This window comes from Dasypus novemcinctus, chromosome 8 (genome assembly GCF_030445035.2).
Source record: "Dasypus novemcinctus isolate mDasNov1 chromosome 8, mDasNov1.1.hap2, whole genome shotgun sequence".
Taxonomy (NCBI): domain Eukaryota; kingdom Metazoa; phylum Chordata; class Mammalia; order Cingulata; family Dasypodidae; genus Dasypus; species Dasypus novemcinctus.
This window is the reverse complement of record NC_080680.1, coordinates 114082243-114370600: the sequence shown is the minus strand read 5'-3', so window position 1 is coordinate 114370600 and position 288358 is coordinate 114082243. Positions and strand designations below refer to the sequence as shown.

Genomic DNA, 288358 nt, shown 5'->3' with positions numbered 1-288358 from the left:
ATTCCTGGAAGTGTGCAAATGGATGCTGAAGGAATGCTTGGTGAGATGTTGCAAAGGAGTTTCAATATTCTAAAGGCCTTGAAGTTCTTTTCTGTCCAGAAATCATATGGGTCTATGAAATAGGGGTAGGGAAAGGAAAGCAATTAACGTCTCTACAGATGAAGTGATATATTTTAATATTCCAGTTGGGGTAACTGAAAATCTTTATTTATAATAGAGCAACAGTGGTTGGATTTATTTGTTAAAGCAAAGAGAATGGGAAGATGGGAAATGCTAATTTAAAGAACTTACTGTGAAGATGTACTGTGCTCCTCTACCACCTTCCAGCCTCCTCATTTGAGGAGCCATCCCAACTATCTTGGCAGCCACTTTCCTATGACTATTGGGCTTCACTGAGAAGTAGAAAAGAGTACCCCTCAAGAGCTTCTGTTTTCAGGATAATGAAAAGGAGGGAATTATGGAAGGGGATGGGAAAAACACAGGGGACTCGTACCATGGCTGCTGAAGAGGATCTTTGTTCCTCTGGGGAGTGGAGGTGAATAAATTGTCCTCTTCTATTGAGTGAACAAAGGTAGGGATGGATGGCTCCAACCCTGGAGGCAGGGGCAAGCAGCCCCACTTATTTCTAGGGGCCCGGGTTTTCCTGGACTTGTGAGAAAAGACAAAAAGGAAGAAAAGAAAAAAAAGAAGTTTCACTTTTTCAAAAGAAAAGAACAAGGGGAGAGCCAAAAGTAGCAATACAGCATCTGGTGGGGCCACCATAGTCTGGCTGGTTGAGAGAGGCTAAGTCTAGAAGTGGGGGTTACGGGTGTGCCTGGGGAAGGAAAGGCAGCCTCAGGAACGCTGGAGCAAAGGCAGAGGTCCCTGTGGAGGGTAGGGACAGAAGCAGGTGTTCTACTAACTTGACTGGGGTGGGTGGCCAAGCTATCACTATCTCCTTCTTCCTCAAGCTATGAACTTATTAGCAACTCTTTCAGACTTTACTTAAGCTCTTTGAGGAGAAAACTCCTATCTTGTTCATATTTGTTTCCCTGGGTGTAGCAGAATGCCTGGGACACTGTGAAGTATACAAATGTTTCACTACTGACTGAATAAATGAAAGACCAGGCACTGTATTTTTTTTTGGAGATCCCAGGGATTGAACCTGGAACCTGTACATGAGAAGCAGATGCTCAATCACAGAGTTACCCACACTGCAAGCACTAACTTTGAATGAAGGACTATATTAGACACTGGATAGAATAGGGGATGGGGTTTGCAAATGAGGAAACAGCATCCTTTCTCCTAGAGAAGCTTGTGTCAAGTAAGGAGACTGGAGATACAAATGAAGATTAATACAAGGGAATAAAGGTTGGCGAAGGGGGAGGAAGTGCTGAATTTAGACTGAGCCTAGAAGTTACTTGCCTCTAAATTCCACAAGAGCACATTGGTATTTTGATTCCAAAGGATTTTTTTTTTTACTTCTAATTGTTGACATAATAGATTGGCATTTTGATTAATTCAGTAAATGTTAGAAGTCAGAATATAAATCATAATCTCCCCACTCCATGTCACCCTATTATTGCTATTTTGGTACATTTCATTCCAGACTTTCTCTTTGCATCTTTTTTCATAATGCACCTAGAAGATTTATGTTATTCTCCCCCTCCCACATTTACCATGTCATTAAAAGATTCTTTCTAAGCACGATGCATGACTGTTGGGTAGTCCATTGCATGTCTGTAGCGTAACTCATTTACTAATTCTTTTTATGTTGGACACTTGCGTTCCTCAACTTTTTCATATAAATAATGCTGTAATTTTCAGATCAGGCTAGCTTCCTAGAAAATAATTCCCAGTAAAAAGGCAGAAGCATTTTTATAGTTCTCGATGCACCTTGCCAAATTGTCTCTAGGACGACTGACCCAGTATAGTCCCATTGGCTCTGAGTCTGGATGTCCCCCTTTCTCCGTGTGGGAATTGTTATATCCTGGCTTGGCACATGGTTGATGTTAGAGAGTCCTTCCCACTTCTCTAGCCAGGAAAGAAACCAAATTAGAGCACATTAAATGACAATTTTCTCCTATTAAATTTGCAAAACATTAATATAATGATTACCTGGCCCTGGGAAGGACAGAAATGGTGACTCTCATTCTCTTGATTTGCCATCACATTGTTGATGGCAGGATAAAATTAAGCAACACTTTCTAGAAGGTAATTAGGGAATACTTAAATGGCCATGTAATTTCATATCTGCAAATGCTTCCTAAGGAACCAGTGCAATTTTCATCAAGGGAATTAAGTGCAAAAAATATGAAGCCTCCTGTAAATATTCAATATATATGCTGAAGTAACTTATTATCTATCTATTCAATGAACTTGTGAGGTATTTACTTACAAATATCAAGTCTTTGTAAAATATGAAAAAATGCTATTTTAATTAAATCTCAGTTTTAATTATATAAAAATGATGGCAATATATGGGCAGAAAGGAAAAGGGCCAAAAACAAAAAATAGAAAACTTGGCTTATTTGACGAATATAGAGGTAGACTGCATTTATAATGTAATTTTTCAAGTTTGTTTATCTTGATTTGTTTCCTCTTTATTTCCAACTTTATAAAGCAACCATTGCCTTTTTCATCCCAAAATAAAATGGTATACCCATGGCCCCTTAACTGAAGGGCATTTAGTAGATGTTTTCAGGGTGAGGTCAAGGTCACAAAGAAAATGAAATCTTGGCATATGATCTCAACCTAGAGGAACCAAGGAAATGAGACAGCAGCTTGTTCTCCAGTTTTTGTGAAAACCTTACCGCTCCAATTGACAGAGATTCCTACAGGCTGAGAAGAACTTCACAAAGCTTAGAAAGAATGCATTTGGCAAGAAAGCCCTGGCCTGGGCAGTTGATTTTCAGAGGGAGGAAAGGAAATCCCAAATAAAGCTGCAACAGCAGATGTCACAGAGGACCATAGTTCTTAGAGAAAGAAGCAACGTGGTGTGAGGTGTCACAGGAACTCTTAGACAAATATATGTTCAGGAATACACCTATAGTCCACTGTGCATACATGCCAACACATTCCAGACCGGGGCCAGGAAAGAGAAGAAAGAAAGCACAGAATTGTTATAAAAAAAAAATTCCATAGATATTAGTGTAGCTTGACGGGGGAGGTTCAGGAATGAAAAATGACAATTGAAAGATAAGTATATTTGTAAGAAATAGAACTATAGAAAAAATACAAGGGGGAATGAAATGGTGAAGTATTTCCAGATGTAAGGAAATTTAGAACCTGAAGTGCAATGGCCTGAAAAAGAAAAGGAAAGAGAAACTAATCTGATATTGCCACAGAACCGTAGCATAGAGTCCCGTCCGGTGTATGGCAAAAGTATGTGGGTGAGGTGCGGTGGCGTTGGGGTTGGGGGCTGGTGGGAGGGGATAGCAGCGTTTCTGGGGGTACCACAGCATTTAGCAGAGAACCAGTAATTTGAATATGAAAAGAATTTCCCTCAGTAGATCTGTACTAGATGCAAGTCTGCTGTACAGAGGGAATTAGGTTGGATTTGATGCTTGTCAACTTAAAACAAGGGTTGCCAGATGAAAATGTAGAGTGCTCAATTAAATTTGAATTTAGATAATATTTTAATTTTTAGCAAAAGTGTAGTCCATGCAATATTTAGAACTTACGTTTTCAAAAAAATCATTGTTTATCTGAAATTCAAATTAACTGGGCATCCTGTATTTTTATTTGCCAATTCTACCATCCTTACTCTAACCTCTTATAGCAGTTGTTATGAGAAAGTTTGACTTGTAAAGAAATGGAGAGTGAATGAGGCCACAGGTAAGGCACACACCCTGACTTTTAGTAAATGCCAGCTGAATCTGGATCTCTCTTTGTCTTAGGATAAATATAAATAGAAAATACAGTGATAACAACAGAGTGTCTATCAAGAGTTTAGCAGAAGGAAAGAAAGGTATTCTGAAGATGCACGCAACTGAACTTTGAAAATATTAACTACAGAAAGCAGAAGAAAAGTTTAGAAATTGTTTGCCATCCCCGGAAGAATGCAAGAAGCCTGACCTCAGTGAGAAAAGAACAGAAATTGAAAAGGAGAGCTGCTTACAAATGAAGTTAATAAAGTCAGATGAAAAATATAATCTGAGAAGATAAAGGAGACAGGCAAAATTCCAAAGAAAGTAAAATGTATGTGGCAAAATTTCAACAGTTTTGGAGAGAATAAGGAGCAGAATTGATGCTGCAGTAAAGTGAATCAGTGAGAAGGGTTGAGATTTCAGAAGTATTTCCATAATGAGAGGAAAAGAACAAGGGGAAAAAAATAGGCAGAAAAAAACATAGAAGTGAAACAGAATGGAAATCAAATCTAAAACTACATGAAAACAGAACAATTGCAGTATAAGCAAAAGCAAACACTTAATTGAAGAAAACTTTCTGAAACTAAAAAAGAGAGAGGTCAGAGAAAGAAAGTGGCTTAGAAAGGGCTTGCAGGGTTTTTTTTTTTTAAAGATTTACTTTATTTATTTACTTCTTCCCCGCTCGTTGTTTGTACTCGCTCTGTAATTGCTTGAGCCACTTATACTCCCTGACTTTTTGTATCTCCAATTGTGTTTCCTCTTTGTGTCTCCTTGTTGCGTCATCTTGTTGTGTCAACTTGCTGCACCAGCCAGTCAGGTCAGCTTGCCGTCTTGCTTATCTTCTCTAGGAGACATCACAAACCTAACCCGGGACCTCTCATGTATGGGAGGGTATCCAAATGCTCAAGCCACATCTGCTTCCCTGCAGGGTCTCTATGATGGATTAAGCTCTCTTCTGAACACTTTACCAGTCTGAACTTTTTTTAACACTCATAGCTACCCTATAAGGTAGGTATTATATTAGCACCATTTTATAAATAGGAAAACAATCGAGTTTTTCATTTTGGACTTTCTTTTTAAATTTTGTTCAAGGTGGCAGAGCTAGTGACAGGCAGAGCTGAGACCTGAACCCAGGCAGTGGGTCCTAAAACACATGCTTTCCATCCCAAGGCTACAAATTATCTAGAAAGAGTCCCCCCCCCCATATTTGTATATGCAAATTTAAGTCTTCACTTTGTCACCTCAAGGTGACATCAAGGAAAGGATATGCACACCCAAAAATGTTCTTGCAAATTTTTAAATGTCATGGACAAAGAACAATCTCACAAGCCTCCAAGCTGAAAACAAAACAAAATAAGAAAAAGAAGTTGTCTACAGAGAAACAAAGAATCCTGAGACCCTGAGACTTCTCTTCTGAAATGCTAAAACTAAAAGACAGTGAAACAATCTTGCAGAGTTTTAAGGAAAGCTGGTATCAGGCCAAGAATTTTTAACCAAACAAGTTGTTGCTTCTTTGTGGTGTCAACAGCACTAAAACATGTCATGATATAAGCAGGATCAGAAAATACACCCTTCTTGGAAGTGCTAGTTGAAGACGCACACCTACTCTAACTGATGAGATGATAAATCAAAGTTCAAAGCTCCAGCATGGGGAAGTTGTGGTGTGGTGGACTGAATTGTGCAACCCAGTTTGGACATGTTCTTGGTCTTGTTCCGCATTCTGGTGGGTGTGGACCCATTGTCAATAAGCTCTCTTCAACACGTTACTTCAGTTAAGGTGTGGCCCAACTGAATCAGGCTGGGCTTTAATCCAGATGACTAGGGTCCTTCATAGGCAGAGTGAAGATCAGAGGGAGTAAGAGGCTATTGGAAGCAACCAGAAGCTGAAAGTAAATGGAACCCAGAAGAGAAAGGAGAAGATGCTGCCATGTGCATTGCCAGGTGACAGCAAAACCAAGGACCGAGGCCCGTAGGTGGCCAGCCCCATAATGCCAGTCTTTGAGAAAAAATAATCCCCTTGCTGAAGCTTTGATTTTGGACTTCTAACCACAACACTCTGAGCCAATAGTTCCAATTGTTTAAGCCACCCCATTGTATGGTATTTGTTTTAGCAACTGGGAAACTGCAACATGTGGTGAAAAGGAGTTAACAGTGAGTAGAGGAGCAGGTAAACAAAAGCCATGGAAGCTAACCTAAATAATGGTTGAAAATATTGTTTCAAAAGTGAATGCAACTGTCATTAAAATTCTTGACATGAAAGATAAACAAAACACAAAAGATTAATTTAATAAACACAGTCTGGTGTGCCAAATCCAAAATTACATTTTAAGACCGAGAGAAGTGTGAAATGAGAAGAAAACTCTCACTTGATTCCTCATTGCTATGGAGGAATCAGAATGTCTAATTTCATTTCTAGCTTGAGGAGTTAAAGGGACACACATTGAGGGATGCTGAGCTGAGCCCTGGGACCTCATCTCCACCAGGATGGCTCTCACTCTCCAGGCTCCTGCCATCGTGCAGTGTGTTGAACGTTGCTGTTGGTTTGTTTTTAGAATCTTCAAATGCTTCCTCTTACCACTGCACCTTTTTATCTATGATTCTCTCTGGAATGAATGCATCTACCACCATCACCACCCTCCCTATAATTAGGTAACTCCTACTTGTCCTTCTGATCTCAAGGTTAAATTTACACTAGGGAATTTTCCAAGTCCAGTTAGCTCTCTTTGTCATATGCTCTTGGACTTCAGCATTCCTTTGTTTTGGAGCATTATGAGTGTATAGTCAGGGTTTAATGAGTGTGGTTATTTGATTAATATCTCTTTCCCCGGTAATCTGTAAACCTCACAACTGCAGGGATTGGGGCTGGTTTTTTCCCCTCTTGATTTTTGTGCCTAAAAGCCAAGCATAGTGCCTGTCACCAAGGAGGCAATGAAATTATGTTGAATAAATCAATAGAAAGGATAAAACAAATAAAACATAGTCAGAACAACAAAGGACAGAACGTACACCTCAAAGAAGCCTAAAAAACAGAAAGCACAAATGCAGATGATTGAAGTGATGGCAGATATTATAGTTATGAATTCCCCATGTATAGATTAAGCTACCCCAATTAAAGTCACAGACTCCTAGAGTAGAGGAAAAACAACTTTACAGTATCCATCACTATGCTGCCACATTCAAGAGACAGTTTAAAATGCATCAAAACAAAAATAAATTGTTGGCAAAGATATAGCAGGAAAAAGTGTAAAGAAAACAAAAGCAGAAATAATTTCAGACAATATAGAATTTAAGTTCTTTTTTTAAAGAATTATATATAAGAAAGAAAACAAATGGACAGCTTTGATTGTTCTAGGCTACTCTAACCCAACTATCTCAGTCATAGATGTATCATGGAGGGAAAAAAAAAACAGATAATTTAAATAATATAATGATTAAGATTAAATATATATACATATTCATCTCTATATAGCTATATAAATGAATACTTCATATGAATATATTGCTGTATTCATATATATAGTTATACATTTCATAAAAGTATCAAGATTTTTGCTTACCAAGAGAAAATACATTTGCTTTGTAGCCATAATGAAGGAAAAGATATGATTACTAAGTCATAAACACAGAAAAATGAATATTATACTAGTCAAATACTGCAGAGACCACATTTTCTGACCTTAATGCCAAATGACCAGAATTGTTTTTTCAAGTATGAATTTTCAGTATTCCTCAAGATTGAAAATATAAATAACATTGCTCTAAATTTACATTAGGACCAAGAGAAATGTGACAAACCATAAAAGTAAACTATTTTGAAAGTATTTAAAATGATGACCAAATAACAACAAGTGCAGCCAAAGCTGTTCTCAAAAAGGAATTCTAAGTTCTAAACGTTTTTTTCCTTAAATATGAAAAAATAACACACTACTAAGGAGAGTTGAAGGAAATAAGTGGCAGGAAAAGAAGAATTCAGGTACTTTAATTTTTTTAATGATATATAAATTGAAGCCATATTTTTTTGAGAAACAACAAAATGGAGAAGTCTGAAAAACCTAACAAATTTAGTCAGCAAACAGATAAAAGTGAAATAATTAGTATTATAAAAGTGAAAGATCCTACAAAAAATCACTATGATGGAGATTTTCATTATAGAAAGAGAAGAGAATACTGTGAATATATTCCATATTAATAAAATTTGAGAAAATCAGCAACAACCAGAGTAGAGATTGAAATTTTTACTAAAGAACAAAGCTGTCTCCATGAGTAAAAAAGTTTACCAATGAATTCCCTAGCTCATTCTAAGATTAATAATTTTCATTTAATGCAAATTATTTTAGAACTAAGAAAAAATTTAAGAAAACTTTTAAAAATTAAATTTTGACTTCTCCATGTAGGGTTGGTATGAAAATCAAAATATCAATTCATATAAAAACCAGTTTGAGAAATTACTTTTTTACATGTAAAAGTGGGATGAACAAAACCAGGATCCCAATTCATCCACTCCTTGGGAGTCATAAACCAGGAGGGACTTTAGCAATGAACGAAATGAGAAAAGAGCTGAGAAGAGGAGCAAGAAGTGTGCGTGTGATAGGGGAAGGGGGCAATGAGGAGATGTGCCTCAATGTTAAAGCTCTTCTTGGAGAACATGGAAAACTGAACGTACAAGAGAGGAGACAACATTTCAGTGTCTATTCTGTGACAGTGATCAAGCCAAAAGATTTATGTGGGTTGTCTGGAAAGTCTTGCAAAACCACAATGATGTGGATCATTTTATACGCCTCCCACACCCCTTTGCACAGATGAGAAATTAAGTTCGGAGACTTTAGGTAACTCTCAAAGATCACAAAGATAGTAAATAATGGAGCTGAGATTTGAAGACAGTCCTGCCTACTCCAAAGCTTTACCGGAGGTCACCAAGACATCAAAGTTAGGACAAAGGACAGATTGGGAAAGCAGGTCACTAGTGCAGACAACACTACTTTGTGAGAGGAAAGACAAATTGACATTTCTAGAGAGATATATTCATGGCAACACGATTCTTTGCATGTGGGGATCTTTTGAAGTTTCATATTCTCTCTTCCAAGGCTAAGTCTGCTTCCTGTTAAGGCTGTCAAGTTGTTTTGTTTAAACAGTTAATGCCTGGTACCCAACTGTCTCCCTTTGATAGAACTAAGTCGGTGACAGTAATGGAAGATAAAGTTTTAAATTCTGGGTCCCCATAAAGGCTGTGCAAGTCCTACTCATGCCAAGAACCATCCCCCACAATGCACCCATTTTCTGAGTCTCAGCGAGATGACAAAGTTCTTTTGAGTGGTACCTAAGCTTGTGAAAACTGAGAATTATATCTCCTCACCTCCTGATTCCAGCCTCCACAGGGAAGGATTGTAGGAGCCTTGAGGCCTCTCCCACAGTTTTGAAAGTAAAGATAGAAACATTTTGCAAAACCACGTATTTAGTAATGTGTACAATAGCTAAGATTTATGGAACTTGTTCAGATATGTGGATTAGACAAGGTACCTCATGTTCTTTATCCCACTGAACGCTCATAAAAGCCCTATGCAGTGGGTGTGTTACTCATAAATATTCCAATTTTCCTCTCCTTACAGGCATGTGATAAAGCTGCCCTTCCCTGTCCTCTTTGAGGTTTAGACTCTTCCTTGCGACATTTTCAGCCAATGTAATGTCAGATGAAGTGACTTATGCCATTTTGGGTAGACGGTTCACAAGGTACACTACATTCTGTCTTCCTGTTGCATCAGTTATAGCAGCGTACATGAAGATAGAACACTACCAGACTGAATGTCCAAGCTACTCTGTTGATTAGCTCCCCCCACTCTTGTTGACCTCCAATAACCATGCAGTGAAGGCAAGAATTGAATTTTTGTTGTTTGCGGCAGATTTCTTCCCTCCCTCCTGCCACAGATGGCAACATCATACATTACATCCCATGTAATCGACTCACATGGTGACACTGACACTCTTCCATCAAGAGGTGGGGTCTATGTACTCTTGTTTCCTCCCTAGGAATCATAAGCTTGTGACTATGGCTGAAGTGACGCCATGCGACTTCTAAGTCTAAGTCATAAAATTCAATACAGCTTTGCCTTTTCCTCATGAGATACTCACCCATGGAATCCAGGCTACCTGCTGTAAGAAAGCCAAGCAGCCACATGGAAAGGGCATGTGTAGGTGTTTCACATACACACCCAGCTGAGGTCCCAACAAACTGCCAGCATGAACCACCGGACACTTGAGTGCATGAGCCGTCATGGGAGCCCCATGCCTTTGAGCCATGCGAACTATGCTGAATGAAGCAAAGACAAGCTCATCTTATCAAGCTCTGCTCAAATTATAGACTTGTGCACAAGATAAATGTGGTAGTTCTTTCAAGCCACTAACTTCTGGGGTGGTTTGTTATAAGCAATACATAACTGGGGAGAAGTCTACTAAAATTTTGGAATTGTATGCCATTGTACCATAATCTGCAGATCCTGAGGGATATAGTGCATCTTAATATTTTCCCCATTTTGGAAGCAGGGAAGCAAATACGCACCAAGATAAAATAACTGACTTAAAAGCACATAGCATAGCATAGAAGGGCCATATTGATCTTACAGAAAATATAGCCGAAAGAAAGTGTTCGGGGTTGAAAAATGTCTCCACAAAAGGCATATTTAGGTCCCAACCCATGGTCCTCTGAGTGTGTACCCATTTATTTGTAAATAGAACCTTTGAAGATGTTAGTTAAGGTATGCCCAAAACAGAAAGCACGGCCCTTAATCCAATACGGCAGAAGTCCTCATAAGAAAAGGAAATTGTCCGTGAAGCACCACCCAGGACAACTCCACGTCCCGAAACCGGCTCCACATCTCATCTCTTCCTCCCATTCCCCAAACCCAGCAGCCACCATGGCTACCCTTCCCACACCCATTCCACATTTTCTCTGTGGACATTGGATTGGTTGTGTCCATTGCACATCTATGTCAAGTGGGGGCTTAGATCCACATGGATACTGGATGCACTCCTCCTGCTTTCAGTTGTAGACACTCTAGGCTCCATGGTGTGGTGGTTGACCTTCTTCAACTCCATGTTAGCTGAGTGGGGTCAGTCCAATAAATCAAAGTGTAGGAGCTGAAGTCTGTTGAGGCTCTGGGCCTGGGTGTCTTATTATCAGTCCAGAGATTCATAATAATTTTAATTAAAAAAAAAACAGCATAGCTAACATGGAACCTAAAAGAGAGAAAAAAAAAAAGAGACCCACGAGTTCTATGGTCATGGCAGAAGGGGTTCACTGCCATGTCAGATGACCCTTCTTTGGAGCTGGTGTTTCTGCATGATGAAACTGGACTCAGATGGGATCTTTTTTCATAAGACTTCCCATGCTACTTTACTGGAATTGTAGTTGGTGTTGGGGTTTAAGATATAATTAGGGGATTTGAATCTCTGGACTGACAATATGATAGCCAGGCCCTGAGCCTCAACAGACCCCAGCTCCTACAATTGGATTTATTGGACTCACCTCACTCAGCTAAGATGGAGTTGAAGAAGGACAACCACCACACCATGGAGCCTAGAGAGTCTACAACTGAAAGCAGGAGGATTGCATCCAGTATCCATGTGGAATCTGAGCCTCCTCTTGACATAGAGGTGCAACGGACACAACCAATCTAAGGGCCACAGAGAAAAGGTGGCATTGGAGTGGGAAAAGTGGACATGGTGGCTGATGGGTATGGGGAATGGCAGGAAGAGATGAGATGTGGAGGTGCCTTTGGGACTTGGAGTTGCCCTGGACGGTGCTTCAGGGGCAATCACCGGACATTGTAAATCCACCCAGGGCCCACTGGATGGAATGGGGGAGAGTATGGGCCATGATGTGGACCATTGACCATGAGGTGCAGAGATTCCCAGAGATGTACTTACCAAATGCAATGGATGGGTCATGATGATGGGAGTGAATGTGGCTGGGGGAGGGAGTGGTGGGGTGGGGGTGGTGGGGTTGAATGGGACCTCATATATATATATTTTTAATGTAATATTTTTACAAAATCAATAAAAAAAGGTGAAGAAAAAAAAAAAGACAATGGAACTGAGGCACTCCCTGGGCTGTGTGTGTTTTGCCAATTGTGGTTGTTTTCTGATCCACTATATAACTCTTGCTCATTATTATCCTCTTTCACTTGGAAACACAACCTGAACACAACCTTGTAAGATGAAAATCTAAAAACTTATACAAGTATGATGAGAAATAAAGTATATAATGATCTGTATATAAGTATCCATTGGCCTTCTGTGTTCTACCACATAATTCCAAACAAATACAGTATGTTTATTTCATTTCCTTCATCTAAAATTAAAATTTGACCTTGTAGAAAGTTTGAACCATTCACTGTCATCTGAGGAAGAAAATAAAAATCACCCATATCACATTTCAGAAGTAGTTGCTATTTAGTCTTTCTCAAGACATGTTTTATTTGCATGTGGTTGACATTATAAAGTGCATTCAATTTTTATAAAAGTATATGAAGTATAACATATACACAGAAAAGTGCACAAGTCCTAAGTTTATAGTTCCAAGTTTTGTTTTTTCTAAATCAATATACTCATGTAACCATAATAAATATATAGAATATTGCTAGCATCCTAGAAACTTCTCTCTTGCTCCCTCCACAGGTGAATTTCCACCCTACCTCATAACAACCACTATTCGACTTCTATTATCACAGATTCCTGTTTTTGAACTTTATATAAATGGAATCATATAGTATGTACTATTTGGGATCTGGCTTGTTTTGCTGAGCATTATGATTTTGTTTGTGAGATTCTTCTATACTGTTGCATGCAGTTGTAGCTTCTCAGTTCTCATTGTTTTATAATAGTCCATTGTGTGAGTATACCAAAAATTATTTATCCATTTTATTTTTCACAGACATTTGTACACTATTTAGTTTGGGGATATTAAAAATAAATTTTGGTTATATGTCTTTGATGAATATATACTTGACATTATCTGTTGGGTACATACTCAGAATTTCTAACTCATATTGTATATGTTCAGTTTTAACAGTTTTCCAAAAATAATACTTTTATTTTCATTCCTCACCACTACCACCCATATGAGAGTTCTGATTGCTGTACCTCCTTGTCTACATGATTTTCATTCATTTTCATTTAGCTATTTGGCAAATATTTAGAGTTTTAAATAGTAGTTTTAATTTGTGTTTCAACTATAATTAATGATGTAGGGTATGTTTTACTATGATTTGGCCATTTGGATATCTCCTTTTGTGGAGTGCCCATTCCAGATATTGAGCCATTTAAATAATCGATTGCTCTCTTTTTCTTACAGTTTTGTGGTATGTCTTTATATTTCCTGGATACAAATATGTTTCTCATGAAATGGTATTGAATTTTATCAAATACCATCTCTGAATCACTTGAGATGATTAATTTTTCCTCATTGCTGCAACTAATGCAGTGCATTATAATGATTGATTTTTTAATGTTAAACCAATCTTGAATTTCTGAAATAAATTTAATTTGGTTTGATGGATTGTCTTTTTTACATATCATTGGATTTAACTTACCAATATTTTGGTTAAGATTTTTGCAACTAAGCTTATGAGAGAAAGAGGCTTATAATTTTTTATATATAGAAGGCCCTTGTCATGTTTAGTATCAAGAACATGCTGTCTTCATAAACAAATATGTCTTTTTCTGGAAAATTTTGTAACATTTGTATTACTTTTTCCTTAACTGATTAGAAGAATTCATATTTAAAACCATCTGGGCCTAGAATTTTCTTTCTTTTTTGTTTCCCTATCATTTATCACCCTATCAGTTAATTAGATATATGTGTTAAAATCTCCAGGTTGAAGGTTGATATTTCTTTTTCTTCTGTAGGATATTACTTTATATATCTTTTGGCCTTATGTTGTTTGGGAACTTTATGTCATCTTTTTTAATTGATTTTTTTAAATTTTACTTTTATGATATGTCCCACTTTATCTCTAATAATACTTCTTGTATTTAAGACTCCCTTATATTAGTATAGGTGTATCAACTTTCAGTGTCTTTATTATCTATGGAGAGTCTCTTATAAGCAGTATAATACTTAGTATTTAGTTTCATTTTTTATCTTTTATAAACTTGGGTTTTAGTCATAAAATTTAGCCCAATTACATTTAATATAACCACTGATGTATTTGTGCAAAGTATCTTTTCTATTTATTTTATAATTTCCTTTTACTTTTTGTTACTTTCCTTTCATTTTATTTTTCTTTTGTACTAATTTTTAGGATTACTCTCACCATTTTTTTTTTGCATATAAACCTACTTTTACTAAAAATTTTTTTCTTTCTTTCACTAAATTTCCTATATTTCAATAAGCAGCATTGACTAATTAAAGTCTCCCTTAAATTAAACTTTTATCACTTCTAGAACAATGCAAAGATTGTACAAAGCTTTAACTCCATTTATCCCCACCTAACCCTTTTCCTATTGTCATATATTTTACTCAACGTTTTTTTTTTCCTAATTCTCTCTTGCATTACCTACTTCCATCTGGAATATCATTTCTTCTACTTAATCAATTTTCTTTAGTATTTATTTTATTACAGTTTGGCTAGTGATTAATTCTCTCAATATTTTTGTCTGAAAATATCTGTGTTTCACCTTAATTTTTAAAGGGTATTTCCACTGGACATAGATTTTTACATTGGTAGTTATTGCCTATTAACTATTTCATCCCATTACCTTATGTTGTCCTTAACATCTGTTGAAAAGCCAGCTGCATGTCAGCCTATAGTTCATTTGAAAGTAATTATGTCTATATTTTTCTTTTGTCTATGTTTCAACCTCTATTTGTCTTTGATTTCCAAATGTTTTGTTATGATGTGTCTTAATAAGTTCTCTTTATGTTCATCCTTCTCCAGTTTCATAAGCTTTTTGAATCTGTGACTTGCTATCATTTGTCACTTTTGGAAAATTTTCTCCTAGTATCTCTTCAAATGCTGATTCTGCCTTTTTTCCTTCTTTTTTCTCCTTTTGGGACTTGACTTTATTCCATGTATCTCCTATGTTTTTCTAGTATTTTCTGTTTTACCATTCTGTGCTTCAATCTGTATATCTTGTATTGATCCTTGTGCCCGTTTACTAATCTTATTTCTGCTGTCTTATCTTTCATTAAAACAAAATCTGTCTTTTTTATTTTCAGTTCTAGAATTTTCATTTGATTGTCTTTATATATTCCAGTTATCTATTGAAATTCTCCAAATTTCATCTATTTTTTTTAATGAATAGTAAGCACATTTATTTTAAAGTCCATGTCTGATAACTCCAATATCTACATTACCAGCAGGTTTTCTATTATTGTCTGTTTTTGCTTTGGGTCATTTCATCCTGGCACATCTGGTAATTTTAGATTGAATGTTGGACATTTAGTTTAAAAAATTTTGGTGGCAGTTGATGATGTTATCTTCTTCCAGAAATGATCTAATTTTCTTTTATAGGAATGAGCAGATTACCTTGATCGAATAAGAAAATAAGCTGATTTGACCCTGTAGACAATTATTTGGTCAACCTTGAACTTTTTTTTTTTTTTTTTTATTTCACCAACACCATCAGATTAATGAAATATCTGTTTAGCATTTATTTCTTAAAATCTGCTTTTAACTTGCATATACTACTTTACCATCTACAATTGCCTCTAGAAGAATGTGTGTCTACAATGTTAGGTCCAGTTTTGTTTCTCCTTCCCTGCAGAATTTTGGCTCTTCAACAGCTCTCTGCCTCTTAAGCCTGAACTTAAATTTTGTCTCCCCAGGCCAGTGATATTACCATAAGATTTAGTCTGCAACTTTCTTAACTCTATATCCTCCTTGTGTAAATTGGCAAATGATCCAGAAGAAAAAGAAGCAGGAAATATATACTTACCTCAATTCCTTTCCTTTTTTTCTGGAATCTTGGCCTCTCAAGTCCTGGATGCCTCAGTTGCTCTCCTTCAAATAACTGTGTTGTATATAGCATCAAGCCTTTTAAAATAGTTGTTCTTTGTGGAAGATTAGTCTGATACAAGTTATTTCTTCACAGACAGAAGTCTATACATTTAATTTATAATATACATTTTCCACGAAATGATATACAGGGAGAATTTTCCATATTATTGAGGGTTTTTTTTTAAATGCAACATTAAAGGGATACATAATACATCACTGTAATGAAGGCAACACAGTTGACTGTACCACTTCCATGATATTGAGACACTTCAGGCTACTTGCACTTTTTCACTATCTCAGAGTATAGGGAGACTTTGGATATATTTTTTTATCCAAAGATATATGTTTTGTTTTGTTTTTTGCACTCAAGATTGTTTCAAATGTATGAGATAACATGTGCATATATGATCATCTGATGAAAACGTGTCTAAGACAAATAAATGAAAGGGTTAGGTGAGGTTAGTAAATTCTAAGTGAGCTTATTTGATGAATCATTCTGTTCCTCAGGAGAAATTTACAGATTTTCTAGGGTGAAATAATTCTGGATTCAAATTTCAGCTTTTTATCTTTACTAGCTGAATGACCTTGGGCAAAAAACAGCCTTTCTGGGCCTGTATTTGCACTTATTGAGGAGTGATAATAATATCCACTTAACAGAATTGTTGTGAGGATTGAAAGGATAATTATCTATTTATATATCTATATACACCAGAAGCTCCTCAAGGACAAGATTCAGGCATTCATTTAATTATTTGTTTAAAAAATATATACTGAGCACCAATGGCTATATGCATTGGGGATACAGTTATGGACAAATCAGGTAAGTTCATTCTCACATGAAATTTACAGTCTAGACGTAAAATAATTTTAGGTAGTTATTAGTTCTGCGAAGAAAAGTAAACAAGGATTTAAGGCTGGAAAGTGAGCATAATGATGCTACTAACTTGGAATTGTGGTCCTTGAAATCACCCCTGAGGAGGTAACTTTGAGCAGAGACATAAATAAAATGAGAAAGCAAGTCACAGGGAAATATGGGGAAGAGATTTCCAAGTAGAGGGAACAGTATGTACACACATCTGGACTATGGAAAAAGCTTGATGGACTCATGAACCTTGTAGAAAGTCAGTTTGATGGGAGTGGAATGAGAGAGAAGAGTACAAGGAGTGAGAGCACAGAAGTAAGGAGCGATCAATTCATGTAGACCCTTGTTGGCCATGGTTGATGGGAAATCATTGAAGACTTGGATCACAGGGGAAAAGTGATTTGATTCTTTGCATTCCAATAGTCTCCTTGGTGCTGTATGGAAATAGTCTGTTAAGACCAAAGTGAAATAGAGAGGGTTATTGCAATCTTCTTTATCTCTTATCTCTAATACCCAACACAATTTCTGGTGCATAATTGGGGACAAACAATTGTTATTGTTATATTTTAAAAGAAAGAGCATCTTGGCCAGGGCATGTACAGCATGTATAGCAGTCCTAATATGTCTGATTTTGAATTACAAATTCACCTGTGAGTGTGACTTTGTAGTTAATTGAGGTTTATTCAAATTCACATGTAGACAATGCGTAAGGATTTTAAAATGATTTGAAAATGAACATCAATTAATAACCATCCATTAGGGTCCTGAACTTGACTGCTTGATGAACCAGTTGAAATAAATAGCAACATCTCATTCACCCTTGTAGCAAAGCAAGAATTTTAGGGTTGGTAGTAAAAACTTTATTCAGGTTTCTATCTGTGACTAAATATTAAAATGCTCTTTATTGTTTCAGATTTTCAAACACAATCTTTATGAAAATACTTTTTGTGAAATAAAACAAGGCAACTTTTAAAAAAACTAAATCTGGACAACTTGATTGTGCCTTTTTAAGTCATGCCAAGGCTGGGGATATTAACATTGGTTAAATTTGATTTGCAAAGAGTTTGGGTTGATACCATCTATTGCTCTTCTTAAGTGGCCTTTGTAAAAGCTTAGCTGACTGAGAAACATATATTCAGGTGTTTAGAGGAATGAGGATTCTTACCTTAGATGTACTGGGAATTCTCCCCAATAGACTTGATAATTCTCATCTCTGGAGTGTTTTTTGGTTTCTGTAGAATCCTCCACAATATTAAGTAGTACATTGTAAATACTGGCTGAATTAAACCCAGATCCAGTGTGGAAACATAAAGATATTAGAATCTCCAGAATCTTATTTATTTGTGAATTAAAAACTACTATCAAACAATTTCAAACTACTAGACACTGAGTTAGACAGTAGGACTACAAAAATGAAAAAAATAACCAGCGAGAAAATCATTTATGTAAAAAAATGATTGTACAAACAATAGGATAAATGTTGGAATGAAAGATTGTACTATAAATGAAGAGGGTGATGGTTTGATTAAACGGAAATTCATTCTGGAATTGGCCTTGACTACTTATCAAGATTCTCCTTCCTCAGATGTGTATTTGGGGGTGTGTACAGTATTGAGAACCTAGAAAAAATGTAGGTGCCCTGATGTATAACCAGAAGGGACTTATCTTAATCTAACTTCTCTAAGTTTACCTTGGGTCAGAGACTCTGCTACTGTCCCTTAATCATTTCTTCCAGGCTGGCTAGTAATTCTTGCACATATATCTTTCAAGAAGAAGTTTTAGATCATTTCATCAATTTCCAAAAGTATATTCCATTGTCATGTTGATTGACACTTTCTTAATCCTTTTGGAAATTAATTTGGAAGAATTTACAGTAAAAAAATACTTGGGCTCCTAATCTAGGAACACGATCTGTCTCTGTCTTTATTCAGATCTTAATTCATAGACCACAATAAAATTTTATAGTTTATTTTATCCCCAAACATTCTTCATTTAGATTATTCTTAGTTTATTTTGGGGGGAGAAGAGGCTTATGGTGAATTGAGAACTTTTTTTTAACAGTCAATTTTATTGATACGTATTAATAAGGAATAAATCCATCCAAAGTGTTCAATCAATGGTATTTGGTATAAACACATAGTTGTGCACTCATCACTTCAATCATTATCACACATTTTAATTATTCCAATAATAATAAAAGCAATAAACAGGCAAACAAACAATTTCATTTGCTAGTTACAAATACTATGATGTGCTTTCACCCTTTCTATTCATTTCCAAAGATTCACAAACAACATTTTTTCATTTATGCACAGATTAACCCTCAGCTTTCCATTCTCTACCTTCATTCTATTTTCTGGTGACCTATATTCTAATTATTAACTCCATGAGTTTACACAATATATTTGGTTCATAGCAAAATCATACAATATTTGTCCTTATGTGTCTGGCTTGATTCACTCAACAAAATGTCCTCCAGGTTCATCCATATGCTTCCTGACTTCATTTCTTCTTACAGCTGCATAATATTCCACTGTGTGTATGTACAACAATTTGTTTATCCATTCATTGGTTGATGGAACCTGAGTTCTTTCCATCCTTTGGCAAATGTGAATAATGCCATTATGAACATCAGTGTGCAGATCCCTGTTTGGGTCACTGGTCTCAGTTCTTCTGGATATATACCTGGGTAGTGCCAGGTCCCATGGCAACTCTATATCAAGCTTCCTCAAGAACTGCCAAACAGTCCTCCACAGTGGCTGTACCATTCTACATTCCCACTAACAGTGAATATGCATTCTTATCTCTTCGCTTACTCTCCAACACTTGTAGTTTTCTGACTTTTTAATAGTGGCCATTCTAATAGATGTGAAATGATATCTCACTGTGGTTTTGATTTGCATTTCCCTAATCACTAGTAATCTCCAACATTTTTTCATGTGCTTTATCGCCATTTGTATTTCTTCTTTGGATTAATGTCTATTTAAGCCTTTCTCACCCTTTTTTAATCAAGTAGTTTGTCTTTTTATTGTTGGGTTGTAGTATTTCTTTATATATCATGAATATTAAACCCTTATCAGATATGTAATTTCCAAATATTTTCTCCCATTGAGTTGGCTGCTTTTACTCCCTTTTAGCAAAGTCCTTTGAGGTGCTAAATGTTTAATTTTGAGGAGGTCCCATTTATCTATTTTCTTTTCTTTTTTTTGCTTATGCTTTAGGAGTAATGTTTAAGAAAATTACTATCTACCACAAGATGTTGAAGATGTTTTCCTACATTTTCTTTTAGGAGTTTTACCATTGTCTCTTTAATATTTATGTCCTTCATCCATTTTGAGTTAATTTTTGTATAAGTTGTGAGATAGGGATCCTTTTTCTTTCTTTTAGATAATCAGTTCTCCCAGCACCATTTGTTGAAGAGACTGCTCTGGTACTGTTGGAAGAGCTTGATAGCCTTGTCTAAAATCACTTGACCATAGATGTGACGTCTATTTCTCATGATACTTAGTCTTCCCATCCATGAATGTGGAATGTCCTTCCATTTATTTAAGTCTTCAGTTTCTTTTAGCAATGGTTTGTAGTTTTTTTGAATAGAAGTGCTTTACACCCTTGATTAAGTTTATGTGTAAATACTTATTTTAGTTGCTATTATAAATGGAATATTTCTCTGATTTCCCTTCAGCTTGCTCATCAGTAGTGTATAGAAATGCTATTGATTTTTTTGTATTAATCTTTTATCCTGCCACTTTGCTGAATGCATCTATTGGTTCTAGTAACCTCATTGAAGATTTTTCAGGATTTTCTAGATAGAGGATCATATCATCAATAAACAGTCAAAGTTTTACTTCTTCCTTTCCTATCTAGATGCCTTTAACTTCTTTATCTAGCCTAATTGATCTAGCTAGAGCTTCTAGCATAATATTGAACTACAGTGGTGACAGTAGACATTCTTGTCTTGTTCCTGATCTCAGAAGTAAATCTTTCAGTCTTTCACCATGGAGTACAAGGCTAGCTGTACATTTTTCTTATATGCACTTTACCATATTGAGAAAGCTTCCTTCTATTCCTATCTTTTGGTGTATTTTTAGCAAGAAGGAATGCTGTATTTTGTCAAATGCATTTTCTGCATCAGTTGAGAGGATCATGTGATTTTTCTTCTTCAATTTTTAATGATGTTTATTACACTAATCAATTTTCTTGTTTTGAGACACCCTTACATACCTGGGATAAAACCCACTTGTTCACAGCGTATAATTTTTTTAATGTGCCTTTGGATTCAGTTGCAAGTATTTTGTTGAGGATTTTCATATCTATATTCATTAGAGACATTAGTCTGTAATTTTCTTTTTTTCATATATCTTTATCTGGTTTTAGTATTAGGGTGATATTGGCTTCATAGAATGAGTTTGGTAGCATTCTTTCCTTTCAATTTTTTGGAAGAGCTTGAGCAAGTTTGGTATAGATTGTATTTGCATGATTGGTAGAATTCACCTGTGATGCCATCTGATCCTTGGTTTTTCATCTTTGGGAGGTTTTCAATGACTGTTTCAATCTCCTTACTTGTGATTGTTTCAGTGAGGTCTTCTATTTCTTCTAGGGTCAGTGTAGGCTGTTTGTGCATTTTCAGGAATTTGTCCATGTCATCTACCTTGTCTAGTATTTTGGTGTGCAGTTGTTCATAGTATCCTCCTATGATTTCTCTTATTTCTGCAGGGTCAGGGGTAATGTCACCCTTTCATTTCTGAGTTTACTTATTTGTGTCTTCTCTACTTTTTCTTTGTCAGTCTAGCTAAAAGTTTGTTGGTTTTGTTGATCTTGTCTAAGAACCAAATTTTGGTTTTGTTGATTCTATTGTGTTGTTGTTGTTGTTGTTCATGATTTCATTTATTTTTCTTTGATCTTTATTCTTTCTTTCCTTTGGCTTGGTTTAGGATTAGTTTGCTGTTTTTTTCTAGTTCCTCCAAGATTGCAGTTAGATCTTCAAAATTTAAAACTCTTTCCTTTTTTTTAAATTGTAAGCATTGAGGACTATAAATGTCCCTCTTAGCACTGCCTTTGCAATGTCACATACGTTTGGATATATTGTGTTCTCATTTTCATTTGACTCAATTCAAATGAAATTAAGAGAATTACTGAATTCTCTTGCAATTTCTTCTTTGACACACTGATTATTTAAGAATATGTTATTTAATCTCCATACATTTATGAATTTTCCCCTTTTCCATCTACTATTGATTTCCAGCTTTACTCCATTACTATGAGAGAAAATGTTTTGTATAATTTCAGTCTTTTTTAGATGTATTGAGACCTGTCTGGGGCCCAAAATATGGTCTATTCTGGAGAAGGATCACTGAGTGCTTGAAAAGAATGGATATCCTGCTGTTTGGGGATGTAATGCTCTATAAATGTCTGTTAGGTCTGGTTCATTTATCATATTATTCAAGGTCTCTGTTTATTTATCCTCTGTGTTGATGTTCTGGCCAATACTGAGTGTGGTGTATTAAAGTCTCCAGCTATTATTATAGAGACATCTATTTCTCCTTTCTGTTTTGCCAGTGTGTTCCTCACATGTCTTGGGGCACCCAGGTTAGGTACACAAATATTTATCATAGTTATTTCATCTTGGTGAATTGCCCCTTTTATTAACATATAATGTACTTCTTCATCCCTTATAACAGTTTTGCACTTAAATCTATTTTGTCTGGTATTAGTATTGCTATTTCAGCTCTTTTTTGGTACTATTTGCATGGAATAACTTTTTCCAGCCTTTCACTTTCAACCTGGTTATGTCCTTACATCTGGCATGAGTCTCTTATAGACAGTATATAGATGACTTGTGTAATTTTAATCCATTCTATCAGTTTACCTCTTTTGATTCAGAAATTCAAGCCATTAACATACAATGTTATTACTGTAAAAGCATAAATTACTTCATCCATTTTATCCTTTGGCTTTCTATTTTCATATCTTATTACTGTCTGTCTTTTTATGCTTTAATTTACCCTTCTTAATAATTTTCATTTCTACAATCTTCTTCAAGTTTCTTTCCCTTATTTTTAGGCTGCAGCACTCTATTTGGTATCTCTTGTAATTCTGGTCTTTTGGTAAAATATTCTCTCAGTTTTTGTTTGTCAGTGAAGACTTTAAACTCACCCAGCTTTGCCAGATACAGAATTCCTGGGTGGCATTTTCTCTCTTTCAGTACCTTAAAAACAGAATACTGCTTTCTTCTTGCCTCCATAGTTTCTGATGAGTGGTTGGCATGTTATCTTATTGAGTATTCCTTTTATGGGATGCTTTGCTTTTCTCTTGCTGCTTTTAGAATCCTCTCTTTATATCCACTATTTGTCATTCTGAATAGTATGTGTCTCAGAGTAAGTCTATTCAGATTTATTCTGTTTGTGATGCATTGTCCTTCCTCTATATTGATATTTATGTCTTTCATAAGGGTTAGGAAGTTTTTGTTATTTCATCAAATATTCCCTCTGCCCCTTTTCCATTCTTTCCTCCTCCTGGGACACTGATAATGCATATATTTGTGTGTTCTGCATTATCATTTAATTCCCTGAGACCCTGTTCCATTTCTTCCATTCTTTTGTCTTTCTGTTCTCCTATTGTTTCCAGTTCATATTCTATCCTCGAATTTGCTGTTATTTGCCTCTAAAGTTTTTTTAAATTTTTAAATTTCTTAATTATATTTTTTAAAAATTAATAGATCACACAAAACATTACATTAAAAACATAAGATGTTCCCAAATACCCCACTCCCTCCTACCCTACCCCCATCATTTTAATTGTATTTTTTTAAAGATACATAGATCACAAAAAATATAAGAGGTTAATCACATCCATCATGTCTCTCATTTCCATAAGCTCTGTTACTTTTTTTTGTAGGCTTTCAAATTGTTCTTTATGCTTTCCCAGTGTCTTCTCAATATTCTTTATCTCTTTAGTCATATTTTCCTTCAATTCTTTGAATTGATTTAGTTGATTAGTTGTCTTAAATCCTGTTTGTTCCTTTGGCTGAACCATCTCTTCCTGTTTCCTAGTATGGCTTGTAAGTTTTTGCTCTTCTGTAGGCTTCTGAATATTTTGGTAAATTTACTCTGGTGCTCAGTTTCTCTCTCTCACCTAGTGTTTTGATTTTGTTGCTTTTTTTTTCAAAGCTCTTCTTTAATTTTTGGTTCAACCTATTCTGTCTTTAAAATTTCCCAGTTTAAGTTATCAAAATTGGGACAGAGGTTCACTAATGGGATGCAGATTTTCTACCAGTAGAAAGGCTCCAGAGAGACCTAAAAGCAGTTTTTCTCCTTGCAGTCTCCTGGAAGGCCAGATGATGTGCTCACCATAGACCCTTTCCACAGAGGTGTTTCTATCAACCTCTTCTTTCCCATGTTCCTGGTCTTGTCAGAGCTGAGATTTAAAGCAGACTCTACTGGCCTAATTCACTGAAAAGAAGCCCTCCAACACACCTTCGCTCTTCCCTTGTAACAGCTGACAGTCAGCTTCAGTGAGCCATGAGTTTCATCCAGGCTTAAGGTCTTGAGCGTGGGAGATGGGAGATCTTTCTGGCCATTGCAGGGAGTTTAATAACTCACATTTGTTGTTTCAGATTCTTTGTCTCTCTGACTCTTGCCCTTCTTGGGGTTGTGCAGCACTGTCTTGGTCTGGTGACCCCAAAGCAGATCTCTCAGAGAGCTTTTGACCCTTTTTCATTTTTTTTTGTGAGAGAGGTGAGCCTGGCCAGACTATTCTGATGCTATCTTCTCAGAACTCCAAGAACTTTTTTTGAATTTATTTTACTTATTGATAATTTTTGGTATATAGCAAAGCTATTAAATTTTAAACATTTATCTTAATCAGTAATTTCATTAAACTTTCTAATTGATCTTAGAATTTTTTCAGAATTTTTTTAAACATCACATTGAATGAAGAGATAAAAGATCATTTTCCTCATTCTTTTTTCTGTTTCATTTCTTATATCATCACCCAGAATTTCAGGAACAAAGAGAGAAGGCCAAGTGACTTGTCCAAGAAGGAGGTGCATTTTTGCCTTGAGACTCCTCAGAGCATACCCACAGATGGTTGAGGCTCTTTACTCTTTTATCATTGACCTAGACCTGCCTTACTGCTCTTTCTCAGGTAAGAATGGCTGGACCATCAGTCATGAAAGGTTAATTGCTTACAGTCTTATTTAGTGTGTACTTGGGCAATGGATGCCACTATGACTCTGCAAATTCTCATCAAGGTCTCTTCCTTTTACTTCCCTTCTCCCCAAGTTCTGGATGCAACAGACATTTCCTCAGTTCCTTCACTTTCATTGTAATGATCTAACTCCTGAGATTTCAGATATGTTGGGTCCCATTCTGAAGGTAATTATAGCTAATGGTAGCCAACTATATTTCTCTTGTGAGCTCTATATAGCTCAACCAACCACATCTCTTGCATTTCTCATAGAAATCTCAAACTAATGTGTCTAAAACAGATATCTTGATTCTATCCTCAAATCCACTCCCTATCTTAATCAATGGTATCTTTCACTATGTTGCTCAAGCAAGAAATGTGGAAATTGTTTTTGATGTCTCCATTTCTCCCTCTGACCACTAGCCCATGCATCTGAAAGTACTGTTGAGTTTTTATCCAACATGCTTTGAAAATCTATCTACTTCTCCTTATCTATATTGTTACCAATAGTTCACAATACCGTCATCTCTTGCCTGGATTATTATAACAGCTTACTAACTGATACTTTCAATTATATGCCTTCCAGCATGACTCAATTATACAATAGTAGCTAAAGGAAATTTCTTAAAACTTATACTGGGTTTAATCACTTAACAACCATGGTAATTTAATTAGAACAAAGTATAAACTCAGGATGTCCAGGATCTTCCATCCTATCTTTGCCTTTGCCTATGTCTCTAATTGCATCTCCCATCTCTTCAGCTACACTATCCTTCCTTCAGTTTTTCAGAGTCCTTTGCAGACACTATTCTGTATACCTGAAATCTTTGTTTTCCTACTTGTCACATGGCTAACTGCTTCTTATCTCTTTACCAGTGGTCTTCAAATGTCTTTGATTTCCTATTCGCAGGGGAAAACATTGAATGAACACCTCCAAAATGGATATATTTATGCGTTTATAAATTATACATAAATATTAACTTAATAATATATTGTGTACATTATAAAATATACCCAAAATATAGATGCTTAAAGGAAATACTACAGATGAAATGCATTAATTATTTCACATAATTATTTCACTATTTATTAATGGAGCATTTTTAATGAGAATTAATATAAATCCATATTTCAAGTCATCTTAATTTCAATTTTAGGCAGCAATTTTTGTTATATCTGGTTACATTACAATTATACCTAGCTTCATAATGAAACAAATAAAGCCCTTATACTAGGAATAGATATATCAGCTGCCATTTTTGTATTGTTTGCTTGCTTTGATCTCATAATTTCCATTACATTACAATTATACCTAGCTTCATAATGAAACAAATAAAGCCCTTATACTAGGAATAGATATATCAGCTGCCATTTTTGTATTGTTTGCTTGCTTTGATCTCATAATTTCCAATCTGTGGTTTCTTTGGAGAAATTCTTTTAAATCACTTGTCAATTTTGTTAGTGCTTATTTATTTAAAACTTGGATAATATAATCTGGAAATTCATTCAAACAGAAACTTATAAACTGTAATATGTATTTTTACCCATGAGAAAGAGGTGTGAATGCCTGTCTTTCCTTGTTATGGTATTCCATTTTCTCCCTCAAGATACTCAGTTCACTGTGTGTAATGCATGGACATCTGACCAATGGACTGAGAAAGGGAGAACATTAATAGATGCTAAGAGGGCATGAGTAGAATTTACTTCTTACTTATGTTTAAATAAAAAATTACCCATAGAGGAACACTAGTAACTGCAAAAAATTACCACAAACTATGTGGTTTAAAACCACAGAAATTTATTCTCTCATAGCTCTGAAGGCTAGAAGTCTGAAGTAAGGTGTCTGTAGGGTTGTGATCCCTCTGTACATCTTAAGAAAAAAATCCTTCCTTGCCTCTTACAGCTTCAGGTAGTTGTCAGTTTGTTTGACTTGTAGCCACATCATTCCAAACTATGCCACTGTCATGCATCACCTTCTTCTCTGTGTGCCTGTGTCGTTTCCTCCTTTGTGTCTTATAAGGACACTTGTCATTGGATTTAGTTTCAACCTAGATAGTCCTAGATGATATCATCTCAAGATCTTTGTTGGGGATGGAATCGTGTACCCTCAAAAGACATACTCAAGTCTTAACTCGTGTTCTTGTGGGTGTGAACCCATTTTTAAATAGTATGTTTTTTACCATATAATAAACTTATTTATAGAGAAATTTTCTACTGTATGAAAGTATGGGGGATTCCCTAATACCCCTCTCCCCCTCCCACATTTTCTCCTATTAATAACATCTTACATTAGTTTTCAATTGATGAACAAATATTGAAGCATTGCTACTAACCAAGGTCTGCAGTTTAATTTATGGTTTACATTTTTCACTGTACAGTTTTATAGGATTTGACACAATGTATAATTCCAATTGAAATTGTAGAACAATTCCAATGCCCTAAAAATGCCTTATGTTCCATCTTTTCTTCCTTCCTCTTTCCCTCAGAATCTCTGGTAACCACTATCTATATCAATGTTACAAGTTCTATGGTAATAATATTCTACTTTGGTCCATGGTTGCATTCCCCCTTATATGTGTTCATTCCTCAAACTTAAGGATTTTGGGATGATGATGCCTATTCTGCTTCAGGTTGAGAGGGGACTTATATCTTGTGGGGCAGATGGAAGAAACTGTTTTGCTTGCAGTTACAGATACTCTTTGTTTTTTGGGATGGGGGTTGTCCATCCTCATCATTTTATTAGTTGTCTTAGGTAAGTCTGATGAACTGGAAGGTAGGTGTTGGTCACAACTCTACTGAGATTCAGGGCTCAGTCAGCATATAAGTAGAATGAAGATTTAAATTTCTGGAACATATATGTAACAGGTACATGCTAATTGTAGGTTCAAATACAAATATAGAGAATCATGTGTAGGCAAATTATAAATAAGTCTAACTCTATTACATTGGGTAAATAGATTAGCATATATTCCAACATAAGGCCCATTAATGGGGTGGTGATTTAATGGGGTTGTCTACCTTGCCTATACTGTCCAGATGTCTCTAGAACCCTCAGGAGCACCCCTGTTTGGGTTTTGTTTACTGAGGTAGTTAGTGAGATCTGCTGAAATGTGCATAAGAATAACCTCTGAAATGCCTTCTCAAAGTTCTTTGAAACCTCTTAGCCATAAAAACTCTTTTGTATTTAATGTTTCCCCCTTTAGTCAAGGTCTTTTTTCTAGTGCATCATTGGTTGACACTTGGTATTAATCTCTTAGTGCCAGGGAGGCTCATCCTTTGGAGTTAAGTTCCACATCAGGGGAAGGAATAGTGAGTTTATTTGCTGAGTTTGGCTTAGAGAGAGACCAAATTTGAATAACAAGTGTTTCAGGAGGTACTCTTAGGTGATAGCTATTATTAGGCTAAGTTTCAACTGTACAAGAATAAGGTTCATAAGTATAAGCATTAATATGGAGGACTTGGCGTATTGGTCTGTTATCCTTGTATTAGGCACTGCTATGTACTCTAGGGATTCTTGCCACTCTATTCGACAACATAGTAGGATTCCCAAGGATGGGAGTTCAATATTTTGTTGGTTATTGTGTGGGTCCCCCCACTGAGATAACACCCTATGATAACATGAACACATTCATATTTCACAGAAGCATGCCCCAGGTGTATTTTTCCCCATATATCCCCTCATCACCAACACCCTGCACCAGTGACGCTCCTCTGTCATAGATACTGAAAGAACACTCCCACAATTGTATTCTCGCCATAGTCCTCATTCTCCCCAGAATTCAGATGTTCCTTCCTTGAAGCCTCCCCCAGCTCCACGGATGGCCCAACCCATCTCCACAACTCTTCTCACCTTCACACTAACACTCACAACCCCACTGGCACTGCTGCACACCATCACCCACCCCATCCTCTACCAAACTGCCACCAACCACCTTATCATAGATTCTGCCCGTATTAAGCATCAGCTCACCACTCTCTACTCCCTTTCTATCTCCTAATATCCTATCTTCCAGACTCTACCTCTGTGAGTCTGCTCAATATCCTTAGCTCATATGAATGAGATCACACAGTATTTGTCCTTTAGTGACTGACTTACTTCACTCAGCATAAGGTCTTTGAGGTTCATCCATGTTTTTGCATGTGTCAATATTTCATTCCTTCTTACAGCTGAGTAATACTCTATTGCATGTATATACCATATTTTATTTATCCATTCATCTGTAGATGGACACTTAGGTTGCTTCCAACTTTTGGCAATTGCAAATAATGTTGCTGTGAACACTGATGTGCATATATTTGTTTGTGTCCCTGCTTTCAATTCTTCTGGGTATATTCCTGCTAATGGGATTGCCAGATCATATGGTAATTCTATACTTAGTTTCCTGAGAGACTGCCAAACCATCTTCCACAGTGGCTGCACATTCCCACCAGCAGTGGATGAGTGTTAATATTCCTTCACGTTCTCCAAGACTTGTTGTTCTCTATTTTTTTAGCAGCAACCAGTTTAATAGGTGCAAGATGGTATCTCATTGTAGTTTTGATTTGCATTGCCATAATAGCTAGTGATCTTGAGTATCTTTTCATGTGCTTTTTAACCATTTGTTTTTCTTCTTTGGAAAAGGGTCTATTCAGCTCTCATGCCCATTTTTGAAGTGGTTTGTTTGGCTTTTTGTTATGGAGATATAAGATTTCTTTATATAAGCTGAATACTAGACCCTTGTCAGATAAACGGTTCCCTAATATTAAGTAGCGTCTTTGAAGATGGATTGTCAGTTAAGGCATGGACTCATTTGTGAATAGGATCTTCAAAGATCTTATTTAGGTGTGACCAAATTGAATCAGGGTGGGCCTTAATCTATGTGACTGGAGGCCTTAAAGGGAGGAAATTTGGCTACAGACAGAGAAGCCAGAAGCCAGCAGAAACCTTAAGAGTAAATACCAGGGGAGAAAGATTGCCACGTGAAGGAGGACAGTCACCACCAGAATGCAACAGACTTTGGAGAGAGCATGGCCTTGCTGACATCTTGAGTTTGGACTTCAAGCCTTAAAATCATGAGACAATAAATGCTTGCGGTTTCAGCCAACCAATGTGGTATTTGCCATAGCAGTTCTGGCCAACTAAAACAATCTTTAACTTAATTATATCTTTAGTGAAACTTTTTCCAAATAAGGTAACATTCACAGGTTCCAGGTTCACACATTCCAGGCACATCTTCTTGGAGATTACCATGCACTCCTCTATTAGAGGTTACATTTTTTCCTACATCTCAGTAGATCTTCTGGTACAGATTTTAGCATAGGGGAACCCCACTCTGGTGATTGCTACTTAATTTCTCAGTTAAATAGCACCTCCTCTGAGAGGGCTTCCACAATCACTCTTCCTAAAGCAGGTCTCCTTATCCCTGTTATTCACCATCTCTATCCTGCGTGCTTTCTTCATCTTTATTATGATACTTATATTTTATATTAATATATTTTTATAATTAGTTACAAGTCTGAAACTATTTAAGTATATGTTAACTTGGGTTTTGCTTGTAAGTCCATAGAAAACATTGTCTGTTTCCATCGCTATCCATAGCTATCAGTGTAGTTCTGAGCTCAGTAAACATGTATGGAAGTTCTGCAAGTCTCAACTGAAGTTTGAGGAAACATCAATGTGATGTGAATACTTATGAGGTAAATGGCAAATTATTTGTTATGATCAAATTTAAAATACTGCTTATAAATGATTTTTATTTAAATTAAAAAGAAGCCAAATTTGTTTTTATATTCATATTATTTTTAGTAGCTTGCATTTAGTCTAAAATTTTTTTAATGGAGGAAAATCAGTGGAATTTCTCCAGGTGCCAGGAAAATTATGCCTAATCCAGAACTTCTGTGTCTATGCCTTTTATCTCATCCTGATTTGTGAGCATGAATTTTATCTTTCCTGCACATCACGGTGTGCTACAGGCTAACAACTGGTGACCTACTGGGGGAGAAACATAAAGATGTATGAATCTGACAGAGGTATCAACAACCATCCTATGGAAGCACCCAGAAGGATGTCTGATTGCTGTTTGGATCAATAAATCTCAGGGGTGGACAACGCCATAGAAATAGAACATGGTCTAATCAGATCTCTACAATTTACTAGTGGTATGATGGTGCTCTTAGCTTGGACCCTCTCAAGTTTAGTTTCCTCATCTCTAAAAATGAGAATAATATCTCAAGTCTTCCCAGTCTGAAAGGATTGTTATGAGAGTTAAATGAGGTGGTGGATAAAAACGCTTTTGGTTAACCTTACAGTACTATGTAAATGTTTTAATCAAGAGCACTCTTTTCTCAGTTCCCCCTGAACTAATTTCGGTTCTATATAATAAATATTCTATGTGCTCTTATTATGTTGCAAACAATGTAAGAACCTGGGGTACAGAGTCCACATAGTCCCTCCCCTCAAGCTCCTCAAGAACCAGTGGTAAAGACAGACATGTGTGTGTAAATGCAACAGAATGTGATTCATGTAGTAATAGGCATATGTTATTATAATGCAGAGGAAATACTACAAAAATAGGATTGGTTAACTTTGTGGTGTTGGGGGAGGGTATTGTTTGCAAGAGAATCAAGCCCCAAGGAATGTTCATGGGACAGACGAGCATGAATGATGTTTTGAAGGCATGTAAGAACAGGAGAGGACTTTCAGTAGAGGAAAGAGCAACCTTGGACCAGTGCTTTCTCTTTCCCAGCGTGTGCATGTATGTGTGTGGCAGGAGAGTGACAGGGAAGATGGCAGAAGACACTCAGAAGTACTGTGCCGCTCATGGTTCAAGATTAAAATAAGGGTAGAAGAGGAAGTAGATAGGACAGGAGGGTTTGGAGAGTTTGGTTTGAGAGGTGTTGGAAAAATAATAGTGTATACATAAAGAGAATTTACTATGTTTCAGATCTTTCCATGTGTTTTCTCATAGAGAATGGTCCCTTTTTATTATTAATTCTGTTAATAATAACATTTTATTAAACAAATTTATTTTTATCAAATCTACTAAACTAAACTTAAATAACATCTAATTTTACAGATGAGAAAATTGAGGTTCCATGAGGTGAAATGACAAGCCCAAGATCACATTGCTAGTGAACTGAGGAGCCTGGATTCACACGTGGCCCTGGGAATGCTCCATGGAAAGGACTGGGTTAAACCAGAGCCAAGATTTGGGAAGTGCTTTGGGCTGTGGTGAAAGTCATTTGACCCCAGATGATTGTAAACAGAGCAGCAGAATTCATTTTCACCTCCACCAGGCCTACTGGTGGAAGGGTTTTTTCTACTGCCACCCCTCATCCGGGGCCTCTTACCCCTGCGTTACAAGGTCCTGTTTCTTTTTGTTCTTCCACGTGGAGCTGGAGCCTTCCAGCCAAAGAGGAGACACCAGGTTTCTTTGCTACAACAAGCCCTTGAGCCAGCTTGCTAAGAACTCCTTTCTCCTGCCCATTACTAAATTTGACTGATCTGGAGAAGTTCTATGGAGACTGGGTTTATAAACCTCACTTTCTTTAACATTCCCCATCCTTCCTGCATTCTCTTGTAGGCATGAGCCTGGAGCTTGGAGCCCCCTCCCCTTGGAATTCAGGCAGCTGGCGCTGGGAAAAGTCATAGAGCTCCTTCTGAATCTGGTCTCTGCACAATAGCACCTCTCTGGGTTGCAGCCCTGCCTACAAAGGTCACTGTGTGATGAGCCCGCGAATAACCTTATTCTCCAATCAGAATTTTGATCTAATCTCTGGGCCGGCATGGGTAACACACATGGTCTTTTTGTTTCTGAAGGGCTGAAATGTGACAGCCTTGGCTATGCCAAGCAGCAGAGGAAAACCACAGAGTTCACATTACATGTTTACGCATTTTTTTTTTTTTTTTAATCTCTGAGCTGCAATTCTCAACAGGCTCGAGAAGACCTTGGGTGTTGGAATAGCTTCCTCCAAAGGAGGCTTTCTCCTCCCGTGGCCTTGCCATGCAAAGGACATTGCCACAGCAGCTCGTATTTTGTTTGGCCGTAATGGAGCGCAGTAGCATTTTGTAGGCAGACTGGAAGTGGCCACCCTGGAGCTGAGAGCTATGGAGAACATTCATTTCTGCCACCGCAGACAGCTCAGCCACAGACGTGGATGATGAAAAGGAAATTGGCATTGACCTTGCTGCTTTGCAAAGAGCAGATGGGACCTGGAGTCTGGTTAGCAAAAAAAAAAAAAAATGAACCAAACCTCCACAGTAGTGTCTGAAGAGAAGTACTGGACCCAACAAGAATCCTTCTGTCTCCTCCTCGCTGCTGTATCTGTGTGTGTTTGCTGTGCCTGTACATGCTCATGTGCTATATCTGACATGTGGGGAGTGACGAGGACCCTTGCCCATGCTGGAGCTCTCTATTGCACACTTGGCATTTGATTGGCACGTGAAACTCCCACTGATATCGATGAGGTAGTAGCTCAGAATGCATAAGAGATTTCTGCTGTTGATAAGAAGACAGTTGGAGAGGAGGATGTTACTGACACTGCTCTCCAATCGCTCCAGGAGCCCTCCCTCTTGGAAGGGAATCTTTTTGAAAGGACTGATACAAGAGGTGAGGAAGAAAGCTGATGCAGCCAACTGCATAATACATACCCACTCAGATTGTCAACATGCACCATTGCTCTTTTGGATTTTCTTCTGGTGGTCTCCCTGCCAAGAATGCCCTTGCGCTCCTGTTGCCCACCTGCTGAAATCCTTTCCATCTTCCAAAACCAGATTGGATTTTCCTTTCCTCCAAGAAGCCTTCTCTGATTTTCCCCATTTGACACACGTCATTCCTCACTCTTACCTGTAAATTTCTTGAGAGAAGGGAGGCTATGACTGATGCATGCCAGATACTTAATGAAGCTTTGCTGTGTGAATGGAGGATACAAAAGAATGAGCACAAACCTGAAAGCAGAAGGGCCTGGGTTCAAATCTCCCATGTTGGAGCTGTGAGACTGGTGATAATCTCTCTGAGCCTCTGTTTTCTCATTTGTAAGCTTGAATGGCAAGAATCCCTTCATGGGATGAGTGGGAGAATTTAATGAGATGATTTATGTGAAGACCATAGCACAGAGCAAGTAATTAAGCACACACACCTTCCTTTGCACAGACATTGGGTAGAGTTCATTTCTGTATATTGTACTTTGTTTCTTTTCGATCACATTTTAGGCATGAAATAAATCTTGATTATTTGAATCAAATAGAATATGTTTGCTGCTTAGACATTCTATAGCATCTAAATGAAATAATAATAAAAACAGCAATGCTAATGAAAATAGTAGCATTAGTGTAGAAGGACTTATTCCTTGCATGCATTATCTATTGTATTTTCTCTTCACAAAAATCTTGGATAGGCATAATAATCTCCACTTAGCAGGTGAGAAACCTGAGGTCCACAGCTAGTAGTGATGGAATAAGATTTTAAACATAACCTTAGTTCTTAACTGTAACTTCATTACGGGATTTCAACCATGACTTCACAAGAGTATCAGCTGAGGAGATTTTCTAAATTCCAATGCTTGGACCCCCACTAGCAGGTTTGGACTGAACTATTGAGAAGTGGGGCCCAGGCATTGCTTTAAAAACCCTACATGATGATATGTGCAGCCAAGAATAAGAACTTCTGACTTCAGGCAACACTGAGTGCAGGTAGGGTTTTGTATCTTAACTAAGCTCATGTGTTCCAGCTTTCTCTTGCCCCATAGTAAATGACATTGCAATATTCAAACTGGAAACCCAGCATCCCTACTTCAGAAAGTTACTCTTCTAAGAGAGTTCTGTCAACCTTCTCTAGCAGGTCTGGGTACCTGCAAGGGTGTGTCTTGACACACCACTCACTCCCCATAATAACTCTTGAATTGTTCAACTCATTCATTCAACCACCCCACTGGTCATTTGTTTAGTCACTAAGCACTCTACTAAGAGCAGGATCTTGGACGAGCACTAGAGAATTAGAGACAGGTAAGAGAGAGCAGCAGTGCTGGCCTTCAAGGAGCTCACAGAGGCAGAACTATTAGCAAGGGCTTAGAGTTCAATGTGGTTAGACTTGGGAGAGGAACATGTTGTTGTGGGAACCATGAAGGAGCCAGGAAAGGCTTCCTCTCCATCCTCATCTCCTGACATTCCTCTCTTACCCCAACTCCCTCTAATCCTGCCCACATTGAGTTTGTAGCCATTAGGGCCTCAGATGAGTAGGCATCCCAGGTATAGCAGAGTTGGTTGTTGTGTGGCCTGTCCTGAGTCCTTTTCCAGGGTCCCAGCATGAAAGAGTAGAGGAGCACCCAGGGACCCAGGTCCTCACCCACCTGGTGGGGATGGGGGGGGGGGGGGAAGCAAGGGAAATAAAATTCTTTGTTTTGAGGCAAATGGGAGGGGAAAACTCTTTAGAATCAGTCTCTCCTCAACTTGGGTGACTTTGGCTCAGTGGGAAGGATCTAGGGTGAGTTCTGAAGCCCAGGGATGGAGCTTGCATTGATTACCCTGAAAATCTAGGCATGAATGGACAAGGGATCGGGGGAGACCATGTCAAAAGAAGAGAGCACAGAGGTCAAAACCAGAGATGCTTCATGGCCATAAGCTGTAAGGGACAAGTGAGCTCCTAGGATAGAGAGGAAGCCAGGACCAGGCAGAAATGGAGTCTGTGCTGGAAGCAAAGTAGGAATGAAGGACTTCTGTCAAGAGTTGGGCTTCAATGTCCAAAGCTCCTTTAGGTGGGCATTGTCTCCCTCTTAGCTGAGAGGAGCAATACAAGCAGAGGGAAGAGCAGGAACTAGGTCTAGGGCTCAGACTCAGGGTCTACCCTGTGTATCAAGCTTCAGGAATCTGGGCTTCATCAGGATTAACTCTGTCTATTAGAGTCTGAGGTTCAAAACTGAGACTAGCACCCCAGTGTATCTGACACAAGCACAGAGGAGCAGGAGCCTCTCTTCCTTTTATGTTCTTGATTTGGCACCCAGAAAAAGCCCTTTTGTCAATTACACTGTTCTGTTGCATTCACAAAATTAACTACACTCACACTGGGTAAGGAAAGAACCCCAGCTAATTTTCATGTCATATTTCTCAGTGATACCTATGTGTCTCTAGGCTCCTTTCTATATAACTTCTTCTGTATCCTCACAATATTCATGTGCCCAGGGAGGCTCATGAATTTTCCAAAGCCACAACGCCAGGCCCAGATCTCATCTCTGGCCTCACATTACAGTCTCCTTCCCATTACTATGATTATTTTATTGTAGCGAGGTGGCCTATTAGCTTCTGAATCCATTCCTTGTAATCTGGAGTGGCTGGTATAAGAACTGCTGTCCAAGCCTGAAAATTTGGCTAAACAATACTGATGTGTGGATGAAACACTTACTGTTGACTGCTCCAAGCTTTCTCACATGGGCCCACGTTTAACCACTGATGTCTTGAATGAAGGCAGAATCCTTTTTGTGCAGCCTGCCTGAGTAGCTTTGTCGATCTAAGGGGAAATGTTGTGGCATGAGTTTGTTGGATATCCAGGTCATCTCAGGGCAGGAAAGCAGACACTGGGATAAGAACATGTGCTTGAGTCCTACTTCTGCTTAATTATAATTTTGGGATCTTGGACAAGTCACACAACTTCCCTATATCTTAATTTGTCTTGACTATAAAATGGGGTAAAATGCTTAAGGAGAACTTAGAAAGCTAGTAAGCTGGAAAGAGTTTTATGAATTTCAGAGAGCTCTACAATCATGAAAACTTTTAATGCAGACTCGAAAGGCAACCTGTCTAGGTTAGAAACCAGACCTAGCTACATGACCTTGAGCAAGGTCCTTAATGTGTCTATGATTCAATTTCTTCAACTGTAAATGGGAATAAAAATATACATTCACAACTACAAACTTGAAGTCTTCATAATGGAATATGCTTTGGAATTCAGAACTTTTCAAATTTTATAAAGGTAATACAAGGTGCATACTGTGTGGTACATAACACCCTCAGAAGGTTCTGGGACAACACCAGGTAAGCAAACACTCTAATATTTTTGCAGTAAGACTTGACTGTTCACAAGTGTAATAAATAAAGACCATGGATAACCTCATTTCATCTCAGAAAAGATTTTGCTGTCATTTGAGTTTGTACCAACTTACCCAAAAAGTCTCATTCCCAGAGTTTTTTGACTGCAGAATTATAGAAAATAGGCCATGGATCCATACTACCTGCAGTGAAGGATAGTCATAAAGATAAAATAAGTTAATACATATAAAGGGGTTGGACCAATGCCTAGAATATAGTACGTACTAAATAAATATTAGCAGTTATTATGCTTATTACCTTGAAGACTAAAATCAGGAGGGGATGGGGCAGCACAGGCCCCCATTGATATTTCTAAGGTTTCTATTAATTAATGAACTATCAGATTTGCTGGAAGCAAATCTCCTATCCCTTTGCCTGCTGAGAAAATACTTCTTAGGTCTGAGCTGTACTTAGATAAATGGGACAGTATGGTGCTCTGAGGACATGTGTATATAAGTCAGGGAAAGATGTTCTGTGTATCCTAGCAAAATACTAACAAATTGAAAACCTGGAGTATTTTAATTTTCTTATTACCTTGGTGCATTTTCTAAATTTTATCTTTTGAGTGAGTGTGAATTTCTTTTACAATGAGAAAAAGAAGTGCATCATTTTTCCTACATTTCTAAACCCTCTCCTTTCTCCTCCTCCTTAGAGAATTGGTTCCCAGATTCAGTCTCCCATCAAGCAACATACTTATATTGATTACCTGTTATAGGCCAGATGCTGCAGGAAGTGTTGAGAAATAAAGGGAAAACCCAGAGACATTATTCGAAAAATCTTCAGCAAAATCTCTTCCCATTTGTTTAGTAACTTGTCGCTCATATCACGTTTCAACATAAATTCTCTCAGGGTATACATTTTGGTCTACATTTTATGAATGTGAAAATTTGCCCGAGGTCACTCAGCTCATTAGGGACAAAGGTGGGATTCAAATTTAAGTTTTCTGGGTCATGTGAATGGTATAATAGGTTGAAAGCAGCATTCCTAAGAATGTGAAGGTCAGTGACACCTTGAGAAGGGAATATTAGGAAATGAAGTTGTAAATTACTGGGACCAACTATAAGTAAAAGTCTTCAGCTGGGCCACAAATGGTAACAGAGGTTAAAATGATTCAAGAGCACCAGTGAGACCCTTAAAAAGTGCCCTCAGAAGAGCCCATTAACAAATCTAAGGAGGGAAGCTTCAACCAAAGACAGATGCTTAGAAGAGAGTACTGGAAAGAGAAGCAAGGAAAGAAAATATAGTCTTTACATATTCAACACAATCCAAGGAAAAAGTTTGCAGAAGAGGCACCCTGTCAGGTTAGAGACCTCTAAGAACAAAGTCCGTTTTTTTAAAAACTCTATATTCATAGATAACCTTTGGATTATCTTTTGATTTCCCAAAGGAATAAGGTATGACTACCAACATCCTTCCCTGCTTGAAGATTTTTGTTTTGCATTTGTTTCTTTTCATTTCTTTTAGAAGGAGCTCTTCCATAAGTGGCAGACTGGTATTGACTGCACTGCCCAAGAAAATTTGTAAACCCATAGAGCAAGGAATAGTCCCTTATCCACCCAAAGTCTTAGTATCTTGAGAGACCCTGTCCACATAGCCTGTCTACCTTCTTAATGACATCCTGCCATCTCCGTGTTCTGACCACCCAGAATTAAAGTGCACAACTCCATCTAGTTCTTCAAATGGGGTCTTCTAACCTCTCACAGCTTTTTCTTGGCTAAAGGTGCTGGGCCTGCCTGCCCTTATTAAAAGGAAAGGAATCATTCAGCATTTTGTTCTGCATTCTTCTACCCGAGATAACCCTCTCTAATACAAGGTTGGCTGGAAATCTGGAAATCCTTATTCTTATCAGAGAATTTCCATTGCTAAAGGGGAGGGCAACCTAGGCCACATCCTGTGTTCTGGGGGAGGCTTAAAAGAGTCTATTGCAATGCTTTAGACTCAAACAAAGTCAGGGACTTTCTTAAGTGAATTCAAAAATCAGGCTGGGACAGCAGACTCGCTGTAGATTTTCTTGTTCCTTCCTCCTTCCCTTGCGGAAACGCCATTGCTCCAGGCTCCACAGTGGGCAAATTTTCCAACTGCACATTTCTTCCCATGGACTAGCAAAACTGCTTGCTTGGCTTCTGACTTGAAAGTATTAGTCTTTGGAGCCTCCAGTGATCAAACTAATACTTTATAGAGACCTGGAAACCTCAGTGTCTACAGAGTACAGCCAGGGGCGGAGGTGGGGGGACCTGGGAGTTACTTGCTTGTGTTTCAGAATGTGTAAAGGTAGACTGCACTCAAGGGATTTGTTCATTTTAGCAAACTTGGCAGAACTTCCCTGCGTGACCTAAATATAATATCTTCCTCTACATAAAGCATGCATCAGGGTATTTCCTGATTTATTCATGAAAGGTTTGCTTTACAAAGGCCTCAGGAACTGTGCAATCTCAAAATACATGATACATAGAGTTGGATACTAGAGTGACATTTGCACAAATTGCTGTGATAGATGGGCTGTGCAGTATGGCAGCAGAGTTGTATGAATTTAAATACCCACTGTTGGGGGTTGCTCTTTCAGAAGAGGAAATGAGACCCAACCTGCGGATCATTGGCAATAACATGGAGAAGTGTTCTCTCTCTGCAACGAATAGTTAATTGATCAAGGAATGGGAAGAGAAGTGAGCAAAATTCATGTGCACTAAATGGGTACATAGCATCTTTACCTGATAATCATTCATTGGATCATTCATTCATTCCTAACCTGACACTAACAGTTGATAGGCTGAGCTCCACTTGGGGTACATAATATTAATAATAAATATACATATATAAGCTCATAAACAACAGGATGCAATATTTGAAATCTGATCAGTGTTGGAAAATTTGGGCTCTGCTGTTACATCAGGGCTTTTATTGATGGCTCACGTAAGAGAGAAAGATTAATTCCTCCCAATCAAAAGCTGGCATTTTCATGTTTGTTCCACATAATATCTGTGATCATGGACCTATCCAATGCTGTGGTATTTTCATGCTGGGGTGCTTTAAACAGCACAGGAGATGGACCTTGGTTGTTTTCAAAGAAGTTTTATTTTGGAGCTGGTGAGGAGATTGGGGTTAATGCACAATAAAGTGAAAGTGACGTTTGTAAAGATGGTGTGAGCAGAGTGCCAGGATCCATTACTCTGATAACCCCACAACGCAGACCTCCATTGGTGAGCTGCTGCTCAAAACCCTTCAGCATTACTTGCAGGACTCATCACTAGGTCTGGCAAATTTCCAGGGCATTTCACATGCCAAGGAACTCCTCCTAACTAGGACAAGGAGACATTGTTTTACAGATTTTGCTTGGGGGCCTAGAACTTTGGAGAGAGCCAGAACTGGTTCCCTCTCCTTGTTTTGTGGTCATGGATATTCATTGGCAGTGAAGAGACAGAAACCCCAGGTGCAGACGCTTGGATCTGAGACCCTAGAGCAACAGTCAGCATGAGGCAGTCACTTTCGTGGCAGGCAAAGTTGTGAGCCTGGTTTGGGCTGCTTGGGCTATTTCTCTTCCTTGGGAAGTGGAGTTATCCAGGACAGTCTGAACCCCTGAGAGAACGGGACAAAAGGCATTCTGGAAAAGCTCTTACAATACAGAAAACCAACTGGAGGACAGTTTTTGAATGAACTAACCTTCAGTGATTTCCCACCACCCATGGGGTCAAGTCCAAATCCTTGGTACAGCATTCTAGTTCCTTCACCATCTGACCCTTTACTAAGCTGGGGTCTTTCCATTGCCCCCAAATAAGTGTTGCAACTATTCCAAACCATTCTCTTGTTCCCTGATAGTAATGACAGACAACATTTATCCAGGTCCTTAAAATGCCAGAAACTGGGCTAAGTGCTTCAGACATTTCATCATTTAATCTTCAGAGCAATCCTTGAGAGGGAACTACCATGGTCCCCAGTTTACAGAAGAGAAAACAAAGTAAAGAGGTTATAAAAGTAGGTCTTAAAGCTGGTAAGAAAACTGGGATTAGGAGGTAGCTGGGCTCTATTGCCAAATCTTAACTATTTCACCATCCCTGCCTCCTTTTCTGTATGAGAAAATACCTCTAGAACTTTCACATGTTGCTTTCTCTACATTGAATTGGCCTTTCCCCTTTATTTTGCCTGGTTTTAAAAACATATCTCTGTGTATCAAGACCTTCAAGATCAAATAACCACTTCTCTGGAATGCCATTCCTGGCGCCTCCAGGCAGATTTCAACAACTTTCTTCTTGGAGCACCCACAATCCCTTGTACAAACCCACTGCACAAACTGCATTGCAATGCAGTGCTCTTCTCCCATGCATTCATTTTTGTCAGATGTGTTCATTTTGGCTGTGTCAACACCATAGACCTTCCTCCTACAGGAATCAAAGCTCCAAGAGAGTGATCATCAGGCAGGAAGTGGCCAGTACTATGGACCCAAGGGCAGCACTGGCTCTGGGCGACGAATGCACCCAAAGGCTGGGTGGCATTTCACCATCAATTCTGCAGACAGGTCCAGACATGTGCCACATTCCTACCTTTATCACTCACCGCACCCCATGGTGACTTCCTTCAACATGTGAGGCAGCGCCTGCCTGTCTGATAGTCTGGCTTCCTTCTGGAAAGGATTTCCTTTGGCCTGGGTGCATACTTGGCCCTGCAAGAGTTAACCACAAGTCGACCCAGATCAGGAGAACATGAGGTTCCCATTAACCGGAGGTATGTGGACAAGTGGCACGAGCAAGGATTATGCGGTAATAAAAACACACTGCTCAGTATTTATGTCAGAGACCTCACTTCTTTACTTCCCTACCTCCCACCCCAGCAGAGAGAAACCGGCTGGATTGTAGCAAATGCCGGCATTGGAGTTTTCTCCCAATTTGCTTTACACCTGTGGGTCATGCTCATTTTGTCCTTAATGATACAGATGGAATAAGAGAGAGTGACAGAGAAATGCGCTCCTTCTCCTGGGATGAATCCTGGGAGAACCAGTTGGGAGACAGAGTAAAACAATGAGTAAAAAAAAAAAAAATGAGGAGACTGGAAAAAGAAAAAAAGGTCAGGGGAGAAAGAAGGAAAGAGGGAAAGGGAGAGAGATGGCAGAGACTGAGTACACTTAGGTGGGGACAGTTGGATAGAAAATTAGAGAATTCTGAACCCATTTCTTCTGGAAGGATGGGAATTCATGAATATGGAAAACTCACGGGCAATGTGCTGAATTCTTTATATGTTATTTTATTTTGCTTTCATAAGACTCCTTTTGGAGAAGCTGCTATCTCCTTTTCAAAAAGAAGAAAAGAGGCTTAGACATTTTCAGTAACTTGTCATGCAGGTTACAGAGCTAGGAAGGGGAATAGATTTCCCAACAAGGTCAGTCTCACCTCTCTTTTTCAGTTATGGTGTTGCCCAGCCACCTAAAGTGCGATTCACCTCCCATTTTTACTTGTAGGTGGGTGGAAATTCTTGAGTCATTTTTTGTCCTTGGAGCTAGAGCATGGAGAGAGCACAGGACCCTGGACACCTCTAGGGTATGACTCAATGTCCTGGGAATATGGGCAGCTCTCTGAGCAGAAGTCACACTGGGATCCAGAAACTCTTATTCAAAACATCATTAAGTACTAAGCACCTACCCTGTGTCAGGGTCTGTGAGGTTGGAGAGGAAGAAATAGATAAATAGAACACATTCCTTGTGGAGTACATAGTCTCCTTGGGATTCTTGAAAGACACATCAGCAAAGGAGTAAAAATGCTATGTGTGCCAAGTGCTAAAAGTCTAAAGCAGAAGGAGGAATCCATCTTAGATGGTTGGGGAGGGCCAGTGGAGGAGTGGGGAGAAGGCAGAGGAAGGAAGCTACAACCAAAGCCTTTGAGTCATGAAAGGGCAATGCAGGTTTGGGGATAGAAAGTAGGTACCTGTGGCTCTCCATCCTGGCTGCTCATTAGAATTGCAAGGGGAGATGTAGAAAGTACCAATGCCTGGGGCCCCCCTCTCCCTATCTCACCTATCCCCCCAAATCTCTGGAGGGAGAGTTTGAGCATCAGTATTTTTTTTTAATTAACCACCCCAGGTGATTCTAATGTATAGCCAGTGTTGAGAACCCAGGATGTATCTGGGCCAGTGTAAGAGATGAGTCCAAAGAATCAACAAGAACACCAAAATAAAGGCCTGGGGTGCCACTCCAAGCAGTTTGAAAGTCCCCTGAGGGCATGCAAGATTTTTTAAACAGGAAAGTGACCTTACTTATAGGAAATGAGTCAGCATAACTTGGAAACCTTGGTAGGCTCAGCCTCAAGGGAAATTCTGGCTTCATCTTCTCAGAGGGCCTGACTGCCTATGTTTACTAAGACACATTTTAACTCTTCTTTTGGCACATACACAGCAAGATATCTCATCTTAGAGTGGGAAAACTGGTGGCCTGGCACCAGAAGACCCAGGATCTGATTCTACTGTGGGCACCAACTTGCTGAGCACCCTTGGTCAGATTCTTTCTCTCTCTGGGCCTCAGCAGTCCCATATCAGCCAATCAGGAGACTGGACAAATGATTCTCTACTTGGTTGACAGCAGGAAAGTAGTGGGACTTGGGGTACATATGGTGAAAAAACAAAGTAGACCTTGTCCCATTGCTTTTTTTTTTTTTAAAGATTTATTTATTTATTTAATTCCCCCCCTCCCCCGGTTGTCTGTTCTCTGTGTCTTTTTGCTGCGTCTTGTTTCTTTGTCCGCTTCTGTTGTCGTCAGCGGCACGGGAAGTGTGGGCGGCGCCATTCCTGGGCAGGCTGCACTTTCTTTTCACGCTGGGTGGCTTTCCTCACGGGCGCACTCCTTGCGTGTGGGGCTCCCCTACGCGGGGGACACCCCTGCGTGGCAGGGCATTCTTCGCGCGCATCAGCACTGTGCATGGGCCAGCTCCACACGGGTCAAGGAGGCCCAGGGTTTGAACCACAGACCTCCCATGTGGTAGACGGACGCCCTAACCACTAGGCCAAGTCCGTTTCCCTGCATTGATATGTTTTCATCCAAAATGCTTCATTTATATTTCTATTTAACATAGCAAAAAAAGAGATAGCAAGGGTTCTGTGAATCAAAGGCTAGAAGAGATTGGGGAAGGGTGAGCCAGGGCATTTCTGAAGATCAGTGCTGTCTTGCTTTCTTGGGTCTCTAACCAGATGTCCGCTGTTTTCCTAGTTTTAATTGGTCTTCATGATAAATTCAATCCTTAGGGATGTTGCTTAGTTCAAAGTGTCCCCCAAATGACCCACTTATCCTTTATTAGGTTCTCCAAGAGTCAATGACCCAGCCAATTAAGATGGAGGAGGGATTGTATTTGGAGATGCTCTGTTCATTCTAGCTGCCCCTGAGCTTAGAGGAGCATCAACTTGGAGAAAGTCCCTGAACAGACCTCCCTAACTTGGACATTCCCTTCCTCAATTTACCCTCATCAAGTCCATTGGAACTCTTTAAAATGGCAAAGCTGCATCTTCAATGGCTCCTCATTGCCAAAAATAAAGACCAAACTCCCTGACATGACAGGAAGACCCTTTATGATCCTTCATTCAGCAGATTCTCCAACTGCATCTTCACATGGGACTTCATGTATCCTGCACAACAGGCATGTAGAATTGCTTGTTCTTTCCCAGGATGGACAAGTTCTTTATGCTTTCCTGTCATGACCCATGTCATTCCCTCTATTGCAAAGCTTTTTCCCCCTCACCTTCTCTACCTGGGAAATTTTTACTCATCCTGTAGGTCCAGCTAAAATGCCACTCCATTCATTTATTGAGGACCTAACATGTGTTCTAGGAAAAGCATCAGATGTTCAGAAGAGCCTAACATACATCCTCTAGTAATGACTGGCTTCCCTACTCATCTTGTGATCCTAACTTGTCACATCATGGGGAATACTCATTTGTGTTTCTGGATCTCTCTCTAAATTGTAAACTCCTCATGAGCTGGAAAATCTCTTATTCATCAGTACCCAAAGCAGTGAGCACAGGGCTTGGCACAGAATAGGGACTCAGTGGATATTCATTGAATGAACAAATGGATCAATGAGTAATCTACTTGACAAATTAGTGAGTGAATGAGCATACCAAGTAAAGTCAGAAGTGCCTTACTTCCTATGGTGGCCACAAGATTGTAACTTTCTAGACTTGAAAAGCTGGAAGAGACCTTCAGGAGTCACTGACACCTCAGAGATGAGAAGCCAAGGCCACATAAGGGAAGGAACTTGTCTAGATGGAATTCTTAGGGCAGCTATAACAAATCACCACAAACTAGGAGGCTTAAATAACAGAAATTTATTCTTTCACAGTTCTGAAGGCTAGGTGTCTGAAATCAAGGTTTTTGGCAGGAACACGCTTCCTCTGAAGTCTCTAGGGGAGAATCCTTCCTTGCTTCTTCCCTGTTCTAGTAGCCTCTGTCCCAGGAGTTCTTTGGCTTGTAGCAAAGCATCACTCCAGTCTCTGCTTGTATCTTCACATGGCTGTCTTCTTTCTGTGTCTCTGAATCCAAAGTTCCCTCTCTTATAAGAACACAAGTCGCATTGGATTAGGGCTCATCCTGATCCACTATGACCTCATCTTAACTAAGTGTATCTGCAAAGACCCTGCTTCCAAATAGGGTCATATTCACAGTTACTGGGATCAGGAGTAAGATATATCGTTTGGGGGGACAGAATATAATTCACAAGGGTCAAATGACTAACTGCTGGTCCTCAGATTTTCCTACACAAACTAACAGACAACCTCAATTCACCATGACTAGATCATCCCTGCACGATGGGACAGACTCCTTAGTTCTGTCTATCCTCATTCTCACCAACCACAGCACAACGGTGTGCAGCCCCGGCATCATCGCCTAGTAATCTGATCACGGGGTTGGTGGCTTTCTTGCGCTGTTTATTTGATATGGCCAGCCAGGAAGATAGTGCTGATGAGGCAGTCTTCAGCCTTGCACTGACAGAAATCACGTGTCCTGGCTTTATAAAAGAAACATTAACCGATCCGATGGGAGTGGAAACAGAAATGCTGACAAAGATGTAACTCCCAAGGATGCTGTGGGGCAAGGAGAAAGCATCATTCTCTTCTCAGTTAGAGACAAGAGAGAGAGGAATGAGAGAAGCCAGGGCTGAGGGCCACCAGAGAGATCTCAGCTGCTCAGCAGGGCAAGCAAGAGAGCAAATATGATAAGAAAGTTGCAGTTCCCTCCCCTCCATCCTCGCTGCGCTGTCCAGGTTCTCACCACCTGTCTTCCGGGCCGTAACCTCCCCACTGGCTCCCTACTGTCTCCTCAGCCAATCTTCGTGATGCCTTCAGGGTGGTCTTTTTAAATCTCCAACCTGATCATGCCATGCTCTTGATCAAAATCCTTCGGCACCTCCCTTTCACTTTGTCTGAAATCTAAGCAGCTCAGGTGGCATATGAGACCTCCCTAAGCCCCTTCCTGATGCCCGAAGGCAGCCGTTTTCCCTCACAAACAGGGATTTTATTTTCACTCACCATGTAGCCTGAGAACCTCTGGCAAAGGAAAGAATCAGGAGACAGAGGTGGTTGGCCTGATGGCAGGAGACAGCCCTCTTTGCAGAACCACCCCCTGCTTCCCTCACTCACCCACCCACCCACCCACACTGCCCTTTCCTTTCCTGGGAAAGTCAATTCAAAGCAGCACATGGTGACTGAAACCTTCTACCTTTTGTCAAGGAACTCACAACCTGATGGACGAGAAAGAATCGGAAACGCATACTTTTAACGAGATAAATGCCGTCCCAGAAACCTGCTCCAAACGCTCTGAGGAGGGGGGAGGGCCAGGAGACCCCACCTGTCTGTGGAGGAATTGAGGATATTCGGGCAAGGTCTTAAAGGAAGGTTAGGCATTTCCCAGGAGCAAAAGAAGAAGAGGAAGACGGTTCCCTATGTCATAAATCATGAGCAAAAGCTTAGAGATGACACTGATGTGGAAATATGGCCAGTTTGGAAACAAGGCATAATTAAGTAGAGAGCGAGTTAGGGTGAGATATTTGAGTGGATTCAGGAACTAGGATATGACATTAAATCTCGCCCCCTTCCCCACCCTTTCTCTCCAGCTCTTTCTCTTTCCATTTCTCTTGTCTGTTCTTCCCTGATAATTTTTTCTAATGTGGAGGGGCTCTTTCCATGGTAAGCAGGTAGAGGAAGAAGGTGGTATATAGAGAGAGGCAACTCCCGGTTTCCATGTTCCCAGAGGAAGGAGCCCAGGAGGGTAGAGCTCCTTTCTCCCAGCGCCATTGTGTACTAATCCCCCAGAAGGAGGCAGGCTGGCCTGCTTGAGCCGGACCTGCCTGGAGGCCTGACCCCTGCTGCCGCGGTGGAGGACTAGGCTTGAGAGGCCTGGGTAGGGCAGGGGTGTAGGGTTGCTTGTCTCTCCAAAATCACACAGGCAGAGTAAGGGAGTAAGGGAGGAGCAGTTCCTCACAGGAAGGTGGGTTGCTGTAATCAGAGAATGGGAAATGGCTTTGAACAGACGTTACTATAGATGTCTGCTTCATTCATGGATTCCCTTCCTCCAGGGATGCTTTGGATAGCTCTCTGGAAATATCAGGGATTTCCTGACCTTCTATCTGTCCAGGGGGACCTTGACCATTGCATCTCCTTAGGAAATGTTTATTGATGAGTATTTTGGCACACACACACACAAAGCAAAATAAAAAATGATAGAGATTAAAGAAAAAAGAATCATAATGTGGCAAGCAGGACATTCAGACATGCTCTCAGCTCTGAAACAACTCATTCATGATAAATGGTTTGTTGCCCTGGGTGAGTCTGAAGGAAGGATAAGAAGATACTCAAAGTACATGTGGAGTATGTGCAGCTGCATTTGCACCAGGAAGCAGAGCTCCACTGAAGAGCTGCAGTCAGCATCTGAGATGGGAGGAGCCTGTCCAGGCTTTGATGCTGCAGGGGATAATGGAACCACAGTCAGCGCAAGCCCAGGGCCTTTTATTGACAGGGTAAAAAGAAGCCAGCTGGGGTTTGTCTATAGCTGAGCTTCTGATTTGTCCCATACTTCAGGAAAATACCCTCTTTGTTCCTTTGCTGCAGGTGGCACCTGTCATTACAGGACATATAAATAGGATCAACAGCCCTGAGCTACTTAAGAGATGCCCTTCCTCAAATGAGTCTCAAAGAGCCCTCCAAGTTCATCTCTTTCACTCTTTGTCACTCATTCTCTTTCTCTCAATCAGAGGATTCAACTGAACAAGGAGGATGGTGGTGACCACAGAGCTCTGTATTCCAATAAAATGCCACTGACTTGCTCCAAAATGCCAGTTTGCACTTTTCCACAGCCTCCCTTCCTATATACCAAATCCCCAAAAATTATAGGAAAGTTATAAAAGGAAAAGCTAAATCGACAATGAGGTCCCAAAACGAAAAGTGAAGTCCTCAGTGGATCCAGAAGCAATTTAAGAATTTAAGAATTCTTAAAAAGCAGAAAAGAGGTAAGATTGGTATGAAAAGGGAAACTCAACCTAAAAGGCACAGAAGTTCTTTTGCAAAAGCTCTGCTTGCCCAAAAGTGATAGAAATAGAGAAGGGGAGGAGACCCAGGGGTGAATGACTTGGTATGATCCGATCACCAATCTCATTTCCACTCTCCCCTCTAGGACAGCCAGCAACTGCAGCAATGCTTTTCTCCAGAGAAAGTGATGCTATGGAAATTGGGAGGGGGAAATAAGGCTGGACCACAAGTGGTTAGCAAGGATCAGGAGGAAGAACATCCACATCCAGAAAACAGTTAGCCACACAATTCCATGCAGAGACAGGTCCCATAACTCCCTAAATCTCAATGAAAAGAGTAGAGCACCACACATGTGTCATGTCCCACTCCTCTCAAACTGGCTTAATGAACAAATACAGCAGAGTCAAACAGAGAAACTTACCTACAGAGATGGACACAACACTCTTGATCTGAGGAAACCCAATATGTGAAGGAAAACCAGCAAATTCAAATTCAGCAAACTGGGGAGCTTATATCTAGCAAAACACAGGAATAAGAGTAAGTGAAATGGGGTTTGGAATAAGAAAAATTAAAATCACAAGTTAAGAGATCATTGTTTATATCCATAAAACATTGACCAGAGAGTATGAAAATTTAAAATTCAGTCACTTATGTAAAAAGGAAAAATCTAACAGATCAGTTGAATGACAAAATGGACATAATGGAAAAGGAAATTGTGAGCTGAAATATTAAACCAAGGAATTCTCAGAGAATGCAGAAAGAAGGAATAAAGAGATTAAAATAATTAAAGAAATGTTAAGAGTCATGGAAAGCATCTAATAGGTGTTCCAGAAGAAATGGATATTTAAAGATAGAGTAGATATTCCAGGAACTGAAGAAAGACAAAACTATGCACACTGAAAGTGCTCAGCAAGAATCAAACAGCCTTACATACAGAAATTTCAGAACACCAAGGGTGAAAGAAAATCACAAATGAGTCTAGAAAAAGAAAGTGAAATTAACCTACAAAAGAAGAAGAATCACATTGCCATTAGGAATTGCTTTAGTTGAATGAAAAATGAAAATGAGTTCTAGGTGAAAGTGACTTCAAGCCTAGAATTATATGACGAACCAAAAACCACTTGAGAGTAAAGGTAAAACAAAGATATTTTTAGAGTTGCCTGGCATCGGAAAACTTTGCAACCCACCTTCTTTTTTAAAAAAAAATCACTGTATCTAAAATGGAGGAAAATTAATCCTAAAGCTTATTGTTAAACAAAATGTATTGATTATTGTAATGTGATTTGTAGATAGGTTGTGAGGAAGAGCAAAAAGTGAAATCATACTAATGCTTGTTTTGTTTGCAAAAGGGCAAGATATAGATATTCTAATAGTAGTTTTTAGAAAAATATATTGAAATACACTTTTAAATACATCAAAATGCTAATGCCTGGCATGTTTGCTGGATATTAAGTATGCAAACAAAAATAATAACGATAATTTAAATGTCCAATACTCAAACTAGACAAAGTCAACATAAGAAAAAAACTATAGACCAATATCCCTCATGAGCCTCCTCTTGACATAGAGGTGCAATGGACACAACCAATCCGATGTCCACATAGAAGAGGTGGCATTGGATTGGGAAAAGTGGACATGGTGGCTGATGGGTATGGGGAAAGGCAGGAAGAGATGAGAGGTGGAGGCGTCTTTGGGACATGGAGCTGCCCTGGATGGTGCTTCAGAGGCAATCACCGGACATTGTAAATCCTCACAGGGCCCACTGGATGGAATGGAGGAGAGTATGAGCCATGATGTGGACCATTGACTATGAGGTGCAGTGGTGCCCAAAGATGTACTTACCAAATCCAATGGATGTGTCATGATGATGGGAACGAGTGTTGCTGGGTGGGGGGGAGAGGTGGGGTGGGGGGGTGGGGTTGAATGGGACCTTACATATATATTTTTAATGTAATATTATTACAAAATCAATAAAAAAATAAATAAATAAAATAAAAATGAATGTAAACAGAAAAAAAAAAAATATCCCTCATGAATATAGATGTAAAAGTTCCCAACAAAATACTAGCAAACTGAGTCCAGCAACATATAAAAGGGATTATATTCCTCAACCAAGTGAGATTCATACCAAAAATTCAAGGTTGCTTTAACATCCAACAATTAACCAACTTAATATACCATATTAACAGAATAAAGGACAAAAATCACATGACAATCTCAATAGCTACAGAAAAGTATTTGACAAAATTCAATACCTTTTTATATGAAATTGTTCACAAAGCTAGGAGTAGAAGAGAACATCCTCAATCTGATAAAAAGTATGAAAAACCAACAGCTAACATCATACTTAATGGTAAGAGACTTAATCCTTTCTCCCTAAGATTAGGAACAAGACAAGGGCAATGTTTAACACATTGTACTAGAGGTTCTAGCCAGGGCAATTAGGCATGAAAATAAATAAATAACAACTGTTTTAGTTTGCCAAAGGGCTGCCAATGCAAAGTATCAGAAATGTGTTGACTTTTATAAAGGGGATTTATTTGTGATAGAAGCTTACAGTTCCAAGGCTGTGAAAAGTCCAGATCAGGACACCATAAGAGGTGCTTTCTCACCAAAGTCAGCTATTGTTGATCCTGGCATGTTGCCACACAGTGAAGGAAGATGGCCTCTCATCTCTGCCACTGTTTCAGCCTTCCCCTCTGGGCTCTCCCTTTCCTCTTGAGCTGCTCATGGGCCCAGCCTTCATGCTTAAGTGAACTTATCTCTTACATGTCAGGATCAAACATGACAGCTTCATTTTCTTGCGTTTTTCTGTTTCTTTCTGTTTATATCAGACCCAGTAAAGGGGCAGAGATTCAATCTGAGTCAGCCTTCACTGACATAGTCCAATCAAAAGTCCTAAACTGATTATATCAAGTAATCTAATCAAAGGCCTCTCAACTGAATTTAATGTAATCAAAGGGTATCACACCCAGAGGAATAGATTAGTTCACAAACATAATCTTTCTCTTTTTGGGATTCATAAAAATAATCTCAAACTGCCACAATGACACAGTTTGGAAAAGAAGTAAAATTACCTCTCTGTACAGATGACATGATCTTGTATGTAGAAAATCTTTAAAAATCCACTTAAAAACTTCTTCCCTCTCTTATGAGTTGAGCAACCTTTTAGGATACAAGATCAACATGCAAAAACCAATTGTATTTCTATACACTGGCATTAAGCAAACTGAAAATCCAATTAAGAAATTAATTCCATTTAAAATAGCACCAAAAGAAATAAAGTACTTTGGAATAAATTGAACAAAAGAAGTGTCCAGTATATCTAAATACATGGGAAAACATCCTATTTTTGTTAACTGGAAATATTAATATTGTTCAGATGGCAATATTTCCTTAAAAAAAAGATTCAGACCTATATCCATCAAAATCTCAGCTGGCTATTTGCAGAAATTGAGAAGCTGATTCTAAAGTTCAAATTGAAATATAAGATACCTAGAATAGCCAAAACAATCTTGAAAGAATAGAACAAAGTTTGAGGACTCATACTTCCTGATTTCCAGATTTAGTAAATGCTACATAATGATTATGGTGTGATACTGGCACTTGGATAAACATATAGATCAATGGAGTAAAATTGTGAGTGCAGAATAAATCCTATCATTTATGGCTAATTGATTTTCAACAACATGGCCAAGAAAATTCAATGACAAAAGAATAACTTTTTCAATAAAGGGGCTTGGACAATTAGATATCCATATGTCGAAGTATGAATTTGGAACCCCTATGCCACGCTACACACAAAAAGTAACTCAAAGTGTATCTTACACTTAAATTTAAGAGTTAAAGCTATAAAACTCTTAGAAGAAAAGAGAGGAATGAATCTTGGTGACCTTAGACAATGATTACTTTGATACAATACAAAAGTGTAAGCAATTAAAGATATATTTGATAAGGAAATCTCATCAATATTAAAAATTGTTGTGCATCAAAAGATACCATAAGAATGAAAATACAACTTAGAGATCAGAAGAAATATTTGCAAATCATGTATCTTATAGGGACTTATATCAGAATATATAAAGAACTCGTTTCACTCAATAATAAAAGACAAATCACCCAATTGTTCAAATGGGCAAAAGACTTTCATGTAAATATTCATAGAAGCATTATTCATAATAGTTCAAAAGTGAAAACAACTCAAATGTTTATCAAGTGAAGACTGATTATACAAAATGTGGTATATTGATATAATGGAATATTATTTGGTAATAAAAAAGAATGAACTATTGATATATGTTACAACATGGTTGAACCTCAAGAAATTATTCAAGGAAAAAAAGCCAGTCACAAAAGACCATTTGTATGAAATGTCCAAATAAGCAAACCCGTAGAGACAGGGCATAAATTAGTGGTTGCCTAGGACTGGGGGTGTATGGGTAGGGGTTGTAAGGTGAGAGAATGGGATGGAGACTGACTGCTATTAAGTACAGGTTTCTTTGTGGGGTTATGAAAATGTCTTAAAACTATATTGCAGTAATGATTGCACACCTCTGTAAAGTACTAAGAATCATTGAAGTGTACACTTTAAAACAGGTGAAAATCATGGTATGTAAATTATATATATATAAAGCTGTAAAAATGCAAGAATAACTAACTAGAAAACATACAGACTGAACAACTTTCAAACAAATAGAACTTTTTTTTTTTTTTAAATCATGAAAACCTGATAAGGATAAGAGAAGACAAGAATTAGAGAGAGGGAGAAGTAATATGAAAGCATGGTAAATTGAAAACACAAACCATGAGTCAAGAACAAATTCAAATTTAGTAAGCACCATTGATATGAATGGGTTAAACTCATCTCTATAAAACAACCTCTCAGGTTGTACTTAAAAATCTAGTTCTTTTCCAAAAGACAGACAAAATAAAAATTTCCCTACTGACAATAAAGTAGTGGAAAAATACCTGGTAAGAACTGGCTAACAAACATAAAGCAGTTATAATTGTAATTATATAAAATAAAATTTAAGGAGAAAGCATTAAAATAAACATAGATGTGCACTTTGTATTGATAATGCAGAAAGAAGAAATAACTGTTATACCCCTAACATGTAGCTACAAAACAGTTAAAGCAAAAATTGAGAGAATGATAAGAAATTGAAAAATACAAAATTGCTTTGGAAAACTTGAAGAAACCTCTCAGGAAACAAAATCAGCAGGCAAAGCAAAAATAAAGGAATGAAGAATTTTAGCATACATCAATAGGGTTGACATACTCTATTGAAAACTTTGAACCAAACAGAAATAATACATTATGTGCAGAGTCATGAAATTTGACCATAAGCATAAAATAACAACAAATTCCAATGAAAAAATTGTACAGGTAAAATTCACCAATCATTATGCAATAAAATTAGAAATTAATTAAAAGGCAAATGTCCAAGCGAAAGCGAAAATAGATATCCAAATATAAACATATCAGTACACCACCCACAGATATTTCTATATAATTTTCAGATAAAAGAGAAATCAAAATTGAAATGGTTTTTAGTTTATCTGAAGACATACACACAAAGAAAAGAAAGAAAGCAAATCCAAAGAAATTACAAGTAAAGAATGAATAAACATATACACTGGAATCAATGCAACAAAAAACCTGTCCAATGCCATTGGTTGCTGCTCTCACTGGTTCTCCCAGAGGGAGTCTGGGATGCCGATAGATCTGAGTAGCTGCTTTGTGGTTTGGTGTTGAAGGAAAAATGACATTTTTAAACTAATTATTGCATTTGATCAGCTGGAGCAGAGGTCCCAACCTTCTAAGGGCATCTCTAGCAAGTCAGACTTTTGCCATAATCCCTAAAGTAAAGTGCAGTCTCTCATTTTTGGCAATTCCTTAGATTGTCTTCTGACCTTGAATTGACCTTCTCCTCAAAATAGACATCAGAATATCCTTCATTCTGAATGTGCTATCTGGTTTTTCTTTCTTTTTAAATTGCCTTTGTGGAATGAGATATTTCATGACCTTCTCCACCACCAGTGGTAGATTAAAATGATTTGAAAGTGTTGAAAATGGAGTATGTGCAATGAAATGTCTTTCTTTTAGCAGGCTGGGAGTTTAAATGGGTTTTCAGAGTAAAGAATCATGTGCAGCACATTAGAATGTGAACAGATTGTTTAATTACATTTTGCTTGTATTATTTTTAAGAGGAGGATAAGCCAATTCTTCCTGGGAGACTTCGTTAAGATTGTTGCGGGTACATGAAATTACATGACACATATTGAGTGTCTGTTATGTGCCAGCTTCTAAATTCTGGAGCTTCTAGTCCAACCTCATGGGGCATATTTACCATGGGAAAATACCATTTCATTGCCTATTTGGGAAGTTGGAAATTTCAACTAGGACCAAAGTGTGGCTCTTGGAAATCTCAATGCAAGGAGAAGGGGCATAGCACATAATGGAGCAGAGGCAATGGTTCCTCAGGCCAGGCCCACAACAAACACAAAGATCAGCTTCATTTTCATGAATTCATTGTGGTCAAGATGTTTTCCATCCATAGCCTTGGTGGTCCAGAAAATGACCTTTGCCAGTACACCTAGAGATGATGGGTTCTCAGTGACAGGCTGATACTAATTTCAGATGATTGGTATTAGAATGCCAATTTACCACATTTGTTTGGCCAGAATCATCTAGTCCTCTATCCAGTGCATCCACTCTCCCAGGATTAAGGTATTTGGAAAATTGAATTAACCTTCAGAAGATTGCTTGGAAGGCATGGGAGCATTGTGAAAGGAGTGGGTAATTTTGAAGATTTCATTGGTGGAGAAATTGCCACTCAGCAAGGAATTCTCTTAGGAGATTAAAATTTAGTTTATACCGGATACAACATATTTTCTTTTCTATTCTGCAGTGTTTATTTTCTATTATTAGTGTATAGCTATGTGTTTTATTTTTACCACCACTTCTATTACTATTACTACTGTAACCATTATCACTAGCAAGGCTAGCGTAGGGCCTACTATGTAGTATCATATGACTGGCTTTTAGTTAGAAACTGTACTAATCATTTTCTGTATATTAACTCACTTAAACCTCAAAATACCCCTTATAAAGTAGATTCTTTCATCATCTCCCTCAGTTCACAGTTGAGGAAAATGAGGGATGAAAAGTTTAAGTCACTTTTTCAAAGTCACCCAGCTTTTAAGTGGTAAAACCAGAATCCAAACCCAAGTTGTCTTCCTCTAGATTTTGATGCCCCATATCTCAGGGCTCTTCTCATAGTCATCTTTCAGGACAAATTCAATCAATTATTGTTTATATGAACTGTTAGACTTATTGAATCAGAGCTAACTATGAAAATCAAGATGAAGAAGAACTAATGTTTTCTCAGCAGCAGTTCTTTGTTTAATCCTTAGAACCTCAGATAGGATTGGGAGAGACAGAAGAGAAAAATAAAACACTTTTGAAGCAAATTCAAAAAAATGAAATACTTTCTGTTGGAGATTGAATCATGTACCAGACAAAAAACATGTTTAAGTCTTAATCTGAGTCCTTGTGAGTGTGATCTCATTTGAACGTAGGATCTTTGAAGATGTCATTGTTATTTAAGGTGTGGCCAAATTGAATGCCGGCAGCCTTTAATCCAATATGGTTGAAATTCCTTATAAGCAAAGAAAATTGGAGGAAATAGAAGTCAGAAGGCAAAAGTCAGTAGAAACCAGAGGAGCAGATGCAAGGAGAGAGAGAGATCAGCATGTGTATTAGTCAGCCAAAGGGGTGCTGATATACAAAACCAGAAATTGGTTGGTTTTTATAAAGGGTATTTATTTGGGGTAGGAGCTTACAGATACCAGGTCATAAAGCATAAGTTACTTCCCTCACCAAAGTCTATTTTCACGTCTTAGAACAAGCTGGCTGCTGACATCAGTGAGGGTTCAGTCTTCCTGGGTTCCTCTGGGCTCAGCTCCTCTGTTTTCTCCGCAAGGCCAAGTATAGACTATCAGTTGAAAGGCTCTGTCTCTCTCCCCAGGGCTCCAGCTTTAGACTTCAGCATCGAACTCCAACATCCAAGCTCCAACACAAAAAGCCCTTAACTCTGTCATTTGCCATGCCTTTTATCTGCAAGTCCCCACACACCAAAGGGTGGGGACTCAATGCCTTACTGGCACAAGAGGGTTACATAATTATTTAATCAAGTAAACCTAAGAATCCAATATAATCTAATATGCCCAGAGGAAAAAAGATCAGTTTACAAACATAATCTAATATTTCTTTTTGGAATTCATCAATAATATCAAACTGCTACAGCATGTGATAGAGAATTGCTGGAATGCTACACATTGGAGAAAGCAAGCCCTGCCAATACCTTGATGTTAGATTTCTAGGCTTCAAAATTGAAAGACAGTACATTCCTGTTGTTTAAGCCAACCAATCTGTGGTTTTTTGTTATAGCAGCCATGGCAAAGTAAGAAAATATTTCTTGAGGTTGGGGATGAACTGATGATGAAACAGTAGCTCCATTCAGTCAGACAGACTTTCCAGACTTTCCCTGAGCTCCCATTATCTGCCAGGTCTATAGTAGGTGACAAGGGTACACATGTAACTCATGTTTCAATGACCTGTAGTTATTAACAAATTCTACTGTAATTCTTCCTGGGTAATCCAGGGGCTCATGAAATATATCTTATTTAGACCCACCCCAATGATATTTCTTGACAAGGCATTCTCTACTTGCTACAATATAAGATGTATTTTACTTCTGCCTCCACCCCTCAGTGACCTACAAGATTTGGATATAACGACTCTGAAACAGCACCATCTCTACTGGTGTACAATGTTCTTGAGTTTCTTAAGGGGCTGATATTCCCTCTAGTCTTCAGTGTGCTAAAGGCATTTGGTTTGCACATAAAAATGATGAGGAAATCTCACTCCACCATCTCTAACCTAGTACCCAAAAGATGTCTCATGACGTCCTCACTGAAAATAGCTCCTTCGCCTTCTGTTTGTGGAGAGCTCTGGGAATTGTTCTTGAGGATGTGATGGAGGACTAACTTCTGGGACAAAGTATACATTCTTGTCCTGCTCACCAGCACAGGTACTTCTATCATTCCTGCAAATTGTCATGCGATTTGTCACCAGCCCACCAGATATGCCCAGATCCACTCAAATTCTCCTGGTGGACACAATTTGGGTCCTACTACAACTCCTCAATACAAACATAAATAATAGGGTTTGGTCCTGACTCTGTTGTGTCACAAATTGTCTGAGGGTTGAGGCTGTGTCCAAAAAGAGGCAACAATTTAGTGTGTTGGAGACTCCATCACACCAGGCATCCAAAGAGCTCTTTTCCATTCCTTGAATCTACTCCTTACCAACTGTATGGACTCCAGGAAGTCACTGTACTTTTCAACTGTCAGTTTCCTGATCTAAGAAATGATAACAAACAAAGTCTATTCTTTACCTCATGGAATGGTTGTAATTTCAAGGGGCATGATGCTGTGTGAAAGAGTTTTGTAAATAGCAGCCTCCATCTGCTATTCACCCACGTAGTTAGTGGCTTTCTCCTCTGCTCAAAGCACCTGGAGCTTCCGTTTGACAAAATGCTTACGTCACTATGGTGTATTTTTTTAAGGTGGTTTATCCTCTCAGCGGATTGCCAGCCCCTTGAAGGCAAGGGTCTCTTCCTATGCATCATTTGATTATCTGTCCCCAGTGTGGTGTCAGTCATGTAATGCACACAATAAATGTGTATTGACTAATGATATGAATGCTGATGAGATATAAAATAATTAAATTATACTATGGTGTTCTGGACAATTTTGGACAAGTCCCATTACCTTCGTAACTCTAGTTTTTCTAATTGCTAATAAGAAAAACACATTAGATTACCAAAAAAAAGGGAGGATTAGAAAGATCGACTTTACACAGCATCTAATTTCAACCCACAGGATCCCTACAGTGACACTGTCAGAACTTCCACTGCCTGGATAGGAAATTGAGGCTAAAAAATTATGTTACATACCTCAGGGAACATAGTGGCCATCCAGAATAGAACCCAGCTCTCTTGACCACCAGGTCAGTGTTCTTTCTGCCACATTTTGAGATCCTTTAATGAAACTGGCACAGTTAACACAAGATGATTTTATAATCTAGAGCACAGTGTTGTGTTCCAGATAATAGATCTGTTCGTGGCAGAAAATAGACATTCTTGTCAGTGGGGAGATAATTCGCAGTGAGAGGGAGCCGTGAATTGAGAACACAACTATACAGTATTGGGCAAGGTGGGTATTAGTTACCCTGAATGAATCAAACTCAAAGAACAGCAAATGGATTCCCATCCTCCACATCTACCACACAGTAATGAAATGGCTTAGTTCTGCAAGACAAATACCTAGGCAATTTAACAAAGCTAGGTAGTCTGGAGAAAGATGCATTGCAAAGAGAAGAGGCTGAGTGAATTAAGGAAACACCCTGATGTAGCTGTCAATTCCAGAATCAGTCATCCCCTCCATGGCTGTGCTGCAAGCTCTTACTGCAGGCCATGCTTGGTGTTGGAAACTGCGGTGAGGTGTGGGAGTGATTCCTGCACCCCCAATCCAGTCCACACCATCTAGCTGAGAAGAGATGAGATGTTTGAACAGCACCCTGAAGGGTCATGGGAGCTGGCTTGGCCCAAATGACAGAGTGTGTTCAGAATGTCCTGGGGGAACAAAAGAAGGTATGGTTTGTCTTACCTGTGAGGGGGGTGGGGAGAGGGTGAGAAGTTGGTCAGGAAAAATACAGACTCAAGCTGTGTCTGGAAAAATGAATAGCTGTTTGCCTACTAGGCAACGACTGATCTAGCAGATGGAACAGCATTGCGACCTAAATCAACCCTGAGTCTAGGAAATAACAAATTACTGAAGGATTTTTAAGAAGGAGGTGGTGAGATCAGGTATACATTGAAGACTGATCTGTGTAGCACCAGTGTGTGGCATGCACAGGGGCATGAGGATGGAGGCAGGGGGGCCAGTGAGAGAGGGTGCTGCAGCAGTACAGATGAGAGATGGTGGCTCCTGAAATAAAACAGTGCCAGGGGATTGGAGACGTGGTGCCTAAAATAAGTGACTTTAAAAATAGCTTGTCGATTATTACTTTCTGACTTGAAGATGGTGTTTGTTTTCTATCTCTGTTGTAACGAATAACCATAAAATTAGTGCATTAAATCACTACAAATTTATTATCTTATAGTTCTGAAGGCCAGACATCTGAAATGGGTCTCACTGGACTAAGATCAAAGTGTCGGCAGGTCTGCTTTAAGGAAGGATTGTTTCCTTGTTGCTTCTAGAAGGCAACCACATTCCTTGGCTCCTGGACTCCTTCCTTCTTTAGAGCCAGCAGTGTTGTACTCACTGATCATTCTTTCTAATCATGTCTTCCTTGGAACACAGTTAGAAAGGGATCTCTGCTTTTAAGGACCCATATGATTAGATTAGGACCATACCCCCTCTCTCGACCACCCCGGATAATTTTCCCACCTCTTAATCACATCTGCAAAGCCCCTTCTGTCATATAAGGTAGAATATTCATAGATTGTGGCAATTGGAATGTGAACATCTTTGGGGAGCATTATTCTGCTTACCACAGAGGGGACACTGGACCAAAAAGGGGAAGTATATCCCCTGAGGCTTCACAGAACTAGCATAAGGACCCAGGTCCATTGAACCTCAGTCCTGGGAAGATTCCAACTCTTGCTGCAATTAGGCCGCAGGAGATTAATCACTACCATAGCCCTGTAGAGCAAGGATGCCCCTTGCCTAGGACCTCTCCATTGCCTGTTGCCTAAAATGTGCTACTTCCCAATTCTTGGCCAGAATGGCTGAGGCATGACCTGCAGTAGGGAGAAAGCTCTACTATTTGACTTGTGTGCTGGCTGGCCTCAGATAAGACTGACCAGAGCTGCCAAACCATGTTCTGGGGCAGTTCAGCTTTGTTAACATATGCACTCCATTTCAGGGGAAGAGTTCCAAAGTTGGAGCTGGGAGTCCAGGACTATTCCCATATTACATTGTCCTAACAGGTGACCTGAAATAAGTGACTTCCCCGCTTTTGAGATTCATAATTCTCCTTTGTGCAACGAACAATTGGGCTAGATTCAGAGGTACACCAAACATTCCATAAATGTTGACTTTGGAGAGGATTTCTGCATTGGTTGGTGAGTGAAATGGAGTAGGTGTGTGGCAGTCTTATTAGCAGGCCTTTTCCTTCTATGATTCTCAGTCGTTGATGCAGACTTGATGCAGGGCATTAATAGTTCAAGTGTCAGCGCCATACAGCCAGAAATAACGTATTTCTAGAGAGATGAGGATTCATGCAGACCTTGAAGAAGCATCCCAATCACAGGCTGCAATGCACTGTGCACATCACAAATGGCTGCTCAGCAAAGGACTTCTGGTTAGGCTATGAACTTTCTAGCCATCTCCCCACCACTAGAAATTATTCGCTTATGTCTCTGTGTCTATCTATATATGTGAGGCATACACAAGCACAATTTTTAAAAATCTAAAATTAGCTGCTATGGTTTCTCAAACAGTAACCCATCAGTCTCAAGAATTAACCAGGAGGAAAGTTGAAGAAAGAAGAAGGAACAGAAATAGACCTCACCAAATTACTTGGGCTTTGCACTGACAGGTCATTCAAGAAGTTGAAAAAGTGGAGATTAGAAAAACCCATTAAAGAGAAGGAGAGTTTTTAAAAGTCTATCAAAAACGTAAGATACTTGCCTCATAAACCACACTGGAAACCAGTGGTGACCTTTCTCTTAAGGTACAAAGAGGGGCTTCCAGACCATCTGGAAGAGGGTTTACAAAGATGGCCTTCAGTTGCTGATGTGCTATGTTGTCCTCTAGACTGGAAAAGAGATCATTATTTCTTTGGTGACTGAGATGGTTGAAAGAATAAATAAATGAATTATTCTACAAAAACAAAAACAGCAACACGTATCAATCAGAAAAATTCTGCCACACTAGTTTCTGCCCAAATACACAGATTTTCATTTCACATTATACCTCCATCCATGGGAATGAGACTGACTCAACATTTTGCCATATTTGCCAAAGATTTTTTTTTAAGAGGTACTAGGGATTTCATACATGGGAACCCAGGATTTCATACATGGAAGCAGGCCTACATTCACTCACCCCAAAGACTTTTTTTTTAAGAAATAAAATAGCACAAATGGGACTTGTAATCCTCTTCAGGCCCTTTTCTGTTATCTCGACCCCAGAAATAAACTCCTGAACTTAATATTTGTCCTGCCTATGTCTATTTATTTTTTTGTTTGTTTATTTTACTGCAGAGGATTAAAGCAATAAATAGAAATATCATTTTATGTGTTTAAAAAGTTGTAAGTTATAAATACAGATATCTCTTTTAACAACTTGCTGTTTTTCTCAGCATCACCTTTCTAACACACACATATATATATAATTACGTTCTTAACTATTATATTCTATTTTTAAATAATTCTTTTTTTTAACACACTGCTCATTTTCCTTTGAAAAATCTTAAGATTGCTTGTGATTTTTTGTTACAAATGATAGGAATGATGAGGTAAACATTCTTATGCATGTGTCCTTGAGTACATCTGCAAGAGCTAGGGCAACACTTAGAAGTAGAACTTTTGATCAGAGAGAATACTGCCAACCTGCTCTCCAAAGTGGTTCTACCAGACTGCACTTACCAGTATCACACAAGCATTTCTGCTGCGCCTTGGCATTGTTCAAGTCCTTAATTCTTGCTGGCATGATGAATATGAAATGATACATCACTATTATTTCAACTCGTATTTCTCTAATTATGAAGGAAGTTGAGCACCTATTCATATATCTATTGTGCATTGTTTTCCTTCCTTGTTCTAATTCCTGGCCAATTTTTCTAAGTTGTTACTCTTTTTCAAGTTCTATAGTTCAAGTATTCTGAGACTTAATATTTATCTTTATTAAGAAATGAATTTATATGTATACATAGCACCTAAAATTGTGCCTGAAAGCCCTAGATAAGGATGCTCTAGTATTATCATTACTAAATTCTTTTTGGTTGTACATGTTGTAAACAGCTTCTTTGTCTTTGCTTATGATGCTTTCTGTACAAAAGTTATTTTGCTATAGTCATTTTCCTCCCACAAGAATGAAAGCCTTTTAAGAGGAGGAGAGAATTGTTGTCTGTTTTGCTAACAAATGCCTAAAATAGTGTGTGGTGTGTAGTAGATGTTTAATAAATATTTTTGAGTGCATAAATGAGAGCTTTGAGATTTTGTCACTTTTTTTTCCTCAAGAAATTCTGAACTTCTCTAAGCTCACAAAGTATTTTTCCATTTATTGTTCTCAACTTTAAAATTTTAGATCCAATTGCATTATTTTGCTATTCAGTGTGAGGAAAGGATCTAATCATATCTGTTTATAAATGGATAACCAATTGTCCCTGTGCAATTTATGTAGATTTGTCTTTTTCTTGAATGATCAGTTGTATATTGATGCACCTGTGCACATTTCTGTACTCTTTATTCTGCCCATTGAGCAATTTGCCTAGCCTTGAGCTAATAAAACATTGCCTTAATTGTGGTGACTTCATTATCGGTCTTACTCTCCGATGTGGTAAGTTTACCATCCTTGAATTTCTTAAAAAACACTTTGACTTGTGTGAATGAAAGCCACTTGGAGAGTAATGGGGCACTCTTACCCCTCCCAGTCAGACTGGGACTCACAGAGGCCAAGTGGGGAACTGGAATGTCCATTCCTTCCCCAACCATTGCTTTCATACCTACAACACATGGCTAGAAAGCAGTGAAGGTAAAATTTGAATCCAAATTTGTTTGATCCCAGGAGACATATTCTTTCCATGACACTGCTTTTCATAAAGTCCATATATGAAAATACTCTTTCTTGAGTTTGAAGGACAGTGACTTACTTTATTGAACACCAACTATGTATGAGCTCATTTTCATTATGTGTTTTATTCTAAAATATAGGAAATTTATTCTAGAATTTTTAAATTATAATGTTTAAAAAATATTAATTTAATCACTCAATACTGATTAAGGATTGTCTCTGTGCCTATCAGAGGTGAATCGGATAAAGCGAATAGCCAGGTAGTATATGGCCCATCACCTTTAAATCCACACTAGTGGTGCACACAACTCATCAGTCCAGCACTCATCTTCTTAACCTAGACCTCTAGGCATAAACTTACCACTGGTCAGACTTTCTGCTTGAAGTGATGCCATTTAATATGATACTTTACATAGTCCTGCCCTCTAGGAACCTAGAGTTCAGAGAAAGAGCGAGACAAATGCACATGTTTCGTACCAGCGAATACCATGATGCTCTATAACATCATAGAGCACAGGCAACATTTATGAAGTTATATGGTGAATGATAGAGAAGCGATATTTATTGAGTACTGACACTTTATTAGTACTATGTTAGGTACTTTATATTCATGAATTTATTAGTTAATTGTCGCAACTATCCTATGATGTAAAAAATGTTTTACCCTTAAGGATACGAAGGTTCAGTTATAGTAAGTACCATGAAGATAGTGCTTAATATATTTGTAGTTATTAAGTGATTTGGATCAAGGTCCGTGTGTATTCAAACCTATATTCTTATTGGACTGCCCAAATTAGAAAAGATTAAATTTATAAACTAGTTACACTTAAGCTATTCCAATGCTATTGAGAATGTACCTAATTATAAGGATATTAACCCCAAGAGTATTTCCTAAAATGCTCTTAAAGTTAACAGGAGAGTTTAGAATTGAGATAAATGTACAAAATCCACAGCTCTCTTTCTAACAGTCAGGAAAAAGATATAACAGAGAAAAAGATGATATACATAAAATAAAAAATGCTTAGAATTTATCCTAATAAGAAACTTTGTAGAGTACTTGTAAAACTACAAAATGTTACCAAGAAAGAGAATGATATTCACATGTTTCTGAATATTGTCAAGATTTTTATTCTTCAGTGTTGTTATAGGATTAATGCCATCCTTCTCAAATTCCCAAAGATGTATATGTACATATATAGATTTGTTGTAGGGTTTTTTGGTATCAAGCTTGACACAATAATTCTAAAATTAGGGAAATATTTAACTTAAGAAAGTTTGTAAAAGTGTTTTTAAATCTTTAAACAACCATAGAAAACAAAAAGGAGTGAAGTGATACCAAAAAAAAATACTAATAATAAAATAAAACTTAAAAATTCTTCTGTTTGGTCTTTGAACGCAAGTTAACACTCACAAACTAAAAAAATAAATCCTATCTATCTAGCAAATAATTAATATCCTTAATGTATAAGGAGTACTTAAAAGTGGAAGTTTTCTCTTCTTCAATCCAAGTGGTAAGATGTGATGTTACATACTTAAGTTGTAATACTTAGAGTAACCACTAAGAAAGCTATACAAAGTGATATACTCAAAACCACATTAATAAATTAAGATGGAATTTTTAAAAGGTCAAGTAAGTAACACACAGGAACAAAAAAGAGAAACATGAGAACAAAAAAAAACGGAAGAAACAAATGGAAAACAATAATAAAATGGAGACTTAAACTCTTACATATCAATAATTTTCTTAAATACTATTTGTCTAAATACACAAATTAAAAAGACAAAGATTGGCAGAGTGGGTTATAAAACATGATCCAACTATGTGCTGACTAAAAAAAATATTTTAAGTAATACACAAGTAGTCTGAAAGTAAAAAGATAGAAAAGGCATACTATGAAAACATTAGTTACAAAAACAGAATTTGCTGGATTAATATCAAATAAAATATGACTTGAGAACAACAAAAATTACTAGAGGCAAACATGTACATTGATACTGATAAAAGGAAGTAAACAATTCTAATTATATATGCACCACACAACAGAATAAAAAATATATGAAGCAGGAACTTATAGAGTTGAAAGAAAGGACAAAGCTACATTAGGGAAGCAGATTTGGCTCAACTGAGTATCTGCCTACCATATGGGAGGTCCAGGGTTCAAACCCAGGGCCTCCTGACCGGTGTGGTGAGCTGGCCCACATGCAGTGCTGATGTGTACAAGGAGTGTTATGCCAAGTAGGGGTGTCCCCCATATAGGGGAGCCCCACGTGCAAGAAGTGCACCCCGCAAGGAGCCACCCCATGTGAAAAAAGCGCAGTCTGCCCAACAGTGAAATTGCACACATGCAGAGCTGACGCAGCAAGATGACACAGCCAAAAGAGACACAGATAACTGGTGCCACAGAGAACGCAAGGGAGCCCAGAAGAACACACAGTGAATGGAAACAGAAAGCAGACGATGCAGGGGGAGGAAGGGTAGAGAAATAAATTTTTAAAAAAACTTTTTTAAAAAAGCTACATTAAATTTGGGGACTTCAAGTTCCCACTCTCAGCAATTCATTTATTAATAAAGTTAATAGGAATTCAGCAAGAATATGGCTCCAAACAACATAATCAACTAATAAGATCTAACAAGATCTAACAAGATCTAATAAGACCTACACAGAACATTCCACCCAACAATAGCAAAATTTACATTTTCTTCAAGTGCCCATGGAACATTCATCAAGTCAGACTATATCCTGGGCCATAAAAGAAACTTCAACAGATTAAAAGGCTCAAATTATTCAAAAAGTGTTTTCTGATAACATTGGAATCAAATGATGAGTTGGCAATAGAAAGATAACAGGAAAATCTACAAGCACTTGGAAATTAAAGAACAAGCTTCTAAATAATATACACACAAAAGTGGAAGTCTCATGGGAAAGAAAAGACATACACTGACCTGCATGAAAATAAATATAAAGCATATTAAAATTCACAGGACACAGGTAAAGTCATGCTGAGAGAGAAACTGATAGCATTAAATGTTTACATGAGAAATAAGGAAATCAATAATATTAAATAATCAAAGCTCCTACTTCAAGAACCTATGAAGACAAGAGCAAAGTAAAACCCAGAGCAAGCAAAATGAAGGAAATAATAAAGATAAGAGCAGAAATCAATGAAAATGAAAACAGAAAAAAGAATAGAGAAAATAATGAAGTAAAGAGCAGTTCTTTGAAAATATCAACAAAATTGAGAAGGCTCTGGCAAGACTGACATGGGAGGAAAAAAAGAGAGAGAAGGCACAAATTACCAATATAAGAAATGAAACATGATAAGTCACTACAGACCACATCAAAAAGATAATAAGGGAGTCCCAGAAACAATTCTACCTACATACATTTGAATAATTTAGACAAAACGGACCAGTTCCAAACCATGATATATTCATTCAATGTGAGATATATAGTTTGATTAGCCATATTACTATCTTGGAATTTGACTTCAGGATTTAAAAACTTCCAAAAGAGATCTTTAAATTTAGATGGTTTCACAAGACAATTCTAACAAGCATTCAAAGAAGAATTAACACCACCTCTAAACAATTTCCTCCAGAGAACAGAAGAGGAGGGAATAACTCCCAATTTATTTTATGAAGCAAGGGGTATCCTGATACCAAAGCCAGATAAAGCTGGTAAAAAAAGGAAAAAAGAAAACTACGACTAATATCCCTCATTAATATAAATGCAAAAATCCTTGACAAAGTATTAGTAAATGGAGTTCAGCAGTATGTAGATAAAATTATGCACCACGACCAACTGGGATTTATTTCAGGAACGCAAGGCTGCTCAGTACTGAAAAACACTCAATATAATCCACCATATTAACAGACCAATGGAGAGAAATCACACAATCATATCAATTGAGGCAATGAAAACATCTGACAAAATTTAGTAATGCTTCATGATGAAAACTCTCAACAACCTGAGAATAGAGGTGAACTTTCTCAACTTTATAGAGAACATACTGAAAAAACTGACTGCTAACATAATACTTAATAGTGAAAGAGTGAATGCTTTCTCTCCAAGATCAAGAACAAGGCAAGGATTCCACTTTTACCACTCTTACTTGACATAGAGCTGGAAATTCTAGCCAGCACAATAAGACAAGAAAAGGCAATAAAATTCATACAGATCAGAAATGAAGAAATAATATTGTCCCTTTTTGCAGATGACATGATTGACTACATAGAAAATCCCAAAGAATCTACACAAAGATTTAACAATAAGTAAGTATAACAGAATAAAAGAAGACAAGATAAAATTGTGTTTTTATATAATAGCGATGAAAATGTGCCCAGCAAAATTAAAAATACAATATAATTTACAGTCACTAAAAAATGATATACATAAATCTAACAAAACATGTATACTCACAATATTCTGCTTACCTCTCTGGATCTCATTGTGCTCTCATTTAAAGTGTGTTTGTTGGACTCGACAACCTTGATGCTTCCTTCCAGTTCTGGCTTTCAAAGGCATGATCATTTTCAACATGCCATATTCAAAAATCTCTTCATTTTCCCTCTGGATTAACATATTTAATACCATGTGGTATAAGTAAATGAAAAGCTATATTTTTTTTTAGTTGGAAGCCAGAAGAATTCAGTTTATAAACATTAAACCATATTCCTGGACATTCTAGGGTGGAAAGTTATAAATTTGACTTGAAGTCCTCCTGAGAAAGAAAAAATATTGAAGTTGCAGAGAAAGTAAAACTGAAAACTTGAGGGAAATTTGTTAAACATGGAGGGAGCTGTATGAAAACACCTTGAAGGCAAAAAAAGAAGGAGAACCTGCTCCAATTTGCAATTTGCACTCACTGTAATTCAGTTCCCCTCTTTCACACATTTTTAAAATACAAAAGCTATGTTCTTGGTGTCCAGGGACCATCCTGATTTCATGTAACCTGATTCTTTTCAATAAAGAAGGTGATTCATTAAATGTGTAACTAAATGTGATTCCATTTTTATAACCTTGCTAAGCTTCTTATATAAAAATAGTCACAGTTCAGAAAAAAAAAAAATTGTCAGATTGAGTATTTGAATTCTGGGTTCATAACCGTAATCAATGATAGAAAGACCTACAGAAACATCAGAGAATAGTGGAAAGAGTATGGAATTTGGGCTCAGGAGTGAGTGTACGTCTCTGCTCTGACATTTCTTAGCAGTGTAGCATAAACTGTGAAGGAAAATCTCCTTCTGGCAGCAAGTAGCCCTTCCAGCCAGGTTGGAGTCCCTTTAAACTCATTTCAGATGCTTCACAGAGAAGTTCAAATGCTCCCTCTCCCTCACAACCTATACTCACATCAGACATCACTAATCAAATGGGGCAGGCACTACCTCTGAGTGTGAATGTGCCTGCTCTAGGCAGCCGTTATCAATTGACTGAAGAGCACATCTGAGGGGGAAATAATTCTTAATCCCTAGCCTAGAGCCCAGTCTGAATGACAGAACTGGATACACTTAATTTTTTTGGAAATATTATATTTTGACATTAAAACCTCAAACTAAAAAAAATAAAATAAAGTGGGGGAGGTGGCGGGGAGGTGATGCCTTCCCTCTCAGGTATCTTCCTGGGAGATGCTGCCTTACTGTGCCACATTATCTTTACCTGTCCCAGAGTGAGGTGTGTGCCCAGAGGGGTGAATTTTTAAAAAGAGAGGATGAGCAAATCAGTTTTTGTAACTGTATTTACAGAAAGGAGGTCAAAAGTTCATTATATACAGATGTTCATTATATGTTCAACATTAACTTATTTGGAAATATGGGAAAATCTCAGATTTTTGTTTACTCTGAAATTGTAAAATACTTATACAGAACTTGGCTTAATTTTCATCTCTATTTTTAACTGCACATAATATGCTATTTCTTTACAACCTATTTAGCATTGGAATATGTCATATTTCTATTAATGGGAGGCCTAGTTATAAGGACAAGGTTTCCATGTGGGCTTCTCTTGTGAACTTGGAACCATTAGCTGGTAACCTCTTAGGAAGCAAACCAGAACTTCCACGTATTAAATAATATGCACAGAAGGTGAGGCAAACAAGATTCGGAAGGACAACCACTCCCATTTTAGGAACCTCTCATATGGCAGATGTCATATCTTGCTATAATTTTTGCCTCAGTTGGGTAAAAGATAGATTTAATGAGACAAATGGAAAGCCCTCTATGCTGTCAGGTTCGCTGTTTTTTCCCTAACCCTTATTCCAGGTTCTGGAATATTTTTTAAGGATCCATTAGGGGTTTTAGTAAAAATTGTTCTTGATGTTGTTATTGTAATTTTAAACTGTGGAATCAAAAGGGAAGGATACAAAAAAGCAAGATCCAAAGAACTAACTTCTATAGTAAATCTCTTATTTATTTTGGCAACGATTAAAAGATGTTTAAGAGCAAATCCCAGAAGAGTTTGGCTACCCCTAAAAATGTGTATGAATGGTCAGAACTTTACAACCCCTTAGAGCTCTCATCCCTGTTCCTATACTGCTTTGCTGACCACTGGCTGTTTGGTTTTCCCTAGCCCAGGATCCCAAGCAATATACATCTTTTAGGTAACTGACGGCTTAAGTTAAGAATAACTGCTTGAAAAGTTGGAGAAGGACAGCACAAGGAAAGGTGGCTCTTTGCAAGCCATTACAAGCAGAAAGGGGCAGAAGGAAACATATGTTCTGGAATAAAGGGCCAGGTTCCTAACTTTGAATATATGTCATTACAAGGAACCTAACATATTACCAAACTGATATGATAGTGGCTATCCTGCTAGGACATGTGTCCCCTGTTAAAGGAGGCAAGTGTGTTCCTACTAGCTAAGGGAGCAAACTCTGCTACAGTCTGAGTGTTAAATACCCTTAATTGATACTTTATTTCAAACTTTTGTGAAAGGTCAGTGATTTGGTTTCCTAGGCTGCTCCAGAAAGTACCATGAAAGGGGTCAGCTTAAGAGATGGGAATTTATTAGTTTTGAGGCCAAGAAAATGTCCAAATCAGGGCATTATCAAGGCAATGCTTTCTTCCCAAAGACTGACTGCCAGTGATCCTTGGCTCCTCTGCCACATGGCAAGGCACATGGCTGCATCTATTGGTCTCTCCCTTCTCTTCTGGGTTTCAGCTTCTTGTTTCTGTGACTTTCTCTTTCTTTTTCTGTGTTCATTCTGCTTATAAAGGACTCCATTAATAGGATTAAGTCCTGTCCCAAATGAGATGGGTCACACCTTAACTGAAATAGCCTCTTCAAAAGATTCTACTTAAAATGGGTCCATACCCAGGAATGGAATAGATTTAAGAACATGTTTTTCTGGGTTACATGTGCCTTCAAACCATCACAGTCAGTTTTTTCAAGTTATCAATATTTATTCTTATCAATATTAGTAGCAAATATATGACCAGGTAACTTTAAACTTCATAGGTTTTCATAACAGCCCATTGTTGGCTTTCTCAAGAAAACAAAGAATATCTTTGTAAAATGTTTGATTTGTTGTAATAGATAATATATAAAAATTAGTAGAAGCACTTTTTATATGTTCAGATTTTTAAAATGAATTTTGTTTATCTTGGAATAATTTTATATTTACAGAAAAACTGCAAAAATAATACATAGGGTCCCCTTATATCCCTCACCAAATTTCCTCTAATGTTTATATAACCATGAAATGTTTCTCAGAAACTGAGAAACCAACATTGGCTACTTAATTACTATTAACTCGATTTTATTCAGATTTCACTAGTTATCCACTAATGTCATTTTCCTTTTCCATGGTCCCCAGTCTAGGATACTATGCTGCATTTAGTCATCATGTCTAATTAGCCTCCTCTGGTCTATGACGGCTCCTTAGTTTTTCCATGTTTGTCATGACTTTGACAGTTTTAAGGAATACTAGTCAGGTATTTTGGAGAATGTCCAAAATTTGGGTCTGCTTGAAGTTTTCCTCATGATCAGACTGGGGTTCTGGATTTTTAGGAAGACTACAACAAAGATAAAGAGTCCTTCTCATCACTTCATACCAGGGGTTACATGATGTCAACTTCATTTATTACTGGTGCTGCTAATCTTGGACATTTGGTTAAGGTAGTGTCTGCCAGCTTAATCCACTATAAAATTACTGTTTTTCCCTTTCCATGCCTCTTATTCTTTGAAAACCAGTTGAATCTATGCAGTTTGAAGAGTGGAGGTGGGGAAAGTGAGATTAAACTCCATCTCGTGGCAGATATACATATCTTTATATATGGTATTTGGAATTCTTTTGTTATTCTGTAAGGAAGATTTGTCTCTCTTCCTCCCATTTATTTATTCAATTTATCAGTATGACCTTGTATATTTATATATATATATTCTGGTTTATAATCTTGTTCAACATTATTTTGTTGTTCTTCAAATTGTACCAGTTTTGGCCATTGGAAGCTCTGCCAATTTGGTTCCTGCATCCCTTTGACATGCCCCAGCCTTTTGATTTTTGCATTTGTTTTTTCATTTTGTTTTGTTTTGTTTTTACCACTGCATATGATGTTAGCAGTGAGTTTTCCATATATACCCTTTATCATGTTAAGGAAGTTTCCTTCTATTCCTATTTTTCTAAGCTTTTTAAAATTTTTTCAAGAAAGGTTGCAGGATTTTGTCAAATGCCTTTTCTCTGTCAACTGATAGGGTCATGGGGTTTTTCCCTCTTTTGTTACTATGGTGTATTGCATTAATTTTTGTTCTTATGTTCAACCAGCTTTGCATACCTGAGATAAATCCCACTAGATCACGGTATATGTAATTTTTTTTTTTTTTTTTTTGCTTTCAACAATGTAAATTTGTTAGCTTATAAGCTTACAGTTTTGAGACCAGGAAAATATCTAAATCAAGGTATCATTAAGAATATGCTGGAAAACAGACTTTGGCCCAGTGGTTAGGGCGTCTGTCTACCATATGGGAGGTCCGCGGTTCAAACCCTGGGCCTCCTTGACCCGTGTGGAGCTGGCCATGCACAGCGCTGATGCGCGCAAGGAGTGCCGTGCCACGCAAGGGTGTCCCCAGCGTGGGGGAGCCCCACGCGGAAGGAGTGCGCCCGTGAGGAAAGCCGCCCAGCGTGAAAAGAAAGAAAAGCCTGCCCAGGAATGGTGCCGCCCACACTTCCCGTGCCGCTGATGACAACAGAAGCTGACAAAGAAACAAGACCCAGCAAATAGACACCAAGAACAGACAACCAGGGGAGTGGGGGGAAATTAAATAAATAAATAAATTTTAAAAAAAAATAAAAAAGAATATGCTTTCTTCCAGAAGACCGGCTGCCAGTAATCCTTGTCTTCTTCGCCTTTTTAATGCCTGCCCCTGCCCATGCAGTGGGTCTGGAGTCTGGTGTTGTGCCACACACACCAGGCCACCACACAGTCAGCTAGTTTCAGCCAAGAAAACAAAACAGTCACAGGCTGCCAAATTCCAGATGTGACAACACCTTCCCCAGAGCTCTGCCCCATCCTTTGAGTTTTGAGCATGTCCTTATTTTCTGGCACGGTAAGATGCTCCATGCTCATCTTGTATATTCTTTGCCCCAGCCCTAGAATCAGCCTCTTCTCCAAGAAACCTTGGTTCCTTTATTGGAGAATGGTATTTAGAAACCAAGATCTGGATACTGGATGTGCTCATTGCTACTAGAATGTCACTGCTTCTTGACATAAGAAACAGATTAGATTGAAAAGTAGCAGACAGAGCTAGGAAATATGTATGCATAATAATCCATATATTCACACATATCTATAATTATTTTTAGGGTCAACTTTCTGTGTGTATGTGTGTGTGTATGTATGTACACACATATGAATGGGGAAATGGAAGCACAGAAAGCCTGTAATGAAGACAAGTGTTGAGTTGTGAGAGCAAAAGCAAATTACACAGTGTCTGGAACCAGACTTTTCCTTCAATGATTCCCTAGACTAGTCTATCCCAGTAATACTAGAAATAGCTTTTTGTTGATTATATCTAATATCTGATTTGAGGACTATATTTCACTTAAAATAGTTTCTTCCCAACATGAAAAAGTGGTATTTCTAACCATGTTTATAGAATTACAATATTATCAGGAACTATGATGTAAAATCATCAGCATTTTATCCTGGTACAAAACAGATGTAAGATCTCACAAAGTGAAGACAATGGAGTCTTTTTATGAAAATAACTCTTTTAGTAGACTTCAGTGGCTTTGGAGAGTAGAAAGAAAACTATTAGGCACTATCCATCCACATATACTACAGTGTGTTGTTCAAAATTCACAGAAATTACCTGCAATATATTCTTTCAAGTCTTGTAGGACTGAAGTAGCCTTTGTAGTTTTCTGTTTTCCATTACAGCTTAACTTTACAAAACCAGCTACCTCTCCAAACCATAAATTAAAGAATGAGAATTTTAAAAAAAAGGAGTGGTGTATGAACAACAAAAGAAAAAATAGATAAAACAAACTTGTAAATTAAAAACTTTTGTATATAAAATGACACTATCAAAGAGAGAAAAGACAGCCTACAGAATGGGAGAAAATAATTGCAAACTGTATATGTGATAAAGATTTAATAACCAAAACGTATAAAGGACTGCTACAATTCAACAACAACAGCAAAAAAGAACAAGCCAATTACAAAAATGGGAAAAGGGATGTGAAGAGCCATTTCTCTAAGGAAGATATACAAATGGCCAATAAGCACATGAAAAGATGCTCAACTTCATTGATCGTCAGGCAATGCAAATCAGAACCGCAATGAGATGCCACTTCAAATCCACTAGGATGGCTATTACTTTGAAAAAGAAAAAAAGAAAAGAAAAACAATGTTAGCAGGGATGTGGAGAAAATGGAACCCTTATACATTATTGTTGGGATTGTAAAGTGGTGTATCCGCTATGGAAATCATTTGGCAGTTCTTTAGAAAGTTCAACATAGAATTACCATAAGACCCAGGATTCCCACTTCTTGATATATACTCCAAATAATTGAAAGCATGGACTCAAACAGATATTTACATGAATGTTCATCACAGCATTATTCACAATAGCCAAAGGTAGAAGCAGCCCAAGTGTCCATCAAAGGAAAAATGATTAAGCAAACTGTGGCCTATCCATATAATGAAATATTATTCAGCCATAAAAAGGGGTGAAGTAATGATACATGTGACAATATGGATGAAACTTGAAGACATCATGTTGCCTGAAATAAGCCAGGCACAAAAAGACAAATATTGTATGAAATACAAAAAATATGCAAATTCATAGAGAAAGATAGTAGATTTTGGGTTACCAGGGTCAGGGGATGGGGGAATGGGGGAACATTTGCTTAATGAGTGCAGTTTCTGTTTAAGATGATGAAGAAGTATGGGAAATGGTTGTTGGTGATGGTAGAACAATATTGCAAATGTGGTGAGTACCACTGAATTGGATACTTGAAAGTGGTTAAAATGAGAAATTCCGAGTTCTATATATGTTACTACAATAAAAAGTTTAAAAAATAACAGCAGCTTGCTATTTGGTATTTAGTATAAGACATAGCCATAGTGGGTAAATGTTCATGAAAAAAGTTAACAGAGGGAGACCAGAGATTCCCATAATTCAGTGTGATAATGATAAGAAATACCTGGAGAGCTGGTTAGACTAGATTACTGGGGTGGACCCTGCTAATTTGCATTTCCAAAATGTCCCATCAGCAGGAAATACTGATATTGCTCCCCTGGAAGCTGGTTAGCAAGAATCTAGACTTCAGTACCCAAATGGAAACAAAGGAGTTACGAAGGTGTTGAGAGATACACCTGAGGGCAGGGTAGCCAACTTTACAATATATCCATACACTGGCGCCTAATAGTGCTGGAGTTTTGAGAGTTGACTACGAACAGGAGGGAAAAGCATTTCTGAAGACAGAAACACATATGAGTGTGGCCCATCCAGGAACCAGAAGTCATGACCATGTTGTTCATGAGAACTAGAGATACATGCAAATCCTTGGTCATGAAGCCTTTTCGTGTTCCTTGGTCTTACCCTTTGGGCATAGGGAGTCATTGAAAAGGTTCAATTTGGACTGAAAATGATGAGACATTTTAAAAAGAGATTACCTTGACAGCTGATCAGAGAATGGATGGGACACCAGAAGCAGGAAACCTGTTAGAAAGCCACTGCAGGATGATGAGGGTCCATAATAATGGAAAATAATAAAAGATGGAGAGATAACTTGAAAGGTATGAACTTGTCAAATTATTTGACATAGGAAACAGATTAGACTGAAAAGTAAGGGAATGGTGGGGAAGACTTGCAAATGTCTACAGGTTTCTGCCTGCTATAAAGACATTTGGTGAGATAGAGAACATAGGAGGCAGAATAGGGTTGGAGGAGAGATGGGTATTGCATTTTTTAATATAGCCTCATGGGGCTGTCCACCTGTACTTTGAGATAAACAGATTCATGACACATGGTTAATTGACACTGAAGTTTTATTTAAGCAGGTATGTTTTGGTGATGAATAGGCATAAGAATTCCAAGCTAATCTCCACTATTCCAAAAAGTGTGAAAATACATTCTGGGAATTCATTTAAGACAGTATCCAATAGAATCCAAGGGAGATAGCATACTCTACAGCCCTTAAAAACTGGTCAATGCCTTTAAAGCATGTTTTAGCTAAAAGACTTAGACCTTAATAGTTTATAAGCAGCCCTGAGGCAAAAGAAGTCCCTTTTATTGCCCCACATTTTCTGCTTGAGATCTCAACTTCTTAAAATGGATTGCCTTTGTTGATTTTAGATTTGTTCTTTACAGAATTCTATTCTAATATTTCCCACACTCACTCATCAGCATTTGTAAACACAGAGATTGACCTTGGCACAATTGAAGATAGAATTAGTGATCTGGAAGAAAGTCCAGTAGAAAATACCTAGAAAGGAACAGAGAGAAGGAAAAGAATGGATATTTCAGATAAAGAATCATAAGAAGTAGATGGGTCAGAGTTGAAAAGTTCCAACATATATTTCAGTTCTCTACTGAAGTTCTCCATCTTTTCCTCTATTTTCTTAAACATGTTAATCACAATTATTTTATAGTTAATTTCTAATAAGAGCAATATCTGAAGCATATCTCATATCTCCTAGCATGCCAGATAACACTTTCAAAAAATAAATTATGTTGAAACCATTTTAAGTGTACAATGTGAAAGGTTTTGAAAATGCATTCACCCATTTAACTACCACCTCAATCAAGGTGTATAACATTTCCACAAACCCAGAAATTCCAATCTACCCCTTCTCAGTTAAACCTCACCTGCCATGGCCCAATCACTGATCTGCTATCTGTATCTTTATATTAGATTTTACTTTTCTAAAATTTCACGCAAATGGAAACATACAATATTAACTCATTTGTGTCTGTCTTCTTTCACTTAGTGTAATATTTTTGAGATTCATCCATGTTGTTAAACTTACTAGTAATTCATTCCTTTTATTTCTAAGTAGTACCACATAACTCTTGATTTAATGCCAAATATTCCGTATGGATCACTGTAGAGATAAATGGAGTCTCTGGATGTTGTTTTCATTTTCCAGAGAATATTTACTTTTGCTTTTCAAAGCATTAGGCTACTGGAAACGTACTTTATTTCAATCAGAGATTAAGCTGACTTGAGGCAGGGTTTCAGTCTTTAAGAAGACTGGTTTATTTCTGCTTTACTTGTAAACCTACAACCTTCAGTGGTCCCAAATAAAAACCCACTGTCTTTACTAGGCCCCAGACTCTAAATTTCTGTCTCATCAAACCTGTGAGATGGCTGATAGCTCTTATCAGCTTCTCAGTTTCACAACTGCCGGATGTGAATTCACTAGTACTTTTAAGGGAAAATTGCTGTAGGATGTCTCTGTGCCCACCTTTCCTTTGGGAGCTTGGAACCTCGAGTCTTTGCTGTTTTAGTAGAACTCCAAAGCCTCCAAACAGATGATTTCTAAAATATCTTTATTCAGTTACTAGTTATTCTCAAAAGGAGAATTGGGTCATAAGTGCTAGTTTACCATAATAAAATGTGAGGATAAGCCCCTTACATATTTAATGTTTATTTTGTAACTAGGAAATAAAAATTATGATACATAACTTTTTTTTTTTTTGCTTAAAATAGGAAGAATTTAAAGAAAAAAAATATTAAGAAAAAAAGTTACATATAAGAAGGATTGATGTTTCCAGATCTCTGGCTCAGTACATAATAAGTTTCTATGACAGTTTGGCTTTCTTTATGAATTCCAAAAATAGATGAGGATTGTGTTTGTAAACTGGTCTGTTCCTCTGAGTGTACTAGATTGTATTAAATTCAAAGGTTTTGTTTTTTACTTGATTAAATTATGATTAGGGCTTCGATTGGACCATGTCAGTAGGACATTGAGTCCCTGCCCCCTTGGCAGGCAGGGAATCACAAAGAAAATGGCATGGCAGGAGAGAGTTTGGAGTTTTGATGCTGGAGCCCTGGGAAGTAAACTCACAGGAGAAGAACACAGAGGAATAGAGACAACTCCATAGACACAGTAGAGGCCCCTGGAAGAGAGAGCCTGATAGTCTAAAGCTAAGCTTGTGGAGAGACCAAAGCACCTGAGCCTGGAGAGGAATAAGCCACAGGAGAGGAGGCTTATCACAGCCTACAACTAATATTGGAAGAGGCTGGCACCACAGAGCCGTAAGAGGAAAAGGAAGCCTGAACCCTTGTAGACTTTGGCAGTCATCTTGCTCCAACACATGGCAACAGACTTTGGTGAAGGAAGTAACTTATGCTTTATGGCCTGGTAATTTCAAGCTTCTACTCCAAATAAATACCCTTTATAAAAGCCAAAAGACTTCTGGTATTTTGCATCAGCATCTCTTTGCCTGACTAATACAGTTTTCATTGTATATATTTGGGTCATTACTACTTTGCATTAATTGTTACAAAAGTTTCTTTCTGGTATCCTGGTAATATTCATCCCTTGATTGAAACCCTTCAGTGGTTCATATCAGTAAGGCTACTTTCAGAGTAAAAGTGGCTCAAATACCTAAGACGATTATTTTCTCACAAATAATAGGTCCAAAGTTAAGTGGTTTGAAAGTTGGCTAGAAGTTTAGCGATATCAGAGCCCTGGGTTGGTTTCTCTGAAATTCTTTTGGTTTTCAATCTTTGGACAAAAGATAGCTGCCATGTCTCCCAAAATCACATATTCATTCACAGACAAATGCATGGAAGAATCAAGGAGGTGATGGAAGGGAGTCTCTTGATGTTTGTCTCTTTATATCATGGAGAAAAATCCTTCCCTGATGTCCCCCAGAAAACTTTCCCTTATAACTCATTGGCCAGTTCTGAGTCATCTGCCCCTTCCCTTGCTGCAGTTGAGTCTGGTAATGAGTATCGGGAAATTTCAGCTTCTAGAATGGGAGATGGACTATGAAAGCAAAAGAAAAAGGTGAGATGAATATGGCTATTTTTAGACAAACATTAATATCTGCCTAGGCAACTCATTTTTTTTTTACAGGATAAACAAACCTCTTATCATGATGTGCTAGTAATTATTTCATGTTGCAAGAAACCCACACCACACTCAAGTGGTTATTAGCATTTGTTGAAGTGATGTATGGAAAATAGGAAGCACAGAAAACCAATTCACCAGGTCTCAAAGATAACAACAGTAATCCGAGTAGACCACAACAGCTTATCAGAGCAGAAGAGCAGAGGTGAGCATCTCAAAACCCTACACAGTTGAGTGTCACTGTGGTGATCAGTTCCTCCCTGACTCCCCTTCTTTTTCCACCCTGGACATGTCTGAGTCACTACCTGTCCCTCCTCCTTCTCCAGACCATTGGCCTTGTGGATTTCAGTCTCTTCCTCATATCTATGAGAGTTTGCTCAAGCATCTTGAGAAGCTTTGTTGACCTTTAGAAGACTTTGTTTTATGCCTCCTGGACCCCTTTGCTTACTGTACCATAGAACCTACATCTCTCTATTATACATCTCTCTATTATAATTGTCTCTCTCTGGGAAGCTCATTAAAACCTAGAGCTCATTAAATCCCAGACATTCTGACTTTATAAGTCAGGAAGATCCCAGGAATCTGAATTTCAACCTGCATGATTCTGAGTGAGGTACTTCATGGACCACAGTTTGAAAATGCTGATCACAGTTGAGATTCTTATTGAGAATCAAGTTTCATGAACTTCCCCACACAGTACTGCATGGTTATTATTTAAAAACTGATTTCACAAATAAGAACTTGGAGGCTCAGAACAGATAAGAATTGTGGCCAAAGACACATGGGGAGGGAACAATGAAGCCAGGATTCAAACATGGTTCTGTCTGCTACAAAGCACATGTCCTTGCATCTCACCAAATTGCTGCCTTACTTTCTGTGCTCTGGCACTCCCAAGACCCCCCTTGCCCATTAGCAAAGGTGTCTCAGAGTGGCTACTGCGTAGAGAAGAAGATGGCCCTTTCATGGGAAGCCATTGATGGAGCCCCAGCGATGCTCCTCTTTTGTAGGAAGGCAGTGAGGCCCAGTCAACTGAGCCTGCCAATACTAGTGAGTCCAAAATAAAGGAGCTTATAAAGCATGGCCTGGCTTTCTCTGCCCTTCTTGCCGTCAGAGGAATTCATTTCTAGCTAGCCATACAAACTTAAACAAATTAATATATTTGTTTCAACCTCAGTTTATTTGTCTATAAAATGGGGGTACAATAAAATATCTTAAAGGGATATTTGGTGGATTAAATGAGACCACATGGGTGAAGTGCCTGAAAACAATAAATGTATTTTAATGACTTTGATAGAAGAAGATAACATAAATACAGATCAATGAAAGGCACCTGTTGAAATGGCCAAAGGAATATAAAAATATTGACAATTCAGCCCTGGCACTGAGAACGCATGAATTTTGTTAGCCACATTCCTCAAATTTTGAGAACTTTCTCATAGGAAGAGTAGAGTTGAACAGGAACGAAGGAAGGCATCACACATGGTGGGGAACCCTGGCAAGAACTGCTGGATCTGAAGGGAGGAGGCCTGAGGGCGCAGGCAAGTAATGGTACAGGGTCAAAGCATCTCCCTGAAAATCCAGTTCCCAGTTGCAGATGGAGCACACCCCAGTGGGCTTGGAGGGATGCTACCACGGAGGCCAGTGGGATAAGGAGGCTTCTCCACGTTGCATGGGCAGCAGCACAAGACAGGAAGGGCAAGAAGGGTGTATTGGCCAAAAGAGAAATCTGTTGACAGACACTGAGTTCTGGGTCCGTCACCGGCATCAAACACAGAGAAGGAAGTTCCCTGTGGACAGCCCATGCTGACATCCCTACCTCCCTCCTCCGGGCACCACAGGAGAGATGTGGTGACCTTGCCAGCCCTCCCACTGAGGGTCTGAGATGAGGCTTCCACCAGCCAGCTGATGGAGGAGAAAGCAGAGGAGGGGCCTACGAGGAACCCACCCAGCCTGTTCGTGAAGAAACATCAGTCTGTGGTAAAAGGTGTCTTCTTTCAACCTGACTGAACAGAGATAGAACTAAAATGGAAACAGTGAAAAGATGCTGCCAAATAAAAGAATGAGGAAAACATATCACTCAAGATTCAGGAGAAGAGCTTATTTTTGGAAAGGATTTACAAAAGCAAACAGAGCAAAAAATTAGGGAGAACCTGCTTGGAATTTAAAATGTTGACTACCATAGCATTCATCAACACATTTATAAAGACAATTTTTTAAAATGCCAAAAAATCTTAAAAGCTGAAACTGAGAAACAATGTTAAGTATAAATGTAAAATTAGCCAAGAATAATTTTAATGCAGTGAGAGAGATTCAATATACACACACACACAGGCTTCAAACACTGTGATAACGAAACATTAATAGAGAAACAAATCAAGAGAACTGAATAGAAAATCCAGAACAGATCTACGAAAAGCCTACTCTAGTGCAGTATTATTTCATTTACTTTGTTGTGATATAGTCCAATATAGTATATTTAGATGTCTAAGTATATTAAGCTCATGTGAGAATAATATGTATGAGAAAGATTATGAACTCAAATTAACTGGTATTCTATAAATTCACAAAGTGACCAAAAAAATAAGGCTTTCGCATTAAAGGTAAGCTTCTACTCACACCAAAATGAAAAAATTATTACCCCTTCCTTATTTTAAAAATAGTACGAGTTTGTGGATGCTTATCTGTTTTGTCTAACTTTTGCCATAAACATGAAATGTTGTGTAACAAAAGTAAGAACTTTGAATGATTGCTAAAAATCAGAGCACAAATGGAATAATAATAATAATTTGGGTCCAAAATTTCAGATTACACCAGCTAACTTGGAAAACGATAGGAGTAGTGAGCAAAAATCAAAATGTGTTGATTTACCTATTTGATGTAGTGGAAAATCAATTAATGCTATTTTATACTTGACTTTGAAAATGACAGAATATAGTTCAGGGATCAAAGAGAAAGGAAAAAACAAACCCACATAGACATATATATCTCAACTATTTCTATTCAAGTATCCCTAAGAACAGAAAAAAATGAACATACACCCAGATATCTATGAACATAACCCAAAATGAAGAAAACCCAGTCTGAAATTTCAGAAGGGTCATGTGAATTTTTGCATATTGTATATAAGCATATGCTTTAACATTGAAGCATTTTTGTTTCTCTCCCATGGAAAGAAATTGCTACTTCAAAAACGTGCCACATGTCTCCTGTGGTATGGCACATTCCAAACACATTGCTGTATATTCCCAGGAGTACATGAACTAGTGAAGTAAGAGTCACACTCTAACACTTCAAATTATTAGAAAAAAACATCAAATAAAAGTTGTTACACATATATGAGTAATAGAGAAGTTAAATTATTGGAAATAGAAAATATATATCAAGATACACAAGTACCACCAAATAAAACAATTATAATTTTACGTATAAATAAGAGAATTCTTCTACCCAGAAGTAAAACTCTGACATGGGCAAGAACACTGTCTCTCACTATAAGCATTAGATGTGCATAAAGAAAACTGCTTTTAGGAGCTTAAATTTTAAAGGATGGGCAGTTCTATATTAGGCAAATGCAAATGAAAGAAGCTCGAGGGATAGTGTTTTTAAAAAAAGTAGTTCAACTCAAAGACAAAGTCTTTAAAAAGAGGGAAAAAAAATTTTTTTTACATTGATAAAGTGCACAAGCCAAAATAAAGATACAAAGCTATATGAACTTTATGAATTTGACAATATAGTATTGAAATATGTAAAGCAAATATAGTTAAAATTTTAAGAATAAATGAACATAAATACCAAAACAAATGGGATATATAATATTTAATTGATGATAATAAAATTCTCCTTATAGCCATATATTGAAATCTAAGTCTACAAACAGAAAATGTAACTTTTTTCATGAGTTTAAACAGAGTTATAAATATTGATTGTAATACATAAGAAGACTTCATTAAATTGTATAGATTTTACAGGTTATATTCTGTATTAAGAGTGCAATGAACCTGGGAATCAATAACAAAGAAATATTATTGAAAGCCCAATCACCTGATAAAGAAAAATTAAATAACTTTTATACAAAGAGAAAATTTTTTGATAAACTTTACATGAAGTTTATTTTCAGTAGTCAAAATAAAAGCATTACATCTAGTTGCTCAGGGGCTCTAGCCAAAGACCTACAAAGAAGAGGCTATGCCTTTTAATGCCTTTGTCACTGGACAAGAAAGAATGGAAATAAATAAATTGGTTCGAGAAAGTAGAGATAGAACAACAAAGATCCTGAGAAAGTATGAAGAAATTAATATTAATAAAATCAAAATTACTTAAAGACCAAAAATTGCATTGAAAATATATCCAAGAAATATTTCTTTAAAGAAAACAGAATACATAAGAAGAAAATATAAAATTAGGAATAGGAAGCGACCATAACCAAAAATATGAAAGAAATCTTTGCAAGAAATTTATCAAATAATCCTTACTAATAAATTTGAAATTATTCACAAAATAGACCCTTCAAGGAAAATATATATTAGGGAAAAATCGTTCAAAATTGATTAAACCAGAACAACCAAATAATCCTGGAGGAAAATGAAAGAGATGTTAGGCCTAAATAGTTTTATTTGTAGTTTTAAAAAAATTTAAAATATAATTTGCACATTCTATAAAATATTGTAGAGCTCAAATAAAAATGAGAGATTTCCCAGCTTTTTCTATAAAATGAGCATAACCCTGATAAGAAATACATGAAATAATAAAAACTTAAAAAGCAATACATGACTCTTCCCAGTAAATAATTTTAAAACCCCAAATATAACACTGAAATATCAAATTCTATAATGTAGGACTTCTGTTTTTGAGTCTGATAAAGTAACTTGTAGCAGCCCAACTCTTCCACCAAGAAAATCAGAAAACAGGTTGAATATTTTAAAAAGTTATTCATAAGGGAGAGGGGAAAGGTATTGGATATATGGGAATCCCCTATATTTTCTATGTGACTTTTTTGTAACCTAAAACTCCTTTGAAGATAAAGCAAAAAAATAAGACATTGGGGAAACATACTGAAGAAATTGTTACTGTACATAAATTTTAACAAATCTTACAGTGATGAAAGAAACATTGGGGGAAATTTTTTACTGTATTTTTAAAATTTTTACCTTTATTTTTAAATTATTTTATTCCTTTTATTTCTTATTTTTATATTTTATTTTTTATTATATTAATTTTACTTATTTTTTAGCTTTGTCTTTGGGGAGGTTTTGGATTGCAGAGGGTCACAACTGTGGGCAGGGGAGAATCACTGGTGTGGGGTATCAGTGATGGGGGGATGTGTGGGAGTGCTGTGCCTGGGGCATGCCTCTATGGCATATGAATATGTTCAAGTGGGTGCTGTCTTGGTAGGTGGAAACCCACACAATAACCAAAGAATATTGAATTCCCATCCTGGGAAGTCCCGTTACATTCTTTAGTAGAGTACATGGCAGTGCTTAGTGAAGGAGGACAGAACGTTATACTAGACCCTTGATATTGATGGTTCTACTTATGAACCTTTTCTCAGGAAATTGAAACTTAGTGTAGTATTATATATTCTCTAAGAGTTACATCCTAAAATTTTCCTTGTTGCTCTAGTGTGGCTTATCTCTAAGCCAAAATCAGCATATAAACGTACTATCTTCCCCCTGGCATGAGACATGACTCCTAGGGATGAGCCTCCCTGGCACCAGGGGATTATTACCAAGCACTAACTAATGATACATTTGGAAAAAGACCTTGACCAAAAGAAGGAAATGTTAAATACAAATGAGTTTTTATAGATAAGAGATTTCAAAGTGAATCAAGAGGTCATTCCAGAGGTTGTGCTTGTACACATCTCAGGAGGATCTCATTGACTGACACAGTAAACAGTGCCTCAAGCAGGGGTGCTCCTGAGGGCTCTAGAGATATCTAGACAGGCAGAGCAGACAACTTCAGGAATTCAGCACCCTGTTAGTGGACCTTTTTTTGGAATATATGCTTCCCAGTGTAGTAGAGTTAAACTCATTTACAATTTCCCTACATATGACTCTTCTGCCCCTTTTATTTGAACCTATGGTTATCACTATACTCATTAAATATATATCCCAGAGACTTAAATCTGAAATCAACAGTTCATATGCTGGTTGAGCCCTGAATCTCAGCAAGAGTTGCAACACCTACTCTCTAGTTCATTGGACTAACCCAGAACACCAACATAAGGATGATGATGGACAAAGCCCATCCCAAAAAACAGAGTATCTACAATTGCAAAAAAGACAGTTCTGACCATCTGCCCCGTGGGATCTAAGCCTCTTCTCAATCAAAAACAGAGCAGGCATCACTATCCCCAAATCTTCAAGATTCAGGAATGAACAAACATAAGGGGACAATGCAACTGTGGACTAAAGTAGACTTACGATTTTTCTAGCAATGGGAGAACTTGTATTATTGATATAAAGGCAGTGGCCATCAGAGGTGCAGAGGGGAGGGACAGGGAAGAATAGGTGTAATATAGGATACTTTGGGGACATTGGAATTGTCCTGTTAGGCTGCTATACATTTTTTCAATACCTATAAAATTGTGTGGGACAGAGTGTAAGCTATGAGGTAAACTATAGTTCGTGGGTAGTACCAAAGTGTCACTATGTGTTCATCATTTGTAACATATATAACACATTAATGGAAGATGTTGTTAATGTGGGAAAGTGTGCGAGGGGGAGGGAGTGGGGTGTATGCACAATCTTTCTCTCCAGAATCCTTGCTTACCAGCTCTGATTGACATGGCAGCCCCAAATTACAATTTCTCTTTCTTCCATCTCATGAAATAGCCAAAAGTTCTCTTGGCTTCTCTGGTTCGTAGCTGAGACTCTTTGCTTGGTTTTGCTGCCTTTTTTCCTGGTCTCTCTTATACTAAGAATTAACAAATGCTCTGAGGAGAAAAACAGCTCAAAGAAAAGATTCTTTCCAGGATCTTGGTCTTTCAAGTCATGCTTACTTAATGATGCAGGGATGTGAGCACTATACTTGGCATTTATGTTTATACCAAGATATCTGCTAATTCCTTAGGCTAGATAATGCAGAATTTAAGAAGCTAACATAAACTTCCTAAAAAGCAAAGCAACACTTTAACAATTCTAAAGAAGAAAAATTTTTGAATTTAAGTTCCTCCAAGTAGTACAGGTCCCAATATACATCCTAGGATCTCCATTGCAATTTCCAGAACTATCTGATAGGAACAGATATAGACAAGGCTTTAGAAAAACTGCAATCCAGCCTCAAGTATACTTGATCCCTGATGGGATTAAGGCAAGATGCCTCAAGGTGAATCTTTTCTGGCTCATTAAAAATTATTCAGAACTTTTACAGGTTTTCACATAAAATAACAAGAATTCATGTTTTAAAAATTACCAGATACACTAGGAACAGGACCAAGAAAGAAAGAGGAAGGGGACAGACCAACAATGGATTTGCCAAACATGGAAATATAATAAATGGTTCCAGAAAATAGATTACAAGATGGAGAATTTCAACAGAACTCTTGAATCTAATAAGAAAAGAACGAATTCTGGAACTTGAAAAAAAAAAAAAACGTAATAGTGAAAATTAAGAACTTGGTTTAAAAGCTGAATAAAAGAGTAAAAAGGGAATAGGAAACTGGAAAATAGGATTTTAAAAAGTAATCAGGAAGAATCCAGACAGCAAAAAGAATAAAAAGTCGAGAAAATATTCTATGATATAAGGCAATATGTCAACTTAATTCTCAGGAAAGGAAGAGAGAAAACTGAGCCGAAGCAATATTTGAAAGGAAAATGGCAGTGAATGGTTCCAACTGACTCAGGGCATTAAGCCACACATTCAAGAATGGCAACAAAACCTAAGCAATGGTACAAAAAATACATCTATGCAAAGCGAAGTAAAATTTCTGAAAAACCAACTCAAACAGAAAATCTTAAAAGCTGTAGGGGGAAAAATCACATTAACTTCTAAAGAGTAACAATGAGATTAAAAACTGATTTCTCAGCAGAAACAATGAGACCCAGAAGACAATTGAATAACATCTTTAAAATGTTGAAAGATGTTTCCTGCCCACCTAAGAAAAAATATCTTTCAAAAATAAAGAAATAAGGAACAATTGAAGAACTTTCATCACCATGTATCAAGATATGTATTTTTTAAATTCAACAATTCATTAAGGCAAAAGATTGAAAGTTCATTAAAAAATGGTAAAAACTTAAACAAGCACTTCAGAAATATGTCTCAGTCACTGATAAACAGATGAAAGATATTCAAAATCATTTGTCATCATAAAAATGCAAATTAAAACCACAATGAGATGTCAGAATAGCTTTTTTTTTCTTCAAATGACAATACCAAATGTTAACAAGGATGTAGAAAACTCAAACACTTATATCCTGATGGTAGGAAAAACATACTGATGTATCAACTTGGAAAAGTATTTAACCATATCTATAAACCTGGAAAATATGCCTACTCCATAACCCAGCATTTCTAATTCTAGATACATATTCAACAGGAATGAGCTTGCCTGTGTACCAAAATCAGGCACAAGAATGTTCATGATAGCTGCAAAATGGGGAAAAAACTTGCCATCATTGAGATTGGAATGGATAAATGAAATGTGGCACTTTCACTCAATGGAATACTTAAGTAGTGAAAATGAAGAAACTACTGCTACACACAACCATATGGATGAGTGTGACAGGCATAATGTTGAGCAAATATGTCACCAAATATGTGCTTTTGTGAATCCATTTAAAAGAAGTTAAAAACTATCAAAACTGTGGTTACAGATGCCAGGATTGTGGTCACCATCCGGGTGAGTATTGAGTGAGAGAGTGAAAGAAAACTGTTTGAGGTGCAGGTGACACCAAATATCTTGACCAGTGTAATGATAACATGGTTGTATATATTTATATGCAATATATAATGTGTACAAATACATATTTGAGCACTATTTGTATATTTACTATATATGTGATATAGAAATGTTAATAGAAAATAAACTGAAGACTGCATAAAGACATTTCCAGGCAAACAAAAGCTAAGATATTTCATTGCCAACAGACTTGCAATAAAAGGAGTTTAAAGGGAGTTTTTCACATAGAAGGAAAATTATGCCAGGTAGGAACAAGGAAACACAGTAAGGAATGAAGAACAATGGGGTCTTGTAGATCTAAAATGCAGAGTTGTAACATAAAATATTTGGGAAAATGGTGTTAAACTGCTGTAAGATCCTTGCACTTTATGGTAAATGGAAAAAAGACTCATTAATATATTGATTATAATCAGTGATTGATTAATATTGTATAATATAGGCTACAAAAAGAACAGTAAAATAATGTATAACTAATTAATAGAGGGGAAATGGAATATTAAAAACTACTTGATAAATACAAAAGGAAAAAACAAAAAATGAAGAAGGAATATAAAATGAGTGGGACAAATAGAAAGAAAATTTAAGATAATAATAATAGATACAAACTCATAATATTTGTAATTGTATTAAATGAAAATAGACTAAATATTCCAACACAAAGAAAAAGAGTGTGAGGTTATATGATACTTATTAAGAGAAGCAACACTCAAAAGAGAAAGCTCAAAAGCAAAAGGTTGGGGTGAAAAGGAAAACCATGTAAAGCTGATGTAGCTCTATTAATATTAGAGGGGGAAAAAAAGACTTCAAAGCAAAAAGCATTTCCAGAGGTTTAGCGGAATATTTCATAGCAGTCAAAGTATCAATTCACCAAGAAGACATAACAATTCATAAATTGCATGCCTCTAGTAGCATAGATTTAAAATGCATAAAGTACTAATTAATAGAACCAAAAGAAAAGAAATAAATAAATCCACAGAGTTGAAGAAGGTTTAAATGAATAAATAAGCAACAAACATCCTTTAGGATATGTAACATCTGAACAGTAAGATTTACAAACTTGACCTAATTGACCTACATAGAACGTAACATCTGTGATGGTTTGTAGCTATATGTAGTACAGAAAACCATGTTCTTAAATCTAATCCATTCCTGTGGGTGTAAACCCAATGTAAGCAGGACATTTTGATAAGGCTACATGAAGATGTGACCCACCTCATTCAGGATGGGTTATAATCCTATTATTTGAGGCCTTTATAAAGGGAATGAATACAGAGAGAGAGAGAGAGAGAGAGAGCTACAGAGGCAAGAATATGAAAGCAATAAAACCCAGAAGAAAAGGGAGAGACCAGCAGACACCACCCTGTGCCTTGCTTGCCATGTGGCGAAGGAGCCAAAAATTGAGAACTTTTTTTTATCAAATCAATTTTATTGGCATGTAATAATAAAGAATAAACCCATCCAAAGTGTAGAATCAGAAAAAAGGTTGTTTGTAAATCTTTGGAAATGAATAGAAATGATGGAAACACATCATTGTGTTTGTAACTAGAGGAGCTATTGTATGGGTATGGCAGTGGTTGCAAGGGAAAGTCTAAGGCCATGTATATTACTAGAAGGAAAGCTAAAAACTGTAACATGGGATTGTATACCTTAGTGAAACCCCATGTGAAATATGAATATGAGTAATATTGCATATATAAGACTATTTTTACAAAATACAAATAAACTAGAGAGATGGAAACAGAATAGCAGTTATGTACGGCAGGAGAAGCATAGAGAGATCTAGAGGTGATGAATTTTTATTTTTTATTATTATTATTGGAATAATGAAAATGTGCTAATAATGATTGAAGTGATGAATGCACAACTATGTGACTATACCAAGCCCATTGATTGTACACCACCTAACACCCTTCAGAATGCGTAATCTTTTCAAGAGCACATGAAAATATTGCCAAAATTGACCATTAGTTGGAACCATAAAGGAAGCCCCAGTAAATTTCAAAGAACTGAAATAATTTGAAGGAAGTTTAGGAGACCAGAATGGAATTCGGCTAGAAACAAATATTTTAAAAAGATAATTGTAAAATTCCTAATATTAGGATATTAAGCAGTGCCCTTCCAAATGACCCGTAGATCAACAAAGAAATCTCAATGAAATTTATAAAATAATTTTAACTATATGATAATGACAACATTATCTATCAGAGGTTATGGGATGCAACTAAAACTATGCTGAAAGAGTCAAACATTTATATAAAAGAAAAAAAATGAAAAGTCATGTAACTTTCCATACAAGCAGTAAGAAAAAGAAAATTAGAACCAAAAGAAAACAAAATGAAATAATTTTTTAAAGAACAGAATTAATAAAATAGAAAATAAACCACAGAAAGATTCAACAAAAATGAATGCTTTGTTCTTTGAAAAATTTATTAATATTTATAAAGTCCTAATAAGACTAATCAAGAAAAAGAGGGAGAAGAAAAATATTACCAAAATTGGAGATAAAAAGGAGGTATAATTATAAACTCTATAAAATTTATAAAGACAATAAGAGGTTTTTATGAAAAACTTTGCAATATATTAGAAAATGAAATAAAATTCCTAGAACAACACAACTCACCAATCTGACAGAATTACAAAATCTGAATAGACTATAATCTATTAAAGAAATTGAATTTGTAAATAAAATTATTCCATAGGAAATTCTCCAGGCCCAAATGGTTTCATTTGTGAATTTTTATAAACATTTGAGGAAAAAATAATAGGAATCAGATATATAACTATATATATTTTAAAGAAGTACCGGGAATTGAACCTGGGACCTCATACATGGGAACCAGGCACTCAACCACTGGGCTACACCCTCCCCCATATATATTTCTTATTTTATTTTTTTTTTTTAAGATTTATTTTTTATTTATTACTTTCCCCTTCCCCCCCTGCCCCCATTGTCTGCTCTCTGTGTCCATTTGCTGTGTCTTCTTCTGTGTCCGCTTGCATTCTTGTCAGCGGCACTGGGAATCTGTGCCTCCTTTTGTTGCAACATCTTGCTTCATCAGCTCTCCGTGTATGTGATGCCACTTCTGGGCAGGCTGCACTTTTTTCACACAGGGTGGCTCTCCTTGTGGGGCACACTCCTTGCATGTGGGGCTCCCCTACATGGGGGACACCCCTGTATGGCACAGCACTCCTTGCATGCATCAGCACTGAGTGTGGGCCAGCTCACCACATGGGTCAGGAGGCCCTGGGGTTGAACCCTGGACCTCCCATATGGTAGGCAGATGCTCTATCAGTTGAGTCAAATTTGCTTCCCTGTTTTTTAGAGAATAGAAGAAGAGGAAATGCTTCCAAGTTATTTTATGAAGCCACCATAATTCTGACAACAAAATCAAACAGTAACATTAAAAGAAAGGAAAATTCTTAGCCAGTCTCTATTATGAACATATACGAAAGGATACTAAACAAAATATTAGCAAATTTAAGCTGATGATATATTAAAAGAATAACACATCATGAGCAAATTGGGTTTGTTGCAGAAATGGAGGTTTGGGCTAATATTCACAAAGCAATCAGTGTAATTGTAATTCATGAAATAATTAAAAATAAAGGAGAACAAACACATGATAAAATCAAAACCCGCTCATGATTTAAAGGAAAAACTTGCTTATACTTAGCTAGGAATAGGAAGTTACTTTCTTAATCAAATAGAGAGGATATATATATATTTTTCTTTTTTTTTTAAAGATTTATTTATTTATTTTAATTTCCCCCCCTCCCCTGGTTGTCTGTTCTTGGTGTCTATTTGCTGCGTCTTGTTTCTTTGTCCGCTTCTGTTGTCGTCAGCGGCACGGGAAGTGTGGGCGGCGCCATTCCTGGGCAGGCTGCTCTTTCTTTTCACACTGGGCGGCTTTCCTCACGGGCGCACTCCTTGCGCTTGGGGCTCCCCTACGCAGGGGACACCCCTGTGTGGCACGGCACTCCTTGTGCGCATCAGCGCTGCACATGGCCAGCTCCACACGGGTCAAGGAGGCCCGGGGTTTGAACCGCGGACCTCCCATGTGGTAGACAGACGCCCTAACCACTGGGCCAAAGTCCGTTTCCCATATATATATTTTTTAAAACCCTCTAGAAACACTCCGCTGAAAGCTGACCAAGACTAGGATATCAGCTATTACCACCTCTATTCTACATTATCCTGGAGGTCCCAGTCATTGCAGTAAGACAGGAAAACAAACAAAAAGTATGACTGGAAAGTAAGGAATAAAATTGTCATCATTAGCAGATGACTTGATTGTGTAGGCAAAAAATTCCAAAAGAATCTACAGATAAATATTAAAATTAATAAGTGAATTAGCAAGATTACTTAATATACCTACATAAAAATCAATTGCATTTCTATATACTAAGATAAACAATTAGGACATTATATTTACAAAATAATACCTCTTAGAATACCAACATAAACTTCAAGTACATAGGGATAAATCTAATCAGAGCAGCAAGACTTGTGCAAAACAAAGCAACAAAATATTCAAGTGAAATTAAAGAAGATTGAACTAAATGGAGAAATATGCCCTACTCATGGATGCCAAGATTCAATATTGTAAACATTTGAGTTTCCCCAAATTGACCTATAGATTCAAGGCAATGCTTCTAAAAATCCCAGCAGACTTTCTTGAAGAAATTGACAACATGAGTCTAAAATTTCTTTGGAAATGCAAATAGCATGGAGTTAAAAAAAACAATCTTGAAGAAGAAAAACTTTGGAGGACTTACTCTATCAGATGTCAAGACTTATTCCAAAATCTAAGACAATATTATATTGATATGAAGGATAAACAGGTCAATGGCACAGAATAAAAAGTGAAGGTTTTGGGGGTTCCAATTGATCTAGGATGGGGTCCAAATATTAATACATATTATTAAAGTCCCCTGTGAGATTCTAACTCACAGCCAGAATTTAGAATTACTGCTCTACTGGAAAGGTCAGGAAGGGCCACACAGCAGCAGAGAGAGAAAGAACTCAGGTGAAGTTCGTGGTCAAGAGTGTATTTCCAAATGGGAAAAAGACTTAAACAGACACTTCTCCGAAGAAGAAATACAAATGGCAAGAAAGCACATGAAAAAATGTTCCAAATCTCTAGCTATCAGGGAAATGCAAATCAAAACTACAATGAGATACCATCTTACACCCATAAGATTGGCAGCTATGAAAAAAACAGAAGAATACAAGTGCTGGAGAGGATGTGAAGGAAGGGGAACACTCATCCACTGCTGGTGGGAATGCAGAAGGATCCAACCATTCTGGAGGACAGTATGGCGGTTTCTCAAAAAACTAGCCATAGATTTGCCATATGACCCAGCAATACCACTGCTGGGTATATACCCAGCAGAACTGAAAACAAGGACACAAACCGATATATGTACACCAATGTTCATAGCAGCATTGTTCACTATTGCCAAAAGTTGGAATCAACCCAAATGCCCATCAACAGATGAGTGGATCAATAAAATGTGGTATATACACACAATGGAATACTACTCGGCTGTAAGAACAAACACACTACAAACACATGTGATAACATGGATGAATCTTGAGAACCTTATGTTGAGTGAAGCAACCCAGACATTGAAGGACAAATACTACATGACCTCAATGATATGAAATAAACAAGCTGCCCTAGATAGCAAGAGACTGAACAATAGGCTTACAGGAAATCGGAGGGTGGAGGAAGGATATGAGCCGATGTCTGCAGGGGTGGAACTTAAGACGAGATGGTGGTAAGTATGAACACAAAGAAGAGATAAAATGGGGGCAAGGGGTTGCCTTTGGTTGGGGCTTTACGGGTTTGAGGGTGGCTGGGGAGGGACGGTTGGGTAATGTTGCCCAAAAGTGGGGGGAGGGAGGGGTAGCATACGAACACAGGAGAGGGTTAGGAGGTGGTGGAGAGTAAAATGCCGAGAAAATAATATCAAAATATAATAAAGAGGGTTACCTGTTTAGAATGCTCGGAGGGGAGGGTCTGATGCAGGACGGGCTCCTGGGGAATGTCTAAATGCTCATTCTGCCAGAGTGAGTGACACCATGGGGTAGAATCCCAAGTAGTGAGAGTGGGGGTGGACCCACATCCTGGGGAGGACTAATGCCACCAAATAGAGGGAACTCTATCCCTCGAGAGAAAGGGTGGCTCCCAGGGCATTGGGGCAGATGAGCAAGTTAGGCCCTAAACACTATTCCATCTATCTCTGGAAGTGGCTCCTCAGGAAACGGAGGTTGGCTGTCACTGTGGGCACCAAGGTGGAAGGGAAAATGGACGTTAAATGTGTGGAACCAAAGTAAATGGGGGGCAAGGGAGGAGTTTCTTGAGAGTACACAAGGATGGATATAAAACATGTAATATTACACCATAACATATAGGAGACGACAGACTGATAATGTAAACCATAATGTAAAACATAGGAGAACTAAAAATGTAAAGAACTGTGTATCCTAAAGTATGCACCATAATGTAAGCACAGATATTACCATGTTAGAAAGCTAATATCTCAGACTCTGTACATCACCTTAAGTAAATATGATGTGAATAGGGTGTAAGAGTATCGCTGTGGAAGGAAAAAGGTGTTGTGGTGAATGTATGGGAGTGTTGTATATTATATATATGCATTGCTGTGGTCTAGGACTCCTACGAAGAAACGCTGAATAATTAGGGGGGGGGGAAAAAAAAAAAAGGATAGGATGTGGAATTTTTTCAAGTCAACATTCTTTATCTAAGTTCTTTATCTAACTTTATCCAAGTTCTTTATCTATCCTTTAAACCCATCGCTATATGCCATTCCCTAGTAAGGGACCATGACATTATATTGGGCTTCAAATTTCGGGGAGTTCTGGATCACAGAGTGTTTCAACAATGGCAATGGAGGGATACTGGTATGGGATACCAATGACAGGTGATATATGGCTGACAGGGAGCTGTACAGAACATATGTCCAGGGTGCATGGTAATGATTGGATATACTCATAGTGGCAACAATTAAAAACCCAGCAGGGGGGGTACTGGGTTCCTGGCCAGTGGTGCTCTGTCGTGGTCCCTAGGGGAGCAGCGATAGTCTCCCAGGTACAGCGGCGGGGACCGGGAGGGAGTGAGGGTTCAACAGTGAGCCCCTGATGCTAATGACTATGCTTGTGAGCTGATAAACCTAAAATAAGAACAAGGCCTAGAGCAACATTGTGCCTGGGAATTTCCTCCTGTCAGCCTTCATGTTACTCAAATGTGGCCAGTCTCGAAGCCAAACTCAGCATGTAAATGCAATGCCTTCCCTCCAGCGTGGGACATGACACCCGGGGACGAGCCTCCCTGGCAACGAGGGACCACTATCAAATACCAACTGATGATGCAACTGGAAAAGGACCTTATATGGAAGGTTCAATGCGGATCAGCAGAATATCCATGTCTACATAAAACAACATGACTTTAAAATGCTGTTTGACCTAAAGTAAGGGGGAAATGGAAAGGAGAAATGAGTTTATATGGCTACGAGTTTCTAAAAAAGAGTCTGGAGGCTGGCAGAAGGATTGCCCTCATGCACAACTGAGCAGAGTCAGAGAGACAGATAAAGCAGATACAACCCCCAGATATTGGTTCCTATGAAGGCTAAAGAGACCCATGAGAGTTATGGTCATGGCCGATGGGGTTTACTACCAGGGCAGATGGCCCCTCTCTGGAAATGGTGTTTATGTGTGATGAATCTGGACTCAGATGGGATCTCCCTTCATAGGACTTTCATACTAATCTGCTGGAGGTGCAGTTAACGTTGGGGTTTAAGATATAGTTAGGGGATTTGAATCTCTGGACTGATAATGTGATAGCCAGGTCCTGAGCCTCAACAGACTCCAGCACCTACAATCTGATTTATTGGACTTACCACACTCAGCTAAGATGGAGTTGAAGAAGGACAATCACCACACCATGGAGCCTAGAGTGATTACAACTGAAAATGGGAGGATGGCAGCCAGCATCCATGTGGAATCTGAGCCTCCTCTTGACATAGAGGTGCAATTGACACAACCAATCCAATGTCCACATAGAAGAGGTGGCATTGGATTGGGAAAAGTGGACATGGTGGACGATGGGTATGGGGAAGGGCAGGAAGAGATGAGAGGTGGGGGCGTATTTGGGACGTGGAGCTGCCCTGGATGGCGCCTCGGGGGTGATCACCGGACATCGTGGATCCTCACAGGGCCCACTGGATGGAATAGAGAAGAGTATGGGCCATGATGTGGACCATTGTCTATGAGGTGCAGAGGTGCCCAAAGATGTATTTACCAAATCCAATGGATGTGTCATGATGATGGGAACGAGTGTCGTTGGGGGGGGAGAGGGGGGGTGGGGGGGTGGGGTTGAATGGGACCTCACATATATATTTTTAATGTAATATTATTACAAAGTCAATAAAAAAAAAAAAAAAAAGAGTGTATTTCCAGTGCATCTCAGCTTTGTTTGGCCAGTTTCCTGGAGCCCTGAGTCAGTCAAAGGGAGGAGGGGCTGACACTGGCTAGGTGAGTACTGAGGAAAGTTGAGAATCTGAGGATGGCTCACTGTTATACAGTAACCTGGCTTACTGTGGTAGATTGAGACTTTTGTAGACCCCAGAAAATTACATGCTTAAACTAATCCACCCCTTGGGCGCGAACCTATTGCACTTGGGAACTTTGAACTAGATCGCTTCCAAAGGGCATGGCTGAGGTTGGGTCTTAACCCACTTATTGGCGTCCTTTATAAATGGGATGAATATACAGAGAAAAATGACCAAAGACACAGCCGTAATTCCCCAGAGGGTGAGAGAGAAATTTCCAGAAGCCAGAAGCTGAAATCAATGGAACCTGGAAGAGAGAAAACCACAGGAGCAGAGAGAGCTCCACAAGAGCAAGAAGCTAAAAGCAGCAGTGCCTGGAGGAGAAGGCAGACCGCGGACTTGACCATGTACCTGATCGCCCATAGCTGCAGCTCAGGGAGGAAGCGTCTCCTGATAGTCCCTTGATTGGGACACTTTCACGGCCTCAAAACTGTCACTTTGTGAGTTAATAAACCCCTGTTGTAAGCTAACCCATTTCTGGTATATTGCCTTGACAGCCTTTATCAAACTAAAACACTGACTGTGATAACTAGAGTACGTATTGTCAAATTCAACTGTCATCATCTTGTGAGGCTAAGGTTGTTTTGTGTTCATTTGTTTTTTGTTTTTTTCTCACAGATGTAGAAACTGAGGCTCAATGAAACTAAAATGCTTAGTACCAATGTCACACACCTATTCTCTGGGAGAAGAATTCGAAACCAGGACCACATGCCTTAGGCAAAACTCTGTTTTGTTATATTGGACCCGTTCATCCTATTCCCTCAGGCTTAACACACACACTCTCTCTCTCTGTCTCCCCCTTAGAAGAGAGTAGTGAATGGTTCAGTTTATTCTCAGAGGAAATGCCAACTTGCTTCCAAAGCTGAAGGTGATGGTGAGCTTCTCCATCCAGGAGCATATAGTATATTCATCCGCCCCTGTGTCAGGCCTCATGATATAGAGAGAAAGATGAGAGAATAAAGACACACACATAACTATTATATCACATAGTTCAGTTTTGTTCTCAGTTACCTGGGAGCAGAGTGGAGGGAGTGATCTCCTTGTGTTTCATGCTAAGGAAAGGGCTGATGGAGAAAACTCACACAGGTGACATTTGAGCTGGGTCATGAAACATGTGTAGAAGGAGATAAGTATGAAATCCTAAGAGAAAGGGAGGCCTGAGGGTCCAGCAAGGGCAAATGGATGGGGGCAGTTAAAAGCATTGTTTTTCTTGGGGAAAGCAATCAGTAGAGGATGGCCAGAACAGAGTGTGTATTTTGTGAGCAGCCTAGTGGGCAAGGAGCTATGTAGAGAAGTAAGCTGCAGCCAGCTGGGAAAGAAACACAAATACCAGCAAGTTGGGTTTTGAGATTTAGGCAACAGGGAACCATGGGAAGTTTTTTTAAAAAGAACTCATGACATTTGGGCTTGGGTCTTTCCAACAATTTCAGAAATTTCAGGTGACTTTCTGAAAGCATGAATTTAAAAGGAGGGTAAGTAGCTGGCACTATGTGGCATGAGAGAAGAATATGAGTTACTGCAACCAGAGCCCAGTAGGACAGTTGTTGAGAAAGTTTCTTCCCCTCCTTGACCAAATATTGGTTGACAGGAGTGCAGCCAAAACCGTAACCAAAGGAGGCATCATTCTTCCAGAAAAATCTCTAGGAAAAGTAATGCAGGCAACAGTACTAGCTGTTGAATCCAGACCTAAAGGAAAGAGTGGAGACATTCAATCAGTTAGCAGGGAAGTTGGAGATAAAGTTCTTCTCCCAAATTATGGAGGCACCAAAGTAGTTCTAAAGTACTACTTATTCAGAGATGCTGACATTCTTGGAAAACAAGTAGAATGAAATATATTGCTATTAAAATGGTGGCATCATGTGAAACTGCCCATTTCTCCAAAGTTCTGAAATCTTCCATTACGTAAATAATTTCCACATGTCTCTTTTATATTAAACAATTGGTAATCCAGTGTCTCTAAAATTTAGTTTCACTGTACTGATATAAACATTTTCAAATAAAAACATGTAAGTGAAAAAAGAATGTAAGTATTGTTAAAACAGTGTAACTCTTGGTCCCAGTTGAACAACGTTTGCTCTCACAGACCTGTGGGGACCTCTAAGAACAACTTCCCTATGGGGACTGAACAGGGACTGTCCTTGTTGTTTTTAGCTTAACAACAGAAATTTATTGTCTCATGATTTCTGGGGCTAGAAGTCCCAAATCGAGGTGTCGGCAAAGCCATGCTTTCTCCCCCAAATCTGTAGCCTTCTGGTGCTGGCTTGCCACAATCCTTGGGGTTTCTTGTGCACATCTTGTCTCCCATCACAAGGCAACGTCCTTGGTCTCCTCTGTGTCTTGCCCTGACTTCTGGCTTTTTATAAGGCTACCAGCCAGAGGGAAGGAGGCCCACCCTGACTCATTCTGGCCTCACCTAAATAGGGTTTTAGAAGATCCTATTTGCAAATGAGTCCATACCTTAACTGATAACCCATCTTCAAAGGATACTATTTACAAAAAATATTCTCACCCACAGGAACAAGGATTAAGATTAAGAATTTGTGTTTTGTTGGGGTATGTAATTAAATCGACCATTTTACCTAATCACTGACAACTGGGAGCCCCAGCCAGAAAAGCTGTCCTGTCTTCTTTTTTTATTTTTTTAGAGAAGTTACGGTTTCATAGTAAAATCATGCACAAAGCACAGAATTCTAATTTAACCCCCTCACACAGTTTTTCTGATTATTAACACTTTGCATTAATACAATAACTCTATTGTAACTGATGAAAGAATAGTATTATAATTATACTATTAACTATAGTCCCTGCTTTACATTAGGGCTCCCTGTTTATTTTGGACACTTTTATGGTTTTTTATTTTTATTCTGGTAACATATACACAACCTAAAATTTCCCCTTTTAACCATATTCAAAATATACAATTTAGTGGTATCAATTACATTCACAATGTTGTGTCACCATCACCACCATCCAATTCCAAAACTTCCATCACCCCAAACAGAAACTGTTTGGGTTTTTTTGTTTTATTTTAACTCCGGGTTGGGCTTTCTCTCTACGGCTTGTCCTTTCTTCCCTTTGTTGCTTGTACACTGTCTTGTGATGGAACTAGCCTGTATGGAGTCCAGAGAGCTGATGGTTCAATTTTCAGGAATTTTGTGAGCCAGTTTTTAAAAATCCAATTACACAAACTTACAAGTAAATATGTTATATTAAAAAACAAAGATAATAAATCAGAACTCCCTACTTCCTAATTATTTTATTGTTATTTATGCTCTTGTGATTATTTTCACCTATTATAGCTCTATGGTAGAAATATGATATAATGATATGCTACTGCATGTCTCTTCCTAACTTGACATTCAGTGACAGGGTGAGAGTTTTTATGCCACAGGAATTGTCAAGCACTGTGAATCGAAACTAAATTCCTTCCCTCCTTCCATTCTTTTTCGTTCCTTCTCTCTCTCTTTCCTTTTTCTCCTTCCTTCCTTCCTTCCTTCCTTCCTTCCTTCCTTCCTTCCTTCCTTTCTTCCTTCCTTCCTTCCTTCCTTCTTTCCTTCCTTCCTTCCTTCCTTCTGTCTTTCTATTTTGAGAGTTGGTTGTTAAACCTTTCCTAGCACATCGCTGCTAACACATTCCAGTTATCATACAGATAATTCTCAAGCTTGGAAAAACAAGAAACTCCAGCAGAATCTGCCTCTGGAGATGTCCTACCATGTTTCCTCACTATCTCCTGGCTTCCCTGTTTTCACCATGACACTGTTGTCCCTGAAAGCTACCTGACATCAGTCAGGAAGTGTCAGGGCCAGGACAACAGTTCTGCTTGCTCAGGTGAGCTCCTGGAGAAGCTGTATCCACAGCTGCAGGACTGACAGTGGAGGAGACTCCCTGTAGCTGGAGCAAGTCTGTCTCTTGCCCAGGGATTCTGTGCCTCCCAACTGCCATGCTGGCAGCATTCTCTTGGCCACCATGTGCTGGCCGGGCTCTCAGTTTCCTGCCTGTCAGGGCAGAAACAGCAGGCACCAAGCCACTGTAAATGTTTGCTGGAGATGGGGCAACCTGGCCAGGCCACAGCTGCAAGCGTGCCCACTGCCAGAGTCTCTCCGAGGTTCTGAGTCAATGAGTTCATGGGTGGGATGGGAAGAGCTCTCCATGAAAGGACCTCCCAAGGTGAGCTTGTCTATGCCTGTCAAGCAAAGAATATTTGTGCTATTGTTACCAATTGAATTATGTTCCCCCAAAAGTTAGGTTGAAGTCCTAATGCCTGGTACCTGTGAAAGTGACCTTACTGGGAAACAGGGTCCTTGCTAAGTTAAAAGTAGTCCTACTGGAGCAGAGTAGACCCTTAATTCAATATGGCTAGAGTCCTTATAAGAAGTGGAGAAGAGACACAGACATACACAGAGAGAAGATGGCCATGAGACATCCAAGGCAGAGACTGAGTTATGCCACAAGCCAAGGAACACGGAGGGTGGCAGGCCACTGCCAGAAGCCAACAGAAAGGCAGGAAACAGATTCTCCCAGCAGGTTTCAGAGGACACATGGCCCTGTAGAACCTTGACTTTGGACTTCTAGCCTCTAGAACCGTAAGAAAATGCTTTTCTGTTGTTTTAAGTCATCCAGCTTGCGGTGCTTTGTTAGAGCAGTCCTAGGAAACTAAGACAGCTACTCACCTGGGAAACAGAATATGTAGGTCAAAGGGCAGGCTTAGTAAAAACCACAGTCATTATTCCGTTCCTGAAGCCACCCGATCTGCCTCTATCGCTACGATAAAATACCTGCTTCTTTCTGAGCAGGAAGGGGCAAATAAGAGGCACCAACATTATCGCTGGCAATCACTGATGCCAATCATATGCCAAGTGCCTAATATGTCACTTTTGTTCCTCTTGTCTACCTTCAAAGGTGAATATTATTGCCCCTGTTATACAGATGAGGAAAAATGGTTGAGGACATTACTTGGCCAAGTTCTCAAAAAGAGTTTGTAATAGGATCAGGATTCAAACTCAGGTTTCTTGGATTCCAAAGACAGTGCTCCTTTTCCTAATCCCTCAGACCCCTTGTTCAGGATCTCCCACAGGGACTAATGCAGAGTCCTTATAACTGGAAGGTGTGCTGCCTGCTTGCCTCCCCTACTCACCTCCCTGCTCCCATTCATCTTACACACCTCTGCCCAGTTAACCTCTCTCCAGAAATAGATGTGGCTATAGAGAGGATATGGATGATGTAAACAAAGATATAAATAGAGACATAGGCCTAAATGACATGGACATATAGATGCAGATATATTTTAATGGGATGTCCAAGAGGGCAGGGAACCATGTCTGATTTGTTTTGTGTCTCTAAAACCTATCTCAGTGCTTGGTCCAAGACAAAGACTCAGAAAATAATAGTGGAATTAAAATGAATGGACCTAGCATTCCCAAATCAAAATTTTGGTGACTCCTGGCCAATGTCAGAATTAGGTACAACTTCCTCACATCAATCTTGGGACTCCCACCATCTGGCCCCATCTGACCTCTCCAGTCCTAACACCATCCAGCCTGTACTCCAAGCCTAACTGACCCTCCACATTCCCTAAACCACCAGGCCATTGTTCATATTATCCTCCATCTGTAATGCCATCTCTAACCCCATGTTTCCTCACTGAAATGGCATGGTTTATCATGAATACCATTTCCTCCTTGAAGTATCACTTTTTATCCCTTTTATGAAATATAATGTTTCCTTCTTCTGAACCCCTTGGAGCCTTATACCTCTCATTTGGTCTAACCTTTCCCTTCCTTGTATTTTCATCACTGAAGTAATAACGTCCTCTGCCTGGTGTGCTCTTCTTCTCTTTTCTTTCTTGTGTTCATGAGCCTGCTCGAACATCACCTTCTATGTGAAGCCTTCCCAGTTCACCCCAGCAGTTTGTCACTCCCCGGCAAAGCTTCTGGAATGTCTGAACATCCTCCGTTAAACTTCTGGCCATTGGTGTTATTAGCCATTTCCTCCCACCCCTCAATTGCGAAGTCCCTTGAGGGAAAGAGATGATGCCTTCTTGAGTTTTGTTTCACGGTTCCTAGCACAGTACTGGCCACCTAGCAGACACTTGGTAATCATTAAATGAACAAGTGAAAAATGCTTTGTGGGGTGTCCGTGTAAACGATGAGAAAGAATCATCCCTTTCTACATTTCCCAGCCCCTTATGCTCTCTTCTGCCTATTTTGCTATATCTCATGTTACTTTGCTATTTGTAGGATTATAAATGTAGCTGTGGGAACCCCCAAAAAAGAAAAGCTAGCCACCATTCAAAAATGTAGCTGGCCTGAAGTGGAGGCCCAGAGGCTAGTTCATTGGTTAGGGTGAGAAGAGGTTGTTTCCAACAAGTCAGTCAGTGACGAAAGGATTATAAATATCTTTGAGGAGATATTTTCAATGCTGCTCTTAAAAACCTACCAGACTACTATATGGGCTTATCAGATCACAATTAAAACAATGAGAATATTTGGAACCCATATTCTAGATCTTTTTAAGGACTGTGTTAGCTGACTTGAGTTGTATGGCCAAAGATGTATGTATTTCCCAGGCAGAAACTGATAAGAAACAATCCGCTGAATTGAGTGTTTCCATCAGAAGAGGAACACAAAGGCCTTCCTTGTGGACAATATTTCTGTCTTATTACCTCTTACCATTTAGGGGGGCATGTTTTTTGCGACCCATTTTAGAGACAAGCAATTAAAAACCAAGGCAGTTCAAGTCACAACTTCAAGGTCACAAAACAGACAAATGGCAGGTTTGTGGTTATTGCCTCTCATTTTCTATGGAGACCCCTAAGTTTTAGTCAAATTGGGCTTATCAACAGTGTCTAAATTTGTCTTTCTTCCTCCTGCTTCTGTGCCTTTGCTCTTCTGCCTAGAATTCGCTGCTCAATAGAATTTAATGAGCACTTTGGCAAACACTAGCTAAATCCTCCCAAAATCTCTGTGAAGTTTGTATTACTACCCACATTTTACAGATGAGGCTAATCATTAATTGTCCAAAGTCATACAGCTGCTGAGCCAGGGTCAAAAGCCCTGGAACATTCCTTCCCCCACAGCTATCTCCCACCACCTTCCTTTGTACAACTCGTACTCAAGCACAACTTGAAGACCTCCATGAAGGCATTCTGATAAAACCTGCAAGAAAGAGATCCCTCATGCTTCAAAATATCAAGACTGTGGTTGCGGTATTCTAATCAAAAGCATTACGGAATGGCTTTTTGCTCCTTGTCCCAAATGCCTTTGACATGTCAGCTTCTTGTAGGCAGGGCTTCTGTACCTTTCTATCTTTCATCTACTAGTTTAATGATATTTTCCCTGAGTACCTCATTTCAAGTATTCAAGAAAGCTATAGAAACCTAAGGTTAACTTCAGCTCTTAAATCCCTGGCCATATGGTTATGAATTAAAGCTATATGAAAGCAGAAGACACTGAAAATGCTTTACCTATTTAATGCACTAATTATTGACTCCCCATATATATATATATAATTATATATATAGTTTTATGCAAAGTTACAGTTGATACTAAACTCTTAGAGGAAATTTAGAGACTCTCAAGTGACTCAGCTGTAAATTTATGGCCCACTTTGACCTAGAGGCCCAAGCTTTCCTACCCTTACAATATAACTTGGCTCAATGGTGGCACATACTCATGCTCAAAAAATATATGTCGGATGGATGGGTGGGTTGATAAATAGAGATATTAACACATAAAGAATAAACAAATGAGTATCCGAACAAAAACAGTAAGATTATTTCTTTTTAGAGATGACTTTTGAAGAATATTAAAAATAATGTTATGAACCAAACAAAATAATCCAAACAATGCCGTCTCTGGTAAATTGTCAACAAACAAAGCTCAGCTCTCATGATCTCCATAATTCTGTTTTGACAGTATGGCTGCTGTGTCTGAAATATCTATAATCCCTCTTTTTATAATAGCACCTTAACTGAATGATTTAAATGAGTGGGGATTGCTTTTACATTTTTCTACAATTATTTAAATACACATTTCAATTTTCCTGAATTGTGCAAAAGTAATTTGGAAGATTAATTTCTGAAAATACCTGATAGAATTTGCATACACCAAGCATAATTATTATTGATATTTGCATAGCTCTTCCTGCCCACATAAATGCTCCATTGCCAACTGCTACACAACCCATGAAATTTTTGAAGAAGTTGCTGTCAGTACAATATGGATTCATCAATAAATGTTCAGCCTCACCGAAGAAAAACAAACTTCACTCTTCAGCTGCAGAAGTGTGGCATTCCATTTTATTTATTTATTTGGGGCGGAATCCACAAAGATAAATCCATACCAAAAGAATGTGGCAGTCTTTTGCAATAAAGATTAATGCTATCGCAAAGAACCTCTGAGATTCAAGAGAGATTGAAAACAGTATTGAAAAGGCTAGAAAAGCAAGGGAGGTTGGGGAATATTGGTGGGAAAAAGAAAGTAAATATAACTATTGCTCCAGAGAGGGAAGGTATCAGAGTGAAGTCAGAAAGCTCCATCACACATGGTTAGGAAGGAAACTAACAGAAATTTGGACTATGGAGATTACAAATGCTTAATGAATAGATTGACTGCGTGCTTATAATAGGTGTTATGGGGAAATGCAAATGACATAAAAGATATGTTTCTTTCCTTTAATCTTCTTCAGTGATAAAAGAAAAATAGAAAGAACTTACACAGAAGAAAAGCAATAATAGCAAGTATTTATAAAACACCAACTAGGCTTTATAGAGTGTGTTGGGCACTCTATTAAGAGCTTTATATGTATTAGCTTTATATGTATCATTCTTTTATAATAAGCAATCATTCATTTATTCATTTAGTTCACCAACAGCAGTTGAGTCATTTCTTGTACCTGGCATGTTATGAGGGACTGTGGGAGAGAAGGCGCTATAGGAATAAACAGATCAAGTCCTTGCCATCATCAACCAGCTCCAGTCTATGGGATGAGACAGATCCAACAAATGCATTTTTCTTACAGTGTTAAAAAACAGATATGTGCTAGGTGGATTGCAGAATGTATGGGGCAATAACAATCAGTTCTGCTGGGGGCGAGAGGCTTGGGACAGATTCAACAGTGTTGAACATATATAACTAATACATCTATTGACAAATAATAGAACTCAGGACTATGTATAAGTAGTCCATGTAGCCAAAAAGACCGTAAATCACAAAATATTATCTGGGCGTTCTAAGTCATGTATTGTCATTAAATATACTTTTAACCTCATTTTCTCAGAATCTAATATAAAATTAATAGTTTCCAAACTTTTTTGATCATTCATCCATAGATACAAAAAGATTGAGAAAGCAACTCCCACAATTTTATATTTACTAATTTATTTATAAATTACATGTGTGTGCATCATTGGCTTGTGTCATGAGGGAAGGTTCATCATTAATGATAGTGGATGCAAACTCTTGTTTCAAAATGTCTCTTTGATCCATGAATGACTTCCACAGGCTCCAAAACTTGCCCAGAATGGAACACACCATCTTTTCCCTCTGGTCTTTTGTGCTCTTCCTCTTCTCAGCAGAAGGTGTGAACAAGCACACAGCCCTCCAAATTAGACACTTGGGAGTTGTCACTGACACTTCCTTCCCCCACATTCCCTATATCTAGCCAATCACTGTTTTCTGTCATTTCTACCTTCTGAATACCTTAGAACATTAGCAACCTCTTTCTATCCTACTATGGCTCCCCTAATTTAGCTGGGCTATGAATTAAGACTGTCTGGGTTCAAATGATACCCCCATCCTTAATGGAATGTGACTTTATGCAAATTATTCATCTTGCTTAACCACAATTTCCCCATCTGTATAATGGGATAACCCACTTGTGATAGAGTTGTTATGGAGATTAAAAGAGTAATGCATGCAATGTTTTTGCACAGCACTTGACTCATAGCAAACAATTAATCTCTGTAGACTATTGCTGTATTTAGTCTCCCTACTGCTACACTCAGGTCTTACCTTCTAACTTACCACCGTCTTGGTCCACCATAGGTTGGTTAAAGTGATTTTATAAAGCACAAAATTGGCCATGTCACTCTCGTACTTAAAACACAGCTCTTCCATGCCTCCCCTATCAACTACAAGATCAATGCGGACATTTCGTAAAACATAAAAAGCTCTTAATGAGATGGCGCTTACTTGTATTCCCAGTCCTACTTCTACCGCTCCTTAACATGTTCCTTTCTCTACAGATGTACTGAAATATTTGTATTACTTCACTAAGACTACGTTCCCTCCCTCCTCTGAGCCTTTGCATTTACTGTTCTTACATGCAAAATACCTTCCCCTTTCCTCTGTCACCGTCCTCCATCATGCTGTAGCTCATCCTCCAATACTCAATTCAAATGATAACTCTGAATTCCTTGCCTGAACTCCCTGCCAAAAGATGAAGTTGCTCATTCCCATCATCTACTCTCCCAAGGCCTTTTCTGTGTCCCTCTGTCACAGTACCCTGCACAGGGTACCATAATTACCTCCTCTGCCACAGCGCACAGAGCCATGTACCATAATTACCTGAGAACATGTTTCCCCCTCTAGAGGGTGAGCTCTTTGAAGGAAGGAAGGGCCCAGGCCTTGCTCATATCAAGGCCTGGCCCAGCAACCTGACACTTAGTAAAAACTCAAAGAAGGTTTGAAATATTTCCCGTTAACTACATTTTCAGTGACTTGTGTGTTCGTGTGTGTGTTTTTTTCCAGGAAACCCGCCAACATCCCAATACCCCATATTTCTGGAAAGTCTTTGGCTTTACATTCTGAAGTCTTTTGGAATTAGCCCTGTACTAGCAGGGGGAATAAATCTCAAGCTTCCTTCTATGTACAACAAATTTCTTTGAAGCGTGGACATGGGACTCTGACAAGCCTGTGCTAACTCCAAACTGTCTTAATTCACGCTCCCTGTTTTGCTGATTTTTAGCTATGCGATTTTGAGTAAGTTACTTAAGTTTTCTGAGTTTCAGTTTTCTGTTCTTTAAAATACAGGTAATAAACCAACTAGCATTGATTTGCAGATTCAGTGGAATAATATGTGTTAAATGTTTAGTCCATAGTTTGGATTTAGTAAATGGCAAGTTTCTCAATCCTCATTTTTGTCACCCTCAAAATTCAATGAACAAGATTTAATCAGATGAACAAGAATAAATAAACAGCTATAGTTAAGCTCATAGGAGGGATTCCAGAAAATTAAAGAGAAGCCACAGAAGATTCCATGTTCCTTCAACTCCAGTCCAACCCCTTTATCCCAGAAAGATGCTGAGATTCTGAAAGTCTTATTTTTCTGTAGCCAAATGAGCCTGCACACACACGCACACACAGTCTCTGGGGCCCATGGAGACACAACCTGGAAAGAGGGCTTGCCAGGATTAGAGAGCCAGAGCCAGCCCATGGATCACTCACCCAGAAGACAGCCCTCCATGGAGAAAAAGAGCCTCATAGTCTCTAACAAAGAGGATAATAAATTCCGATTAGCCAAGGAAGCTCTGAGTCTAAATACCAGCAAAGCTCAGCCCCCGTGAGTGGGGACGAATTATCGGAAAGGTCATCCTGGAGACACTGAACAAAGGGCCTTGAGCAGCTGGGTCCCTTAATTTGAGGAAACACTGAAGCCTTTAAAGAAGCCAGAGGCAGCGCTGGAGAGATGGGAAAGTGGAGCAGCCTTCTAAGTACAAGGAGGATTTAATAGGAAGGGAAACACAAACCCTGCAGGAGGCACAGGGGCCCGGCTGCCATCTCTCCTCCAGGCCAGGCCAAAGGCCTCTGGAAGGAGCCCCCATCGCCCTCGCTAGGCTCCGGCTCCAGTGGCCCCTTTGGCACCGTAATAAAACAGAATGGCTCTGATCTCAGCGATTAAAGCTTTCAAACCAGCAGCCCCGGGGAGGGGGCATACTCTGAGTTACAGCCTGCCATACACCTCTGTTCACTCTTCTCCAGGCTGTGGGCTGCTGACTGAGCTGAAGCTGTCTCCAGAAAATCCCAGAGGCCTCTCAGGAATGTAGGTCCGGGTCCCGACCAGCAACCTCTTGCCTGGGTCCCTGCTGTTGCAGCCCCAGAGTTGGTAAGATGCAAGCTCCAAGCTCCATGGGAGGGCCAGGTGGCAGGCAGGAAGTGGCCTGCTGGCCTGAGGCCATCTCCAGCTCCCAATAACCCCCTGTCTAAAAAACTGAAGGAATGAGAATGACAGGGTCATCTTACACAGGTGAAGAACTGAGCAATTGCCTCATCCTGCACAGAAGGCACTCAAAGAGTAAAACTGAGTCAAATTCCCAAGTCCCTCAAGAAGGAGCTAGAACTTGTAGACCATGCTAACAAGATAAAGAAAGGAACTAACCCTGCCTCATGTAAATGTTCTCATTGGCTTTAATTCTCACAACTTCGTGTGGTAGGGATTGTTGTTCCCATTTTAGACAAAAGAAAAACATGGCTTAGAAATATTTAGTAATTTATCGCATAGGTCATAAATGGAAAAGCCAACATTTGAGCCCAGATCTGGATGGCTCTAAAATCTTACACACTATACCATGTTGTCCCTAAATTAGGCCTTTCACATATATTAACTTCCTTTCCCCTTGCAAAGTGATTCTAATTCATGTGTCTGAGGCTCAGAGAAGTTAAGTAGCTTCCCAAATGCCACACTATTAGGGAGTTAAACTGGGACTGGAATTCGTTACTTGCTGGCTCCAAAGCTGATGTTCTTTCCTCCATGCCTCGTATATCTTTAGTTACAATAAAATAATCCTGTGGCTTTTTGCCAATCAGAAATATTTCGCTCCTTCAGTCTTGTAGCCTAAGCCCCTTTAAAAGTAGCTCAGTAATTGTGCTGCCCCTGTGCCCCAGAAGTTACAATTTACTGCAGAATGAGGTGATATGAAACAAAACAGACACATTCCCAGGCCAAAGAGAGGCTGTATAGATTGCACTGATCTGATGACTTTTATTGAGAAGATCTGAATCTCATTTTTAGAAAAGAAGTAGTGGAGGGAGGTGGCAGTGTGTACATGTGTTTGTCTGTGCTTAGTTCCCACTCTGGCCAATGAGACTACTTTTATGGTCATTGGTCAGGTAAGGCCCAATGGGCTTAAGCAATGGCAATGGCCAATCATTTCTGAAGGGAAATTCATTGTCATTAACCAAAAGCAATAAAAGCCAGTCTCCCTTCCACAACTCATGTGGCCTAAAAAATGCAAATATCTCATCTCTCTTCAGAGTTAAATTCCATGAGGATGTTTATGTGCCTATGAAAAATATGCTGATATAATCAAATCTCTCTCTTATACCCTTGGGGAAAGCCTTCCCAATAGCAGAAGCATACGAGTTGAGAAAAATGGAAATGATGTAGGGTATTGCTATTCACCTTATGATTTTCATCAAAATGACAAAGTCTGCTTTTAAAGATTACTCTTGCCTAATGGGCAGGAGAGAGTTAAAGCCCAAAAGCTTGAAAGAGACCCCTTAAGTTGTTAGAGAACAATCATAGGGCCAGTCAGTTCCTATAAGCACCATTCTTGCAATAGAGTCTTTGCAGTAAAGGAACCATAAACAATGGGATATTTTGAGCAGTAGAAAAAGTTTCCATTGCAGGACCTCTGGTTCCAATATTATGCATAGTAGATGACCTGAGAAGGCTCCTTCCACAAATACCTAAAAATGCTAGATAAAAATACAACAGGCATCCTTCTATGCTGAGCTCATAAGAACGGGAAATTCCTGGAAGTCAGAGGTCAGAAATGTAGAAGGACCTCAAAAGCAAGGACATAAGCATGCATTAATGCTGTAACTGGTCTTGTAAGGCAGAAGGGAGAGGTGACAACTCTCAATAATTTAGAAGTTTAGTTTTAATATCCACATTGTGACAGTAGAGGAGATCTTGTATGAATGCTAGGTAGGGAAAGCCGGAAATTAAACATTTACGTAAAACCAGGATCCATGAAGAGTAATATATAGTATGAAAGTGTAAACTGGAAAAAAAAAATCTTCTTACCCACAAAGACAGGCGACAGGAATGCTTATCTCTTTTAACTGGGTTTCCAGGTAGGAAAAAAAAAAACTCCCCTGAGATTTGTAACCTCCAGCTTGCCCTACATGTAGAGCTGGGGTTCTAATTTATATTATCCATATGATTCTGGAATCCCCATGTTGGAAAATTATACAAAATTGATCCTAGGCTTCTAATAACCCTGGAGAATCTGGAAGAAGAAGTAAATACTTTCGATTGAAAGTGACAGATAAAGATCCACCCAAGAGGAACTCTCAATCCAACACTAAAAACAACCAAAATTTGGTCTATCATGAGTGGTGGCAGACCAAAAATAGTAGAATTCATATAATTTTAAAAGGTGATAGGGACTATAAAGCAAGGATATTTACACAGTTTAAAGAAGTGAAAAAGTTGGAAAAAATGAGACAGTCTGAATAAAGAATATATATATTCAAAAGAATGAACTAGAACTTCTAGAAATGAAAAAGATGGTCATTGAAATATAAACGTCAATAGACAGACTATAAATTAAGAGTTACATGGTGTTTTAGTGTGCTAAAAGTTGCTGGGAATAATATACCAGAAATGGGGTAGAGTTTACAGTGGGAATTTATTAAGTTAAAAGCTTACAACATTGAGATTGTGAAAGTGTCCAAATCAAGGCATCATCAGATCACACAATGGTGGTATCAGCTCACCTATCCCCTCTCCTTGCTGTTTTCAGCTTCTGACTAAAATGGCTTCCTCTCTATTTCTGGGTTCCTCTCTGTCTCCATGATCTTCTTTCTCTGTCTGCAGCTTTTTATTCCTCTGTTTATGAAGGACTCCAGTAAGAGGATTAAGACCCACCCTGGGTCGTGCATGCAATCTAGCCAAATGTCCTTAACTGAAATAATTTAATCATAAGATCCTACCTAGGGTTTATATGCACAGGAATAGATTAGCTTTAAGAACAGGATTTTTCAATCCTTCAAAAGCTTCAAACTGCCATACCTAGTGAGCCAACTGCTAGATTTGACATCATAAAGTAAAGCTACTTGACATAGCGGAAAGAGCATGGGCCTTGGGGTCAGAGAAACTGGGCCGAATTTTGCAGAGTGAGTGCCATAGCAATTTTTAAAAAACGGAAGCTAGATTTTATCAAGCACTTAGTATGCACCAGGCACTATGATAAATACATCATTTTATGTGGTTCTCATAGTAATTCTATGAGATAAGGATTTCTTCTCCATTTTACAGGTGAGAAAACTGAGGCTTAGGAGGGAAATACCTTGCCCCACATTTCACCAAAAATTGGTTGAGCTGGGATTCAAACCCAGTTCTGTACCACTCTAAAGTGCATCTTCTTAACCACTAAGTTTTATTGCCTATCTGTCTTAGCTTCCCAGCTGCTGAAACAAATACCATATGATAGGTTAACAATAGGAATTTATTGGCTCACAGTTTCAGAGGCTAGAAGGCTTGCTTTATCCCAGGCTTGGTATCTTCTTATTGACTGAAAATCATAAGGTTACTTTGCTTTTCTGTCATATGGCAATGCACAAGGTAGTGTCTTCTCCTTTCTCTTCCAGGTACCACTGACTTCCTGCTTCTGGATGCTCCCTGTGGCTCCTCTTCTGTTTTCAATTTTTTTTTTTTTTTTTTTTTTTGCCTGTAAGGACATCGGCCACATTGGATTAAGACCCATCCTCATTCAGTTTGGACACACCTTAACTAATAACATCTTCAAAGGTCCTATTTACAAATGGGTGCATACCCACAGGACCAGGGACCCGAACATGCTCTTTGTGGGGGACATGATTCAATCCTCAAAACTACTGCATTAGACCAAAACCCAATTTTAATCAGCTGTGCAGCCTTCATTTCACCTGGGTATAGGAAAAATCCTTTTATGCTAGACTTTTCTCACCCTGATGATCTAATAGAGACTTTCAAGAATGTATTTTTAAGCTGTCTCCTTGCTTGTAATAGCACTTGGAGCTACAGCTCAAACTATAGGCCAGGGGATCATGGAAGACTTGAAGTGTTAGATGGGCATCTGATGTCAGAAGAAGCAATGGGCCAGTTCAGAAGTCCTTTAAGTCTGTCCTTTATATTAGACACATATTAATGATCAGATCCTGTCATGGAAGAATTTGAGAAGTCAGTAAAATGTTGGGAGGTTGGGACAGCTTTGAAAGTCAAGGCCAGCAGAGTCTAGATTGTGTAGTTCAGATGGTTAGAGAGAGTAGTATAATCAAGGTGCAATTCAGAGGAGATCTAGATCAGGAAAAAGAGTTGTCTTTTTTCTGATCTCTATATTCTCATATTTCCAACAGAGGAGTGGCAGTCTGATCACCCAGAGTAAGCCAAGAAAGTAAAGATGAACTTCACCTCAGACTGGGGCAGGGCTATAGAGGCCATAAAATCACCAGGCTCTTTGGATGATCTACCCAGCCCAGAAATCATCTCCAGAAGGTGATAATCCCCTATTAATGCCTTGTACAAGTGACCATAATACTGAAGTTGTTATACAACTACTGAAGTTCACTAGAAGCATTTCTAGGAATAGGTATTTCATATTCCCTGGCTAGTGTATCAGAAAACAATGTAAACAATGACTTATCATTTCTAAGAAATAAATGCAAATTGACGCAATCCTTGACAAAAGGTGAAGGTTACTTTAATAATATAAATGTAATCCAAGTAAATAAAAGTAAAAGCCAAGAAACCATATATTGACTTTTGAGTAAGTTCTTGGATGATTAGCAGGGGATTGAAATTTTTGTGATTATAATGATAACAGGAATATAGTTTTAAGAGCCTTTCCTTTCAATGAGTTCTCATAGTCTTCTAGGTTTGATACCTTTAACCCTAATTTACATATGGGAAAGCTAAGGCAAAACTGGATAACAGCAATTGCCAAGATCAAATAACTCATAATTGATGAGCCAGATTTTGAATTCAAGGTTATGTGATTCCAATCCTATGCTCGTTCCAATATCCATTGGTAGCTTGACAAAAACACTTATGATAGCTTAAATGAATCTAATAAGGTGAAATTTAGCAGGGTTACATTCAACTTATGCTCAAAATGTCCATCATACAAGCATGGGAGAATGTCCCAACAGCTCACTGAAAAAAGGCTCAGGAGATACGGTTAGCACCAAGAATAGCATAAATAAATACATGTGAAGCGACCACAAAAACAGGCAGTTTGGCCTATTTGTGCTTCAACAAGAAAAGCGACAATTCCTGGACTATCTTACTCAGTTTTGAGGTCCATGCTTTAAGAGGAAGCATGATTAACTAGAAGTTGTTCCCCAGAGACCAGGCAAGATGGTGGAGTATTAGACGGTCACTATGTGGAGAAGCAATGAAAACAAAAAACAAAAAAACTGAGCATGTTTAGTTTGGAGAATCCATGATAATCATTTGAGATTTTCCCACCCAGGCAATTGTGGGAACTCCAGGACTTTTAGAGGAAAGAAATTAACTCCTGGGATAATATGGTGTTTATTATCTGGAACAATACTTGTCTGGATTTGAACTCTAGTTCCATTATTTATCAGTTATGCGACCTTAGGTAAGTCCACTATTACCACACTGTGCCTCAGTGTTCTCCTCAATATAATTAGACTAATAATAGTCCCTCCCTTGTAGGACTGTTTTAAGGATGAAGTGAGTTAGTGCAAATCTTGGATTTAACACAAGTAATTGCCATAGCACAGCATAAATTTCATTAAATATTGTTTGTTGCTGTCATTATTCCTTTAATTATGAAAGTCATACATCACCCAAGTGTTAGAGAATCTATCTCTCTAGTCATAATGGCATTTGGGACCTTGTTTCTCACTTCTTGACCTTCCGGGGAGCCCACACTCCCCAATTCGTATGCAGTGTTAACATTATCTGCACCATTGGTATACAGTGCTCTCAATGCCTGGAATATTCAGACATAATTCAAATCAGCCCAAAGAATAGAAAAGCCCTTAAAACAGAGCCTCCTAAATTGGCCATCTTCTATTTACTGACTATGTGATCCAGAACAAGTCACCTAATCTCTCAGAGCCTCAATTGTCTCATCTATAAAATGCCTTTGTTACTAAATAGCTGAGAAAGTGTGCACCCCAGTTCTTAGCAACAGTCCTGGTACAAGGCAAACGATCAGGAATTGTCATTTTCATACCATATCTTCAGAGAAAAGCTGTGTCACCGTGATAGTCCTGGAATCAGTTTATTTTGTCCATGAAGCCCTGAGCACCATGGTGCTATGAACACAGAGACAAAAAAAAAAAGTGTGACCCCAACATTGAAAGTGCTCAGGGTTTTCTAGACGAGACAGTAAATAAGTAGTCTTAATAGCACTGTGGTCACAAGAGACCTTAGACAGGTGAGGACCACAGAGAGGGTGAAGGGCAGCAACCACACTCCAACTGAAGACTGAGCAGGAAAGTATAGAAAAGACTTAGATCGAGAAGGGACAGAAGTCCAGGGTAATCAGAAGTACTGTGTGGTGTGTGCACATGAGTGTGTGACTTCGGTCATATTTGTAACCTGAAAAAAGAACTACTGAAGAATGAACAATTAAATATCAACACAGTAAAGACCAGTTATCATGGAAGTCCGGTTGAAAACCCTGGAGTATATTGTCAGAGATCACAGGCTAGGCTGTAGATAGGTGCCCCATCTCTGCATCTGAGAAGAAAGCTATGGCAAATAGAAGGGCAAGGGGCAGTTCCAGAAGTGCCTGTTATTAGGATGCAGCCAGACCCTCCACACCCACAGGGAGATGGATCTTGTTCCAAGCCCCCAGAGTCCCACAGTCTACCTGTGGAGCCAGCAGGAACCTTCCAAACACTTCCCTTTGGGGAGAGAAAGCCTGGGTGGAACATATTGCCAAATTTGTTCCTTGCTTTGTTTTCTGTTTTACCTTGAGAACCAGCACCGTTTGCATTGAGGTTTGCACAAAGAAAAATAGCTCCAGTGTCAAATGGAAATCCAGCAGGCTCTTCCCCAAGATGTACTGTTTCCTTTGTACAGGCTGCCGACTTGGGAGTGGGGCCCAGGACACAATGCCTGCACCTCTTGGGAAGCACATCCAGACAAAAATCTGCGTGTGAAAAAGGCAACAGATTAACCAGGACCAGGGTATCTCCCAATTGCTTTGCTTAAAGAAAGACTATATTGCCAGGAAGTAAAGCACACACAAAAACAATACCTAGGCTAACAGAGTACTGGCTTTAATATACTCAGAAATAACAGAACTTGGGCAGGCTACAACTTTCCAAATCCCCTCAAAAATCCTTTGCGAGAGCTGAGATGGTTTGTCGAATCTATGCTCTTTGTTTAATACATTTGTTCTTTTGTTTGATCAATGGGGGGGATGCTGTCTAACTCATTATATTGGGGGAGCTGCATTCATTCCTTTGTGCTTCTTTTTCTTCTTCTAATCTTTATTAAAATCAAAAGAAGAGCCACTCTAATCCTTCAAATGATAATTTATTTCTCAACCTACAAAGTCAGAGTCTTCACTACTATTTTAAAAACAAATCAATGCAACGATTTTAATTAAAAATGAAACAGGGTGAGCCTAAGAAATAAGTAGGCATTTGTTAGATCAACACGCACACAAACTTGTTTACAATTCATGGACAACAGGGCTTCTGGTAGTAAAGAAAGGATTTTAAAGTGCCAGAATGTTTCAATGTAGTTGGTAAATTCTCCAGACTTTCATTTGAGTCTATAGAGAGAAAAACACATCTAAAGGTCTCCTAATGAAATGCTCTGATCCTGGAAAATCTCATGCTTCAAAACGTGCTCACCTCCCCCATCTCTATCTATCTCCTTGGCTAGAAGACTTGGGGGTGGGGGTTCTATTTTAGCCGAGGTTATTCATCTCAGATAGCGGGGTAGGCTTGGTTTTCTCACGAGGGGAGAGAAGGGTTCTGTGCTAAGGAGGCATGCTTTGGCTTGCCTGTCGGTGGGTGGGGTTCATGAACTAACTGATGATCTTCTTCAGGAAGGCTCAGGTTTCTCAGGCAATGGAGAAAATCACACATAATAGGAGGTGGACTTCCCCACAAACACCATTCCCCCCAAAAAATTTGATTTCCTGAAAGAAACCCTTTTGCAAATTGACCTAAACTAAGCGTATTAAATATGAATGTGTTTATTGAGAAGGTATTGAATTCTAGCAATAGTGCTTAGGGATTGAATTTCAAGAGATGATATTTCTGTTCGTTTATCGTGGTCCAGCAGTCTTCCAGCACCCTTCTGAGTCTGGTTCTGTATTCAGCAAAGGCAACAGTGGGAGAGGAGTCATGGAATTCAAGTTGGTGGTTCAGTGTGACAAAGGCTATGGCAGTCATGAATGCTAAACACTCTCAGGGTTACAAAGGGGGAGAGGACTCCTCCGTTGTGGTGGAGGAGGAAATGAGAATAGGAAGGCTGCAGAAAAGAGGTGCATTTGAGATGGGCTTTGAAGAATAAATGAGGACTTCAGCATGTGGAGAAGGATGATGAAGAGCTTCCAAGGAGGAAACGGTAGGCGCAAACTCTGGGACATGAAAGTGTGTAGGCAGCTTGAGTACTGTGAGAATGTGGAGGTGCTGCGGGGACAAGGGAGAGATGGTGATGATGGCCAGGGATAGCTTTGTTCTTCATCTTGTTTCATCCTTCCAGTATTGGCCTAAGTGTCATCTCTGGGAAGCTTTCCTGAGCTCCTGTCTTGTCCTGAGGGATGCCTGCCCCTTACCGCACGCCCCTTGGTGTCTCCCCCATTACACTGTGCACCCCTGACCAGTTCACTCTTTCTTCCCTTGGAGCCCAGCACAATGCCTTGAGAGGTAGATTGAGAACAGAGGTCAGGGTCAGAGGTTTGGGTTTCCAGGTCCAGGTTGAAATAAGATCACCGTCGTCTCTGGGGCAAAATAAAAGGCACCTGAGTAGCGAGTTTATACTCAACCTTCCTCTGGGCCTCTGGGGTGGACTTTGTGGTGTGTTGCTCGGATCATCCTTCAGAAATTCAGGCCTTGTCACCCCTGCAGAGGGATCTTCAGGGCTTCAATGGAATGGGTATGCCCCCTTCCAGAGCCACCTGCCTCAACCCCCTCGCCCATTCCAGCCCTCTCACTCCATCTCGGACCAGCTCTCCACGGCCATCCCATCTTCACAAGTCCCTATAGGACTGGAGAGGCCTTGCTGAGATGAACTGCAGCTTGCCTTCTGTCTCTGTTCAACCTGACTTTCTTCCCCACCCTTGCATGTATCTGGAGCTCCAGTTGTCCCTCACAGATTCCCTCCACACTGCTCCCTGCTTCGGGATCTGCTTCCCGGGGAACCTAGCCTGCCACAGTGCCAGAGTAGATCTTGGGGCTTCCGAGGATTCCTTGTCACAATCCCATTAGGACGTCCAGGTAGGTTTGGTTTTTGGTGGAAAAAAAAAAAAAAGAAAGACCACTTGAGCGGACACACAAATAGTTACTAAACCTTGGGAAGCTGATTATGTTAACAAGTCACTAGAAAAAGAATTAGTGATTTAAAAAGAAATAACATCCAGGTGTGGTGATTTCATACATGTTGAATTTTGGGAACAATAAAAACTAGTACAGGTCTTCTGGAAAGCAATTGGTAACACATTGCAATATTCATAAAATATTCTGAATTAGGCCTTTATCTCAAAGAAATCACTAAAAGGAATAAAATGCTTATATCCAAGGAAACAGCCTTTGTAGGATCAACCTGGATGAGGAAAAAACGTGAAAGAACTTAACTTCCGATGTGAAGCCACATGGATACTATGGAACTATCTACAATGAGAGCTATAAAGGTTATAAAGGTTTCACCTAACAATTTTAGATGAAAGAAGCAACAAATACTAAAGTTCATTATGATTATGAACACCTACCATCTAAATGAACTCAGATAAAGAAAATAAAAGAAGAAAACCAAGAAGTTTTTTTTTCAAAATTTTCTCTAGTGTCATTATATTTTCTCCCTTTTAAAAATTTCAGTAACAGGTGTGTTGTATGAATGGGCAACCAATCCTCTTGCATGAACAAAAAGGAAATAAATATGAAAGCACAGAAAACCAGATCTCAAGAGCATTGGCCTAGAACTTGATATGACCTTCCCCTGTCTGCAACCTTCTGAGGCAGAGCACAGTTTTGAAGTGGACAAATTTAATTTGACAGCTGCTCTTTGAGCTTTTCTTCAAGAAAAGAAAGAAGTCATAATTCCCAAAGAGCACCCATGGTTTGTTAAAAGAAATTGTTGTTTTCACTCTGTTGGAGTCAAAACAAATAACTCAATCATACACCTTCTCCTGAATTTACCAGTCAGATAGTCCTCTTTAAAGCAGAAGAGGCATCACCAAGACTTCTAGAGAGGCCCCTCCAGGAGGCCCTTCATCCCAAGCATCCTGGGCTCCTGGCTCCACCTTGCTTCAAGGTACCAGACCTGTAGGACCACGTGTGACTGTCATGTGTTATATTTAAGACCTAACACAATGTACAATGAATAGCTTCTAATAACTATTTCTGTGTGCCTGGTACTGTGCTGAACTTACCTAAATTTTCTCATTTATTCCTTATAACATCCCTATAACTAAATATTGCTATCCCACTTGAATGACAAGGGAACTAAGCTTCTAGAAGTTTTCAAAAAATAAGCTCAGTGGGAAGGTGTTGGACTCCCATCCTGGGAGTCCTGCAGTGTTTTCAAATAGAGGGGCAGGAGTCTCTTGAGAGCATAGGCAGTGCCTAATAGGGGAGGAAGGGCCAGTGTATCAAGCCCTCGATGTTGTTGCAAGTAACCATGAATCTTGTTCTTCAAGGAGTGAAGCCTGGTGGTTGCCATGGGTCCTGAGGGGATGGGGAGGGAGGAATAGAATAGATGGAACATGGGGAATTTTGGGGGTGATGGAATTGTTCTACATGATCTTGCAGTGATGGATTCAGGCCTTGTTAAATTTCATCAAAATTTATAAAAATATATGGTCTAAAATGTAAACCATAATGTAAATAAATGACCATGGTTAGTAGCAATGTTTCAATATTTGTACATCGATTGTAATAAATGTACCATTCATAATATAAAATGTTATTAATAGGAGAAAGGGGAAAAGGGGGAGGATATTGAGTATATGGGAAGCCCTTATATTCTGGACATCACTTTCCTGTAACCTCAAGCTTCTTTGAAGACAAAATGATAAAAATAAGACACTGGGGAAATAAATGGAAGACAATGTCACTGTACATATAAGACAACAGATCTTACAGTAGTGAAAGACATAATGGCAAAAAAAATTTTTAATTCTATTTTTTTATTATTCCAAAATTTTTTAAACTTTTTTTTTGTAATTTACTTGTTATTTTTAAAACTGTCATCATTATTTCATTTTCTGATTAATTGCATTTGGTTATTTTGTTGGCTTCATTTTTGAAGAAATTTTGGATCACAGAAGGGTTACAACTGTGGCAGGGGAGGAAATTTGGTGCAGGGTGTCAGCGATGGGGGATGCACAGGAAGAGGTTCACCTGGGCATACCTATAAGGCACATGACTGTGTTCAAGCATTCATGGGGCATTGTCACAGTGGGTAGAGATTCACACAATAACCAAAAGAATATTGAATTCCTATCCTGGGAAGCTCTGCCACATTCTCTAACAGGACAGCAAGAATCCCCCGAGTACAGGGGTAGTGACTAGTGACGGAGGATAGACAATTGACAGACCCTTGATATTGATGACTGTACTTACGAGCTTTTACTTTTGAAATTGAAACTTAGCCTAGTATTATAGGATGTCTAAGAGTTACCTCCTGAAAAACGCTTGTTGCTCAAATGTGACCTTTCTTTAGGCCAAACTCAGCATATAAATGCATTCTCTTCCTCCAAGGGTGTGATGTGACTCCCAGAGATGAGTGTCCCTGGCACCAAGGGATTACTACCAAGCATCAACTAGCAATGCAACTGGAAAAGGGCCTTGACCAAAAGAGGGAAAGATTTATAAGGCAAAGAGACTTCAAAGTGAGTCAGGAGGTCATTCCTAAGGTTACACTTATGCATGTCTCGGCAGGATCTCATTGACTGCCGCAGTAAATATTACCTCAAATAGTGGGGCTCTTGAGGGCTCTAGAAACATTCAGACACTATAGGCAGGGCAGACAGCTCAGCAGTTTGGTACCCTAAAGTGGGCCCTACTTTGGAATTAATGCTCCCCACTGTGACAGAGTTGGACTCAGTTGTGGTTTCCCTACACACGGCTCTTCTAACCCATCTATTTGAACCTATAGTTAGTATTAGAGTTGATAGGAGTATGTCCAAGAGTATTAAATTTTCAGGCTGTCCATGTGTCAGCAGGGCCCTGAATCTCAACAGAGTTGTAACAACTACTCTCCAGTTCATTGGACTCACCCAGGACAACTAACAAGGAGATGACATCTACAATGACCATCCCAAGGAACAGAGAAAGTCTGCAACTGCAAGCAAAATAGTCCACATCCATCTACCCCATGAGATCTAAACTCCCTCTCAATTACTGGTGGAATGGGCATAACCATCCCAGAATCCTCAGGATTGGGGAATGAACAATGGACTAGAGTACACTTACTGGTATTCTACTATAGACATTGTGATTCTAGCAATGGAAGAACTTATATCCTTGATATGGAGGCAGTGGCCACTGGAGGTTCTGAGGGGAGGGTGAGGGAGATACAGGTGTAATATGGGGGCATTCTCAGGACTTGGGAACTGTCCTGAATGATATTACAATGACAGATACAAGCCATTCTACATCTTATCATAACTTACAAAATTGTGTGGGACAGAGTGTAAACTACAATGTAAACTATAATCCATGCTTAGTGGCAATGCTCCAATATGTGCCAATTAATTGTAACAGATATACCACACTAATGAAGGATGCTGTTAATGTAGGAAAATGTGGGAGGGGTAGGAAGCAGGGCATATGGGAATCCCCTATATTTTTTATGTAACATATATATAATCTAAGTATATTTATTAAAAAAATTTTTAAGTATATTAAAAATATAATAGCAAGCTCAAGAGTACAAGACAAGAAAGGTGAAAGACTAGGATTCAAGATAGGGCTGTAGCCATCAAAGAAATGCTCCAACCACCATATCTCAAGGCTATGCTGATTCACAGAAAAGTTGACATTTCCTATCCTGGAGCCTGAAAAACTCCATACTTCTTGGGAGACATGGCTACTGCTTTGCAAAGCATTCCTATTAAATATGCATTACACTACTTAGCTTGTCCTGGAGAAGAGCAATTCACCTTCCTTTTCTTTCCCCACTCTGCATCTCTTTATACAAGGAAACTAGTGACCCAGGCATGTGTGCAATAGAGGGCAGGGGAGAGGACAAGCAGAAAGGGGAAAGGAATGTGTGGTGATGAATCCAGTTCATGTCCGGAGACCCAAAGGGGAATGCCCTGTGGAAATGAACTGTGAAAGCCTGGCCAACAGAGCTGTCTGCCTAGTTCCTTCTGCCCACCGTGTCTCTTCAGAAGATAATTATCACAGGTTAATCAGGTCAAACTTGCTGGGTACTCTGACAGGCCAGGCAGCGTCATGTTTGCTCCCAGTGGGTGAGACTGAGGGGGTTCTCTGGCTGCTCAGATAAGCAAGTCATCTGGGAACAATTGGTCTGCTGAGAAATCTAACTAACAGCCACCCCATGTTGTGATCCAGGTCACTAAGATGACTGGGTGACTAGCCTGACCCCTTTTTATCAGATTTTTGTCCAAAAACCTCAGGACCCTGTATCCAACCTGGGGCTTGTTTATATTCTAAAGCTTTTTTAGGGGGAGGGGAGGGGAGCTATAATGCTTGATTGGCTTTGTCATAACAGAAGAAAAGGAATACAAGAAAGTAAACTAGTTCTATAATTACAAAAAGTCCAGTGCCCTTCAGTATAGTTACATGGGAGTCTTTTTCCATGGTAGGTTGTTCAGCGGCATATTACTGCCCGTAATATAGAGGAAAGAGCTCAGGATTTGAAGTGAGAACAGGGATTTAAAACCCCCAGTGGGCACTTACCAGCTGTGTGACCATTGGCAAGATACTTAACCCCGTGAGAGTCATCTGCACAACGTGGGTAATTATATCTAACTCTCAGGGGGGGTCATGAGAATGAGTTGAGATAAAGCACATAAGAGCACCCGGGAAGGTTTGCTCAGTAAATATTAGTTTCCCTTTCTTTTCGTTATTATCATGATCATCATTACTGCATCCTCACATTTTCTCCATCATTGTCAGTAGCAAGAGCATCAGCCAGTGCCCTGACTTTCAAGGCGACCGTAAAAACACCCCAACTGCTGCTAAATTACCGGCAACGAGGACCTGGTGAGTAAGGTATTTTGGGAAGTCAGGTCTTGTCAGCATGAGTCGAGCTTCTTGCAGACTTGTCTGTCAGTCATTCTTAGGCCCCTCAGATACCCAGAAGCTCTCTGTCTACTGAAAAGAACTGAACTATTAATGTCCCTCATAGAAGGAGAAGAAGAAAGGAAACTGGCTCCTGAGAATGTGGGTCAGGAGTCGCCAGGGTGATAATGACTTGGTGTATTCTGTGTGCTTCAGGCCTCTTGGTCCTTCCATAAAAGCCCTCTGTCAGGAGCCCTGGTTGGCTGTGGTGTTATTGCCCTTTTGTTCTTCAAATTCCTGGATATGACTCATGTAACCGTTTCACGTCTCTCTTCATGTTCCCAGGAATTTTCCTGACAAGAGCAGTCCCTATCCTGAGGCAATCATATTTCTCCTTGACTTCTCTCCAGTGTCAGCTTGTTGCCTGACACTGCTGCACAGGAGATTTTATACTGTTGGTGAGTCCGGCTGCCTTTGTCTCAGATGCAAGCCTGGTTGCCCAGTCTGGAGGCAACCTGTTGGCCACAGTGAGCCATTTATCCTCCACACCTTCCCTTCCAGCCCTGAGTGAAGAGAGTCCTTGAAAATATTGCTGCCATCCAGTAAAATCAGAGCAACAAATTTGGAAAACAATGCATGGGAAGAGCATAAGAGTTCTCTTATCCTATGTCTCAGTCATTCTACTTCTGGGAATCTGTTTAAGGAAATAATCCAATGAAACTGGGCCATAGTAGCTGGTAGTTATCGAGCACTCTTGATCTGCTGCACACTGTTCTGATTGCCTTGTGCATATTGACTTACGTAACTGTCACAAAGATTATTATGAAATATTGATATCAGTCCCATTTTGATGAATCTTCATGGCCTTGGATTTCGCAGTGGTTTTTTAGATGTGACAACAAATATATAAGCAACAAAAGAAAGTATAGATGGAATAGATTTCATCAAAACTAAAAACATTTTGACATCAAAGGACACTATCATGAAAGTGAAAAGAAGACCCACAAAAAGGGGGGAAAATACCTGCAAATCACCTTTCCATTAAGGGACTAGCATCCAGAAGCTATAAAGAGTTCTTATTTCTCAACAATAGAAGACAAACAACCTAGTTAAAAAATAGGCAAATTACCTGAATAGGCTTTTCTCCAGAGAAGATATACAAATAGACAATATACAACAAGTCTCCTGATCAACAGACTTAGGAAAATGCAAACAAAACCACAATGAGTTTTTACTCCATACCACTAGGATGGCTGTAAAATAATTTTTAAAAAGCTGAAGATGACAAGTTTGGGCAGAGATATGCAGACAACAGAATCATCATATATTGCTGGCGATAATGTAAAATGATGCAGCAACTGTGGAAAATAGTTTGTTATTTTTTCAAGACTTTAAACATAGTTATATGACCTAGTAACTCTACTCCTAGGTATATACCCCAAAGAATGGAAAATAGGAATTCATACAAAAACTTAACACATAAATGTTCGTAGCAGCACTATTTATAATAGCCTAAAGGTTGAAGCAATACAAATGCACATCAGCAGATGAAACACTTAACAGAACATGGTATATTCATACAATGGAATATTATTCAGCCATAAAAAGGGATGTTATGTATTTTATAACATGGATGAACCTTGAAAATATTATGCTGAGTGAAAGAAAACAGGCACCAAAAAAAAAAAAAAACCATTTCTTTGATTCCATTTATTGAAATATCCAGAATAGATAAATCTATAAGAGACAGAAAGCAAACTGGTGGTTGCCAAAGGACTGAGGGTAGAGGAATGGAGAGTGACTTCTTAATAGGTATAGGATTCCTTTTTGGGATGATGAAATATTCTGAAACTAGATAATGGTGATGATTTTACAACATTGTGAATGTAACTAATGCCACTAAATTGTATACTTTAGAATGCTAAAATAGTAAATTTTATAGTATGTATATTTTGCATCATTAAAAATATTTATGATCTGCATTTTGCAGAGAAGGAAACCAATGGGCAGAGATATAACCAAGTCTGTATTCACTCAGCTTGAATGTGGATGAACTGAGCTATGAGCCCACGTGGTCTGGCTTTACTGTCCTTACTTTTGACTTCTACACTAGTGCCACCTCAATGTACACAACTTGATAGTAAAAGGAAGAGGAAGAAGAAAAAGAAAGAGGAGGAGATGGAAAAGAAGATGAAGGAGGATGAAGTGTAAGAAGAGAAGGAAAAAGAAGCTTTAGAAAAAAAGTTAAATTTATTGCTGTATGTGATAATGAAAACCTGGATCAGGGCCATTTGGGCAGGGTAACCTGGCATCCCAGGTGCCTAGAGGGTGATCCAGAAAGGGGGGACTGTGGGCTGCATGTGTGTGTGTGTCCGCTTGGCCCAGACTTCCCACACCCTAGGAGCAGCTCATTACTAGAGTGGGGCAAAAGTTTGCAAATTGAGATTTACAATCAGGTATTCAGATTCTAGCAGTCAACTTGGAGGGTGGCAGTGGAGTGGATTCCAGAGATAAGATATGGTAAAGGAGGAAAAGGGAAGAGTCACAGATGACTCTAGGATTTGCAACTTGAGTCTAAAAGTAGGGAAGAATAGAGGAGTAGGACTGGGGAGAATTTTCGGGATGTTATATTGGGAGGTTCCCATGGTATATCCTTTTGGCGATATCCCGTAGGAAGCTGGAATACAGGTTTAGAGCTCAGGATGAGGTGTGACCCTGATACCCTAGTTCCTATATGCTCAGAGGATGATTTTGTGGCCAGATAGAGCTCTGAGCTCATGGTATTTCTTATTCTACAGAGAGTAGAACTCAGACTTGCCTGTTACTAGTCAAAACTCACCTTAGTTATTGCCAAACTCACATTCAGTATTAGTTATCTCTTGCCATGTAACACATTAACCCTCAACTTAGTAGCTTAAAACAACAAACATTTATGGTCTTCAGTGTTTTTGTGGGTTAGGAACCCAAGACAGTTTAGCCGGGTGTGTCTGGCTCAGGGTCTCTTACAGGTTGAAGGCCAGAGGTCTACTGGGACTGCAGTCGTCTCCAGGATCATCTTGGGAGGGATCCATTTCTCAGCTTACTCACAGGGCTGTTGGTAAGCTTCAGTGGAAGTAAACTGAAGCTGTTCCATACCTAACCCAATCACCACTGCCCCCACATTTTCCATGTTCACTCACCACTTTCTTTAAGAGAAATATAGGATTGTTGATATTTGTGAAACCACAGAATGTCAGACCTAGAAGGTCATATAACTCAATTCAAGGTATTCTAGCTCAGGGACAAGGGCAGTGTGGCAAACCTGTAACCATTGTCCTCTATCACACCCATGCCAGACGTAACTAATCATTCAATTCCCCTTCCCACATCCATGTTAGACATGAGTAATCATTCAAACACACTTTCATACTCAGCCAAGATCTTCCTTCAGCAGTATTCTCACCTCCAAGTGAGATTCTTGGCCTACAAGGAGGCTATTTCAATCAGTGAAACATTTCTATTGCCATCTAGTCCAATCCTTTCATTTTACAGAGGAAGACTGAAACTTGGAGAGGTGAATAGCATATCTAAAGTCTTGCAGTGAGAAGCAGACTTGGCTCAGTGGTTAGGGCATCCATCTACCACATGGGAGTTCTACAGTTCAAACCCGGGCCTGCTTGACCCATGTGGAGCTGGCCCATGTGCAGTACTGATGCGTGCAAGGAGTGCACTGCCATGCAGGGGTGTCCCTGTGTAGGAGAGCCCCATGCACAAGTAGTGTGCCCCATAAGGAGAGCCACCCAGCACGAAAGAAAGTGCAGCCTGCCCAGAAATGGGACCGCATACACGGAGAGCTGACACAACAAGATGACACAACAGAAACACAGATTCCCATGCCGCTGACAACAACAGAAGCAGACAAAGAAGAACACGCAGCAAATAGACACAGAGAACAGACAACTGGGGGGAGGGGGAGAAATAAATAAGTCTTTTAAAAAAATTAAATAAAGTCTTGCAGTGAGCAGAAAAGTTGAGTTTTGAATTCTGATCTGTGTACAGGTGAGTATGTGAATACCCCGTCATAGTCTATTGATTAGGAGTGAAAAAATAAGTCCAGCCCACACTCTTATGCACATACACACATACACACCCCTATGTATTTATTTACATATAAATTTGTACATATTTTCCTTTTTCCAGAAGGGGATTATACCAGTCCAACCAATCTGGCCATCCCAATCCCGTGTGGATGTCAACAAATTGTTCTTGGGGATCCAGTAGGGGAAGGGCAGAATGCCCAGGGAGACTGTCTAAACTTTAAAGGACTCATCAGCTGTATCCCCATTATACAGTACAGGGCCAGGTATACAGTATGCCACAAACATTTGATAAATTAATACATGAGTGCATGCTTAAGTGAATGAAATCAGTGTTTCCCATTCATTGGTCATTCAAGTACCACATCACAATTTTTGCCATACACTTCTGTTTTATGTTTGCAATATTTTTCTTTAAATCAATTTACTTTTTAAGCCTAAATAAATTTTTTAACAGAAATCAATTTGCTTTATAAATGGAAAAAGAACTCTTTCTAAAACATGTATAAATAAATCGTATCTATTAAAATGGAAAACATCCACACACCACCTAGAAATCATCTCTTCTAACCAGGAGTGAGTGTACCACAATAAACAAAGGAATGTAAGATCCCATAGCATGTGTTCATTTTTGGAACCTCATAGATGGCTCAAGAGGCCTTTAAAGAGCTGGAGGCAGTGCCAGCCAGGAATAATTGATCTCTTTAACCCTGGGGAGAGATTATTTTAAAGTCTTTGAAATACCAGTGGGGTTGGAAGAGGCGTGGCCAAGGCAATGGCAGATGGGAATCCATTAAAATATTCTTTGGGGAGTCTGAATTCTCACTCCTTGCCAGTATGCTAGTCACATTCACTTGCTCACTCATTCATCCAACACATTCTCAATTATATGAGTATGCCTGGTCCTGAACTAGGCTGAGGAATAAGGCTCAGTTCTTTCTGGAGCTCATAATCTATCAGAGCAGTTTGAAGTGCATAAACAAATCAAAAATCCTCTACACAGTGACGAATGGTCTAATAGGGGCATGCACAAGAGCCTGCTACAGCTTGAATTGTGCCCCTCAAAAAGATATGTTCAAGTCCTAATCCCCGATCAGTGAATGTAACCTAATTTGGAAATAAGGTCATTGAGGACATAATGGAGTAGGATGGGACCTTAATCCAATATGACCAGTGTCCTTTTAAGCAGGTGAGAAGCAAGTTCAACATCTGAAGAGGGAGGCAGAGATTGGAGTGATGTAGCTGTAAGTCAAGGAATTCTAAGGGATTGCTGGCAATATCAGAGGCTAAAAGAAGCAAGGAAGGGATCTCCCCTACATATTTCTGGGGAAGCATGACCCGATGGTACCTTGATTTCTTACTTCTGGCCTCCAGAATTGTAGGACAATAAATTTGGGTTGTTCTAAGCCATTTAGTTTGTGGTACTTTGTTATGACAGCACTAGGAAACTAAGACACTGAGGAAGTGTATGACATTGCCTAAGGAAGCCCTCCTAGTCTGTAGGGAAGAGGTAACGTGTGCACCGTCTAAAAAAGAACAGGTAATAAGGGTATTCAGAGCAGAAACAGCCTGGACAAAGGCCTGGAGAGGTGAAGACTGAGTGTGACCTCTGTGGGGGTGAAGTGTTAAAAATCTCTGAGTGGTAGTTGTAGATTTGTGAAAGGATGAGGAAGGGGAAGAGGTTAACAATGAAAGCATGGGTGAGCTGTAAAAAGTCTAGGAGCCTGGTTAGGTAGTCTAGAATTTATCCTGAGGGCAAAGGTGGACAATGAGGTATTTTAAGAAGAGGAATAACACAGCCAGTTCTATATTCTAGAAAAGTGGCCCTGGCTGATATGAGTAGAATACACAGGAGTTGCACATTTTCTCATCTGTGCAATGGTCTCCATAAGCTCCTTCAGACAATAGAAGAAGAACTGAATAAAATCCTGGATGAAACACGTTGATCTCTGCAGCAAAAAGCTAAATAGTTCTATGTGATTAAAATATTATTTTTACTCCTGCCTTCTCACCCTCCTTTCTCTGTCTCACTTCCCTCACTAGAACCCACCGTTCCAGGAAAGAATGTGTGGAAAGAATTCAGAAGCATGTAATTCTGATGGACAAATTGAGCTGTAGTTCAAAGCTAATCAATTCATTTGAATCCAGAACAAAAAAATGCCTTACACTGAGTCGTTAGCTCCTCTAATACAAAATTTAACAAAAGGAAATTGAACACAGAGTGGTGGAGATCATAATGTAGTCACTTACTGTATGGATTTGGGCAAGTTCATTAACCTTTTCTGGCTTTGCTTTTCTTGGCTATAAAATGCAGAAGTGGGTTTTGAAGATCCCTAAGACTTTTCCAACACTGATGTTCAATATTTTTTAAGAATTCCTGCCATTAATAAGCAATGACAAGAGTCCTACAAATATCAAGGCTGAGAGCATTCCAGGCACAGAATAAAGAAGTGCAAAGGTCCTGGGGCAGGAAATGTTTGGTGTGTTTAAGAAACCCAGAATGCCATTGTGGCTATAGAACAATGATCACTGAGAAAGGTGGCAGAAAATAAGGTCAGAAATGTAGTCAGGAGCTAGGTCAGATAAGGTTTTATAGGCCATTAAAGAGTCTGAATTTTATTCTCAGTGAAAGGAGAAAAGCTTTAAATGTTTTTAGGAGGGTAAAAACACAATACATTTTTAAAAGAACACTGGCTGCTGGGTGGAGAACAGCTAGGGTAGAGGAGAAAAGAATAATAGAACGATGAGATTAGTTTGTAGGCTTTTGTAGTCTAGGCAGGAGAGCAGAGTGGCTTAGACTAGAATAGAACTGTTGATGGTGATGGAAGGAAGTGATCATGTTAAGGTAAAGCTGAAAAAACTTGCTGATGGATTGGATGCAGAAAATGAAGGGGAAAAAGAAATCAGCATGATTTCCAGATTTTTGAAAAAGATTGAAAGTGAGCAAATTATTTGGAGGTGGAAGAGGAGAATCAAAAGTTCTGTTTAATCCTTTCATTATTAAAACACTGAGAAAACTAGGAATAGGAGGGAACTTACTCAACATGATAAAGGTCAATTATGAATAAAATTTAGCTAACATCATACTCAACAATGAAAGACTGAAAGCTTTCCCCCTAAGACCAGGAACAAGACAAGGATGCCTTCTTTCATCACAGCTATTCAAAACTGTATTAGAAGTTCAAGCCAGAGCAATTAGACAAGAAAAAGAAATAGAAGTCTCCAAATTGGAAAGGAAGAAGTAAAACTATTTCCATTTGTAGATGACATCATCATATATATAGAAAAGTTAAAGAAATTCACATGAAAACTACAATAGCTAATAAATTAATTCAGCAAAGTATTAATAGTAAGGTACAAGATTCACAAGTGAAAATCAACTGTGTTTCTATACAATAGCAATGAACAATCTGAAAAGGAATAAGGGGAAAAAATTCTATTTATGATAGCATCTAAACGAATAAAAATATCTAGGAATAAATTTAACCAAGAATTTGAAAGACTTTTATACTGAAAACTACAAAATCTTACTAAAAGAAATTAAAGACCTAAAAAAATGACAAGACATCACATGTTAATGGAAGGCTTAATAGTGTTAACTATTAAGTGTTAACATGGGAATACTACCCAAAACAATCCACAGATTCAATGTAATCCTTATCATATTCCAAGAACCTGTTTTTGAAGAACTGGAAAAGCTGACCTTTAAAATCTTATGGAACTGCAAGGGGCCCTGACTAGCCAAAAAGTTTGAAAAAGAGGAACAAAGTTGGAGGACTCACATACCCTGATTTCAAAGCTTAATACAAAGATAATAATTAAAGCAGTGTGATACTGGCCTAAGAGTAGACATACAGACCAACAGAATAGAATTTAGAGTTCCAAAATAGACACATACAAAAATGAAAATATGGATTCAAGCAGATACTCATTCACCAATGTTAATGTAACCATTATTCGCATCAGCCAAATACCCAAGTGTCCATCAACAGATAAAGGGATAAACAAAATGTGGTACATATAAACAATGAACTATTATTTGGCTTTAAGAAGGAATGAAGTTCTGAGGCTTGCTGCAACAAGGATAATCCTTGAAAATATTATGCTGAGTGAAATAAACATGGCATAAAGGGACAAATATTGTATGATGTCACTTATATAAGGTATCTAAAATAGCAAATTCACAGAGAGAATAGATTAGCAATTACTTGGAAATGAGGGAAGGAGAGAAAAGGGAGGTTTTGCTTGGTGGGTACATAATGATTGTGAAAAGAAGAGAGAATAAGAGAAAGAGAGAGTTAGTTCTACTTTGAGGTACAGGTAGACATCCTGGATGTTTGTTGGGTTTTTTGTTATCTCATATCTCATGGGAGAGGGCAGGACAGGAGATAGATATTTGGGAGTCATTAGCTTGTATGAGGTCATCCAGAAGTATTATAAATTCATATGGAGAGGACGAGAAGACAGAGAACCACACTGAATTTTTAGGTACAGCAGAGGTGGAAGAGCCATCAATAATTCTGAGAAAGTGTGGCCAATGAAGAAGAAAATCCAGAAACCAAGAGAACAGAGTATTTCAAGAAGGAAGGAGTAAATGGCTTTGTCAGAAGTGCCTACAAGTTTGAGCAAACTGTGAATTGACCATTGAATTTGACAATGTGTCATTGTTTGATGATATTGAAGAGTAGTTTTTTAAAAATTGTTTTTGAAGGAATAGGTGACAAAACCTGATAGGCCCATGTTTAAAAAAGAATTAGAGATGAGAAAGTGGAACGAACACTTATGGATAGACAATTCTTTCCTCGAATTTTGCTTTAAAAGAGAGAATAAACATATGGCGATAGATGAATTTTGCTCTAAAAGAGAGAATAAATATATGGCAATAGATGAAAAGAAGTGTTGGTCAAGGGTGCGTTTTGTTTTTTTAAGAGAGGAAATAGGTTAGCATGCTTGTGTGCTGTTGACAATGATCAGTAGAGCAGGAAAACTGATCATGAAGATGGAGGAACAAAGTTCTAGAAAAAGGTAAGATGCTTTGCACACATGGAGAGCTTGGTCTTAGAAGAAGTGGGGACAATTTATATAAATATATAAATAGGAGGAAGACTGAATAGTTATGTTAAAATGCAACTAGGCTGATAAATTTGGTAATGAAAGTATGTGTATTTATCTTCAGATTGCAGCTATTTTCTCAGTCAAATGGAGAAGGAACATCATTATCTGAGGGTAAGGTGAAGGAGGAAAGGGGGAAGTTGGAGAAATGAGAAAATGTGATGGGATTGTCTCATAAAATGAGAGAGTCCACTGACTAAAACATGCGGCAAGGTTGCCAGGCAAGATAGGGGGCCCACTTGAGGTCTGTGGTCACAAATTTCAGGAGATGTCAGTGTAGTTGAGTTTTTCTCTCCAGCTCACATTTAATGACCCTGGTATATACTGGAAGGAAGTAGGCAGGTTGAGTTCAGGATTGAGCTTTCCCCTGGAGAATGATGGAAGAAGTGAAGGGCTAGGAAGGTGAGGATGTGTGAGTGAATGGTTCTAGTCACAAATTCTGGTATCTTGCTGGGTACAGAGTGAAAGGATGACATTAAAGGAGATGGGGGCAGTGAAAAGGAAGGGGATCAAAGGACTTGAGGTTCAGGTGAGGTCAGAAAATTTATCAGCAGGGATTAGAATAGTTCCACTTCCTGCTTTTATAAACTTGAACAAGTTTCTCAGTTTCTCACATTCACTTGCTTATTTCTGGGATAATCATAACTACCTCATAGGGTTGATACCATAAAATATGCTAATTGCCTAGAACAGTTAATATTTATAAAGATAATACAAATATTAGATGGCACACAGTATTTGCTCAAAATCTTCCTTTTACAGTTACACACTTTTCTATATATACGGCATTTATAAGACTTTATATTTACCCAATACCAAATATCTTAATAAAAAGGGGAAACACAGTTAGTAGCTGATTGTTCCTATCTCCACATTGGAAGAAATCTGGATTGTCACTTCTTGCAGATGTATCTGAACACCTGGCATTATGTGAACAAATCCTAAATCACTGCGAATCCCCCTTGTCTCAGGCAGTGAAAGGGTGGGAGAGACAGGAGTGGGAGAGGAGAGTCACATTCCTCAGTTCCAGGTCTGTGCCCAAGCCTAGAAATAATCCTTTTTGTGTTTGGGGCTACAGATCTCAAATCACCATGCTCACTGCCATTGGCCTGGTGTGTTGATGAGTTAAATCACACTTCTGAATATATGTTCTATGCCTTATAGGGAAAATAACAGTACCGCCATCACATTCCAAGGAGCGATAAATAGCAATACTATACGTATCATCTCCCTCGAAGCTTACAGCTTCTCCTGTATTCCCTTTCTTGGTGAATTGGTCCCAGATTAGAAAATCGAGTGTCATCAAAGCCTCCCCTTTCCTCTCCCTCACCCTCCACATCAGATCAGTTGCCTATTCCAGTCAGCATTCCTAGCTCCTAAATAGCCTTCACACCTGTCCTCACAGCTACTCCTCGACTCATCCTTATCTCTTGACTGTTTTCTTCAATAACCTTCACATTTTTTCCTCTCATTGTTCTTCTCTCTGGACCAACTCCAATGATACTTGATCTTAAACATTTTGTGTCACTGAACTGCTGGAGATAAAGCTATGGACATTCTCCTCAGAAAGCAAAGCTCATGAGCAAATAGACACAACTTCTCACAGCTATGGACTGCTTGGTGCTCAAAGATACCAAGTGACAAACCCCAGCATCATCTCTAGTCCAGAGTGAGCTTTAGAATTTGCAGCTCTCACAGTACTTGCCTCTTAAACACCTCCTTTGTGGGATGTTGCCAAAGTCAAGACTCCTCAATGTAGATTCAAATTCCACCCAGATCTTGCCCCAGATTTTCTTTCCAGACCCAACTCCTTATTTTGTCCTGTTTCATATCTCTGTACTCTAGTGCCTGTCATGGTGCCTGGTGCTGAGGTGGCTTAATAAGTATTCTAGGGTGGGAGGGAAGAAGAGAAGACAGAAGGAGGCAGGGAAGGAGGAAGGAAGGAAGGAAGGAAGGAAGGAAGGAAGGAAGGAAGGAAGGAAGGAAGGAAGGAAGGAAGGAAGGAAGGAAGGAAGGAAGGAAGGAAGGAAGGAAGGAAGGAGGGAGGGAAGGAGGGAAGGAAGGAAGGAAGGAGGGAAGGAAGGAGGGAGGGAGGGAAGGGAAGGAGGGAGGAAGAAAGGTGTGTTTATGTGAGCTTGTTTTCCAGAGTGATATTCAAAAGGCAACAGTACCAAGAAGAACATGGAAGATGGCAAATATCTTTGGCAAATACTAATAAGAACTTTACAAATCCTACTAATCTCCTTCTCCTTCAGCCCTGCTCACTAGATCAATACAGAAATCTATTATTTTAGTACTTTTCCACCTCCACTCCCCAACCCCTATTTCCCCAAGGGCTCTACAATTCACTGGTTTTTTAGTTTATTAAAGTCATAACGCTGATTTCTCATTCGAAAATGCCCTTACAGAAAGGTGGTTGAAAGAGTGGGCTCTGGAATGAGGAAGTTCAAGAGGTGGATTTTTACTTTATATGTGATTAGTTGCATGAAATAAGGAAAGTTACTTCATCCCTCTGAGCCACACTTTCCTCATCTGAAAAATGAGAATAATGTTTCTGTCTACCCTATGGAATTGCTGTAAGGAATTAAATAAAATAATACTTTCAAATTGCTTAGCAAATTACCCACTATATAGTTAGTGATTAATAGATGTTAGCTATTTTGTCTTAAGACTCAAACGACATTCCAATGAGTAGATAACTGATGGACCCTCAGGAAAAAAACAAACGTCTTACTATATGCTAAGTTATTTCACATCTACTATCTCATTTAATTTTTTTGCTTTGTTAGTAGCAGATTAAAATTTTTTATTAGAGAAACTGTAAATCCACAGAAAAATCATGCATAAAATAGTGTTTCCATGTACTATCCTATTATTAACACCTTGCATTAATGTGGTAACTTTGTTACAATTCATGAGAGAACTTTTTGTAATTGTACTATTACAATAGGGTTCCCCATTTGTGTTATACTGTCCTATGTTTTTGTTTTTATTTTTATTCTATTAACATATTTGCAACCTAGAATTTCCCTTTAAAACCATTCACACCTACAATTCAGTGCTGTTAATTATATTCACAATGCTGTCCTACCATCACCACCATTCATTACCAGAACTTTACAATCAACCTCAGTTGAAGCTCTGTACGATTTAAGCATAACTCATCATTCCCAGCCCTCCCCTATCTCTTGGTAACCTAATGCTAGATTCTGACACTATGAGTTTGCTTATTCTAATTATTTCCTGTCAGTGGGGTCATACAGTATTTGTCCTTTTGTGTTTGGCTGACTTCACTCAGCATGATGTTTTCAAGGTTCAGACATATATCAGAACTGCATTCTTTTTTTATGGCTAAATAATATTCCATGGTGTGTATATGTTACCTTTTGTTTATCCGTTAGTCAGTTATATGGACACTTGGGTTCCTTCTACCTTCTGGCATTTGTGAATAATGCTCCTATGAACATTGGTGTGCAAGTATCTCTTCAGGTCCATACTTTCAAATCTTTTGGATATATACCTAGTAGTGGGATTGCCAGGTCATATGGTAACCACTGTCTTCCATGGTGGCTGCACCATTTTACATTCCCATCAACAATAAATGAGTATTCCTATTTCTCCACCTTATCTCCAACACTGATACACTTTAAAGCAAGCCCAAGTTAGTATATTATTAACTTGCCTTTGCCTCACCTACACACTGATTATAATTTTTCTGTATTTAGTAATAATGGAAATGTTTCTAGAAAAATTGAAATATACCACTGAGCTATGGACTAATGATTTGACTCTTTTTTTCTTAAGATTTATCTATTTTTCTTCTACTTTTTCTTTTCCCCTCCCCTGCCCTGCTGTTTTTGCTGTCTTTGTCCATTCTCTGTGTGATCTTCTATATCTCTGTTTTTGTCTTCTCCTCTTGTCTTTCTCCTCTAGGATTCCTCAGGATTCGATCCTGTGGACCTCTGATGTGGAGAGAGGTTCCCTGTCAATTGAGCCACCTGAGTTCCTGGTCTCTGCTGTGCTTCACCTTGACTCTCCCCTTTGTCTCTCTTTCATTGCATCATCATCTTGCTGCGTGACTCACTTGCACGGGCACTGGTTTACCGTGTGGGCACTTGGCTTGCTGCACAGGCACTTGACTCAGCCCACAGGCACTGGCTCACCACGCAGGCACTCACATGGGCACTCAGCTCACCATGCAGGCACTGGCTCACCATGGGAGCACTCACACAGGCACTTGGCTCACTGCACAAGCACTTACGCGGGCACTCAGCTCACTGCGCAGGCACTCGGCTCACCACGCAGGCACACAGCTTGCCACGTAGGCACTCACATGGGCACTTGGCTCACCCCACAGATATTCGGCTCTCCACGTGAGCACTGGCTCACCACATGGGCATGCTCTCTCTTCTTTTTCACCAGCAGGCCCCAGGGATGGAACCTGGTTCCTCCCATATGATAGGCAGTGGCCTTATCACTTGAGCTACATCCGCTTCCCTGATTTGGCTTTTATTATAGACTTACAGAGTTAGAAGGGGTCTTGGGATCCTGTAAGGAAGTTTCCTGAATTGACTAAAGGTCAAACATTTAGAAAGGCATGATTTTGTAGCTAGTTTAATCTCTTAGAGGATCAAAGTTTGACTTGAGAAGCTGCCCCACTGGAATATTTGATCACCAGAAAATGAGAATTGGTTGATAAAGTCGAAGTAACTAAAATATTCAAAGAAAATATCACATCTTATAATCACAAGGGAAGACAAGGCTGGCCTTAGACTTACGGGAGGCAGAGCCAAAATATTCACAGCACAGTTCTAGAAGGATAGAGAGTCCAAAAAGCCTAGGAAACCTTCAAACATGCCATTGTAATTTTGCAAAAGGCAATGATTGCAAGGAGAATCACAAGGTGACAGAGCTGGGGGAAACAGTGGGATTTTTACAGAAAGCTCTCTGACATGCTCTGGTTTAGAAATTATGAAGGAGAGATAGAAATAAGGGCATGTAACCACAAAAGCAAATGGGAGAATGCTATAAAGCTGCCTAAAGGATAAATAGTGCAAATTCCTAAGGGGGACCCCTTGCCTGGTTCATTCCTTCCTCCAATTCTTTAGCAGCACTGGTTGAGCATTTGCTCTTGCCAGTAACTGAGTGAAGTCCCTCTTTCAGGTTTGTGTCTGAGCATTCGTTGCTGCAGATCCTTCTGATTCCTTCTGAGCCAGCGCATGCTTATTGTCCTCATGCTTTGAGTCATGCATCTATGGTGTCCCTTCCTCTCTGGCAGCAAGGCCATTTGAGTTGTGCTTTCCTGAATGAAGTAAATGTCTGTGCCAGTCAATGCACAATTGTCATTTGTGACCTTCCTGAGGTTTCCTGTTTCCTCCTAATGCATTAGAAGAACAAATCAATAAGGTCTGTGTCTTGGTACCTTGGGTAACTGCCATCTTCATGGTTATCACTATCCAGGGCACCTGTGGAGCATGGTATGGTACGTAACCCCATGAGGAGTTGGAGGATCCAGTTGGATGCACCACAGCTTTACACAGAGACAACAAGATTGCTCCTGGCTCCCCTGCAGGCACAAAACCCCTGCCATTTGGCAAGCTGCATTCAGCAGCATCGCCCTCCCTTGGCACTGGGTGGATGGGGCCCCAGGAGAGAACTAAGGAAGACGGAAGGGGCTGTTGTCCTTGACAAGGAAAAGATTGATGTCTCTGCTTTCTCACTCTCTTTAAATGGAGATGGGGACAAGATTAAAAGTTCAGGCAGGAAGCCAACTGGTGACTTACAACATTGAGCTACAAGGCTCGTGCATGAAGAAACCCTTGGTCGACCTGTCAAGAAATGAGCTGCCTGGATATTTGAAATTTTCTCCATTCTCACCAGGATTTAGGGATTATGGCTTTATCGTAGCAATAATAACAAAAATAACAATCCTACTTTTTGATTATCATATGCAATGTCTTATATTGTAGGTACATTTTCTTTTTAATCCTCCAGTAACACTATAAAGTAGGTATGATTATCCCCATGTTACAGACAAGGAAACTGAGGCTCAGAGAAGTTAAGTTAATTGAGGTGACATAGGTAGCAAGGAGTAGAATCAGGATTCAAATGCAAGTGTGCCTAATTTCAAAGCACTTCATATTCTCTTACATCACTATGGCCAATGTACAATGACATGGTTGACTTTTCTTGGGAGTAGATACAGTTGACACTCTGAAATGGGTGATTTGACTCTCCCTTTTGTGAATAGTTCTATGGGGTATCTTAAACTGGGCCAGGCCTCTCATTGCTTAGGTACCAAAGAGGATGGCAGGCTTCATGGGTGGGAAACTTTGCAGTCCCAGTCCTGCCACTATCTTTGTATCATGGAATGGGATTTCTTTGAGTTATCCTTGTTCTCATAGAAAAAGCAAAGCCAAAAATTGGGGGACAGGTCAGAGGGTCCAGTCAAGAAGAGACACTGTGAAATATGTCAGACCCTGATACTACCTCTAGTACAAGTAAGGGAAATGGAGTCAGGGTAAGTCAAGGTCAGGTACCAGCTCAAGAAGTCTAGGCATCATGTCCAAAATGAAAAAATGATTGTAATTTTAAAAATTGAAGGTAGATCTGAGGTCAAAATTGTCAGGGAGATGAGACAAGTTGTTGTTGAGACAAGTTAAGGGACTAAAAAGAGGAAAGTAAGTAACTCTAGAAATATGATAAACATACATGAATAGTTTCTGGCTATGAAGGGCTTCTGTTTAGAAAGTCTCACACCCGGTTTTGAAAGTAAACCTCACCTTGATTTTATTTTATTTTTTTATTTATTCATTTTTAAAAAAATATTACATTAAAAAAATATGAGGTCCCCATTCACCCCCACTGCCCCCACCCCACCACTTCCCCCACAGCCACACTCTCCCCCATCATCATGACACATCCATTGCATTTGGTGAGTACATCTCTGGGCATCACTGCACCCCATGGCCAATGGTCCACATCATAGCCCATACTCTCCCACGTTCCATCCAGTGGGCCATGGGAGGACATACAAAGTCCAGTAATTGTCCCTGCAGCACCACCCAGGACAACTCCAAGTCCCAAAAATGCCTCCACATCTCATCTCCTCCTCCCATTCCCCACACCCTTCAGCAATCATGGCCACTTTTTCCACACTAATGCCACATTTTCTCGATTATTAACCACAATAGTTCATGAATAGAATATCATTAAGTCCACTCTAATCCTTACTGTATTCCTCCTTCCTGTGGACCTTGGTTTGGTTGTGTCTGTTCCACATCTATGTCAAGAGGGCGCTTAGATTCCACATGGATACTGGAGGCAATCCTCCTGCTTTCAGTTGTAGGCACTCTAGGCTCCATAGTGTGATGGTTGACATTCTTCAACTCCATGTTAGCTGAGTGGGGTAAGTCCAATAAATCAGAGTGTAGGAGCTGAAGTCTGTTGAGTCTCAGGGCCTGGCTATCATATTGTCAATCCAGAGATTCAGATCCCCTAGATAGATCTTAAACCCCAGCACCAACTACAATTCCAGTAAAGTAGCAGGAAAGGCTTGTGAAAAGATATCACATCTGAGTCCAGCTCCATCACGCAGAAATACCAACTCCAAAGAAGGGCCAACTGACCTGGCAGTGAACTCCATCTGCCATGACTATAAAACCTGTGGGTCTCTTTAGCCCTCAAAAGAACCAATACCTGGGGTTGTATCTACTTTGTCTGTCTCTGAGACTCTGCTCAGGTGTGCATAAGGACAATCCTTCTGACAACCTCCAGACTCTTTTTTAGAGACTCATAGCCATATAAACTCATTTGTCCTTTCCATTTCTCCCTTAATTTAGGTCAAACAGCATTTTTAACTCCTGTTATTATATGTAGACAGGGATATTCTGCTGGTCCACGTTGAACCTTTAATTCAAGGTCATTTTCTAGTTACGTCATCAGTTGGTACTTGGTAGTATTCCCTCGGTGCCAGGGAGGCTCATCCCTGTCACCTTGATTTTAAAGGCACAGTGTCTTTAATTATGATACCTGACAATTCCCCTTTCCCTTTCATGGAATGGCTGAGACTTATCTGTAGATGGGATATGACCAATTAACTCAAATGTTTAGAAGACTATAGTGAAAACTCAAGACATGGGATCAGTAGTCATGAGAGTCAATTAGGTTCATTCTGCCGCAATGCCACATCTCTACTTTCAGCCTCAGGCGCCATCATGGGCACTGTACCATTAACCAGAAGGCTCGTCAGACAATTTCATGCAGATGGAGCACCAAAAATTCATTCTTTCTCTTAGAAAAGGTCTCAAAGCTCATGGTGAATAAGCAGCATTCTCTTTTCATGAAGACACGAGAATTACAGGGATTCCCAAAGAGCATAACCATCTCATTTCTCTCCAAAAAGAGAACAGATACATGATTTAAAATGATTATTTAACTCATTAGGATGTTGATGTTGGGTTGATCTTCGAACTCCTTCAATTCAATAACTTTGAGTTGCTCTGCTTACATAGAGGTATAAATAATGAAACATGGACACTTCCCAGATGGGCAGGTTGCTCTGCATTGCACAATCAATCTTATTCTATTTCATGAAATTAAAAGGGAAAATGAAAAGCTCAGACTCTTTTCTGTGCTTTCATGAAACATGCTTCCTGAGTCTTTAACGCAAAAATTTAAGTTTTAGGATTCCAAGTCAACTTGTCTTTATTTCACCAAGTGAGTTTGTACCTTGGGAATTTACTGTGTCACCATGTCTTTCTCTTTTCATTTTTGCTCACCCATGTTTGGTGAAGTGAGCTTCATCTGGTATTTTATGATTTGAGTCGTTAACTCTTCTTGTTCTGAACAAAAGGGCCATACTTCATTCTGACAATTTGCACCCTCCAGGCTTTCCTCATGAATGGTTCCTTCCTAACATCTTTGGAGAATGATGGTGAAAGTCTATTTATTCAGCATTCCTCATGGGTGAAGTCTCCTCCAACCTATAAATAAAACAAATTTAACTTTTCCAGGGTTACTAATACCATGGTGAAATAAACAAGTGAGCTGACTGCCCTCTGGCTACAGGGGTTGGGTCAAGGATTTTCACACACACAAAAAAAAACAAAAACAGAGCTCTTTAATGTGTGGGTGGTCTTTTATTCTGATAAGAGTTTAACAAAAACAAAATCTTTTTTCATTGCAGACATCCTTCCTGTAAAGAAAGAAAGATGAAATTGACCCTACCTCAAAACTATGTTGGTATAGGGTTAGTGATCACTTGCCACATTTGAACCTTGAGCAGAATTTTCCAAGACTAGGGACTCTGGTAAAAGATACTATTTGTGTTTTGAATGCCATTTAAATGAACAGTTACAATATGGTTATGGTAGGTTTAATGAGATAACCAAGATGTTTAAGATGATTACAAAAATGAATAAAACACAGTCCTTTCCCATTAATAAAATCAATTATGGAGCCAATCGTGGTTTTACAAATTTTCACAAAATCTTTGACACCTGACAAAATGTAATTACTGCTATTTTAGTGTAGAGTATTAAAAGCAAGGTGGTGTGAAATAGAAAGAACATCTGGAATCAGAAAAGCTTGGGTTCAAATGTCTGCTCTGGTCCACTAGTTCAGTGACCTTGGGAAAGTTCTGCTGAAAAATGAAGATAATAATTACTTCATAAGGTTGTTGTACAGAGTATATAGCATGCAAATCAACATTCAGCAGAGTGTGCTCCAAGGTGCAAATTCCCTTTTCCCTATAAACAAAGTCATGTAATCATATAAGGAGGCAAAAGTTTAAATATGAGGGATGCAGGAAGTATTACCTGGGAAATGGGTGGGGCCAAGAAATCATATGGATTTTCTACAAAGAGAAATGGGAAAGATGGAATATTCAGGAAGAAGGTTTCCATGATCAACAACTCAGAGTCAGAAACCATGATGAATCTCAATAGCAAGTTAGAAACTGAGAAGCACACAATTGTGGCAAGAAGGATGGCTTCAGCAAAGGCCAGGCAGCTAAATACCTGTACTTATAAAGGTACTGGAAAAATGTGTAAAGGAGATGGCGAAGAGGAAATAGGGAGGGGGTAAATTATCATTTATTGAGTGCCTATTGTGTCAGGCATTGTATAATCTGCTTTATACACCTTATTTCAATTAATGCTCACAACAATCCTGAGATGTGGATATTATTAGTTCTTCAGGAGACTCAGTGTTTTGGTTATATGCTTAAGGTCAGCCAGTTAAAAGAGGAGAAAGATAGAAATCAAATCTATAGTTATGTTATTCCATATCCTATTCTTCACTAAGCCATTCAGGAAAACTAACTTGTTGGACCTTGCAATCATTTAAACAGAAGACTATCAAGGCCTGGGACAGGGTGATAATCACAAAAAAAGACAAAAAAATAGAGATGAGGGGATAGGTGGATGGATGGATGACTAGATGAATGGGTGCATTCATAGATGGACGGACAAATAGATGCAAAGTTGGACAGAATGATGGGTAAACGGATAGTGAATGGATGAATGGACAGATACAAGAGATGTTGTGGAGGTAGAATCAATACAATGAAGAAACTGGGTGAATAAGGAGTTAAACATGACTTCTGGTTTCATAAATCTGACACCATCACTGATGGCAAGGGACACAGGGAGGAAAAGGAACAAGTTATTAAAAAAGGCAGAGGGGCAGAGGGGCAGAGGGCTTAATACTGAGGCTCAGAATGAATGTTTTATTGGAATTGTCTACTAAAGTGTTGCTCATTTGGGAATGTGCTCATTGGGTGTGCATGGCTGTATGGACAAACCAGGCACCTTTGTCCCAGAAGTGAGTTTATCTGCTGGAATTGGATGGGCAGACTGGTCCTCAGCCTGCATGGAGAAACATGAGCCAAATTTGTCACAGCACTCACAACACTGCTTGCCTGGTAATTCAGCGAGAAAGCTTTCCATGGATTCTGATGGAAATGGGGAATTAGTGAAAACTTAGGAAAATTAATTCTTCAGTATTGGCAGACAATAGAGCAAGTTGCTTCATTTCCCTTTTGAACTCTTGTGTTGAATCCCCTTGAAATCGGATCACACAGGGAGCATACCGTCTAGGGAGCCTGCGGGTGCCCACCAGTGGGAGAATCCTTACCCACACTTAGGATCTAATTCCAAGGTAACCTTCTCTCTGAAACTTTCCCATCTGTGTGGACTTGATTGAGTCAACTTAGCTAAACTGGAATGATGTTTCCCAGAATTTCCTTCTCTGTATTGTTCCAAGTTAGTGTGAGTCACAAGAGACAGTTTACACAAGGTCAAATTGAAGCAAGAGACATATTTTTATGCTCAGAGAGTTAATGCAGGAGCACTAGGCACTGTTGCAAGTCATCCAGACCAGCAGCTCCTCCAGCTCCCACCAGGTCCTTCTTAAGTATATTCAACTCTTGGATCATTTGTATGTTTAGCTCCATGGTGTAAGACACCATTTCTGCAGGAATTGAAGAGTTAAAGGCGATGAGAGAGTCACCCAGATTCCAGGCTGTCCTCATGGGTTCCAGTTGGCCCTGCTTCTCCCCACATCACATTTATCTTCCCTACCAGCTTTCTGCCTTACTAACTTCAGACTCCAGAACTAGGTGCAAAAACCAGGGATTACAAACTATGGCCTGCAAGGCAAATCTGGCTGGGCATCTGTTTTTGTAAATAAAGTTTTATTGGAACACAGCTATACATATTTGATTTTTAATTATTCATGGCTACTTCTGTGCTAAAATTGTGGAGTTGAATAGTTGCTGTATGAGACTGTATGGCTCACAAAGCTTGAAATATTTACTCTCTGACCTTTTACAGAAAAATTTACCAAACCCTGGCAATAGACATTTATAGAGTGTTAAACCAACTCCCACCATCGTGTAAGTTGAAATTCCTATAAAGGCCTTAATATACATATATATATACACATATATAATATGTATGTATCATTAGTTCTTTTTCATTGATTAAATCCTGATTGATTCACCATTTCTCTTCCATCCCTCCTTTCCCTGTGTTACAACAGTATTTTCCTGTCATGGCACCTGCCATATTGCATTATACTTGGTTTGTATCTCTACCTGTTTGGACTCCTTTACTAGATAATGAAAACCTTAGGAGTCCCCTTTTTCCAAAGACAGTGTTCAATAAAGAATAATTCAATGAATGAATAAGTGGAAGAGTAAGCAGGTAATTGAATGAATAAGTATAGAAAAGAATAAAAGGATGTTTCCTTCCCCCTTATTTGGGCCTTTCTAGGTTCTGTAATTCCCTGTGGCTACATACCAGCACACAGAGCCAGAGTCTGGTAGACTGAAGCCAAAGCCCAGCCTTGGTGCTGGCCCAGCCTGCTCAGCATGATGGACCATGCAGCCCCTTCCCAGGGCCATGTTGTCCTCATGCCTCATTACTTGTCAGAGACCAAGGCCAGTTCTGGGCAGGCATGCTCTACTTTGACAGTGGAGCCGTTGGTGGCAGGCAGCCCCAATCCACTGCAGCGGTGATGGCCCTCTGCCACAGCTGCTTCAGGAGTGCTGGCAGGTGCTGGGGATGGGGGGAGCAGGCATGGCAAAAGCACCTGGTCTTTGCCAAGCATTTACATACTTATGGCCTCAGTTGATTCTTACAGCAGCCAAGGACACACAGGAGTGGCCAATGAGAATTGCATTTCTCCATGACCTTGGTCAAGCCATATAGACTTCTTTGTTTTGTTTTTTGTCCATCTGCCAAGATGTGAAATGCTATAGCTTTGTGATGAAGAACTTAGAGTCAAATTGATGGCTTCTGATTCCTATTTATGTAGGTTTTCTCTGTCCCATGTTGCCTCTTAGAAAGAGGTTTCTTCAGAATAGAGAACCGGGAATGGGTGTATGATAACCTTGAAATTCACGATACTGAAAATACTGTTGTTGCAAATACTAGTACATATAACATTGATTGAGTTCTTATGTGCCAAAATCTCTACTAAGCATTTTAAGTGTATTGTCTTAAGGAAATTAGTATTGCTTGTTACTGTCTTTAGAAATTGTCCTCTTTGGGTACATGTGTGTGCATGCGTATGTATGCACCTAACAAGATTCCCACATGGAAAGAGAACAGTCAATTCAAATATTCAAATAAAGTGTTATTTTTTCATGGCCCTACATTCTATGTGCCATTTCTGCATATCATATATGTCTCCAATGCTCATTTTTAATAGCAATAAAAAAAATCACACTACTGTTTACTGAGTATCAACTGTGTACCAGGCACAGTGCTAAGTTTTTCATCTTCATTATTTCATTTCATCTTTTAACAACCTTCCATAGTTGGCATTAACCCTATTTTCCTGTGGAAGAAACCCAGAGTCAGAAAGTCTAAGTAACTTGCTTGAGATCACACAACCAGTTAAGTGGCAGAGTTTAAATTTAAACTCAATTCTATCTGATTCCAAAACCAATACTCTGTCTACCATGCTGAGCTGTCCAATTGCAGTGTTTCTGGAAGGAATGAGATTGTTCCACTGGCACATGAATACATTCACACTGCTTGATGATAATTCAATCAGGGAGGTCTTAGCATCTCAGGAGGTAGGTCTGTGGCTGTAACCCACAGCCAGACATTTCCATTGTGATGCTCGTTACCTACAACACAAGGGAAAGATTATTCACTGAGTCGTGTCAGTGCTGAGAGGGTCTCAGGGACCCACACCCACTTTGTTCCAGGTGACGATGCTGAGCCTTGAGAGGAGAGCTGGCTGTCCAAATTCACTCCGAGGTAGAGCTTGAATCTAGGTCTGTCTATCAGGTCATCTTTCTGTACTACTGCCCTACGCCTGCACTTATACCCTCCTAGGAAACTGTAATTCAGTGTGTGTGTGTGTGACACAGAAAGAAAACCATAGCAGGAGAGTGCTGGGAGGGAGGAGACCAGGCTAGGGAAGAAAGACAGAAAGACTGTTCTGTCTTTTTAGACCAAACACAGCATTTAACTGGCAGGACAAGAGAGGCAGCGTCTTCGTGATGTCTTCCCACCCCGGATGGAAGCAGATGCAGGCCTTCGGGTGCTTTTCTGAAGCTTTCCACCTTTGCTCTGCAATCCCTAGAATGGAGACGAGCAGTTCATGGACGTCCTGGTGCTTTGGAGGTAGCGAAGACAAAGCAATTGTGTCACAGCGAGCTGGAGCTGGGGCTGCCACTTCATTGCCTTCCCCGTGGGAAATCGGAGCCTCACCAGCTTTCAGGAGCCTCTGTGATCCGACGTGGCCTTCTGTCCCCCTCCCTTCCAGATGCATTTAGAATCTAATGATTCTTCTCCTGGCCTGAATTAAAGTGATCTGCTCTGCATACCCCCACTCCCATCAGCAAGGATTTGTTGGTGTGAAACCTGAAGAGGGTAGGCAGTCAGATTTTTTAAAAAAAGGAAGACACCGGGGTGTTCCAGATTCAACCCTCCAATATAATAAATAACGTGGGAAATGAGGCTGGGGGTGGGCAGGGGAAAGAGACATCATTCACTTTCATTGAGGTCACACTGCCCTTCTCTGCTCCTTTCAGAGAAAAGCTTGGATTTTTTTTTTAATACGTGCACACCACTCACTCACGCATGCACACACCCTGCAAGAGTCCAACAAAGCACTTGGTCATCTAAAGGTACACAGCTTCTTCAAAGTTGAGTAATATTTTAAAAAGGAAAAAAAAAAAACAAACCTGACGTTGCCTGTGTTCCTTGGCACTGGTTTCTGTACCTGCAAAGGCAGATGAGAAAAGTGGGAGCAGGGTAAGAATGAACTCAGAAACATGTATGGATACGATGGATAGGAGAGAGAGAGCAAGGATGCCATACAGACTCACATCTCTCTGAGTCTTTTTGTTTCAGGCCCACAGTGGTGGTACATTGGAAGGGTTCTGGAATTTCAGAACACAAAGTAGCAGTTTTAAATAATGAGAGAAGATTCCACATGGAACACTCATCTGGCTGTGGCAGCCTGTGACTGAATGAGAGAAAAGTGCCCTAGAAGCTATTCATTACGAATTCACTGGAAGCTCTCAAACGAGGCTGGCAGAAGCTGAAATTGAAGTGGTCTCTGACCTAATTTTCTTCTGCATGAAACATCTGCATCAAGGCTGTCTTTGATGTGTTCCACTTGGCTCTGTCTCCGGGATTGTATCACATGGCCTCGGTGTTGCCTCCTTATTGAAAGACATTTGCAGCCTGTGCAAGGTAATGCGATGTTACTGTTACCCAAGCTAATCACTCAATGTGCTCCTAAAATAGCAACAATAGCAGTTCAGAGACAATGTTGTCTGCTGGCTGTTCCCGCAGCCTGGGCTCTTGGTTTTCCAACTCAGATCCGTGGCATCCGCCTCATGTCATTCCAAAACAAAGGAAAGAGAGGCACAGCCTGCCAGGTAATGTTGGAGGGCCAGCAGCTTTGTGTGGGAGAAGCTCCATCTTATTTGGTCCTTCGAACCGTTGGCTTGGCTTTGGGGACCATTTAAAAACCACACAGACCAGTAACGAAAGTCGCCTGCACTAAGGCAGAAAAGCTCTCTTGATTTGGGTGTTGCGTTTATTCTAAGTTCTGATTGACACCCTCTGAGAGAGAAAGAGAGGAAGGATGTGAACAGAATGTTTAGTGTTTTGTGATTCTTTAGTGATCTATGAACTACTTTTAAAAATTGCCTTTCCCTTCTTAAGCTCTCCCAACCAACGCAGAATACAGGAGTGAATTTTTTTTAAGCAATAATGATAATAATCTTTTTAAAAGCAACTGTAATGAGGTCTCTTCTTTATCCTGGCAGAATAGCACCTGCCTTCCTCCATACAGCTTTTCTGCCCTGGGTATGTGAAGGGTGTGCTGCTGTTCCCCACCATCCTAGCATTATGTGAGTAACCGTGGTGGCTTTTGTGTCCCACCCCCTGAAGAAGCAACCTTTGAAATTCTAAATGACTCTGCTGCAGGTTTTAATGTCTGCTTCTGAGAAAGAATTGAGAGATGCGCACTCACCAAGCAAGATGCAGCACGCCTTTGAAAAGCTTTTCCGCCTGACTCCTCTGTCCCGTGAATTTAGATGAATATACATTCTTGTAGATGCCCTCTGGTTCTCTCTATGCAAGCAAAGATTTACAGGTGTGATCTACAGCCTCCTTTTGCCCAAATATTGATACCCCTGTGGACAACTATGTGGCCACTCCCTCCCCTTCTAGTGCTTCCTAATCAAACAAAGCAAATGGGACGAGATCCTGTGGAACCCAGCAGAAGTCAGGTGCTTCTGCCATGTAGAGGACACAGGAAGAAAGAACAAGGGCATGTGGGTGCACTTTGGCCTTCCTGTTATAAAATCTCCTCAGAAAGCCCGGGCAGGGCATCTGAGTTAGGGGCAAATTTGGTCCTCTTCCAGAATCAACGGAGATCTCCCTCTCTGCCAGGAGGGCTTCCTTCATCACCACTCTGCGCTGGAGGAGACTTGCTGGTGTGCAACTTGCCAGAGCAACTGTGTTCCCCCCCAGCAAGCATGTCGAACCCTGTATTCTCCGTCTTTGTCCTCTGCACCTGGTTGTGAAGTCTCGGAGGTAGGTAACAGATCTTTGCCATCCCACTTTTCACCACAGGGAGCCTGGCCGACTTGTTCCGGTTTTCTCAGGACTTTCCTGGTTTGGGCATTGGAAGTCCAGTGTCTTGGGAACTCCCTTATTCCTGGGCAAGCTACCAGGAATACAGGAAGTGAACCATAAATGTGTTAAATGGATTATTTTTAAAAGATTCTGTCACCTGTATTCTGTGAAGAGTGAACTCTAGGATTAGTATCTCCTTGGCCGAAAGGTCAAAACATTCTCAACGAAAACCCCGCCTCCTGGTTGTCATGCCCGCCTAACAAGCAGCAGGCCTGCCAAATTCCTGCAGCCACAAAAGCTGTCCAGGACTAAGAGAACTAGAGACTTTCTGCTACACAACTTCATTCTCTGCTGTGGTCTTCTCAAGAGCATTATCAACAAATAGGAGATATCTTATCACAAGGCAGGAGTAACGAGACACAGAGGTGGGATGGGGTGGGGGATGGGGATTACGGTTTGAGAGGAGAAGAGAGGAGAGAAATCGAGAAATCCATGTCAGTGGGACTAGCCTCTCACGGTGTTGGGGTCTGAATCATACCCCCACATAGACATGTTCAAATCCTAATCCCCAGCCCTGTGGGTGTGAACCCATCTGTAAGCAATATCTCAGTTCAAGCAAGGCCACTATGATGAAGGCACTGTAAGCAGAGGACATTGGCCACAGTCACAGGAGGACAACAGAAGGAGACAGTCAGCCATGGGTTGGAGGCAGGTGGAGTTCTGGATGGCCGGTGGGCCACCTCCCAAATGCTGTGGACCTCAGAGAGAGCATGGCCTGTCTGCACCTTGATTTTGGATGCCTAGCCTCCAAACCTGAGACAATAAGTTCCTGTTGGTTAAGCTGACCAGTCCATGTTTTAGCAGCTCTGGCAAACCAAGACACATAGGAGCCAGACTTTAGCATGCCCAGCAAGGCCTCTGATCTTATCCCTAGTCACCGTCCTCTCATGCACTCCAGTCCAGTCAGGGGCCCTTCTTGCTCTTCCTTGAGCACATAGCATGCTGCCTTGTGGTTTTTGTAGTAACTACTCCCATCCTTAGAATACTGCTCCTCCAGATAGCAATGAAGTTTTCTCCCTTTCTTCATTCAGCCCCTTGCCCAGAAACCATCTCAGGGAAGCCTGCCTGACCACCTTATACAAAGGAGCATGTCACTGTTCATCCCTTCAAACCCTGGCCCTGCTTTGCTTATCTTCACAGCCATTACCAGCCCAACACATTATGTATGTGTCGTCGTCTACCTAGAGCCACTCCATCTAATAAAGGAGTCTGCAGTGATGGCCACGTCCTGTATCTGGCCTGTCTAAGATGAGGGTCACATGTGGATCTGAGCCCTTGAAAGGCAGCTAAGATGACTGAGAACCGAATTTTTAATTTTTTAAAACTATTTCATCTAAATCCAAATAGCCACATGTGGCTAGTCACTGTGGCTCTAGATAAGTCCTTGAGGGAAAGGACAACAGCTCTTTTGTTTCCTGCTATTCTTACCAGTTCCCAGATCTGTGCACAGCACCTAGGAAGTGTTCAATAAATATTTTTTGAATATGCAAAGGAATCTGGGCATGAAACAGAAGGGCCTAACACGACAGCTCTGGATTCTAAATTCCAATTATCACAGTCAGGATTATTGGCACAGGATGCCTGAAGGGACCCTTCAGGTACCAAAGACATCAAGAGATGGAACCTCAGTTCCCTTATCTGTTAAATGGGGGTATTCACTTCCCAATTTTGAAAGCACCTGTCACTAAGTAGGTGTTCAGTACACTGACTCTCCAGTGACACAGAAAGACCATGTGTAAGCATACAGCTGTCTATGCAGGCAAGCACTTGGAAGAAAGTGAATTTGTGATGTTCTTGCCAGCTATTACTATTTTGGAGGAAGGGGGTGATTATTTGCATTACAAAAAATGATTCTTTGCTTAACAAAAGAATCCACAACAGAATTCTCTTAAAATAGCTAACTCTCTTTTGCATTTTAAACAAGAATTCATCTTGAAAAAAAAAGGCAGGGGGGGTGGTGTCATGCAGCTTATTGCACCAAGTAGGTTTCACCTGTATTTTCAAGAAAGTCTTTGAATGTTCCTTTGGATTTGTCCTTTTCTCATAGTTTCTGTTTTTCTTGGGTTTTGCTTTCATTTAGTTAGTTGCAGTCTAGGAAGGGCCTGGCATTGACTCCTTCCATTCATTCAACAAGTACTTATTAAATTCCAAAAAAATGCCAACTGCTCTTCTTGACATTGGGAAGATACTTTCATAGCATGAGAACTTGAGTAAAGCAATAATGTAAAGCTTTTAAAATAGTGCTTATACATAAAAGACTCAAAAAATATTAGTTGTTGTTGTTATATGGAACTTAACGTTTAATTGGTGGAAAGAGGCAAGAACTAACGTATACATCAGAATGATTCCTGATACAAAGTTCTATGACAAAAATAAGTTTATAGCCTATAACCTTAGGCACAGCACCTTGAGGCTTGATCCCCAAATGCCCCTGTGTCCAGCCATTGAGGAGTAGGAGTTCGGATGCCAATGATAAAGGAAGGAAGATCCTGCCTCAAGTGGACTTGGATGAAAGTCTGGTCAGAGCACTTCAAAGCACAGAGAGCTGTGATTTCATCTCGTTATATGAATTGTTCTGTGCCTACTGGTCAATAAATGCTGTTTAGTAATTGTCTGGAGGCATGGCCAAGAAACGAGCAAACAAAAACCCCCAGCTGAAGGAAGCAAGAGCAAGTTCCTGGGCCAGGGGCCACTTTCCATTAGTGAGTCAGGCAAGGCCGGGGCGGGAGGAGATGCTCTGTGAATGACAAGGAGGAAGCCAGTCCAGAGGTCTAGGGGGCCTGGAGCTAATTCCATTTAGCAGACTCTTCCTGACATCCTGCTTGGCGCATGTATAAAGCTGGGGGTAGCAGAGAGACAGGAAGGAGGTGGGGACAAGTGTCTCCCTTCAAGGACTTCCCAGTTGGTTGGGGAGTGGGAATGGTAAGGGCTCCAGGAGAAGCCTAGGAGAAGCCTAGCAGAAGCGAGCTGGAATGGAGAAAGGCTCTCCCTGCCACCTCTCTCGGCTGCCTGCTCCTTTCCCTCCTCTCCTTCTCCCTCCGCCTCCCGCAGCAGCCGCTTCCCCCCCCCAGCTGCCCTAGGACAATGGAGAAGCAGCCCTTGATGAGGCGGGTAGGGTTCTCCCCGATGCCTCCCAGCCCGCGGTTGCCCTGCTTTGACTTTGCTCTGTGGAAAATAAATCACAGTCGCTCGGTCCCCAGTCACTGTCCCCGGGGAGCTGAGAGTGCACCTCCTCCCAGGAGCCTGCCGGCAACATGGGATTGTCAGGTACAAAGAGAAAACCTTCAGAGGCCCTCGCCCCATTTGGAGAGCAAGGAGGGTCAACAGGCATAATTGCTAGCCGTTGAATGTGCGCGGCTTGTAGAGGGACAGAGAAGGAAAAGGTTTCAGGAAGGGAAGAAAGAAAAGGAGGGAAAAAAGCCGGCGCCACCCGCCCCCAGCCTCCCGGAGCCTGTGCACAGAGGCCTGCACGGAGGTCTGGGTCCTTGTAGAACATTTGTGTGCCGGACAATAGCCCAGCCCGGCTTCAGATCATCAGCTGCTGTTTTCTGCTTAGCTCTCCCTTTATATGAGTGCACAATGCAAGCCTTCAGTCACAGTGACTCTTGAGAAATACATCTGGTTTTTTCTTTCAGACGCTCTGAAAAGGTCAGCCTGTTCGTTTCTTAGACGCGAGACACCACATCTTTTTTTTTTTTTCCCTCCCTCTGAACTGGAAAGACAGACCTCCACCTTTTCTTGCCTCCTGGTACATAATTAGCCATGGTGCTTCTCTAGAAGCCAGTCAGGCGGCCCAGGCTCGGGGCCGGCTCAGAGACACGCAGCTCTGCTGCCACGGCGGCCAGGCGCCGTGCCCTTCCCCAAGCCCCTCGCACCCCGTGCTCTGCTGGGTGTTTTGTTAACTCTGGCCAGGACCCGCCGCCTCCTGCTCCCCCAACCCAGGCCACGACCAGCGCCACCCCTTGCAGGTGAAATGCTGGAGAATTTCGGGAAAACCAAACCAACCAACCCACCACCAACAAAAAAAGCATTTTTATCATTTCGATAATGGTAAAGATTCTTCGGTGCGCATTGTAACATAGTAATAAATGTGCCCGTGAGGAAAGAATGATCAGCAGCTGGTGTCTGACAAATTATCTCATTCCAGACGGGCACACAGTCCACAGTGGGGAGAGGCTGGGCCCTGGAGAGGCAATTTGGTACCTGCTTGGGGTTTCGCCTCTCCCAGGATGGAGGCCCCAGTGGCCCGGTACGTCTGGGTCCAGATCAGAGGTTCCCCGGAGTTCTTCTGTTCTCTGGGCACCTCCCAGAGCTAAAGCATGGAGAAGGGGATTATGCCCTGCATTTAGCCAACTCATCTCCAGGGCCTGCTGCAGGACACCCCTTTTCCAACCATAAGAGGCAGTTGCAGTGTCCAGCATGCCTCTTTGCATGCTCTTTCCTCCTCTCCTCATCTCTGCCCCCACGACACACTCCTACTCCATCCTCAAAGCCCACCTCCATTCCTTCTCTCACTCTGCCAAAGCATGATGGTCAACCTTTCTTCCAGAAGCCTCTAGTACCCTTTCTGGTATTTTCATTATACCATCTTTTAGTTATTTGTTTTCTCTCAACTTTTTCACAGCAACTGTGAAGGGTTTTTTAATGAACTTTGAGCGTAAGGTGCGGCTTCTACCACCTTGTTTAATTTAGGAGACCTTCAGCGTGAGGAGTTCTCTCCGTCCTTTAAATGAGCAACCTGAACACTCCAGAGGGGACGGCATGTTTCTTCAGCCCACCATGAGCCCCAGAGCCGGGAAACCCAGGGTCAGCTCCGCTCCCAGCGGCTGCTCGGGGCTCTCGCCCGTAGGGCACAAAAAGGTCTGTACCTGCCTTGTGGGTTATAACAAGGTTTCAAAATAAGAGGCTTTGTCTGTGTTGTAGGTCACATAGGTCCTGTCCGTGACTTTATTTTCGGTGATGCTTTGTAATGCCTGCCTCCTTCCTTACATTCCCTGAAGGCAAGGGTGATGCCTGCTTGGTCACAGCTATACTCCCAGTACCTAGAATATGGCTTGTCGCCCAGTAGGAGCACAGTACTTTTTTTTTTTAATGAATATATGACAAAAGCATTGAGAAGTACTAAGCTGTGCTGTCATGGTCAGTTTATCCTGGGTGGTGATGGCAGCCAACATCCTGTGAGATGGGGCTCTGGGAGAAGACAGCGGCCAGGGACAACGGCAAACATTTTAACAATTACCCCTCAGCGGGCTGACTTAGATGGATCAGCTCACGTTACCTAACTTAGATGAGTCAGCCTAGGGTTGCTAATTTAGATGGGTCAGCCCAAATCCCTTCTCTGCTTGTTTCTCCTGCTCATAGTATTTGCATCACTTCCTGTCGGTGTGATTGATGATATCGGGATAACCTGCCGAGCACCGCCCACCATTCTGGGTGAAAATTGAGGTTGCTGGCAGCCTTCTCTTAAAATAGTCTTTTAGAGCCAAGTTTGAGGGGCAGCCATTCAGCAACTATGATTTGTGCCCCTACTATGTGTTGGGCAGAGTTCCCGACACAGAAAATTATCCCATGTGTAAGTATAGCTCTAAATGCAAAGACCTTCACAGACGGTGTCTCATTCAATCTCTGTGTGAGGACATTATCGTTATCCCCATTTCATAGATGAGAAAAAAGACTCAGGGTGATTACAGGACCTGCCCAAGAGCTCACAGCTTCCATGAAACAGATCAGAAAACTGATTGCCCATGATGCAATAAGAAACTGAATGCTAGGGTCAGAACATGATCTTAATTCTGTGAAAAACTACCAAATGGAAAACTTTATAAAGCTCATCAACCATGTTGATGAGAGTAATTAAGAAGCCGTATCTTTGTATCTGTGCCTTTGAAAAACAGAACAAAGACGAGAAATAATGAGTCACAGACACATTTAATGGCCAACACAGAACAAGAGGCTGTTTATAAGCTTGAAGCAGGCAGCTCTAACACATGTACTCAGAGCAAGAGATTAGAGATGGGGACTTCTCGCTACGTTCTGCATTCCTCTCATTCAACCTATGGGGAGAAGAGAAGCCCACTTGGCCAGGATATTTCTAAAGAGAATCCAGAAGACTTCGGCCTCTTGTGTTCTATCTCATACTTGGGAATTACAATCTGGCTTCTAAGTTGCATTCTGCGGCAGCTTCTTTTTTGGTTTGTGTTTACGCTAGACATAAAAAGACTCACAGTCATCTATTATCTTCCAGGTTTAAAACAGACACATCTTCTTTTCTTACATTGTAATGTAGAAAGAGAGACAACTAAAGACAAAGAAAAAGATAGTTTCTGGTATTAGGTTTCTTGATCGATTTAAAGCCAATAATATGCTTTTTACAGAAAACCCAGAGAGACCCAGGATGGCCCCTAGACGGTCATGGTGAATAGGTGCCCCAGGACACAGAAGAAACATTTGAAACCCTGATGATCCTCCTCTGGGGACTAGTCCACGTGATTCCACTGAAGGCTATGCGTGTGCATTTCCTTTTGCAGTACTGCATTGGCAAAGACCTTATTTAAGTTAGGGCTTTTTGACACTGGCCTTTGAAAAACTGAGGTTTCATTTAAGTGACCAAGAGACTTAATAGCACAGGAAGTTTCTCCTGCTAGGATGGGCCTGGTTGAAGGCACGTGCTGTAAGAGGGACAGATTACTTTTTTTCAGGCTCTCTGGTCACTGGAATTTTGTAGGAGGTAGTTCCAAGCTGAGACAGAGAACCATACCTGAAGGGGTTCTTTAAAATGGAGTTTAATGAGGCAGACAAAAGATCTGTTGGGTGTTACAGAATAAACATTCTGTGCAGAAGTAACAGCAGTTTACCACAATGCAATCAGTGGACATCTGTATTATTGTATGTGATATATAGATAACAATAGGTTTCTCATAAGAACGTTCAATTCCTCTGCATGAAAATCCAAAACACCCTTAAGCAAGTATGGCAACAAAAGAAAAGTCTCTGGCTTGTCTGGTCAGATTCCTCTCCTTGAGTTACCCCAGTTCTGCAGGGCTTCATGCTTTACCCTTCTATTTTTGCCACTATGGGTTGCTAACATTGACCTCTTTTCTCTGGCTCCTGCAATTGCCCCAAGACCATCTAGAGTTTATCAACTATAATCTTAAGGTCATTCTCTCCCTGATATTCTCTGCAGTGTTGCCTCGACTGGGTATATTGATTATTTTTCTGGAAAGAATTTCTTTTTCGTTTGCTTCTAATTGAAATTTTGATCTCTGCTCTAACACTATCCTGTAGAAATATGAGACATAAAAATATGAACCACATAAGCGATTTAAAATTTTCTAGCAGCCACATTAAAAAGAGTAAAAAGGGGAAGCGGGTATAGCTCACTGGTTGAACCCTGCTTCCCATGTACAAGACCCTAGGTTCAATCCCCAGGACCTTCTAAAAAAAAAGGGTAAAAAAGAAAGGGGAAATTAATCTTAACAATGTATTTATGTTACTTAACCATATATATGTGCACGTCTGTCTATCTACCTACCTGCCATGAACATGTCAAACATATTATATTTTGATCTGTAATCAAAATACAAAAATTATTAAGGAGATTCTTTACATTTTTTTTTCTGTTACACTTAAGTCTTCAAAACCCGCTGTGTACTTTAGACAAACAACATATCTGAATCTAGACTACTGACTACCATATTGGACAGCACAGTTTGAATCTATTCTAGGGGCTTTGTGTTTTGACCAACTGCTCTGTGGTAGCAGAGTTTTCATCCTGCTCACATTTTGGTGGCATCTAGAACTTACTGATTCAAATGAATCTGAAAACATATTCCCTCCTCCCCCTCCAAGGAGATACTCAGGCACCATGACAATGCCTGCGTGTTTAATGCCACAGCCTCGTCCGCCCCCACCCCAGGCACTGTTATTGATTCATCATCGCATGTGCAATGGCCGTTTAGACCACAAATACATAGAAGGCTTTTCATTCTTCATTTGCATGTTCATCATGTTTGATGGTAGGGACGGTGGTGGCTTGCTTTTAACAAGGTAGGATGAGGAGGTCAAGACGAAAAGATTCTTTGACTTTACTTTCACATTTTTTGCTTGTTTTGCCTCTTCTTTTGTTTCCTATGTTTTGAGATGTTGCCACATTCCTGCATCTGTGCTTATGGAGCTTCATGCCTCCTCCTATTCCTGCAGGTTTCCACAGCAGATCATCTAATAGATTACCTCTGAGCTCCATTCCAGCCCCTCTCCAGCCTGCTTCATGGCCACATGAAGAGTAGAAGGGGTTAGAAAGGGACTCCAACTAGAAGGCCATTGATGTGAAGAGTGACGGGGGTAGAAAGCACGAGGAAGAAAATATCGTAAGGGAAGAATAACTGGGGAGAGAAGGAGCTGAGCGCAAAGAAGCAGTTGAATATGTGGAAAGCATAGAGCATGGCTGGTGAATGCAGGGGGAACTGTATTCTAAAGCTGGTGGGACAATCAAAATATACAAATTGTAAAGGTGAAGTGAAATGTTTGTTTTGTTCCTTTCTCCTCTTCAGTCAGCCTGAGTGCACACGATTAACAAGCACACTGCACTAGCTGCATACTAAAATTAGATGTTAGTTTGACTTCTCACAGCATTAATGCGCAGACGCCTCTTGCACATAAATGTCTTTCTCATCAGGCTCAGTTGCCTTGCACATCCTTCCCCAAAGTCGTCGGCAAGAAAGGAAAGATGGAGCTTTTGTTCTTTTGGCCTACCTGCACAAGCCAGCACCTGGTGTTGGAGTGGAAAGCATCCTGAATTAGAGCATCAGACTTGTGGTCAAGCCACCCAACTTTGGGTAAGTTCATTTATCTCACTTGGGCTCAGATTCCTTGTCTACAAAAGGAACATACACATCTCTTTCTCAACTACCTTATTGGGTTTTGGTGGGGTGGGGGGGGGGTAGGTAGGATAATATATGTCGAAATGCTTAAAATTCTCAAATCTACACAAAATGACCACTATAACTATATCTATATTGCCCACATGTCAAAGCATTCAACAGATTGCTACCAGTTTACAGATAGGGAAAGTGAGACCCATGCAAGAAATACTCATCTAATAGCTAAGCCAACAGCGTGGCCCAGCCTGTGTTCCTCCACCATGTTGACTTTCTGAAAAAGGTATGCTTAGTCTCAGCCTCCATTCCAATATGACGGTTGGTCAGTCATGAAGAGGGAAAAGACCAAAAGGATTTTTGAGAATTTAAAAGTAATCTGTCTCTAAATAATATTTCTTTAAAAGATGGACTTCAAAATTATTTTCCTTCTCAAATTTCTTTTTCTTCTCCATTATCCATATCCATTGCCTCACTACTACTTATAAAAGCTGAGGTGCTTGAAATTTTTAGTCTAAACTGTGACTGAAACATGCATACTTTCTTTTCTTAAGTACACTTCATGATGCAACCATATGGATTTTTCACTTGCTGAATGGCCCCACAAAAACATACTTCTATAATGACTTTCAGGAATAATTCATTCTCAGTTCTCAGTCATGACTTACACATCCAAAGCCAATGGCTGCATTTATAAGCACACTCACTGTGTGTAGAAGGAATGAATAACATAAATATTTGTTCCTTACACTTGACCCCACTTGATGACCTGCTGTAATGACATTGCTGAGCTTCAGAGCTCGTTCAAGCCCCAGAAATTCCAGCTGTGAGAATTTGGGCATATTACCTTCCCTCTGGAGCCTCAGTTTCATCATCAATGAAATGGAACCAATATCACCTACAGCACATAGTTCTTGGGAGAAATAAGAGAAACAATTTTAATGGAAGAGTTTTGTGAAATTCAGAGGCCTATAGAAAATTTCAGCTTTTTAAGCTATAGCTTTATGAGCTGGATGAGACAAGACTATTCAATCTGTGTACTATTGTTCCCCAGAGTTATTTTCTCCTCTCCCTTTCTGTTAATCACAAGAATAAGGAAGGATGAAAACATGATGCTAAAGAAGGTGGAATCTGAAATGGTGGGGCATTCATATGAAAGAATGTGACCTGAAATTCTTAGAATTGAAGGGCCTTGGGGATGATCTGGTCTATATCCCTATTTCTCACTTAAGGAGACTTAGGGCACACTGTAGGAGCAAGGAGAGAGTGCCTCACTTTCAACACTGCAGTGAATAAAGGTCAAACCAAACCCAGAGAAAAGACTCCATTTTCTGCCTATAGCTCTTTCACCACACTGTGCTGCTTCCTTTATGAGGATCAAATAACACATTCTCTGGGAGACAGCCCGTGGATGCTCCAGCCTCAGAGAGGTCATTCAGGGACTCTTAGACAGAAGAAGGGTACAGCGGGCTCTGTAATTGGACCTGCCTTGCTGAGGCTCCCACCATGTGTCAACTGTCCTCTCTTTGCCTGCCTCTGGTGACGGGACACTCACTCTCATCTAAGCTATCCTGACTGAATTTTCTGAGTTTGGTTGTGTCTCTTCTGCAAACTTCTCCTTTGTGGCCAAGTCCCAGGCTGCCAGGATAGAGCCGTTCAGCCAGCATGGATGCACTGGGCTCTACCGCTTGTACAGCCTGGGGCTGGACTCTGGGAAACCCTGGGCTGCCAAACAAGCTTAAAGTGTGTGGAAGGAGACAAACACTAACACTAACAAGTCATCACAGAATTAGTTAACTGAAGTTGTAATAAGAAAAATTTCCAGTGCAATGAGTGAGTATAACAAGGAGATCAAGCACAGGCTGGTGGCCAGGACAAAGGTCCCTGAGGATGGGACAACTGATCAAGATCTGGAGATGAGTAGATATTGGACAGTGAATTCAGATGAATGTGAGAAGGAGGGTCCCAGGCAGAGGAAATTTCCCTTGCAAAGGTGTAGCAGTTTGGCATTATTTATGAATTCAAAAAATAGATACTGGATTGTGTTTGTGTACTGGTCTGTTCCTCTGGGCATGATTACATGATAGCTAGGGCTTTGATTTGGCAACATCAGTAGGACGTTGAATCCCCGCCCCTTGGTGGGCAGGGACTCACAGAAAAACCACACCACAGAAAAGAGAGGTTGGAGTTTTGAGCTGGAGGCCAGGAAGTAAACACACAACAGAGAACAGAGCAGCCAAGCTTGGAGAGAATCGAGTCCCAGGAAGAGGGGAACCCAGGAAGTCTGAAGCCTTGCAGACGTAGGCGGTCATCTTGCTCTGACGCGTGGCTATAGACTTTGGTGAGGGAAGTCACTTAATACTTCATGGCCTGGCAACTGTAAACTTCTACCTAAATAAATACCCTTTATAAAATCCAACCAATTTCTGGTATTTTGCATCAGCACCCCTTTGGCTGACGAATACAGAAGTCTTTGAAGGGAAATTGTCCCAGGGAATTCTGGGAATGGAAGGCAGGTCAGGGCGGAGGGAACCCAGTATAGAGGACCAAGAGGGGAGTGAGAAGGACCAGGGGCAGAGGACCCCAGGCATAAAGCATATACTTAACATGTGTGTTTTGACCTGAGGCCTTGCTCCTCTGTCCTTTAAGTTTGTCTCTAACCCCCTTGAACTAGGTTGTCCAAAGACAGCATAAGGGTTACAAGCTTCAGCTCTAAGCCAGCCCACGTGGGTACAAATTCTGGCTCTGCCACTTACACATTTTGTGACTCCTCATCTATAAATGATGCTAATTGCTTTACTCAAGCACAGTGCCTTGAGGATTAAATGAATTAATATGCATAAAGCTTCCAGCACAGTGCCTGGCACATGGTAAGTGCTATGTAAGAGCTGGTTATTATTATAATTGTCCAACCCAAGGGCCTGACTTCAAGTTTGTTTCCTTCTAGCTTTTGCTTCTATTTATTTCATGTCCTCCAGGGAACAGACAGATTGGGCAGGAAGAGCTTCAGACTGCAATGCTGCTGGGATGAAGCCTTAGATAACCCAAAGGGAAGCTCCAGCACAAAGATTGCTGACTGGAAGAATCCCACTCTGGGCAGAGGTGGCCAGGCCTTAGTGCTGCTGCACTGCTCAGTCGCTGGCTGGAGCTTCCCCAGAAGACTGTGACATCAGCCCAACGCTGCACACCTTGCACATGACTGGCCCATTCTTTCTTGAAGAGCAGTCTGAGCAGTGCACATGTGGCTGCCTCAGCTTCTGACTCATGGACTAAGACCCCCAGCTCCCTCTTGCCTCTTCCTTGATAAAGTTCCTACTGTTGTCTCTCCACAGACACAGCTACACCGTAACCCTCTCTACCCTTCAGGGACCGCCTTTGTTTCCTAGGGCTGCCATAACGAAGTACTGAAGTACCACCCTCAGTGGCTGAAAACAACAGAAACTCATTCTCCTACAGTTCCCGAGATGAAGTTAGAATTCCTGGTAAGGCCATGCTCCTTCCACAACCTGGAGGGGGGGATCCTCCTTTCCCTTTTCCAGCTTCTGATAATACTTGGTGCTTCTTGGCTTGCAGCCTTAGTCATGGCATGGTATTCTCTTCCTGTGACTGTGTGTGTGTCCTGTGTCCACAATTCCCTCTTCTTATAAGGACATAGTTATATTGGATTAGGGCCCATCCTAAACCACTTCAGCCTCATCTTAACTAACCACATCTTCAATGACTCTAATAAGATTCCATTCTCAGGGCCAGAGTTAGGACTTGGAGATGGTTTGGGGGGAACAACGCAGCCCATAACAGGTATGTAGAGGCCTTGTCTTGGCAGCTCTTTAGTGTCTGAAAATAGTGATATTGTGACAATAGCATAGTAGAAGGGCACTAACATTAAATAGACCTAGGTTTGAATATCAGTTCTACCATTTATCAATTGTACAAGTTGGTAAATCTCACTAAACTTCAGTTTCTCCATCTGTAAAACGGAAGTAATGCTTCCCTTTCAGGGTGGTGGTAAGAAGTAGATGAGATAATATATGTGCTAGCTCCGAAAAAAGTGATTGGCCTATAACAAGTGCTCAGTAAATATTACTTTCTCTTCTTTCTTCTTTCTGCCATTCTTTCTTCCCCAGGTTAATTACCTCCACCTTCCATCTGATTTCCAGGTGCTCTCCTCATCCTACCACATGCCTCTGAAAAAGTGCAATCCTATCTATAATACCCTCAAGGAAGGGGTAGTGAAAACAGAATGCAGCATCTCCTCCACATTGTGGCTCTATGACTATCCTGAAAGAGAGGAGGATTATCCACTAAAACTCATTTTCAATGGTGGCTCATTGTTTTAGTTTGCCAGGGCTTCTACAACAAAGCACCACAGACCAGTTGGCTGAAATGACAGAAATGTCTTGTCTTGTGGTTTTGGAGGTTAGAAATTCAAAATCAAGGTGTCAGCAGGCCCGTGCCTCCTCTGAAGTGTGTAGGGTTCTGGCCATGGCCTACTCTCCAGGATGGTCCTTGGCCTGTGGCATAAGTCAGCTGTTGCCTCGACACATGCCTGTCTCCCTGGTCTGTCTCCTACTGCCTGTCCCAGTTTTCCTCTGCATATAAGTGCACCAGAAAGACTGGATTAGGACCCACCCTAAACTGATTTGCCTCCTCTTGACTAATAGCATGCCCAAAGATCCTATTTACAGATGAATTCACGTTCACAGGACCTGGGGTAAGGACTTGAACATGTCTTTTTGGAGAACTCAGTTCAATTTGTAATATCCATTAAATCTAAGATAGTATCCAAATTCCTTTATGTAACTTTGTCATGCAATTCCTTTTGCCCAGAATTCTTTTCTTTTCATACATCTTTCATTTCTCAGTCACTTCCCCAGAGAGACCTACTCTCACTTCTTAATCCAAATGACATCCTCTATGCTCTTTCCTCATACTCTATCCTTTTCCCCTATAGAATTAATCACAATTTATAATTTTATACTTATTTCTATGGTTACCATTGCTTAATGTTTATTTTTCCAATAGACCTTAAATTTCAAACAGTCAGAAACTGTATTATATGTGGAGTATCCAGTATAAAGGAGACAATCAATAAATACTGTTCAATGAATGTGTGAATTTGCCTCCCTCCATTCAGGTAAACTAAGATTGCATCTGCTTCTTTGGTAAGCTCATCTCACTGTTGATTTATATTCAGCTTCTTGTTTACAAAACCCCTAAAGCTTTTTCACGTTGGCATTGGCTAAGTCATACTCTTCTACAAAGCTATGTATATGGGTGCCTGTATGTATGTGTATATATTTTACACAAGCAAAGGTACTGATTTGGGTAAATACATGGTTTTGGGGTCAACTAAAAGAAATATAGTGTGTGTGGGTATGTATTAAATGTAAATGGGGGTATTGACAAAGTCTCACCTGAGATCAAATCATGGAATGCTTGAATAGCAATGTGAGGCATTGAGTAATATTTCATAGGCAAGAATGGGGTGAAAGGGCAGTAGTTTGATTCACACCCCAAGAAGTAGGATCATGGAAAGACAATCAAGATCAGAATAGGAAGATCATAAGAATCCCAGAGCCATAGTCCACAGTAGAGCCTGAGCTCTGGAAACCAAGAAATGTGATCTAAATACCTAGAAATGGAAATGGAATATTATGGTGAAGGCTTGATCCTGTAAACAGTGGGGAGTCATTGGAAGTATTAGAGCTAGAAAGTGATGGTCATATCTGTGATGGAGAAAGACCCCACTGGAATAGTACCTAAAGTACAGAGGGGAGCTGGAGACTAGTTTGGTTTTCATAGCAAAAATTCATGCTGGATGATAATCTTGTTAAAAATAATGAGTTAATTACTGGGTGAACTATTGAGAGCTCACCAGAGTGAGTGTGAAATGTAAGGCATGGAGAAATCTTGCATTCAAAGTATTATAGATGGAAACAGAAACTATAGGTAGATAGATGAGTGAGAGGTAAGGATATAAAAGCAGACATGTGATATGGAACATGGTGGAAACCATGACTGGACTTTGTTCCCTCCTACCATATTTATTTTACTTTTTCTGCTCTGCTTCACCCTTTCCAAAAGTTTTGATACATCCTGAGTTATTTTAGAATGCTTTTTCTCATATCCTCTCCCCCGGCCCCACCCCGATACATGCCGTTTTCTATTTTTGTTACTGCCTTCTTTATCCTGAATTCCCTTGCATTCCTCCCATTTGCACTCTTCCGCAAGAGTTCACAGTCAGAACTATGTGTTGAGGGTTGCTTTACCTTCTCTTGCCATCTTCTCCACTCACAGTGGTATGTTGTACAATCATTGTTAGTCTTCTCTGAAATCCTTGAAATTAGCTTTCCCAAGAGCCAGGAGAATTCATGTGCATAACTCAAGCTCTAGGCAGCCATGTGCACAACCTTGCGAGTTCCAGGAGACTACCTTCCAGCACTTCTGGGAATATCCGTTATGCAGAACAGGTGGGGTCTTGCCTAGGCCTCCTTGCTAGTTATTCTTTATATGAGTATGAAAAGATCATCAATTAATCAAGGTTATGTTTGTTGTAATCATCTTGTTTAAAAAAACACGTAGAAAAGAATTAAATCTGTGAACTATGTAGGAATGCCAGGCCATGCTAGTCTATGACTGTCCATCTTGTTCAACCATGGAAGCCAAGGGAAGGAAAGGGCTCTGCCCTTCCTATGTCCTCATGCACAGTCTTTGAAATGGACATTGTTCCCAGATGTGTATACACACACACAAACCCCAAAAACCTCCTAGCACTCCTTTTCAGGAACATCAACTCTGTGTATTACTATCAGATCTAAGACATTTGCTGACTACCAAACTCTTGCCTGTAGCAAACACTTAGTGTTAGGGAAGAGTGGGGGGTGGGGGGACTTGGATCGACTCACACAGGACTTCAATGTTCTCTTTTGCTTATTACATTTGACTTAGTCATTCTTCTTCTAATCTTGTGGCAACACACATTTATCAGGGTTACCTGGATTCCCAAACTGCTCTTACTTCCTCATAAGGATGTTATGATAGGTTTCTTCCAAGTCTCTGCTTGTGTGAGTCTTGCACTGATTAAGAAGTAAAGTCAATTTTCGGCAAGGATGCTAAGACAATTCGGTCGTGAAAGAGTAGTCTTTTACAACAAATGGTTGAATGGGACAATTGGATATCCATATACAAAGAATGAACCCCTACCTCACATCATTTTAAAAAATTAACTCCAAATGGATGAAAGGCCTAAATGTAAGAGCCAAAACTATAAACTCTTAGAAATAAATATTGAGTAGATCTTTATGACCTTGGGTCAAGTAAAGCCTTCTTAGATATACCACCAAAAACACAAGTGGCAAAAGAAAAGAAAAAAAAAAGATAATTGGCCTTCATTGAAATAAAAAATGTTTGAGTTTAAAGAAAGGGAAAAAGCAACCCACAGAACAGGAAAATATATTTGCAAATCAAATATCTGATAAGAGACTTGTATCCAGAATAGATAAAGATCTCTTATAACTCAATAATAAAAAGATAACACAATTGAAAAACGGGCAAAGAATTTTAATACCTATTTCACCAAAGAAGTAAAGAAATGGCCAAGTAAGTACTAGATAAGAAGTTCAACATCATTAGCCATTAAGGAAATGCAAATAAAATCCAGGCAATACCACTTCACACATATTAAGATAGCTGTAATCTAAAAGACATATAAGAACAAGTGTTGGCAAAGAATGGGGAGAAATTGGAACCCTTATACATTGCTGGTTGATGCAAAATAGTGCAGCTAATTTGGAAAACAGTCTGGAGTTCCTTAAAAGGTTAAACATGGACTTACCATATGACCCAGCAACGTAATTTTAGATACATACCCAAGGGAAGTGAAAATATATGTTCACACAAAAACTTGTAAACAAATGTTCAATGCAACATTATTCATAGTAGAAAAAGAATGGAAACAACCCAAATTTCCATCACCTGATGAAAGGATAAACAATATTGAGCATATACATGCAATGGAATATTATGCAATCATACAAAGGAAGGAAATAGTGTTACATGTTACATGGATAAGCCTTGAAAACATTATGCTAAGGCAAAGAAGCCAGTCACGAAAAAAAGACCAAATATTATATGATTCCTTTTATATGAAATGTCCAGAATAGATAAATCCATTGAGACAGAAACTTGATTAGTGGATGTCAAGGGGGACTGGGGAAATACTCCTAACAGGCATGGGATTTCTTTTGGAGGTTATAAAAATGTTCTGGAATTAGATAGTGGTGATAGTTGCACAATTTTGTGAATACACTGATATTCATTTAATTGTATATTTTAAAATGGTAACTTTTATGATACAGCAATTATATCTCTATTTAAAAGGTATAAAGAAGAAGAACAGGAGAAGAAGAAGGAGGAGAAGGAGCTAAGTGAACAGGACAATGACTTCCAATAATGCCAAAAAGTGACTAGAAGACAAGCTGACCACCCTACCAATAAAGATTAGGTTCATTAAAACTCTAGATTCTTACCCCCTCCCCTTCAACCCATCACCTGATGGCAGGGAGTATCTTAAGCTGTCCTCACCAGTCATAATGCCATTCCTAAATACTTAAAATTGAGCTTTTGAATCATGGATGCTATACATTTGGATAGATACCACATGTGCCCAAGACCACGTGATTCATGCCACACAGATTTTTTTAAAATTATCATTTAAATCAGGAAAGGATTTTCACAGATTATCATCATTATCATCATAGCTCTCATCATAACAACTAATTCTGATATAGCACAAAATAAATCTTTCTTCCACTGGCGTGACCACTTTCACTTCTGAACTTCTGTAACTTTGAATTTCATCTCTCTTTTGTGGCCTTTATTGCATTCTTCCTTCTATTATGTCATTTTCATGTCTGGATTATCTCAATGATGGATTATAAATCCTTCATGGCAGAGTCATCTCTGTATTCCAGGTGCTGATAGTATCTGGATCTCAGCAGATATTTGTTGTTGAATCAATCCATGAGCCACTCCAGATCCCTTTTGGAACTGGATAGAGTACACATATAAAGAATTTTTCAAAACATTCTAACAATGTGGCTGATCTCAGAGGCAGGGGAATTTCTAGCCTGTGCCCATTCTGTTCTTCTACAAATTGGCAACGTTCCCTAAGGACACAGCCCCTGTCTTAGTTCTGCCTTCGTTGCTATCACAAATACCACAGAACGGGTTGGCTTCAAAAACAGGAATTTAGGACTTACCACACTCAGCTAAGATGGAGGTGAAGAAGGACAACCACCACACCATGGAGCCTAGAGTGATTACAACTGAAAATGGGAGGATTGCATCCAGCATCCAGGTGGAATCTGAGCCTCCTCTTGACATAAAGGTGCAATGGACACAACCAATCCAGTGTCCACATAGAAGAGGTGGCACTGGATTGGGAAAAGTGGACATAATGGACAAAGGGTATGGGGAAAGGCAGGAAGAGATGAGAGGTGGAGGCGTCTTCGGGACATGGAGCTGCCCTGGATGGTGCTTCAGAGGTAATCACCGGACATTGTAAATCCTCACAGGGCCTACATGATGGAATAGAGGAGAGTATGGGCCATGATGTGAACCAATGTATATGAGGTGCAGAGGTGCCCAAAGATGTACTTACCAAATCCAATGGATGTGTCATGATGATGGGAACGAGTGTTGATGGGGGGGGGGGAGAGGGGGGGTGGGGGGGGTGGGGTTGAATGGGACCTCACATATATATTTTTAATGTAATATTATTACAAAGTCAATAAAAAATAAAAAAATTAAAAAAAAAAAAAAAAAAACAAAAACAGGAATTTATTGGTTCACGGTTTCAGAGGCTAGAAGGCTTGTTTCTTTCTGAGGTCAGTAGCGTTCTGGCTGGCCAGCGATCCTGGACTCCTTGGCTTTCCCATAACATGGTGATGCCTTCTCCTTTTTCTTCTGAGCTCCCCTGACTTGCGGCCTCCAGCTCCTCCCAGTGGCTTTCGCCGTCTATGTCTGAATTTCCTTTGCTCATAAAGAAACTCCAAGATTCTAGATTAAGGCCTAACCACATTCAGCTGGGCCACTCCTAAATTAAAATAACTTCTCCAATAGATCTTATTTACAATGGGTTGATACTTGCAGGAATGAGGATTAATATCAAGAACATGTCCAAATTGGAGTACATAATTCAATCTTTCACAGCTCCCCCAACCCTGTCCTGTCTTGGAGCTGCTTCTACTTGTGTTTTTGCAAAACCAAAGCAGGATGTAAAACTGGAACCTGCTTCCCAGTGCAACACTAGGTAGATTTAGGACTTGAAATTGAGCTATCTAGAAGCAGTTGCCTTCCCATATAGGTATTTATTGAAACACAGATGTTTCCAGAATTCAGAATTCAGGTGAGTGATTTCTTTCTGGATCTCTTGTGGTTTCCTCAAGAGCACTCCTTCTGAGGCCACTGCAACCCCCAGTGCTGGCCATGACTCCAGCAGAGGAGACCTATTGAAGGGAGTTCTGTGGGGAGAGAGTTGTTTTAAGGGAACTCAAAGCTTTGTCCAGAGAAGAAAGAGCCTGAGAGATCTGTGAAGACTTTTACTGCTGCAACCTTCATAGACTTTGACTCTATTTGCTTTCTCATCCCAGAAAAGATGGATAATATTTTCAGAAACTTTGTTTCAATAAGGACATTTAGGTTGGATTTCATTTTATTTTTGGAGAGAAGAACTCATAATTCTCTGAAAGAATTATGATACATCCAATACACTTTTAGATATCTTTAGAGCTCTGTTGCTTCATTAGGTTAGAGAAAGAAGCGTATCTCACAGAATTTAGTTTGTTCATAATTTATCACTTTGGAGGTTCTTTATTTACAATATTATTTGCAATAATATTTAATTACACACAAAAATTGCAATAATATTTTAAACTTGCAGGTTTGCAATGTGCTCTTACAGGCTGCCCTCAGCTGATAACTATAAAGCTCATTTAACAGATGAAGAAATTGAGGTTTAGAGAGGTACAGTGACCTCCTAAGCTTGCACAAGTTATAGCAGAAATGGGATGCTAAACTCAATAGTTTAATAGTCAGGCTCCAAATTTTATGATCTTGAATCTGCATCTCACTTTATCCTATTTAGATTTAAAGACCCCAGGGGAAGGGAAACATAAGAATTTTTAATCTGGACAGGATAATAATAAGGCTCAAGATGTAAAGAGGATGTGCATTGTGGGTTTGTTCTCTCCTTTTTGGTCCAGAATTACATCTGTGTACTTATCATAATGTGGATGCTACCCTTGCCTCTGCTGAATTCAGAGATAATAGGAACCCCAACTCTTGCCCCTGGGATTCAAACAAACATTCTCCCAAGGCAAAGGTTCACTGCTCTACATGCTGGCATAAAATGGAAGCACTGTAACATTCCCATATGCAAACAACTTGCCAGAACAGTGTAGGGTTTCAAAAGCCATGTACTGAATGGAGACAAGAGCTCAGTACAAGCTGTGGGAGCAGGGTGAATTTATGAAGCAGAAAGTATGGGCTGAGAAAGAGATCAGCCTAGTGACAGTTTACTGGCCTTGCTGTTCTCTTAAGAGGCTCTAATGGTAGTGGACTGGTGCAATGGAAGTAAACCCAGCTTCATTTAAAGCAGTACCATGAAATTGGTTGCAATAAAATTATGCATTAAGTGTGCATTATGTTTAATAAGACTGGATTGCACTTCCCATGTTTACTCTGTGACTATTGAGGCTGATCCAATTTTCTAAAGTTCTCCAATTGGTTCACGATCGAGTTTCCGGCCAGAAGGTCAAATTTCCCTTGCTGTTATTATATGTCTCTATTACTTTACTATGGCATTTGCACTTTATATTCATTACTTTTTTTTTCTATCTCCTGAACCTTCACCATTCCAAAATGTTCCCTGTAGATGGCCGGTTTGACACAAATTAGAACAACCTTGATAGCTGTCAACTGGAGACTATCTGAGAACAAAAGGACATTATTGCAAACCAGGAATGGAGGTAATTTCATGTGCTTTCTCTGAAGGCTTCTTAATGGCCTTTGAGAAAAAATACAATTCAGATCTGCAACCAGGAGTGTAGATGTTGGACAGCTTGAGAAATGTGTGACTTGGTCTTTAGATTCTACTGTCATGGGGTTAGCAATACTATCATAAGAAAGCAGAGATCTCTATTTTCATTTCATCCATTCATGTATTATTAACTCATGTAATTAACACTCACTAGGAGCCTACTATGTGCCAGATACTGTGAATGTAATAAGGATATCCCAAAGAATAAGACATGTTCCTTTATATGTATATGTGTACGGGGGTGGTAATATATGGGAACTCTCTCTATTTTCAGTATAAATTTTCAGTAATGAAAAATTGCCCTAAAAATAAAGTTTACAATTAAAAAATGACATGCCCCTGCTCTTGATTTTATAGTCTAATAAGAATGGAGAGTAAGGATATTGATACATAAAAATATAATTTTGATATACTGAGATAAGTAAAATATTAGAGGCAAGAACACAATGCTGTAGTGGCACTAAAGAAGGAAAACTCATTTTTCAGTAGAGAATAGACAGCATTTACAGAAAGAGGTAAAATATCTTTCTTGAAGCAAAGAAGAAAGAAAGGGCATTCCAGGCAGAAGAGAATGGCATATGCAAGGCATGGAGGTGTGAAAGATGGGATATATTTGGGAGATCACAAGTAGATTCTTGGGGCTATATAGGGTACAGGGTCTGAGAGAGAAATGAAATGTCAGGAAATGAGACCAGAGCTGTGAGGAAGGCTCAAATACCATGCCAATAGGAGTTTAGATGTTCTCTCACAGACACAGAAGCATCATTGGAATATTCTTCTAAACTGAGAAATTTGACCTTTTATTTCTCCTTAATGGTACAAACCAGGTAAACAATTAATAGAACCCTTTTAAAACATCTCTCTGAAAGACTACACTGAGGGAAATGTGAAAGAACACATTAGTGTATACATATATGACTGCATCCATCACTGAATATCTATATCTAAAATCACTACATTCTCTGCCTTCTGACATGGGTTTGGCAATGCTCCCTTGTGACCTTTTATGGTAATTATGGGGTTCAACCATGATAAATCAATTTATAAGTATCATTCTTTACTTCCCACAGTAGTCAACTTGAAAATAGAACAAAATATATGAAGAAACTGATTTTGGGCATTGAACAACAAAGAACTCAGAGCTCTAATCTTGGGATCAGGAAAACATGCAAAGTGAGCTCCACATTTATCTTGGATTTCTGCATGGGAGTATTTTTCAAATGGCTGTACACACAAGTGGAGCACAAACAGAAAGCAGCAGGAGGAAAGAATTTAAGACTTGAGGCAGCTAGGCTTTGCAAGGCTAGGTAACAGAAAGACGGAACTGTTCAGAGAAGGAGCTCCAAAAAATTGTAAAATAGTCCTTTTGAGTCATTGGCCAAATACTTATCTGTAAGTCCAAGAGAACTTGGACAGAGAACAACTATTAAATACATGGGTTACAGTGGTCACCAGTGCTGAGTAATGTTGGATTTCCAACAATCCTGGGTGGATTGTCTTTAGCAAACATCTCTGCCAAGCACTTAAATCTTCAAAAAAGACATATATTGATATAAAGCTATTAACCTAACCACAGAGTAAGAACTACACTAAATTATTGAAACTATCTAAACTAAACTAAAATCAAGCCTTGAATGATCAAGCTGATCTCCCAGAAAATTACCTCTTGTTAGAAACACACACAGAGACAGACAGAGATACACACAAGATACACATACAAGCTGAGAGGGATTTTAAAGAAACAAAACAAAATCCAGGCTCTTAACAATGCGGTGACCACAAAATCCAAATAATCAAAACTTCTTGACATGCATAGATCTAGCAAAGTGTAAAGTATAAATGGGGGTTGTATAAGGGGTGGTGGGTGGGGTGGTAAACAAAAAATGAAAAGGTTTGACACATATATTGGATTTAAAAGACAAGAGTTTAAAATAGCTATTAGAAATATATTCAAAGCTTTAAAGTAAAAAGTGAACATACTGAATAAATAGATGGGGAATCTTAGTCAAGCAAATAAACAAATATAAAAAAGAACTAAATGAAAACTCTAGAACTGAAGAATTCAATATCTGCAAAAAATTTTTTGAAAAATTCACAGATGGCCTTAAGAACATATTGAACATGGCAGAAGAAAAAGTTAGTGAACTTGAAGACAGAGCAATAGACAATACCCAAACTGAAGCTCTGAAAGAAAAAAAAAAACTAGCAAAAATGAACAGGCTTGTGGGAAAATATCAAGTGGTCTATTATAAATATAATAGAAGTCCTATAAGGAGATAATAAAGAGATTGGGGAAGAAAAATAAATTGAAAAAAAAGGCCAAAAAAGTTTTGAAGCAGATGAAATATATAAATCCACAGACCCAAGAGACTTAGTGAACGCTTGGCAAGATAAACACAACTATGCAACAAAATCATCACATTTCTGAAAATTCAAAGATAAAGAAAAAATCTTAAAAGCAATTAGAATAAAAGAGCATTCTACTGAAAAAAAAAAGTAGCAATGATAAGATTCACTGTTGACTTCAAATAAAAAATAATATAAGACACAAGGCAAGGGAAAGGCATCTTTAAACTGATAAAGGAAAAAACTTACAATCCATAATTATATATAAAATGAAAATATTCTTCATAATGAAGGCAAAGAATTTGGTTCAAAATGCAGAGTGACATGCTTTTGGGCTCTGTTGACCCAAAGAAGTTTTGAACAACTAATAAAAATGGACAGAAATTTCTTTCTCAAAACTCTAGAAAATAGTTACTACAGTAAAAGGACAAGGGCTAAATAAAGAAAAAGGCTACTTAGAAGTGGTAGAATTTTGTGATGCACTGACTGGTCCTTCCACACACACCCTCAGCAGCTTAGGAAGAGCTGGACCATGCTCCCAGTGCAGATCCCTGGTCCTGGTTCTGGAGTGAGCAGAATAACCTTATGCACATACTGGGAGCATGGATGTCTGGCTGAATCTATCTCATGGAGTCTGAGGAATGTGCCATCCCAGAACTTGCCCTGCATGTAGAAAGCAGCACATGAAACTCTTCTACAGAATTCTGTAGGAGAGAAATCAGGTTGTGCTGCCCAGGAAGGGATTGCTAACTGTAGGACAAACAGTGCAGTGCCCAAGAGAGTGAGGAAACTGTTTTCTAGGGAAGAAGGGACCTTCAGAACCATGTAAGTGGGGGAATTCCTAGGGCCACATACACATGCTTAAGGCAAGGTGCATATGCAGAAAAAATCAGGGAAGCCCCTATGCTTGGTCTGGATCTATGCTCTCAACTCATTGCATAGAGTTGGGCCCAGAAGGGCACTTGCATGGGTCGATCCTCCAAAAAGACTAAGATTAAGACAGGTGTTTCCTTTTTCCTTTTTCCTTTTTCCTTTTTCTCTTTTCTTTCTTTCTTTCTTTTTTTTTTTTTTTCTGGCAATGAAGGAAAGCTCTGTATAATACTAGCTGGATACAAGCTTAAGAAAAAATGCTTCAGAGTCTAATTCCAGCTGTAACACATTAAAAAATCAAAATGTCCAGGCTTCAACAAAAGGTTACAAAACATACAAAGAAAAAGTAAGTAATAGCCCAGACAAAGAAGATTAAAACATTAGAAACCACCAATGAGGAGCACCATACCTGGAACATACCAGACAAAGACCTTTTTTAAAGTTATCCTAAAGATACTCAAAGAGCTAAAGGAAGACATGCACAATGAACAGAAGGAAATCAGGAAAATGATAGGTGAACACAAAGAGAATATCAATAGAGAGATGGAAACTATGAAAAGGAAACAAACAGAGCTGAAGACTACAGTGACAGAAATTAAACACTTTCCAAGTGTAATGAAAAAAATGAATCTACACACCCAAGACACTCAACAAATTCCAAAGACAATAAAGCCAAATAGACTCACACAACAGCATATTATGATCAGACTGTCAAATGCCAAAGATAAAGAGAGAATTCTGAAAACCACAAGAGAGAAGCAATGTGTCATGTACAAGAGAACCTCCATAAGATTAAGTGGTGATTCCGTGTTGGAAACCATGGAAGAAAGAAGGCAGTAAGATGACATATTTAAAGTGCTGAGAGTAAAAAATTCCCAGCCAAGAATTCTGTATTTGCCAAAACTGTCTTTCAAAAATGAGGGAGTGATTAAGACATTCCCAGGTAAACAAAAGCTGAGGGAGTTTATCACCACTAGACTGGCCCTGTACGAGATGCTAAAAGGAATTCTAAAGACTGAAAGGAAATGACACTAGACAGTACATAGAAGCTACATGAAGAAATACCCATCTCCAATGAGAGTATCAACATGGGTAAATATAAATGCCCATACTATTGTATTCTTGATTTGTAACTCCACTTTTTGCTTCCTACTGTATCAAAAAGGCAAATGCATAAAATGGAATGATAAATCAGGGATTTTGGACTTATATAAACACAATTTGTTGACAAGAACTACATAAAGGTAGGATGGAGGGGTATAGGAAATTAGTTTGTGTATACTGTTGAAGTTTTAAGTGGGTATCAAAACAAAACAAAACAAAAGATTGTTATAGATTTAGGAAGCTAAATTAAAGCCCTATGGTAACTACAAAGAAAATATTGGATAATATGCAAGCTCATAGAGATAGAAATCAGAGTGCAGGTTTCTAGAAGTGAGCAGCTGGGGATATGGAGAGTAATGCATAATGGGTGAAGGGTTTCCATTTGGGGAGATAATAAAGTTTTAGTAATGTAAGGTGATAAGGGTACTGCAATATTGTAAATACAATTAATCCCATGGAATGGTATGCTTGGGAGTGGTTGAGATGGGAAAGTTTATGTTGTATTTATGCCCCTACAATTAAAAAGGAAAGAAAGATAGAGCAATTAAAGAGAAAAATAAATGCAATATGTTATTCTAGATGGGATCTGGCAAAGGAGTAGAAAAAATTCAAAGGACATTATTGAAACATATGAAAAAATTGAAATATAGACTATAAGCTTTATAACAATTTTAAATTTATTGAACTTGATAACAGCACTTAAGATGGTTACATAAATAAAAATCCATATTCTTAAGAAATGTCCATGGCAGTATTAAAGGGTTCAAGGAGCGTGACATATATATCTAAGCTCAAGTGTTCAGAAATGGATGGATGGATGGATGGATGGATGGATGGATGGATGGATGGATGGACAGACAGAGAGATAGAATGATTTGGCAAATGTAGTAAAATGTTGAAACTGATAGATCTGGGTGTTGGGGGAATAAGGATATTATGGATCTTTCTGTATAGGATATGTATTATTTTTGTAAATGTCCTTAAGTTTGAAAGGATTCCAAAATAAAAACATTAAAAATTGAGGCAAGACAAATATATAAACTGATAAGTGAAGGCTAGGGCAATATGGTAAAGGTAGATACACATGGTAAGAAATGTAAAGAAAGTTCTTCAAGGTGAAGGATATTATGCCAAATTGAAACTCAGACTTACAGGAAGGAATGGAGAACATTGAAAATGGTAAATATGCTGTTAAATTTTTTAAAAGGCGATTTTTCTCCTTCTAATTACTGTATCTAAGCTAGGTAATGCAAAATTATAACATATTGAGAGGTTCATAATATATGTAGATGTGAAATATATGGTAATAACAACAGAAAGAATTAGTTGGGTGAATTGAATTATTCTATTACAAGGTTCTTATGTTATCTATGAAATGTTACAACAAAAATATTAAAAATGGGTATAAATAAAAGGCCAAGAGATAAATTCCAATGGAGTTCTAAACAAAAGTATTTGGTTTAACAAATGAAGATAGGAATGGAAAAGTTTAAAAAGTTACAAATAAAAAACAAATAGCAAGATCAAGATGACAGACTTAACCTCACCCTATCAATAATTACATTAAGTATACATGCTCTTAATACCTACAATTAAAAGGCAGAGATTTTCAGACTGGATAAAAAAAACTTGATCCAACTACGTGCAGTTTATAAGATACAGACTTTAAATATAAAAATATGGATAATTTAAAGCAAACAAATGAAAAAGAACAAACCACACCAACACTCATCATAAAAAAGCTGACATGACTGTATTAATAGTTCAGAAGGTAAAGTGTAAGACATGGAGTATTATCAAAGATAAAGAGAACCCTTATATTGATTCTTAAAAAGTCAATTCTTCAAGAAGACATAACAATCCTAAATGGTTATGCATGTAGTAACAGCTGTATGAATCAAAAACTAATTGGGAAATAAATAAATACAAAATATAGTGATGGATTTTAATACCCTCTCTCAGTAGGTGATTGAACAAGTAGACAAAACATTTAATAAGAATATAAGTAATATGAATACTATGGACCAACTTAAATCTAATTGATATTTATACAAGCCACAACAGCAGAATACACATTCTTTTCAAGTGCAAATGGAACATTCAACAAGATGCACTAAATCCTGATACATATAATAACTACTGATATATTTAAAAGATAGAAAACAAATGAAATATGTTCTCTAAATATAACATAATTAAATTGGAAATCAATAACAAAAGATATCTGGAAAACCTCCAAATAGCTGGGAATTAAGCAACAAACTTAGTAAATAAATCATGAGTCAAAGAAGTCACAAGGAAAATTAGAAAGTATAGTGAATGGAATGACATTGAAAACAGCATATCAAAATTTGTAGACTGCAGATAAAGCATTGGTTAGAGGGAAATTTACAGCTTTAAATGCTTGTGTAGAAAATAAGAATGATTTATAATCAAAGTTCTAAACTTTCACGTTAAAAAGTTCAAAGACAAAAACTAAATCCAAAAAGAGTAAAATGGAAAAAATGATAAACAAATAAAAGGAAATGAATGAAATAATAACAGGCCAAACAATGGACAAAAATCACCAAAAGCAAAAGGTGTTTCTTTGAACAGATCAATAAAATTGATAAACCCCTAGCTAGATTGATCCAGAAAAAAAAGACTAAGAAAACATGTTGATGAAATAAGAGATTGCGCTTTCAAAATGAGAGAAGAAAACCATCATCAATAAAGATTCAACAGCTATTAAACAATAATAAGGAAATATTACAAACAACATTATACCAATAAATTCTACAGATTAAGACAAAAAAGCAGAATTGTAAAAGAAAAAATAAATTCTATCAAAATTAAAAACTGCTGCTCATTAAAAATCACTTAAGAAAATTAATACACAAGCCACAGACTGGGAGAAAATACTTGCAATACCTATTTCTGATGAAAGATTTGTATTCAAAGTATAAAAAGAACTCCTCCAAATAAATAAAAAGAGAAGCAATCTGTGTTATCAGGTGCTAAAATGGGATTAGATGTGAAGATAAAGCAGAAGGGAGCATAAATAGGCAAGTAAAGACTTTAGACTACAAGATGCCTGTGGAAGATAGATGGAAGGAAATAGTGATTGGCTAGGAAGACACTCAAGGCCACAATCCAGAAAGAAAATCTCAGCCAGGCTGATATGGAATCCCTGAGCAAAAGTTGTTTTTTAGAGGAATCCATGTCAGGCAAGAATGGGCCAGACCAGAGAGGGCCACATTGCTCAGTTACTGGCTGGGAGCAGAGAGTGGGAACTGTCAGTCAGCTAAATCCCAAAAGGAGGTTTTCTTGAAGGAGGACTGAACGGCATGCTTCCGTGGCTTTCAAATCACCCCATTTAAGGAAATGTGTGAAATAATTAAATAGACATTGCACAAGGAAGGGTATATGAATAACAAAAAGAACAGGAAAAAGTATTCCACATTATTAGTCATCGGGGAAATACAAATTAAAGCCACAATAAGAAACTGCTACATACCCAAGTAGAATGGCTATTAATGAAAATACTGAAAATAACTAATATTGGTGAAGATGTGGAAAGTAAAATGGTACAACCAGTTTGGAAAATGTTTTGATAATTTCTTACAAATTCAAATATACACTTGTTTCTAGGTGTTTACTCAAGTGAAATGAAAACAAATATCTATAAAAACACTTGTTCAAGAAAGTTTGTAGTGACTTTATTCATAATAGCCTAAAATGGAAACAACCCAAATATCCATCAATAGGAGAATGGATAAATCATGCTATATTCAAACAATGGAATACTGCTCAGCAATAAAAAGGAATGATCTAATGAAATGCGCAGCAACAAAAATGTTTTGCTAAGCAAAAGGAGTCAGACACAAAAATGTATAAACTGTATGACTCACCTAAAATGAAAACCTAATCTATAACGATAGAAAATAGATCAGCATTTGCCTTGGGAAGAAAGGGGAGGGGTTTGGCTGGGGAGGGAAATGAGGAAACATTCTTGGGTGACGGAAATGTTTTTGTCTTGATAGGGTTTGGGTACATAGGTATATACATTTGTCAGAAATCATCAAAATATACACAAAAGAGTTGTACATTTCAATGTACCTATAATTTTACATCAATTTTTTTAAGTAGCCATGGCTTGAACCAAAATTTATAGAAGAGTCACAAATTTGCACAATACACTAAAACATGCAACGAAAATGTAGATTCTTTGTTTAAACAAAGATGACCTGATCTTCCTTAAAAGCCTTCCACCTCTCTGGCTATCTGGGAAACCTGGCACTGGAAAATTGCAAACCTCAATCTCTTTTCCAGCTTAACCAATCTCTTTCCAGATTAAATATTAAGTATATCTGAACTTCACCTCCATCTTCTGGAAGGTTCACATTTCTACTTTAATATGTGATAACTCTGTTGTTTTAGGTAAATGTCTCATCTTATAGCGTTCTGCTTCCTTTCTGTACTTTTTCCCAAAATGGTTTTAAGACAATATGACAAAGCTTCTTTGCACATTCATGAAGCAGAAGGAAAGACGACTTTGGTTCCACTTGGTGACCCATATACTATGGTTTTTGCTATGAAGTCATTAGACTGCTCTGGTCGCTGGACTGATCTCTGCTGGAATCCAGGGTTCTGGCCATATGTCCCTTTTTGGGAAGCCCCTAAACACAGCAGCCTCTTTACAGAACTCAAGGTTCTATAAAAATTCTGCCTTTCTCAGTTACTCAGTATCCCGTTACTGACCTTTATGGAAACTTCTGAATCTCCTACCTGCCTTGGGTCTGCCTCAGTTTCACTAATCAATTTCCTCCCAATCATCACTGCTACAACTCTCCCTGCATCATGTTGGAAGTAGCCTAGAAAGGGAACTTCCCCTGGAAACATTCAAACCCCTCTAGTTTCCACAGGGTTGCTGGTGCCTGTCTCATCTCCATCTCCTCCGCACCATATTTTTCATCTCTTTTATACCTGTCCAGGTATTTCTGACCCATCTCCATCTACATTCACTATTGTCCACCTGCACTTATGGAGTTCTACTTCCTCTAAACTATATCCCAGATTCTTTCTATTCCCTATGGTCCAATTTTCCTGGCCTGACATTAGTTATGGGAAACTAAGGCCAATTTGGAATGATCATCATGGACCAAAAATAAAATAAAATACTGCATGTTCTAGGATCCCCAACTATTATCTCATTCTACTCAAAGTATGTAGTCCTGAGTGTATTTTTTAAAGCCTGACAGTTAAAAGTAGTTTCACCAGGTTTTAACCCTCTTCTATCCTCTGCAGGCAGTTTTCTTCCAGGCATGTTAAGACCTTAAACATTAGCTGTCCTGGCAGACCAAGAGCCACTGTGCAAATTCCAGCCTGGCAGCACATTTTAGATAGCGTGTTGGTCTTGCTACTCTGACCTTAGCCTGAAAGTGTTAGGACTCAAGGTCTTTAAGAAAGGGGCCAGGGGGAAGTACTAGGTGTCATCATACCAATTTAGGGCAGGAAATTGAAATCATCAAAGTCAGTAAGTCACCCTCATATGCTTAAAGGCTAATAAGAGAAACGTATTTATTGTAACACCTGTCTGAGAATAACATTCTAAAGCAGAGGGAAGCAAGCTGGTGGGTCTGCCCATATGCCTACTTCTCACACCATCAGCATGCTGTTACAGCCATCTCAAGGGGCCAATATGCTATTTTAATGTCTTTAGAGACTATTACAGAAAAATTATACCGACAGTATGAAAAGCATCCTAAGTATATAATATCAACTACCTGAACTGTGAAATATTGAGCAGGGCGCCGTTTGTTCTTTAACAATTTGGAGATCACATACTTTCCATCAGCACTCAATACGAATACAAAGAAGGCCATTTCTCCATCACCCCTCTTTTAGTAGACTATCCTTGGCATCTTACTGCGGTGTACTCCCAGCACTGATACCATCACACCAGGAACCTTTTGCAGGTTCTCAGTGTATTGAACTGGATAGATGACTTTGGTATTGCCTAGAACCTCTGTGAGAAAGCAGACTCGCCTCCTTTAGACTTGGAGTGTTTTGTTGCAGTCCAGGAAGTACTTGTGTTTTCTGTTAGTGAGACCCAATATGGCCTTGCTGCCAAAATTCTAGCAAAAAGACATGACAACCTCTCTAGCTCTCCCATGTGCAATCATGTTTCAGTGCAAATGCCTTGGCAAAAAAAAAAAAACCAGGTCAGAGGTTCTAATCAATCACTAGGCTTTGAGGCCTCAACTGGACCCATAATATTAACCCCTTTGTGGCCTGAACCCTCCTTATCATGGCCAATGACAAGTGTTCCCACATAATAGCACTGGTTCATTTGATCTGTTAAAGCAGCTGGCCAGGACAGGCTGCTGCTATTGTTTTTGTTTTGCTCCTTATTATTTCAATAAAACAACTAGTGCATTGCAGAAAGAGTTGAAGTCCCTTCTGTTTCCCTTCCCAAGATCATCCCTATTTCTCCCTCCTCAGAACTAGTGCTATCATAAATTTGATGTGTATTCTATTTCATATGTTTATAATTTTTTTACATTTATATGCATATGTGTCCAAAACTATAGTATTGCCAAATATGTTTTTAAAATGCCATTCTTTCCATATCATTCTACAACTTCTCTTCCATTCAACTTTATGTTCAGGAGATACACTCACGTTGGCACATACAGACCTAGTTTGTTTAACAGCTGCATTTGAACTCCATCACAGGAATAAAGCACAATTTATATATCCAGTCTCCCACTGATGGCTGTTTAAGTTGTTTCCATCTCTTCTCTGTTACAAACAATGCTGCCATTAATGCCTTTGTTCAGGTCTCCTGATGCCCACAAGCAGGAATTTGTATAGGATAGAATTGCTGGGTTCTGTAGCACGTGCATGTTCTACTTTCTTAGTGGAAATTGACAAATCGATTCAAATTTAAGTTATTGATCAGCTGGCTGCTATTCTGTACTTACAACCCACTCCCTATTTGACTTATGCATCTGGGAATTTAATTAGCATCTCTAATGAACATGGACAGAACAGAACTCTTGTTTCCATGTACCCTAGGCTCTTCCATACCCACCAATGACACCACCATCCACCACTGCAGCTACTCAAGTCTCCCCACCTTTTCCTCACTTCCCACATCACCTCCTATTCCCACCACCATGACTACCACCCCACCCACCTCTGCTCTAGTCTAAGTCACCATCTTCTCTCCTGGACCTCTGTCATAACCTCCAGGATTTCACTCTGCCCCTCACCACACAGCAGCCAGAATGTTTTTCAAACCATACACCAGTGCCTGTTACTCCCTTGCTTAAAACTCTTCATTACTCTTGGAATAATATCCAAACATTAGCCTATAAGGCCTGTGATGGTTAATTTCATGTGTCAACTTGTCCGGGTTGTGGTGTCCAGTTTGGTGAAGCAAGCACTGGCCTGATTGTTAGCGTGAGAGTATTTTGTGGATTTAAATTGTTACTCAGTTGATCACATCTATGGCTGTGCACTTCTACAATAGGCAAAGGAGATTTCCCCCAGTCAGGAGAGAGGTCTCCTCAATCAATTGGAGGCCTTAAAGAAAGAAGTGAGGATTTCAGCAGACAGAAGTAATTTCTATTTCTGCTTCAGCCAGGCAGCTTCTCCTGGGGAATTCAACTTTGCCTGCACTACAGAACTAAGATTTGCCAATGTTCATGGATGTGTGGGCCAATTCCTATAACAAATCTCTTAGTATTGACCTATAAAGAGAGATATAGATAGAGATGATCTATGCATAGATGATCTAGATATAGATATAGATGCAGATACATAGATTTAGATATCCTGTTGATTCTGTTTCTCTAGATAAAGCTGACTAATACCAGGCCCTACATGATCTGAGCTTACCCACTTCTAATCCATCAAACCCCGGTCTCTCCCCCAGCTATTCTCAAGCCACCCTTGGCTTCTTTCATCTTCAAACCTGCCAAACAAGTTGCTGCCTGTGGATCATTATACTAGCTATTTTCTCTCCCAGAACGTTCTATTCCCCAATTTTTGCCCTATAAGTCTTGGTATAAAAATCATTTCCTCAAGAGGCCATTTCTCACCACTTAACCTAAAGTAGTCTTATAATATTCTGTTTTAATTTCATTAAAGTGCTGATTATTTTCTTGTATTTTCACTTGTTTATTTGGTAATTGTCTTTTCTCCTTTCAGAAAGTAAACTCTGTAAGAATGGGAATCTTGTCTGTCCAGTGTTTTATCTGTACCACCTAAAATAACACATGGCATACAGTGAATACCCTATAATTGTTGAATGAATGATGATTACAGAGAATTTTTCACTTTTCTACTCCTTATGGTTGTCTACATATGGGCAAATATCTAATGACTATATTTAAGATATCTTCATGTGATAAATTTGGAGAGCATATAATGATCTTGCTTTCTCTTAATAACTGACTTCAACTTCAAATTTCTCAAACTCCCCCAGCCATGACACTCTCTCCTTTAATACATCAAAGCATTTTTATAGCCTTTCCTAATAGCCTTCTCATGTTGCATTGAAGTCGTCCACTCAAATATCCTTTGGGCACTATGCTATAGGCTTCTGTGCTACCAGAGCCCACGGGCTAGAGTGGATGGTTAATGGATAAATGGATGGATGAATGACTGAATTTCTGACCACTCTCGCTACAATGGTCAAAACAAAAATGAGAAAAAATAAAAGGGAAACATTCCTTTCCAAAGGAGGGGCAATAGAGTTATTATCACCTATACAGTCCTCAATATTGGCAAATTGAGCAGATTGGGCAAGTTCAAATTATTGCCAGATAAATCTTTGGCTTACTAAATGCATTTTTGTTTTATGAATTATGAATTTGCTTATAGTATGTGATAAACCTTTTTTTGCTTTATGTATCTTTTATTTGTAACATTCCATAGTTGTATAAAATTTACAAAAACTTTCCTTCTGTGCTATGAATATTGTGTTGAGATTCTGCAGCTAAATTTGCTTCTTTTTAATTAAATCAGTTGGGCTGTCATCATCTTACTAAATGATTTCTTTTCCATTGTTCTCCAAAACACTATTAAAATTTCAAGCATACAAAAAAGCCAAAAGAATTTTACATGAGCATTCATATACCCACCACCTAGATTCGGTAATTAACGTCTTGCCATATTTGCTTTATATCTCTAGCTACATACCTGTACATACCTATATATACATTTTGCTGAAAGTAAATTATAGACATTTTGACAGTTTAACCTAAATATTTCAGCCTGCATCTCCTAAGAATAAGACATTAGTCTACATAATCTCAATACTATTTTCTCATCCAAGAAAATTAATAGCATTTCCTTATATCATCTAATGACGTGGCCATATTCAAATGTTTCACAAACATAGATTTTTTTTTCAAACTAGGATCCATAAAGGCATGAACATTTTGTTTGATTACTATTTCTCTTTTTGTCTTTTTAAATCTAGAACAATTCCCTGCACAAATGTTTGTGTGGTTTTTTCCCCCATGGCATTGACTTTTTGAAGAGATCAGGTCAGATGCCTTCTAGAACATGCACATTCTGGATTTTTTTCTGGTGTCATTTACCTGTTTCCTAAATCACATGTGCCTCCTTTAATCTAGAAGTTTTGAGTTAAGTATGTTTATTTGCAAGAATACTTTAATGATGCTGCCGAGTATTCCATATTCTCTCATATCAGAAAACACAAAACATCACACTGCTCTGTGATCACTCTTGCTAAACATGATCATTCCATTATAAAGTTAAAATTTTCCTTTTGAATGTAAATAACACCACTGAATTGCATATTTGAATGTGGTTTAGGTTATATATATATTACTAGAAAAAATTTTTAGAGATAATGAAACTCAGAGCAGACATTTTAGAAGCAACAATGGAAAAGGAAACAGTAAAAAATTCGAAGATGAGAAAACAATCAATCAATGGATTATTACAATCATGTGGGAATTTACACATACATTCTTTAAGTTTAATGAAGGTCCTCATACTCAGATAGGTTGGAAAATACTAGAGTAGTCTCTACTCACTGTCTGCACCTCAAGCTCACTCTGTAATCCCCCGCAGTCTGGCTTCTGTCCCTATCAACTTCACTGAAAATTGTTTTGTCCTTCTATTGCTTGCCTTCTCTGTAAGACTAATTATGGTGCTCACACTTTCCTTGGCTCTCTCTTCCCTTGGAATTCCATGACACTCCACTCCCCTGGCCTTTCTCCCATTCTTTGAATCACTCCTTCTAGAACTCTTTGGCCAGAATTCCTCACCTCACACACTGGAATCCCCGGGGGTTGTGTCCCTCTCAATCCACATTCTCTTCCTAGTGAACTCACCACTCCTGTGACTTCAACCACTGGCTTACGTGTGGATGAGTTCCAACTACATCTCAGGGATACAAAGCCCTCTCATGTACATGTATGTACAAGACTCATATACATGACTTCTTATGGTAATCACTGGATGCCTTAGGGTACCCAAAACTAAATTCATCACATTCCTACCTTCCATCCCCCAATCTGCTCCTCCCCCTTGATTGTTCATTAGTTTGGATGTACCACTGCCCTCATAATCACCCAAGCCAGGAATGCAGAATTCATCCTCGACTCCTCCCCTCCCTCCCCACCCCTCATCCTGTGAATCACCAAGTCCTGTGGGACTATTACTTGAATACTTATTTTATTCTTCACTTTCTCTTCCCACCCATACCCATTGACTTACTCAGTTTGTGGACTGTATTTCTGCAAAGTTCCTAACTGGTCTCAATGTCCTCATCTGTGTTCTCCACAGTCTATCTTCTATGACCAGGGTGTCTACCTAAACCACAAATCTAACTATATTATTCCTTTGTTTAAAAGCTTTTATTGACCTCGTGTTGCCCTCGAATAAAGTTTTAATTCCTAGTATAACATAAAATGTCTTTCATCATCTGACTTCTGCCTCCTTTTCTAGTGTCATAACTCAGCATAATCTCCTTTAGTCATATTGAGCTACATAAATATTCTTAGAAAGGGGAGTATCCTCTCTTTGTTTCTATGCATTTGCACATACTCATCATTTTGCTGACGTGTCCTTCCCAACATTTCATGACTAACTCATACAGGATTAAAATCTAACATTATTATATCCAAGAATTTAGATGGAAATCTATTTTGGCCATTGTAATTCCAAATAATTAAACATGCCAGTCTTTAGCAACGATTGATCTACTTTGAAATGTTAAGTCCTTATATACATGTCTTTCCTTACTGTGTATGAAGGGATTTGACACTCTTTCCTGATTAGTACTTTACTTCTGGTTGATAACGGGGTCCAGCTCTCAAACCAAAAGGCCTGACTGAGGCCTGGCATCACACTAGTCTTGCCTGCACCCATCTGTGGAAAGCTAAATTCTGCCCCAATCCTTAGCCACTATCCAGGCAAAACTGCCACTTATAGAAGTACAGGTTGTGTACTGCAAAATTCTGGGGGATCATTCACAATGGGACCTATGTGAAGGTCCTGTTCCAGAACCCTTCTCTGTGGTAAATGGTCACCTGAATCCAGAATGCCACCATGTTCCATTTACACCCAGCAATATCCAATGGATTTGGCCACCTTCAAAGGTGAGATTGCCCAGGTTTAGTCCCAGTCAGAAATTCTGTAGAGAATTATATATTGGTTAGAGTATTGGTTATCTCGTAGGAATCAACCTTATGGTCAGAAAGAGGTATTTTTGGAGTCACCAGATCTGATTTTGAATTTTTGCTTTTCTAAATGGGTGACTGGCCCTAAGGAAGTTCCTTAATCTCTTTGCACTTCATTTTCCTTCTCTATGGCATTGTTATATCTAACTTACAGGGATAGCATAGAATTAAGTAAGTTAATGTATGCAGACCACCAGACACTGGCCTGATTCATTTATGCTTGTTCCTCTTCCCCATCAACCCACAGGGCTTGTAGTGCAAGGTGTCATAGATCAAGATATCACACCAAATGCAATTACCGACTTGACCATTCTGCTACGTCCCCACCTCATTTAGACATCTACAGCACCCAGGTCACAAAAACATAAAAATGTATTGGTCTGAAACTCTCTAGTTAGTTATCCTGGGCATAGACGTGAAGATAAGTTTCAACCCAAAACATTGCTATTTGCATTTTATGGTTTTGCTGGGATTTACTCTTTCTTGTGCTCACACGCTTCTTTACTCTATTGTTTTCTGAGACCTAAACAAACATCCTATATCTCTCTTTTAGAGTGTTACTACTTTTCTCCCTGATGCTTAGAACTTTAAGATGAATTGATTTGAGAAATAAATGATGGACTCCATAATCTCTTGTTTGTGATAGTTCAAGTTGTTTGAGAAAACTCAAAGCAATGCAGCCCAGAATAGAGATTATTGGAGGTATGGTGTACACAAGAATAAAACTGGTATTTGGGGATAGTAAGGGACAATTATGGGATCACTGTCCCCATTCCCTTTCTTTTCTTTTTCTCTCACAGTTTTATTTTTGTATAGTCTCAGGTAGGATTTTGTGAGCAGGCTTGTGGTAGCTAGAAGCATGTTTTGACAGCAGATGGAAGAACCATGTGTGAAGGGAATAGCAGGTATTCTTTTGGACTCATGGTCCAGGCAAATCTTTGGGCAATATGCTTGGAAAACATGACAAGGTTTATGATAGTTAAACCGTCTTCGAAGATCCCAGTCCAATGTCACCCTACCATACCACATGGGAAGGGAAAATGTAACTTCTATTAATGCCGAAAACACAGTGTTTTGGGAAAACAAAAGAAACCTAAGACAAAGCTGAGAGGCAAGAAAGTGATGAAGGAATTTTCCAGCTAATTGGATTGCTTATGCCAATCTCAGGCAGACCTGATTCCACACTTACGTGAGAGGGAAATGAGCTCAGTGAAAAGGACATGGATTTTCAGGGACAGAAAAAATTAGTTGGAATGCCAGTCGTAGGACTACGGCAGCACTACAACATTTGCAGATAATCCAGTTCTCTCTCTAGCCATATGGTAGGATTGAATTTTTCCCCCTGCTTAAAGTTAGCTGTAGCTTTAGGGTGGCCAATGAAATATGAGCACAATCATATGAGCAACTTCTGGATAGCAAAGTTAATAAAATGCATTCTCCTTCCCCTGTGGCAAGGTGATAGTTAATACTCCAACTATAGCTGCCCTGCCAGCCTGGGTCCCAGAGCAAGGACCATGATGATGCAAAGGCAGTATCTCAGGGACCCTCAATTTTATACACAAGTAGCATGAGAGAGATTTAATATTTCATATTTGACACCTGTACTACTTTGGTGTTGTTTGTTACTGCCACGTAATCCAGTGTATCCTGACTGATGCAAGCCCTTTCTGTAGATTATTGAACAAAACTCTTGCTTCTTTGAGTATCACTTTCTCATCTTTAAAATGGAGATAAATGTAATAATAGCTATTCTTGTGGACTTATCCAAGGATCTAAAATTAGCACATAAACAGTAAATCCTTTTAACAATGACAACTGTTATCTTTGCCAGATCTTCATTACTAAAGACGGAGGAGTTTGCCTCCCCGAAGTGACTTCAAAACACATTTTCTTTACAAGGTCTGGCCTTGAATTAAGAAGAGCAGTTTGAGGGATAACAAAAATCTCCAATGAACTTTATCACCTGGCTTTTATTAAGGAGGAGAATCTACTACTTAAATATCAACTAATAGATTTAGAGTCTTAAAACTAAAGAATTTCATTTGAAGGTTTCCAGATCTAAGAGATTTGCATCCCATTGACTGCCTGGATGTAGAGCAATAGAGCAGCAGAGCCTCCAACCACATTATTTTCCTGTTCCCAAACCTCAAAGGGCATCCTGTTACACACCAGAGCTCTGAGATGCTACATTAAATAATGAAGTTCATGACACCAGTGGTCACAGGTGCAACCAGGAAGCTTGAGCCTTCCAGATTGCTCGACTATCCATCCCTCTTTTACCCTCCTCACTCGTGTTTACTTTTTTGCATTATGGGTATATGGTTGTGACCCTCACCAGACTGTAAATTCTAAACTATTTTCATTCTCTATGAGCAGTTCCTACTACAGTGTCCATAGTGAATGGTCATCAAATCAAAATGTAAACATGTGTCATGAAAGAGAACTTTACTGCATTCTACCCAGTGAAAGTCTTTTTCCTTATTTTGCACCAGAACTGACCTCTTTGTAACACTCATGCCCTGCTTCAAGTTCTACCTCCTAAAATAAAACAGATACTCCTGACCTCTCTTCTATGGAGATTAGAAAGGCAATCATCATATTGACCCCTAATCTTCAACTCTCTTCACGGGCTCTGATAACCAGATTCCTTATCACTTTGTCAGGCCTAGATTCTAGTTTTCATTGTTGCTCTTAAAACATTCTGTCAAGTAGAGTATAGCTTCTCCAGTGGCAGAAATGGCATCTATCATGGTAATGGCTGATTCTGCAATGCCTAACAAGGTGTCTGGCTCATTAAGGGGCTCAATAAACACACTGACGGAATGCAACGGATAGAGACAATTACCCCAGATGAGGACTCTTCCAGTTCATCTGAGAACAACCACATCTTTTTAGCACAACCACAGGTCTCTGTGGTCCTTTCAGTTCTCACTACCACTTCCTTTCCTGTGTGTGACCACACTGGAAAACATCTGACCATTCTCCAGGTCTTATGAGAACAGTTGATCCGTATGTGTGGCTACAATTTGGACTCAACTTCCTGAGCCTGCCGAACAGCTGCTTTGCTCAACTTTTCCAGGCTGCAAAGCCAAAGGGCATGCGACCTCCCAGGGCATCTAAGCAGGAAGCAGAGCCTTATGCTGACCTAAGAACTCCTATGAGGGCTGGTCCTGCCTCCTCCAGACTCCTCTCACTCTCTTATACCCACCCATCCACCTCCACCCCACCCCACACTGGACTCCAACCACACTGTCCTTTTCTGGGTCCTTGCTGGTGCCATGTTTCTTCATGCCTCAAGGCCTTTGCACATGTTCCTTCCAGTCTGGAAGATTTTCCCTCTCTCCTGCCACCCCTCTTCATTTAGTTAACCACTACTCTCAAACATCATTTCCCCACAAGAGTCTTTTCTGAGTTCCAGGCTAGGATAGAACCTGGTGTTATTGATTTTCCTGGCATTGTGCACCTTTCCGTTGTAGCATTAATCACCGTTGCAATTATACATGTATTATGCCCATTTCCAAGCTCCACAAGCACAGGGATTTCATTTATTTTATCCCTGCTGCGTCCCCAGTACTAAAGTAGCCCTGAACACATGATAGGCACAAGGAACTGTTTGTGGAGTGAATGAGTCAGCGTTTCTCTCCTTCTCTGAACTCTCATTAGTGCAGAGACCATTATTTTTGCAGATCGTTGCATGCCTAAGACCTAAGTGGTAGCGCCAGGTAGATATTCAGCCATAACGTGAGTAAATAAGGAAGAAAAGAAAAATGAGGAGGAGGAAGAACAGGAAGAAGAGATAACTAGTGACAGTGCCCCCCTTTCCTCAAGTGTCTCGGTTTGGACGATAAGTTATATGGCCACCATATTTATATCTTATCAATACTTCAAAGATATTTCTCAGGTCAAAAAGCAAGGTGTGTGAGAGAGATTAAGACCCGGAAATTTGCCACATGCCTGAGAAGGCGAAGGCAGCCAGGAAGCCAGTTGGGACGATTCGACTTCTGAGTCTCCAAACAGGGTTACTATTCAGCTGCTGGCCAGAGGCTCAGAACCTAAACTTTCCTCCACCCAGTAACAGAGACAGAGTCAGAGTCAGAGACTGAGAGAGACTGAAATAGAGAAAGAGACAGAGAGCTAGAGCCAGAGATGAAGAGAAAGAGAAAGAGAAAATAGATTAGGAATAGAGAAAGGCATGTGACTTTTCATGTTTTCTTCATTGTTTCTGACATCAAACTTCCCATCCAATTCTACTTCATATTTCCCAAGATAAGCCTGATGGAAATCTTGAAAGAAAGAGACATGTTTGAGCTTAAATCCAAAGGACTAAAACCTATGCTGTTCACACTTCTGCTTTAGCTTACAGCACATTTTCAAAGTTAAAATGCAGTGTTAATTTGTTATCAAGTTTAATAGAGGACAGAGTTATTGTAAATCCTGATATTTTGGTTCTGGAAATCAGTATAGTCCTTGGAGTCCAAATTCTCTCAATAACCAAAGTAGTTTCTCCTCAACCCACCCCTCCACACACAAAAAAAACAACTTTTTATCACCCCGAGCTTATCTTTCTATATGATATAATGAAAGGTTCCTGCAGCTGGGGTGCCCAGGGAGTCACTTACACCCAACTCCCTCCACATCCTAATGTGACTTGCTCAGCATGTATTAAGATACACACGCATCTTTACCAATGTGCCTCAGTTTCTCTGAATATGCACCTTCAGATTATACCAGAAGCAAGTTTATAGAGATGAGTATTGCCACTCTTGATATCTTGATATATGCATGTGATCCAACAAGCAGATATATATAAATATATATGTATAACATGTACATATATTTACATTTATAGACATACATATATAACTACATTTAGGAATATGTACATTAATAAATATGAGTATATCCATTCATGCATTCATCACTCATTCATTCAACAAATATACACCAAGTGTCTCCTATGAGTCAAGTTTTGTTCTAGACACTTGGGATGCATCAGTGAATAAACCAGGTAAACATCTCTGCTCTCTACAAATTACATTCCAGTGGATGGGTGGATGGGGGGTAATAAAAAGTAAAAAAAAAATTAGAAAATAAATTTTATGTTATGTTAAAAGGTGACAGTTTAGATAGACGAGGAATATGGACTGGTGTGAGTGGCTTGCAATTTTCAATAGAGTGGCCCCACAGGGTTTCACTGAGATGTTGATATTTAAGTCACGATACACAAGAAATGAGGGAATGAACTATGTAGAAATCTGCTGGGAAGGGAATTTCAGTTAAAGGGAACAGCCAGTGCAAAGACCCTGAGATGGGAATATACCAGACATCTGTGAAATAGTAGAGTGGCTTGGAATATAAAGATGGGTGGGGAGAGTAGACCAATAGGGAATGTAGTCAGAAAGATGGTGGGGACCAGATCATATAATGGATATCAATATTTTTAGTCTTAAATGTATTTTTGGTCTTACATGTAATTTATTTTCTAAATATTTATCATAAATAAATAGTATACACAAACATATTTGTGCAACCCACTTTGTCTATGTCTCTGTATACTATACCTGTAGTAATACATATTCATTTGTGTAACTACTGTTCAACTGAATGCACATGTAACTTTATGGAATACGTGTGCGGCATCCCAAATTTGTATGTGCACAAACGTGTGCATATGTACATACATATTTATATATTCTACTAATGCATATGTCCACAAATAACCATGCAACTCTTCAAATCATAGGAGAGTCTCCCAAGTGTGGACTTTCTGCTCATTTATGGACTCTCTGCAGGCAGTGGGCAGGAGGCCAGTACACACATTGTCCCTTCTCATCAGCTGAGAAGTCACGTGGGACCTCTTCCTCACAGGAGAATCCCACCCCGCAGAAGAAAGCAGTGGTGCTCAAGGAAGAAACAAATGTTGGCAGATTTCAACGCCTCTGGCTCTTAAGTCACAAGAGTGGAGAAGACACCAAAGCCATGACTCTTTGGGGCTGGAGAACATGGCAAGAGTTCAATGATATCAACAAATCATCTGCCTGATTCTGGCACTAAGTCATTTAGCAAGGGAAGGGAAATTGTCAGCTTATTCTCTGTCATATCTTACAAGAGAGTTTTTTTCTTTCTTTCTTTTCTTCTTTTTCTTCAACTTGTTACAGACAAATAATTTTATGATACATATAGATTTTAATTTGAAGTTTTATTCTTGAGAAGCTCAGGGTATAAGGTGAGATGTAAGTCTTGATTTTTTGGTTTTGTTGGGTTTTTCTTTCCATTTTCCCCACCTGCCAGAGTTGTAAACCTAAGGCCAAGTTAATTAAAGTCATGGAGTATGTATTTTTTTTTATTAAATTTTCTCTTTCTATTGATTTTTCTCACTCATACAAATAGTGCAGGCTTAGTTCTCAGAATCAAAAACAGTGTAGAGTGAAGAAAAAGAATAATCAGGATCCCAGGATGTTTTACAAATTCTGACACAGGATCACAGAGGTCACTGGACTGGCAAGAAGGTGAGAATATGGGTCAGCTAAGGACAGACAGGCCCTGCTGTGTGCCAGCTCAGGTTTGTAAGGCCAATCCCAGGTACACTTGACTTACAAAAGCTATGTTGCTTTCTTCACAGAGCAAGCAACCAGTCCACTGCAACAACCATCTAGCTTTTCTTCCCACTTTTATCTATTACCTCTAATTCCCCGCCCTGTAACTAGATGCATTTCCCAAGACATAAATTCTGATGATATGGTTTGTAGGTTCAAAGCCTTCAGTGGCTAACCCAAGGGTTGGCAAGCTAGAGCCCATGGCTCTGCTGCCTCTTTTTGTCTATAAATAATAAGTTTTATTGGAACACGGGGATTCTCATTCATTTATATATTGTCTATGGCTGCTTTTGCATTAGAACAGGAGAGTTTAGCAGTTGCTACAGAAACCATATGGCTCACATAGCCTAAATTATTTACTACCCAACTTCTACAGAAAAACATAAGCCAACTCCTGCTCTAAGCCATCGATTAAGAATATGGTCTCATTTCCACATTTAAGACCTTCCATTGACTCCCCCAATTTGGCTTCTCCATGTTAATTCCTATTCCCTCCCTTAATATTGCCACATTAGAAGCAGTATGGACTACTCCATGGCTCCCAGACGACTCTCCACAATGGGCACAGTTAGATTTCCTGGTGTTTTATTTCCTCTTTGGTAACAGCTCTCCAGCTGTCCTTTGGGAAATGGCCCCTCTTCAACCCTCCGTCCTCACGGTTCTAATAGGGCTGGTTTCACCCTAGGAGAGAATACACGAGGAGATGGGGCAGCCAGAACATTCCATTCTCTTGACCGTGATAGACTCTGACTTGGGCATGTGGCCACAGCTAGAACAATGAGGTGTACTTCTAGACTTTCACTGGAGCCACTGAGAACAAGAAGCTCTTTTACCCACTGGGGTTCTTAAGCCTGTCTACTGGAACTAGCGCGGGGGACAGGGCCTGAGAATATATCTAATCCAGAGAGAAGAAGTTTCAAGAGATGGAAAAGAAAGAGTCCCTGGTCCTAATAGCAGAATCTGGCTGTATCTGAAACTAGACTGTGTTTGTACTTTTCACTTTGTTCTTAAGACAGTTTCAATGGGTTTCTGCCACTTGCAACCCAAATGGTACTGATGTAAACACTCCTGCTTGCCCACCTATATGTCATTGCACTATCTCCTCCCTCTGCCTTGAACGCAGTAAGCTTCTCCCTGATCATGTTTTATCTAGCATTAAAGATCCATCTCAAACCTTATCTTGTCTATGAAACCTCTCCTGACATCTCAATGAAATGCAATTCACCTTTGACTTCCACAGCTTATTTCTGCCTTTCTTATCGTCTAGTACCATGCCTTATACCTGCACTAAGTGTATGAAAATATTTGTTGAATAAATGAATAAATAAATTCCTGGCATGGAGAGAATGATTCTTTTAATTGTTATATCTGGGGTGATGTTGTAAGGGGAAGGGAAATACTTCAGATTGGAGCTTGCTTTTTTCTGACCTAAGAATACTTTCAGAAATGTTACAAAAGCAGTACAAAGGGCTCCTGTCTCTCTTCTGCCCAGATCTAAGATTTCTCAGTTGTCAACCTTTTACTATATTTTTACCCTACCCCACTCCCCACATACACATATAACACACATGCATTAATTATTATTATTATTTTCTGAGTCTCCTGAGAGCAATATGTATGCCCCCTAAAACAGACGCAAACTCTCTCCAACATAAACCCATGTACCCTTTCAATTCAAGTAATCAAGAGCAGCAGAGCACCACTCTCCAACCCACAGTTCCCATTCAATTGTTGCTGTCTCAATAAATAATGTCTCTTTTTTCTTTCTGGGCCAGGATCAATTCAGCATTATGCATTAGCACTTAGTTGTACTACCTCTTGAATTCCTCAGTTTTTTTCAGTCTTTCTTGAACTTCATAGTTGTGGATGACAGGCCTTTCATTCCATAGGATGTCCCTCAACCAGGGCCCATCCAGGGTCTCCCTAGGACCAGACCCAAGCTATGCATAGTTGGTGGGAATATCACAGAAATGCTGCTCTGCTCTTCTCAATGCAGGCCATGACTCAAATCTCCATCACCAGGTTGCATTGCTTTTGCCAGGTTTTTTCCATTCTCAAGTCACTACTTTTACCTTTGTGAATGATCAATATTTTGTGGCAAGACACCCCAAATTACTCCAACATCATGTGCTTCATCAAACCCCCACCCACCAACTATAGCCTTGATTGATAATTCCTGCCTGAATCATAATGAATTTTCAATCTTCATCATTCCCCCGACATTTCTTAGTTGGCATTTTACTGTGAGGATGAAATCCTTACTTTTCCCATCCCTTTCTTTCCTTTTTTTTCTTTCTTCCTCCTTTCCATCTCTCTCTCTCTCATTCATTCTTTCATTCTTTCTCTTTTTCAGTAAGGACCCAAGTATCCTATTTTATTCAACAGGTAACAATCTGTAATTATAGCCAGTATTAATTTTGATGCTCAAATGCCCTGGATTTGACCAATGGGAGCCCCTTCAATCTGTCCTTTTGACTTGTCCTCCCACTCTTTAAGTACTTTCCTACTTCCTGTTGCCAAAAGATGTTTGGGACTCATCTTACACTTTTCTTGCCCCAGTCTTAGAATCAACCTTTTTCCAAGAAGTCTTTGTTCCTTTTAGTGGAGATTTCTATTTGGAAAGCAAGATATGGGAACTTGTTGTGCCCATTGCTACTGGTATACCATTGCTTAATTTAGGCCCTTTCAGCAGACAGAGGTGAGAAATATATATATTTTAAAACTAAACTACGAGTTTATGCTTTATACCTTAAATTCCAATCAAACAACTCAGATTTCCTTCTAGCCTTTCCCTTTCCTATTTATAAATCTCTTCCATTACCCCAGTACTGACGTTGAAATTTTAACAAACTTGAAATCAAGGATCTTTCTTTGCCTTTGCATTTCACCAGAGTACTGTCAAAGTCTTTAAACTAAAGGAACTCAGTAAATCAGTAATGTCCTCCAGTGCCTGGGTCAGGTACAACCTAGGCTTTAGCAATGAAACTACCAACTAGAGAATGTTTCAGGAAATCAGAAGATACTTCATTGTCTGCATCTTTACATGTCAGAAGATCCTTCTTAAACTGCCTCACTGGCTTCTTCAAGTGAGGAACGGAAAAATATTCTCAAAGTCTCTCTGAAGCCCCCCAGAGACAGGTGCTATATAATACAAAGCAAAATCACTGTTGCTATGCAGAAGAATTTTTTTTCCACCAACATTGTCCTACCATAGATGGAGAATGTCCTGCAGGATCACTGTTCTTCACAGGCTTCTAACCGGGTAAATCAACTAAAGATTGCACTAGGTGCAATGGCACCAATCAGAATGGATTACAAACAATCCTCAACTCCCTTAGTATCTCTCTTTTCTTCCTTTTACTTTTTAAAAGGAATACAGCACAACAAGGGAATGTATATGTAGCAACTTGATATTATTGATGAATTCCAAAAAGAAATATAGGATTATGTTTATAAACTGGCCTTTTCCTCTGAGTGTATTAGAGGGTATTGGATTCAGAGGTTTCACTTTTACTTGATTAAATAAATAATGATTAAAGCTTTGATTGGGTCATGTCACTAGGATGTTGCATCCCCGCCCCCTTGGTGGGTAGGGACTCAGAGAAAAGACATGGCAAAGGACAGAGTTGGTAGTTTTGATCCTGGAGTCCAGGAAGTAAACACACAGGAAGAGCAGATGCATGAGGAAAGAGAGAAGTTTCCATTAGGCACAGCAGAGGCCCTGGGAAGAGAGACAAGATGTTTGCCTGAGAGTTTACAGCTGACCTTGTGGAGAAAGACCAGTTAAGCCTAGAGAGAAACAAGCCCCTGGAGAGATGACACTTATCCCAGCCAACAGCTGATATTGGAAGAATGGAATCATGGAGGTTTAAGAGGAAGAGGAAGGCTCCATGGAATCGTGGAGCCTTAAGAGGAAGAGGAAGGCTGAATGTCAGCAGCCATCTTGTACCAATACGTGGCGATAGACTTTGGTGAGGGAAGTAACATGCTTTATGGCCGGCTAACTGTAAGCTTCTATTTCAAAAAAACACCCTGTATAAAAGCCAACAGATTTCTGGTTTTTTGCATCAGCACCCCTTTGGCTGACTAATACAGCACATGAACATATCTTGTTACTTATCAGGGCAATCTTTCAACTCTGGAGTGGGGGTGGGGCATACTTCCAGGTTAGAACAATAGACAAGAAGCCAGATGAGTATAGGTGGACTCAACCAAGGATTTTATTTATCTTTCCAAAAGTTTGGGACATCACAGAAAATTACCTTGCTAAGTCCCTTTCTTAGAAGGAATAAATTGATTAAATCCCAGAGGTTTCCATAAACAGATTGAGTGACTTTCTCAGCATAAAATCAGCAATAAGTGAAGGCTCAGGACTCAACTAAATTATGCTGCCCTCTCTATTTACCAACAGCTGCCTTGTGGCCACCAGATGTTGATTTCTTAGACAATGATTATTCATTGCTGACTATTTCAGTCTATTAAACCTAGGGGCATATTTAGATGTAGTCTCTGAATCTAGCCCTACCTGAGGCATACAGAATAGCCAAGCTCTTACTGATCTTTTTGATCAATCTCCTCATTTTACAGATGAGGGGTTGAAAGTGAGGAGACTTGTCCAAGACAAGTTCCACCCTACCATACTTTTCTTTACATCCTCTCCCTTGTAATTTGTCCTTCTGCATTTAAAATCTATTGCTCAGTTAGGGGTCAGCTCTGGGTCTAGCCACTTTTCCAGATATCTCATTTCCTCCAAATAACTTTTATGATGAAGAGGAAATGGTCTACGAACTCTTTTCTCCCACTCAGTCTCACTCTGCATGCTTGGCATAGTAGAAAGCTCACAGAATGATTCTAATCTGGCTATGCCACCAACCAGCTGGCTTGCTTTGGGCAGGTCCCTTGACCTCTGTGGGCATCATTTTCCTCATCTGTAAAACGAAGTTGCTGGATTAAAATCTCCATTCATTCCACAAACAAGTATTGAACAAGATATAAATGTCCTCTTCCTGCTCCCCCCTCCCCCACCCAGTTTTCTTGGCACGTGAACTTGGGCAAGTTACAAAACCTATCAGTAACTCAGCTTTTTATAAATATAATAAAGTACCTATTATATTATTTCATTGTTAGAATTACAGAAGATGACCATGTAAAAACTTATTGCAAACATTCAAAATTGCTCCCTGCTGTTGTTATTATCATTATCATTTTTACTCTTATTTTTTTACTTAAGAGCATGAGTCTTGGCCTATGCTGTTTCCTCTGCCCAAGCTGAGTTTCCCCTCATTTCTGCAAGTCCAAATTCTATCTGACCTTCAAGAACCAATTCAAATACTCTTCTGAGAATCATTCCCTTCTTCTCTCCAGTTTCTTTCCTAGAACACCCATGATAATCCGGCATCTCAACCACATTTGAATATCAGATATATATGTGTTATCTCACCCTCTAGACTCCTGGATGCAGGATTTCCAAGTGAATCATCCTTTAATCCAAGTGCATAGCCCGGACCCTAGTAACTGTAGGTTGTTGGTAAATAAAGAGTGAATGAATGAGGTAAACATTGCTTAAATAGTAGGTCTGAATTGGTTATGTAAATGGTTGCACTGATTTTACATCAATAAAACCTGCTGAGATTTTTTTTCAAATGTTTTTAATAAAACAGCAGAAGATATAGACAATCTACATGAGTGGACACAAAAGCTGGTCTTTAGGCTAGTTCAATCCAAATCATCTCTAGAGTTCTTTAAAATTGTGAAAGTCTGGTACTCATCTCCCAAACATTCTGATTCAGTAGGTCTCAGTGGAGATGGGGGAAACCCAAAATCTTTATTTTTAAAAATAAAGACATGTGAAACCAAGATGGGGAAGTTCAAGTGTATATATATATATTTTTTTCACTTTTATTTTTCTCCCCTTCCCCTGCCCCCCAGTTGTCTGTTCTCTGTGTCCATTCACTGCACACTCTTCTCTTTGTCCGCTTCTGTTGTTGTCAGCAGCACGGAAATCTGTGTTTCTTTTTGTTGCATCATACTGCTGCATCAGCTCTCCATGTGAGTGGCACCACTCCTAGGCAGGCTGAACTCTCTCTCAAGCTGGGCAGCTCTACTTCCGGGGCACACCCCCTGCGCGTGGGGCTCCCCTACGCGGGGACACCCCTGTGTGGCACGGCACTCCCCGTGCGCATCAGCACTGTGCGGGGACACCCCTGTGTGGCACGACACTCCCCGCGTGCACGTGCATCAGCACTGCACGTGGGCCAGCTGCACACGGGTCAAGGAGGCCCGGGGTTTGAACTGTGGACCTCCCATGTGGTAGACGGACGCCCTAACCACTAGGCCAAGTCCACTTCCCTCAAGTGTATATTAAGTCAACAACTTTGTCTCAAGATTTCTCCTCAAAAGACTGATTAATTTCAGTGCACAGTCATGTAGCCTGAGAGTTTCTTTGCGCTTTTTAAATTCATCACCATCAATTTTTTCCTTTCTATACTGAGGGTCGTCGTTTAGTGATATCAGCCATTGAGAAAGAATATATTGGAAAGAGCCATATTCTAAATGACAGAAATGGGTCCTAGAATAAATTTAGCCAAATATGTATGAACTTGAATAACGTATTTTGCCATTCTGGGTTTTAATGTTTCCATCTCTAAAATGGAAGAAATGATAACAGCAACATAAAGCTGGCTTGAAGGTCTTGAGGTCAAGTTGGCTATTGAGCATTATCCTATTTCAGTGCAGCTTGATTTTGCTAGACACAACTCTTTTATAAGTGAAAACATCTTGAGGTTATCTTGGAAACAGATTGGGAAAACACTGGCTTGGTCAGTGGCCTTAAAGAAGGTAGGAGATTTTCTGCCTTGTTTAGAGGTAGAATCAACAACTTTGTGTAAACGGGGCTTGAGCCACACAATTTCAAAACCCCACCCCGCTGTTCCTTTATGGTTTAGGAGTTGAGAAAATGCTTGTGGTGTTTTAGCTCAGACCATCTCTACTAGCCACAGTCCATTTAGTTGCAAATGACAGAAACACAATTCAAATTATTTGAAGCCAAAAGGGTTAAGCAGACTTGGCAGCTGAGCTTTGGAAATAGCTGAAATTAGAGACCCAAATACTGCAAACTTTCTGCCCCCTTGTCTCTGCTGCTCTCTGAAGATGACCTCTACATGCTCAGTGGGCTTCCTTCACCAGGCAGTGGCCACTGCTGTGGCTTATATCTTCAGCTTTGTCACCAGAGAAGGACTTCTTTCTCCTTGTTTCAACGTGAAGATTCTAGAGAAAGGACCCTGGCCTGGCTTGGCATGTCCCCACACTGTGAGCCAACCATTCAACACCACTGGGAAGAAGTATTGTTATTGGCAATTCCTGTTAACATCACAAGGTTTGAGTAGGAGAGGGAGCAATTCTGTTCCTGGGAGGGGGCAGGGGGCAATAAGCAGTGCCCCCTGCACTGTCCTAAATGCACAGTAGGCATTTAGGTAGATATGTGTAAGAGCAGGGTTGTTAGCTAGCAGACTGTATGGGATATACTGTAATGAGACATCAATAGGTCTCCTGAAACACGTTTTGATTTTGATTTTGCATGAATCAGCCTTGTGATCTTGTGCCACATCACTCATCTCCCTGCCTTGTGATTACTTACAAAAAAAACTGTCTTCTCCCTTTGACTAGGGCTCTTCGAAATTGGACAGCAGGCATTATTCATGTTTACATTTGCATACCCAGTACAGAGTCTAGCCCTTAATAATTTCCCGGTGTTTTGGCTTCTCTTTTTTTTTTTTTAAGATTAATTTCCAAGTAAAATTTTTGATGTAGCTTACTGAGTTGCTTATAACAATTAGATGGGTTCTTTTAATGGGGAAAGAAGGTCATGGGAAAATAAAAAACAGGAAAGATAAGTGCCATAAAGTCCTGTTAGAAAACAATGATCATGCATTTGCCATTGAACTCCTAGCAGTCAGAGCAAAGATGAAAGAACCTCTATAATTAAGGATACCATATTAGCAATAATAATAACACCAGAAGTCCAAGTTCAATTTGAATTTCCAATAAATAATGAATATTTTTTAGTAAAAATATGTCCCATGAAATATTTGGGACATATTTATACTTTTTAATTGATTTGTTGTTTATTGAAAATTCAAATGTATCTGAGTGTCCTACATCTTATCTGTCAACCCTATCTATAATTAGATTTTCCATGCCCATAAGATCAAACCACTTGCTCAGGTGAAGTAGAGTTTTTTTCCCAGCACAGATTTCTCCAGGGTTCCTACGAAAGGGATAATAAGGTACTTAATGATGCTTGGTTAACCGGGCTCCTCTAAACTCTCCATGTCTCGGTTTTCCCCTCTGTACAATGAAGCAGTTTGACTCAATGATCTACAAGCCTCCTCCTTGCACCAAGCTCCTATGATTGTTCCAGTTGATGATTTTTCCATGCCCAGGGCCTATGCTTTTTGACTAAAATTGCCTTGCTGCAGCCAAATGCTATCAACTGGAACAGTTCCATTGAGCTGAATTCTCCACCTCACTCAGGACGCTCGATGCAGCCATGCTCTGGTTCCCCAAACCTTCAGCTCTGGCACTACCTCCTGGTTTGTGCACTTGCTCCCACAAGGTCTGGAGATGGTAACCTCCCCTGTCTTTCTCATTGTCCATGGGCACTTTACTGTGCTGGTCTCCTGTTCCCAGCAGGAACAGCAGGGGCGGCAGCTTTCCTGGAGGAAGTTAAACTAAGGGCTGGGATGTGAGTGCTTCTTAGAAGACAAAAGAAGACTTAAGGAAACAAAGCAACTTCTCCCAGGTGGATGGGACAATGAGTCACGGAGCAGTAACTCATATCCACATTCTATAGCCTTTCTACCACATAATGCTGTCTCACACAAATGTGACGCGTCAGAGCAAACTGGAGAAGTTTGCTCAGTTTTCCATGGTAAGAGCCAAGAGTTTAAAAAAAAAAAAAAAAAAGCCTGTGATTAGAACTTGTTGCCCAGCTCCGAGTTTAGATTAATCTCTTTAACCACAATTGTATTGGAATTTTTTTTTTTTTAAGACTACATGATTAAGAAAGGAGAGTCTGGAAAATCTTTTCTCCTCTCTGGAATCATAAGTTCACCGGTGTCACTGACCAAACTTGTGATTTCTGTGACAAGATGTCAGGCTTTGCAAGATCAGGCCTCTTAGCCTGACTTCTCTCTGGACCTAGGCAGCCTAACTCAGCACTCCTCAGTCAAACCACTACCCAGCAACCAGACAAAGGCCTGCCTTTCCCTGAAGACACCACACTCTCCCATACTCCAGGTATTTGAGCTCTGCATTACCTCTTTCCAGCTCTAGAGACACAACTTCTGGGAAGTCCTTCCCAATTCTGTCAAACAGACCAGGCGTTGCCAATGAGCTGTGAGGGCCTAGCCCTTACTAAACTATCACGATTTTTGGTTTTTGCTTCTTTCTCCTCCAATAAACCATAAACTCCTTAATGGAAACATTTGCTTGCTTTTTTTTTTTTTTACTTAAATTTATGTATCCCCTACACTTACTGTAAAATCTACCAAGAAGTTTGAGCTCAATAATTATTTGTACAAGAGAGAAAAATGGAAAAGAAGAAAAGGAGAAGTGGGGAAAGGAGAAATGGGGAGAGAGAGGGAAGGAAGAAGGGAAAGAATTCTTCCTTCGCTGTCTCCAGAAAGAAGGGAGTCCATGAGGTCTTTTTATTTATTTTTCTAATTCTCTTGGTGACTGCTTTTAACAAATCAATTTCATTTGTTTGTGGGTTTTATACACAATCAATTTTAATAAGTTCCAATTGTTCTTTAATACTGAAGCATTAGGATTATGACTTTTAATTGTCTGGACTATGCCACAATGTCTGAATCACAGCTGGAGCCACTTTGGAAGGAAATGCGTTAGTCTGTGTCAACTTCTTTGGTTTATGTCTCTCTTTCTCTCTCTCCTCTCTCTCTCTCTCTCTCTCTCTCTCTCTCTCCTCCTCCCTCCCCTCCTCCCCCCCTCTTTTTTTCTCTCTCTCTCCACTTTCAGGCTTGGGCTCAATTAGTTGCACACAATAGAAGGATAAACGCAATTAAAGCAGTTTGGCAGTGCCACTCACTCGTACATCCAATCTAGTCATCAGGTCCTGCCAGATACCCCTCTTAAATATCTTTCAGATCCGTTCCATTTTCTCCACTCTGCCACTGCCTTGGACCGAGCTCTCAATCTCTCCCTACTGGCTCTTGTCCCAGCTTCCTGATGGTCATCCAGCCTCCATGCTCCCCCATCTCTGCGCCACCTCGATCCAGCTGCCAGTTGAGGCTTTCCAAAGTACACTTCTAATTTGCTTCACTGTGTTCCTTGGTCCTCTATTACCTATAAAATAAATTTTCAAACCTTAATCTGAAGAGGAAACCTCAAAGTATACAAGACTTTCCACAATTTGTTCTCTTCTCTTGCCCTACTCTGGTAGGGACTCCCATCCAACCATCACACTAAATGGGAGCACTGGAATCCTCCACATTTAGAGAAGAACCTTGGGAATCATTAACAGGCATGTCACAACTGGTGTTCATTAAGAATTAGTCATCTACAGACTCTGTTCCCTCAGGCGATATGCCAGTGTGCCCTCATCTCATTACAGTAGTCCTCCACTGCCATGGTACAACAATCCAGCCTAGAACATGTAGACAAGTATAGTTGACAAGCCAACTATTCCTCAGCAAACACCTGTGGAAGGTGAAGACCAATTAGTCTATTCTTGACTGTTTTATTTGTCTAGGCTTAGTTATTCTCTCTAAATTCTCAGTTTTTTCATCTGCAGAATGATTTTTCTACCTAATACTCTTGCATCACAAACTAACTTTGGCCTTTGCCTATTATTCTTCCAGAAAAAACATTGCTATGTTTTCTCTGTCAGGGTGAGACATTGGCAGGGTACCAAAGTAACTTTTACCTAAAAATCACACTTCTCCACATTATCTTGAGAAAATAATCCCAAAGAATGAATAATTTGTGTGCCAGAGACATTCATTGAAATCTTACCTAGAATAGAAAGATACCCAACAATAAGATATGAATTAAATAAATATCCATTATTAAAAGAATTTAATGCAATTCTTAAAATGGCACATTTTTTAAAGACTAGGGACAAAAAAAGCAAAAGGAGATACAAAGTTATATTTCTTACAGGCAAGGACTATAAGACAACACTCATAAATAAACTAAAAAGAAAAAAGTCAAATTCCACAGTTAGCTGTTGAATTCCAAGGATGTCCCAGGCATCATCATCATCATCAAGTTAGATAAACTTATATAGATAGGTAGTAAATAGAGAAAGAAAGAAAAAGGAGAGAGAGAGAGAGAAACCTGGACCTGCAAGCAGCAATCCAACAGTTTCAGCCCTGTCCTATTTCTTAATAACTATATATTTGGAAAATTAGTCTTTCTAGATACATATTGAAAACTGTCATCTAGGAATATATGTATATGTTAGATGCTATAACTGCCATTTCCACTTAGAAGAACTTGGGCTCAGGAATTACCCAAGTCCAGTTCTAATATGTTGGAGTAGCTAGATTGTAAGCAGTTTCTTCTTTTATTTTCCATACATGGTTTTGAATGGTTTGGGAAAATCTTCTAGCTTTAGTATCTGTTAGAAAAAAATAGAATAATGAGCTTCATCTTCCAATAAAATAGAAAACCAGTTCATTTTAAATGCTGTGGTCAGAAACATAAAATTTAGAACTGGGAAGTCTCTTTATTCCACGCCTTTGTGGAAAATGTTTCCCAATCCACTTTGGCAGTGAACTCCTCCACTCTCTGCATCCTCAGTTCTCAGATAGGGCAGTCCCTTCACCATCTTGTGTCTTTCCCCATGGATCATTAATTGGATACAAGAAATCAGGTTGAGCCATTTGTTGGACATTGTACAATTCTTAGGCTGTAAAATGCAGGAAGGAAGAAGCCCTATGTCTCGCTAGCTTGGTTGGCTCCAGTCCCTTTAAGACTGCTAATGCAAGCTAGCTCAGCAAGTCACGGAGGGAAGACTTGAAGACTCACTTAAATGATTGACTTATTTCTGGGTTTTCTGTTGTTGCAAATTACAAGAATATTCTGTGTGCACTTTCAGGTAATTTGATATTATTACCTTAAAATTCACTGGTTCCACCTCCCCGGTTCAAATGGAATATCTGACCTTTTCCCTTGGCAGCCTGCTTCTCTTTTCCAGGTAACCAATGATGATTTTATACCCTGGATAATAATCAATATGTAGAAGCTGTCTTTATTGATTTGGATAAAACCTCCAATTATGGCTATTTTGAGCAGAGCTTGATGGGATTAGATGTGATTACACAGCAATGGTGTGTGAGCCCATAGGTAACCAGCCACTGCTTGTGAGGCTATTTAATTGTTACAGATGAAATGCAAATGGGTGCCCACAGCCAGCTTTTCAGTGGCACCACCTCTATCCTTCATAGGGCAGAGCCTCCAGACTGGGCCACCTGGCCACATACATTTCAAACCAGCTTTCACCAACCTGTCGCCTAGACCGCAGAGATTGAAATGCTCAAGAAGAAGCCACGGCCCTCATGAATCCTGTTTACTTTAGTCTCTGCTGTGTCATTTACCCAGAAACCCAAGGCAGCCAATTTTCCAAGAATATATGGACTTCAGTCCACTTGGTTAAAACATCAGGAGCCAGGAAAGGAGAATGTAACAAGCATTAGCTCAGGCAGACACCCGGGGCTTCGAAGAGGGCCCCTCCTCTGATCCCCAATACACCCAATGGTCCCAGATTCACTGTTGTCTCTTCCAGAACTTTTCTCTTCACCTTGTCTGGGAGACAACACTACAGTCCAGTGATTAGGAGCCCAGACTCTGGAGCTGACCTGGTACTTCCTAGCTAAGTGACTTCACACAAATTACAAACCTTTCTGTGCCCAGTTTGTAAAATAGGGATGATAATGGAAATGTTGAAACTGTGCTTGACACCCTCCTACGTCTTTCATTTGCCCTGAACAAGCAAGGGCGGTGGAGTCAGAGACCCAGATATGCACCTCTGCTCTCCGCACTTACTAGCTCTGTAGCCTTATGCACATGTTTCTCCATCTGCAAAATGGTAGGACACCATCACCCGCCGTGGCGCTGTGGTAATGGCATGATTTGCCATGTGCGGATGTGAGCCCATGGAAGAATCCACCTGATTCTTCTTTTCTTCTGTTTCTGAGTAGATCATCTAGACCTCAACTGTTTAGGAATCCACATTTCCCCCAGCCAGGGAAGGGGCTGAAATAATGATAGCGTGTTAATGGTAACGACGCACTCATTCATTCAGTCATCCATTCATTTGTTCAACCAGCATTTATTGGGCATTAACTAAATGAGGCACTATTCTGAGGACTGGGGTATAGCATTGCGCAAAACAAATGAGGTCTCAGAAACAGTGAAGCCTGCATTTCAATAAAGGGGAAGAGATACTAAACATATGTAAGGAAATCAGAGGAATGAGATCTCTTAAGTGCTGTGGAAATTTAAAGCAGGGCCAGGTGGTGCACGGGCATTGGGGGAAAGCTGCCAACTCGATTGTTTCAGAGCCTCCCTAACGCAAGGACATCCAGGGTCAGACCCAAGGGCTAGGTGAAGTTCTGAGCAGAGTTGCAGCAAGGCTCTACGAGGGAAAAGGTGGTGTGTTTGAGGAACATCAAGGCCAGTGTACCCAGTAAGGAGGAAGAGCCTCCTCCCACAGAATCTCTGGTGCCAGGACCCCACTAAAGTCATTAGTTCCTATTTTGGGGGCCTGCAGTGACTCAGGGACATGCATGACTCAGCTTCTGGCTCCCTTCTGCTGCTACCCCAGCCTGGGAAGACCCCTCCCATGATCCCAGCATACCTGATGGTCACCATACAGAGGGCCCACACCTGCTGTTCCTGGAGCTCCTGCTACACCCCATAATAGAACTCATGTTGGCAGAGTTCTGGCTACTGCCTAATTCTCCCTCATAATCACCACCTTAGAGCAAGGACAGAGGTGCTTGTGTGGTGGCAGAAAACAGTCCCCTCCTGTGAGTGCTACACTCAGCTCTCAGCCCACATTGCAGCCTTGATGGTCAACCCCCTTAGCAGCCCTGACACTGCAGAACCTATTTATATGATGGTGTCTTCAGGTCATTCTGCTATCCAGGGTGTGGTACCCTAGGACTTTTTTTTTTAAGATTTATTTATTTATTTATTTCTCTCTCCTCCCCACCCCCCCCCCTCCCTGCCCCAGTTGTCTGTTCTCTGTGTCTACCACCTCCCATGTGGTAGACAGATGCCCTAACCACTGGGCCAAGTCTGCTTCCCCCTAGGACTTATTTAAGTCCAGGCATTTAAAAAGCATAGCATGATGTTCTCTTCTACATCTTCCTTCTCTTTTCTAATATAAGATGGAGGGTGAGAGCACAGGCATTGGTGTCAGATAGACTTGGGTTCAAATCCCTTCTCTCCCACTGATTAGATGTGTGAACCTGGGCACAAGACACAATCTCCATGTGCCTCATCTTCCTCATTTGTAAAATGGGGAAAATGATAAAAACTACCCATAACTTGTAAGACACCAGCCCAGGGCCTTTCATGTAAAAAGCCACTCAATGATTTTTTGTCATTAGTGTTACTTCTGACCAAGCTGTGCATCTTGACTTCCTTCTTTTAAAAACAGTTCCTTCTCTGTCTTCTGAGATGCTTTGATGTGATTTTTAGTTCCCCTGGTTTGGAGGAGACTCAGACTAGGAGCCAGCTGTCCATTGTTAAGTTACTGGTTCCTCCCATGAAGATCTTCCACCCTGATACAGGAGAACCCCTAGCACAGGGTCGGCAGCACCTGAATTTACAGGGGATGCATGTGCACCCTACATCCTTTCTCTGAGTCCCTTCCTACTGCAGAAAAATTAGAGCTCAACCTGTACTTGCCACTTTGATTTGTGCACACACCAGGACATGCATTATTCATGATGTCAGTTTTTTCTAACTTTTCATGTGCTTTTGAGTTGCCAAAGAACATTCCTGTTAGGTCAAAGAAAATACTAATATAGGTTGCCTTTGGGAGAGAACTCCTTATAAAAGCTGCAAGTTTTTAGGGGGCTACAAGACAGAACAATTGGAAACTCCAAGTGTGACTTCCAGCACCCTCATTTAAGGCTGAATGCTCCTCTCTGAGCCACAGCGATGGTCTCCATTGCATAAATTAGACTCCCGACCTGCACTTAAGTCCGATTCATGTAAAGAGTGGCTCGGCTTGCAGTGGAGGTAGAATATGCGGTAGACTCTGTGGTGTGGTTGAAATAGGGCTGATGAGAGAGAATTTTCCTGTAATCATCTCTCCATTTTGATACCACCCTAGCATTTGGGAGTGAGATGAAGATAGAGATTAGAACTATGCAGGGTGAGCAAAGATATGTAGCAGTATATATGCAATAGAAATGGAACACATTTTACCCTAAAATTCTGAGCATCTTACCAAGAGCTATTCAAAAGACAGCAAATATATTAAGATTAAGAGTCTATAAACCTGAAAATGATGGGCCCAGTTGTAGAGTAGGTCAGCTCTTCTAAGGAAGAGCTGCTTTCACTTTTTGTGGCCAAGTTTGTACCCAGGTCATGACCAAGGCAAGGAATCAACCACTTCATTTATTTTTTTCCAGTTTTGGTTGTTTGACCATCAGATTATACAATCTCTCAGACTCAACATGCTACAACTCAACTCAGCTACAAAGATAGCAAAACACAGCACTTTTTAAAAAATCTACCCATCTTTGGACAGTTGAATTGTGTAATGTTTGTAGCTTCCCAAAGTGTTTCCCATATTTAGCCTGGCACAACGAGACTAATTAGTTCTCACTGGGTAATATTTATGGCTATTGAGAAATAAAACATGTTCATTCCCAAGCCCTGTCCCTTCCTCCCTCGGCTTACTCCCTGGGTGATTTCCTTCCTTCATTTATTTATTCACTCAACTGATTCAGAATTCATTTCAACAAATGAATTCATTCCAGCATTCCCATGGTTCCAGCCACCACGATCAGCTGAATGGACATCTCTACTTGGCTATCTCACAGATACATCAATTCTACAACTTAATTGATCATCTTTCCTTCTTTTTTTTCCTGAATTCTTAGTTGATGAAATACTATTAGCATTTTTTACCCAAGCCAGAAACCTGGAGGTAATCCTGAATTCTTCCAGTTGCCTCACCAGCTTCATACATTTGTTAAAAACACTTACCCATTCTCCCCATTAATATCTCTTAAGTTGATATCCTTTTCCTGCTGTCTCCTAATCTCAAGCCAGTATTATTGCTAACCTGTATCTCTGCATCAGCCTCCCATCCGCTCTCCCTGCCTCAGTTCTGACCCAACTCCAGATGATTTTGTGCTGGGAAGAGTGATCTTCCCAAAATATTTGTCTGTTTAAAATCATTCCATGGATTTTAAGCCAAGCTCCTTCAAATTGTCTAAAAATCCTCCATAACCTCACCACAGCCTGCCTATTATATAGCCTTATCTTTAGCCACCATCGCCAAGTTCTACCTTCCAGCGCATGTGCACATATACACACTCCATTTTATGGTCCATCTATTCTGGAAACTTTTGAATTCTTCAAACATACCATGAGCGTGCAGTCTCTCTTTCACCTCCCTCACGTCCTCCCTCCTCCCCCTCTCTTTTTTCTTTCTCTCGTCCTTCTATGCCTAGGTGCATGGTGCCCTTGCATCCAAAACAGCCCTACTCTTCTCTGCCTATTTCTAACCCTTTACCCAAGACTGAGCTGGTGGGAACATCAGCAGGAATACTTCTCTGCTCACCCTCCTCCCTGGCTAGGCAGTGTCTTCCTTGAAACAAAGCCAGTGTCATCTTCATTTTTGAAGTTCCTGGCACAGGGCTTCCCACATGCTCCCACATGGTACTCAATAAATGTTCAAAGCTTGAATGAGAATCTCTATCTCACTGTCCTACAGCCTAAAGGACAGCTAAAAGTGGCTACCCTTTTTCCTAAAGACCTGAGGAACCTCATGGGAAAACAATCCCATGTCCTCCTGAGCTCTCCCAGGGTCCTGAAGTAGGTATGCAAATTATATACCCATTATTTAAATGCTATAAACCAAACAAATCTCCCACACCCTTCTGAAAGCTCTCAATAGCCCTGTTTCTACTTCGTTGGTAGGAATATTGCAGCAAGGGAGTCGGTGGCAGAAAACATCCCCGAAGCCATGGGAAATTCCTTCTTCATATCTTATCAATTGAAAATTAGTGGGAAGACAGGAGCTAGGCAACCTGTTTTATTTGGGGAGAGGAAATGGCAGTATATTTGATCAGAATTTAGAGAGGAAATCTGTCTTCACAGCAAGGTTCGGAATGCTAACACTAATCCCAAACAATAATAAAATAAAAGAATCGTAATATAGTTACGACAAATAAATCAGCTCACATTTATCTCGTTCAGTCCTCACAATGACCCTATCAGCTAAGGGTTACTTTGATCCCCATTTGACACGAGGAAATTGAAGCTCAGAGAAATTCAGTGCCTTGCCCAGAGCCACCCACTCACTAGTGAGCAGCACACTGAGCATTCAAACATGGTTCCATCCATATCTCCATCAAGCATTAGTGCTTCTCTAAAAAGAAACTAGAAAAATGCGGAAGACTGTTCCTTTACACATAACCAGTACACTGTGTAGCAGGTATTCATTATCTATAAAATGAACACAACTGAGGGAAAATCCATCCAGAATTCTCAGCTGGGTCAGTCTCAGGTTTGTTCTGTTTATGGAAGGAGACTCCCCCAGGATCCTCAAGCCAAAAAAAGGCTGCACTTCTTAAGATCCCGGAAGTTATTGTTAAGAAAAATCTAAACGTTGATCATATTGGCTGTGAATGAGATGCATTGTATTTACTCTTTCCACAAACCTGTACAGCAGTATTCTGCAATGGAACTTTCTGTGATGTTGGAAATGCTCTATAACTGCAATGTCAAATACAGTAGTAGCTGCCTGTGGCTATTAAGCATGTGGAAGGTGTCTAGTGTGACTAAGGACGGGATTTTAACGTTCTATTTAATTTTAATTAATTTAAATTTGAATAGCCACATGTGCCTGGTGGCTGCCATATTGATTGCATAGCTCAGGAGTTTCATTCAACAGCAAGTATTTATTGAGCACCTACTCTGTACTCTGAGCTAGAAGCTGAGAATAAAGTAAGGAAGAAAATAAAACTCTCCCTTGTCCTCATGGATCCTATAGTCTAATGAATATAGATACATATCAAATAAATATGCCTATAAGGGTAAAATGATGAGGGAAAGTTGGGAACTGGACTTGTCTAAGGGCTCAGGGTAAGTTCTTTGATGGAGGGATGTTTGGGATGGGTCAACCAGAGGAGAACCTTCCAGGCAGAGGGAATTTCATGGCAGAAGTCCTAGGGGAGGCGGTAGCATGAGCTCTCAGAGGAACTGAAAGGGGGCAGAAGCATAGGGGGTTGACATCATAGGGCAATGGTACAAAACTTGGTGGAGACGTGACCCAGGTCACAACATGCCAGGCTTATGAAGCCATATAAAAGCTCTCAGGCTTCATATCAAGCACAATGTGAATATGTTGAACTGTTTAGGTTGAGGATGAAGGGGCAGTAAGAGGTCACCTAGTCACATAATATGTGACCCCAGCTGAGATGAGGCAAAGGTGTTGGGAAAGATAAAGTGGATGAAGGGAGAGACCAGAAAGGAATCTATCCATGGACAAAATGAAGATGGGAGCTGAACTAGCTACACAAGGAAATTATGCGTCCTGCATTCACTGTTTCCTGTCTTCTTAGATTGTCACCCCAGACATGAGGCTGAGAGCCAGGAAAGCTGGCCCAGGCCCAGACCTGCCCCTGCTTATTAGCTGTGTGACCCCTGCAAATCATAACTTTCTTTGAGAATAAAGTTCCTCCTCACCATGTAAAATGTGTCTTGTAGAGTTGTTGAGAATTAAGAGGCATGGAGTGTGGGAAGCAAAACACCAGACATATTCTCATAATTGTGGCATCCTATCAGTGTGATTTTTATATGAGTTCCTAAGGATAGTTTTGTGGAATATCATAGATGATGAATTATCCTCTCCTAAAATGTCTGAAAGTATCTGAAATATGGGATAAGTGCTCTCAAATCCAAATAAGAACTTTAATTAGCTAAAGATACACTGGAATACAAGTCAAGCATTGAGCATGTGCTGTGCATTGTCACCAAGAACTTGTGGTTTATGTTGGGCTTTGGATGCTGTCTCAGTTGCCATGGCTGCCATGTAGTGTACCAACAACTAGGTGGCTTAAAATCATGGAAATTTACTGTCTCACAGTTCTGGGGAGCAGAAGTGTGAAATGAAGGTGTTGGCAGGGCCATGCTCCTTCTGATACCTGTAGAGGAGAATTTTTCCTTGCCTCTTCTAAATTTGGTGTTTGCTGAAATTCTTAGTGTTCCTTGCCTTATAAATCCATCACTCCATGCTCCCCTGCTCCATATTATATGGCTCTTCCAGAATCTATCTGTGTTTGTACCCAAATTTCCTCTTCTTATAAGTACACCAGTCATATTGGATTAGAACCCACCCGAATCCAGGTTGGCCTCATCTTAAGTAATCATATATTCAAAGACCCTATTTCCAAATAAGGTCATTCACAGGACCAGTGATTAGAACTTGAATATATTTTTTAGAGGGATTCAACCCATAACAATTCAACCCATAGCAGATGCCATTCATCTTAACCACAACCATTGACTCTGTTTCTTCCACCCCTGACCCTTCCTTCATTGAGTCTTTGTCTATGTCTGTGTGTATGTTCATGTGTGTGTATGTATGTACATAACCTCAACCATCCAGCTTTCCACTGGTCTCAAAATGTGGAAGGGGCTGCCTCTAGTCTAGACCATATGACTTATCATTCAAACCAAGACACTTTTGAGAGTAAAGGGGATAATATAAATGATTACACTTGGAGTAAAGGACATAAGCCTGCATTTCCCAGACAAGGTGATACTTAAGATGTTCTCCATACTCATCTTACACCCAGGGCCAGCCTTTCTATGGCACATCTAATCACAGGGCTAGGTAAGAATCCCCCTCCCACTCTGCCCATGCTCAACCACTGTCACCCTCTGCCTCAGCTGGCACATCTCACTGGTTCTCTCACTCAAGTCCTCTCCTTGACCACCTTCTAGGAATCCACCCACCATGCATTTGATGTTGCTTTACTAAACTGCTTTTGGCCCAGAGGTCCTTAGGATGAAGTGTCATGAAGGCTACAAGAGAGAAGAAGAAATTTTAATGGGCTTAGTGGACCCCTTCTTTTTGCCTTCCTCTCTCTTCCCAAATACCATCATCCTCTCTCTTTCCCTTTCCTGTGGGATGGTCACATCCTATTTTTCCTGGAGGCCACTCTTTCTAGCCAAGCTATGCTAGTGTCACTTGATGATGCCTTCTACCCAATGGCAGCTCCTACTCTCAAACATGGGATGCAGGGTGCACACACATGACATAGTACATCTTCAGGGGGAAAATAACAATAAGCATTTAGACAGTAATAAATCAAGAAAGACTTCCTGGAAGAGATGGGACTGAGCCAGACCTTGAAGAATATGTGCAAATGGGAGTGGGGAGGGCTCTCCAAGGGAAGGGGATGTATTGGTAAAAGCTACAGGGCAGGAAAAGGCAAAGATCAAAATTGGAATTATTTAGATAGAACCTCAAGGGAAGGGAGGCAGTCCAAGCAAATTGGAGCCATATGGCAAAAGACCTTGAATGACCCACCAGAGTATGGACTGTTTTCTTTAGGCAACAAAGAGCCATCAGAAATGGGGAGAGGTGAGCTAATCTGAGCAGTGTCTTAGGAAGAATGGATCTAAGAGTGATGTATGGAAGAATTCCACTGGAAGAGAGATCCATGTAAAGGAAGCATTGACATTTGAATGCTATGGCTCAAATTTGCTAAGATGGTACTGTCTAAGTATTTATTATGCATCTATTTATTAAGATGTATTTATTAAACACTTACTATGTGCTTATATGTATACCCAATAATAGCCAACCACGTTGATCTCCCTGTCACCATACACTATGTCTAATTCGCTTGGCATCTGCAGAGTCTAGCAGAGCACAAGGAGTGTAGTAGGAACTCAATAGACATTTGTTAGAGGAATGAACAAATTTAATTGCTAAAACACTTTAGCATAAAAATAGCAACAATATTTGCAACATTAATAATAAGAGATTCATTGACTGGAGAATTGCTCTGTACCAGCCAATGCTCTAAGTGTTTCAAGTAAATTAACTGATTTAATCCTCACAATAACCTTTTGATATAAGCACTTTAATCTCCCCATTTTACAGATGGGTGAACTGATACTCATAAGGGGAAATGACTCACCCAGGACCTCACAGATATTCAGAAGCAGAACTGGAACAGAAACCCCAGCATTGGCTTCAGCTTATGTCCTCATGCACTCAACACCTCCCTGCTCCTCTCCTTCGCTGTCGACCAGTTTCCAGACTCTTCACATTCCACATTCAGCCTTGTGTCTAGAGGAGCAAGTAGTTGAGACACTGCATAAGGAAAGGTCACTTAAGAAGTTCTATGGCCCACTTGGTAGACTGGGGGAGAGTGTAAACTACAACGTAAACCACTATGCATGTGGGGCAGCAGTGCTCCAAAATGTAATCACCAAATGCAATGAATGTCCCACAATGATGAAAGAGGTTGTTGATGTGGGAGAAGTGGGGTGAGGGGGTTGGAGGTATATGGGGACCTCTTATTTTTTTAATGTAACATTTTAAAAAATAGGGGAAGAAAAAAGAATATAAAGAAAGAAAGAAAAAAAATGAAAAAGAAGTTCTAGTAGAAGAGTTTCCCTTCACACCTCCTATGTGGTAGCAAAAAGAGCTCGTCCAGAGGTGGATCGTGAGATGGCATGAAGGGGCTCTGGGAAAAGGAGGAGAAGAATAAACACTGGTGGCAGCAAGGGAAAGTGAGAGGGAATGAATTGCCCTTTTCCTCACTAGGAATAAGACAAGGGACTTTATATTCTACCAATCCTTTCAACCTGTACTGTAGATATCATTAATCTCATTTGATTTGTGAGAAAGGGGGACTTCAGAAAAGACAAAAAAAAATTGCCCCAAGTCACATGTAGTGAATTAGTCAGCCAAAAGGGTGCTGATGCAAAGTACCAGAAATCTGTTGGCTTTTATAAAGGATATTTATTGGGGGTAGAAGCTTTGCTTCCAGTCTACAAGGCCATAGAGAGTAAATTACTTCCTTTACCAAATTCTGTTGCCACATATTGGAGCAAGATGACTGCCGACATCTGCAAGGGTTCAGTCATCACCCTTCCTCTTCAGGCTCTGGTCCCAGCTTCTTCCCATCTCAGCTGTAGGCTGGCATAAGGCTCGTCTCTCTTCCCAGGGCTCATCTCTTTCCAGGCTCAGCTGCTCTGCTGTCTCCATAAGGCCCACTGTAAACTATTAGGGAAACGGCTTGGCTTTCTCCGGGGCTCCAGCATCAAAATTAACCTCTCTCCTCTACAGTGTCATTTTCTGTGTGAGTGTCCACCTACCAAGGGAGTGGGGACTCAATGTCCAACTGACATGGCCAAATCAAGTAAAAGCAAAACCTCTGATTTAATACAATACTTTTAATCAAGTAAAAGTGAAACCTCTAAATTTAAAACAATCAAAGGGTATTAGGAGCTCAAAGGAACAGACCAATTTACAAACATAGTTAGTATTTCTTTTCAGAATTCATCAATAATATCAAACTGCCACAAAAAGGAAGTGGTATGACAAGTTTGTCTGGACTCATTTTCCCCTTACCACTCTGCCTCTCAATAATGATTCATGACCCTTGGTATGGTACCCTTGGAGGAGGGAAGTACCCCATCCAAATTAAAGAGAAAACAGACATTTGGTTGCTTAATCATTAGTATTCCATTGGGCATTGTCATTAGAGTTTTATGGGAAGTGGAGATTGTTTCATTTTGGGGTTTTATTTTGGCATGAAAACCAACTCCACCATATGTTTTTATCAAAATAACATAGCTAGTCTTTGTTGTAAGAAAACCCACCACAACAAACTGTTGCCATAACAAATTGTACAAATGTAGCAAATTATTTTTATTTTGCCTGAGTATATAAATTGGTAGTTTTTTTTTTAAGGTTTCTCTAGTAAGTGCCACATCAGTGGTATGATTTAGCCCTGGTTCAATGAGACTTATCTTAAATATCACCCAGCATTTTCAGGAGAAATTTTAAAACAAAATTTTGGAGTCAAACAATATCATGCTGAAAGCAAACACCTGACTTGAAGGGAAATAATCTCAGAGCTACTCAGAAATTCTCTTGATGTCTGCATTTTTGAGCAGGAAAAGATGGTTTTGTCGATTTTTATTTGGATTTTTAAAAAAATTTTTTAAATTTCTCTCCCCTTCCCCACCTCCCTCCAGTTGTCTGCTCTCTGTGTCCATTCACTGTGTGTTCTAAGTTTACTTGCATTCTCTCTTTTTTTTCTTGCATCATCTTCCTGCATCAGCTCTCCATGTGCACAGTGCCACTCCTGGGCAGACTGCACATTTTTCGTGCAGTGCGGCTCTCATTGCAGGGTGCACTCATTGCACACGAGGTTCCCCTACGCAGGGGACACCCCTGCGTGGCACGGCACTCCTTAGGCACATTAGCACTGCAAATGGGCCAGCTCACCACATGGGTCAGGAGGCCCTGGGTTTGAACCCTGGACCTCCCATATGGTAGCCGGACGCTCTATCAGTTGAGTCAAATTCACTTTCCTTTTATTTGAATTTGAAATAACAATAGTGGAGAAAGAAATCTCAAAGTCTACGTGTTATCTTAGATCCATAGTTCTTTAATATTTTTTCCTTAAACCTCTCAGTTGGATACAAGAACAGCAAAAACCCCTTTAAGCTCTCATTAAGAGAAGATCCCATCAAGTCAACCCCACAAGTGGATACAGGCAGAGTAAACATGAGTTATGTATCAATTCTCTTTCATTCAAAAAGGAACAACAAGAACTAAAGTTGGTAGGTACATGTCCCAGAGACTTAAATCTTTGGGCTGTCTATGTGCCAGCTGGGCCCTGAATTTCAACAGAGTTGCAGTACCTACTCTCCAGCTCACTGGACCTACCCAAGACAACTAACAAGGAGGAGATCATGAATAACCAACATATCAAGGAACCGAGAATATCTGCAACTGCAAGCAAAAGAGTCCCATCCATCGGCTGTATGGAACCAAAGTCCCCCCTCAACTAAAGGCGGAGTGGGCATCACCATCCCAGAATCCTCGGGATTAGGGAACGAACTATGGTCTAAAGTAGACTTACTAATATTCTACTGTAGACTTATTGTGACTCTAGCAATCGAAGAAATATCATTGATGTGGAGGCAGTGACCACTGGAGGTTCTGAGGATAGAGAGAGGGAAAAATAGGTGTAATACAGGGACATTTTTGGGACTTGGGAATTGTCCTGAATGACATTACAATGACAGATTCAGGCCATTATATATCTTGCCATAACCTGTAGAAGTGAATGGGAGAGAATGTAAACTACAATGTAAGCTATGATCCATGCTGTGTGGCAGTGCTCCAAACTGTGTTCATCAATTGCAATGAATGTACCACACTAATGAAAGAAATCCTCATGATAGTGGTCAAACCCTCTTCTTGCTCCAAATGTAGGTTTCCAATCTACCCACTTCTCACTCCTTCTTAAACTTTTCTTTAAAGATGGCACTATTTTTCCCACTAAAATCTCCCTAAATATGAACTCCTGGAGAATAGAGACTATTCACATATTCATTTCTTATGGTTCCCCAATTCCATAACATTCATCTCCCATATACTCATAATAGGTCATTCTCATTCTTTCTCTCTCTCTCTCTCTCTCTCTCTCTCTCTCTCTCTCTCTCTCTCTCTCTCTCTCTCTCACACCCACACACACACATACACACAAGCGCACATATGTTCAAATCTTTCCTAAGGCTTGGCACAGTTAATCAATACACACTGAAAGACTTTTGAATATGAGCTACGTGCATGGACTATGTGTAGGATCTTTTAGTAGAGAAGTTATGAACTTATGAAACAAATGTGTAACGTGCAGAATTCCTACAACACCCCTCCACCAACACCATACATTGTTGTGGAACATTTGTTACAGGTTATGAAAGAACATCATCAGACTATTACCACTAAAAATATAAACTTGCTATATTTTTTCCATATACCCTAATAAGAGAGTTATCTTGTCCTTTGAAGCTTAGAAGACAGGCATTGACTTCAACTCTCTATGAGACCTAGATGGTATCTCCTTCCAATACAAGACTGTTTCATCTACACTGAAAATCAGTGGAGTAGGGTAGCCACCTTCATCAACTATCTTAGCTAGACCTTCTGAATAACTTGTGCATCTTCTATGTCAGTACTTGCTGCTTCATCTTGCACTTTTAGGTTATAGAGGTAGTTTCTTTCCTTAAATGAACTGCTACTTCAGACTTTTCTCACCTCTCCTAGACTTCATAGAATTGAAGAGAGTTAGAGCCTTGCTCTGGATTAGGATTTGGTTTAAGGGAATATTTTGACTGGTTTGATCTTCTATCAAGGCCACCAAACTTTCTCCATATCAACAATAAGGCTGTTTTGATTTCTTATCATCATGTGTTCACTGGAGTAGCAATTTAATTTCCTTGAAGAACTTTTCCTTTGCATTCACAATGTCTAATCATTTGGTGCAAGAGGCCTAGCTTTTGGCCTATCTTAGCTTTTGATATGCCTTCCTCACTGTAGCAGTTTGATGGTTATGAATTCCAAAAATGGATATTGGATTATGCTTGTGATCTCATCTGTACCTGGGCATGATTGAATTATGATTGGGGCTTTGATCAGGCCACGTCATTAGGGCACTGAGTCCCACCCCTTGGTGGGTGGGGACTCACAGATAAAAGGTATGACAAAGGACAGATTGAGGGTTCTTAATGTTGCAACCCTTAGAGTTGAGTCTCATAGTCTACAGCTGACCTTGTGGAGAAAACAGGGACACTGAGCCCAGAGGAACCCAGGAAGCCTGAACTCTGGCAGACATCAGCAGCCATCTTGCTCCAACATGTGAAAATAGACTTTGGTGAAGGAAGTAACTTATGCTTAATGGCCTGGTATCTGTAAGTTCCTACCCCAAATAAATACCCTTTATAAAAACCAACTGATTCCTGGTATTTTGCATCAGCACCCCTTTGGCTGAGTAATACATTCAATAAGTTTAATCATTTCTAGATTTTTATTTATAGAGTAAGGCATGTGACTCTTCCTTTCACCTGTACACTTAGTGCCATTGCTGGGTATTAATTGGTCCAATTTCAATATTGTTGTGTCTTAGGGAATAGGGAGGCCCAAAGAGAGGGAAAGGGATGGGGAATGGCTGGTCAGTGGAGCAGTCAGAACTCACACAAGATTTATCTACTAAATTTACTGTCTTATACAGGCATGGTTTGTAGGGCCCCAAAACAATTACAATAGTAACATCAAAGATCACAGATCACCTAATAGGTATAATAATAATGAAAACGTTTGAAATATTGTGAGATTTACCAAAATGTGACATAGACACATGAAATGAGAACATGGTGTTGGAAAAGAATAGCACTGATGGACTTCCTCAACTCAGAGTTGCCATGAACCTTCAATTTGTTTTAAAAAAAACTGCAATACATATGAGCTCAATAATGTGAACTACAATAAAACAAGATATGCCTGTATGGAGATATATATTCATAATTCATTCTATCTATCTATCTATCTATCTATCTATCTATCTATCTATCCATCCATCCATCATTCTCTATCTTCTAGTCTAAAGATCTATAGTTAAGACCTCTGCATTCAGAGGGTCTGTGAACATAGATGAGAAAAAAATTACCTCTAAATTTCATCGATCTCTAACAGAAGTTTTCCATTACCTTTTTTTCCCCAATACCTTTTAACACAGTCTTCATAGAATTTTCTCAGAATCAAAATCATAGATATTTTAAAGGCATGTGACAGTTGCTGCATATTCTCCAAAAAATCATATCAGCTCATCACTGTGTCAAATTCAGGCTGTTATCTGCTTGTTGTTACTCAAGTATTTTAATAAAGAAGCACCTAAATTATTATGCTTTTTGTATCTTTTGATAACTTCAATACAGTGCTTTCTTTTGCTGTCCTATGTTATATATTATATATTAAATCTTATATATTTAGAAATATTAACCTGAGACAGTTGTTCATCTTCTCCAGACTGTCAAAGGGGTCCTTTGTTGAACAATTCTTAATAAATCTTGTTTTTAGAGTAGCTCTTCTCAACTGTGGATGATTTGACTCCCCAGAACACTTGGCAATGTCTGCAGATAGCTGTTCCTAGTACCTAGTGGTAGAGGCCAGGGATGCCACTATACACCTGTAATGCACAAGACAACCCCCACAGCAAGGAATTCTCCTGCCTGAAACATCAGTAGTGCTGAGTATGAGAAACCCTGACTTGGAGCAATACCCAACACACCAAAAGTGGGCTAGTCCTTCCCTTCCACCCAATTCCCATTCATGGTCATCTTTGTTCTCCTGTCTCCCTTTGAGTAATCATGCCAATGTAGCAGATTTTGGGGTTTTAGTTTTAATTCTTGTGCCCATCCTGACTCCAAGTATTACAGGTTGCCCTGGACCTGTGCGGGCCAGAAAATCTATGTAAGGTAGAGTTAGGAAAATTGTTGAATTTACTGGACCAGCTTCTTAGAAATGCAAGCAAGGAGGCAGCGCCCCATAGGCAAAAGCGATATGGCCCATAAATTAACTCTCTGGCTACCCAGGTCTTGTACACCTAATGCAAAGCTTTCCACGATACAGGCCTCACTTAAAATGAGGGCTCCTTTCAAAGGCTATGAGGGCAGCAGAAAGGAAGGGGAGAGGGGAGGGAGTAAAACATCTCCTTAGGAAAGTAGACTTGGTCCAATGGATAGGGCATCTGCCTACCACATGGGAGGTCCGTGGTTCAAACCCCAGGCCTCCTTGGCCCGTGTGGAGCTGGCCCATGCATAATGCTGATGCACGCAAGTAGTGTTGTGCCACGCAGGGGTGTCCCCCATGTAGGAGAACCCCACACGCAAGGAGTGCGCCCCATAAGGAGAGCCACCCAGCACAAAAGAAAGCGCAGCCTGCCCAAGAATGGCACCGCACACACAGAGAGCTGACATAACAAGATGATGCAACAACAAAAAAAAGAAATACAAATTCCCGATGCCTCTGATAAGGATAGAAGCAGTCACAGAAGAACACATGGTGAATGGACACAGAGAGCAGACAACTGGGGTGGGAGGATAAATAAATAAATAAATCCTTAAAAACAAAAAATCATCTCCTCTAGGGGCCCAAAATAACAGCATAAGGCACCAATGAGCCATCCACCTTCTTCTTCCCCCTTTCCCTTTAGCAATATCATTGTTGTCAAAGGAAAGTCTTTCATATGTTAATTTTTAAAAATAAATTCCTTGAATGAAAGAAAGAAGATTCAAAACTCTAAGAAATACTTTAAAAGCAAAGTACAGGGTACAAGCCAATATAGTGTTTTTAAAACTCTTGTAGGAAAAGCCCTGACAAATAGCTTATAGTCATTTTGGAGCAATTAATATGACCCATTGGGCAATGAGTGGCATCTTTTCCTGCTTGGAGGTTCTGAAAGTTTTTGGCCTGGTTTGGCATGACCAGCTTTGCTGGTAAATCTCTCTTGCTATGTAATATAAAAAATTAGAATACATAACTGATGCTCCAGGATGGTAGAGTGGCAATGACTGATCAGGGGCTTCCCATGAGTAAAAATGATCATGATAATAGAGATAATGAATGTATAGGTGAGTGTATGCCTTTCTACAATTCAACTCCAGATAGGTTGGTAGCATTAGTGGGGGGCTGACTCCTGGATCCCCAGCCCTTGGCACAATTTCTGGCACTGACAAAGTGTTCAAGAAATATTTGTTAAAAGAATGAATGGACTGTCTAATGAATAGATGAATCACAACCACTTTTGAGGAAAATTTCATTTTTTTGTTTTGCAGATAAAAAAAAAAATGAGCTTAGGGAATTTACGTATTCTTGCCCCAAATCATAGAATTTCTCATAGACTAAGCCAGGACATGACCCCTACATATTCTAACTGAAAACATCCTCTCCTAGACACTATTTTCTCTCTTAGGGTTTTATTAAGGGGGAATTTTGTCTCAATATACCTTAGATGGGCTTATGAGTGATCTGGTTGGAATATCAGTTATACAACCAGTCATTAGCATATTAAGCAAAATTTAACATATTTATTTCCTATATGACTTTTGGAGCATTTCATATGCTAAAGCATGGAGGGAATAGAAAACAGCATTTCCCAATTCTAAACAGTGAGTACATTTTGCATAAAACATTTAAGACCAAAGTTGCATAGTACTCCCTTTGATGAATATGGTGAAACCATTTTACCTCTTCATCCTTGATGCTTGACTGGATGGTGGCCAGAATGGAAAAATCAGGTCACTTAATCTTCAAAACAGCTAGCCTGTGGGGCAGCTGTTCCCCATCATCTGGGTCTGAGATATGAATTTATAGCATCTTCAGAATGAGAGCCCAGCTTCATGACTATTCAACTAACCAAGAGTGAAACCTTTGCCTATGGTTGTTTCCATCCTACATAGGAACAGAGCTGGTTTCTGGAGGATTGGGCTTCCTCATTCCAACATCCTAAGTCAGAAAACTTGATCTGATCCAGATATACAAACAATTGGAATCATCTTTCTCCTATTTTGCCCCCGTTGAAGAAGTGTGACTTGAAGCACGTTAAAGATGATACCAAGATCTTTCACTTACAGAACCCATCAGGGTGTACAAGGAGAATGTTTTCAGCCTAATTTTTTCTCCTTTATCATCTTTTAAAAAATATGAAAATGAAAATGTGTGATGCTTATAAAACCTGCCTTCCTACTTGGCCCTAGGACTTCCAAGAAAATAAGACGCATGTATTAACTTTAAACAGAGAAAAGAAAAATGCTTTCCAATAAACAGATAAATATATAACATACTATTTCATAGGTTCTTTATTTTCTTTCTTTTTAATCTTAATAGAAAGTTGTGTCACTTCAAGTTATAGCCTCTTTTCAGGTGTCACATTCGTGATACAGGATAGTGTTTGGAGGAAATGGACATATACCAACCTAAGGCAATGGCAAAAATGTCCTAAATATATAAATCCATTGGAGAGGAAGAGTCACCACCAAAAGTAGCACTGAGGAAATGTCCCAGAATAGTGGACAAGCTGTGAGACTCTCAGAATCCCAATTCCTCCATACTTAATACATAGTACAATATTTAGGTGCATGAATTCTGGAGTTAAGTTACCAGACCTGAAGTCCAGGTTTTCTACTTATAGCTGTGTAAACTTGCACAAGTTATTTAAATTTTCTGTACTTCATTCCACCACTACCACTCCCCCCCCACACACACACACACACAAAATAAGCTAAACGTAGTACCTACTTTATATGACTGTGAAGATTGAATTAGCACAAGTAAAGTGTTTAGAACAGTGCTTGGAACAAAGTAAGCCTAAGTGGTGTTAGCAATAATTAGTATGACCAGTTGCATGACCATGAAAAGTCATTTCATTCCTGTAGTCTCATTTTCTCCTTCTAAAAATTGAGATAATTATATCACAGAAAATTGTAGTGAAGATAAAATAAGGCATAGGACAGAAGCTAAAGTGTAAAATATCATCTTACAAACATAAGGAAATTATTTTCTTGCTATGATATGGTGGGTTTTTATCCCCTCTTCATCCCTGGGCCTCTGGTCTCCAGTCTGGGCACTGACCTTCCATGTGTAGAAAGCAGAAGGCTCTTGTGCTAAGGGAGGACCTCTGGTCCATCCTTACTCTGCCCCATCTCAGTAGGGCCACCATCCTCCAGTGCCTGGGGCTGGAAACCAGATGCCAGCCACGACCACTTTCACCACCTTCCTCCATTGATCATCACTTCCTGTTATGTCCTCCAAAGCAGATAGTTAATCATCCACTTTCCCCGTGTTCATAGTTGCCATCCTAACCCGCATCTCCATCAAATCTTACCAGCGATAGCCTCCTAACCCATATCCCCACTTTCACACTTGCCTGCTCCAATCTATCCCATTGTTTCCCAAGCAGAGAGAGCAATTTTTTAAAAATACAATTCTAGTTATGTCCCTTTCCAGCGCTAAATCATCTAGTGGTTTCCTGTTCCCATATCCCTTTCCAGGACCACATTCCTTATAAGGTTTCAGGTGATCTAGACCCTGCCTACCTCTCCAAGTTCATTACACTCTATTCCAGCCTCCCCAATTTTCCACCCCACCCCCATACTCCTTCCCACATCCCCATCCCAATGGTCTGTCCTTGGTTTTTTGAGTACACTACGCTCTTCCCTACCTCTCGCTTGGCATTTCCTCTCCCTGACTCATGAAATGACCCACTCCTTTGCATCTTCATATCTCAGCTCAGAGTTGATCTCCTTAAAGAGTCTTTTTCTGGCTACATACCAAATACTCCTCCTCATAGTTTTTACCTCATGGAGTTATTATCAAAGTTAAATGAGGGAAAAGAATGTGGCTCAACCAATTAGGCTCCCATCTACCATTGGGAGGTCCAGGGTTCAATGCCCTGGGCCTCCCGGTGAGGACAAGCTGGCCCACGTGGAGTGCTGGCCCATGCGGGAATGCGGCCCCATGCAGGAGAGCCACCCTGTGTGGGAATGCTGCCTCGCATGGAAAAAACCTGCCCCGCGCAGGAGTGCCGGCCGACATGGAGAGCTGATGCAGCAAGATGATGCGACAAGAGACACAGAGGAGAGAAAATAAGAAGACTAGCAGAACAGGGGAGTTGAGGTGGCACAAGAGAGTAATCGCCTCTCTCCCACTCCAAAAGGTTCCAGGATCGGTTCCCAGAGTCGCCAAATGAGAATACAAGCAGACACAGAAGAACATGCAGCAAATGGACACAGAGAGCAGACAATGGGGGCAATGGGGGGGAGGGGAGATAAATAAAATAAATCTTAAAAAAGAAAAAAAGAAAGTTAAATGAGAAGTGTATTTTAAAACCCCAAACAGTGCTTGGCACGTGAAGTCTTCATTAAGAGTTTTGAAGTAGCACCATCATTACCATCACTATCATCATCACCACCACCACCACCATAATCATCATCATCATCATCATCATCTTCTTTTCTACCACAGTGGCCTATTAAATTGCATGGAGAAAACTGGCGAGAGTGTGTGATTGTGGTGTGGCTTGATGACTTGCATTTTATCTTTCACCCCTATTGCCTCGGGAGTTTCATGAAGTGCAAATTTGTCTGTTTTGTTCCCCAGCATATCCTCACCTCCAGCAAACTACCAGTCACAGAGCAAGCTCTCAAACATTTGTTAAAGGAGTGAATGGAAGCACATCTCTCTTGGTGATCCCATAAGGGTTTTAGGCATTCTTACCTTCAGAGCAACCCCACACCTGGCTCCAGAAAACAGCGCTGCATATGCTGCAAAGCAATTGCACTTGTGGGTCTCGAAAGACTTGCGGAAACTGGGACAGAATTTCCTCTTATTTCTGATGGGTGCCATTCCCTCCCTTTCCCCACCCACCCCTTCACCTCCTGATGCCTCCTTGTGTGTTTCTGTTTGTATTCAATGAGTCCCTCCTTGGGTGAGAGAAACGAAGGATCCCACAAAACTCTTCTATTTATCCTCTTTCCAGAAAAATGGGCCAATTCACAGCTGCAATCATTGGGAGCATTTCCTGTCTGGGAGCCTGGAAACTGCCAAGAGTAGAAAGCAGCAGCCAGCCAGAGAGGCCTCTGTTGTCATTGGCCCAAACAAAAACAAAAACAACCACCACCACCACTACAAAGTGTGCCACGTGTGCCCAGGCACAGGCAAACCCACCCACAGGACCACACCAAGCAGACATGGCTTCAAGGAGGAGCTTCTGGGCTGCGCATTCCCGCGGCGAGGCATATCCCTTGGCACCCTGCCAGTGCAACCCAATTCCCAGCACCCCCCCCCACCATCTGTCATCAGCAGTCTGCCTGCTCTAAGCGTGCAGACACAGTACACGGAGGTTAACAAGGAGCAAATGGAGGGGAAGGAAAAACAAAGCCTCCACAGTCAGTGGGAGAAAGGTGGCTACGCTTTGACATAAACTGACAAAAAGCCGGGAAATTTAAACTGAAAGTTTGCCCTGAAGACCTTCAGCTGTGAGACTTTGGGGAGGTGGGAAGGAAGGGAGGGAGGCTGGCAGGGAGCAGTCTGCAAAGAGACTGGTATGGGAGAGCAAAGCAGGCCAGCTTTTTTCAGACTCTGTGAACATCAGACATTATTTAAAAGCCCTTCCAACTACTTCATGGATTGCCCAATAAAGCTTTCTCATTATAAGAGAAAGGGAAATTTCGTGTTAAAAAAAAAAAAGACAATTTTTTTTCAAGGAAATTTCTGAAGGAAACATTTCATCAGTCCATGGCACAGAATGCAAATGGCTAAGCTTCCTATCAAATAGTCATCTCCAAAGCAGACAAACTGGGATAAATTGTCCTTGCTTTGTTAAGAAGTTGTGGGGTTAGTTCATGTGTTTTGGGACGATCTTTGGGAAACGTCAGAGTATTTTAAGAAAAATGATTTTATAGACCTGTTTATCAAAAACTACAGCAGCAGAAAAACCCAAACCAGCTAAAATTCCTGTTAAAATATGTCCAGATCTTTTGCTTTAGTGATGTGGATTTCTGTCTGCAATTGGATGAATAATGTCCTGGAGTTTTCATTCCTTGTCATTAAATCCAAGGACTCTTTCTCCTAAAATCTTACATAAATGGAGCCAGGTAACGAGGCATTTAACACCCATACTGCAAGCTTGGCGTTATCTCCCTTTGTTGGAGATGAAGAAACTGATGCTAAGAGAGTTTAAAGTCACCCAAAGTAGAAGTGGCATAACTTCAAAATATCCAGTCTTAAGGCCTTACCATTCTTTTCTTTTAGACAATGAGATTCTGCTAAGCTGTTGTTATTTCACTTTGCCCTTTAGTTCTCACCAGGAAGCCACAAATACTATATATTCTAATTTCTGGCATTCAAAAATATATTAATTAAGCAGACTAAATTGTAGTGAGTTTTAACCAACAGGGTCAGAAACAAACGAGCTTTCACTCTGTTTGTACTCAGTTAAATTTTATTATTTGATCAAAATCTTTGGTTTTGAAAAAATAAACCCTGGGAAAAGAAGTTTCAACCCCCAACCCATTCTGATTGACAGCATAATAGCCTGGCTCATTATCCCTAATCGGCAGAGTATACATATATTTACAAATAAAAACACACACCAGATGTATTTTCATCCACAAGGTGATGCTGTCAACTAAAATAGGGAGTGTACACCAATGTACTGCATCCATCATTTTTGAGACAAATGAACCACAAAATCCCCCACTTTGTGATTCATGGGCAGAGGTCTGTGTGCACGCAGGTGGCTAGGAGACTGTACGAAGAAGACATGAGATGCTTGAGAAACACCAGCCCTGAAGTCAGAAGAATTGGGTCTGAGCGCAGGCTGCCCTGCCGTTTCTTGGCTTCGGCTCTTCCACCTCAGCGTCTTCGTCTGCACAATGGGAATAGTAATATCTACCTCCCCAAATTGCTGTCACAACTAACTGAGACAATGGATATGAAAATGTTCTGTAAATAGTAACATGCTAACACCATTCTCCTTTTTGCAGATATCCCAGATCCCTTTCTTTCTCCTTTTCTTTCTCCCAGACTGATGTGGGAGACATGACTTCTTCCTCCCATCCTCCCTTCAGGAGGTAGAAGTCATCTTGAAGGGACTCAGTATTTTGTATATCAGTCTGGCAGTTTACATCAAATAGCTTTCGTTTCCCTTCCCTGTGGAATTGAACATAATTTTCAAAGACCCTATGCAAAGCTCTGCTAGGAATATAATGAGTCTCTAGTAAATTTCCATACTGTGTTTGGTATGCATCTGTGGACCATCAGTATGTAAATACCGTAGACCTCTACCTGTAATAGTCATTCATTCATTCATCTGTCCATTAAACAAACATGTATTGAGTGCCTACTTTGTACAAGGCAATTTGCTAAATGTTGGGGAGATAGCAGGGAATGAAGAGCTTCAATGTGGTCAGTCAGATTTTCTCATCTTGTAAAAGAAAAACAAGTTTTTAGACATATTTTGGAATTTTTAGCCGTTCCTTAATTTTTAGAAGCTTTTGAATTTTTAAAAGAATCCATTCTTCTAAAAAGAAAATAAACTAAAAGTTCAAGAACCAGTACTTTTCCTGACTTTCCCTATATTTAAAGCTTTAAACAAGTCGCTTTAGGCAGCTACTGTATTTTCCTGATGCTTCAAGCCTTTCGTCTTTCCCACGCTTTGTTTTCTGAAACAGGAGAGCCGAAATGACTAAGGGTGAAACAACTAAGCATGTGTTTCACTCTTCTGAATTGTGTTTTTATCAAATAAAGTGTCGTGACTGGGTGCTGGGCAAGGATATAGCCTAACCAAGACTTTGGCGAGGTAAAAGGAAATGAGATTTAAAACAAAAAACAGGCCTTCTAAATCCTTTATTAGACTGTAAGCTCCCTGACAGCAAGAGCTAAGGATGTCTTATTGATCCCCGTGCCCAACTCCCAGCCCCTGAAATGGTGCCAACCTATGGCAGACACAAGCATTTGTGGATTGAACACATGAATGAACCATGGCTCTTTCCCAACTGCTTTCTCAAACGTCCAGGAACTCCCCTAGAAAGAGGACCATGATACCACATGGCCATGGTTTCCATGTCGTCAAAACTGTGGTTCTATGCAGGAGCAAGGCCAACTGCTCCCTGATACTGGAGCAGAATCTCAAAACTCCCTCAATGGTTTCTATCCATGAATTACGAGTTTGGGCTAGAGTTGAAAAGCCGGTCTCAGGAAGGCCGGGGTTTGCAATTCTAGTCCTGGCTTTCCTCTAGCTAGCCTTGGGGCCTGAGCAAACCTTCAACTCTTAGGACCTTAGTTGTTTCATCTATAAACAAGAAGTTTATATCTCTAAAGTTCCTTCCAGCCACAGGAATTTAGGAAGAAAGTGGAAAATTACACATGTGAGCATTTTTTAAGTAGAGCTTCCCATCCAAACGGCCTGGTTCCTTGATCAACTCCATTGCTGTTCAGAGCTTGGAAAGTTGGCAAAATGAATGCAACTGTTTCTGAAGTTAGTGTGTTGGATCAACATTGCAAATAGACACTTGCCTAGAGAGTAATACTTTTTGCCAGAAATGGGCTGGCTCTGAAAAAGCATTGCCCCAGAAAACCCTCACCAGCCCACAACTCGAACTCCTCATCCTTCTTCTTCTCCACAGCTCCAGCTGACCCCAAAGACCAACCTGAACTGGAGTGAGAAGTGCAAAGCCACAACAGCGCCTATCTTAGGACTCAGCACTGACACACCTTTCCTGCTTGTTCAACCATGACCTAGGACTTCAGTTTGAATAACTGTTCTTTATCCTTAATCCTTTATCCCAAGTCTGGGAAAAAATTGTCAAGGGTAGATTATTCATGTTCTTATCCCCAAGAACTTGCTAAGTTCCCAGAAAGTGGCGTCTCTCCTAATTCATGAATGACTCAGGTACTGGACTCCTTCCCCTGCCACACCCTTCAGCAGGCTCTCCTACTCACTTACCTATTCCTCAACTCCACTTCCCTCAGTGACAGTCCTTCCTGTGACTGTTTCCCAAGGAAGCCTTGGACTGAAGGTAGATGACCTGGGCCAGAAAGTTTTAAAGTACTGAAATTTCTAAAACCTGATTAACTATGATTCATTTGGGCCTGATGAGTTAAGTTTATCAACTATAGGTAAAGGAAAGGTGGAAGAAGCTGAGCCCCAGGAGATACCAAGCCACCACCTAAGAGTCATGATTACATTTCTTCAGAGATTGCAGACTCCTAGGAGAATGCCTCCCTATCACCAGGATTATTACCTGGACGTATTTATTAGGGTCCTATAAATAAAGATGCTGATGAGTTAATGCTTTCAAATAGTAATTACTCTCACAGATCTCCAGAGCCATTAGAACCTTGATCCTGTTAGAACCCTCCATCACCAGCCACTAAGGCTAGAGCCCAAACCCTGAACTCCAGTCTAGCAGCTAGGGCTCTGCTTTCCATCCTTTATTCCCACAGCATACCTTGATTTTGGACTCTCAACTCTTCCTGTGTTCCCTGCTCATCAATCAGAAACCCTGTTTGACTCTTCTTAAATTCTGTTGGCTCCATTTCATCTGCTGTCTGTTACCATGTTCAGCTACTGCACAAGGAAATCAGCTAAAACTAACTAGTGTCCTGTTGGTGGAGGCAGAGTTCACAGGGTAGAGGCCAAGGCCAGGTTCACCCAACGAGGCCTACAACAGTGTGCATCTGGGCAAAATGACATCTACAGGAAGGAAGTCCAGCTGGGATCACGGTACCCACCATCAGGTCCGAAGAGGAAAGCAAGCACAGAAACAAGAGCAAGCACTAAGTGGCAAGGTGACTTACAGCAAACAGAGCAAAGATCAGTGAGTAATTCAGAGTAAACGTTTGTGAGCTAAGACTACAGACGTGGGTAGAAAAGATCCTCTTCTGAGTTTTCCAATACCTGCAGCAGGCAGAGCAGGCAGGGCAGCTTTAAAAAATGAATCAGTTGTACATAGTCTTTGGGCCTTGCTTTCATGCTGGAATGAACTTCCTTTCCATATCTGAGCAAGGGTTTGTGGCCTGACCTCAGAGAGGGACTCCGTCCAGGCTGCTCCCTTTTACTGCAGTTTCTGAACCTGAGCCAGCCTCAAGCTTGCCTTATGGCATGCCATTCAGCAATAAAGGAACTCCGAGATCATCTGCCTCCCTCTACCCCTTTACAAATTAGAAATTGGGGGACAGAAATGTCCACAACTTGCCCTAGATGACACGGGTAGCTAGTACCAGAGTTAAGAAAGTTCTTTTCTTGTGGCTCCAAGATAGGAGGAAAATAGCCTCAACAAATAATTTTCTTGGTTCCCAGGGGCATTGTGCAAAATGTACCCTCTGGTCCCAAACACAGTCCTATCAAAGGCAGAGTTAAAAGAGCGCCTGCCACACAGAAACACAGCCAGCACAGAGGAGCTGGCCCTGGAGCCACTCAGCCCAGCCCAGCTGCCACTCAGACAAGCAGAGGCTCTGGACCTCACTGACTTCCAAGGAGACAGCAACTCTGCTAGCTGTACACAGCCTGGTGGCTTAACGTAGGTGAAATAGAGCTGCGTGGTGGAGTGGCTTGACAGGTTTGCGCCTTAACTTTCGCCATGGTTTGGTTTCTTCTTCCAGTCACTCAACTGCATAGAACCATAATACAATTTTGCAGAAATGGAGCAAAAAAAGGGACTACCTTAGTCTAGTTGTTTGGAACTGTGGCCAGAGGAAAAGTATCCCTAACTGATTGCCCGCCAAGTCCCTTATGAGATTGTGTGGACTCTTACAATACTGCATGGGAGCAAAACAAAGAGGAAAAGAAAGAGAAGGGTTGTGCTTATTATAATTTATAGTACATGGTTATGGGAAGCTTCTTATGTTACCAGAAAGCTGGTGTGTGGGGTTTTCCTCTCCCCCAGAGGAGCTGAAAATGTCTATGAGGGTGAGTGGGTGAGCTTACCCACTTCTTGCAGCCAAAGTCATCAGGAGCAAAATTCCTTCCTAGAAATGTCAGTGCCAAGAGTCAGATAATTACCACCAATCCAACAATTCCCAGTCCTGGGTTATCAGCACTATCCCTGTCGTTCAATAATAATGCCACTCCACCCACTCCCCAGGGAGCAGAGAACTCTCAGGCCCTCTTGCCTTAGAGCCTTTCTGAAGAGAGGCACCAAGGAAGGAAACCCAAGTACTCGATATTTGCCTAGCAGATTAGAGTGCCATGGCTGCTGGGCTTTCTGACTGGATGTTACCGCCTTTTTGGCCATTGAGAGATCATGTTATCCAGGTTACAATTCTCTATGTGGGCTGCTCCTTTGGGGAAGGAGAATCATTGGTGCGGTATGTCAACAAATCCTCTTCAAGGGTTGTGACTTCTACTGACCTTCATTGGTTGCATGCTGTCTTCAAATGAGTATCTTTTTAGGCAAATAAAATGTGAGGCCAGAGACACCATGCTCAGAAATGGTGGCTTCATTCCTTCCCTCCTCTCTATCTGGGTTCTTTGAAACAGAAAACTTGATGCAGGTCCAAGGCTAGCCCAGAACAGATGGATTTGAGGGCAGGAATTCTGTCTTAGTCATCTTTGTTTCCTTATTGCACGGTCAAGATCATGGGTGCAAAGGACATTGAATTGGTGTCACTGGGAAGTACAAGAGAAGAAAGCCTGGCCATTTCTCTTTTCTGATTAGTTTAAAAATGCAAGAACTAGACAGCACCATGCTGGTTAGCCTGTATGTGTCCTGACTTGTAAACATATAGGCTGCTTCTATCAAATGAGTCAATAGACAAAGTTGCTCTAGGGGGAAATAAAGAGTAAAGGAAAAAAGGTGCTGACACTGGGCAAGTGCAAATATTGTTACAATGAAGCAAACTAACAAGTATATCTTAATACTAATCTAAGCTCAGGAGCTTCAAGTGGTCTGACCAGCTTACCCAACAGTCTACTCCCTGGATGACAACCTTGCCAGGCAGACCCACCTGTCGAGTCTTCTTCACTGAGTACCAGTCCATGACTCTCAAATTCGTGGCACTCATCCTACTGTGGGAAATACCTTGAAAAGCAAACATAAAATCCATCCCAATTCCTCACCCTCTGGCTATCACCCAAGAAAGCATATGGACATAGAAGTGATATTATTCTATTATGATTATAATGATTCCCTGGAAACCATTCTTATGTTCATTTTTATAAATTCCTGGATGCTAATTCTTTTTTTTTTTAGATACCAGGGCAAGGAAGTGAACCCAGGACCTCATATGTGGGAAGCCAGTGCTCAACCACATCAGTTACCCTGAGTTGGTTTTTTTCACTTTTTGCTTGTTGTTTGTTTTTTGTTTGTTTTTAGGATGCCCCGGGAAATGAACGCAGTACTTCTCATGTGGGAAGCAGGTACTCAACCACTTGAGACACATCTGCTCCCTAACTCTTACTGGTAATTTTTTAAAATACGTTTTTTAAATTTTTTTAAAGATACTTAGACTACATAAATGTTGTATAAAATATAAGGGATTTCCATAAGCCCCACTCCCACACCTCCCACATTTTCCCAATTAACAACTTTCTTCATTAGTGTGGTACATTCATTGCAATTTATGAACACATATTGGAGCATTGCCACTAAGTGTGCATTATAGTTTACATTGCAGTTTACACTCTGTACCACACAAATTCTGTAGGTTATGGCAAGATATATAATGGCCTGTGTCTGTTGTTGTAATGTCATTCAGGATAACTCCAAGTCCTAAAAATGCCCCCCTATTGCACCTGTTTTCCCTCTCCCTGCCCTCAACACCTCCAGTGGCCACTGTCTCCACATCAATGATACAATTTCTTCCATTGCTAGAATCACAATAAGTCTATAGTAGAATACCAGTAAGCCCACTCTAGTCCGTATGTTATTCACCAATCCTGAGGATTCTGGGTTGGTGATGCCCACTCCACCTCTAATTGAGAGGGGGCTTTGATCCCATATGGCAGATGGATGGGACTCTCTTGCTTGCATTTGTGGACACTCTCTGTTCCTTGGTGTGGAAGTTGTCCATCATCACCTCATTGTTAGTTGTCCTGGGTGAATCCAATGAACTGGGAGTAGATGTTGCAACTCCTCTGAGGCTCAGGGCCCAGCTGGCACGTGGACAGTCCAGGTCTCTTGGATGTATACCTACAAACTCCAACACCAACTATAGGTTCAAACAGAAGGGATAGTAGAGCCATGTGTAGGCAAACCACAACTGAGTCCAACTCTGTCACACTCGGGAGCACAACCTCCAAAGTAGGGCCCACTGGCAAGGCACCAAAGTCCTGAGCTCTCTGTCCTGACCACAGGGCCTGGGTATCTCCACAGCCCTCAGAAGCCGCACTATTTCAGGTAGTATTATTGATCATTTTTTACACAATTTTTCATTCACTCATTCACTCTCTCCTCAACACTTTTGACAAACCACTCTGTGGGAAGATGATGAGCCTCACGAGTCCCAGAAGTAAAAGGTTCTACTTCACACCATATTCCCTCTCCATTCTTCCTTCTACCCAGCTCAGGAGCTCTGGTTCTGCTTTCCAGTCCTGGCACAGATGCAACCCACTTGGGATCCTTGATAAATTATTGTCATTTCACTCAGTCAAATTTCAGCACTTGGACTCACTTTCTGGTTCTCACTGCTCCTGTTTTTGTGTTTTTGTAAGATTCTTCCCTCCCCAGTACCCACTCCCCACTCCCCAGATCTACATGCCCGGGACACACACCTAATCACCAGTGGTGGCAGGTACCTGGAAGGACCTCAGGTGACCCAAATAAAGCAGACTTTGGATGCTACAGCTGTCCTAGGACTACCCATACTCATTCCGCTGCCAGTGATTATTCAAATCTCGGGAGAGAAAAGGACTTGAAAGTTCATCCACACTGCCGCCTCTGATTACACCAAAATATTAGCCATTAAGGAAAGATTAGCATTCCAGGGCGGCCTCCAAGATCTCTGAAGTGGATTCCACCGCTTCCCTTAGTAATGCATTCCAGCGGCTCATCGCACTCAGAGATTTTCCTCAGGCCGAACCTAAATCCTGCTGGAAGCAATTTAAGCCGGTCCCCTTTGGCCCGGCTTTGTGTGGAAAAAGAGGAAAGCGTCTTGCCACTGCCCTCGCAGGGTCCCTCCACAGATTCCTTGGCTTCGGCAGGCACTTCATTTACTGATTACAATGAGAGCCGCGCGGGGACTGAGAGAGGCTGCGCCGGGGAGGGGTCGCAGAGCAACATTCGCCGGCCGCTCTCTGGTCCACTTTTCAGAAGCAGCACCGAGGGCTCCAGGCCCCGGGTTTAACCCAGCTCTCGTTTCTCATTTTGCTCGGTTAAGTCTCGTTCCCCTTTCACCGCCGGGTGACCTACTTTCATCCCCGGCGAAGTTCTCCCCTTAAAGCCCGGAGATAACATGCAGCCGAGAGGGGTGATTCAGCCGAGCTGCGCAGCTGCCGTGACCTTTTCCTTCATCTCCGGAGTAACGTGAAGGAAGGAATAAAGACGATCAGACTTTCTGCTGGCCAAACCTGCTTTTCTTTCCTGGCAGAAGGACACTCGGAGACAAAGTATATTCTTCCACCCAAGACAGTGAATAAATGAAAGAATGCTGTGGGTACACAGGACCGTCGGAACATTTCATTTTTGTAATTGTACATGCTGAGCTGGGAGCCACCACAAAAGACCAGGCTTTGGAAATTGAGGGGCTTTGTGGCTGCGTTTTGGGGCTTGCTGGCGAGTCAGGGGTCTGTTTACATTTTCCCCAGGGGCCATCAAGCTCTAAACCGAGGTCCCCAAGATCCTGGGGCATCTGACCGGAGTCAGCTGCCAACATTTCCCCAAGAAGAGAAGTGGAATGTGCACGTTTATTTGCAAGGTGTTTATAAAGTTTCTTGATGCCTTTTTCCACCTGATTTGCTTCCTACACTACAACATGCCACCAGGAACAAAGGGATGGGAGAAAACCCCTACACCCTTCCCTGGTAGCTTCTGTGTAACTTATTTTTTAAATGCTCTTGCTTTCTTCTCCTTTCTTTCTTTTTCCCCCCTCTGGTGTCTCTGTTTACACAGTTTAGAGACTGGGAACATTTTGGTAGTTTTCCAGCTGCTTATGCACAAGTGTAATTGAGTCATTTATTTTTAGTGATGTCAAGACTTTGAGAACAGAAATAAACAGAACAGGAACATTACACACTTACTAAAATGTAAGCGAACCCTCACTTGGAGGATGAAGATACAGTGGATATGATTGTTTTCAAGTTGGAAGCTCTTTACTCCTCATTTCTAAACCAGATCTGGGACATAACTTGTTTTCTTTTCAGCTGGGGGGTCTCCAGCCTCTAGCAAAATTACTCCATGCCTTCCCAGGGTTGATGACTAACCTGTAGCTCCTCCATGGAGAAGCCTCATGCTATGCCTGTTGTTTTCTCTCACTTTCAGCAAGTGACCCTACTTGGATTATTATCTGGATGAAGAAGATGAAACTTAAATTAAAGACCTGTGGGACATCCCAAGAGCCTCATAGGAAAAGCTAACTAGACCATCATCTGTAAATTTAAAAAAAAAACAGTTTAGTAGGTACAATCACCTGTGAGTTTGATGATCAGCATATTCCAAGGATATTGTTACCTTTTTTATGCACCCACATTTATTTTGGGTGTAAATCCAGTTTGGAGATGAAAAAGCAGTGCACGAAGTGCTATGATGCTGACAAAGGCATTCTTTATTTTCTTTTTATTCTCCTTCCCCCCACCCAAAACAATAACAACAACAACAAAAAAGAAAACAATCATCAAATTTAGTCACAATATAAAAGGAATTTTTAAAATAAAATTTTAATTAATAGACTATTATTAATTGAGTACACATGACATTCCAGGCACCCTTTCAAGTATTTTACATATCAGGTAAGTAGCATTATTATCCCTATTTATAGATAAGGACAGTGGTAAGCAAAGGTATTCAGTACTTTACCCAAGGATACTTAGCAATTAAGAAGCAAGAGTTGTAGTAACAACCCAGAAAATCCAGCTCAGGGTCTTTATGTGTAATCACTGAACTATATACCTCTCATGGCAGTAGAAAAGAAACTGACAAATGGAGGAAACATATTTGAAACACAGATGTCAAATAATTATTATCCTTAATATATAAAGAACTTTTGCAAAACAAACAAACAAAAAAAAGTCCCTAATAGAAAAATGGGCAAAGACTAAGAACAGGCAATTCACACATAAAAATTTTCAACTGGTTAAGAACCTTGTAAAAATATTAAACCATATTAAAATCAAAGAAATATAAATTCAAACAGTGATATATATTTTTTTCTATTAGATGAATTAAGATTAGAAGGAAAAAGACTGGTCAGTATTGACAACAGTGTGAGGAAACAGCCACTCTCAAATGCTCTTGGTATGGATTGTAAATTGGTGCAAAATTCATGGAAAGCAAATTTCCACTATGTAATAAAAATCTTTAAAACAAGTTCAAAGATCCCAATTTTGGATATTTATTCTAAGTAAATAAGCAAGAGTAAGCCCAAACCTCATGAGTATGGTTATCAACCCAAGAACTATTTAAAATAATGGTGCATCTTTATTATGGAATACCAGAGCATCATCAAAAATCATGCTCTGAAAGAAAAGTAAGTAGAACTGGAAAATGCTCAAAATATATTGTTAAACTAAAAAGAAGTTTATACAACAGTGTGTACAATTTGATCCCAACATTATAAAAATGTATTCAGGCAAAAAAGACACACTGCAAGGCCAAAATACTAACAAGCCTAATTTCTGATAATAAGATTATGAGCGATTCTCAATTTCTTTACATTCTTCTTCAATGAACATATATTATTTTGTAATCAAGAAAAAATCAGGGGAAACGGACTTGGCCCAGTGGTTAGGGCGTCCGTCTACCACATGGGAGGTCCGCGGTTCAAACCCCGGGCCTCCGTGACCCGTGTGGAGCTGGCCCATGCGCAGTGCTGATGCGCGCAAGGAGTGCCCTGCCACGCAGGGGTGTCCCCCGCGTAGGGAGCCCCACGTGCAAGGAGTGCACCCATAAGGAGAGCCACCCAGCACCAAAGAAAGTGCAGCCTGCCCAGGAATGGCACCACCCACACTTCCCGTGCCACTGACGACAACAGAAGCCAACAAAGAAACAAGACGCAGCAAACAGACACAGAGAACAGACAACCAGAGCGGGGAGGGGAGGAATTAAATAAATAAATAAATCTTTAAAAGAAAAAATCAGTAATATCGGAAATATTGCAAGTGTAGGAAAATATAGATGTAGCCAAACACCTATAATGAACAAGCTCTCACATATTTCATTTGAGCACTGAATTTAGCTCTTAGGATCCTATCAGACAAAGCAAAAAAGGATATAAGTTGTATCATGTCCCTTTTTACTTGCTAGAAAGAAGAATACAAGTTCATCTCCTCAAAACACATTTTTCCTTATCTTAAATTTAAAGAGGGTTTATTGACTGTACTTATATAAGGAACACTGAGTAACACATTGGGCAATACCTTTGCCCTGCTACTTTGAAAGACACAGAAACTTTGTGCAAATACAGACTGTACAGCGATCATCTAAAAACTTAAACTAAAGAGGTAACAATAAATAACAACACAGAGAATACACTTTATTTGGGCAAGTCAGATAAAGTAGTGAGCAAGATTTCCACCCAGAATACCTACCGTCTTACCAGGGATAGAGCTTTGAGAACTCGGAGGAATACACTTGTGTTAAAAGTACAGTGCTTTCACTCTAAAGTCATTTAGAATTAAAGTGACAAGCACTGTTGTAGACAGAGTTGCAGCTTCAAATTTAATAGTACAAAAATTATAGGGCTTTGTACTCATAGAATTCTCTAGTAAAATGCGTGCCCCTATAGTGTAGAGTTAGCCTCAGATTAAAGTGAAGAAAGTGTAAAAATATTTCCTCTACCAGTCCTTCTATAGAACCAGAAAAATCAAAGAATGATAACATCTACAAACTAAATAAGCCCATAGGGTTTTTCTCATCCAATTAGGATGATCTTTTCGGAAATCAAGAACTTCTTTGAGGGAGGGGTTGAGCACCTGCTTCCCATACATGAGGTCCCAGGTTCAATCCCTGGTACATTCTAAATAAATACACAAGTATGCGGAGGCCAATCAGGATTTAAAAGAAAAGAAAAGAACTTCTTTGAAAATGTGGTGAAATCTATGGAGTCCCTCCCCAGAAATATTTCCAAATGCACCAAATTTTGCATAAAATTGAAGAGGGTCAAGACTTCCCTCACATTCAGCCATAATTTCTAAAGTCAACAACAGCTGAACTAGTTCAGCCTAGTTTATCTAGAGCAAGGTACAACGTTTTTGCTTAATTGAACAGTATTTCTGATTTTTGCAATATTAGTTCCTACAAGTGAGTGAAGTAAATTGCCCAAGGATAGTGGGCAAATTAAATGGCATATCCAGGAAAGAAATCAAGTCTTCTATCTCCCATGGCAGCACTCTTTCTACTGTATCCTTCATTCGTGTAGATTTTAAAACCTCTTCAGTTTCCCACAATCCTGGTTGAAAGGAGAATTTCTCTAACATTCGTTAAACAAACTCTACAGAAGATTGTGATGCCTACTGGGAAAAGGACATGAAAAAGTCGGGCTAAGAGGGGCCTGCCAAGCCACCAACATGATGGTTTTTTGATGGACCAGAGTTTCTGAACACATTATATCCAGTTTGGGCAACTTCTCTTCCTTGATAAATTTTGGACTATTTTCTGATCATGGTCAAAACATCTGAAAGGCAAGCTAACGTCTTGATCTGGTTTTGGAAGCAGCAGCGAATAAACTCTCTCCAGCAACCCTGGCAGTAAGAGTAATGATATGGCTGAAAATAAGGGGAGCGAGCATAAGCATCCGCATTCCCAAAGCCCTGTAACTGAATTTCATGGAAGCAAGCAATCATTATTTTCTCTATTCACCAGGAGGAATCTGTGACTCATGAGCAAGGGGGATTTGTAGGACGCTTTGGTGTCTGAGAACATTTAGACCTGTCCTGTTATTTAACCAAACAACTGGATTGAATATCCCCCGGAGTTACACTGGTTTGGGCTGGAAAGTCCCTGTTTAAGTATCCTGTTTACTGGAATCCTGCTCACCCTCCAAGGTCCATCTCACCCTATCCAGAGAGACCTCCCTGATGACTCCAGTCCACACGCATCTCATCTTTCCTAGCAATCCCTTCAGTACTTTTACGTAGGCCACAATTCAACAACACTTACTTATATACTGCTTAATAGAGCTTACTGACTACCTCGTGAATCTTGTTTCTCTAACTGGATTCTAAGTTATTCAAAGTAGGAATCATGTTTCCCCTGCTGCTTCATACTGGGCACACTGCAGGTATTAAAAAATTGTTGATTGGTCAGTTACAATGAGAAAACAGCATCCTTCCATCTGAATCCTTCCAGCAGCCTTCTACCCAGAATGGAGTCCAGCTTTCCTACCTATGCTTCAAGATCTAGCTCAAAATCTCACCTCCTCTACAACCACCGCAGTGACAGAAGAGTCCTTCTGAGACCTGGCCAAAACAAGTAGCATGGTATTCTGTGGAGATGGGTGATTTGCAGAGACTTGGATGGTCTCTGCCCCTAAAAATGTTGCTTAAACCTAAAAGTGCATTTGAAATGGTTCTCAACATTATCTTGTTTCCATCTTTACTTGAGCTCTAAGAAAGTCAGTAGAAATCCCCCCAGGCTAAAAGTTAAAAAGACTCTTAAATTTTAAATTACAGTCCACCCTTATAACAGAATACCAAACAGCCATTCAAAAGAATAAGATAGAAATATACGGAATGATAAGGAAAGATGCCCAAAATATAATTTATATGGAAAATAAAACAATTTACACAAAAACAGTTCTGATAATATGATCCATTTGTGTAAAATGTAGGTATAAATATGCATACACATGCAGATGCATGTGTTAACATGCATAGAAATTAGATAGCATGTCCACGAAGAACAGTCAATCATGGCTCTCTCTGGAAGTGGGATCTGGAGCATGGGAAGAGGAAGAAACCTTCAACATTTCACTTCAGCTATTTAGTACTGCTTTTAGGTTATGCAGTAAGTTACTTTTATAACATATGTTGTTTTAGAGTACACATTTTTAAATTTCTCCAAAAGTCCCCAGTCCAACCCTTCAACAAAGTGCCATCAGCTCTCTCTCACCACTCCTTACGCCATCAGAGCCAAGCCACGTGACGAAGGCTCCCCCTTCGTGTAAGCTTACCATTGCTCTTTTCTCTCTGACCTCTCCTCCCTTCTTTGGTCACCCTCCACACATCTTTCAAGATCTAACCCCAAATCTCTCCTTCTCGGTGGCATTCCCAAATAGAATAGTGGCTTGCACCCTGTGCGCTCACAGTATGTTGCATACATCTCTGCTAGAGCATGTATTAAAATCTATTTTCAAATTATGTCTGTCTCCCAGACCAGAATGAGCTCTGCCAGACCAGAAACAGTCTGTATTTTGCTCATCGTTGGGTTTCTAGAATCTAGCACAGTGTCTGGCACACAGCAAATGCTTTAGGAAGTCTTTAATGGACGCAAAAACTGCCAATCTATCTTGACATTCCTTCTAACCACCCCTGGACACTCCAAATACCTAAACAATTCTAAGTAGCAACCTGATTGCTGGTATTCTCAGTAAGACATTAGTCTTTGCCTGCTAGCCCGGAAGGCAAAACTCCCCCTTGTATCTTGTATATTAGTTTCAGATCCGATTTGATACCACAACCTACTGCAGGCCAAGCCAAGGTGACCCCTTTGCTTTGATTAAAAATTGTAATCAAAATACAATTTCTTATAAAACACATGATGCAAAAGATCCCGGGCAACCATTCAGGAAGGTTTTCTGAGACCAACCTGACATAAAATTAGGTTTTCATTAAGTCAATATGTAACAGATTTTCTCTTCATGTTGATATTCAATGAGTGACACCATCTGAATGGCCCCCTGTTTACAGTTGCACATCGCTGAGAGCTTCATGTCTACCTACTGCAACTACTGTTTACAAGACAGAAAAGACTTACCATTGAACCTGGGTTAAACATAAAATAGTCTGAAATAAAAATATTAAAACACACAACACAAAGCTCTACGTAACTTACCACATTTAATTCTCATAAAATATCTAAAGGGTAAGAATCATTATTTCAGTCTCACAAAGAAAAACACTGTGGATCAGAGAGATTAGGTAACTTGCCTGTAGTCACACAGCTACTGAGTGGCGGAGTCCAGATTAGAGCCAAACCATTTAACGCTATCCCTGCTGCTTTTCCTATTAAGCCATGTGGACTCCTCCTAAAAGATGTTTAAACATCCAATTTCAAATCAGAGACCTTTTCTAGTCATTACACACTAAAATTGAATGTTATAGCACCCACATATTTTTCTCACTTTTTTTCATTTGAAATTGATCCACATGTTTATCAAACATTCAGTGAGCACCTACTATAAGCCAAGCGTTTTGCCAAGGACTGAACTTCAAGAGAAAAATAATGTGTTTCCATGCCCTCCATACAACTGGTTTACTGTCTAGCAATTAGAACTGATTGATAAATACAGCTATGTTTACCTCAACAGCACAATTTTTCTGCAAAAGAGTATTTGCTGTAGATATGTGAATATTAATAGCAGCAACCATTGATTGAGGACTTACTACTTTCCAGGCATTGTTCTAAGGGCTTTACATGTATTAATTCATTTAATCCTCAAAATAACTCTGAGTATAATATCTTTCATTAACCCCATTTTACAGATAAGGAAACTGAGGTACAGATAAGTAACACCCAGGTAACACACTCAGGGTCACCCAGCTAAGAAATGGCAAAGTCAAGATTAAAGCTCAGGCAAGTTTGGCCATTCAACCGCTATTTTATACGATCTCTCAGTTATATATATTGAACACTCACTGTGTGCGGGAGGTGGAATGGGGGCATCACAGAGATAATTAAGGCATCATTCCAACCCTCAGAAAGGACACTAGGGAAAATGGATGTGGTTCAACCAACTGGGCTCCCATCTACCATACAGGAGATCCAGGGTTCGATGCCCAGGGCCTCCTGGTGAGGGCGAGCTGGCCCTTGTGGCAGGCTGACCCATGAGGAGTGCTGGCCAACACGGGTCTGTCACCCCACACAGGAGTGCCACCCTGTGTGGGAATGCCACCTAGCACAGGAAAGCCACCCTATGCAAGAGTGCCAGCCAGCGTGGAGAGCTGGTGCAGCAAGATGGCGCAAGAAGAGACACAGAGGACAGAAAATAAAAAGACATAGCAGAACAGGGAGTTGAGGTGGCACAAGAGAGTAATCGCCACTCTCCTACTCCAGAATCAGTTCCCAGAGCCGCCTAATGAGAATACAAGCAGACACAGAAGAACACACAGTGAATGGGCACAGAGAGCAGACAATGGGGGGAATGAACGGGGAGAAAAAAATAAAAATAAACCTTTAAAAAAAATAAAAGAAGGAGACCAGTAAGCAGATAATACAATCTGGAGTGTCCTGTGATAGATAAGATTGTGTGCAGTGAGCTGTAGGAGCACAGAGAAGGGGGGCCCTGAGAGCATTTGCAACACTAATTCAGTGTCCAAGATGAAGGAGAAAAGACAAAGGAAAAGATCAAGGAAAGAGGAAATGAAGGCAAAAGGTTGATGAAAGAGGAAAGAGAGGGGAAGCTGGAAGAGATGAAGGAAGATAGGGAGGCAAAGAAAAAAAATTCACACACACACATGTCCACAGATCCGTGAAAATACACTTGCCCAGCCGTAGGCCCTTCTTGCAAGATGTCCCCACTACTTAGAATGCACAAATGCAGAAAAGAAAACAATGTGCAAATCTGGCCTTAAATGCTCCCTGTTCCTCTCCAGGGGAGAACAAGATAAAGAAGAGTTTCCCTTTTTTTTGTACCCCAAAGGACCCTGATCAGTGATCTGATGGAATTAGGAGATTTTAGTAAAGAAAATTAATAAGCTCACCATTATTCCAATATGTGGGTGCACATCAATAAATTATTTTATCAGTCTTTTATATTGGATGCACAGATTTAGTTTTTGAATTTAAAACCAATATTGGAATGAACATTTTCATAATTGCATTTTGTGCACCTTTTGATTATTTCCTAGAAAAGATCCCAGAATGGGAATCACTAATTCAACAGGTATTTTGTTTTTAAAAACTTTTGACCATATGGCAAAAAAACACTTTCGAAAAAATAATAACCAAGTATAGCCCACTATGAATGTCTGGATGTGCTTGTCCAATCACACTTTCTCCAGCATTACTACCCTTCTTTAATATTCAGTAATTTATTAGAAGAAAAAGGAAATTATTGTTTTATTTTCATTTTTTAATATTCAGTAATTTATTAGAAGAAAAAGGAAATTATTGTTTTATTTTCATTTTTTAATATTCAGTAATTTATTAGGAGAAAAAGGAAATTATTGATTCATTTTCACTTTTGGATTACCAGTGGGATTGACTATATCTGATGCATGTAAACCTACTAGGTGCTCAATAAAGAGAAATTATTTTATTTTATATATTCTATTGCTCATGAGTTTGAACATTAATTCCTGGTTACTAACTATGTATATTTCTTCTTGTATTGCCTAATTCATTTATTTTCCCATTTCTCTGTTGCAGAGTCAGTTTCTCTTTAGTGAGTTGCATGGCCTTTTCTTTTTTGAATAAACGTTCATGTTTTGAAGCACTGTTTTCATTTTTGGAGCACTATGTAAAGGCATTATGGCTTATAAATATGCCTTTTTGTAATTTTCCCCCTTGCATGTAGATATTTCTATTTTTGCTTTGCTGATGAGGAAACACAGGCTTAAAGTAGGTATTAAGATGTTTTTTTATTTTATTTTAAGTAAAATTTATGTGCAGTGAAATGCACAAATCTTCAGTGTGCCATTTGGTGAATTTTCACAAATGTGTACATCTATGTGACACAAATCCCTGCTAAGATATGGAATACTGCCATCATTACAGAAATTTTCCTCCTGCCCTTTCCCAGTCAATTGCGCCCCCAACCCACCCCCAACCACCCACACACACATACAAAAAAAAAAATGTTAGGCCTTTTTTTTCATAGATTACCTTTTTTTTTTGTTTCCAAACATCATATAAATGGAATCATACAACATGTACTCTTTTTTTCAAGTCTGGTTTTTTTCACTCAGCCTAATGCTTTTGAGATTCATCCATGCTGTTGCATGTGTCAATAATGTGTGTTCCTTTTTTACTGCTGAATAGTATTCCACTGCATGAATAATCCACAGGTTTTCTATTCACTTTCTGATGGATATGTGAGCTATTATGAAGAGCTGCTGTGAATATTCTTGTGCAAGTGTTCTTATGAATAACTGCTTTATTTATCTTGGGTATATACCTAGGAAGTAATTGCTGAGTAGGTGTATGTGTACTTTAATAAGTAACTTCCAGATTTTTTTCCAAAGTTTCATATCTGCCTTTTGTAAAAACACCAATATTCATAGCCTATTACATTAAAAAGCAGTATATAAAGCAATCTATACTATAATCCCATATTTAGGTATACAAGGAAAAAATGAGACCAATTCCCTTAAATGATAACAGAGATAATGTCTGCATAATAGGTTACAAACAATTTCCATCTTTTTCTTTGTATTTTTTGTTTTTTTCCTAATTTGCAGCATCATGTGTGTTTTACTTTAACACAAGGAAAATTTGTTTAAAAAAAAGAAGGAAGTATCAGTAGGCCAGCTAATCAAGATACTCTTTTCTATTCAAAAAGGTCAAGAGATGGCAAAGAATTAATTATGAGCCCTGTTGTCCAGAGGAGAAAAAAAAATCTATTTGTGGCAGTCTGAAGAAGCAAGATGTTATTTGGTCAGGTTCACCCACAACCCACAAAATGTTCATTTGTGCAGGTCTTTCTTGAATGTTCAAATTTGTGGTTAGGTGGAAGGGCTTCCCTTCTCCTGCCCTTATTTATTCTCCCTATTCGTGGAACACTTTGCGCACACCTCGATTACATTGTGTCCCAGAGCTCCTTCCCTCCATGCTGTTAGGCAACCAGCACTGTGCCCTGTTTCTAAAAGGCAAGCACGTAATCGGTCCTGAATGTGTTTGCAGAATGACTGGTCACCTTGTGGAAAATGCCTTAAACATGGTGGCTGTGTCTAAAACACAACCATATCATTAATGCCAAGAATGGGGAGCATTACAGTGCAAAGGAATTTTTTTTTTTTTTTTTTTTTTTGGCACAGAATGGAAAAATTCCCAGTTACACATTGCATTGGAATGAAGCTCCCCACTAGAGGCACACAGAAAGCACTTAAACTTGGAGAACTACTCTTGGAAGCCTCTCTCGATGTGCTTCTTCTTTACCCTCAAATGGAAACTCAGATTACAAGGTGAACTTTCCAGTCACCAACTTGTATCAAAAATTGTAAGTGGACTATAGAGCTCTATCAAATGAAAGAGAAAGAAATCCCATGTCTAGAATGCTTACGTTATCTGCCAGTCCTTTGCAGGAGAGTTTATGCAGAATCTCTCATGTAATCTTCATAAAACTCTCTGTAACATGTGTGTTGGAATATCCATTTCACAAGGAAGAAGTTGCCACATGGGATGGTGATTTGCCCCCAGTCCATACAGCTTGTGAGACACCGAGTTAGGAATTGAGTTTGGGTCTAAAGAAGTCAAATCTTACAAGGCAGAAGCAGCTTAGCTAAATTCTCTAGTCTGACGATATTCAAATCAAAACTACTGAACAGCCCAAGTTGCAGGTGGTAGAAGTACTACCCTTTGGGGATGACTTGGAATTAGACATCAACTAACCACTAGATCACAAAGTGGTCAACACGCCCACCTGTCTCTATGGAAGGGAGGACTGAGTCAATAAAACCATTTGTCTCTTAAAGCAGATTAGAGGTTTTTCATGAGGCTACCCTAGGGTACAATGACCCTGACCACAGGCAGGATTCCACGGTTTATTTCTACTTCTAACTGGAAGGTTGTAACCTCTGAATGTTGTTAATCATAAAAAACCAGCAACGAGAATATAGACTCTGGAGCCACAACTCTAGCATTGCTTCCTTCTAACAACATGCCCCGGGGCAAATCAATGAACCTCTCTGTGACTTCATCTGTAAGATGGGAATAATTATAGCTACTTCATACAGTTACTCTGAAAGTTAAGGATTTAAATACCACTAAATTAGTGAATCAATGCTTAGCATCACACCCAGCACATAGTGAGCACTTTCAAACAACCAAGCCATCATCATCATCATTATTAGTATATCTCTTTAGTAGATATCATTCCCGTGTTCAGAATAGTGTAATTCATTCAGAATAATTATGGAAAAATCTGCTTGAGTTAAAACTGTGGATTGCATAACTTTTGAATTCACTAAACCACTTCCAGAAGATATAAGTATTTAAATTAAAACAGCTAAAGTAGACTAAAATAATAACTAAGATTTAATGCAGAAAGTTTCATTAGGGACCTACTTCTATAAATGGGTAAGTTAACAGCTTATAAATAAACATGTCCTTTGAAAAGTGTCATCTGTTAAATAGGATAAGCATTCCATTACGTCACATTATTTGCTTGTCTAGAGACCAATCATTTTCTCTACAAAAAGCAAATTCACAGATTGAAAAAACATAGGATCTCAGAATTGAAACATAGCTTTAAGATAATTGATGCCAATCCCATCTCTATTCAGGAAGCCTTCAAAACACCTTCCACTTGGAACCTTTTGGGTTCATTTCAGTGGAGTTCATCTTTAGAAAGTGCTTCCTAAGATTGGGCTAAACTCTTCTCCTGTAAATGCCCTCTCTTTGTCACTGGATAAGCCTCATTCCTCTTCCTTCTGAGAGCAATTCAAGAATTTGAGGACCACTGTTGTGTCTCTCCCTGGATCCCTCCCTGAAATCTTCTCCAAATGTCTTCAGTTCTTTTGACTTTCACAATGGCATCATTTTAGATGCATCAACAACCTTGGTCCTTTTCTTTGGGACTCCTTCCTGCTTCATCTTTTCCCTCCTTTATTAGGATTATTAGAACTAAAGGTCATACTTTATGTTTAACCTCATCAGAACAGAATAATAAAAACATTGCCTTGCCTGTCCTGGACCCAAGATTAATCTTGATGTTTCTAGTTCTTTGACTACCTTGAATTCTACCAAGTTTGCCAACCCTGTTGTTGATTTTTTTGTTGTTTTGGAGAGGGAGGGTTATCTGTTGTGTCAGCCATGTATTTTTCACATTTTACTTGCATTATTTTCCACAGTACTTTCCATCCATCTCTATTACATTTCTTTCTAGACTTTGCCCATAGTTTCAGCTATGGGGAATCATGGATTCTGATTCTATCATCATCATTTTGACACCACACCCAAATCGCCATGTATAACATTGCTCAACAAGTCGTCTTCAAATATAAATTACGTAACTGGAAATAAGCAAAGAGAATACCAAATGAAGTGCCAGGTTGCCTTCCCAACCATTAAGCAGCTCTTTCTGAGTGTGGTCATTCATTAGTCATAATCTATTCTAATTGTAGCATCAGTCACCATCATCTTATAAGATCTTAAAGCACTGGGAAGAAATTATGTCTATGCTGCCTTCCACTTGTGAGATTCTATGGTCTTTAGTCAAGTACAGACACATCAGAAAACCAAGATCCAGATATACTATGTCTACAGCATCTCCCTTGTTAACCAAATTTCCAACCTTTTTGGAAAAAAAACTAGTCCAGCATGAACAACTCTCAGTGAACCCCTTCTGGCTTCTAAGAGTCACAATCCGTGACTTCTCTGTGCATAGTTTTAGATTTAAGACTTCTTTGATATTGAGTCAATCCTCTGATATATTTGGTATCACTAACGTATTGGGAAACAGAAAGGTGGGATAAAAATGCCTCATTTACTTGAAGGCAAAGAACTGAATTAAATAATCTTGGTTTCCTTCTTGTGCAAGATCTATAGTTAAGGAGACTTCATCTTTGGTGGAGTTCAAAAACGCTTGTCTGGAAGTGTTTTAAGTGTTCCTCCTGCTCTATGATCCCATCTGGATAGCCTTTTGCCTTGCTAATATTCCTATGTTTAAATTTGATTTTTAAGGATAGTAAGACTGGACAGACACACTGCACCAATAAATTAGAAACTGGATTTCATAAGCTTCTTCCATCAGGAGGTCTCTGAAACTGTTAGAAACCAAAAATGCAAAGCAAGAAGGAACTTGAAAATATGGCTATAATCACAGATGTAAGCCCAGAAGCATCTTGCCTCTTGGAACCCTTTGGCCAGCTCTCTTGACTGCAGTTCTTTCGCTGCTTTGACACTGGCCTCAGGACTCCCTGTCTTTTGCTTGGTTTCAGGTTCTTGGCACACTGACCCATTTCCTTTGATTTCTGATTGGTTGATTCTCTGGCTGGTGCGATGTGCATCTCTAAATTGGAGTCTGGATAAATGGGCTTTTCTCTTCCAAACTAAATCCTACCAGAGTCGGCTCTCAGCCCACTCAGTCCATCTACATGAACTGGCCGGGTGATGATTTAAAGTAACCATGTTGACTAAATGCCAGGACTCTGGAGTGAATGCCGGTCCTACTCTTTTAGTCTTTGACAAGCCATTTCTTCTCTACATGCCTCAGTTTGATAATCTGTGTAAGAAGACGGTTCCACAAGATGCCCTTTAGAAATCAAGTTCTGTGGATTCTGTTGTAAAACTGCCCATTTTTAACTTGTAACATTTGTGTGTCATAGCCTGACCCAGCTTTTTGCAAAATAAAGATGTAACCACATCTTTGAAGGCAATGAACCAATGGCAGTTCTGAAGAAACTAAATCAACTTTGTTTTTTTTCTCTCTCTATTTTGACTGTTTGGCCTTCCAGTTCCCTGCATGGAAATGTATTATGGCAAAGGAGGTGCTATTTTCTAGCCTGGATGGCAGTAAGGAGTACTGAAATGTCTTGACGACGCCTGTCCTCAATTGATCCAACCCAAATATGCAGATGCAAGAGCTGCAGATAGTCATCCCAACTTCTGGGTGCTTGTCCAAACCAAACCTCTGAGTCCTTGGACTACGGCCTTCCTTTTACACAGTAATAAATTAAGCCTTGCATTTTCTTTCTATGTCTCAAAAGATCTTGGAACTTCTGGGTAAAACCACCCCATAAATTCAAAAAGGCCCAGTCGTACACATGTGCACACATGTGTTCAAATGCCTCTTGGCACCACCTCATAGGCTCCTACACCCTTCAAAAACATCAGTAGGAGGACCATGTTCTAGAATATGAGGACGTCAGTTTAAAAGAAACCAAAAGGCTGAGGTTTCCAGGAGGCTGCTGACTTGTTCCAGTGATAGCTCTGGCTAGAGTGATCCACCACATGGTTTTGCCCATGACCCGATCCCAAAGAGCTGCCTTTATGCCCATGCTGTGCCTGGATAATGGAGACAGTTTGGCAGAGCTAAAGATAAGGTATTTACTTGCCATGTATCTTTAAGTGTTGACAGCTTAATTTTTTTCTCTATAAAACATGCTATATTTATGAGACGGTGAAGCAGTAAGGGTCCAAGGAAATGAAAAGGAAGAGAGGATGAAGCAAGAGAACAATAGAGAACTCCAGTCTCAGTGAGACTGAAAAGATTTTAAAATTCTCAATTCCATAACACTCTGAAAGTTATCAGTTAAATTTTGAAAGATTTCCATTCATTATACTCCAGGGTATGATGTCACCTAAAATTTAAACAATATGTTGATTCTATCTCTATTTACAGTCTCATTCATTCTGTAAATACGCTTATTGGAAGTATATTCTGTTCAGGCCATTCTGTTAAGCACTATGGAAGGGGTAAGGATATATAAGGCATAGCTCGGTCATTTACAACTACTTGTATAATGGGAGATATATAAAAGATATACATATAACTATAATGCAGTATTCTGTAATGGCCATTAAAAACTTGATTAAAGAAGAGCTTTTCAAAAGCATGCATAAAGATGTGAGGGAATGAAATCCCAGGAAGAAAGAACAGCATGAGGAAAGACATGGGGGCAAAAAAAGGAGGTGACCCATGCACCTGGGTATTAGAGGAACAGAGGAGAAAAGTCTTAAAGTTATGAGTCAGTTGGTGCTCAGCTATGGGGAACTCTAAATCTCACACAGACAGCTTGGACCTTATTTACTAGAAATGGGAAGTCAGTGATGATTTGGAGCAGGGACGTGACATGAGCAGAGGATTGCTTTCAGAGGACTGACCTTGAGGCAGCTTGCAGAACAATTGGAGTCAAGAGATCTTGGAGTCAAGGTGAACAGTTAAGAGGCACCTTTTGTCGCCTCTGTGCACAGTAGTAATGGCCTCACCCAGGAAGGTAGAGATGGGACAATAAAGAAATTACTACTCCAAGAACCGATTTGGAGGAATTAGAGAATAGATATGTGGGAAAAGAAAGAAAGATTTATAGAAGACTCTGGAATTTTAAGCTGGAATGACAAAAACAATGTGACTCCATTGAGGAAGAACTTATGTATGAGGGATGATAATAAATTCAATTTTAAACATTTAAGGAGTTAGAATAACTTACCTACATGCCTATAAGAAATCTCCCTTTTTAAACATAGAATTAAATTGTGAAGTATTAAAGTCTGATGACACCATCTCATTGTTTCTTTATAAATCCGTTCTAAATTCCAAACAAGAAGCAAAATAGAAACACTTCATGTTTTCTTTGTCTAATCACCAATAAAACTGATTATCCAACACCCATTCACTTCTACTGCCTATCCACATTGCTGACAATAATAAAAACAGAGCACAAAATTGGTCCATGAAGCATATTCTATGCCTGCTTCCCCAAAACTGCAAGTGATAGCTTGAGAATAACCAACAAATGGAGAAAATGCACCCCCAGTATGGATTGAGAAGTCATTAGCATCAAGCCTAGAAAAGGACTTTCTATTATCAGTGATGATGGGAATAAATTCCTCCCCAAGGAAATGGAGTGTTCTCTTAATAGCTCCCACATTATCCAGGTTAGTTTGATCAAGTGGAGCAGAGCTAGCAGGGATACAAATGACTGAAATGGTGCAAAGACAAAGCTTCTGTGGAAAAGAAAACTTGAGATCCGAAAGAGATTAAAGGTTACCTTTTTAAATAGAAATAAGATGGGGACTTGGAGCTTAAAATGTGATTGTTTATATTCTTATTCTATTCCAGTGCTCAATTTCTTACAGATTAGAAGTGGAGGGGGCAGTTAAAGCCCTCTGTCTGCAAGCTCAGGACTGGCCCTGTGTTTATCTTTGAGACTGAGTCCTTAACCAACACGTCTGTGGGGAGAGAAATGTGTTAGAACAAACCCAAGGAGGCTGGGCTCCTTCTCACCTGCAGGCTGTCCTTCAGCAAGAGGGTTCTGTTTCTTAGGGTCAGTATCATGCATTGATGTTGTCTCCTCTTTGGATTCGGCTCCAGGATAGAATTTGCACACATGAGCAAACTGCAACCCAAACACACTGCTCTGATTTGGCACCCATGGAGTCGTGTGTCCCACACTCTCTGATCACAGCACATGATGGGGAAATCCAGCAGAGCTCTTCACTTGGATTCCATCAGCCTGTGCAGTTTCCAAAATAACCACGAGGGCCCTGGAGGATGGGCAGAACCCATACTTTCCTTGGCTTTCCAACTCTACACAGGGGGTTCAGTAGGTGACTCCAGCTTCAGTGGACCTGAGCAATGGCACAAACCACTCAAATCAATTGCTATTCATAATCATTAACACCATAATTAAAAGCTTGTCACTCATCCCATTCACACAATATTGATGTGCATACTAATAGCATAAATAACAACTCACATTTGCATCCAATTTATGTCCAACAAAGTCCTTTCACAGACATTGTCAGCCCTTGCTCACCAATACTAGAGTCCTCTGTTATTGTTACTCCCAATCTACAGAGGTGGAAACTGAGGACTGGAGAAGTGAAATGATTGGTCCAATGTCTCACAGCTAGTAAAAGGCAGAAGTGGCACTTTAACCCAAATCTTCTGATTCTGGATCCTTTGGCTTATTTCTCACTGCCCCACACTGTAATTAAAAGCCATATACTTAAATTGGCACGTATGTCAAGTCTAAAATTCCGCTTAATCTCTAATTATTCCAAAAACACAGTCACCATTGGACCAGTTTCATTGAAGAAAAAGAAATGAATTTTTTTTTTGGCATGTGGTCAAAATGCCCAGTCGAACCACTAAAGTTTTCCATCTTGAGTGGCTTGCTTGGCAGTAGAGCGTTTGTTTATTTGTTCAACATTAAACAAATACTTACTGAGCGCCTACTACATGCTATGTGCGATGCTAAAACTTTCACATGTTTTGTTTCTCTCTATAACCTAGATTAAATCATTCATCCAAGTTGTAGATGATATATATGTCTGTTTATATTTACTTCTTAGTGCAAAGCTATTTTTGCAGGAACAGAACAGTCCTCATTTCTCCTTAGAAGTTAAAAAAAAAAAAACACACACGAAACCTTGACAATGTATTTCTGTCGAAGGTGGCTCCCCTCATTTTTCAGATGCGTGCATCCCCAAGACCCACTTACTCAGGTTCCTTGTAAAAGGAGAATTCACCCTCTGCAGGTCGCTCTATTAATTACTATTACAAGGACCTGATTTATGGGCAGGAAGTCCTTGGCCTGTGTATGAGAATGGTGCTCCACAATGGGAAAGGGCAGCAGGCTCATCAATAACCATCCTGAGGCCCATGCTTGAGGGCTGACCTTGACGATGTGTGCGCATCTCTGGCCCGCACGCCTAACGAGCCACGCTTCTGCCAGCTTGGAGCCCTGTGGGAGGAGTAAATAATTATCTTTAGACATAGCACAAGGACCAAATGACACTCCAAGAGATCAGTACTGAGAGCTCATGGGGGCTTGTCAGGTAGAGGAGGGAGGCTGGGGACAGGTGGGAGCATGGAACTCTCTTCTTTGGACAGCCGGGAGCACTGGACTTGGAGTCAGAAGATCTAGGTTCCATTCTTGGCTCTATCCAGTGTCAGAATAGTAAACTTGGATAGGTTGCTTAATTTGTCTGAACCTCAGCTTTCTCCTCTGTAAAATGGGATTACTGATAGTATCCAGGCATTCTAGAGATTACATAAAACAACAGTTTCAAAATTCTTTATATTCTAAAAATTACTAAGGGGAAATCTTTCAGAATGGCAGGTAAGTTTTTTTTTAAAAAAAGATTTATTTTTGTTTATTTCTCTCCCCTCCCCCTCCCAGCTGTCTGCTCTCTGTGTCCATTCGCTGTGTGTTCTTCTGCGACCACTTCTATCCTTATCAGTGGCACCAGGAATCTGTATTTCTTTTTGTTGCATCATCTGGCTGTGTCAGCTCTCTGTGTGTGCAGCACCATTCCTGGGCAGGCTGCACTTTCTTTCACGCTGGGCGGCTCTCCTTATGGGGTGCAGTCCTTGTGTGTGGGGCTCCCCTATGTGGGGCACTCCTTGCGCGCATCAGCACTGCACATGGGCCAGCTCCACACGGGTCAAGGAGGCCCTGGGTTTGAACCGCCGACCTCCCATGTGGTAGGCGCCGTATCCGTTGGGCCAGGTCTGCTTCCTGCAGGTAAGCTTTTAATCATACTGCAGTTTCTGCTCAGTCCATCTCTTCAGAGGACCATGATTTTGGGGAGGGCAGGGACGAGGTCATGTGGATTGGCATCTCCAACCCTTAACGCTGGGGCTAACACACAGCAGGAGACTGATCGTTTTTTGTTAAACTAAAGTGTGTGTCTTCCCTCCTCTTTTTTTCTACCTGCTGTTCATTTCACCGTCTCTTAATTTTCCCCAGAATTCAAGGTTGCTTAATTAGGGAGCCCCAGGGGTGGTCACTTTGGAAGGGATCATTATTATCCTCTCTTTCATTGCTTTGCTTTTGCTTCAGGCTGGTTGGAGAGCCATCTTGAGCTAGTTGGACGTAAGACCACTGAGTACAGAATGCTGACCATCAAACAGGCAGCTAACCCGAAGTTCTCTGTCTTAAATGAGAGCAAATCCTGACCCAAAGGGAGCAAAAAATGTCACCTGACTGCATTTCGAACCAACTGTAAACTAGAAAAAGACAAGCAGGAAGACTCACCAAGAGACTACATCAATAGCCCCAGTGTGAGAAGGCTCAAAGAGTCTGGTCTAAAGCTCCAGCTGCCACAGCAGTGAACTGTTTCTAATTTTAGAAATATTAAATAACTGATAATGGCACGACCTTGTTTAAGAACTATGTTGGGGGGGGGGGGGAAGGGACACTGTTAAAAATAGCATACAATCTCCCAGCTGAAGGTTCCAGGTAAAATATGGGTTCCCATCCATAGCGTAGGCTCTGAGTGAGGAGACACCACATTATTGCCAAATGTGGCACGTCGAAGGCACTTGCGTGTCTGGACATCATCCATTTTTCACAGCTGGCAGTGAGGATCTTCGCATCCTTAAGACAGAGAGAAGGTATAAGCACTGGGAAAACAAAGGAAAAGCAGAAAAAATCCTTGTTTGCAAGGAGCTTGAAGTCTAGTCCGCCTAAGGTAACTCTGAAACATCATAATTTTAATCCTATAGTGTACAAGTCCTTGCGAGAGGAAAGCAGCCGTGTGCGTTGCCTGGGTATGACTAAAATGGAGCTGCTGGAATGCTATGAAATGGGAATCTGACATGTAAGCCCTAAAGCCAGAAAGCTCCACTGGAGGAGGACAGAGAAAGGGGAGATATGGCAGCCCTGGAGGGTGGACAGAACCCCTGACAGCTTCGCCATCCCGTCCAGCCCTCCAGATATGCACCTCCACGGCTTGGCTACCTCAAGGATCATTAAATGCTTTTAGCAAAGCTGTCTCCAAGGAGCAACCGGCTTTGAAAGCCAAATTGAAAAAGGTCCATCTGATGGTGTAATTGGAGAGAAAGTAGGATCCGTGCCACGGTAACACATTAGAGGCATCTGGAGATGAAAGAAAGTAAGAGGGGCTCTAATAATTAGCAGGGCCCTGAGAGGGAAGAGATGTGGTGCTTTGAGAGGCAACCCTGGAATTCACTTAACAGCAGATGCCACCAGTACTGGGCCGTGTGACCCTAAATAACTCGCTGAGCATACCTTGACTGCAAAACTTAGAGGCTCTCAACTGGGGCAATTTTGTCCTCCAGGGGATATTTGGAAATGCCTGGAGACTTTTTTTTTAGTGTCACCCTGGGAAGACAGTTGCTACTGGCATCCTCTGAGTAGAGTCCAGGGATGCTGTTAAACACCCTGCAATGCAAAACAGCCCCACACCAAAGAATTCACCAGCCCCACATGTCAACTGTGCAAACGTCGAGAAACCCTGGTTAAGAATAATGAATGTTTTCTGACCTTTCATACCTTGCAGACTTTTTATTTTTATTTTATTTTATTTTATTTTATTTTATTTTTTATTACAGCCTGAAAGCAACCCTTTACCCCTTTAACACAAAAAAGAATTCATTTATCTCGTCTCTACAAGTAATGAGAAAAGTCTCAGCAATTTAGAAGACGCTCCGATAGTGTTTACTCGTTCCCATTAGGGGTGTTAGAGAAAGGAGAAGCTTGGGGTGGGGGAGCGCTGCTGCAACGCCGTCAGAATCAAATAATTTCATATTTCATTTCGCGTCTGCATCTGAGGCCCCTGAAGGACTCACCAGACCCTTGCGGAGACTTCGCATTCTAGAGCAGTCTGTTTTGGAAAAGCCACGTGTGAGGATGCAGGAGTCTGGATTTGTCCGAAGTGGGCGGGACCACATTACTGCCCGGAAAGTTCTTCCTAAAGGGTAGATGTGATTGTGTAGCTCCCTGCTGGATGGCTTCAGTGTGTGCACTGAGCAGTGTCCTCTTCCCCTCGAGTTGTCTCCTACCCATCTCCCCAGCCATGTCATCTTCTGGACCTTCCCAGCTCACATCTTTACCCCAGGCATACGGAATTTCTTGTCCTCCCCAGGAGGTACCATGCCTACTTCCTCTCTTTTATTTATACCCAGGAGCTTTTGTCTATCTGCAAAACCCTCCATCCACTCTGACATTCATCTGCTTAGCACCTAAGTATCCTCTCAGATGTCTCTCAGGTTTCACCTGCTATGAGAATCATTTTCTCCCCTAACACCTGCTCCTACCCGTCACCCCAACCTGAGCCAGATGCCCCTCTTGTGGGCTCCCAGAGAACCTGCTCCTGCCTCTAATATAAGGTCTGATGGTCTGGATTCCAACCTATCATGCATTGTCTCTGGGCACTTAGAACAAAGGCTGTTTCCTGTTCATGTCTTCTTACACCAGTTCCTCTACCCCTCCACACCTGGTGCAGGATGTCAATTCCCAACAAGCTGTCACTAAGTGTTTGGGAAAGGAGAGAAGAAAAGCAGAAGTGGAGGAAGGGAGGAAAATGGCATGGAGGGAGAAAAGAAAAGAAAGGAAAGAGAAGGATGGAGGGAAGGAAGCAGTGAGGAATGGAAAGAGATCGGAAGAAGAGAGAAAAAGAAAGGGAAGGAAGGGGAGAAGAAAGCAGACAAGGAGAGGGAAAAGAACAGAGGAAGGGAGGGGAAAAAAGGAGGAGGGGGAGAGGGCAGACCTCTGCTATTGTCCCTGGCTCTGAAAAAATTTCTCTGACCCCCGAGACTTAATCAAATCCACGCATTAACTCTCTAGAAGAACCGCACAACTCTCCTTCATGCCCTTACCACATTTGAAAGTTTGGGTGTCTTTGCATGATTATTTGACTTAGGTGCATTTTCCCTACCATTCTGTAAGCTCCATGAGGCCAGAATCTGTGTTTCCACTCACCATTACAGCTTTGGTACATTATGTGTTTTCAAAATTTATGTGCTAAAATAAAATGAAGAGGATCAGATTGGTTGAGACGTGCCAGCAGCTAATTTTATAAATAAAAGGCCAATCCCTCTACTTTATAGAAACAGCTTTGAGGGATTAAATTTAGTCTTGTTCCCTCCCTCTACATTTGCCCATAACATTAAAAAAAAAAAAATCCTCTTGTGCTTCTAAGTAGAACTGTTCTAAAGCATTCAAGACAGTGGCATATACATTCTCACTTTAAAAATCAATCCCAGGAGCAATTTATTACAGGGAAATTTCCTGGACTCCAAGAAGCACCTTGAAGTCAGGAGATGATTAATTTGATATAACTGAAGAGCTGCAAACATCTGCTCCCCGTTGACATCTGCCTCTCATTAAGTTCCAGCCCTCAGTCTCCATGCATTGGGGGGCTGGCTTGTGTGGGGATCTGGTAACTCTAATTATATGGTAAGCCTGGTGCTCAAGGCCTGTGCCAGCCACCTGGTGGGGGCTCAATAAAAACTTGCCCTATTGCATTGTGCTGCAGAGCTAGCCTGAGCACTTTGTAAGTCCTCTGTCACTCCTAAATAATAGAAATAGGATGCAGTAATGAGATTGGCGAGCACACTCTGATCTCGTAGACCCAGTTGATACTGTGTCTAGATAAAACCAAAACCTGTGGTCAATTCAAATTTTTTAAAAATTAATTTAATGAAAAATCTTCCAAATCTGTTATTTGGCACCAGGTTTTGCAAAAACTCTTTGATATGTATCGTATATCCCCTCTCCCACTGAATCAGCTCTCAATGTCATTGTCCTTGAACACAGCTCTGATACTGAGCCACCCAATTCAGAAATTTCAGAGCCCTGCCTTGCCCATCAACACATACCACCTTCCTCACCTTGGCTTTTAAGTCCTCCACTGTACCTCTGACCCAGTTCTCTCCTATAAACAGCCTTGTCTTTATCCAGATGTGACATTTTGCAACCCAATTCTACCTTGTGATCTGCCTTAGTTTACACAGTTTGCATAAAGCCCAGGTGCCTCGTAGTGCCATCTTGATGTAGTGTTATGTCAAAGGAACATGAGCCTAGCACTCAGATGAATCTGAGATTAATTAAATCACTGCAGACCTTCATAAAAACACCAAAAGGGATAACAAGCTCTTAACACGCAGCAACTCCTACTAAAAACTGTTTTCCCATGGCTCTTCTCTCATTTTTCACATGTATCTAGGCTGACCCAAAGCTTTTGTCCTCTCCTACTCTGAACTCTTAGTCCAAAACTTCCCTCAAACTCAAATTCAGGTTCTCTTGCTTCTCTTCCCTCCCTGAGTTAGTTCTTCCTGTCTACACCCCTCAAGCAAAAAATTCTTCCTTGTTAAAGGGAAGGGGAAGAAATAAAGAATGAAAAAAATAAACTTGCAGCATAGTATATCTTATTCCAGTCACATTTACAATACAAGCTCTGTATGAGTGCCTTTTGTCCATTTCTAACTTTTAATATTCCACACAATTGCCAAAGCTCAGATCAAAAGATCCCTCCTCCTTGAAGCATTCTATGATGCCCCCTTAGAAAACCTGGCACATTTTGTCTTGTCTTACAGCTCTTGGTGTAAATGTCATAATTCTGCTTTTGAAAATTCAGACTCAGTTATTTCTGGAAAGCACCTATCTACCCTTCAAAATGCACCTAAATTTCATTCCCAGAGCAATGACTTCTCTCACTTTCTTTCTGTCCTTGGTTTGGCCATCCCTTTGACATCACAGCAACCAGCAGCACCTTGACATATCACAGTGAAATTCAGTGAATTATTTACTCATCTGTATTACATCCCCTCACCTCAAATATACATGTTCCTTGAAGATATAGAAATCTCTCGTTCATCTTACATCTTATATCCCCAAACATATCCTAGTACTACGAGAAAAAAAAATTACGTTCTCAGAAAATGTGTGCAAAATGGTATGCTTGCTTATTGGTGCATTCCCTCCATTCTTTATATGGCAACTTACATATAGTAGGGCCTCAAAATATTTATTCGGAATTGAATTGAGCACATGCGAACCATTCAGTTTGATTGATTTTCTTTTTTGACAAGACTTTGTCTGCATGGTGGTCTGAAAATGTTTTCAAAGTGAAAAAATGGTGAAGGAAAAACAAAGGATTAGAAATAAACTGGTTTGACCAGTTTCTTTCCCCTGGATAGAGAGCCAAGCTTGAACCTTTGTCTAAGGAAATCTCACTCTCAGGCAAAAAGCTAATAGGCTGAGTGTGCGTCTTTCTCCCACAACCTGCAAGGCTGCAAGACCTTTCATTTCTGTATTAGAATATTCTATTATACTGGGCTCATGTGGCTCCTTTGGTTAATAGTGACAGAAAATGGGACTCCAGGGCCACATAACCATGAATTCTACTGGCCTAGAAGCTAGAACAGATTGATACAATTGGCAAACTCCACCTAGGATGCTCTTTGTTAAAAGGGGGGAAATACAGTGATTAAAATTAATCACTCTTATACATTATGCAATTAATCTTCAGCACCCCTCAACTACTCTACCAGGTTCCATAACCCAAGCCAAGAAGTTGGGCCCATTGACTGTGTTCTCAATATATAAATGAGTCCACACAAAAAACTCTTGCATTCTTTTGAAATTCATTTTTTCTCCTCCCACAGAGTTGGGGTTTAGGGAAAGGGAGTTATATTATCTTTAATAAAATTTTTGAGGCCAGAAATTCAGGGTCAAGATGTCCGGGTAAACCAGATATTATGGATTGCTTACACAACACTCATTTCCCTTGCTTCCTCCTTCTTAACAACTAGAGGATTTAAGGGAAGAAGGCCATTAGCTCCAGCCCCAGGGGTGGGTCTTGAATCCTTTCCCCTTGATATTGATTGGTTTACATCACCGCATGGATGTAATTCAAGCCAAGGAGGTATGAGAACAAATCTGCTGGAGGATGTGGAAAAGTTTTCTTCTGCAGAAAACACAGGGGAAAAGCTGGTCTCTTTTTTTCTCTAGACATTGTCTTCCCTGGCCATGTGCTATCTAGAATAGCAGGAGTCATCTTGCAACCCAGAGAAAATCCAGCCTGAGGACGAAACAAGAATGGCAGAGGTGAAAGAGGAAAAGACTCCAAGTTCTTGGCAATATCATCAATCTGTTGAATAACTGCCTCCTTACCTCTGGATGAGATAATACATTTTTTTATTATTTAAGCCACTTAGAATTGGTATGCTTCTGTAACGTCAGGCCAACACCATCTCAATATACGTGGTTTATTGAATTTACTGAAACTTTTGAAAATGTTAAAAAAAAAAATTTAGCTTTCGCCCATGCTTCATGATAATAAGTAGGTGAGACCTAGTACCCAATTCAACTACTTCTTCCTCAAATCCCTGGAGCCGTGTCACTGGCCTTCCTCTTCAGCTGGGTGACCCAAACAGTTTAGGTCTATACTCAACTACTGATTCTGTATTACTCCTTCATTTCATTCCCAAATCACACACTCCCTTCCCTCCTCCATTAGATTTACAGAACAGTCACTAGCTGAGCCAGTTCCCTGATATCTCTTGTAGGAAAGGATATTTAGACCATGTCTAGACAGAGGCAAACTGCAATTGTGTCCATGTCCATCTATCCATTTATTAAGCTTCTGTCTACAACCAGCACTTGGTTAAGCTCTTTGTAAAGTAAAGGGACAAATTACCTGATTTCTAAGTGACTTGAAGTTCTGAAGAGCCATTGTTTAAACAACTATCTAGGTATGTCTACAGAACTCATCGATTTATTAATTCAGAATTTAGTGAGTATTTAATTTATGCCATTTATTCTGCAAAACATTGGGAATACAAAAATGAATGAGTTTTTTATTCATTCAACAAACATATAATGAGTGTCTATTTTATGACGGCAGTCACTGTCCCAAGCATTAGAGATAAAATTGTAATAGAAAACAGACATGGTGCCTATCCCCAAGAGCTTATAGTCTATAAAAGAGACACATATTTACCGTATATTCACCCAAGACTAGGTGAGGGAGCAGAGTGGGGCAAGAAAGAACATCCTTGGGGCAAGGCAAAGGGAACTGAAAGTACAAAGGACCTGAGATAGAAGGGAAATGGTGCAATTTAAAAAATAAAATCTCAGTGTGACTAGAGCACAAAAATCAAGGGATGGAAATGGTTCAAGATGTGGTTGGAAGAGTTGCAACACCTTCTCTCCGGTTCGTCAGACTTACCCAGGTCAGCTAGCAGGGAGGTGAAGTTGGTCAACCACCACACCAGGGAACCGAGAGTGCCTACAACTGCAAGCAGGAGAATCGCATCCATCAACCATATGTGTCCAAGCCAACCTCTCAATTTAGAGGTGGAGTAGACATCACCATCCAGGGTCCACAGAATGGAGGAATAAAATATGGATTAGAGTGGAATTACTGGTATTCCACTATAGAATTATTGTGACTCTAACAATGGAAGAAATTGTATCATTGATGTGGAGACAGTGGCCACAGTAGTTACTGAGGACAGGGAGAGGGAAGAAGAGATGTGATGTGGGGGCACTTTCAGGACTCGGAGTTGTCCTAAATGATATTGCAGGGACAGATACTGGACATTATATATCCTGCCACAACCCACTGAATGGACTGGGGGAGAGTGTAAACTACAATGTAAACTCTAATCCATGTGGTGCAGCAGTGCTCCAAGATGTATTCACCAAATGCAATGAATGTGCCACAATGATGAAAGAGGTTATTGGTGTGGGAGGAACAGGTGTGGTTGGAAAGGCAGAGGGCAAGGGCCAGATGGCAAAGCTCCTGTTATACCATGTTATGGAATGTGACATTAGAAAATTTTAAGTAGGACAATAAGCTGACCAAAGTTTTGCTAGATGAGCCACCCTGGAGTCCAGAGGACGAGTAGAAAAATAATTATGAAATGAGGAACAGCTACAAAGACATGACCATGGGAATGGGGAAGTAAGGATGAATGAGGGAGATGTCAAGTAGGAGGGGTCGGTTGAAGCAGACAGCCCAAAGGCTATCAGAGGAGATGGTGAGAGAGAAAGAGGAGGAGGAGGCAGAGATGATCCCAGTTGTCAGGAGGAGTCAGTTTGAGGAGGAAGGAGATGAGAATGAACTCAGTCAACGACATACTGTGTCCAAGGAGGGGCATCCAGGTTAAACAGGAAGGTACACTGGTCAGAAGCTCAAGAGAAAACGCTGAGCTGGGAAATGGATTTAGGTTCACCAGCAAATTGTTGGTATTTGAATACATGGAGTGGATGAGGTTACTCAGAGAAAGGGTCTAAAGTGAAAAGAGCAGAGTTTTTTCAGGAATATCCTGAGGATTGGCTATTCTAGCCTTGAGCAAGAGAGCCAGTGGAAGTTCACATTCATATGGCCACATATTTGAGACCTCTATACCAAACACAATAGGCTGGAAAATAAAAGGTTTAATCCCCAGACAAACATACCTTCAAAACTTCCGAGAATTTTTAAATATATAAAATTATGGTTTTATATGACTGAAAGTTGGCACAATTAATAAGACAACTAAGATCAATTATTATTTTGCATGACTGGGTGTTCTGTTGATGGGCTGGTAATGTGCAAATGAGGGATAAAAAAGACATACACACTTCATGAATTATTATATGTTTATCCCATGAAATTTATTTTCTTGTCTTCATTTCAACAAAATCACTAATTATGTTGTTATAATCAAGATTTTCATTTAATTCGTGTTCTTTTCACAGTAATGCCAAAATAGAAAATGGAGGTAGTAGCAACTGGAAATGTCAACAAAATCCCTAAATCACTACTTTGATTCAGAAATGAACCATTAATCCCAAACATCATGTTCAAACAATGTAAAACACAGATCATAGAGAAAATCTTACCAGATATTTTAACGTCATTATTTCAAAGTATCTAGATCCTTAGAGCAACACAAAAGTTTCAGTATCATACTTCCCAGTCATTACATCTAAACTTACATGGATGCAAATGTAGGAATACAGTAAGTTGTTTAATATTGCAAAATGTTTCTCTCCCTCTATAAGCCACAGTTGTAAATCCTATCCTAACTCATGAGTACCCTAGAACCATGAATTGGAAAATGAAAAGAAGCAAGAAAATGAAAGCTCAGCTTTGGGGGAAGTGATAGTTTATCATGGAAGACTCTACACAGTCATACTATCTAGCAGGAAAGATTTGACACATTAATTACTATGTCTTTTCTTTTTTCTAAACTTTTCTGCTGCTCAAATGCTCCCTATATTCCAAAGTAGGGACCAGTTTTGACTTCCACAATAGCACAACCCACACACCTCTACAAGACATGGAACCAGGTACCTTTCGCATAGAGAACATGGGACAGAAGATGTAGAGAAGGTTTTCTAGGTCCTGAAGAGTGTCAATTAAGAGAGCAAATGTTCAGCATTATGGGTCACACTGTGCCAGGGCTGAGCTCTGGGTCCCATATGGTGGAGGAGCTCTTCCATTCTTTAATAAATTTATCAGGAATGTGATATGTGGAGCTTTCTAAAGGATGGCATTCAGGGAAGGTGACCCTTGTGCTGAGCTTGAAAGTGATAAAATCTGAGGACCATCAGCAGCTAAAAGGTGAGTACACCAAGAGAATTCCATGGACCAGCCTGAGATGCAAAGGTAGGAGAAATACTGGAGGAAAACCAGAAGTGGTATTATAGAAGTCAAGGAAGAAAGATTTCCAAGGATTTTCCACAGAGGCTAATTGGTGTGAGGAAAAAATAGGAAGTGGGTAAACAAAATGTGGCTTCTCCATACAAAGGAATATTATTTTGCAATAAAAAGGAATAAGGTACTGAGACATGTTAACATCATAGATGAACCTCAGAAATATGATGCTAAGTTAAAGAAGTCAGTCTCAAAAGATGACATATTTTATAATACCATATATACTCAATATCCAGAATAGGAAAATCTATAGAGAAAGAAAACAGTTGTCTTTTCTAGGGTTGGAAGGCAGATGGTAGGGGTGTCTGGGAATGGAGAGTGACTGCAAGTGGGTACTGGACTGGGCTTCTTTGGGGGATGCTGGAAATGTTCTAGGGGAGTGATGTGGCTCAAGCTATTGAGCAACTGCCTCCATATGGGAAGTCCCTGGCTTGATTCCCTGTGCCTCCTAAGGAAAAAACAGACAACAAGCAGACAATGAGAAAAAAATGTTCTCAAGTTAGATTACAGTGATAGTTGCACAACTCTGCAAATACGCTAAAAGACATTATTGTACTGGACACTTTAAAGAGGTGAACTTTGTTATGTAAGCTCTAGTTCAATAAAGATTTTAAAAAAAAAAAAAAAGGTAAACTAGGGCAGAACTATCCACTGCTTTTAAGTTCACACCATCCCTTATATAAATACACCAAACATTGTCTACCTAACTGGGGAAAATCACATCTTGGGAGCCCTCCATTGTTTAAAACTAAACAAAAATAATCTGCCATTGTGATTTGCCCATTGCCCCTGACAAAAAATTAATCTGTGTTGGCTTCTTTGAAAAACAAGAAAGTGAGATAGAGGGGCAGTTTCATAATAAAGATCTTCCACACCAAGGTAAACTTGAAAACAGAGAACATTTATGCAAAAATCCATTTACTGTGTCAGTAATTTTCAGTATTTCCCCCGCTGCTATTGGAGATAATTGAGTAAAAGCTTTTCTTTCCCTACATCAAGCATCAGTTTCCAACTGATCTGTTAGAAATTCAGTTTTGAGATTTCACTGCAAGATCATGAGTGCACAGTTTATGGGAAACGCATACATGTTTGGGTAATTGGAACTATTCCCTTTTCTTGAGGCAAATACTTAGAACTGGAAGAAAACAGAGAAGAGAAAATAAAGTGAAATTTCTCACTAAATTTATCAACACATAGTAATCACCTTTTTTGTGGTCCTCTAGGTGACTACACTTGCAGGGCATGAAGCCACATCCTTCCCACTAAACCGATTGTTCCGTATGTCTACGAATTCAAGGTATTAAATGCTATTATAGTCCCATTGCTCATGTTTTTAATGTACACATTATTTCTAAAGTCCATAAGCTGACTAATATCCACATTCTGGTTATAATATGGCATTGAATGCTACTTTATAAGAGCTTATTCGTTACAACCACAAGTTGGGGGTATGATACCTACAGACATGTAATGTATACTTGGAGCTTATTAATCAGGGGAAACCCTATCCATGATCTATGAATAACAACAATTCCAAGTTACAAGAATAATTAACATTTACATTTTTTACAGCTTACAAGGTTACCGTCGTATACATTAATGTTAGATTTTTTAGGAGATGTGTAGGGCAGGTATTACTGTCTCTATTCTTTAGATAGTTAAACTAAGGTTGCTCAAAGCCAGTAAGTGACTAAAGTAGATGCCCTGGCTGGATGCTTCCAGAGTGCTCTGCCTAAGACACTCATTCATGTCTAATTACTTGAGGCCTGTCTTCCCCTCTGAGCTTCATGGAAGCAGGGACAGAGCACAGCATCTGGCACACAGTATGTGCTCAATAACCATTTGTTGAATTTAATTGATCAAGTTCTCACAGTTAGTAAGGCACAGAGACAAGACTTCAGATTCCACATTGCTTGCTCTTCTAAAGTCGGAATAGTGTTTTACTTACCTATTGTTACTGTCAGCTAATTTAAAAAAAAAAAAGATAAGCTAGACAGCTAAACTGAGAACGTATTTATTTTTATAACCAACGTTAACTGTGTGGAAATTCAGTACTTACATAAATCTGTGGTTATAGAACTCCACATCATAGAGTTCCATGGTCATGCTGCTGCATATTTGTATAGTTCTGTGGTCATACAGCTAAGTAGTGATATAGGTCATTGTTGATACAGTCCAGCATTTAAGGGTTATAGAGTCTTCACCCAAATTTCACTTTACCTTCTCCTAGCTGTGCATCCTCCATTTCACTGAACCTCCCCAAGCCTTGGTTTCCTCATCTGCAAAATGGAGATAAAACTAAAAATCTCTCAAAGTTATTGTGATGATTATATGAAATCAAATCTGTAAGCCCTGTCACACAATGCCTGACACCTAGAGAGCATTCAATGCACATCATTATTATCGTCATTACTATTGCTATTCTTTTGTGTCCCTAACAAGAAAAGCAAAAACCCTATTGGATTGAATACATAATTGTCAACAGCTGAAAAAACAATTTGTAGATAACTGATACTTGATTTGGAGATGGAAAAGCTTTTACTCAATTATCTACAATAACAGCTGGGTAACTCTTAGCCCTGTCATGTCTTTGGTATGAAACTGAAGCTACCAGAGTCAAGATTGGCATCTCCAGTTTCCCGGGGAAAAGTTCATTGACTTGCCACTTGAAGAACCTGGGGATACCTAAAACATTCTCCTCTATTCCTTTTTTACCGACTTTGGGTCATTGAATTACCTTATCCCACCCCAATGCTGTGAGCAATGACTTTTCTAGGCAGCTACCATACCACATGGTCATTTTAAGAAAGGGCATTCCTAAATCCCTTGCATAGCTTCTCCCATGGAAAGATGTGCTTTCTCATTTGCACATAGACATTTCTTTACTACTAGTATTATTTCTGGTTGCATCTGCTTCTTATGAGCATAAAGATTCTTGACTACTCTGACCTGTAGAACTATATTGTCTTACTCATCAGCTCCCTTTACCAAAGCATTTTCATTCTTCCTCTTTCTCTTCTGTTGCCTCCACCTTTCTCAGCCTCTGAGGCAGCCAGCAGCACAAAATATAGTGAATTATATTTATGCATATATTGACACTTCATGTTGGTCTTTGTAGATCATTAGCAAGACAGGGCATTGGAAGTCAGAGATTTGGGCAAGGATACTGGCTTGTTCCCATACTAGAATTTGCACACTTATAAAATGGGAATAATAATACCTACTTTATTGACTTGTGATGAGATCATATAAACGAAAATATTTTGCAAAGTGCAAGACCTTCAAAAAACATTGAACTTGCCAGAAATGATAGTATAGAAATAGCAAGAGGGTGCAAAATTAGTATGAATTGAGGGCTTCTTAAGTGATGGGTACTTTACATCTCTTAAAATGCTGCTTTCTTCCCTTCGTGATGTGTGCATTATTTCAGGTTACTCCTCCAATGTTTTTTTGTCTAGGAATCCTTTCCTCTGTTCTACCAGGGTAGATGATTATGGCCAATGCTGTGTCTCCATTACTTTTCTCACTTTACGCTCTTTGGTCCTCATCATTGCTTCAGCTACTGGCTATTAACTGTTGAGAATCTCTGAGTGGCACAGCCTAGACTTGAGCTCCCTGGAGGTCAGAGCTATGGGGGAGATGCATCATGAAAAATGGAAAGGGTTTGAATGGGTAAATATAAAAAGAGGAGGCCATTCAGGATGTGGAAGGAGTATGGGAAAACTATAGAGTAATGAATAAAAATCGTGTATAAAGCATGGACAAGACAACTTTGGTTCAGTCATTCATTCAATGAATATTTAACAAGCACTGGATTAGTTTTCTATTACTGTGTACTAATTGACCACAAACTTAGCAGCTGAAAATAACACATTTATTATCTCACAGTTTCCATGAGTGAGGAGTTCAGGTAAGTGCTCTGCTTGAGTTATCAGCTGGGCTGTGTTCTTATCAGGCGGCTCAAATCGGGAAAAACCCATGTCCAAGTCCATTAAACTCATTGGCAGAATTCATTCCTTGCAGCTGTATTAAATGAAGCCCATTTTCTTGCTAGATGTCAGCTAGGGACCAGTCTCCGCTCCCAGTGGCTGCCCTCAGGCCCTTGACATGGAGCCCTCTCCACTGGCCCTCTCAAAACATGGCAACCCCCTCCTTCAAGGCCAGCAGAAGAATCTTTTCTCCCTTCAGAAATGGCTCAGTCCCTGTTTTAAGAGTTCTAAACTCATTGAGTCAGGCCTACCCAGGATAATTTCCCTTTTGATTAACTCAAAATCATCTGATTATATCTGTAAAATCCCTTCAAATTTGCCATATATTGTAACCTGATCATAGGAGTGACAGCCAATACATTCACAGATCCCAACCATGCTCAAGGGGAAGGGCATGTGCACCAGGGGGCAGGATTCTCAGGGGCCATCAGAGAATTCTGCCTACCACAAGCAACTATCATCTGCCAAGCAAATGCTCAGCAGAGGATGATATACAAATGAACTTGATGTGTTTTTTGCCTTCGAGAGTTATAAATGGTATCATAATCATACCTATCTCATAGAGTTGTTAGGATTGGATGGGAAAAAAATGAATGTAAAATTGCTATTGCATTGCCTGGTACATGAAAATTAGTGTTCAGAAGGGTTAGTTATTATAATTAAATAATTTGAATGGAGTCTATTAAGAGATGTATTGGAGTTCTTGACAAGGCATACATTGAAAGGAAGAATGCTTAGGTCAATTTGGGAGATCAGAATAGGCTTCAAAGAACAGAAGCCCTTTGAGCTCAAGCTTCTCAAAAATTTTGTGAGACTAGCCACATTAAGCCCATTAAAAAAAATATTTGGAAGCTGGGATTTCAGTTAAAGAACTCACGGAAGGGCACTCAGCTAATAAGAGATAAAGACGAATTTCACAGCCAGGTCTTCTGCCTGGAATGCCTGTACCACACAGAATGTGTGCAAGTGCATTTAGCAGCAAGGAATTCCTTGTAGCTATGGTGGAAAATAAGATTGTATGGATAGTATGGTGTTATGTCACTGAAAATCAACAAAAAAGATTTAAAGTTAGGCAAAAAGAAAAAATAATCACCCAAGTACCATTGACAGGGGTATTGCCGAATCAGAAACTCATTTTAGGAAGATTGCCCTGGCCTTGGTGAGCAAATGGATTACAAGGGAGCAAGAAAGGTTATAAATGGGGGATAGGCCAAGGAGTTTGCCTTAGTACCTCAGACATGAGGCAATATAGACTCAAAGCTGGAGCAGTGGAGAGGAGAGTTAGGAGAAGTGGCAGAAATGGAAACGAGGACTAAGTAGGAGTTAGAAGAAAGGCCTGGCAAGGTTGAACCAACCCCTCCTCTGAACTCCCCAAGTCTTCACCCTGAAGAGCCCTTCCATCGTCCCTTTCCTGCTCAGATGCCATCCATCAGCCCACCTGGACAGCCCAGCTCTTAGTAGCACATCCCATGCCTATACCTCTCTGTGTGCTCTTTTCCTCACTAAAAATGGCTTTCCTCACATCCCCCTCTGGCAAAATCCTAATCTCCCATCAATGCCCATATTAAGTTTCACCTTTTTCAAAGAACCTTCTATACTCCTTTCCTTCTTCCCAAATTGATGTGAACTCTCTCTCCTCCAACACTCAAATTGCACTTAGAAGTCTGCCCCATACCACTCAGCACTTTGATATGTGTTCTTATAGTACTCAGTAATTGATTTCAGCTCAATACAAGGAAGACCTTTCCAACAATTAAAGCTCTCTGGTCGGGCAGGGATGAGCTGCTTATGAAGTTTCCATGAGATCGAAAGAATTGTCACAGAATTGAAATGAATTCTTAAACCTGCTGTAGACACTTTAACATCTAATGGGAATGTTGGACTAGGAAATTTTTGAGATCCTATACCACCTGGAGTTTCTGATTTTAATATAAAAATATGTTCTCAATGTGTATGAGAGAACAGAGGAGGAAATGGCAAATCCAGTGAGTAGCTCAGGAAAGTGAGAAAGTAAAGAAAAAAAGGAGAAAATTGCAGCCTTGATAGAAATAGGAAAGAAAATTAGGGACTTTAGAGATCAATATCAACCTGAATCCCCTTCCTTGGGCAACTGAATGGAAGACCAAGTTTTGTTTGAGGAGAGATATGATACAATTGGATCAGTTTGGAACAAGTCACATTTGATGTGGCTGTAAAACATCCAGGAAGCAAGGTTCGGTGAATCACTTTCATACGTAGAATTAGCAGATCTGGAGAAAAGTGAGAACTATATATGAAGATTTGGGGGCCATGGATGTGGAGAAGACCAAAAAACAGGAGAGTGCACAGTGAAAAGGGTAGAAAATGGAACTCCCACCCTAAGAGATAAACATTTAGGAGCAGGTAAAGAATAACAAAATCCAACAAAGTGACAAAAAAATATTGAAAAATCAGAGAAAGAGTCCAAGTTCCTAAAGCCCAAGTAGAGAAGCCATTCTACTTCTATTCCTCTTGACCTAGAACTTCCCCCAAACATCTTTTAGAGAAGGAGCTGGAAGCTCTAAAACCAGCACAACGGGGTCGGGTCTCCAACCTGGGCAGGAACTGTTACCCAGGAAAGAGATGATAATGAGTCTCAAAGAGAATATTGTTGGGTGGCAGGCTGCCCTTTCATTTGGGATCAGCACCAGGAGTGTATTCTTTCCATGGCAGTGAGAAAGGTTTTTTTTTTTTCATTTAAGAAGAAACAGATTTTGCCCTGACTATGCAGAAGCCACACAAGCCATGAGGAAGAGATTCATTATTTTCCACTGTGATCACCCCACATTCCCAACCCAAATGTTATTCCACACCCAGATACATTCAAACCAACTTCAGAGCAGTTGAGCACATACGTGTTCTTAGGTTGTGACTATTCAGCACAGTCAACTCTTTTTCTTAAGAAAAATAAATTAAGGTTTGCTGGGAAAAGAAGGAAAATGAAGCAAACCAAATGGGAAGTTGAGATGTGAATTTTCAGAAACCCCTCTTCTCCCCCCCATTAATCCTCCTTTTTTGTCCTCTATCCATTATGTGGGATTAGTTCTTTGTAATTTTGGATTTGTACTGATGAATTAAATTCTTGGCAACTGCTGTTCCTGCTGACTGGGTGCTTCTTTGTGTTCTTTGTAAGATCTATAACTCATTGCACCTGTTGCATCTGAATAGTCCTCTGCAGTCAGGGGTGTGTGTGTGTATGTGTGTGTTCTTTAAAGCATTCTATGACATTCAATGTATAAGGAAGAACTCCAGGATGGTGGGGGCTGCTAAACTATACTCTATTAGGAGGCAAATTGGAGAATCTCTTTCTTTGCAGATCTTTTAAGAAAAATACCAGAAATTCTTAACACCGTTGTGTGTTTTGGTACTCAATTTTGGCAAAAGGTTAGAAAAGATGAATTCTGAAGATCTGTGCAGCCTTCACAGGTAACTATGTTTTCACCACATGTTGAGAAAGGAATTTAGTGATCATCTAGTCAAAATAGCACAGTTTTCAAAGAGAGTAAATACAGGTCAGAAAAGTTACCCAAAGTAGCACAGCTAGTTAGTGAAAGACCAGAGACTAGAATCCACACCTCCTCATTCCACCCCTCCCCAAACATACACAGTCTCACTTTACATCCTCTTTTGTTCTTTCAGATAAATATTAACCAGCTGAATTGTAAGGTCTTTGTAGGGAAGCTCTATATTTTCATCAACTTTCACATTTCTGAAAAATTACATCAGAATTTATGTCAGAAGGATGTTGTATTTTTTCAGTGAAAGAGACTTTTTAGTGGGAAAAACATAAAGTGGCCCAGAATGTATATCTTAGCACCTAAATAAATAGGTGATTTTTGGCCTTATATGTTATATATTATTTACAATGCAATCATTTGATTTATTAAAGATTGGACCATTCATTTCATAGTATAACACATTCTTTCCCTTTATTTCCCATCCAGAGCTCTTTCTGAGCTGGAAATCATACAAATGGAATCGAAGCATTTTTCTTGGAGGTTCTTCTAAATTCCTTTCTCTCTGTTTTTCCCTATTCCCCACTGTCACCCTCACTGCCGCCATGGATTGAACCCACCCACAATCCACTCGTCTCGTATCTGGACCTCCAAAATTGGGGACTGGGTCTCACTTGTACATGAAAAATGGGTGTTCACATCCAGGATGTGATGTGTCATCACAAATGGACTCATCCCTACATCATCAGAAACATCAACCTAGAGCAAGACACTAAAATCACTAGCAGCGACCTTCAGTTGAGAAACTAGGTGTGAAGCTGTGCAAGGACCCAACTGGTCTGTTCTGGAATTCTGAGGGATTATTTTCACCTAGAAAGACTTTGACATGACAACTGGACCACATCCATCTAAAAAGCCGTTTGTCACTAACTATCACCATTGCAGAAAGAAAGCAGGTTCTTCAACGTTTGGAACAGAGACAAGTAAGCTTTGATACGAGAGGAGAAATAAAGAGGGTTGGTTATCATCTAGAGCTAGAGCTCTGAGGTGTGCAAGTAGGTAAAGGTCAAGATAAAGAGTTTGCCAAAAACAGGCTTCAGCCACGTCACCATTAGGCCCAGAGCCACACCATCTGGATGTGGCCCACATGCGGCCATCCGAGTTGTCCAGCTTTAATTATTCACCAACGATACCCCAGGGAAAATGGAGGCTCACAAACTCCCAAGGTATTTTGTCAATGCTCACTAACCTATTTAGACAGACTTCCTTTTCCATGGCTGGGGAAATGTAGGTGTCTGCCCTGCTAAAAGTAGGAAATTAGAGTATACTCAACTTCTCACTTCGTAGATTGTTCTATCCCAAATCCTGTTGTACCTCTGTTATTAACAGTAAATCCAAAGGAAGAGAAAATCAGTGTTTCATGGTTTCCAATTCCCAGACTACTATCAAGATATTAACAACGTCTAACATTACTTAATGAATTATTATGTGCCAGGTCCTTTTGCTACCATTATGTATAATATACATTATATGCACATACATTATACATTTATATATACTATATATATCACCATAATTATATATGTATGAGCATGCATTTTATACATATACATATATATGCATATGTATGTGCACACACAACAAATCCAAAGTTGGGTGCATTTTACTATTGAGGAATTTGAGCACAGAGAGGTTGTATTAAACTGCCCAAGGGCACAAAACTATGAGTGGCAGAGTCAGGATTAGAACTCGGGCATCAGGCTCCATGGCCCTTGCAGAATTGTCACACATTTGCTGTGTCCACACTATGCTGGGCACTGTGCTGCATGCTAAAGGCACAGTGATGAAGAAGGCACACCTCTGTTCTTAAGAAGTCCATGTCTGATGGAGAGACAGACACATAATTACAGTACAAGGGGAGCAGCCCTGGGTAGCTTGAAGATGATTAGGATTGTGTCCTTTGGAGACCATAAAAAAGTATTCCCCCCTCAGGAGCAACATCTGCAAAGGCAAGAAGCAGATGTAAATGTAAAGGAGCTGTAGCAGCTGGGGAACAGGGGAACTACATGAGGCCAGGGGTGGCAGAAACCATAGGGGAAAGGGCCTTAAATGCCAAGATCCTTCATCCTGTGGGAAACTCAGAGCTGCTGAAGGGTTGCAGGCAGGAGGTGGAGATGATCAGATGTGTTTCAGAAGTTTCACTGTGATAATCTTGTGGGAGCGAGACTGGAAAAAGGAGAAAATGGAAGGCAGGAGACAAGTTAGGAGACTCTTGTAAGAACCCTGCCACAGAGACTCTTCTAGAAAATGCAAATCTAACCATGGCACTTCCCTCTTTAATGATCTCCATTGCTCTTGGGATTAAATGCAAACTCTGTGAGTTCTTGAATGATTTGACAAATGCCTGCTCCAGTCCTCACCTCTCGTCAGTCCCTCTCCAAACCCCTTCTGGTAGCCCAGCCACACTAGGGGAATTGAATACACTATATAGATTTGCTGATCTTGTTGCCTTATCCACTTTGAATCAAGCTCAGAGCACAATCATGTCCATTTTATGGACAGGATACTAAAGTTCAGGGAATGATGTAACTTACCCCAAACAATACCTCTTAAAAGACATGGTAGAGACAGGAAGCAAATCCAGGAGCTATTAATTGCCCAAGAGCATTACAATAGGAGCTGTGAAGCCCAAGTTTAAGTCTCAACTGTGCTGTGCACTTATGTTACAAAACCACTAACCTCCCTGCTCCTCAGACTCTTCATCGTAAAATAAGTCTATTAAGTCCTACCTCCTTGGTTGTTAGGAATATGCCATAATGGCAGCTGTATAAGCGTCTGGTGATCTGTTACTATACGAAAACATTCTTCAACACAGCCTGTGTTCACCTATCCATGAAAACAAAAAATAGGATTCAATGGACAGGTGAAAATAATTAGTAATCCCAATCTTTTTTAGCTAAAAACATCAACCTCCTACAACACGCTATTGTAATTTTTAAAAACTCAATGCGGTCATTTCTCATCCATGTCTTCTAAATCCATTTCTGCTGGGCACCTATAAAATATTAGTGGATGACAAAGATGAAGACTTGGGAGACTTCATTGTCAACTGAGGGTCACCACTAAACTCTATGAAAATGCTGGTGAGATTCAAGAATATCTGGTGTCCCTAAACGTCACCATCTCAAACATAAAAATTCAAAACCCGGGATGTCAGATCCAAAACATACATGCCAGAAAATTACATCTGAAGCCATGAGGAATTTAATAATTGGATCCATGTTCAGCTGGAGTGAACATGGGGTGGAGGAGGGAGGTCTATCTCAAGACTTGTCTCCTTTAAGAAGCTGTCCTTGATAAAGGATGAGCTCCTCCCTGCTGAGCTCTCCCCTACTGGCTGCCTATAGCCCTTTATGCCACAACCAAATCTCTGACATTCATCAGACCAACTTGAACACTTTATTGCAGTCTAGCTGGGCTCCCTAGTACTGCATTTGGAAATCATCATATCTTTGGTATCTAAATAAACCTCTGCCACTATTCACCCTGCCATATGCAGTGTAGAGTTGCCCACATGAGAAGCAGCGCTGTGTCAATTCCACAACTGCATGTCAAAGCATCTTCCTTTATGATTTTTATTTGGGGTTCATATTTAAAACCACTGGTGTTTTCTCTACCTATAAATTTCTCTATCCTACATAAGCAACAGTTTAATTCAGACCAGAACCAATATATCCTCCAGATTTGATGAACATCTATCTAGCTATTTTGCTTGGCAGGGCAACAAATGAGCATTAAATCATTGTATTTATGGTTAATTCAATAATCCATTCATTAACTCAGAAAACAGTATTGAACACTTACTTGGGCCCTATGCTAGGACATGATAGTAGATGAGCTAGACATAGCTCCTACTGTGAAAAATGCCTCCTTGGGGAGACAGGCAAGTAAATAACTCACCTCAATACACTATGACAGCTGGAGTATGAGTGTGTGCAGAGTACTGGAAAAACAGAACCAAACAGAAAGGATGCTAGATTTTGCGTGAAGAGGCATGCTGGAAGGCTTCATAAGAATGGTGATGTTTGAGTTATGCTTGAAGGATGAGCAAAAGTTTTCTGGGCTGAGCTGCAAGAGGCAGGACTTTCTGGCTGAAGGGGGGAAAAGGCATGAAGGCATGAAGCCACAGATGTGATTTGTCCAGCATGGCAGGAATGTATTACTCATAGGTAGGCAGAACTATTAGACAGGAACCTGGAAAAGTAGGCTGAACTCAGATTCTATAATATAAGATTCTGAATGTCCTCCTGAAAAGTTTGAGTTTGTCCAGTGAGTTTTGGAGGCATTGAAGGATTTCCTTGAAAGATGATTCTGGTAGGGTTGAAACAAGTTCAGAGGAGAGAAGTGGTTACCAAAGACAGGACAGCCACTTAGACAATGGCAAAGATCCAGAAAAGAGGTGATAACTCTGAATGAGAGAGACAGAAATAGATTCAAGAGACATTTTAGATTAAGCGTGCCTGCTCTTGTTGACAGACTGGACGAATAATTTCTTGTTTTCACTATATAAATTTTGCACATCCAAAATGTCCATAACCTTCCTAAATGCATGAGCAAAGATACATAATTCAATAAATAGATTCTCAAAGATCATAATCAAACAGCATTAAAGTGCTAGGGGAAAAAACAAGCAAACTTTTCTGGACACCTGAGTCAGCAGTGCATGGGACGTTGTTCCAACACTATTGTTTAGTTGGACTTTAGTCAAATCTTTTCCCCTCTAAACTTCTCCACCTCCCAAATGGAGGGACTGGCTGGAATCACTTCTCTCCAAGGCCTCTTCCAGCTCTCACACTCTGTGAGTCAAACCCTTGTGATAAGAGGCCACCAGCTCTGGTCTTTCCCAAGCTGAGTCACCTCTGTAACAGGGATTGTTTGGGGGGATGACCAGGAAATGAGTCCAGTCACTACAGTAACATCCCAAGGTCTATTCTCAGTTTTTGGAGACCAACAGGTCCAGCCTGAGGCTAGGTCAGATGTCAGAAACAGCTGCGTGACTACACAAGCCTCTCCCTGCTCCTAACCCTCAAATGCCTTGCCAGGCTGGGTCTGAGGGAGCCGCCTGGGCTTCTGCAGAAGGAAGAGCCCTTCTCATCTGCACGTTCAGGTCTCAGGATTTCTCAGAATCTGTTTCTCCTGCTTGCGACATTTCCCACAGCCGATCATCCTATTTACATTGTTCCAAAGGACTTTGCCACAAGAATGCAGCCTTCTCAGGTAGCTTTCCCTCACTTCCTGGTCTCCATCCACTTCCCTGGGAAGCAGTGAACCTTCCTCTTCAGGACCTTATTGGCTAGAGAGCTCTGCCTCTCCTACTTCTAGTCACCCAGCATTTTAGGGAGCACCTAGTATGTGCCACCAACCATTTCTACAAGTCAGGGATTCCACATGACAACCCCACTAGGTAGGCATGGCATCCCCGTTTGAACAGTGAGGAAAACAAGGCTTGGCGATGTAAAGGTGGTATAGTAAGACTGCAGCCAAACCAGGATCCAAACTCCGGTCTGTCCGGTTTCAAGTCTTCTGTGTTCTCCTATCCATGATCAGAGTTCAGCTTTGAACAAGATCATATCCAAGTGTGAAATACTTGCAAAGCCTCTAGGCAAATTTGCATATACTGTCCTGTTTTCAGAGAAAGTGCATTCACGGTTTACTTCAGACCGAAGTGCACAGGGAAGCGAAAAGACCCTCATTCACCTAAGCAACTATGCTAATGATAGACAACCAGACTCCTTCCAATTTTTCCCACTAGAGTTGTGCTTTGCTGTTGTCAGTCAGCATAGCACTGTGATTAAAATGGAGAAACCCCATAACTCAGGCCACCTGGATTTGAATCCACTTTATCATGTGGTGGACAAGTTACCAAATCCCTGAGACCCCCTAAGCCTCAGTTTCCCTGTGTATAAATGGGAAGGAGAATAATACCTCACTGTGTTGTGATGAGGACTAAATAATATCATGCATGTAAAGCACTTAACACAGCACTTGGCATATGGTGTGAGCTCAGTAAATCCCAGGCATTATTATTATCATAATATCTCTGTGCATAAATCTTATCTGCAACACTGATTCTTTTCTTAGGTCAGATTCCAACAAGTAAAATCACTGTATCAAAGGGTGGTTCTTCATACGTAGTGCTTAATTATCTTCCGGAATTTTTCAAATATATTGTATGCCTGACAGAGGTGCCAGCAGGAAATATGTACCCTTTATAGCAATGGACCCAAAAGTACAGGAATTTCAATGCAGAGGTCTATAATACAATCATAGATGCTTGAACACCCTACAGTTCTCTCACAGAAAGACAAACGTTCTATTTTTCCAGAACTTTTTGGTCATGGGAATGACCAAGCTATGGCTAATCATCCCAAAAGCCTTTGAGTTAAGAATTAAAGAAAACGGGTTCAATTCCAAGCTCTACCACATACTAGATGTGAGATTTTGAACTAATTTATTCCCCTCTTGATATCTGTTTCTTTTTTTTTTTCATAGGAATTACATCTGGGCAGTATCTTCCTCACATATTTGTTGTAACTTTATATGACAGAGTAAATGTAAGTCTGCCTGGTGATAATAGCTGTTGGAAATTTTTTGGTTTACATTTTTCTAGCAATGCATTGCATTTACTGACAAAAGATATTTCACATGTTAATATCAAATAGAATCCCGATCCAGCTCTACCAAAAACTTGGTGAGCAAAGAATGCTAAGTGACTTTACTATTTCAAGCCATCATTCTGTAACGATGAAAAATTTGGCCCAGATTATTTCCAATATCTTTACGTCTATCATCTTGTCTTCTCATATATCAGGATTTCTCAACACCAACACTATTGACATTTTGGGCCACGTAATTCTTTGTTGAGTGAGGGGTGTCCTGGGCATGGTAGGTTTTTCAGCAGCATTCCTGGCTTCTAGTACCACCAGCACTACCATCCATGTCGTCACAACCAAAAATGTCTCCAGACATTATCAAATATCCCCTGAGGGGCAAAATCACCCCCAACTGAGAAGAACTGCCATACACTTAAGGTCCTCAGAGGGGTTTCAGGCATTAGAAGTTCATTAAAAAGCTAAATTAGATGTCTTCAATATCCCATCCAATCATAAGCTTCCAAAGGTCAGTGATGCTTTTATAGATTTGAACTCAAACCCATCCACCCTCCACATTTTTGAGGGGGGCCCATGTCATCTCTAGGGTCTCTTCTACCTGTTGAGTAGCATGGGGGTGCTGGTTTCATCATTTCCATCTTTGCCAGAGGTGACAGGTGAAACATTCAAACTACCCACTTGGGGTCAACCTGACCCAAGTTTCTTTGGACCTGTTACTTAGTTTTTCCGGGTCTTCTTCATCATTTAAATGTGAATGAGATTTAAAAGTGAATGAGAACACTTGGGGGGGTTTGGCAGAGAGGGGCTGAGTGAGACAATTGTGAAGGTGCCCGTTACCAAGGAGGAATTCCAAATGGGAAAGTGGTTGCTTTAATTTTCCTCTGTAGAAAATGGTTATCTCTCAATCATTTCCAAGCCATAGCCTCAGCACTTGGACAAAGTTTTCTTTTGATGTAGATATTTCCAGCCAGATCAAGATGCAGCTCCAGAGGAATGGGATGGACGAAGTATCTAATTAGCAATCATAGGAATGCTATGGACCGAGAGAGTGACTTTAGCTCCAGTGAAAATGTCAGCAGAGTGCTGGAGAAAAGGAATCTGTTTAGCAGGTGTGTTTGGAATCTGGCACAGAGAGCTGGGCCAGGTCCAGAACCACTGAGCTAGTCTGAATGCCTTCTATGTTGACTCCCCAGCACTGAGACCCAGAAGTTAGAGGAGAGACCATCTAAGGTAAACACACAACCGTCAGACAGTGGCTAGAATTTTTCTGCAGGCTTTCTGTGTCTCTTGCAGAACACCAAGAGGCTAACAACTTGAGTGTGTCCTGAGCCCTCAGCCTTCACCTACCCTCTCCCGCATACCCTGATCCAAAAGGAGCTCCAAAAATAGCTCAGAATCTGGGCCTACTTGGGAGAGACACAAAGATTCATTTACACGGGAAGGTGACTGCTCTGAATATCTACAGCAGACCAATCTATGCAAATGGCTCTGTCTCCCTCAAATCTGGGATTTATATAACTGGCTCCTACCCTCTGTCGTTGCCAGCAGAAATGCCTGAATTATCTTAATTCCAGAATGTAAATTATTCCAATTTTGAGGCCATCATTTTAAAGCTGTCAAAGTCAATATTTTTAACAGCCTACAAAAAAATTACAACTGGAAAATGTCTAAACAAGTTGTGCTTGAGGTCTCAAGACAACTTCTGGCAAAAATCTCTGCTGAGTTGGAGAAATAACCCACACTGACTCCATAACTGGGGAATAACATCAATTTGTCCCATCACCAATCTGACTGCAGGAGAGCCAATGAGTCAGTCCACTTGCATTGATCACTTTCAATCCATTACTTTCTATTTATGGATTAATCATATGTCTTTTGGGCCTAAGGTTCTTTTTTTTCCTTCTTAAGAAATTAATTCCTAACAGAATAACATCTAATACTTGGTTTTGAAGAGGGGGGAATCCTGCCCCAATCTCCACCCTTCCCAAGTTATTAATTTTGGCTTTAATTTACATCATCCATTATATTTGAGAGTTACTGTGTGCCAGGAACAACTCTGGGGATACTGGGATGGGTGAGAACTTTCTCATGGCAGGGGAAGAAGGTTGGAAATGAACATGCTGAGGGAGGAAAAGACAGTCTCTTTTAGATTTCCACAGTAGTTTCCATTTGGGTGAATCCTCACCTTGACCTATTAACTCTCCCAGACAGAAACCCAAGATTGAAGGAAGTGAGCACACGAGCAGAAGAGCGTGCCAAGCAAATCTCAAGGACGGTTTGGTCTGCCTTTGGTGCCAAGGCCTTCCATTAGCACCTGGGGAGCCAACCAGGCTGTAAGAATACGGCCCCAGCTGAGGGGCACCTCTGTCTGCCACTGCCCCGACCCCAGGCTCAAGTGGTCTTCGTGGGAAAGGGCTAGGAATATCTCTGTTCCAGGCTCCAACTCCTATTCAAAGGCTGGAAAACACCCCATTCCTGTGGCTCCGAAGCAGGATTAATTGATTGGTCTCATATGAACCTAAAAGCCGTTAAGAGCAAGGAGGATGAAAAGCAATTCAAATTGCTTTATTACCATTTTCTAGTAAAGTACCAGTTTAGTCCTCGGCCCTACTGTGAAGCAGCGGGTCTCCAGATATCGACTGTGCTGGCATGTGCTCCTAGAAGAGAGGAAATGCCTGGGTCGGAAAAGCAGAAACATCTGCTCCCATCTCCGGCAGGCCTGTGGCTGGAGCCGTGGGGGGGGGGGGCGTCCCTCCAGGTGGTGGCCCTGCAAGCAGCACAAGGGGGGATGATCTTCCCAGAGGGGAATTGGGAGCTGAGGGTGGGGGCTTCTTTTCCTTTTTCTTAAGGGTCACGTCGAGTCTTTCAGGGCAAAAGTTTATACATGGTTCTCTAAGGCCAACTGGACTTTCTGACAGAGGGCAGCGAAGGGGATCAGAGTAGTTATCATCATGGTGATGCTCACAAAAGCCATCATGTAGTGCTTGGCTATGCCCGGCACTGAGCACTTGGTGGGCCTTAGCTGGTTTCATCCTCCAGTAACACAAGGGAGGCACCACGACAACCCCCCTTTTGTAGATGAGGAAAATGGGGCACACAGGTGAAGGAACTTGCCCAAGTTCACCAGCTAACAAGTCCAGGAGCCAGGCTTCAACCCAAGCAAGTCGAGCTGCATAATCCCTGCTTTTAATCACCAGCTCTGATAATAACCACCCTCTGCAGCACTGTGTTAGATACTGTCAGGCACATTTTTTTTTTTCTTTGATCCTTACAGGAATACCATGAGTCAGATGTTACTGTCCCCAATTTTCAAATGGGCAGACTGCTGCTGACAGTTATGAAGGGATTTGTTCAAGGTCATGAGGATAAGAAATGCCAGGGTCTGGATTAACCCCTAAGTCAAGCTCTTTTTATGACAGTCTGGTCCTTCCCCATAACGGAAAAGGTTGGACGTGGTCTGCGCCTTCCCCTTGTGGATCTAGCCCAGACTGTCAATAATATATTGATCAGTAATAATACATTATTATTAGCAATAGTAGGAGTTGCCATTTATCGAGTACCTACAATTTGATAAGTCCTCTCCAAGGCATGTGTTTATCCTCATAAATCCCTACAAATCAGGTCTTTATTATCACCATAAATCAAAAGTGGGAAACTGAGGCTCAGAGATGTGAAGTGAATTGACCAAGGTCACATATCTGGTAAATGACTGCACTTTAATATAAGTTCAAGTTGTTCTGTTTCCTCAGCACAAGAGCTTATTAATTGCTCATATCTTTTCTTTTTTTAAATTTTTTTTTGTTTTTAAAGAAGCTTTAGATTACAGAAATGTAACTTTAAAAATATAAGAGATTCCCATATACCCAACTCCCTTCCCCTCCCACACTTTCCCACATCAACAACATCCCTCAATATTGGGGTACATTTGTTATAATTGATGAACACATATTGAAGCATTGCTACTATGGATTACAGTTTACATTATAATTTACTCTCTGTCCTGCACAATTTTGTAGGTTATGACAAAACATACAATGGCCTGTGTCCATCACTGTAATATCATACAGAAAAACTCCAATGTTCCAAAAATGCCCCCATATTACAGCTATTCTTCCCTCTCCCATCCCTCAGAACCTCTGGTGGCCACTGCTTTTATATCAACGATAAGAGTTCTTCCATTGCTACCAGAAGTAGACTTATAATAATAAGTCTACTTTAGTCCATTGTTCACTCCCCAATCCTCAGGGACAGTGTTGCTCACTCTGCTTCTAAATGAGAGGAAGCTTAGATTCCATGGGACAGATGGATGGAGCTACCTTGCTTGCAGTTGCAGACACTCACTGTTCATTGAGATGGGCATTGTCCATCATCATCACCCTGTTAATTGTCCTGATTGAGTCCAAAGAACTAGAGAATAGGTGTTGCAACGCTACTGAAATTTAGGGTTCAACTGGCACATAGATGGAGCAAAGGTTTAAGTCCCTAAGACATATATTTATCAAGTATAGTGCTAATTAGAGGTTCAGCTAAAAGGGGCAGAAGAGCCAGGTGTTGAGGACTTATAAATGAGTCAAACTCTATTACACTGGGGAGCATAAATTCCAAAGTAAGGCTCACAGAGTGGGTGCCAAATTCCTGAGCAGTCTGCCCTGCTTATAGTTTCTGGATATCTCCAGAGCCCTCAGGAGCCCTGCTATTTGAAGCACTTTTTGCTATGGCAATCAATGAGATCCTGCCAAGACTTGTATAACCGTAACCTTTAGAATGACCTCCTATCTTACTCTGAAGTCTCTTAGCCATAAAAACTCATTTGTATTTACCATTTCTCCCTTTTGGCCAAGGTCTTTTTCCAGATGTATTGTGAGTAGGCACTTGGTAATAATCCCTTGGTGCCAGGGAGGCTCATCCCCAGGAGTCATGTCCCATGCCGGGGAGAGGTAGTGTGTTTATATGTTGAGATTCACTTAGAGAGAGGCCACATTTGAGCAGCAAGGAGGCTTTCAGGAGGTAACTCTTAGGCAGCATGTAATACTAAACTAAGATTCAATTTCACAAGAAAAGGTTCATAAGTACAAACATCACTATCAAGGGCTTGGTGTAGTGGTCTGTCTTCCTTTACTAGACAATGCCCTTGTACTTGGGAGATTCTTGCTGCCCTATTAGAGAATGTAGCAGAACTCCCCAGGATGGGAATTGAATATTCTTTCCATTAGTGTGTGGGTCTCCTCCCACCAAGACAATGCCCCATGAACACTTGAACATATTCATATGCTTTAGAAGCATGCCCCAGATGAACCCCTTCCCAAGCATCCCCAATCACTGACACCCTGCACCAGTGATCTTCCCCTGCCACTGTTGTGACCCTTCTGTGATCTAAAACCGCTCTCAAAATGAAGCCAACAAAATAACCAAATAAAATCAATAAGAAAATGAAATAATTTTTTAAATAACCAATAAAAGAAAATTTTTTAAATTTTAAATTAAAAAAAATTTTTTGATGTTGCATATTTCATCACTGTAATATATGTTGTCCTGTATGTACAATGACATTTTCTTCCACATATTCCCCCAGTGTCTTATTTTTTTTTTATTTTCTCTTCAAAGAAGCTTTAGAATACAGAAAAGTCACATAGAGAATATAAGGGATTCCCATATACACCACATCTTCCCTCTTTCCCCCTCACCCATATTAATAACATTTTACATGTGGATGATACATTTGTTACAATTGATAAACAAATATTGAAGAATTGCTACTAACCACAATCAGTGGTTTACATTATGGTTTTCATTTTGGATCATACACTTTATAGGTTTTGATGAAACTTGAAGTGGCCTGTATCTGTTATTGCAAGATCATGCTGAACAATTTTAATGCCCTAAAAATGCCCTACATTGCATCTATCCTATTCTAAAACAAAGGAAAAGAATAAGAAAAAAAAATGTAAAAGAAGCAAAGGGGAAAATGAAAAGAAAAGCACAAGAAATTTGCACTGGGAAACTCACATTTAACAAAAATCTTTGCTGCACATCTGTAGAAGGTAAAGTCCATGTGAATATGAACTTTTCACTTTTTTATTCTCTCTTGTATCCCCAGTACCTGTGACAGTACCTGGGACACAAAATTATATTTTTGTAGATATTTGTTGAATGAATGACTGAATCTACTTTGAGTTGTGAAAAAAAGCATCTTAGGAAGCTTGAGAGGTTTTCACAGGAGCATTTCATGACACTTGTAAGAACAAAGCCAATCACTGGGCTACAAGCTTATCCAAACAAAATAAGAGGTAGATTTTCCAGAAATAATTGCCACAAAGTTGTCCACTTGACCCAAATAATTTATTTGCATGAAGAGAACTGTAAATGGGCCACCAACTCTTCATTTGCTCAAACCAAAAGGCTGGACTTTTCCCACGTCCTCACATAATGGAACAAGAGCCTATCATCTCACCACTGAACTGACAAAGGATCCTCCGTCTCGCACTCCCTGCTTCCACTCTGGACCTCTCTAATACTTTCTTCACCCAAAAACCAGGATGTACCTCCCAAAATGAAAATCAGATCATGTCACTCATCCTGCCGGAAACCCTTTCCTGGCTCCCCACTGAACTGAGAGTGAAATTCAAATGGCTTCACCTGACCTCTGCCTTTGTCTATGCCCCATTTTTGGACCTTCTTCCCCATTACTTACCTGTTCCAGTCACACTGGCCTTCACTCAGTGCCTCCAAAAGACCAAGCACTTCCCTTCCTTGGACATTTGTCCATGCTATCCCTTTGGGATGGGAAGCCCTCCCTTGTTCCTCCCGTGCCTGGCTCCTTCTTGCTTTTCTGGCCTCAGCTTTATGTCATTTCTTGATCAAGGTTTTCTATGTCGATCCAATCAATCCCTCCCCCCACTTTTCCATCATTGTCTCTCATAGTTTCCTCCATAGCTCTGCCTAGACACAATTCAAAGTTATAAATTCACTTGTTTTTTATTCTCTATCTCCTGCACTAGGCCATAAAGCTCATGAAAGCAAAGGCCAAGTCTGTTCTTTGCTTGTTTGTTTTTTACCATTGGCTACTCAGCACCTATCTCAGTGTCTGGCCCATAGTAGACACTCTAAAAGTATTTGCTGAGTACATTAATGAATGAGCAAAGATGATTTGAACTAGATAAGATCACAGAGACCCAGAGACTACAAGCATCTTAAGAATAAGGTCTACATTTTGATCAATACTCCATTCCCAGAAACTTTCTTAGAGATTGTTAGAGGTAAGTGTTAAGTGAGCACTTGTTGAAAGGCAAAATGGAAAGGACAAGTGAACTAGCATTTATTGATGGGAAGCAGATGTGGCTCAAGCGAGTGGGCTCCCATCTACCATATAGGAGGTCCAGGGTTCGATTTCCAGGGCCTTCTAGTGAAGGCAAGTTGGCCCGAGCAGAGAGCTGGCCCACACGGAGTGCTAACTCATGCAGGAGTGCTGGCCTGTGCAGGAGTGCTGGCCATGGCACAGCAAGATGACACAACAAAAAGAGACACAGAGGAGAGACAATAAGAGATGCTGCAGACCAGGGAGCTGAGGAGGTACAAGAGACTTAACACCTCTCTCCCACTCTGGAAGGCTCCAGGATCAGTTCCCGGTTTCACCTAAAGACAAGACAAGCAGACACAGAAGAACACTCAGCAAATGGGCACAGAGAGCAGACAATGAGTGCAAAACAATGGGGAGAGGGGAATAAATAAATAAATCTTTAAAAAAAAAACAAAATATTTATTGAGCACCAACCATATGTTCTGTGCAATAGGCATACATCATTACATTTGATCTGCCCAATAACTATATGAAGTTAATGTTCTTATCTCCATTTTACAGATGAAAAACCAAGGCTCAAACAATTTGTCATGTTATCAAAGGTACCCGTTCATGCTTACCAGGCTGAACGAGCCACCTCGTTCATCCAACTACTTTTACAGATAAAAACACTGAGCCTGAGATGAGAAGACTTGCCCAAGTTCATAGAGTGACCATGTCACTGGCACTGGCTATAAAGAATCCCCAGATTCTGGAACCATAATCCAGTGCTATTCTTACCTTTGCTTTAAATTAAAACAGTTCTTACAGATACATAGTATTTGCTGGCACAATTAAATATTGTGTAGCTTGAACGACATGAACTAAACTCTTCACTTAAATTTTCCCCAAACTCTTCAAATGAAAGAAGAAATTCACAACCAAAAGATGGTGATAAGAGAAAGTCCTTCTACCCTAAAACCTGGTCAATGTACATTTAACTCAGTACACTGAATCCTCTATCCTAATTATTGCTCAATAAAGTTACACTTTGCTTTTATTATCTTTACCTTGTTAAAATGGGAAGGTGGGACTAAGCAGACACTCAGTTCACCGGAAACCCACTTGTCTCCCAATTAAGTGTGGTTTTGCTCTTCAGGTTCTTTTATAGTAACTTCTTTGTAAAACAGGAAAATCAAGAAACTACCAAAAAGGCTTTAAAATTCAGGCTGGGAAGTGAATATGCCTCAAGCAATTGAGCTCCTGCCTAACATATGGGAGGTCCTGGGTTTAGTTCCTGGTGCCTCCAAAAAAGAAGAGCAAGACAGCAAGCTGACACAACAGGCTGGCACAGCAAACTGATGCAACAAGATGATACAAGAGACACAAGTTGGAAAACATAACAACAGACAAAACAAAGCAGGGAGCGAAGGTGTCTCAAGTGATTAGGCATCTCCTTCCCATATGGGAGGTCCCGCTTTCAGTTTCCGGTGCCTCCTAAAAAGAAGATGAACGGACAGCAAACAGAAGCAATGAGGGAGTGGGGAGAAATAAATAAATAAAATGTTTAAAAAAACCACCACAACAACTCAGGGTTAAAGCTCATCCTCATTTCCTCCTCCTTTCCTTGGGTTTTTTTTCCCCCTTTACTGTCAGATTGGCACTTAATTGGACAACTGAAGGAACTCTTTACTCCATCTAAAACCTGCCTTTCAAAGGCAAATGACACTCTTATGCATGCCATTTGTCCTAGGTCTTGACCATTTTCCTAGTTTGTCCATTTCTCCTAGTTAAGTGTTAGAAAGAGAAAAGAACAGGAAAAATACTAAGGTTAATAGAGCAGGATTACAGTGAAAACTAGATCACTGACTCCAACCAGATCATTTTAAATGAACAGATATTCTTCTGTCCCATGCCCTGTTCCATGGCTTTCGGTAAACCCTTGCTGATGTAAACATTCTGTCTCCTTGTTGAAGTCCAGAGTTATTAGAAATCCCAACCATGACATACTTTCAATAAATTAAAATATTAAATTCCCAATTACATTTCCCCTTCAGCCTCGAAACAAAAAAACCCTCAGTATGTAGCCTCATGTGAAAAGTGAATTTTAATTGTTCCATTTTTCCACAACAACCTGGATATGGTTATTGATTTTTCTTAAACTGGATTTAAGTGTTCAGAGTGATGGAAATTGCTTCCCCTCTTTCCCTACCACTTAGTCTCTTCTTACCTCTTGTCCATTAAGAATACATGTGAACTCTAAAGAACATTTGTGTTATCAAAGTTCAAGCTTTAAAAAAAAAACCTCTCAATTTCAGCTTTTTCTAAGTTCAAGGTTTTTTTCATTTGAGTTTAAAAGGAAAAGAAAACTTTATATGTCATATAATTCCAACCAGCTATTAATCACCTTCATCCTGTAGATATGTACTTTCCTACCCTTTTAAAACATCGAAGTTCAAGGACTTGGGAATCCTTCCTGAATCTAGGAATATTTCAACTTTCTACTCTGTTTATATACATAAAAACATCAGCTATTAATTTTAGCTTTGTTAATTCAGATCTATATGTTATTGCTTCTGTGTATTGCTGTTGAACAATTAGTTTACTTGTATCTGTGGGGCTACTAGGTGGGACAAATGCCATCTGAAGAAGTTATCTTGTTGATTCAACTCCATACACTACACAAGAGCATAATCCTTCTTTGTTGCTCCAGATACGAAGAGTTCAAGAACATTTACATGATTGCTGTCCTCACAGAGCTTTGTAATAATTCTCCAGTTTCCAGTTTCTCCAGAGAGAAATATGGGTGGTGAATTTTTACTTGGAATCTCTAGCTGGTCCTTTGCCCCTCTCAGCCCCTGCACCTTTGTCTTCTCCATTCTTCAGTCAATCCCATTAATCTGTTAGTAAGATGACAAGTAATATTCAGCAAGTCCTTTACAATTTACAGAGCATTTTTATTAGATGTAGATTTTATACGGTTTTCTAAAATTTTTAGTTTTTTTTAATGCTAAAGAGACAAAAACATGAACATGAACTCCTCATGATCTCACAACCAAAATTACCCCACTTATCATATTTTAAACAAAAATAAAATATATTTAATCTATAGTGGCAGAAAGCAGATCAATGATTTGTATGAGGCTGGAAGTGGGGGGACTGACTGAAAAGGGGCAAGACAGAACTTTTAGGGGATGATAAAAATGCTCTATATCTTGATTGTGATGGTTTGTCAATTGTCATAACCCTTAAATATGTGTACATTTTATTATAGATAAATTGTAC

General features: G+C 39.9%; 2 long non-coding RNA genes across 2 annotated transcripts; one reads left to right on the top strand and one right to left on the bottom strand.

Annotated features, from left to right (window-relative positions):
* Positions 1 to 112000: 112000 nt before the first annotated feature.
* Positions 112001 to 252908, bottom strand: LOC139439416 (uncharacterized). Its single transcript, XR_011649322.1, has 5 exons — positions 252708 to 252908; positions 251489 to 251832; positions 213627 to 213778; positions 115294 to 115473; positions 112001 to 112032 (listed from the first exon to the last, which is right to left on the bottom strand). It is a non-coding gene; the product is annotated as an uncharacterized lncRNA (long non-coding RNA).
* Positions 160899 to 165997, top strand: LOC139439415 (uncharacterized). The gene is made up of 2 exons (XR_011649321.1): positions 160899 to 160965; positions 165863 to 165997. It is a non-coding gene; the product is annotated as an uncharacterized lncRNA (long non-coding RNA).
* Positions 252909 to 288358: the final 35450 nt, after the last annotated feature.